Raw genomic sequence first — 286,771 nt, forward strand, 5'->3', positions numbered from 1 at the left:
GCTCTGATCCAAAGGTCCAGGCTCGGTCCCCGTGGTGGGCTGTAACCCGACAAAAATGCCCCAGGGTTTGTTAGGATGACTCTTGGAAGACTGCCAGCAAGTGGAAGAATAGGACAGAGGCCGGGCTGAGATTGAACATCTAGGCCCATATTCCAAGGAACTGAGAAACCTCACGGGAGGCTGGAATAGAAACAGGAGTGATGGTGACGAAGGGCCTCCTGGGAAGAGGGAAGGGAGGCAGTCAGGGCCCTTCTCCTGGACACTAGAGCCTGCCTGATGGGTGGAGGGAAGCTGCTTCCCACCCTGAGGCCAGCATGGGAAAGTGCTGGAACCTGAGACCCCCGGTCCCTCCTGCAGGGGAGGGCAGAGCCCTGCATGGAGACAAAGGCAGGTCTCGGGGTCTTCTGGCCCCTTGCTCCCATCCCACTCTCTGGGACACAAACTCACGTGTCCACCACATTTCCCAAAAGGGTCTGTGTGTGCAGGGGGCCCCAGCCAGCCCAGGAGCCACCAGGGCCTCCAGTCAGAGGAAGAGTGACAGACTTCAGGGAGCACAAATAGAAATGTCAGGACGAGGACAGTTGCAGAGTTAACCCGTTAACTGTTCCCTTTGTTTCCCTGAACTGAATTTTTTTTAAGACAGTGTCTTACTCTGTCACCCAGGCTGGAGTGCAGTGGTGCCATCATGGCTGATGGCGGCCTTGACCTCCCAGCAGTCCATCTTCCTGTCTCAGCCTCCCGAGTAGCTGGCACCACAGACGTGCACCAACACACCTGGCTACCTTTTTAATTTTTTGTGTTTTTCGTAGAGATGGGGTTTTGCCACGTGTTCCAAGCTAATTTCAAACTCCTGAGCTCAAGCAATCTTCCTGCCTCAGAATTTCAGAGTGCTGGGATTACAGGCATGAGCCGCTGTGCCCAGCCAGATTCTTGAAATTCTCAATGTCATGAATTCTTGGCATTTTGCTTTGAATTTGTGTTAAACTGAACTATAGTTTTTCAGAAGAGAGTTTCTTTTTTCTTTATTTTTAAACTTCTATTTTTTCCTAGTGAGGCTTTATCCCTCAGCACTAAACATTGGCAATGCCCTTTGTGAATAGAAGCAAGATTCCTGCTCTTGGAAATTGGAATGCAGATGGTGGCTTTCCAGTGTCAGCCAACAGCCAGGAGTTAGAGCGAAGGAGACAGGCAGAGGTGACCCCAGCAGCCACGTGTGTTCATGTGTGAAGGACACATTTTCGGCTTCCTACTCCCCCTGCTCTTGCTGCATCTCTGCTGCTGATTCTGGAGTTGGGGGTTTTTATGGTGATGAAAAAGAGCATCGCATAAACCTCTGTCCAATGATGCACCTTTGGGTGGATGTGGGAGGTCACTTAGTTTACTCTGTGGTGCTGATAGACACCGTGTCCATGACGTCCACTAAGAAACCATCATTCAAACCAGCTGCCGTCTCTCGTCTCATATCCAGGACACAGCAGGCACCTGAAAACTACACAGTGAGGGAAGGTGACTGGAGGGGCAGTGCTTCTAGCCACAGAGACATTTGTCCAAAACTATAGCTAGAAAAGAGTCAAGTAAAATGGCTTTTGTCTTTTGACTTTATATTTTCAGGAGCATGTGCTGCACGTGAAAGAAACCAGCTTAAAGCTGTAAAACTGGAAAAGCCAGGAGCAGAGATGGCGTCAGGCAGGGTAAGTGGAGGGTACAGAATGGGGACCATCGTCCTTCCTCTCCCACCCTGCCTGGCTTCCAGAGGCTTCATTTCAGGGAGGCTTAGTCTGTCTCTCAGAAACCCAAGTGAAGAATGAAAGTCACTTTCCTAAGTCCCCAGAATTTCTAGAATGCTCTGATGGGCCAGGCCAGGAGCTAAGAGATGCATCTGGGAGGGGCACTGTGGCTCACGCTTCCAATCCCAGCACTTTGGGAGGCCAAGGTGGGAGGATCACCTGAGGTCAAGAGTTTGAGACCAGCATGACCAACATGGAGAAACCCCTTCTCTACTAAAAATTAGCCAGGCGTGGTAGTGCATGCCTGTAATCCCAGATACTCAGGAGGATGAGGCAGGAGAAAGTCTTGAAATGAGGAGACAGAGGTTGCAGTGAGCCAATACGGCCACTGCACTCCAGCCTGGGCAACAAGAGTGAAACTCCATCTTAAAAAAAAAAAAGAAAGGGCTGGGCGCGGTGGTTCACACCTGTAATCCCAGCACTTTGGGAAGCCAAGGTGGGTGGATCACGAGGTCAACAGATCGAGACCATTCTGGTCAACATGGTGAAACCCCGTCTCTACTAAAATACAAAAAATTGGCTGGGCATGGTGGCGTGTGCCTGTAATCCCAGCTACTCGGGAGGCTGAGGCAGGAGAATTGCCTGAACCCAGGAGGCAGAGGTTGTAGTGAGCCGAGATCGCACCATTGCACTCCAGCCTGGGTAACAAGAGTGAAACTCCATCTCAAAAAGAAAAAAAGAAAAAGAAAGAAAAGAAAAAAAAGAGAGAGAGAAAAAAATGTGTCCATGCCATCCACATGCTATGAATGGAAAGCTCTTTACTGGGGTGGGAAGCAAGGAAGGAGGGTTCCCCCCTGAGTGGAATGATAAGGGGAAATGAGTCAGATGAGGAGAGAAATGAGGGGAATGAATGAGTGGGATAAGGAGGGGAAATGAATAACTGGGATGAGGAGAAGAAATAAGGGGAATGAATGAATGGAATGAGGAGAAAAATGAGAATGAATGAGTGGAATGAGGAGAAAAATGAGAATGAATGAGTGGAATAGGAGAAAAATGAGATGAATGAATGAGTGCGATGAGGAGAGAAATCAGGGGAATGAATGAGTGCAATGAGAAGGGGAAGTGAGGGGAATCAATAAGTGGAATGAGTACAGGAAATGAGAAGAATGAATGAGTGGAATAAGGAGGGAAATTAGGGGAATTAATGAAAGGGATGAGGAGAGGAATGAATGAGTGGAATGAGGAGGGAAATAAGTGGAATGAGTGAGTGGAATGAGGAAGAAAATTAGGGGAATGAATGAGTGGGATAAGGAGGGGAAATGAGGGGAATGAATGAGTGGGATGAGGAGAGGAAATGAGGGGAATGAGTGAGTGGGATAAGAGAAATGGGAAGAATCAATCAGTGGGACGAGGAAGAAAGATGAGAAAATAGAATGAGTGGAATGAGGAGGGAAATAGAGGGGAATAAATGAGTGGAATGAGAAGAAGAAATGAGGGGAATGAATGAGTGGAATGAGGAGAAGATGAAAGGAATAATTGAGTGTGATGAGGAGGGAAATCAGGGGAATGTGAGGGATAATGAGAGGAATGAATGAGTGGGATGAGAAGAGAAATGAGGGGAATGAATGGGAAAATGAAGGGAATGAATGAGTGAGATGAGGAGAAAAAAAGAAAATGAATGAGTGGAATGAGGAGGGGAAATGAGGGGAATGAATGAGTGGAATCAGGAGGGGAATAAGGGGAATGAATGAGTGGAATGAGGAGGAAAATGAAAGGAATAATTGAGTGTGATGAGGAGGGAAATGAGGGGAATGAATGTGTGGGATGAGAGAAAAATGATGGGAATGAATTAGTGGAATGAAGATGAGAAATGAGGGAAATAAATTAGTGAGATGAGGAGAGGAAAAGGGGAATGAATGAGTGGGATGAGGAGGGTTAATGAGGGGAATGAATGAGTGGAATGAGGAGGGAAATGAAAGGAATAATTGAGTGTGATGAGGAGGGCAATGAGGGGAATGAATGTGTGGGATGAGAGAAAAATTATGGGAATGAATTAGTGGAATGAAGATGAGAAATGAGGGAAATAAATTAGTGAGATGAGGAGAGGAAAAGGGGAATGAATGAGTGGGATGAGAAGGGAAAAAGGGGAGTGAATGAGTCAAATGAGGAGGGAAATGAGGGGAATGAATGAGTGGGATGAGAGAAAATGAAAAGAATGAATCAGTGGGATGAGGAGGATAAATGAGGGAAATAATGAGTGGAATGAGGAGGGGAAAAGAGGGGAATGAATGAGTGGGACGAGGACGGGAAATGAGTAGAATGAATGAGTGGAATGAGGATGGGATATGATGGTAATGAATGAGTGGGATGAGGAGGGAAATGAGGGGAAAGAATGAGTGGAATGAGGAGGGGAAAAAGGGGAATGAAGGAGTGGGATAAGGTGAGGAAAAGAGGGGAATGAATGTGAGTGTTAATGAGAGGAATGAATAAGTGGTATGAGAAGGGGGAAAGAGGGAAATGAATGAGTCGAATGAGGAGGAAAATGAGGGGAACGAATGAGTGGGACGAGGACGGGAAATGAGTAGAATGAATGAGTGGAATGAGGATGGGATATGATGGTAATGAATGAGTGGGATGAGGAGGGAAATGACAAAATAAATGAGAGGGATAAAAAGGGAATTATGGGAATGAATGAGTAGAATAAGGAGGGGAAGTGAGGGGACTGAATGAGTGGAATAAGGAGAAACAAAGAGGGAAATGAATGAGTGGGATGAGGAGAGGAAATGAGAAAAATGGATGAGTGGAATGAGGAGAGGAAATGAGAAAAATAAATGAGTAGAATGAGGAGGAAAGTGAGGGGAATAAATGAGTGGGAAGAAATAAAAATGAGGGGAATGAATCAGTGGGATGAGGAGGGGAAATGAGGGAAAAGAATTAGTGGGATGAGAAGGAGAAAATAGGGGAATGAAGGAGTGGAATGAGGAGGTAAATGAGAGAAATGAATGAGTGGAATGAGGAGGGGAATAAAGAAAAATGAGTGAGTGGGATAATGAGGGAAATGAGGGGAATGAATGAGTGGAATGAGGAGAGAAATGAGGGGAATGAAGGAGTGGGATGAGGAGAAATAGTGAGGCGAGTGAATGAGTGGAATGAGGAAGGAAATGAGGGGAATGAATGAGTGGAATGACGGGGAAAATAAGGGGAATGAATGAGGGGAATGAGGAGAAGAATTGAGGGGAATGAATGAGTGGAATGAAAAGGAAAATAAGGGGAATGATTCACTGTGATGAGGAGGGAAATGTGGGGAAGGAATGAGTGAAACAATTAGAGAAATGAATGAGTGGGATCAGAAGGGGAAGAGAAGGGAATGAATGAGTGGGATGAGGAAGAAAAATGAGGGGAATTAATGAGTGGAATGAGGAGGGGAAATCATGAGTGAAATGATGAGGGGAAAAGAGGGAAATTAATGAGTCGAATGAGGAGGGAAATAAGGGGAATGAATGCGTGGGATGAAGATGGAAAAGGAGGGGAATGAAGGAGTAGAATGAGGAGGGAAAATGAGGGGAATGAATGAGTGGGATGACGAGGAGAAATAAGAGGAATAAATGAGTGGGATGCGCAAGGGAAATGAGTGGAATGAATGAGTGGACTGAGGTGGGGAAATCGAGAAATGAAGGAGGAAAATGAGGAGGGAAATGAGGCAAATTAATAAGTGGAATCAGGAGGGAAATGAGGGGAATGAATGCGTAGAATGAGGAGGGAAATGAGCGGAATGAATGCGTGGAATGAGAAGAAAAATGAAGTGAATGAATGAATGGGATAAGGAGGGAAATCAGGGGAATGAATGAGTGCGATGAGGAGGGGAAGTGAGTGGAATCAATAAGTGGAATGAGTACAGGAAATGAGAATGAATGAGTGGAATAAGGAGGGAATTGAGGGGAATGAATGAGTGGAATGAGGAGGGAAATGAGAAGAATAAATGAGTGAAATGAGGATAAAAAGGGAAATGAATGAGTGGAATGAGGAGAGGAAATAAGGGGAGTGAATGAGTAGAATAAGAAAGAAAATAAGGGAAATGAATGAGTGAGATGAGGGGGGAAATGAGGGAAAGGAATGCGTGGAATGAGGAGGGAAAGTGAGCGGAATAAATGAGTGGAATCAGGACAAGAAATGAGGGAAATGAATGAGTGGAATGAGGAAGAAAATGAGTGGAGGGAATGAGTCAGATAAGGAGGGGAAAAGAGGGGAATGAAAAAGTGGGATGAGGACTTAAATGAGGGGAATGAATGAGTGGAATGAGGAGGTAAATGAGGGGAATGAATGAGTGGGATGAGAAGGGAAAAAGAAAAATAAATTAGTGGGGTTAGGAGGGAAATGAGGGGAATGAATGAGTGGAATGAGGAGGGGAAATCAGGGGAATGAGTGAGTGGGATGAGGAGGAAAATGAGAGGAATGAATGAGTGAGATGAGGAGATAAATGAGGGGAATGAATGAGTGGGATGAGGAGGAAAAGCGAGAAGAATGAATGAGTGGAATGAGGAAGGAAATGAGAGAAATGAATGAGTGGAATAAGGAGGAAAATAAGGGGAATGAATGAGTTGAATAAGGAGAAGAAATGAGGGGAATGAATGAGTGGAATGAGGAGGGAAATGAGTGAAATGAATGAGTGAAATGCGGAGGGAAATGAGGAAAATGAGTGAATCGGATAAGGAGAGGAAATAAGGGGAATGAAAGAGTGGGATGAGGAGGGGAAAAGAGGGGAATTAATGAGTGGAATGAGGAGAAGAATTGAGGGGAATAAATGAGTGGAATGAGAAGAAAAGTGAGGGGAAAAAATGAGTTTGATGAGGAGGGAAATGAGGGGAAGGAATGAATGAAATGAGGAGGGGAAATAAGGGGAATGAATGAGTGGAATGAGAAGAAAAATGAAAGGAATAATTGAGTGTGATAAGGAGAAAAATGAGGGGAATGAATGAGTGGGATAATGAGAGGAATGAATGGGTGGGATGAGGTGGGAATTGAGAGAATGAATGAGTGGAATCAGGAGGGAAATGAGGGGAGTAAATGAGTGGGAATAGAGAAAATGAGGGGAATGAATCAGTGGGATGAGGAGGAGAAATGCGGAAAAAGCGTGAGTGGAATGAGGAGGGGAAAAAGGGGAATGAATGAGTGGGATGAGGAGGGGAATGAGAGGAATGAATGAGTGGGATGAGGAGGGGAAATCAGGGGAATGAAGGAGGAAAATGAGGAGGGAAATGAAGGGAATTAATGAGTGGAATGAGGAGAAAATGAGGGGAATGAAAGAGTGGAATGAGGAGGGAAAATTAGGTGAATGAATGAGTGGGATAAGGAGGGAAATCAGGGGAATAAATGAGTGCGATGAGGAGGGGAAGTGAGGGGAATCAGTAAGTGAAATGAGTACAGGAAATGAGTACAATTAATGAGTGGAATCAGGAGGGAAATTAGGGGAATAAATGAGTGGGAATAGAGAAAATGAGGGGAATGAATCAGTGGGATGAGGAGGAGAAATGAGGAAAAAGCATGAGTGGAATGTGGAGGGAAATTAGGGGAATAAATGAGTGGAATGAAGAGAAAAATAAGGGAAATGAATGAGTAGAATGAGGGGGGAATAAGGAAAATGAATGAGTGGAATGAGGAGAAAAATAAGAAGAATGAATGAGTGGAATGAGGAGAAAAATGAGGTGAATGAATGAGTAGGATGAGGAGAAAAATCGGGAATGAATGAGTGCGATGAGAAGGGGAAGTGAGAGGAATCAATAAGTGGAATGAGTACAGAAAATGAGTACAATTAATGAGTGGAATAAGCAGGGAAATGAGGAGAATGAATGAGTAGAATGAGGAGGGAAATTAGGGGAATAAATGAGTGGAATGAGGAGAAAAATGAGGGAAATGAATGAGTGGAATGAGGCAGAAAATGAGGGAAATTAATGAGTGGGATGAGTGGGGAAATGAGGGGAAGAAAGGCGTGGAATGAACAGGGAAAGTGAGTGGAATAAATGAGTGGAATCAGGACAAGAAATGAGGGGGAAAATATGAGTGGAATGAGGAGGGAAATGAGTGGGGGAAATGAGTCGGATAAGGAGGGGAAAAGGGGAATGAAAAAGTGGGATGATGACATAAATGAAGGGAATGAATGAGTGGAATGAGGAGGGAAATGAGGGGAATGAACGAGTGGAATGAGGAGGGAAATGAGGAGAATGAATGAGTGGGATGAAAAGGGAAATGAGGGGAATTAATGAGTGGGATGAGGAGGGAAAGTGAGGGGAATGAATGAGTGGGATGAGGACGGGAAATGAGGGGAATGAATGAGTGGGATGAGGAGGGGAAAAGAGGGGAATGAATGAGTTGAATGAGGAGGGAAATGGGAATGAATGAGTGGAATAAGAATGGGAAAGGAGGGGAATGAATGAGTGGGATAAGAATGGGAAAGGAGGGGAATGAATGAGTGGGATAATGATGGGAAAGAAGGGGAATGAATGAGTGGGATGAGGACGGGAAATGAGAGGAATGAATGAGTGGGATAAGAATGTGAAAGGAGGGGAATGAATGAGTGGGTGAGGATGGGAACTGGGGGGAATGAATGAGTGGGATAAGGATGGGAAATGAGGGGAATGAATGAGTAGGATGAGGAGGGAAAGTGAGGGGAATGAATGAGTGGGATGAGGATGAGAAATGAGGGGAATGAATGAGTGGGATGAAGAGGGGAAAAGAGGGGAATGAATGAGTTGAATGAGGAGGGAAATGGGAATGCATGAGTGGGATAAGGATGGGAAAGGAGGGGAATGAATGAGTGGGATAATGATGGGAAAGGAAGGGAATGAATGAGTGGGATGAGGAGGGAAATGAGAGAAATGAATGAGTGAAATGAGAATGGGAAATGTGAAAAATGAGTGGAATGAGGAGGGAAATTAGGGGAATGAATGAGTGAAATGAGGAAGGAAATGAGGAGAACGAATGAGTGGGATGAGAAGGGAAAGTGAGGGAAATGAATTGGAATGAGGATGGGAAATGAGGGAAATGAATGAGTGAGATGCTGAGGGAAATGAGGGGAATGAATGAGTGAGATGAGGAGGAAAATGAGAGGAATTAATGAGTGGGATGAGGAGGGGAAGTGAGGGGAATGAGTGAATGGAATTAGGAGGGAAAGGAGGGGAATGAATGAGTGGAATGTGGAGGGAAATGAATGAGTGAAATGAGGAGGGGAAATTAGGGGAATGAATGAGTGGAATGAGGAGAGAAATGAGTTGAATGGATAAGTGGAATGAGGAGGGAAATGGGAATAAATTAGTGGAATGAGGAGGGAAATGGGAATAAATGAGTGGAATGAGGAGGGAAATGTGGGAAATGAATGAGTGGAATGAAGAAGGAAATGAGGGGAATAAATTAGTGTGATGAGGAGTGAAAGTGAGGGGAATGAATGCGTGGAATGAGGATTGGAAAAGAGGAATGAATGAGTGGGATGAGGAGGGGAAAAGAGGGGAATGAATGAGTGGGATGAGGAGGGGGAGTGAGGGTAATGAATGAGTGGAATGAGGAGGGGAAATGAGGGGAATGAATGAGTGGAACGAGGATTGGAAAAGAGGGGAATGAATGAGTGGGATGAGGAGGGAAAGTGAGGGGAATGAATGAGTGGGAAAAGGAGGGGAAGTGAGGTGAATGAATGAGTGGGATGAGGAGGGGAAGTGAGGCGAATGAATGAGAGGGATGAGGATGGGAAATGGGAATAAATGAGAGGAATGAGGATGGGAATGAGGATGGGAAATGAGGGGAATGAATGAGAGGGATAAGGAGGAGAAATGAGGGGAATGAATGAGTACAAAGAGGAGGGGGAAAGCGGAAAATGAATGAGTGGGATGAGGAGGGGAAAAGAGGGGAATGAATGAGTGGGATGAGGAGGGGAAATAAGCGGAATGAATGAGTGGAATGAGGAGGGAAATGAGCGGAATGAATGAGTGGGAAGAGAAGGCAAATGAGTGAAATAATGACAAGAATTAGGAGGGAAAATGAGGGGAATTAATGTGTGGAATGAGGATGAAAAATGGGGGAACGAATGAGTGGGATGAGGAGGGGAAATGAGGGGAATGAATGAGTGGAATGAGGAGGGAAATGAGGGGAATGAAGGAGTGGGATGAGGAGGGGAAATAAGGGGAATGAATGAGGGAATGAATGAGTTGAATGAGGAGCCGAAATGAGGGGAATGAATGAGTAGAATGAGGAAGGGAAATGAAGGGAATGAATGAGTTGGATGAGGAGCAGAAATGAGAGGAATGAATGAGTGGGATGAGAAGGTATATGAGGGGAATTAATGAGTGAGATGAGGAACAGAAATGAGGGGAATGAATGAGTGGGATGAGAAGGTAAATGAGGGAAATTAATGAGTGAGATGAGGGGAATGAATGAGTGAGATGAGGAGGGAAATGAAGGGAATGAATGAGTGGAATGAGGAGGGAAATGAATGAGTGGAATGAGGAGGGAAATGAATGAGTGGAATGAGGAGGGGAAATGAGGGGAATGAATGAGTTTCTCAAAAGCAAAAGCAGCACACACCTACTCTCCAGACCCCACTTCCAGAACTCCACTCTCAAACAGGGGTGCCGCCACTCATTTATTTACAAATCATAGGAGATGGGGCAACAGAGCACCGCAGAAGCTCCTCCTCCTTTAAAACTCACCATGGTGTTCCATCACTTTCCAGCAGCAGTTGCTCTGTTTCCCCTATCCTGTTTAAAATGCCACCCTAGCAGTATGAAGTGGTTGTGAGTTTGAATAACTGTCACAAAAGCAATTTTAGTAAAAATAAATAAACCATGTAAAGAACATGTTTACTCAAATGCAGAAGCCTTGCCAAGGAAATTGTCAAAGTTAGAAGAAAGGCCGCCGTCTAGTGGCAGCGTCCTGTCATAGCGCTGCTAAAAATCGCATCAAAGGTTGGGAATTCATCTCTGTGTAGGAGAAATTATTGTATAAGTGAGATGAAATAGAATGCTTTTTAAAAACATATTATTGGCCCCAATTTTGAGACTGGGTCTTGCTCTGTAGCCCAGGCTCTAGTGCAGTGGTACGATCGTGGCTCATTGCCGCCTCTGCCTCCTGGACTCCAGCGATTCTCCCACCTTGGCCTCCAGAGCAGCTGGGACCACATGTGGGCACCATCACACTCAGCTATTTAAAAAATGCTCTGTAGAGGCTGGGCGCGGTGGCTCACGCCTATAATCCCAGCACTTTGGGAGGCTGAGGCGGGTGGATCACAAGGTCAAGAGATCGAGACCATCCTGGTCAACATGGTGAAACCCCATTTCTACTAAAAATACAAAACTTAGCTGGGCATGGTGGTGTGCACCTGTAGTCCCAGCCACTCGGGAGGCTGAGGCAGGAGAATTGCTTGAACCCAGAAGGCGGAGGTTGTGGTGAGCCAAGATCGTGCCATTGCACTCCAGCGTGGGTAACAAGAGCGAAACTCCATCTTAAAAAAAAAAAAAAAAATGTTCTGTAGAGACAGGGGCTCATTGTATGGCCCCTGCTGCTCTTGAACTCCTGAGCTCAAGTGGTCCTCCCACCTCAGCCTCCCAAAGTGCTGGGATTACAGGTGTGAGCCACTGCACCTGCCTTTGTTTGCTCCTTTGGGGAAAAAAAAAAAAGCCAAATTCCATCTAGAAATTCACTTCTAGGATAGTTACACAGAAACTATTTTCGTTTCATTTTATTACGCCTGTTTACGTTCATCCCTGCTCCTGGCTTTTACCACTGAACCTGGGATTTCTAACATACGGTAACATTTTCAACTGCTGTATTTCACTGACTAATGCATGGGGCTTCTGTTCACATTCACATGACCCCGTAACGACACTATCAGTTTGATATCCAGTGATGTGAATTCATCTTGGTAATGTGTTATATATACCATGAAGTGGAGAGAGCAAGTCCCAGAACTTTACCCACCATATGCTCTCATTTTATAAGGTGAAAATCAAGTCAAATAAAAAATACATGTATTTTAAGAATGCATGCACATATAATAAACATATATGAAAAGTCAGCCAAGAGCCAGGTGTGGTGGCTCACGCCTACAATCTCAGCACTTTGGGAAGCCAGATCAAAAGTACCCTGTCTGTACTAAAAATACAAGTTAGCCAGGCATGGTGGGGCATGCCTGTAAATCCAGCTACTCAGGCAGCTGAGACAGGAGAATAGCTTGAACCCAGGAGGCTGAGGTTGCAGTGAGCTGAGATCACCCACTGCACTCCATCCTGGACAATAGAGCAAGACTCCATCTCAGGAAAAAAAGAAGAAAAAAAAAACAAAGAAAAGTAAAGCAAGAAAATAGTTAATTGATTTGAGGGGAGGGGTACAGTTTGGGAGAACTAAATTACTATTTTCAGTATTTCAAAAAATGCAAAATGTACAAATATAAATGTATTCAATATATTTATGTAAGTCCTGTCATTGAAATTGTGTAGTCTACTCAGCAGTCTATCCATCAAATCTATTTCTCAGCAGAAGTTTTGTTTCGTCTGATGTCAAACCAGGTTTCAATGGCTGAAGGGAGACACTGGTAAATAGGGGTTGGGGAGAGGAGAGAGAGGAGAGATGGGGAATTTATTCTCGATAAATGCTTACAAGTTTCTTTTTTTTTTTGAGATGAAGTCTCAGTCTGTCGCCCACACTGGAGTGCAATGGTGCAATCTTGGCTCACTGCCTGGCAATGAGCAGAGCATGGAGTCCCAGCCTCCCAAGTAGCTGGGACTACAGGCATGTGCCACCATGCCGGCCTATTTTTTTTTTTTTTTTTTTTTTTTTTGCACTTTTAGTAGAGACAGAGTTTCACCATGTTAGCCAGGATGATCTCTATCTCCTGACCTCATGATCCACCCACATCAGCCTCCCAAAGTGCTGGGATTGCAGGCATGAGCCACCATGCCTGGCCGAAGGCTTGCAAGTTTCAAAGAAAGACAGTGATACTCGTTTATTAGTGAGGTTGTTTCCTTGTCTCATTACTGTATAGCTAACTCATGGAATAACAGAACCTTAGAACAGAAAAGGAATGTCGAGATCGGCTTAAAGCTCTTGGTTTTGCAGAAAGGGAAAGTGAAGCCCAGAGAGGTCAAGTTTCCAGAGCCCCACAGCCTGGCAGCAGCAGAGCATGGAGTTGAGCTCCCAGCACCCCAGCACGAACTTGTTGAAATGCACTTTGCTGGCCGGGCACAGTGGCTCACGCCTATAATCCCAGCACTTTGGGAGGCCGAGGTGGGTGGATCACAAGGTCAAGAGATGAAGACCATCCTGGTCAACAAGGTGAGGCTGGGCACAGTGGCTCAGGCCTGTAATCCCAGCACTTTGGGAGGCCGAGGTGGGTGGATCACCAGGTCAAGAGATCAAGACCATCCTGGTCAACATGGTGAAACCCCGTCTCTACTAAAAATACAAAAAATTAGCTGGGCATGGTGGCTCGTGCCTGTAATCCCAGCTACTCAGGAGGCTGAGGAAGGAGAATTGCCTGAACCCAGGAGGCGGAGGTTGCAGTGAAGCGAGATCACGCCATTGCACTCCAGCTTGGGTAACAAGAGCGAAATTCTGTCTCCAAAAAAAAAAAAACAAGGTGAAACCCTGTCTCTACTAAAAATACAAAAATTAGCAGGGCATGGTGGTGTGCACCTGTAGTCCCAGCTACTTGAGAGGCTGAGGCAGGAGAATTGCTTAAACCCAGAAGGCAGAGGTTGCAGTGAGCCGAGATCGTGCCATTGCACTCCAGTCTGGGTAACAACAGCGAAACTCCGTCTCAAAAAAAAAAAAAAAGAAAAAAAGAAATGCACTTTGCTGCTGTCTTCCCACTACAAGCCAGGGCTGGAATTGTGACCATACTTTCATATGGGATTACTTTGTTAACACCCAATTAACACATGCAAAATACCTGCCAAAAACCTGGAGAATAGTTTACCGGTGAAATCACAGATGCTGTTGTGGCATAGCCTTAATATTTAAGGAAACCAAGTGAAATTTATGGTGCATGAACGGATTACTTTCCCTTTTCAAATTTCTTATTAAAATATTTCCACTTACAAATCTATCCATGTTAAGATGGCTTATATTTTTATATAAATGAATGTTTATCAATAATGTGATGTGTTTAAATATTCATTATGGAACTATGATAAACACGTCACATTAGAAAAGAGATAAAATCCCCTATTATAGTTAGTATTCAGGAAAAACAAAATAATACAATACCAAGCCTAAGGCACCTTGTAATATGTGAGCACTATTGATGTAGACCTGCCATTTACATTTTTAAAAGCATGCGACTAAACCTTTTCTTTTAAAAGGCATGCAAAGATTTCATAAAGTAGCAAGCATTGGTGATTTGCATTGCCTTTGTTTTGCTAATCCTGCAACCTCTTTATTCAAAATGCAGATGATCTAAGCTCCAGGGTCCATCTGCTGCAGCAGATGGCTTTTTTTTTTTTTATTTTTGGCTTTGATTGTTGGCTCAATTTGCCTACATGGAGAGCAGAGGAGAGAATCGGGTGCGGAGGGGTCCGTTCTTTATTTTCTTTACCCACAAGCAGACAGAGGGTGCATTCTAAACCTATGTGTGAGGTGATGAGGAGGTGGAATCTCAGGATTTTTTTAAGTCACAAGAGGATTGGTTTTTATGGAAGAGAACAGTTTAGTGTATCCAAGACAGCTCTGAGGTATTGCAGGGGGGACCCCAGGACCCCACTGTTCACAGAATTTAGCTACACTATGTTCTGATATACTTTTTCCCACTTCCTATGGCAAGTCTTTCTTTGATTTCCAATTTCAGTTATTGAGAGAGGGCTTCTGATTGGTTCCGCCGATAACTATTGATAATACATCGAGTCAATCATAGCCCTGGCCCCAGAGGACAGACTGCTGGTGGTTTCAGGAGCCCCTTTTTACATCAATGGGAGCCACAGGGTCTGTCCTGCAGCACACAGTGTTGGTGGCCAAGGCTGGAGGTGCCAGCCAGGCATGTGAATAGAAGCTGATTTGGGGGAAGGGGCTGTGGCTCCATCAAGCACCACGATTGATTTATCTAATACATGCACTAACATAAAGAAATACATTCTGCGGATGTGATTTAAATGCAGAAATCAGCCTCGTCAATCTGCATTCAGTACAGGGCATGGCTTTTCTGTTCTTTCCACTCTGAGTACTGGTAGTACAGTTGTCTGGTTCAATCGGGGCTCTGCAGTTTGGAAATGTTTCTATATAATAGCACTTTAAGTCATGTGAGGTAAAGAGCTAAGCTTTGGTCAGGCACAGTAACTGCTGCCTGTGATCCCAACACTTTGGGAGGCCGAGGTGGGAGGATCGAGCCCAGGAGCTTGAGATCAGCCAGGGCAGCACAGCATGACCTCATCTGTACAAAAAGTACAAAAATTAGCTGGGTGTGGTGATGCACACCTGTGGTCCCAGCTCCTCTGGGAAGGGGGATCACATGAGCCTGGGACATGGAGGCAGCGGTGAGCAATTATCACCCCACTGCACTCCAGCCTGGGCAACAGAGAGAGACCCTGTCTGGGAAAAAAAGAAAAAAAACTAACCTTATCCAAGAAGCACTCTGGCCTTTGCCCTCAGCTCCTGGGAGGTCATGTCTAAGGCACAGGGGTGTCTTGTCTGATAAGAGGCTTTTTGTCTAGCTGGGGGGGCCTTAGGCCACATGCATAGCCTAACAGCGTACTTCACGGTTGGGTCTTTGGATCATGCATATTGGGGTGACTTCATGAAGGACTGATGCTATGGTTTGGATGATGATGTCCCCCAAAAATCCGCGCTAAAAGTTACTCTCCAGTGCAACAGTATTGAAAGGTATGGCCTTTGGGAGGTCATCAGGTCCTGAAGGTCCCGCGGTTGTGAGTGGAATCAGTGCCTTATGAAAGGGCTGGAGGATGAAGCCAGCACACTCTTGCCCTTCCATCTCTTCCGTCCTGTGAGGACATGGCATTCATCCCGTCTGGGGATGGAGCACAAGGCAGCATCCAGAAGCAGAGCTCAGCCCTCTCCAGCCCCCGAATCTGCAGGCTCCCTGATCATACACTTCCCAGTCCCAAGAACTTGAGAAATATATTTCTGTTCTTTATGAACTACCCAGTCCAAGGTATATTCGTGAGAGTGGCACAAACAGACTAAGGCATCTGGGGCCTACAGGTCAGCCAGGCGCAGCTGACCATGTCTCTGTTTTTGTAGAGTCGGAGTCTCCCTAAGTTGTCCAGGCTGGTCTTAAACTTCTGGCCTCGAGCAAACAGAAATACCATAAACTGGCAGCTTAGACAGCAGCAGAGCATCGTCTTGTAATGTCGGAGGCTGGAGTTTGAGACGGAGGCATCAGTGGGGCTGGTCCCTTCGGAGGCCTCTCTCCTTGGTGTGAAACTGGCCTCCGTCTCCCCGTGTCCCCGTATGGTCACCCTCTGGGTTTGCCTGTGTCCTAATCTCTTCTTTTTTTTTTTGAGACGGAGTTTCACTGTTGTTACCCAGACTGGAGTGCAATGGCGTGATCTCGGCTCACTGCAACCTCTGCCTTCTGGGTTCAAGCAATTGCCCTGCCTCAGCCTCCCAAGTAGCTGGGACTACAGGCGCACACCACCGTCCCCAGCTAATTTTTGTATTTTTAGTAGAGACAGGGTTTCACCTCGTTGACCAAGATGGTCTCGATCTTTTGACCTCATGATCCTCTCCCTCGGCCTCCCAAAGTGCTGGGATTATAGGCGTGAGCCACCGCGCCTGGCTCCTAATCTCTTCTTATAAGGACAACAGCCACTTTGAATCTAGGTCCACCCACATAACCTCATTTTTAACTTAAGTATCTTTGTAAAGACCATATTTCCAAATACAGCCATATTGTGAACTTATCTGTTTAAACCATGTGGACTCAGATGATCTATTCTTACCTTGAAAGCATTGCTAATGTTCACAGAAAATATGCCAAAAATTTTATTTCTCTAGAAATGTATTAGGCAAGAATATAAGTTTAGAAAAGCGGCTCTAGGCTGGGCGCGGTGGTTCACGCCTGTAATCCCAGCACTTTGGGAGGCCGAGGCGGGTGGATCACAAGGTTAAGAGATTGAGACCATCCTGGCCAACATGGTAAAACCTCGTCTCTACTAAAAATACAAAAGTTAGCTGGGCGTGATGGTGCGCAGCTGTAGTCCCAGCTACTCAGCAGGCTGAGGCAGGAGAATTGCTTGAACTCGGGAGGCAGAGGTTGAAGTAGCCAAGATCTCGCCACTGCACTCCAGCCTGGTGACAAAGTGAGACTCTGTCTCAAAAATAATAATAAAAAAAAAAGCAGCTTGAGTCAAAGGCAGAATTGCAGGTGTCTGCTTAACTTCACATATTAAGGCCAGACCTAACCCCGGGCACCATGGCCTTGCCAGACCAGGAGAGCCGGCGAATGGATGCCCAGCAGGGGCTGCAGAAAGCTCTCAGAGCACTGTGCTCATGCCTCACTTGCTTCCCTCTAGTCCCATTCCTGAAACTTGGTTTACCTTCCTTGGAATTGGGATTTGCTATGTAAATGTAGGCCTTCCCGAAGTCCGGGCTCCCCAAGGGCCCTTTGGTTAGAAATAGGAGCCTCCTTCCTCTTTCTCTTTTGCTGCCTCTTTTGCTTACCAATTTATAGCACGTGTATGATATACAAAAAATGACACATATAACTATTTTGGTCCCTGCATAGCATTTAATTATACAAATATGTGACATTTTATTTAAGAAAACTCTTCTTGATAGACATGTATGTTGTTCTATATTCATTTGTAGTAAAAAAAAAACGCTGCAGGGAGCATATCTATTTATTTATTTATTTCTGGGGGAGACAGGGTCTTGCTCTGTCGCCCAGGCTAAAGGCTAGAGAGCAGAGGCACCATCTTGGTCCACTGCAACCTCCACCTGCTGGGGTCCAGCGATTCTCCTGCCTCAGCCAGCTGGGATTACAGATGCATGCCACCACACCCAGTTCATTTTTGCATTTTTTAGTAGAGATGGGGTTTTGTCATGTTGGTCAGGCTGGTCTTGAACTCCTGACCTCAGGTGATCTGCCCACCTCGGCCTCCCAAAGTACAGGGATTACAGATGTGTGCCACCATGCCCAGCCACATTTTTATTTTTATATCATTGTGCCCTTGTGAGAATTGTGGGATAAATTTCATGAAGTGCGGCAGGGTGCGGTGGCTCGAGCCTGTAATCCCAGCACTTTGGGAGGCCAAGGTGGGTGGATCACGAAGTCAAGAGATCGAGACCATCCTGGTCAACATGGTGAAACCCCGTCTCTACTAAAAATACACAAAATTAGCTGGGCATGGTGGCGCATGCCTGTAACCCCAGCTACTTGGGAGGCTGAGGCAGGAGAATTGCCTAAAACCCAGGAGGCAGAGGTTGTGGTGAGCCGAGATTGTGCCATTGCACTCCAGCCTGGGTAACAAGAGCGAAACTCCGCCTCAAAAAAAAAAAAAATTCATAAAGTGAAATTTCTGGTGAAAAAGTGCATGCATTTAAAATTCGTATAGCTAACACTGAAGTGCTTTAAAAAAGAAAAGGCAAAAACATATATAGTGCTACACAGTACCCAGAGGACAAAAATACGTGATTCTCAACACTTCACAGATGTCACTAACCTTTGTTTTATGAAACAGTTTTAACTAATAGATAAAGTAATAAATATCCCATTGTTACTGTGACTTTTCTTTAGTTATGAGTAACCCTAACCTTTTTCCATACATGTGGTTGCTGTCGCAAGTAAGACCTAAGATGATAAAACGATGGGATTTTAGGGTGGAAAGTAAACCTGAAGAAAATCTAGGCTCCTTTTTTTTTTTTTTTTTTTACAGGTGAATCTATGTAAGTTCAACAGAAAGATGAAATGCTTTATTCAAACTCATAAGTAACAAAGGTCAGTGGTCAGCAGATAGGTAACACTAAAATTGTCTATTTGTGAAAAAGAATGAAGGGATGAATGAATGGATGGATGAATGGATGGATGAATGAATGGTTGAATGAATGGATAAATGGTACTAGGATTGGAACCTGGGTTTTCCAGAAAGTAGGAGGCACTTTCTCCTTACACGGTGCCATGAATACTCAGTGTGCTGACATTCCGTACATTTCTGTAATCCTAAATTTAGAGGCACTGAGCTGATTGCTTATTTTTTATTTCCAGCAATCATCACTTTTGGTTTATGATGAATTCTGAAATAGAGGTTTTCTAAATGCATGTATTATGTCCATGACATGCAACCCTGGAAAACACCATATGTGGTTGAATCACTTCATATTTTTCTTTCAGAGGTAAACTTACTTTGAGATCTCTGTATTTGTTTGCCAAGGCCATGGTAATAAAGTACTGCAAACTGGGCAGATTAGAAAAAAAGAAATGCATTATCTCGACATTGTAGAGTATCAGAGGGTTAGTTTCTTCCGAGCTTGAAGGCAGAGTCTATTCCATGTCACATCCTGAGGCTGTGGTGATGGACTGGCAACCCTCAGCATTCCTTGGCTTGTGGAAGTTCCAGTCCCAATATTTCCTTTATTTTCACATGGCATGTTCCCTGTGTGTGTATATCTGTTATACCAGACCGAGCATAGAAAGTCAACACCAAGACAAAAGTATGCCAAATTGTAGGGTTTATTGCCGGCGACCACGGAGGACTCACGTCTCTCCAACCGGTGGCCGAGAAAGAAGGGTGACAAGACCTTTTTATACCCGTAAAACCACCTTGGGAGTGGGGGTGAGGCGGGGGACGGAAATGAAAGGCTTCAGACATTTCAAAGGCTAGTGGATTCCGTAAATCACCTCCCGGGCAGAGAGGAGGGTGGGGGGGGCTCCGGACATTCCAAGGGCCAGGGGACTTTTGTCATTCCGATTGTTACTTAGGTGGTTTACAGAAGTCAAGATGAACATTAGTTTATACATTATCTGGGTAGGGGTACAGATCTTTAGTTACTTATTACAGGTTGCAGGAGCCAGGATGGAATTAACTCGGGCTGCTTATTCTGGTTATTACTGGCTAGCAACTCTGGCAGTCACTGGTAAGAGAAAGTGAGCAGCTTTACTTCTTTGCATTCTGCAAAGTAAACTCGCAGTCTTACTTACAGAAGCCAAGGTCAGTAGTTTTTGTGAGGAGAATGGGCAGCCTTTACAACTTATTTAAAAAACAGTTTTGTATTTTATAAAATGACATTGTTCAGGTTCTAACTCCAGGCCAGCTATATCACATATCCGTCTCTGCATCCAAATTTTCCTTTTTTATAAGGACATGAGCCATACTGGAGTAGGGCCCACCCAATGATGCCATTTTAGCTTAATTATATCTGTAAAGACTTTATATCTCCAAATAAAGTCACAATCTGCAGTATTGGGTGTTAGTACCCCAATATATCTTTTTGGGGAGACACAAACCTTTAAGACTCAATATTTATTTGATTGCCCTTCTAAGTTTCAGTCAAAATCTATTCTGATTTCTTTCTTTTTTTTTGAGATGGAGTTTCCCTCTTGTTACCCAGGCTGGAGTGCAATGGTGCAATCTTGGCTCACCGCAACCTCCGCCTCCTGGGTTCAGGCAATTCTCCTGCCTCAGCCTCCTGAGTAGCTGGGATTACAGGCACGCACCACCATGCCCAGCTAATTTTTTTTTTTTTTTTTTTTTTTTTTTTAGTAGAGACGAGGTTTCACCATGTTGACCAGGATGGTCTCGATCTCTTGATCTCGTGATCCACCTGTCTTGGCCTCCCAAAGTGCTGGGATTATAGGCGTGAGCCACAGCGCCCTGCCTTATTCTGATTTCTTAAAAAAAATCACTGTTGAATTTCACTAAAACAATGAATTTCACTATACATAGGATGTGGTTTTGTAACATAGCAAATTTCATACACAAGTTCGGATTTTTAATATCTGTGTTGCAGTATTTATGTTAATATAAACTGAGACTACTTGTGGGTGTTACAACTAGGTTGACTGCTACTCAGAATAATTATTTGTAAATGTTTGGGCATTTGTTTATCTAGGTTATCCATCAGTGGCATTGCACGCTATGGGAACATACTCTTAAGCAATAATTACTAGACTCACACAGCATCTATCTTCAAAGACGTAAAAACACGATAACCTTCCAGTGTCTCATTTTCCTGGCCACTCACAATAGGGTTAATGATACCCAACTATCTCCCCTAAGATCAGAGATGTTGTGATGACTTATTAATATGTATCACCTGTAGAAGGAAAATAATATCTCGGGAACCCAAATCACCAAGCCAAACGGAAAAGCCAAGCTGGGAACTGTGTCAAACCTGCTTCCCATTTTATTCCTAAGTAAGAGAGCTATCAAGACATTTAAAAGCTAAATACCTTCCTCGCAATTTGTCCACAAGGACATTCCTCATGGACCTAGGACAGACAGAACTCAAGGTCATCTCTTGAGGCTCACTGGGTGAGACAAACACATATCTGATCCCTTCCTCTGCCCTATTGTTTCACTGAGCCAGACTAAGGAATCAGTGACTGTTCCTCTACCTTCAAATGTAAATTGTGTGTTCAGTAACAAAGTCCAATCAGAGACTCAAAACAATGCAAACATTTGCTTCTTATCTACGAAGCCCCCACTTCAATTATACATGTTGGTGGGTATCTCATGTCTCCCTAAAATAAAAGCAAGTTGTGTCTCAACCATGTTGGGCACATGTCCTTGGGACCTTCTGAGGCTGTGTCATGGGCACACCCTTAACCTTGGCAAAATTCGCTTTCTAAATTGATTGAGACCTGACCCAGATATTTTGTGTTCACACATCCAAATTCTTCCTAGAAGAGATGTGATGCGCAGAGCGTGTTTGTGTCTGTCATTTCTGTTATTACCTTTGTTCTGGTTCCTCTGGGCTCATCAATAAGGAGGTGCTTGTTTACCTGCAGCCCAGAACTGGTTGCCCTGTGGAGAGTCTGGGGTAGACACTTGACTCACTGTATTACCTGCCACATTGCTTTCAAAGCCTTAATTTGTTCAAGCACGGCAGCCATCTATTTAGCATTTTTTTTTTCAGAGCCCGTTAGGAGGCAGAGGAGATTTGAGTCTGTTTGTATTCATGATATAAGAGAAAAATAGAGGGAGAAGGTGAAGGGAGGAAGAGAGGCTCTGAGAAACTGGGAAGGTCAGACTTGGTGCAGAATCCTCCAAGGCCTCTCCACTAGGCTCCACCCCATCTTCTTCAAGCCCCGCCCCCAAGGCGCAGCTCACCTGCAGCCCCGCCCACTGGGCTCCACCCCATTACCTGCAAGCCCCGCCCCAAGGCCCAGCTCCCCTACAAGCCCCTCTCCCACTAGGTTTCACTCCTCACCTACAAATAGCCACCCCTCACTAAGCCCCACCCCTCACTTGCACAGCCCCGACCAACATAGCACGCCCCTCTTCTCCTGCTCTGCCCCTCCCTCCACCAGGCCCCACCCAATCTGCATAGACACGTCTCCCGCCACGCCCCACTCTCCTTTCTGCCCACGTCCCCCACCTATCATCGGCCCACATCCTTCTCCTGGCCGCACCCCGTCCCTTTCTACCAATAACCACGCCCCTAGCCTCGGCCACCTTCTTCGTCCCGCTGTCCCCGCCCCTTCCGCCCTCTTCCCTCAGCACCTTCCTCCTTCCCGCTCTCCTTTCCTCCCTGTAACAGGGGAGGCCGCCCTTTTCCCCTGCAGCCTATTGCAGGGGGCGTCGGCGTTCACGCTGACCAATAGGAGTGGTGGCCGGCACCGCGAGCCCCGCCCCGCGCCCTGCGTCGGGTTAAATGGACTCCCTGGCAAGGCCCGTGCTAGTTTGACGCCATGTGGCGCTGCGGCGGGCGGCCAGGCCTGCTTACGCTGAGGCAGCTGAGCGGCGGGTGAGACGCGGCGCGCAGGGACCCGGGAGGGGAAGGTCTAGGGCGAGACGGAGCTCCCGCGTTCGCGGCCCGAGGACCCCCGGAGCTCCTGCCCCCTCCGGGGTCGGTGCCTCGGGCTGGGGCCCGGCCTGCCCGCGGCGCTCCCCGCGGGACCCTTCGTTAGCCTGGGCTGGAACCCGGGTGCTCGCTGATAGCGTTGCCTCCAGGTCCCTTCTGTTGGAGGCCGAGTCCTTCGGAGACCCGAGGCGGCCGCAGCCGGCGCGTTAAAATGAAAGGCCGCTGTGTTCGGAGAACTGGAGCCTCCCGGAATGGAACTGTTTTGTTGTTTTAGTGACTCAGTTTATGGGGGAAAAAAATGACGAAGCGGTTTCGTGTTCGTGGTAACCCACGAGCCCGTGTTTAATAGGTCACAGTTGGGTGCCGCCGGCGCGGGCCTGGAGACACGGGGCGTCCGTGGCGTGGATTCCGCAGCAGGAGGTTTCTGGAAAGTTCGGGGGAGGCCCTGGCCTCGCCGCTCAGGGCTTTCCTATCATGTCCTTGATAAGTTATTTCTTAAAATGTTGCTCAGTCTCGTAATTCTGAAATTTGCGAAATCAGTCAGCAGATGTTGAGTATATATATCTTCATAACGTTGCCAGTGACTGAATAGGTGTTTTCCCCCCTCCCCATACATAGAGTCTTTAAGTATTTAGGTGGGTTATATTAATTTAGAAAATCCCATAAGAGATACAATTTGAGAGGAGAATACTTTTTTCAAGAGAAGGGATCTCGCTGTGTTACCCAGGCTGGCTTTGAACTCCTGGGCTCAAGTGGCCACGCTCCTCAGCCTCTCAAATTGCTGGGATTACAGGTGTGAGTCATCTCATCCAGCTGAGGATAATTGTTAGAAAATACGTAGGTTGGGGGCGGTGGCTCACCCCTGTAATTCCAGCATTTCGGGAGGCCAAGGCGGGTCAGGGTGGGGACTACTTGAAGCCAGGAGTTTGAGACCAGCCTGGCCAACATGGTAAAACCCATCTCTACTAAAAATACAAAACTTAGCAGGGCACGGTGGTGAGTGCTCATATTCCCAGCTATTTGGGTGGCTGAGGCAGGAGAATCTCTTGGATCCAGGAGGTGAAGGTTGCAGTGAGTGGAGGTTGTGCCATTGCACTCCAGCCTGGGCAACAGAGCAAGACTCTGTCTCTAAATAAATAAATATACTTTCCCCATGACCAAGCTGAAGATTGCCCCTAATTGCTCATAACCCTCTCCCTCCCTTTTAATTATCATTGTCTTGACTTACAGAAATATCCTTGCTTTTTCTTTATATTTTACCACCTGTATGTATTCTGACAATACATTGTTACCTGTTTGAATAATACCTCTTTAGGAAAATCCTTTATCGTGTGTATCTTTTGTTTCACGTTCTGTGACCCACATCTTTGTTACATGGAGTTGTAGGCCCTTTATTGGTCCTTAGGGTTTTTGTTTACTGAATGATTAGTCTGCTGTTTATCCATTCTCTGTGGACGTATCTGGGTGAGTTGAGTTTGGGACTATCAGGGTTAGTGCTGACATTCTTGTCCATGTGTGCTGGGCAGTGGTGTAAGGTGTGGAGGTGAATGTTTCCGATCTTCAGCTTTGCTAAAGAATGCCAACTGCTGGCTGGGCGCAGTGGCTCATGCCTATAATCCCAGCACTTTGGAAGGTCAAGACGGGTGAATCATGAGGTCAAGAGATCGAGACCATCCTGGCCCCAACATGGTGAAACCCTATCTCTACTAAAAATACAAAAATTAGCTGGGCGTGGTGGTGCATGACCTTAGGCCCAGCTACTTGGGAGGCTGAGGCAGGAGAATCGCTTGATCCCAGGATGTGTAGGCTGCGGTGAGCTGAGATCTCGCCACTGCACTCCGGCTTGGTGACAGAGTGAGGCTCCATCTCAAAAAAAAAAGCCAAGTGCTTTTCCAAAGTCGTTCCACTTTGTACTCCCTGTAGTAGTGTATTGTAGGGCTGAAGGTCCACAGGGTCATGGGGTGAGCCTTATGCTGTGCTGAGGTGCAGGGTCCGAGAAATAAAGAGACAGGACACAGAAGTACAAGGAAAATGCAGCTGAGCTTGCGGGGCCACGCCACATATGAGCGGAGTCAGGCAAGGCCCCAAATGTCCAGAATCATGAGTATTGTGTATAGGTTAGGGGGCAGGGCAGTCAGGAAATCATCTTTAAGGATAGTGATAGGGTCGTGAGCAATAAAACAAGGGGTCCACCCCCATTAGGTCACCTAGACTAGGAGGTGGACAGTGTGCAGCAAAGGGCCCGTTCCTATCAAGGCAAGGGCTGTGTGCAGTAAGGGGTCCACCCCCATTAGGTCACCGAGGCTAGGTGCACCGTGCGCAGTGAAGAGGGTTTAGTGTGCAATACTTCTGTCTATGGGCAAACTACTTCTAAGATTTATTGGGGGGATGCTTTAAGTCACACAGTAGTGACAGAGCTGTCAGGGTTACTGCCACCTGCTTGCAGCTTCCAATGAGTTCTGTGGGAAGATGCTTTTTGAGCAGCACAATAGCAAGAGCTGATTGATAAAGTTCACAGTTACCAAGGTGGATTGCCGATCTGAAGACAGCCTTCCACAAGAACTGGAGCAAGGTCCTACAACTCCTTTATCAGGAGGAGTGGTTCTCTCCCCAAGCCTGCCATACAGCGGGTATCTTTACGATACTGAACGCTGCCGCCTGGGCCGTGGATTCTTGTCCTGGCATAACTGTTTTCCCTTAAGTCATGCTCTGCACTGTGTCTGCTTTAGGCATTCCTCCGATTAAAAGCTGCTTATTCCTTAGTTCATGCTCTGTACTGTGTCCACTCTAGGCATTCCTCTGATTATGAACTTATATATATATATTTATATATACATATTTATATATATATATTTATATATACATATTTACATATATATTTATATATGGGGTGGGAAATACTCTTTAGGTACTCAGACTATGAATCATTATATGATTATATATAGAGGATTATATAAAGGGATTCTTCAAGCCCTAATTCTATAAACTAATATATGATTATATACAGAATTATATAAAAGGGAATAGCTGAGTAGTAACACTATAAAGTGAGGTATTCTTCAAGCCCTATCTGTGCCAGGGTTCTGCTTAGGTTTCTTTCCTCAGTGCCTATATGGGGGGTTACCCACAGAGTATGAGAGTTCCTGGTAATATTAGACTTTTTAAATTTACACCTATTTGTTAGGCTTGAAATGGAATTTAACTGTAGTGTGAGTTTCCTGCTGTACTGTGAAGGCTTGTGAGGATTCTGTGAGGGAAGGAAGCCCTTTTGTTTAAGAGCTGTTTCTTAAGGGGAATTTAAACCGTAATTGTATTATAGTTATTCGTGAATATGTGTAAAGAAAAGATTTCCAACATTGAAGCTTCGGTTAAGATAAAAGGTCATTAACATGGAAAGGACCTTACCAGAAATTAGTTTTCTGGATTGTGCAAGATTTTGGAAGATGCAGTATTTAATTTTTTTAAATTAATTAATAGTCTTTATCACATGAGAGTATTTTCACTCTTGCTGAATAATGGTAGCCAGATAATTTTCCTGTAACTCGTCTAATGTAGTTGACTCTTCTTCATCTAGACATGCATACCACAAAGCGTGGCGATGGAGCAGTACCCGGGCTTGTGAGAGGGCTCTGCAGTATCAAGTGGGAGATAAAATCCACGGCTTCACCGTAAACCAGGTACGGCTCCTCCTCGGCATCTCCCTTCAAATCCTCATGCACTGCGGGTATGGCTTCTGGCGGACGTACAGAGCCCTTCAAAGCGGAGACTAGCCTTTTCATCCTTGTGTCCAGAGGCCATGGCCCAGCTCATGCTGCATGGTAGCTGCTCAGCTGAATAGAGCTTATGAATGAAATGGCCTGGAGTCCCGCAAAGCCTGGTTCTTGTCAGATTTTAGAAAGTAACACTTCAGCTGGGTCTCTGTAATCAGACACACTAGTGTTTCTGCAGCCAAACCTAATGATTTACCGATTGTGATCGTGAAGACTCAATGTCCTGATCTGCTTGGTCAGGTTTTGCTGTCAAATAGTTTGCTCTAAACTTCTGCAGAGACTTTGTTCTTGGAGCCATTTGGTTATGAGAATTCTAGAGAAGAAATTGTAGACCTGTACTTACTTGGGTTTACATTAAAATGAATTTTTGTTTTGTGATTTTGCTTCAAGCTTTTGCATTGTTTTTATTTAGCATAATAACTAAAAATGACACACTTCACATATTTGGCTAGCTGTTGGCTTTGTTTGATGCTATAGCAAATGTAAAAGACAAACAGCTTACCATCTAGAAAGACTGATGCAGCTGTGACTGGCGACACACGGTGGACGCCGTGCGGCACGCCGAGGACAAGGGTGAAGAGGAGCGGGAGCTGCTGCTGCTGGGGGAGAGGGAAGAGCTCCTGGAGAGGGTGGCGTGAGAGAGCAGCTGTCTCTGGTCAGGGCAGTGACCAGGGAGCTCCAGGCAAGGTCCAGGCATGAAAACAGAGCATTTGTGAAATCCTGCAAAGGCTGACCAAAAACACCTGGATTTATAGTACAGGTTACTGTTAAGAAGGGCCTTTCCCAGAGTGGTTGATTCTTCTTTATTTTTCAGATTTTATAGAAACGTATTTATTTTTGAGACTGGGACTTGCCCTTTCGCCTAGGCTGAAGTGTGGTGGCACGATCTTGACTCACTGCAGCCTTGAACTCCTGAGCTCAAGCGATCCTCTTGCCTCAGTCTCCCAAGTAGCTGGGACAAGGTGCCACCACGCCTGGCTGATTTTGTGTGTGTGTGTGTGTGTGTGTGTGTGTGTGTGTAGATGGAAACTTGCTTTGTTGCTTAGGCTGGTCTCAAATTCCTGGGTTCAAGCAATCCTCTTGTCTTATGTATTAGTTTAGTCTCATATTGCTATGAAGAAATAGCCAAGACTGGGTAATTTATAAAGAAAAGAGGTTGAATTGACTCAGTTCTGCATGGTTGGGCAGGCCTCTGGAAACTTAACAATCGTAGTGGAAGGCACCTCTTAACAGGGCAGCAGGAAAGAGTAAGAATCAAGTGAAGGGGGAAGCCCCTTATGAAACCATCGGATCTCATGAGAACGTACCCACTATCACGAGAATAACATGGGGAACCGCCCTCATGATTCAGTTACCTCCCACCAGGTCCCTCCCACAACATGTAGGGATTATGGGAACTATAGTTCAAGATGAGATTTAGGTGGGGACACAGCCAAACCCTATCACCTTGGTCTTCCAAAGTGTGAGCCACTGTGTCCAGCCATAGAAACTTAGGATAAGTCATGATTCTTGTTTGAGAAATGGCTACCTTGAAAGCTATTATTATCAAGGTTGTATATTATTAGAAAGCAGACATCTCACTGTATCTGCTGATTTTAAACGCATTGGTCGTCTGTTACAAAGTACAGTAAGCTTGGAAACATAAGTAATTTAACAGCTGTAGGTTATGCAGGTCGTAGTGGACCACTTTACGCATGAGTGTTGGATGGCAGGCGCCCTCGATTGGGCTGAGGAGACCCGAGATCTGACCTCTGCCAGTGGCTTGCTGTGCGAGCTTGGACAGGTGACTCTTGTGGCACCTGGAAGAGGGGGTGGTGAGTGGTGTGGTCATCATAGGGTCGTGGTATGTGATTGAGGGAGAAGGCTGGCTGGCACGACTGGAGAGAAGACAGTGTCTTTAATACTGAGGAGTGTGGACGCCACCAGGAGGCTTACCTAAAGTAGATGATCTTCCACCACGCCCCAGGACTGAGGATTCTTTTATTTTTCTTGGGGGCTTTCCTATCCTCGTGGTCCCTCCAGCTGTTCTGGAAGCCCCAGCTTTGTGCTTCTAGCTACCACCAAGAACCCATCCCAAACTAGGAGAAAGGCTGCTCTTGGAGCCTCTCCCTCTGTCACAGGCTAGCTCACTCCCGCATTTGGGTAAATCCTTGCAGGGCCATTCTGAACACTACAAGAGATGAGATGCACAAAAGCAGGGGCCACAGGTCAGGTGGTGGAGGGGCACTGTGTTACTCAGATGCATGCAGCACAGTACCACGGGAAGGGCGGACACCAGGGTGAATCCTGGCTCTGTGATTTGGGCAGCTTATTTCATCATTCGGAGCCTCCGTTTTTTTTCATCTGTAAATGAGGATGGGAATATCTCCCTTACAGGGTTGTATGTGACATGATTAGAAAATGCATAGACAAAAGAATAAAAAATTAAAAAAAAATAGAAAATGTCTAGCCAGTAGTAAGCACACACACTCTCTCACACACTCTCTCTCTATCTATCTATCTATATATAAACACACACACACATTCCTACATTCTCATCTGCCTTTTTTAGGTCTTACTTTCCTCGTTTGTAGGATGAGGGACTTGGATAGGTTGGTTCTGTCCTGTCCAGCTCTGAAATGCTGGCTTCCCGGTGTCACCTGATTACAGGCAGGAAAGCTAGTTTTCTCAGTGTCTCGAAGATAATCGTTTCAAAGGCCATTTTGTCTGAGTTTAGCTGGTTTTGTTTTTCTTGCTAACTCAGGTGACATCTGTTCCTGAGCTGTTCCTGACTGCAGTGAAGCTCAGCCATGATGACACAGGAGCCAGGTATTTGCACCTGGCCAGAGAAGACACAAATAATCTGTTCAGGTAGGTGATGCTGTGTGAGAACATGGTCTTGAAAGTTTTTATTTAAAACAGTGGTGTCCAGTCTTCTGGCTTCCCTGTGCCACATTGGAAGAATAGCAGCAATCTTGGGCCTCATGTAAAATACACTGACACTAAGGATAGCTGATGAGCTTAAAAATAAAAGACCTCAGTGTTAAGAAAGTGCATGAATTTGTATCGGGCCGCATTCCAAGCTGTCCTGATCATATGGGCTGTAGGCTGCAGGTTGGGTAAGCTTGATTTAACGCATTGACTGTCCATTACATGGTTCAAAATAATAACTCACTAGTATTCTTACTGACAGAGCATCTTGAAAAATAAGGAAAAGCTTACCTTATAATCTCATCAAAATATATAGACTGTAAATTATAGTTGGAAAACCTCCTATTGGAGAATTGTGGTGTCAGCATGATGAGTTCTAGTAGCCTGAGGTTGTCATGCGTCCGGGAACTCTGCCCACAGCAGTAGCTGAATCTTTCACATTCCATTCACTGTCCTTCCCTGCGTGCAGTTCTGCTCTACTCCCACGTACAGCTCGGGAGTTCTCACATTTCATGTTCCGTTCACTCTCCTTCCCTAGCCTTCCCTAGTGTGCAGTTCCACTCCACCCCCAGGGACAGCTTGGGAGTTCCTCACATTTCATGTTCTGTTCACTCTCCTTCCCTAGTGTGCAGTTCCGTACCACTCCTATGGACAGCACTGGAGTTCCTCACATCCTTGAGCACACTGTCCTCTGTGGGTCTCAGAAATATCCATGCAGAGACCCTTTCTTCAAAATGTTGAACCGCTCCCTCTCCACGTTCATGAACGCCTTCACAGGTGAGACTGGTGTCCTGAACAGAAACTGCACTTGGCTTTGCGGGCACACTCATTGGAATTCAGTTAGTTTCTGAGAAGGAAAGAGGGTAGTGGGTGACTAATGTACCTAGAATTTTTACCTCTTTCTAGTTGAAAGACATTAGAAATTTAATCCTTTAGGAAAGCCACGTGGGAGTGCGATTATAAAAACTAGCATTTTAAGAAAAGGTGTGTGAACTTTTCCCTGAAAGGTTCAAAACGATTTTCTCTTGGGGATATCACTGCAATGCCAGGCTTCCAAAGTTACCAGTAATGTTGGTATTTGAGTTTTAGTAAGACTGACGATAGTGGATAGGCTGCTGATGTGAACAGTGTGTTCCGTAAGGGAGTGAGATTGGAGAGTGGGTTAAATCCATCCTCTTAGAGAATGAGGTCATCTTTGTAGATGTATGAAAGTCTCTGGAGAAACTCGAAGAATGAGCCCTGGTGCTCATTAAGTCCACATCCTGAGACAGGTCTGGGAAAGTAGCACTTGGCATTTTGAGCTGGGACAGCTGCTGAGGCTGGGGGCCAGAGTGCAGGGCCACTACCTGTGTCCCAAGAATAGCTACACTTACTGTCTGTAGGACAAAGGGAAGTGAGGCTTAAAAGTCAACAATTTTAGTAGGAATCTGTTGTATTTTAAGTTTTCTCTTTTCACTTGTACCCAGCTAGTGATTACACCTTGTATCCATTTTCCACACAAAATCCCAAGGACTTTCAGAATCTCCTCTCGGTGTATTTGGATGCCACTTTTTTCCCATGTTTACGAGAGCTGGATTTCTGGTATGTAATGAAAGATTGATTAGTTGGTACAGACTTGAGTATTTGAGTCACTATCAGCTTATAATTATTTGTCTGTCCTCAGGCAGGAAGGATGGCGGCTGGAACATGAGAATCCGAGCGACCCCCAGACACCCTTGGTCTTTAAAGGAGTCGTCTTTAATGAGATGAAGGGAGTGTTTGTAAGTTTTCTTCCTTTTTTGTGTTGTGTTCAGCTTACCTTACCCATGTAGATTATTGTCATATAGATGCATTTGGAAACCGGTTAACTTTTATTTAATATTCTCATCATAGGTGATACCTTCTTGAATTAGCTGGGGTCAGTTCTGTGAGCAGTCATGGGGGTAGCAGAGCCAGGGTGTTCCTCCCAGGGGTCTCAGACCTCGTCTAGGAATCCCTGTGTATGATCCGCAGGAAGACTGGGAGATAAAAGCTATTTTTATACCTCTACCAAGACGTCGTCTTTTTCACTCATTCTTGCCCAAGTATGCAGTGAACTTTCTAGAGGCCTCATGGCATGGTGTGTGACACACAGCAAGCTGGATACAGAGCAAGTGGGAGAGTCCAGCTTCCCCTCTGAGCCAGACACTACAAAGATTGCAAGAAAGGCAACACAGCACCACTCTGAGTAGTTTTTTACTTTGAGAAATGTTTTTCAAAAATATTTATATTAACATGTAATGATGGCTTACCTTAAGGAATTAAGTATTTTTTAAATGTCTCAGCTTTAATTTAGAATACAGAAAAATTATATAAACAGGCACCTACATAGGCAAAAGAAGCCTACGTAATCAAAAGCTGTTTGGGTTCTCATTAAAACCTATTTATACCTAGTGTTCCATTATTGGAATGCTAAGCTTGTGGGAGTTATTTATATTCCTACGGCTCAAGGTCATTGCCAAGGTCTGAGTTTTTACACAAAAAATTGCAACCTCAGGCATAAATGGGTTAATTTTTCAGAGTGTAAAGGAGATTAAGAGCTGCTTTCCTGGGCCCATGTCTTCATGTCCCCTTGTGACTTTGACAACCCGCCTGTCCTGATGTCCCTGAGCCTTGGGGGTAGCCTGCTCCCTGATTCCCATAGTCTCTCAGCTGGCGAACCATGTCTTTTCATACTCAATTTAGGGGTCTTCCAAGACATCTTTTTAAAAATCTAGTTGGGGTGACAGCTTCTCCCCACCTCCCTCTTAGCTGATAGGCAGCCCTGGTGATCCTCCTGATTTACAACTCTCAGCTATGCATTTGTTCAGCACACATTGAAGAGTCCCTTGTTCTTCTCAATCCTGGGGTCCTGGGCATGGGCGATGAATGTTTGAATGCCATGTGAAACAGTGCCTGCACATGGTCCTTTTTTTTTTTTTAAACCATTTGAATAGTTTTATTTGCAAAGTATTGCAGATGTATGTACCAGAATGTGATTAATTGGCTATATAAGTGATGTAGTGTATATGTGTATTATTTTATATGTACTACTATTTATTTTACATTTCAAGACAGACAATGAGAGGATATTCTCCCAGCACCTTCAGAACAGACTTCTTCCTGATCACACATACTCAGTGGTGTCCGGGGGCGACCCATTGTGCATCCCGGAGCTTACATGGGAGCAACTTAAGCAATTTCATGCCACTCACTATCACCCAAGCAATGCTAGGTAATATTTTGTTGGTAAAGTGTGATGGTGGATTGTTAAAAGTTGACTTGTTTGTGTTCTTACACTTCATGGCATGGCTTTCCTCACATTTAGCAACGCTTAGGAAATCTGTAAGTCTAGGTAAGATTCTTGACCTGATTTTGCCTGTCTTTTCTTTTTTTTTTGATATGGAGTTTCGCTCTTGTTACCCAGGCTGGAGTGCAATGGCGCAATCTTGGCTCACCTCAACCTCCGCCTCCTGGGTTCAGGCAATTCTCCTGCCTCAGCCTCCTGAGTAGCTGGGATTACAGGCACGCGCCACCATGCCCAGCACATTTTTTGTATTTTTAGTAGAGACGGGGTTTCACCATGTTGATCAGGATGGTCTTGGCCTGTTGACCTCGTGATCTACCCGCCTCGGCCTCCCAAAGTGCTGGGATTACAGGCGTGAGCCACCACGCTCGGCTGATTTTGCCTGTCTTATTGGATGTTGTTTTGGATGTTTACATTGAGGGCCCTGAGTGGGCTCAGCATGGTGGTTACAAACATGGCGCTTAGAGCTCCCCAGAGGAGGGTCCTGTCCCTCCCCGCAACCTCTTGCCTCACATCCCAGCTTTGTTGCATGGAAAGTGGGGGTCTGTAGGTGGTGCCCATCCATGCACAGGATGTGTGACACTTCCAGCCCTGCCCTTGGCACTAGAAGTGCTCTTTCAATAGTGGATGAAGTTACTGAACCTTAATTACATCCTCACTTTCTGATACATTGCTTGTTTCTTATGTCGCTTACATAATATAGTTACGTAATATATCTTAAATAAAACACGAATAAACTTACATATAAATGCTAATGTAAAAACACTTTAAGATTATTTTATCTAAAAATTATGAAAACTTTCAAGCATATAGAAAAGTAGACTAGAATAATGAACCCCAAAACACTCATTACATGATAGATAATTATTTGCTGAAGTTTTTGGAAGTAAATTATAGCTGTCATCATCATTTACCCCTAAATATTTGGATTCGTGGCCCTAAAACATGAGGATTTTTTCTAACACAAGCTAATTCCATTTTCAGTTTAATGCACTAAGACATACTTTCTTAAACTGCCTGTTTCTTATTCTGCATTCAGATTTTCTACTTGGCCCCAAAATGTTTGATGCACAGGGTTCCTTAGGTCTCTGCTGGCACCCTTTCAGGGGTGGCAGAGGAGCATGCAGGCCGGGCTTTCTCCAGGTACTCACTTTGCTGCTGGTCCGGCTGCTCCCTTGTGGTAGGTGCCACGTTTCTTCATTTCCTGAGAACTGGAACTTGGTTTGAGTCAGGCTGTGCCTTTTTAAGCAGAGTCCGTTGTAGGGAGTTCTGCATAACCAGCCAAATCCTGCCATTGTACAAGGCCTGCCCGCCTCCACTGGGGTTCTCACGCCAGCCGGGTCCATGCTGAGGGTCGGCCACTCTCTGGGGAAGATCTGCTTTTCCCTCGAGCGGCAGACCAGCTGGTGGGCTTGAGTTTTTGGTGTCCTGTGAATACTGAGTTTCTCATCAACCTATTAATGGTTTTCATATTCACTGAGGATTATTGCCTGAATCAAATACCTTGTGAGAGTCTGCGAACTTTTCTAATTCTGTAGTTTCTTCTTCAGTTGTTTTCTGGACCTCTTCAAAGAAGAGTTCCTCATTCTGTTATGTGCTGTGTTTTGCGCTGCACGAGGGTTCAAAGACCTAAGAGGGAATGTCGGGGGATAAAGACAGACATACAGGCAAACAACACAGAGAGCTGGGCCAGGCGGCCCGAAAAGCTGAGGCTGTCAGTCTCTTCAGCCCTGACCTGCCTCAGTACTTTATCTTATATGTTTACAAAGCACATCGCAGAGGGAGGGTGCAGCTACTTAGAACAGCTTGTGGTTGTAATTCTCACATTTCAGTTCACATACCTCAGCTAACAGCTATTTTATAGCAAAGTCTGTGAGAGCTGGTTGTCTTTTTCTAGGCCTCTCTGCTCTTCTCTGAGATATACACATTCCCCTATTATGGTTTCACTACTCTGGAGTTCACCCAAGTTCACAGCAGCCTTGTTGCTGATTTCCCCCGAGCGGGTGGGCTTCTCTGGCTCTCTGCAATGATCACATCAGCTGGGGCTTTTGGGTTATCTTGAAATACGATTCCAAGGGAAAAGGCAGAGCCAGTTGCTCTCTGTGGGAGTCCAGTTTTAGGAGGAGGGGTGGTGCAGGAACTATTTCTAATGATGACAGAAGAGGCTGTCTTTTTTTTTTTTTTTTTTTTTAAAGACAGGGTCTGGCACTGTCCTCCAGGCATGATCTTGGCTGACTGCAGCCTCAGCTTCCCAGGCCACCTCAGCCTCCTGAGCAGCTGGGACTACAGGCGCTTGCCACCATGCCCAGCTGGTGCTTGTATTTTTTTGTAGCGATGGAGTCTTGCCATGTTTCCAGGCTGGTCTCAAACTCCTGAGTTCAAACAGTCTGACCACCTTGAACTCCCAAAGTGGTGGGATTACAGGTGTGAGCCACTGCGTCCCACCTGGAGAAGAGGCTTCTTTTTTCCGTTATGTTTTTTTCGGTCTCCTTTGTTTTGTTTTTAGTACCACTATGACCTCGCAGAAGTATTTCTGTGTGTATATATATTTGAGGTTATGGAATCAGATGGGATTTATTCACTGTGACCTCGCAGAAGTATTTCTGTGTGTATATATATTTGAGGTTATGGAATCAGATGGGATTTATTCACTGTGACCTCACAGAAGTATTTCTGTGTGTATATATATTTGAGGTTATGGAATCAGATGGGATTTATTCACTGTGACCTCGCAGAAGTATTTCTGTATGTATATATATTTGAGGTTATGGAATCAGATGGGATTTATTCATTTTCATGCCCACATTTGCCCCGACTGTTGGCCCGTTTGGTCTTTGTTAACCTCTTTGGTTTCTATGCTTCCAGCCCCCACCTCCCCAACACACGCACACCCAGGCCCTCCTTGCTCCAGAGATTCAACTGTTTGCTTCCGCAGGGACTTCTGCGGCTTCTCTGCTGATGAGGAAGGGCCTTTAGAGACCAGCATCTGGACACTCGGGGTAGTGATTGCTCCTGGATTCTCTAAACCCGAGAGTGTAAAATTGGTTTGAAATTCTATAGTGAGAAATTGTTGAAGCTTCTTTAAGATACTAGTTCACCAGATCTTAACCATAGCTCAGGCACCATGTAAAGGAAAAGATAAGTTCTGCCATTGTAATGTTGTTCCTCTGGTTGAATAAACATTTATCTTTATAAAGATGTATAACCATAAATTTGTTACCAAAAATTGAGTTTTGTGAAATTGTAGGTTGGATTACTATATTACTGTACCTAGGGCTATAAAGTATTTTAACAAATACCTCATTTGATTTTTGTCACATCCTAAGATCAAGTTTAAAATGAAAGATCAATTTTTGGCTGGTATGGTGGCTCATGCCTGTAAATCCGAGCACTTTGGGAGGCCAAGGCGGGGGGATTGCTTGAGGCCAGGAGTTTGAGACCAATATGGGTAACATAGTGAGAGTCTGCCTCTAAAACAAACCTAAAAATTAGCCAAGTGTGGTGGTATAGTCCTGGCTACTCGGGAGGCTGAGGTGGGTGGATTGCTTGAGCCCAGGAATTTGAAGCTGCAGTGAGCTGTGATGTTGCCACTGCACTCCATCAGATACCTGAAGCCAAGAATAGCACCACGCCCTGTGCATGAAAGTTAAACTTGCAAATTGGGCCCAGTGAGAGGTTAACAACAATAACTAGTAATAAAATAGAACAATTACAACAGTATACTATAACAACAGTTACGTGAATTTTGATCTCAAAGTACAGTGATATTTTTGGACCTTGGTTGAGTAAGGGTAACTGAAACTGAAAGGTGAGACCTCAGATAAGGAGCACTCCTGTGTACCGTATTTCAGTGAAAAAGACAGCACTTGATTTCAGATCTTTTAAACTAAAATAGGCTAATTATGTTCTCTTAAAATTTTAGATTCTTCACGTACGGTAATTTTCCATTAGAACAGCATCTGAAACAAATTCAGGAGGAAGCACTGAGCAAATTTCAGAAAATTGAACCCAGCACCGCGGTGCCAGCCCAGACACCCTGGGACAAGCCAGTGAGTGCTCCGCTGCATTTGTGTCCTGCCTAGTAAAGATGTGAGATGAGGATGTGGCCTGGGTGTTCACAGTGGGATTTCAGAGGCTATCATGGTTGGTACAGAGGATGGGAGAGCTTTTCAAGCCAAAAGAATGGTTATGTGCTTTAAAAGAATGCTAACTTAGTGGAAAGCATGTTTGGGTCCATTTTGTGTATCCAGATAACCTGGAGTAGTTTACAGGCATCAGACTCTATGCCTCCTCACGGCGTCACGTCGTTTTACAGAGGGAATTCCAGATAACATGCGGCCCGGACTCACTTGCTACAGATCCCTCTAAACAAAGAACCGTCAGCGTTAGCTTCCTCTTACCAGAGTAAGTATATGCTGTCAAACTCATACAAAACACACATTAGGAAATGTTCAAATCAGAAGGTTCAGAAGTGAGTTCTGTAATGGCATGTAAATAATAGACGGGATTCAGAAGTTAAGTGGATTCTAGGAATGAAGAACAAAATGTCAAAGTTTTTAATATGTAGAATGGTTTCTGAGAAAAGTCATTTTTGATGGCCCTCTGAAAGAAAAGTAATGGACTTACTCACTCAAAGCTTTGTTTCTATGGCGAAAGGCTGCCTTAGACCAGCAATTGCTCACATGTTGAGGTCACAGGGTGCTTTGGAGTGTGAGAATGGTACTATGAACACTCACCTCAGCAAAAGTTAGTGATTCCAGGGGTTTCATGAGATTAGGTCAGAACCATGCAGGGGGTGTTGAGGGAAGGAAATGTCTGGGCTCAGGGGTGTGCAGGAAGGAAGGCTTGGACTCCGAGGGTGTTCAGGAAGGGAACCTTGGGCTTCCCGGAAAGCTTGACCTTTTCGTGCTCAGCCTGCAGCTCCGTGCCTGTGACCTCTGCTGGTTTGTTTCTTGTCTCCTTAATGGCAGTGCTCTGTGCCTGTCATTTAAATCATGTGTGAAAAGTGCTTGTTAGGCTGCCTCGTGATGAGCATTTCATGTACAGTGAAGTTAATTTTATGGTTTAGGCCCCCCTTTCAAAAAACATCTCTCTCTTGCTCATATCGTTGTTAAAATAAATGTTGAAATGTAAGAATTTCTGGAAAGATATGTAGTGATTTTAAATAAAATGTGCATAAGGCCAAGAATTTTTCCTTCGCTGTGTTTCTCCCCCATTCCCTCCCTTTTTGTTTTCCATGCAGCATCACCGACACGTTTGAAGCCTTCACATTAAGTCTTCTGTCTTCACTCTTGATTTCTGGACCCAATTCTCCCTTTTACAAAGCCTTGATTGAATCTGGCCTTGGCACAGACTTTTCTCCTGATGTTGGGTGAGTTTATGATTTGATTAGATTAGATTAGTGGTTCTCATTGGTTGGGGGCAGTTTTGCTCCTCCACCTCCACACCCTGTCCCCGCCTGGCACTTGACAATGTCTGGAATATTTTTGGGTTTTGAATTGTTAACAGTCGGAGGATGGGGGACCAGGAAACTGCTGAGTGTCTCATGGTGCACAGATTGGCCACCGCAGCAGAGAGCTCTGGATAAATCTGGATCCCTTGGGCGGGGCGCGGTGGCTCACCCCTGTAATCCTAGCACTTGGGATGCTGAGGTGGGGGTCAGGAGTTCAAGACCAGCCTGGCCATCATGGTGAAATCCCATCTTTTAAGAAAAAAGTATTTTTTTTTTTTTAATTTCTTAAAAATTAAAAAAAATAAAAGTAAAAATAAAAAAAAAAAAAAAAAAGATCTGGATCCCATGCCAGCCATTTATGTCCCTTAAGGGGGCGTTTGTCCAAAAGAAGACACCCAGCACAGAGACAGCTTCTCTAGGGCCTCAGAATGCCATGCTGTTCTCTCTTAAAGGTCATGTCATTAAGTATTAGAAACTTTAAAAATTTTATAAAACTCAGCTGTTCTCTGTTTCGAGGTGTATTTTGCCATAACTCAAATATATAAAATGACACGAATGTACACGGAATCAATTACTTGAGAACACTGCTTAATATGCTTTTCAGTGGAGGCTTGGAATTGAAAGCTCTGCGTTCTGATCTTTAAATGAAACGTACTGCAAGGGCATGATGGATGTGGCCGGATTCTAGTGCATCATTTCTGGTTTTGTCTTCTAGATACAATGGCTACACGAGGGAGGCCTACTTCAGCGTCGGCCTCCAGGGGATTGCAGAGAAAGACATTGAGACTGTCAGAAGCCTCGTAGACAGAACGATTGATGAAGTCATTGAGTGAGTGTGTCTTTTTTTTTTTTTTTTTTCAGTCAACCAGTCATCCAGTCTAAAGTGCAGTGGTGCGATCATAGCTCACTGCAGCCTTGACCTCCTTGCATCTCAGCCTCTGGGAGTAGCTGGGACTACAGGTACACACCACCATGCCCAGCTGACTTAAAATTTTTGGTAGAGACAGGGTTTAGATGTCTTACCCAGGATGGTCTCAAACTCCTGTCCTCAAATTGGCCTCCCACCCTGGCCTCCCAAAGTGTTAGGATCACAGGTATGAGCCACTGTGTCCAGCCTCGAACTATTTTAAAGCACTAATATGCTTGCCTATCTGGAGCTTCAGTTTTCTTTTTTTTTTTTTTTTTTTTTTTTTTTTTAGGGAAAAAGAGAAAAAGAAGGGGAAAAAAAGAAAAAGGGGGAAAAAGGAATATTACTTCATTCCTAAAATGGGTTTCAATAATGGCCGATCAATATTTTGAGTGTTTAAAGTGGTTAATGCATATTTTATGTGTTTAAAATGGAGACCTCTATTGTGTTTATTTGTTCTGGCTCTGAGTTCAAATCCTGGATATCGTTATCAATTTGTTGTCTCGTTGAATCTAAATCTATGTGTCTTATGTATCTGGGTGTTAAGATCTCTTATTGTTACATTAATCCTTTTACCCTTGTATCCTTATAGCTTTGAAATCTATTTTGTCAAATGTGAAAATTGCAACTCCTGCTTTTTATTTATTTATTTTTGCTCTCCATTTGGTTGGTACGTTTTTTTTTTTCCAACCCTTTATTTTGAGTCTATGTATATCTTTGGATATACCGTTGGATTTTGTCTGTATCTTTTGATTGGGAGATTTGGTTGATTTAACTTTAGGGTTGCTGCCATTTGATATTAACTGGCTATTTTGTCCTTTTGTTGATAAAAATTCTTCTTTATGTTAACGCTCTTTACTTTTTGGTGTATTTTTAGAAAGGATCATACTGGTTGTTCCTTTCTGTGTATAATGCTTCTTTTAGAAGTTCTTGTAAAGCAGGCCTGGTGGTAATAAAATCTCTGAGTACTTGCTTGTTCCTAAAAGATTTTATTTTTCCTTCAAATGTAAAGCTTAAATTGGCAGGATATGAAATTCTGGGCTGAAAGTTTTGTTCTTTAAGTATATTGAATATTGGCCCCCACTCTCTTCTAGCTTGTAGGGTTTCCGTTGAGAGATCTGCTGTAAGCCTAATAGGCTTACCTTTATGGGTAACTTGATCTTTCTCTCTGGCTGCCCTTAATATTTTCTCCTTCGTTTCGATCTTGGTGAATCTAACGATTATGTGCCTTGGGGTTGGTCTTCTTGAGGAATATCTTTGTGGTGTTCTCTGTATTGCCTGGGGTTGAATAGTGTCCTGCTTTGCTAAATTAGGAAAATTTTCCTGGATAATGTCCTGGAGAGTATTTTCCAGCTTGACTTCATTCTCTCCGTCACATTCAGGTACACCAATCAAGCGTATATTAGGTCTTTTCACATAGTCCCATATTTCTTGGAGACTTTGCTCATTCCTTTTTATCCTTTTTTCTCTATTCTTGTCTTGTCGTTTTGTTTCATTAAGTTGGTCTTCGACCTCTAATACCCTTTCTTCTGCTTGATCCATTCGGCTGTTTAAGCTTGTACATATTTCACTCAGTTCTCGTGTTGTATTTTTCAACTCCATAAGTTCATTTGTATTCCTCTCTATATTGTCTATTCTTTTCAACATTTCATCGAACCTTTTTTCCAAGTTCTTAGTTTCTTTACATTGGGTTAGAACAAGTTCCTTTAACTCCCAGAAGTTTCTTATCATCCACCTTTTAAAGCCTACTTCAGATAATGGAACACAGTCCTTTTCCATCAGGGCTTGTTCCGTTACTGATGAGTCCTTTTCCATCAGGGCTTGTTCGGTTGCTGATGAGTCCTTTTCCATCAGGGCTTGTTCCGTTGCTGATGGGTTCTGATTTTGAGTATACTCGGCCTTCTTAGGCTGTTTTTTTCCCTTCATTGTAGATGAACCCTCTTTCTAATTAGGTTTCTGAGTTGACGTCCGACTTACTGATTCCCAGTGCTGGGATCCGAGCCACCCACTGTGGCAGCCTAAATAGCAGCGATAAGACTGATGGTGCTCTTCTGCCCGGGAATCTCTGGTCTGGCTTCCCTCTTGAGTCCGCAACAAGCGGCTCTGACTTCCCGGAGCTCCAAACTCTGGTCAGTAGGGGAAGCGGTCCCGTTGGCTCTGCGTGAAGAGCTGCTGCGCCGAGACGCCGGCAAAACCGCTGCGGCGGCCACAAGAGTCGCGCTGGCGACCCGTGGGGCTCCTCCACTGGGAGTCGGCTAATCGGTGAGTGACGAAAATTCGTCTAATGATGTGGCGTCGTCTCGTTCTCTGAGCTTTCACTAGGAGCTACAATCCTGAGCTGTTAGTGGTCGGCCATCTTGGATAGATCTCGAGTGAGTGTGTCTTGTTTGTAACAATCTGCTTTCGTTCCTCATTCCTGCCTGCTTTTTGGGAGGAGCTGAGCCTGATCCATTGTTTCGGCCTTCCCTCTCTGTCATGTAGCATGCATTTGTTCATATTTAGTTGTTTAAATATTATCTTTGCTACCTTCTGTTTCTAAAACTTTTATTTCTTTTCAACATCTTAGGTTTTTGTTTTGTTTTGAGACAGGGTCTCACTCTGTCCCGTAGGCTGGTATGCAGTGGTGTGATCTTGGCTCACTAATTTCCTTGCGTACGAGGCTCAGGTGATCTTCCCACCTTAGCCTCCTAACTGGGACTAGGGGTGTACACCACTACACCCAGCTAACTTTTGTATTTTTAGTAGAGAAGCGGTTTCTCTATGTTGCTCAGGCTGGTCTTAAACTCCTAGGCTCAAGCAGTCCTCCTGCCTTGGCCTCCCAAAGTTCTGGGATTATAGGCATGAGCCATTGTGTATGACCCATCTTTGTTCTTCATTGTATTCTTTAGGAAAGGATTTGAAGATGAACGAATTGAAGCTTTACTTCATAAAATTGAAATACAGATGAAACATCAGTCTACCAGCTTTGGACTGACTCTGACATCAGTAAGTCATTTCTCAACCCCTTTTGATTTTGTTTTTTGGCTTTGCTAATTGGTGTTTCTTGATTAGCACTGAAAATATCGATGGATACTGATAACACTTTGCACCTTGAAAGTTATACTTTTTTTGATTGAATATAAACTTTTATAACACTTTTTGTCTTGTTACTAGCTTAGTTGGCTTTTTGATATTTTTTTGTGAAATAGATTACTTTAAATGGGTAAGGATTTATGATAACTGGTAATCTATTATTTCCTAAAAATAATTTCAACCTGTGGTTTTTATTTTATTAGAATAAAATGGGGCTAAAAGAAGTTATTTTTGTTTGTTTCTCCAACCAAAGAATTACATGACTTTTGTTATAAACAATTTGTTTATAAACTTTTGTTATAAACAAGTTATAAACAATTTTTTGTTTATAAAAAATTTGTTCTAAACTTTTGTTATAAAAAGTCTTGGCAATTTTTGGAGGTCATACCATGTTTTTAGTACCAGCTGCATTGTGGATGTGAAATTCTTCCTTTCAGTACATAGCTTCTTGCTGGAACCACGATGGGGATCCTGTGGAGCTCTTGAAGTTGGGAAATCAGTTGGCTAAATTCAGACAGTGCCTGCAGGAAAATCCAAAATTTTTAGAAGAAAAAGTAAAACAGTATTTTAAGGTAAGAAAGTCAGATAGTTCATTTCTTTAATTTTGAAGTTAAGTTTTATACTAATGAAAGGAATTTTAAGAATGTAATCTATACATTTGAGTAATTTCTGTTAATGGGTGACTTGATTTCTAATTAAAAATTTAATTGCTAGGCCGGGCGCGGTGGCTCACGCCTGTAATCCCAGCACTTTGGGAGGCCGAGGCGGGTGGATCACGAGGTCAAGAGATCGAGACCATTCTGGTCAACATGGTGAAACCCCGTCTCTACTAAAAATACCAAAAATTAGCTGGGCATGGTGGCGCGTGCCTGTAATCCCAGCTACTCAGGAGGCTGAGGTAGGAGAATTGCCTGAGCCCAGGAGGCGGAGATTGCGGTGAGCCGAGATTGCGCCATTGCACTCCAGCCTGGGTAACAAGAGCGAAACTCCGTCTCAAAAAAAAAAAAAAAAAAAAAAAAATTTAATTGCTGTCAGGTGCTGTGGCTCATGCCACAGCACTTTGTAATCCCAGCACTTTGGGAGGCCAAGGTGGGCAGATCACCTGAGATTGGGAGTTCGAGACCAGCCTGACCAACATGGAGATATCCCGTCTTTACTAAAATACAAAATTAGCTGGGTGTGGTAACTCATGCCTGTAATCTCAGCTACTTGGGAGGCTGAGACAGGACTTGAACCCGGACGACAGAGGTTGCAATGAGCTGAGATCATGCCATTGCACTCTAGCCTGGGCAATAAGAGCGACACTCCATCTCAAAAATCATAATAAATGTTTACATTAACTTAAAAAAGTTATATTCCAGATTTTAGTGCAAGTTAATAGTTTTTTTAGATGAATGTACATGTGTATTTTTAATATGTGAATATATGTATGTGGGTATGAATAAAACATCTGCATATATTCTCATTAGTAAAAGAATATAAAATATGAGGACAGTCACTCAAATGTAATATTCTGGTTTTCATGAGTGAATTCTTTTGATGCTTGTGTTTGTCTTCTCAGATATTTATTTAGGTAGTTGTGCTTGGATGCATATTCCTTGCTTTGTACTCATTAAGGTGGTGGAACTTTGGTGAGAGAGACTGTTGTCTGCTTTGAAGGGAACTCTCCAGTAGGTCCCATTGTTTTAGACAGGAGACACGATCGTAACTTGACCTGCAGTTTCTCTCAGCTGTTGTGATTTGACATAAACTTCCTGGTGTCTTCTAGTCCTCTCACCTCTGTTTGTAGTATTTCATGTGGGAGCATTTTGTGCATGTGTAGTTTTTTAATTGTTGAAACAAGGGAAAGTGCATGAAAATACCTAACATTTATTTTTATATTACATCAACATCTATTTTGTTCTAATAATTTATAAAGTATTGAATGGGAAATGTAGTTCTAGCCTTTTAGAAGTTAATAGTAGAATGAACACTAGACAAAAATAAATTAGAATTCTATATTATTTTCAGTTTCGACTAAAATCCAAGATCTGTGGTACTTAACAGTGCAAACCTTTTTGCAACTAAAGTGTCATGAAAATGTTCAGTATTGATATGGTTAAGACCTAATGACCATAATAATAAAAATAACCCTAATAGTAGAATAACAGCACATATGAATTCTGTACCTACCACCTAGGCAGGTATGGTGGGAAGCATTTTATATCAGTTTTGTGCTATGTTCTATGATTGCTGTTTTTGAAGTGGTGAGTAGAACCCCAGGACCAAGAGCATACCAGCAGAGGCTCGCTCAGTATGAGCTTCTAGTAAGTTCTTGTTTTCACTTGATTTTGTTGTCGCTGTGATTGCTGCAGAATAATCAGCATAAGCTGACTTTATCAATGAGGCCGGATGACAAGTATCGCGAGAAGCAAGCTCAGGTGGAGGCCACGAAGCTCAAGCAGAAGGTTGAGGCCCTGTCCCCCAGAGACAGGCAGCAGATCTACGAGAAAGGTCAGAGGCTTCGTTCTGAGCCGTACAACTCCCTAACGTGCACTCGGGCCTGGTGGACTTACTAGTGAGTTAATAGTTGGAAGCAAGTATTATTTCAACCAGTAGGTGTCCACTCGGCACTGGCAGAGCTCACATTCAGTGCAGTGGGTTCATATCGTCTCAGAAAATCGTCCTTGTAGTTCAGTAGGGAAGGCAAGAGTAACTGAAAAGAAGTAGCTTGAAAAGATGTATTTATTTTACAGATTTTATAAATACTTTTTATTTATCAGGTGCCGTAATATGCCAGTACCGTTGTCACATGGCAGGGTGTGACGCTTGGCCTGTGAGCAGTGTGGACAGTGAGAACTCTGTGCTGGAAGAGGCCTGTCCCACGCGTAGAGAGCATGGGCCGGTGTGCAGTGTGGACAGTGAGAGCTGTGTGTTGGAAGAGGCCTGTCCCTGGTGTAGATGGCATGGCCTGTGTGCAGTGTGGACAGTGAGAGCTGTGTGTTGGAAGAGGCCTGTCCCTGGTGTAGATGGCATGGCCTGTGTGCAGTGTGGACAGTGAGAGCTGTGTGTTGGAAGAGGCCTGTCCCTGGTGTAGATGGCATGGAAAGTGTGCAGTGTGGACAGTGAGAGCTGTGTGTTGGAAGAGGCCTGTCCCTGGTGTAGATGGCATGGAAAGTGTGCAGTGTGGACAGTGAGAGCTGTGTGTTGGAAGAGGCCTGTCTCTGGTGTAGATGGCATGGCCTGTGTGCAGTGTGGACAGTGAGAGCTGTGTGTTGGAAGAGGCCTGTCCCTGGTGTAGATGGCATGGCCTGTGTGCAGTGTGGACAGTGAGAGCTGTGTGTTGGAAGAGGCCTGTCCCTGGTGTAGATGGCATGGAAAGTGTGCAGTGTGGACAGTGAGAGCTGTGTGTTGGAAGAGGCCTGTCCCTGGTGTAGATGGCATGGCCTGTGTGCAGTGTGGACAGTGAGAGCTGTGTGTTGGAAGAGGCCTGTCCCTGGTGTAGATGGCATGGAAAGTGTGCAGTGTGGACAGTGAGAGCTGTGTGTTGGAAGAGGCCTGTCTCTGGTGTAGATGGCATGGAAAGTGTGCAGTGTGGACAGTGAGAGCTGTGTGTTGGAAGAGGCCTGTCTCTGGTGTAGATGGCATGGAAAGTGTGCAGTGTGGACAGTGAGAGCTGTGTGTTGGAAGAGGCCTGTCCCTGGTGTAGATGGCATGGAAAGTGTGCAGTGTGGACAGTGAGAGCTGTGTGTTGGAAGAGGCCTGTCCCTGGTGTAGATGGCATGGCCTGTGTGCAGTGTGGACAGTGAGAGCTGTGTGTTGGAAGAGGCCTGTCCCTGGTGTAGATGGCATGGAAAGTGTGCAGTGTGGACAGTGAGAGCTGTGTGTTGGAAGAGGCCTGTCCCTGGTGTAGATGGCATGGAAAGTGTGCAGTGTGGACAGTGAGAGCTGTGTGTTGGAAGAGGCCTGTCCCTGGTGTAGATGGCATGGCCTGTGTGCAGTGTGGACAGTGAGAGCTGTGTGTTGGAAGAGGCCTGTCCCTGGTGTAGATGGCATGGCCTGTGTGCAGTGTGGACAGTGAGAGCTGTGTGTTGGAAGAGGCCTGTCCCTGGTGTAGATGGCATGGAAAGTGTGCAGTGTGGACAGTGAGAGCTGTGTGTTGGAAGAGGCCTGTCTCTGGTGTAGATGGCATGGAAAGTGTGCAGTGTGGACAGTGAGAGGTGTGTGTTGGAAGAGGCCTGTCCCTGGTGTAGATGGCATGGCCTGTGTGCAGTGTGGACAGTGAGAGCTGTGTGTTGGAAGAGGCCTGTCCCTGGTGTAGATGGCATGGAAAGTGTGCAGTGTGGACAGTGAGAGCTGTGTGTTGGAAGAGGCCTGTCCCTGGTGTAGATGGCATGGCCTGTGTGCAGTGTGGACAGTGAGAGCTGTGTGTTGGAAGAGGCCTGTCCCTGGTGTAGATGGCATGGCCTGTGTGCAGTGTGGACAGTGAGAGCTGTGTGTTGGAAGAGGCCTGTCCCTGGTGTAGATGGCATGGCCTGTGTGCAGTGTGGACAGTGAGAGCTGTGTGTTGGAAGAGGCCTGTCCCTGGTGTAGATGGCATGGAAAGTGTGCAGTGTGGACAGTGAGAGCTGTGTGTTGGAAGAGGCCTGTCCCTGGTGTAGATGGCATGGCCTGTGTGCAGTGTGGACAGTGAGAGCTGTGTGTTGGAAGAGGCCTGTCCCTGGTGTAGATGGCATGGCCTGTGTGCAGTGTGGACAGTGAGAGCTGTGTGTTGGAAGAGGCCTGTCTCTGGTGTAGATGGCATGGAAAGTGTGCAGTGTGGACAGTGAGAGCTGTGTGTTGGAAGAGGCCTGTCCCTGGTGTAGATGGCATGGAAAGTGTGCAGTGTGGACAGTGAGAGCTGTGTGTTGGAAGAGGCCTGTCCCTGGTGTAGATGGCATGGAAAGTGTGCAGTGTGGACAGTGAGAGCTGTGTGTTGGAAGAGGCCTGTCCCTGGTGTAGATGGCATGGAAAGTGTGCAGTGTGGACAGTGAGAGCTGTGTGTTGGAAGAGGCCTGTCCCTGGTGTAGATGGCATGGCCTGTGTGCAGTGTGGACAGTGAGAGCTGTGTGTTGGAAGAGGCCTGTCCCTGGTGTAGATGGCATGGCCTGTGTGCAGTGTGGACAGTGAGAGCTGTGTGTTGGAAGAGGCTTGTCCCTGGTGTAGATGGCATGGCCTGTGTGCAGTGTGGACAGTGAGAGCTGTGTGTTGGAAGAGGCCTGTCCCTGGTGTAGATGGCATGGCCTGTGTGCAGTGTGGACAGTGAGAGCTGTGTGTTGGAAGAGGCCTGTCCCTGGTGTAGATGGCATGGCCTGTGTGCAGTGTGGACAGTGAGAGCTGTGTGTTGGAAGAGGCCTGTCCCTGGTGTAGATGGCATGGAAAGTGTGCAGTGTGGACAGTGAGAGCTGTGTGTTGGAAGAGGCCTGTCCCTGGTGTAGATGGCATGGAAAGTGTGCAGTGTGGACAGTGAGAGCTGTGTGTTGGAAGAGGCCTGTCCCTGGTGTAGATGGCATGGAAAGTGTGCAGTGTGGACAGTGAGAGCTGTGTGTTGGAAGAGGCCTGTCCCTGGTGTAGATGGCATGGAAAGTGTGCAGTGTGGACAGTGAGAGCTGTGTGTTGGAAGAGGCCTGTCCCTGGTGTAGATGGCATGGAAAGTGTGCAGTGTGGACAGTGAGAGCTGTGTGTTGGAAGAGGCCTGTCCCTGGTGTAGATGGCATGGAAAGTGTGCAGTGTGGACAGTGAGAGCTGTGTGTTGGAAGAGGCCTGTCCCTGGTGTAGATGGCATGGCCTGTGTGCAGTGTGGACAGTGAGAGGTGTGTGTTGGAAGAGGCCTGTCCCTGGTGTAGATGGCATGGCCTGTGTGCAGTGTGGACAGTGAGAGCTGTGTGTTGGAAGAGGCCTGTCCCTGGTGTAGATGGCATGGAAAGTGTGCAGTGTGGACAGTGAGAGCTGTGTGTTGGAAGAGGCCTGTCCCTGGTGTAGATGGCATGGAAAGTGTGCAGTGTGGACAGTGAGAGCTGTGTGTTGGAAGAGGCCTGTCCCTGGTGTAGATGGCATGGAAAGTGTGCAGTGTGGACAGTGAGAGCTGTGTGTTGGAAGAGGCCTGTCCCTGGTGTAGATGGCATGGAAAGTGTGCAGTGTGGACAGTGAGAGCTGTGTGTTGGAAGAGGCCTGTCCCTGGTGTAGATGGCATGGCCTGTGTGCAGTGTGGACAGTGAGAGGTGTGTGTTGGAAGAGGCCTGTCCCTGGTGTAGATGGCATGGCCTGTGTGCAGTGTGGACAGTGAGAGCTGTGTGTTGGAAGAGGCCTGTCCCTGGTGTAGATGGCATGGAAAGTGTGCAGTGTGGACAGTGAGAGCTGTGTGTTGGAAGAGGCCTGTCCCTGGTGTAGATGGCATGGAAAGTGTGCAGTGTGGACAGTGAGAGCTGTGTGTTGGAAGAGGCCTGTCCCTGGTGTAGATGGCATGGCCTGTGTGCAGTGTGGACAGTGAGAGGTGTGTGTTGGAAGAGGCCTGTCCCTGGTGTAGATGGCATGGCCTGTGTGCAGTGTGGACAGTGAGAGCTGTGTGTTGGAAGAGGCCTGTCCCTGGTGTAGATGGCATGGAAAGTGTGCAGTGTGGACAGTGAGAGCTGTGTGTTGGAAGAGGCCTGTCCCTGGTGTAGATGGCATGGAAAGTGTGCAGTGTGGACAGTGAGAGCTGTGTGTTGGAAGAGGCCTGTCCCTGGTGTAGATGGCATGGAAAGTGTGCAGTGTGGACAGTGAGAGCTGTGTGTTGGAAGAGGCCTGTCCCTGGTGTAGATGGCATGGCCTGTGTGCAGTGTGGACAGTGAGAGCTGTGTGTTGGAAGAGGCCTGTCCCTGGTGTAGATGGCATGGCCTGTGTGCAGTGTGGACAGTGAGAGCTGTGTGTTGGAAGAGGCCTGTCCCTGCTGTAGATGGCATGGCCTGTGTGCAGTGTGGACAGTGAGAGCTGTGTGTTGGAAGAGGCCTGTCTCTGGTGTAGATGGCATGGAAAGTGTGCAGTGTGGACAGTGAGAGGTGTGTGTTGGAAGAGGCCTGTCCCTGGTGTAGATGGCATGGCCTGTGTGCAGTGTGGACAGTGAGAGCTGTGTGTTGGAAGAGGCCTGTCCCTGGTGTAGATGGCATGGCCGGTGTGCAGTGTGGACAGTGAGAGCTGTGTGTTGGAAGAGGCCTGTCTCTTGTGTAGATGGCATGGCCTGTGTGCAGTGTGGACAGTGAGAGCTGTGTGTTGGAAGAGGCCTGTCCCTGGTGTAGATGGCATGGAAAGTGTGCAGTGTGGACAGTGAGAGCTGTGTGTTGGAAGAGGCCTGTCCCTGGTGTAGATGGCATGGAAAGTGTGCAGTGTGGACAGTGAGAGCTGTGTGTTGGAAGAGGCCTGTCCCTGGTGTAGATGGCATGGCCTGTGTGCAGTGTGGACAGTGAGAGCTGTGTGTTGGAAGAGGCCTGTCCCTGGTGTAGATGGCATGGAAAGTGTGCAGTGTGGACAGTGAGAGCTGTGTGTTGGAAGAGGCCTGTCCCTGGTGTAGATGGCATGGAAAGTGTGCAGTGTGGACAGTGAGAGCTGTGTGTTGGAAGAGGCCTGTCTCTGGTGTAGATGGCATGGCCTGTGTGCAGTGTGGACAGTGAGAGCTGTGTGTTGGAAGAGGCCTGTCCCTGGTGTAGATGGCATGGAAAGTGTGCAGTGTGGACAGTGAGAGCTGTGTGTTGGAAGAGGCCTGTCCCTGGTGTAGATGGCATGGAAAGTGTGCAGTGTGGACAGTGAGAGCTGTGTGTTGGAAGAGGCCTGTCCCTGGTGTAGATGGCATGGCCTGTGTGCAGTGTGGACAGTGAGAGCTGTGTGTTGGAAGAGGCCTGTCCCTGGTGTAGATGGCATGGAAAGTGTGCAGTGTGGACAGTGAGAGCTGTGTGTTGGAAGAGGCCTGTCTCTGGTGTAGATGGCATGGAAAGTGTGCAGTGTGGACAGTGAGAGCTGTGTGTTGGAAGAGGCCTGTCTCTGGTGTAGATGGCATGGCCTGTGTGCAGTGTGGACAGTGAGAGCTGTGTGTTGGAAGAGGCCTGTCCCTGGTGTAGATGGCATGGCCTGTGTGCAGTGTGGACAGTGAGAGCTGTGTGTTGGAAGAGGCCTGTCCCTGGTGTAGATGGCATGGAAAGTGTGCAGTGTGGACAGTGAGAGCTGTGTGTTGGAAGAGGCCTGTCTCTGGTGTAGATGGCATGGAAAGTGTGCAGTGTGGACAGTGAGAGCTGTGTGTTGGAAGAGGCCTGTCTCTGGTGTAGATGGCATGGAAAGTGTGCAGTGTGGACAGTGAGAGCTGTGTGTTGGAAGAGGCCTGTCCCTGGTGTAGATGGCATGGAAAGTGTGCAGTGTGGACAGTGAGAGCTGTGTGTTGGAAGAGGCCTGTCCCTGGTGTAGATGGCATGGCCTGTGTGCAGTGTGGACAGTGAGAGCTGTGTGTTGGAAGAGGCCTGTCCCTGGTGTAGATGGCATGGAAAGTGTGCAGTGTGGACAGTGAGAGCTGTGTGTTGGAAGAGGCCTGTCCCTGGTGTAGATGGCATGGAAAGTGTGCAGTGTGGACAGTGAGAGCTGTGTGTTGGAAGAGGCCTGTCCCTGGTGTAGATGGCATGGCCTGTGTGCAGTGTGGACAGTGAGAGCTGTGTGTTGGAAGAGGCCTGTCCCTGGTGTAGATGGCATGGCCTGTGTGCAGTGTGGACAGTGAGAGCTGTGTGTTGGAAGAGGCCTGTCCCTGGTGTAGATGGCATGGAAAGTGTGCAGTGTGGACAGTGAGAGCTGTGTGTTGGAAGAGGCCTGTCTCTGGTGTAGATGGCATGGAAAGTGTGCAGTGTGGACAGTGAGAGGTGTGTGTTGGAAGAGGCCTGTCCCTGGTGTAGATGGCATGGCCTGTGTGCAGTGTGGACAGTGAGAGCTGTGTGTTGGAAGAGGCCTGTCCCTGGTGTAGATGGCATGGAAAGTGTGCAGTGTGGACAGTGAGAGCTGTGTGTTGGAAGAGGCCTGTCCCTGGTGTAGATGGCATGGCCTGTGTGCAGTGTGGACAGTGAGAGCTGTGTGTTGGAAGAGGCCTGTCCCTGGTGTAGATGGCATGGCCTGTGTGCAGTGTGGACAGTGAGAGCTGTGTGTTGGAAGAGGCCTGTCCCTGGTGTAGATGGCATGGCCTGTGTGCAGTGTGGACAGTGAGAGCTGTGTGTTGGAAGAGGCCTGTCCCTGGTGTAGATGGCATGGAAAGTGTGCAGTGTGGACAGTGAGAGCTGTGTGTTGGAAGAGGCCTGTCCCTGGTGTAGATGGCATGGCCTGTGTGCAGTGTGGACAGTGAGAGCTGTGTGTTGGAAGAGGCCTGTCCCTGGTGTAGATGGCATGGCCTGTGTGCAGTGTGGACAGTGAGAGCTGTGTGTTGGAAGAGGCCTGTCTCTGGTGTAGATGGCATGGAAAGTGTGCAGTGTGGACAGTGAGAGCTGTGTGTTGGAAGAGGCCTGTCCCTGGTGTAGATGGCATGGAAAGTGTGCAGTGTGGACAGTGAGAGCTGTGTGTTGGAAGAGGCCTGTCCCTGGTGTAGATGGCATGGAAAGTGTGCAGTGTGGACAGTGAGAGCTGTGTGTTGGAAGAGGCCTGTCCCTGGTGTAGATGGCATGGAAAGTGTGCAGTGTGGACAGTGAGAGCTGTGTGTTGGAAGAGGCCTGTCCCTGGTGTAGATGGCATGGCCTGTGTGCAGTGTGGACAGTGAGAGCTGTGTGTTGGAAGAGGCCTGTCCCTGGTGTAGATGGCATGGCCTGTGTGCAGTGTGGACAGTGAGAGCTGTGTGTTGGAAGAGGCTTGTCCCTGGTGTAGATGGCATGGCCTGTGTGCAGTGTGGACAGTGAGAGCTGTGTGTTGGAAGAGGCCTGTCCCTGGTGTAGATGGCATGGCCTGTGTGCAGTGTGGACAGTGAGAGCTGTGTGTTGGAAGAGGCCTGTCCCTGGTGTAGATGGCATGGCCTGTGTGCAGTGTGGACAGTGAGAGCTGTGTGTTGGAAGAGGCCTGTCCCTGGTGTAGATGGCATGGAAAGTGTGCAGTGTGGACAGTGAGAGCTGTGTGTTGGAAGAGGCCTGTCCCTGGTGTAGATGGCATGGAAAGTGTGCAGTGTGGACAGTGAGAGCTGTGTGTTGGAAGAGGCCTGTCCCTGGTGTAGATGGCATGGCCTGTGTGCAGTGTGGACAGTGAGAGCTGTGTGTTGGAAGAGGCCTGTCCCTGGTGTAGATGGCATGGAAAGTGTGCAGTGTGGACAGTGAGAGCTGTGTGTTGGAAGAGGCCTGTCCCTGGTGTAGATGGCATGGAAAGTGTGCAGTGTGGACAGTGAGAGCTGTGTGTTGGAAGAGGCCTGTCCCTGGTGTAGATGGCATGGAAAGTGTGCAGTGTGGACAGTGAGAGCTGTGTGTTGGAAGAGGCCTGTCCCTGGTGTAGATGGCATGGCCTGTGTGCAGTGTGGACAGTGAGAGGTGTGTGTTGGAAGAGGCCTGTCCCTGGTGTAGATGGCATGGCCTGTGTGCAGTGTGGACAGTGAGAGCTGTGTGTTGGAAGAGGCCTGTCCCTGGTGTAGATGGCATGGAAAGTGTGCAGTGTGGACAGTGAGAGCTGTGTGTTGGAAGAGGCCTGTCCCTGGTGTAGATGGCATGGAAAGTGTGCAGTGTGGACAGTGAGAGCTGTGTGTTGGAAGAGGCCTGTCCCTGGTGTAGATGGCATGGAAAGTGTGCAGTGTGGACAGTGAGAGCTGTGTGTTGGAAGAGGCCTGTCCCTGGTGTAGATGGCATGGAAAGTGTGCAGTGTGGACAGTGAGAGCTGTGTGTTGGAAGAGGCCTGTCCCTGGTGTAGATGGCATGGCCTGTGTGCAGTGTGGACAGTGAGAGGTGTGTGTTGGAAGAGGCCTGTCCCTGGTGTAGATGGCATGGCCTGTGTGCAGTGTGGACAGTGAGAGCTGTGTGTTGGAAGAGGCCTGTCCCTGGTGTAGATGGCATGGAAAGTGTGCAGTGTGGACAGTGAGAGCTGTGTGTTGGAAGAGGCCTGTCCCTGGTGTAGATGGCATGGAAAGTGTGCAGTGTGGACAGTGAGAGCTGTGTGTTGGAAGAGGCCTGTCCCTGGTGTAGATGGCATGGCCTGTGTGCAGTGTGGACAGTGAGAGGTGTGTGTTGGAAGAGGCCTGTCCCTGGTGTAGATGGCATGGCCTGTGTGCAGTGTGGACAGTGAGAGCTGTGTGTTGGAAGAGGCCTGTCCCTGGTGTAGATGGCATTGAAAGTGTGCAGTGTGGACAGTGAGAGCTGTGTGTTGGAAGAGGCCTGTCCCTGGTGTAGATGGCATGGAAAGTGTGCAGTGTGGACAGTGAGAGCTGTGTGTTGGAAGAGGCCTGTCCCTGGTGTAGATGGCATGGAAAGTGTGCAGTGTGGACAGTGAGAGCTGTGTGTTGGAAGAGGCCTGTCCCTGGTGTAGATGGCATGGCCTGTGTGCAGTGTGGACAGTGAGAGCTGTGTGTTGGAAGAGGCCTGTCCCTGGTGTAGATGGCATGGCCTGTGTGCAGTGTGGACAGTGAGAGCTGTGTGTTGGAAGAGGCCTGTCCCTGCTGTAGATGGCATGGCCTGTGTGCAGTGTGGACAGTGAGAGCTGTGTGTTGGAAGAGGCCTGTCTCTGGTGTAGATGGCATGGAAAGTGTGCAGTGTGGACAGTGAGAGGTGTGTGTTGGAAGAGGCCTGTCCCTGGTGTAGATGGCATGGCCTGTGTGCAGTGTGGACAGTGAGAGCTGTGTGTTGGAAGAGGCCTGTCCCTGGTGTAGATGGCATGGCCGGTGTGCAGTGTGGACAGTGAGAGCTGTGTGTTGGAAGAGGCCTGTCTCTTGTGTAGATGGCATGGCCTGTGTGCAGTGTGGACAGTGAGAGCTGTGTGTTGGAAGAGGCCTGTCCCTGGTGTAGATGGCATGGAAAGTGTGCAGTGTGGACAGTGAGAGCTGTGTGTTGGAAGAGGCCTGTCCCTGGTGTAGATGGCATGGAAAGTGTGCAGTGTGGACAGTGAGAGCTGTGTGTTGGAAGAGGCCTGTCCCTGGTGTAGATGGCATGGCCTGTGTGCAGTGTGGACAGTGAGAGCTGTGTGTTGGAAGAGGCCTGTCCCTGGTGTAGATGGCATGGAAAGTGTGCAGTGTGGACAGTGAGAGCTGTGTGTTGGAAGAGGCCTGTCCCTGGTGTAGATGGCATGGAAAGTGTGCAGTGTGGACAGTGAGAGCTGTGTGTTGGAAGAGGCCTGTCTCTGGTGTAGATGGCATGGCCTGTGTGCAGTGTGGACAGTGAGAGCTGTGTGTTGGAAGAGGCCTGTCCCTGGTGTAGATGGCATGGAAAGTGTGCAGTGTGGACAGTGAGAGCTGTGTGTTGGAAGAGGCCTGTCTCTGGTGTAGATGGCATGGCCTGTGTGCAGTGTGGACAGTGAGAGCTGTGTGTTGGAAGAGGCCTGTTTCTGGTGTAGATGGCATGGCCTGTGTGCAGTGTGGACAGTGAGAGCTGTGTGTTGGAAGAGGCCTGTCTCTGGTGTAGATGGCATGGAAAGTGTGCAGTGTGGACAGTGAGAGCTGTGTGTTGGAAGAGGCCTGTCCCTGGTGTAGATGGCATGGAAAGTGTGCAGTGTGGACAGTGAGAGCTGTGTGTTGGAAGAGGCCTGTCCCTGGTGTAGATGGCATGGAAAGTGTGCAGTGTGGACAGTGAGAGCTGTGTGTTGGAAGAGGCCTGTCCCTGGTGTAGTTGGCATGGCCTGTGTGCAGTGTGGACAGTGAGAGCTGTGTGTTGGAAGAGGCCTGTCCCTGGTGTAGATGGCATGGCCTGTGTGCAGTGTGGACAGTGAGAGCTGTGTGTTGGAAGAGGCCTGTCCCTGGTGTAGATGGCATGGAAAGTGTGCAGTGTGGACAGTGAGAGCTGTGTGTTGGAAGAGGCCTGTCCCTGGTGTAGATGGCATGGAAAGTGTGCAGTGTGGACAGTGAGAGCTGTGTGTTGGAAGAGGCCTGTCCCTGGTGTAGATGGCATGGAAAGTGTGCAGTGTGGACAGTGAGAGCTGTGTGTTGGAAGAGGCCTGTCCCTGGTGTAGATGGCATGGAAAGTGTGCAGTGTGGACAGTGAGAGCTGTGTGTTGGAAGAGGCCTGTCCCTGGTGTAGATGGCATGGCCTGTGTGCAGTGTGGACAGTGAGAGGTGTGTGTTGGAAGAGGCCTGTCCCTGGTGTAGATGGCATGGCCTGTGTGCAGTGTGGACAGTGAGAGCTGTGTGTTGGAAGAGGCCTGTCCCTGGTGTAGATGGCATGGAAAGTGTGCAGTGTGGACAGTGAGAGCTGTGTGTTGGAAGAGGCCTGTCCCTGGTGTAGATGGCATGGAAAGTGTGCAGTGTGGACAGTGAGAGCTGTGTGTTGGAAGAGGCCTGTCCCTGGTGTAGATGGCATGGCCTGTGTGCAGTGTGGACAGTGAGAGCTGTGTGTTGGAAGAGGCCTGTCCCTGGTGTAGATGGCATGGCCTGTGTGCAGTGTGGACAGTGAGAGCTGTGTGTTGGAAGAGGCCTGTCCCTGGTGTAGATGGCATGGCCTGTGTGCAGTGTGGACAGTGAGAGGTGTGTGTTGGAAGAGGCCTGTCCCTGGTGTAGATGGCATGGCCTGTGTGCAGTGTGGACAGTGAGAGCTGTGTGTTGGAAGAGGCCTGTCCCTGGTGTAGATGGCATGGAAAGTGTGCAGTGTGGACAGTGAGAGCTGTGTGTTGGAAGAGGCCTGTCCCTGGTGTAGATGGCATGGAAAGTGTGCAGTGTGGACAGTGAGAGCTGTGTGTTGGAAGAGGCCTGTCCCTGGTGTAGATGGCATGGCCTGTGTGCAGTGTGGACAGTGAGAGCTGTGTGTTGGAAGAGGCCTGTCCCTGGTGTAGATGGCATGGAAAGTGTGCAGTGTGGACAGTGAGAGCTGTGTGTTGGAAGAGGCCTGTCCCTGGTGTAGATGGCATGGAAAGTGTGCAGTGTGGACAGTGAGAGCTGTGTGTTGGAAGAGGCCTGTCTCTGGTGTAGATGGCATGGCCTGTGTGCAGTGTGGACAGTGAGAGCTGTGTGTTGGAAGAGGCCTGTCCCTGGTGTAGATGGCATGGAAAGTGTGCAGTGTGGACAGTGAGAGCTGTGTGTTGGAAGAGGCCTGTCTCTGGTGTAGATGGCATGGCCTGTGTGCAGTGTGGACAGTGAGAGCTGTGTGTTGGAAGAGGCCTGTTTCTGGTGTAGATGGCATGGCCTGTGTGCAGTGTGGACAGTGAGAGCTGTGTGTTGGAAGAGGCCTGTCTCTGGTGTAGATGGCATGGAAAGTGTGCAGTGTGGACAGTGAGAGCTGTGTGTTGGAAGAGGCCTGTCCCTGGTGTAGATGGCATGGAAAGTGTGCAGTGTGGACAGTGAGAGCTGTGTGTTGGAAGAGGCCTGTCCCTGGTGTAGATGGCATGGAAAGTGTGCAGTGTGGACAGTGAGAGCTGTGTGTTGGAAGAGGCCTGTCCCTGGTGTAGTTGGCATGGCCTGTGTGCAGTGTGGACAGTGAGAGCTGTGTGTTGGAAGAGGCCTGTCCCTGGTGTAGATGGCATGGCCTGTGTGCAGTGTGGACAGTGAGAGCTGTGTGTTGGAAGAGGCCTGTCCCTGGTGTAGATGGCATGGAAAGTGTGCAGTGTGGACAGTGAGAGCTGTGTGTTGGAAGAGGCCTGTCCCTGGTGTAGATGGCATGGAAAGTGTGCAGTGTGGACAGTGAGAGCTGTGTGTTGGAAGAGGCCTGTCCCTGGTGTAGATGGCATGGAAAGTGTGCAGTGTGGACAGTGAGAGCTGTGTGTTGGAAGAGGCCTGTCCCTGGTGTAGATGGCATGGAAAGTGTGCAGTGTGGACAGTGAGAGCTGTGTGTTGGAAGAGGCCTGTCCCTGGTGTAGATGGCATGGCCTGTGTGCAGTGTGGACAGTGAGAGGTGTGTGTTGGAAGAGGCCTGTCCCTGGTGTAGATGGCATGGCCTGTGTGCAGTGTGGACAGTGAGAGCTGTGTGTTGGAAGAGGCCTGTCCCTGGTGTAGATGGCATGGAAAGTGTGCAGTGTGGACAGTGAGAGGTGTGTGTTGGAAGAGGCCTGTCCCTGGTGTAGATGGCATGGAAAGTGTGCAGTGTGGACAGTGAGAGCTGTGTGTTGGAAGAGGCCTGTCCCTGGTGTAGATGGCATGGCCTGTGTGCAGTGTGGACAGTGAGAGCTGTGTGTTGGAAGAGGCCTGTCCCTGGTGTAGATGGCATGGCCTGTGTGCAGTGTGGACAGTGAGAGCTGTGTGTTGGAAGAGGCCTGTCCCTGGTGTAGATGGCATGGCCTGTGTGCAGTGTGGACAGTGAGAGGTGTGTGTTGGAAGAGGCCTGTCCCTGGTGTAGATGGCATGGCCTGTGTGCAGTGTGGACAGTGAGAGCTGTGTGTTGGAAGAGGCCTGTCCCTGGTGTAGATGGCATGGAAAGTGTGCAGTGTGGACAGTGAGAGCTGTGTGTTGGAAGAGGCCTGTCCCTGGTGTAGATGGCATGGAAAGTGTGCAGTGTGGACAGTGAGAGCTGTGTGTTGGAAGAGGCCTGTCCCTGGTGTAGATGGCATGGAAAGTGTGCAGTGTGGACAGTGAGAGCTGTGTGTTGGAAGAGGCCTGTCCCTGGTGTAGATGGCATGGAAAGTGTGCAGTGTGGACAGTGAGAGCTGTGTGTTGGAAGAGGCCTGTCCCTGGTGTAGATGGCATGGCCTGTGTGCAGTGTGGACAGTGAGAGGTGTGTGTTGGAAGAGGCCTGTCCCTGGTGTAGATGGCATGGCCTGTGTGCAGTGTGGACAGTGAGAGCTGTGTGTTGGAAGAGGCCTGTCCCTGGTGTAGATGGCATGGAAAGTGTGCAGTGTGGACAGTGAGAGCTGTGTGTTGGAAGAGGCCTGTCCCTGGTGTAGATGGCATGGAAAGTGTGCAGTGTGGACAGTGAGAGCTGTGTGTTGGAAGAGGCCTGTCCCTGGTGTAGATGGCATGGAAAGTGTGCAGTGTGGACAGTGAGAGCTGTGTGTTGGAAGAGGCCTGTCCCTGGTGTAGATGGCATGGAAAGTGTGCAGTGTGGACAGTGAGAGCTGTGTGTTGGAAGAGGCCTGTCCCTGGTGTAGATGGCATGGCCTGTGTGCAGTGTGGACAGTGAGAGGTGTGTGTTGGAAGAGGCCTGTCCCTGGTGTAGATGGCATGGCCTGTGTGCAGTGTGGACAGTGAGAGCTGTGTGTTGGAAGAGGCCTGTCCCTGGTGTAGATGGCATGGAAAGTGTGCAGTGTGGACAGTGAGAGCTGTGTGTTGGAAGAGGCCTGTCCCTGGTGTAGATGGCATGGAAAGTTTGCAGTGTGGACAGTGAGAGCTGTGTGTTGGAAGAGGCCTGTCCCTGGTGTAGATGGCATGGCCTGTGTGCAGTGTGGACAGTGAGAGGTGTGTGTTGGAAGAGGCCTGTCCCTGGTGTAGATGGCATGGCCTGTGTGCAGTGTGGACAGTGAGAGCTGTGTGTTGGAAGAGGCCTGTCCCTGGTGTAGATGGCATGGAAAGTGTGCAGTGTGGACAGTGAGAGCTGTGTGTTGGAAGAGGCCTGTCCCTGGTGTAGATGGCATGGAAAGTGTGCAGTGTGGACAGTGAGAGCTGTGTGTTGGAAGAGGCCTGTCCCTGGTGTAGATGGCATGGAAAGTGTGCAGTGTGGACAGTGAGAGCTGTGTGTTGGAAGAGGCCTGTCCCTGGTGTAGATGGCATGGCCTGTGTGCAGTGTGGACAGTGAGAGCTGTGTGTTGGAAGAGGCCTGTCCCTGGTGTAGATGGCATGGCCTGTGTGCAGTGTGGACAGTGAGAGCTGTGTGTTGGAAGAGGCCTGTCCCTGCTGTAGATGGCATGGCCTGTGTGCAGTGTGGACAGTGAGAGCTGTGTGTTGGAAGAGGCCTGTCTCTGGTGTAGATGGCATGGAAAGTGTGCAGTGTGGACAGTGAGAGGTGTGTGTTGGAAGAGGCCTGTCCCTGGTGTAGATGGCATGGCCTGTGTGCAGTGTGGACAGTGAGAGCTGTGTGTTGGAAGAGGCCTGTCCCTGGTGTAGATGGCATGGCCGGTGTGCAGTGTGGACAGTGAGAGCTGTGTGTTGGAAGAGGCCTGTCTCTTGTGTAGATGGCATGGCCTGTGTGCAGTGTGGACAGTGAGAGCTGTGTGTTGGAAGAGGCCTGTCCCTGGTGTAGATGGCATGGAAAGTGTGCAGTGTGGACAGTGAGAGCTGTGTGTTGGAAGAGGCCTGTCCCTGGTGTAGATGGCATGGAAAGTGTGCAGTGTGGACAGTGAGAGCTGTGTGTTGGAAGAGGCCTGTCCCTGGTGTAGATGGCATGGCCTGTGTGCAGTGTGGACAGTGAGAGCTGTGTGTTGGAATTGGCCTGTCCCTGGTGTAGATGGCATGGAAAGTGTGCAGTGTGGACAGTGAGAGCTGTGTGTTGGAAGAGGCCTGTCCCTGGTGTAGATGGCATGGAAAGTGTGCAGTGTGGACAGTGAGAGCTGTGTGTTGGAAGAGGCCTGTCTCTGGTGTAGATGGCATGGCCTGTGTGCAGTGTGGACAGTGAGAGCTGTGTGTTGGAAGAGGCCTGTCCCTGGTGTAGATGGCATGGAAAGTGTGCAGTGTGGACAGTGAGAGCTGTGTGTTGGAAGAGGCCTGTCTCTGGTGTAGATGGCCTGGCCTGTGTGCAGTGTGGACAGTGAGAGCTGTGTGTTGGAAGAGGCCTGTCCCTGGTGTAGATGGCATGGAAAGTGTGCAGTGTGGACAGTGAGAGCTGTGTGTTGGAAGAGGCCTGTCCCTGGTGTAGATGGCATGGCCTGTGTGCAGTGTGGACAGTGAGAGGTGTGTGTTGGAAGAGGCCTGTCCCTGGTGTAGATGGCATGGCCTGTGTGCAGTGTGGACAGTGAGAGCTGTGTGTTGGAAGAGGCCTGTCCCTGGTGTAGATGGCATGGAAAGTGTGCAGTGTGGACAGTGAGAGCTGTGTGTTGGAAGAGGCCTGTCCCTGGTGTAGATGGCATGGAAAGTGTGCAGTGTGGACAGTGAGAGCTGTGTGTTGGAAGAGGCCTGTCCCTGGTGTAGATGGCATGGCCTGTGTGCAGTGTGGACAGTGAGAGGTGTGTGTTGGAAGAGGCCTGTCCCTGGTGTAGATGGCATGGCCTGTGTGCAGTGTGGACAGTGAGAGCTGTGTGTTGGAAGAGGCCTGTCCCTGGTGTAGATGGCATGGAAAGTGTGCAGTGTGGACAGTGAGAGCTGTGTGTTGGAAGAGGCCTGTCCCTGGTGTAGATGGCATGGAAAGTGTGCAGTGTGGACAGTGAGAGCTGTGTGTTGGAAGAGGCCTGTCCCTGGTGTAGATGGCATGGCCTGTGTGCAGTGTGGACAGTGAGAGCTGTGTGTTGGAAGAGGCCTGTCCCTGGTGTAGATGGCATGGCCTGTGTGCAGTGTGGACAGTGAGAGCTGTGTGTTGGAAGAGGCCTGTCCCTGCTGTAGATGGCATGGCCTGTGTGCAGTGTGGACAGTGAGAGCTGTGTGTTGGAAGAGGCCTGTCCCTGGTGTAGATGGCATGGAAAGTGTGCAGTGTGGACAGTGAGAGCTGTGTGTTGGAAGAGACCTGTCTCTGGTGTAGATGGCATGGCCTGTGTGCAGTGTGGACAGTGGGAGCTGTGTGTTGGAAGAGACCTGTCCCTGGTGTAGGGGGCATGGAAAGTGTGCAGTGTGGACAGTGAGAGGTGTGTGTTGGAAGAGGCCTGTCCCTGGTGTAGATGGCATGGCCTGTGTGCAGTGTGGACAGTGAGAGCTGTGTGTTGGAACAGGCCTGTCCCTGGTGTAGATGGCATGGCCGGTGTGCAGTGTGGACAGTGAGAGCTGTGTGTTGGAAGAGGCCTGTCTCTTGTGTAGATGGCATGGCCTGTGTGCAGTGTGGACAGTGAGAGCTGTGTGTTGGAAGAGGCCTGTCCCTGGTGTAGATGGCATGGAAAGTGTGCAGTGTGGACAGTGAGAGCTGTGTGTTGGAAGAGGCCTGTCCCTGGTGTAGATGGCATGGCCTGTGTGCAGTGTGGACAGTGAGAGGTGTGTGTTGGAAGAGGCCTGTCCCTGGTGTAGATGGCATGGCCTGTGTGCAGTGTGGACAGTGAGAGCTGTGTGTTGGAAGAGGCCTGTCCCTGGTGTAGATGGCATGGAAAGTGTGCAGTGTGGACAGTGAGAGCTGTGTGTTGGAAGAGGCCTGTCCCTGGTGTAGATGGCATGGAAAGTGTGCCGTGTGGACAGTGAGAGCTGTGTGTTGGAAGAGGCCTGTCCCTGGTGTAGATGGCATGGAAAGTGTGCAGTGTGGACAGTGAGAGCTGTGTGTTGGAAGAGGCCTGTCCCTGGTGTAGATGGCATGGAAAGTGTGCAGTGTGGACAGTGAGAGCTGTGTGTTGGAAGAGGCCTGTCCCTGGTGTAGATGGCATGGCCTGTGTGCAGTGTGGACAGTGAGAGCTGTGTGTTGGAAGAGGCCTGTCCCTGGTGTAGATGGCATGGAAAGTGTGCAGTGTGGACAGTGAGAGCTGTGTGTTGGAAGAGGCCTGTCCCTGGTGTAGGGGGCATGGAAAGTGTGCAGTGTGGACAGTGAGAGCTGTGTGTTGGAAGAGGCCTGTCCCTGGTGTAGATGGCATGGCCTGTGTGCAGTGTGGACAGTGAGAGCTGTGTGTTGGAAGAGGCCTGTCCCTGGTGTAGATGGCATGGCCTGTGTGCAGTGTGGACAGTGAGAGCTGTGTGTTGGAAGAGGCCTGTCCCTGGTGTAGATGGCATGGAAAGTGTGCAGTGTGGACAGTGAGAGCTGTGTGTTGGAAGAGGCCTGTCCCTGGTGTAGATGGCATGGCCTGTGTGCAGTGTGGACAGTGAGAGCTGTGTGTTGGAAGAGGCCTGTCCCTGGTGTAGATGGCATGGCCTGTGTGCAGTGTGGACAGTGAGAGCTGTGTGTTGGAAGAGGCCTGTCCCTGGTGTAGATGGCATGGCCTGTGTGCAGTGTGGACAGTGAGAGCTGTGTGTTGGAAGAGGCCTGTCTCTGGTGTAGATGGCATGGCCTGTGTGCAGTGTGGACAGTGAGAGCTGTGTGTTGGAAGAGGCCTGTCCCTGGTGTAGATGGCATGGAAAGTGTGCAGTGTGGACAGTGAGAGCTGTGTGTTGGAAGAGGCCTGTCTCTGGTGTAGATGGCATGGAAAGTGTGCAGTGTGGACAGTGAGAGCTGTGTGTTGGAAGAGGCCTGTCCCTGGTGTAGATGGCATGGCCTGTGTGCAGTGTGGACAGTGAGAGCTGTGTGTTGGAAGAGGCCTGTCCCTGGTGTAGATGGCATGGCCTGTGTGCAGTGTGGACAGTGAGAGCTGTGTGTTGGAAGAGGCCTGTCTCTGGTGTAGATGGCATGGAAAGTGTGCAGTGTGGACAGTGAGAGCTGTGTGTTGGAAGAGGCCTGTCCCTGGTGTAGATGGCATGGCCTGTGTGCAGTGTGGACAGTGAGAGCTGTTTGTTGGAAGAGGCCTGTCCCTGGTGTAGGGGGCATGGAAAGTGTGCAGTGTGGACAGTGAGAGCTGTGTGTTGGAAGAGGCCTGTCCCTGGTGTAGATGGCATGGAAAGTGTGCAGTGTGGACAGTGAGAGCTGTGTGTTGGAAGAGGCCTGTCCCTGGTGTAGATGGCATGGCCTGTGTGCAGTGTGGACAGTGAGAGCTGTGTGTTGGAAGAGGCCTGTCCCTGGTGTAGATGGCATGGCCTGTGTGCAGTGTGGACAGTGAGAGCTGTGTGTTGGAAGAGGCCTGTCCCTGGTGTAGATGGCATGGCCTGTGTGCAGTGTGGACAGTGAGAGCTGTGTGTTGGAAGAGGCCTGTCTCTGGTGTAGATGGCATGGAAAGTGTGCAGTGTGGACAGTGAGAGGTGTGTGTTGGAAGAGGCCTGTCTCTGGTGTAGATGGCATGGCCTGTGTGCAGTGTGGACAGTGAGAGCTGTGTGTTGGAAGAGGCCTGTCTCTGGTGTAGATGGCATGGAAATTGTGCAGTGTGGACAGTGAGAGCTGTGTGTTGGAAGAGGCCTGTCCCTGGTGTAGATGGCATGGCCTGTGTGCAGTGTGGACAGTGAGAGCTGTGTGTTGGAAGAGGCCTGTCTCTGGTGTAGATGGCATGGCCTGTGTGCAGTGTGGACAGTGAGAGCTGTGTGTTGGAAGAGGCCTGTCCCTGGTGTAGATGGCATGGCCTGTGTGCAGTGTGGACAGTGAGAGCTGTGTGTTGGAAGAGGCCTGTCTCTGGTGTAGATGGCATGGAAAGTGTGCAGTGTTGACAGTGAGAGCTGTGTGTTGGAAGAGGCCTGTCTCTGGTGTAGATGGCATGGCCTGTGTGCAGTGTGGACAGTGAGAGCTGTGTGTTGGAAGAGGCCTGTCCCTGGTGTAGATGGCATGGAAAGTGTGCAGTGTGGACAGTGAGAGGTGTGTGTTGGAAGAGGCCTGTCTCTGGTGTAGATGGCATTGCCTGTGTGCAGTGTGGACAGTGAGAGCTGTGTGTTGGAAGAGGCCTGTCCCTGGTGTAGGGGGCATGGAAAGTGTGCAGTGTGGACAGTGAGAGCTGTGTGTTGGAAGAGGCCTGTCCCTGGTGTAGATGGCATGGCCTGTGTGCAGTGTGGACAGTGAGAGCTGTGTGTTGGAAGAGGCCTGTCTCTGGTGTAGATGGCATGGCCTGTGTGCAGTGTGGACAGTTAGAGCTGTGTGTTGGAAGAGGCCTGTCCCTGGTGTACATGGCATGGCCTGTGTGCAGTGTGGACAGTGAGAGCTGTGTGTTGGAAGAGGCCTGTCCCTGGTGTAGATGGCATGGAAAGTGTGCAGTGTGGATAGTGAGAGGTGTGTGTTGGAAGAGGCCTGTCCCTGGTGTAGATGGCATGGCCTGTGTGCAGTGTGGACAGTGAGAGCTGTGTGTTGGAAGAGGCCTGTCCCTGGTGTAGGTGGCATGGCCGGTGTGCAGTGTGGACAGTGAGAGCTGTGTGTTGGAAGAGGCCTGTCTCTTGTTTAGATGGCATGGCCTGTGTGCAGTGTGGACAGTGAGAGCTGTGTGTTGGAAGAGGCCTGTCCCTGGTGTAGATGGCATGGCCTGTGTGCAGTGTGGACAGTGAGAGCTGTGTGTTGGAAGAGGCCTGTCCCTGGTGTAGATGGCATGGAAAGTGTGCAGTGTGGACAGTGAGAGGTGTGTGTTGGAAGAGGCCTGTCCCTGGTGTAGATGGCATGGCCTGTGTGCAGTGTGGACAGTGAGAGCTGTGTGTCGGAAGAGGCCTGTCCCTGGTGTAGATGGCATGGCCGGTGTGCAGTGTGGACAGTGAGAGCTGTGTGTTGGAAGAGGCCTGTCTCTTGTGTAGATGGCATGGCCTGTGTGCAGTGTGGACAGTGAGAGCTGTGTGTTGGAAGAGGCCTGTCCCTGGTGTAGATGGCATGGAAAGTGTGCAGTGTGGACAGTGAGAGCTGTGTGTTGGAAGAGGCCTGTCCCTGGTGTAGATGGCATGGCCTGTGTGCAGTGTGGACAGTGAGAGGTGTGTGTTGGAAGAGGCCTGTCCCTGGTGTAGATGGCATGGCCTGTGTGCAGTGTGGACAGTGAGAGCTGTGTGTTGGAAGAGGCCTGTCCCTGGTGTAGATGGCATGGCCTGTGTGCAGTGTGGACAGTGAGAGCTGTGTGTTGGAAGAGGCCTGTCCCTGGTGTAGATGGCATGGCCTGTGTGCAGTGTGGACAGTGAGAGCTGTGTGTTGGAAGAGGCCTGTCCCTGGTGTAGATGGCATGGCCTGTGTGCAGTGTGGACAGTGAGAGGTGTGTGTTGGAAGAGGCCTGTCCCTGGTGTAGATGGCATGGCCTGTGTGCAGTGTGGACAGTGAGAGCTGTGTGTTGGAAGAGGCCTGTCCCTGGTGTAGGGGGCATGGAAAGTGTGCAGTGTGGACAGTGAGAGCTGTGTGTTGGAAGAGGCCTGTCCCTGGTGTAGATGGCATGGCCTGTGTGCAGTGTGGACAGTGAGAGCTGTGTGTTGGAAGAGGCCTGTCCCTGGTGTAGATGGCATGGCCTGTGTGCAGTGTGGACAGTGAGAGCTGTGTGTTGGAAGAGGCCTGTCCCTGGTGTAGATGGCATGGCCTGTGTGCAGTGTGGACAGTGAGAGCTGTGTGTTGGAAGAGGCCTGTCTCTGGTGTAGATGGCATGGAAAGTGTGCAGTGTGGACAGTGAGAGCTGTGTGTTGGAAGAGGCCTGTCCCTGGTGTAGATGGCATGGCCTGTGTGCAGTGTGGACAGTGAGAGGTGTGTGTTGGAAGAGGCCTGTCCCTGGTGTAGATGGCATGGAAAGTGTGCAGTGTGGACAGTGAGAGCTGTGTGTTGGAAGAGGCCTGTCCCTGGTGTAGATGCCATGGAAAGTGTGCAGTGTGGACAGTGAGAGCTGTGTGTTGGAAGAGGCCTGTCCCTGGTGTAGATGGCATGGAAAGTGTGCAGTGTGGACAGTGAGAGCTGTGTGTTGGAAGAGGCCTGTCCCTGGTGTAGATGGCATGGAAAGTGTGCAGTGTGGACAGTGAGAGCTGTGTGTTGGAAGAGGCCTGTCCCTGGTGTAGATGGCATGGCCTGTGTGCAGTGTGGACAGTGAGAGGTGTGTGTTGGAAGAGGCCTGTCCCTGGTGTAGATGGCATGGCCTGTGTGCAGTGTGGACAGTGAGAGCTGTGTGTTGGAAGAGGCCTGTCCCTGGTGTAGATGGCATGGAAAGTGTGCAGTGTGGACAGTGAGAGCTGTGTGTTGGAAGAGGCCTGTCCCTGGTGTAGATGGCATGGAAAGTTTGCAGTGTGGACAGTGAGAGCTGTGTGTTGGAAGAGGCCTGTCCCTGGTGTAGATGGCATGGCCTGTGTGCAGTGTGGACAGTGAGAGGTGTGTGTTGGAAGAGGCCTGTCCCTGGTGTAGATGGCATGGCCTGTGTGCAGTGTGGACAGTGAGAGCTGTGTGTTGGAAGAGGCCTGTCCCTGGTGTAGATGGCATGGAAAGTGTGCAGTGTGGACAGTGAGAGCTGTGTGTTGGAAGAGGCCTGTCCCTGGTGTAGATGGCATGGAAAGTGTGCAGTGTGGACAGTGAGAGCTGTGTGTTGGAAGAGGCCTGTCCCTGGTGTAGATGGCATGGAAAGTGTGCAGTGTGGACAGTGAGAGCTGTGTGTTGGAAGAGGCCTGTCCCTGGTGTAGATGGCATGGCCTGTGTGCAGTGTGGACAGTGAGAGCTGTGTGTTGGAAGAGGCCTGTCCCTGGTGTAGATGGCATGGCCTGTGTGCAGTGTGGACAGTGAGAGCTGTGTGTTGGAAGAGGCCTGTCCCTGCTGTAGATGGCATGGCCTGTGTGCAGTGTGGACAGTGAGAGCTGTGTGTTGGAAGAGGCCTGTCTCTGGTGTAGATGGCATGGAAAGTGTGCAGTGTGGACAGTGAGAGGTGTGTGTTGGAAGAGGCCTGTCCCTGGTGTAGATGGCATGGCCTGTGTGCAGTGTGGACAGTGAGAGCTGTGTGTTGGAAGAGGCCTGTCCCTGGTGTAGATGGCATGGCCGGTGTGCAGTGTGGACAGTGAGAGCTGTGTGTTGGAAGAGGCCTGTCTCTTGTGTAGATGGCATGGCCTGTGTGCAGTGTGGACAGTGAGAGCTGTGTGTTGGAAGAGGCCTGTCCCTGGTGTAGATGGCATGGAAAGTGTGCAGTGTGGACAGTGAGAGCTGTGTGTTGGAAGAGGCCTGTCCCTGGTGTAGATGGCATGGAAAGTGTGCAGTGTGGACAGTGAGAGCTGTGTGTTGGAAGAGGCCTGTCCCTGGTGTAGATGGCATGGCCTGTGTGCAGTGTGGACAGTGAGAGCTGTGTGTTGGAATTGGCCTGTCCCTGGTGTAGATGGCATGGAAAGTGTGCAGTGTGGACAGTGAGAGCTGTGTGTTGGAAGAGGCCTGTCCCTGGTGTAGATGGCATGGAAAGTGTGCAGTGTGGACAGTGAGAGCTGTGTGTTGGAAGAGGCCTGTCTCTGGTGTAGATGGCATGGCCTGTGTGCAGTGTGGACAGTGAGAGCTGTGTGTTGGAAGAGGCCTGTCCCTGGTGTAGATGGCATGGAAAGTGTGCAGTGTGGACAGTGAGAGCTGTGTGTTGGAAGAGGCCTGTCTCTGGTGTAGATGGCCTGGCCTGTGTGCAGTGTGGACAGTGAGAGCTGTGTGTTGGAAGAGGCCTGTCCCTGGTGTAGATGGCATGGCCTGTGTGCAGTGTGGACAGTGAGAGCTGTGTGTTGGAAGAGGCCTGTCTCTGGTGTAGATGGCATGGAAAGTGTGCAGTGTGGACAGTGAGAGCTGTGTGTTGGAAGAGGCCTGTCCCTGGTGTAGATGGCATGGAAAGTGTGCAGTGTGGACAGTGAGAGCTGTGTGTTGGAAGAGGCCTGTCCCTGGTGTAGATGGCATGGAAAGTGTGCAGTGTGGACAGTGAGAGCTGTGTGTTGGAAGAGGCCTGTCCCTGGTGTAGATGGCATGGAAAGTGTGCAGTGTGGACAGTGAGAGCTGTGTGTTGGAAGAGGCCTGTCCCTGGTGTAGATGGCATGGCCTGTGTGCAGTGTGGACAGTGAGAGCTGTGTGTTGGAAGAGGCCTGTCCCTGGTGTAGATGGCATGGCCTGTGTGCAGTGTGGACAGTGAGAGGTGTGTGTTGGAAGAGGCCTGTCCCTGGTGTAGATGGCATGGCCTGTGTGCAGTGTGGACAGTGAGAGCTGTGTGTTGGAAGAGGCCTGTCCCTGGTGTAGATGGCATGGAAAGTGTGCAGTGTGGACAGTGAGAGCTGTGTGTTGGAAGAGGCCTGTCCCTGGTGTAGATGGCATGGAAAGTGTGCAGTGTGGACAGTGAGAGCTGTGTGTTGGAAGAGGCCTGTCCCTGGTGTAGATGGCATGGCCTGTGTGCAGTGTGGACAGTGAGAGGTGTGTGTTGGAAGAGGCCTGTCCCTGGTGTAGATGGCATGGCCTGTGTGCAGTGTGGACAGTGAGAGCTGTGTGTTGGAAGAGGCCTGTCCCTGGTGTAGATGGCATGGAAAGTGTGCAGTGTGGACAGTGAGAGCTGTGTGTTGGAAGAGGCCTGTCCCTGGTGTAGATGGCATGGAAAGTGTGCAGTGTGGACAGTGAGAGGTGTGTGTTGGAAGAGGCCTGTCCCTGGTGTAGATGGCATGGCCTGTGTGCAGTGTGGACAGTGAGAGCTGTGTGTTGGAAGAGGCCTGTCCCTGGTGTAGATGGCATGGCCTGTGTGCAGTGTGGACAGTGAGAGCTGTGTGTTGGAAGAGGCCTGTCCCTGCTGTAGATGGCATGGCCTGTGTGCAGTGTGGACAGTGAGAGCTGTGTGTTGGAAGAGGCCTGTCCCTGGTGTAGATGGCATGGAAAGTGTGCAGTGTGGACAGTGAGAGCTGTGTGTTGGAAGAGACCTGTCTCTGGTGTAGATGGCATGGCCTGTGTGCAGTGTGGACAGTGGGAGCTGTGTGTTGGAAGAGACCTGTCCCTGGTGTAGGGGGCATGGAAAGTGTGCAGTGTGGACAGTGAGAGGTGTGTGTTGGAAGAGGCCTGTCCCTGGTGTAGATGGCATGGCCTGTGTGCAGTGTGGACAGTGAGAGCTGTGTGTTGGAACAGGCCTGTCCCTGGTGTAGATGGCATGGCCGGTGTGCAGTGTGGACAGTGAGAGCTGTGTGTTGGAAGAGGCCTGTCTCTTGTGTAGATGGCATGGCCTGTGTGCAGTGTGGACAGTGAGAGCTGTGTGTTGGAAGAGGCCTGTCCCTGGTGTAGATGGCATGGAAAGTGTGCAGTGTGGACAGTGAGAGCTGTGTGTTGGAAGAGGCCTGTCCCTGGTGTAGATGGCATGGCCTGTGTGCAGTGTGGACAGTGAGAGGTGTGTGTTGGAAGAGGCCTGTCCCTGGTGTAGATGGCATGGCCTGTGTGCAGTGTGGACAGTGAGAGCTGTGTGTTGGAAGAGGCCTGTCCCTGGTGTAGATGGCATGGAAAGTGTGCAGTGTGGACAGTGAGAGCTGTGTGTTGGAAGAGGCCTGTCCCTGGTGTAGATGGCATGGAAAGTGTGCAGTGTGGACAGTGAGAGCTGTGTGTTGGAAGAGGCCTGTCCCTGGTGTAGATGGCATGGCCTGTGTGCAGTGTGGACAGTGAGAGCTGTGTGTTGGAAGAGGCCTGTCCCTGGTGTAGATGGCATGGAAAGTGTGCAGTGTGGACAGTGAGAGCTGTGTGTTGGAAGAGGCCTGTCCCTGGTGTAGGGGGCATGGAAAGTGTGCAGTGTGGACAGTGAGAGCTGTGTGTTGGAAGAGGCCTGTCCCTGGTGTAGATGGCATGGCCTGTGTGCAGTGTGGACAGTGAGAGCTGTGTGTTGGAAGAGGCCTGTCCCTGGTGTAGATGGCATGGCCTGTGTGCAGTGTGGACAGTGAGAGCTGTGTGTTGGAAGAGGCCTGTCCCTGGTGTAGATGGCATGGAAAGTGTGCAGTGTGGACAGTGAGAGCTGTGTGTTGGAAGAGGCCTGTCCCTGGTGTAGATGGCATGGCCTGTGTGCAGTGTGGACAGTGAGAGCTGTGTGTTGGAAGAGGCCTGTCCCTGGTGTAGATGGCATGGCCTGTGTGCAGTGTGGACAGTGAGAGCTGTGTGTTGGAAGAGGCCTGTCCCTGGTGTAGATGGCATGGCCTGTGTGCAGTGTGGACAGTGAGAGCTGTGTGTTGGAAGAGGCCTGTCTCTGGTGTAGATGGCATGGAAAGTGTGCAGTGTGGACAGTGAGAGCTGTGTGTTGGAAGAGGCCTGTCCCTGGTGTAGATGGCATGGCCTGTGTGCAGTGTGGACAGTGAGAGCTGTTTGTTGGAAGAGGCCTGTCCCTGGTGTAGGGGGCATGGAAAGTGTGCAGTGTGGACAGTGAGAGCTGTGTGTTGGAAGAGGCCTGTCCCTGGTGTAGATGGCATGGAAAGTGTGCAGTGTGGACAGTGAGAGCTGTGTGTTGGAAGAGGCCTGTCCCTGGTGTAGATGGCATGGCCTGTGTGCAGTGTGGACAGTGAGAGCTGTGTGTTGGAAGAGGCCTGTCCCTGGTGTAGATGGCATGGCCTGTGTGCAGTGTGGACAGTGAGAGCTGTGTGTTGGAAGAGGCCTGTCCCTGGTGTAGATGGCATGGCCTGTGTGCAGTGTGGACAGTGAGAGCTGTGTGTTGGAAGAGGCCTGTCTCTGGTGTAGATGGCATGGAAAGTGTGCAGTGTGGACAGTGAGAGGTGTGTGTTGGAAGAGGCCTGTCTCTGGTGTAGATGGCATGGCCTGTGTGCAGTGTGGACAGTGAGAGCTGTGTGTTGGAAGAGGCCTGTCTCTGGTGTAGATGGCATGGAAATTGTGCAGTGTGGACAGTGAGAGCTGTGTGTTGGAAGAGGCCTGTCCCTGGTGTAGATGGCATGGCCTGTGTGCAGTGTGGACAGTGAGAGCTGTGTGTTGGAAGAGGCCTGTCTCTGGTGTAGATGGCATGGCCTGTGTGCAGTGTGGACAGTGAGAGCTGTGTGTTGGAAGAGGCCTGTCCCTGGTGTAGATGGCATGGCCTGTGTGCAGTGTGGACAGTGAGAGCTGTGTGTTGGAAGAGGCCTGTCTCTGGTGTAGATGGCATGGAAAGTGTGCAGTGTGGACAGTGAGAGCTGTGTGTTGGAAGAGGCCTGTCTCTGGTGTAGATGGCATGGCCTGTGTGCAGTGTGGACAGTGAGAGCTGTGTGTTGGAAGAGGCCTGTCCCTGGTGTAGATGGCATGGAAAGTGTGCAGTGTGGACAGTGAGAGGTGTGTGTTGGAAGAGGCCTGTCTCTGGTGTAGATGGCATTGCCTGTGTGCAGTGTGGACAGTGAGAGCTGTGTGTTGGAAGAGGCCTGTCCCTGGTGTAGGGGGCATGGAAAGTGTGCAGTGTGGACAGTGAGAGCTGTGTGTTGGAAGAGGCCTGTCCCTGGTGTAGATGGCATGGCCTGTGTGCAGTGTGGACAGTGAGAGCTGTGTGTTGGAAGAGGCCTGTCTCTGGTGTAGATGGCATGGCCTGTGTGCAGTGTGGACAGTTAGAGCTGTGTGTTGGAAGAGGCCTGTCCCTGGTGTACATGGCATGGCCTGTGTGCAGTGTGGACAGTGAGAGCTGTGTGTTGGAAGAGGCCTGTCCCTGGTGTAGATGGCATGGAAAGTGTGCAGTGTGGATAGTGAGAGGTGTGTGTTGGAAGAGGCCTGTCCCTGGTGTAGATGGCATGGCCTGTGTGCAGTGTGGACAGTGAGAGCTGTGTGTTGGAAGAGGCCTGTCCCTGGTGTAGGTGGCATGGCCGGTGTGCAGTGTGGACAGTGAGAGCTGTGTGTTGGAAGAGGCCTGTCTCTTGTGTAGATGGCATGGCCTGTGTGCAGTGTGGACAGTGAGAGCTGTGTGTTGGAAGAGGCCTGTCCCTGGTGTAGATGGCATGGCCTGTGTGCAGTGTGGACAGTGAGAGCTGTGTGTTGGAAGAGGCCTGTCCCTGGTGTAGATGGCATGGAAAGTGTGCAGTGTGGACAGTGAGAGGTGTGTGTTGGAAGAGGCCTGTCCCTGGTGTAGATGGCATGGCCTGTGTGCAGTGTGGACAGTGAGAGCTGTGTGTCGGAAGAGGCCTGTCCCTGGTGTAGATGGCATGGCCGGTGTGCAGTGTGGACAGTGAGAGCTGTGTGTTGGAAGAGGCCTGTCTCTTGTGTAGATGGCATGGCCTGTGTGCAGTGTGGACAGTGAGAGCTGTGTGTTGGAAGAGGCCTGTCCCTGGTGTAGATGGCATGGCCTGTGTGCAGTGTGGACAGTGAGAGCTGTGTGTTGGAAGAGGCCTGTCCCTGGTGTAGATGGCATGGAAAGTGTGCAGTGTGGACAGTGAGAGGTGTGTGTTGGAAGAGGCCTGTCCCTGGTGTAGATGGCATGGCCTGTGTGCAGTGTGGACAGTGAGAGCTGTGTGTCGGAAGAGGCCTGTCCCTGGTGTAGATGGCATGGCCGGTGTGCAGTGTGGACAGTGAGAGCTGTGTGTTGGAAGAGGCCTGTCTCTTGTGTAGATGGCATGGCCTGTGTGCAGTGTGGACAGTGAGAGCTGTGTGTTGGAAGAGGCCTGTCCCTGGTGTAGATGGCATGGAAAGTGTGCAGTGTGGACAGTGAGAGCTGTGTGTTGGAAGAGGCCTGTCCCTGGTGTAGATGGCATGGCCTGTGTGCAGTGTGGACAGTGAGAGGTGTGTGTTGGAAGAGGCCTGTCCCTGGTGTAGATGGCATGGCCTGTGTGCAGTGTGGACAGTGAGAGCTGTGTGTTGGAAGAGGCCTGTCCCTGGTGTAGATGGCATGGCCTGTGTGCAGTGTGGACAGTGAGAGCTGTGTGTTGGAAGAGGCCTGTCCCTGGTGTAGATGGCATGGCCTGTGTGCAGTGTGGACAGTGAGAGCTGTGTGTTGGAAGAGGCCTGTCCCTGGTGTAGATGGCATGGCCTGTGTGCAGTGTGGACAGTGAGAGGTGTGTGTTGGAAGAGGCCTGTCCCTGGTGTAGATGGCATGGCCTGTGTGCAGTGTGGACAGTGAGAGCTGTGTGTTGGAAGAGGCCTGTCCCTGGTGTAGGGGGCATGGAAAGTGTGCAGTGTGGACAGTGAGAGCTGTGTGTTGGAAGAGGCCTGTCCCTGGTGTAGATGGCATGGCCTGTGTGCAGTGTGGACAGTGAGAGCTGTGTGTTGGAAGAGGCCTGTCCCTGGTGTAGATGGCATGGCCGGTGTGCAGTGTGGACAGTGAGAGCTGTGTGTTGGAAGAGGCCTGTCCCTGGTGTAGATGGCATGGCCTGTGTGCAGTGTGGACAGTGAGAGCTGTGTGTTGGAAGAGGCCTGTCTCTGGTGTAGATGGCATGGAAAGTGTGCAGTGTGGACAGTGAGAGCTGTGTGTTGGAAGAGGCCTGTCCCTGGTGTAGATGGCATGGCCTGTGTGCAGTGTGGACAGTGAGAGGTGTGTGTTGGAAGAGGCCTGTCCCTGGTGTAGATGGCATGGAAAGTGTGCAGTGTGGACAGTGAGAGCTGTGTGTTGGAAGAGGCCTGTCCCTGGTGTAGATGCCATGGAAAGTGTGCAGTGTGGACAGTGAGAGCTGTGTGTTGGAAGAGGCCTGTCTCTGGTGTAGATGGCATGGAAAGTGTGCAGTGTGGACAGTGAGAGCTGTGTGTTGGAAGAGGCCTGTCTCTGGTGTAGATGGCATGGAAAGTGTGCAGTGTGGACAGTGAGAGCTGTGTGTTGGAAGAGGCCTGTCCCTGGTGTAGATGGCATGGAAAGTGTGCAGTGTGGACAGTGAGAGCTGTGTGTTGGAAGAGGCCTGTCCCTGGTGTAGATGGCATGGAAAGTGTGCAGTGTGGACAGTGAGAGCTGTGTGTTGGAAGAGGCCTGTTTCTGGTGTAGATTGCATGGCCTGTGTGCAGTGTGGACAGTGAGAGCTGTGTGTTGGAAGAGGCCTGTCCCTGGTGTAGATGGCATGGCCTGTGTGCAGTGTGGACAGTGAGAGCTGTGTGTTGGAAGAGGCCTGTCCCTGGTGTAGATGGCATGGCCTGTGTGCAGTGTGGACAGTGAGAGCTGTGTGTTGGAAGAGGCCTGTCCCAGGTGTAGCGGGCATGGCCTGTGTTTAGTGTGGACAGTGAGAGCTGTGTGTTAGAAGAGTCCTGTCTCAGGCACAGAGCGTGTGTGCCAGCCGCGAAGCAGCAGCAGGATTCTGTGGGACAGGCATGGGGCACACAGAATGGTGTGCCCACTCGGGATGGTGGAGCGGTGGGCATGGAGGGAGCATAGCATGTGTGGGGGAGACAGGCCACCCAGAGGCCCTGGGGAGGGCCTTATTGGAGGATGGGGAGCAGCACGCTGGTGCTTGATGTATTAAGGCAGGAGAACTGCCATTAGCAGCGTAACAGCAGTCTCATTCAGGATAGTTTTGAAGAAAAATTGAGAAATTGAATAGTGAAAACTTCTGAGATGTAATTAGAAACCTAAGCGTGACGTGACAACCTAGGCTGGGGTGGTTGGAGTGAAGAGAAAAGTGAGAGCGGGGTTGGTGGCAGCAGGGGAGTGGCCGCGCAGAGGTAAGGCAGGGAGGACGCCACAGGAGAGAAGGAGCCACGTGGATCTCAGAGGTAGTTCTGCCTCTGGGAAGAAACATTTGCAAAAGTGTCTGATAAAGGACTGTATTTAGAATATATGAAAAACAAACAATTCAGTAATGAGAACACACAACCCAGTTAAAACATGGGCAAAAGATTTTGACACATACCATCTAAGAGATCCTAATGGCAAATAGGCACATAAATCATTACGTGGAAAATAATCTCATCACTTAGGGAAATATATCATAATTCTTAGAAAAATGCAGATTTAAACTACGGTGATATATCATTTACACCTACTAGAATGACTAGCATTTAAAAAAATACTGCCAGCACCAAATGTCAATCCTGAGAGGCAGGGGGGGTCCCTTACATGCTGCCAAAGGAAAAATTGGCACGGCCACCTAGGAAACAGCATTATAGTTCTCTCAGTGCCCACCAACACGCATGAGCCCAGAAGCCCTGCTCCCAACATGCGTGGACCCAGGAAGCCCTGCTCCTAACATTCCTTCAGGAGAAATGAAAACACGTGTCCGCACAAAACTTGAAACAACTCAGTTTTCCACGAAAAAATGCCACTAGCTGGGAAGGAACACAGCAATGATGCACACTTGGTGCTGGTCCCTCTCCAAAGCTTTCTGCAGAGGGAAGTGAGCCAGGCGCAAGGTGACATACTGACTGAGGCCATTCATGGGAAGCCTTGGACATGGCCAAGCTGCAGGGACAGAGAGATGAGAAGTTGCTGAGGCCTGGAGTCGGGATGTGGTTGACTGTGGCGTGTGGGAGAGTAGGGGGGTGCCAGACAGGCTCAGTACTATGACGTGGTGGCTTCATAACTTGACACATTTGTCAGAACTCACTGAATTACAGCTTTACAATTGTGAATATCAACGCTTATAGGTTACGTATTAATAACGCCTCTTAAAAATATATGCAACACATACACACATGCACTTTTCCTGCCAAAAAAGCTCATTGGACTGGGATTCTGTGAGAAATTGTCAGGCTTGTCAGAAGGTAAGAGTGGACGTTAGGTAGAAGATAAGTGATTGCATTTTGATCTTGCCAATTTTGAAGTAACAATATAGTAAAAGAAGAATTAATGTCAGTTTGAAACCTGTTCTTTGTATTTGAATTCTTGTTTAGAGATAACTATTTTAAGCTCTGTTGTTTGTTTTTTTTAACCTTAAAAATCTTTTTTCCCCCTTATTGAGCTCTGTTTTGTGATAGTTGACAAGCTCCAATCTTCCCACTATTAATTGAAGTTATTTGTGAGCACACACAATAAATCCATGAGTAGGCAGCAGATTGTACATTTTCTAAATTACTTCCTATTCATGGCCTGGCCTCAGAGGTGAGCTTTAAGAAAATCCAGTATGCTACAGTCCAGCCCAGTAGGTGAGTGAGCAGTGCTCATACTGCAGATTTTCCCTTCACACATTCGCGGCAGAGCTCCTTTAAAGGAAGACCGTGCTAGTGCATTTAATGGTTATTTCAGGTCAGTAAGTCTTAAAGCGTGCACGGCAGTGGTAGGATTCTGAATTAAAAACCAGTCAGTAGAGGACAACAGTGCAGGAAAGGTGAATGGGAAACTATGTACTTTAGTGTGTGTGTGTCTTAAGCACTGTGAAGGGGTGAAGCTTCCACCATCAGGGAGCGTGTGGTGTGCTGAAAGGAAAAAGGACGTGTCAGAGGCTTTTTCCACTGACTGTGAGTGAGTGTGTTCAGAGAAGGAGCACCGGGATGTCAGGGTAGCTGTGGTGTCTTTTAGCGCAGGTGGGCCCAGGGATCCTGGGGGAAACCAGGTCATAGAAGAGCGAGGAGGGAGCTTTGTGGCGCAACCATAGATTAGAAAACCTCCACGAGACATGAGGTCAGGAAACTCAGAATGTTAGATGGTGAACAGGAGCGGGAAGGCCTGCAAAGCCCAGGAGGTCTGAGCTCTGTGTTGTCGGGAGCAGGGGTGGTGATGGCAGTTGCAGCTCCAGAGTTGGGTGGAAGAGCTGGAGCCTGCAGTGAGGCACCCGTGAACGACAACACTGCTGAGTTGCTCACTGTGCCCCAAGGCCCGTTGTCTAAGTGTTCAGCACGCCCTCAGGGAATTTCAGAGGGTGGCAGTGGAACATGGGGGTGGTCAGCCCGGCAGACACCAGGAGTGTTCTCTGTGGGACTGTGAGTTAAAGCGGGAACTCAGCACAGGCCTCCCTGTGAGTTGTGGCGTAATGCATTTGTGTACCTGCTTGGCACAGTGTTGCATCATGAAGCTGTTCCACTGATGGCCATCAGGGCTGGGACCACGCCTGGATCTTGTGGCTCCTCCTCGTAGACTGTGGCTAAGTGGAGTCCCCTGTGAATGAGCTGCCTCCCTCATTGACTAACGGGCTGTCAGGCCCAGGAAGTGTATTTCTAAGCACCACTGTAATTTGTGTGATGTATTCGATCGCCTAAGTCTTTTGTTGAAATTAGTGAAAGTGAAACAATAGAAAACGAGTATGGGGCAGGTGCCATGGCTCACGCCTGGAATCCCAGCACTTTGGGAGGCCGAGGTGGGAGGATCACTTGAGTCCAGGAGTTCGAGACTAGCCTCAGCAACATGGCAAAACCTCATCTCTTTAAAAAAAAAAAAAAAAAACACCACCAAAAAATAAAACCATTAATTAGCCAGGTACAGTGATGTGCCCTGTAGACCCAGCCATTCATTGAGGAGTCTGAGGCAGAAGGATCACTTGAGCCCAGGAGGCAGAGGCTGCAGTGAGCTGAGATGGTACCACTGCACTCCAGCCTGGGTGACAAAGCCAGACCCAGTCTCAAAACAAAAAGAAAACAAATATAAAGATTACTAAATTTCAGTCCATCAAGAAATGGTTTGTAAACTGTAAAAACAAGTTGAATCTATTTAATGTAAACTCTGGACAGGGGTACAGGGGAAGTAGCTTGAGCAAACCACCACTCCCCCACAGAATTTCCGCAATGGAAGAATCAGAGTTAGGGAGAGTGCTACCCACTAAGCAGGTCATTAGTGCCTCTCAATTTGGTCAGCCTGGAAATAGGAGGTGCTTTGCAAACCACAGTGCTCACGTACTCCCCACACTTTGCATGGGTGGCTAATTCTGGGTGTAAGATAACGCAGAGAGGAGATAAGTTGCATCAGCCCTTTTCATTATGGTCCTGAATATTCCTTTTTCTTTTTTAGGTTTAGAATTACGGACACGGCAAAGCAAACCTCAAGATGCCTCTTGCCTGCCAGCATTGAAGGTTTCAGACATTGAGCCCACCATCCCTGCAACGGAGCTGGACGTGGTCCTGACAGGTCCCTGTGAACACTGCTTTTCATGGGGGCTCGGGTTCCTTTGTGGAGTGAAACGTCACTCCTCACAGCAGCAGTAGAGTTACATCTCGGAGGTGCTCCCCGCTCACTCATAGTCTTGGCCTCTGCATGTCTTATGCCTAGTTTTTTAATTCTCAGTGGCCGTAGACTCCTTCACTCAGTAAGAGCCTATGTGTGTGTTCCTGAGGGTGGGTTTGATAGGGCACTCTGATTTGTTGCTTCTAGAATCATGAGGATTTGGGTTCCGCTGTGACTGTATTAAGTGCAGTTTTAAAAATAGAGGGATCCTCAGAGCCCCTTGTCCCAACTGTTTACCCTGCTGTCCACATAGAGAGAGGAAGCCAAGGGACGAGAGTGCCTCGAGAAGGTGGGTGTTGAGTTGAAAGGGATTCGGAGGCCATGTTCATCCCCTTGCCTTGTCCTGGCATTTCTTGGCTGTGGTGCGTTTCATTCCATGGTAATTTTTGCTCTGTGTCTGTCACTGCTTTTGAGTTCTCAGGGCAACTCCATTTTCTCTGGCTCCTGGCTGGTAGCAGGAGAGGCATCTCTAGGGTAATCTTACCTGGGGCAGTGTTGATGCTGAGCTTACCAGCGGGTGTGGCCGGATGTTACTGAGCTGAGGGGAGCATGGCTGTCACTTGGACCTCAAGGATGGGGATGGGATTTCACCCTGATCATTCCTGTGTCCTGTGAAGCATCTCCAGCCCATTTTTATCTTCTGACAGCACTCACTGTGTCTCTCTCTGATTTCTTTTCGCGTGTGTGTGCACATGTGAGAATCAAGGCAAACATCCCTCTGATCTGTTAACCCCTGCGATTTTTATGTCCTGAATCTCATTAAGTGTTCACTAAAAGAATGAGTGAGAGTAATATTGAGACATCCATTCATGCCTTGGTCTCTCCACTGGTCTGAGGCACTCTGCTAGGTAGGAACATACAAAGCTGAATGCCTAGCCCTTCCCTCGAGAGGTCAGGAGGATTGAGGAGGGGCACCAGGAGCCTTGTTTGGAGCCCTCGGGTGGCAGGGCCTGTTGGGGAAGATGAGCAGTGCTGAGGACGGGTGTGATGTGGGCCCAGGGGCCTTGGGGGGACCTGGTTGGAGTTCTCTCTGGTTGTCAGGGAGAGGTTGGGTAAGGAAGGTGGGGTGGAGAGAGGCGGGCGCACCTGCTGGAACTCACAGTTACGAGACCAGCAGGTCGTGGCTCTGTCCTTCCTTTCCCATCTTTGGAGAGCGGGGTTGCTCTACTACTGAAGACAGTTCCAGATGTAATCATGAAAATGCAACAGGGAAATTTACATAAACTCTTAAGTCTTAAATTTCCATTCTTGAAAAGCAGTAGCATTGTTTTTTAAATATTACAAATGGTTAAAATTGTACTGGCAACAGTAAACATTAAATCCCTTTTGTTTTCTTAGCTGGAGATATCCCTGTTCAGTACTGCTCCCAGCCGACCAATGGCATGGTGTATTTCCGGGCCTTCTGCAGCCTGAACACCCTCCCTGAGGAGCTGAGGCCCTACGTGCCCCTCTTCTGCAGCGTCCTCACCAAGTACGAGTCGCAGCATGCCCTGTGTCTTACTAATATCTGCTTTGTGTGCATTTTTCTATTGTTGTAATGCATCAGTGGGAATTTCCTTCAGTGAGTCACAACTTCACAGTGTTAGTGTGTAAGTAAAGTGTACAATTTGTTGGTTTAGAATTTGTTTTTATGAAAGTAACATTTTCTTATTATAGTACATTGAAATATTTATGAATCTGTGGCATAATATAAGGAGATGCTTGTAGATCTCTATCTCAGCATACGAATCTGTTACGATTTGGCAAGGAATGATTGTTTAATCTGAAAGTGTGAGTAGTTCAGTGTGTAGTGTGGCCCAGGGCTGCTTTGGGGACAGCTGTCCTGCTGCCTGCGTTGCTCTTCCGAGCTGACTCTGCATTGCTGGCATCCTCCCTAGGTGGTGTGTGCACAGATCTGGAAACACACACCCGAGTGCTCACATCACCACTTGTCCTTTTGCCCTGCTCTGCCAGGTTGAGGGTTGCAGGCCAAGCAGTAGACAGGGCTGTGGGCTTCCGTTCCTATCCAGGAAAATCAGGCGACAGGGAACCCTACAGCCAGCTTCAGGGGCCGTTGCCCAACCTGGAGAGCATCCGGCGTCTTCGCTTCGTGGTGATGAAGTTGTCCGCGTGCTGCAGAAAGCTACCTGGCTGTGATGCCTTCTGCACCCTGGCTGAGGATCTGCTCAGATGGAAAAGTGTCTTCAGGGTTTTGAAAGGCCCCTGGCTTTCTTTTTAAATAGAGGGCCACTGCTCATCCTTTTGCAGCAGTTTAGGAAACACCTCACAGTTGTTCCCTTGACTAAGTTAATTATTTCTGGCATTAGCAGTATCACTAGTATGTTTCTTTCAAAAGCATGAGTGCTGAGACGAAAATGCTTTTCTTAAAAACTTGGTGTTTAGTCTTCAGACTCCCCTGCTAGGCTACGAGACATTTGAGCAAAGGAAGTATGTATCAGGGTTGAGGGCAAAAAGAGTAGAGGGTATTCATAAAACTTTTTTTTAGACGATTACGCCTGGAAATGCATGTTTTAGAGTGTTGTTCTTAGTGCAGAAACTGGCCACCCAAAGTGTCTTGTGCCCCTGGACACTGACTTCTTAGGCATGAGAAGCTGGTGTCTCCCTGGGGGAGAGAGCACGTGAACTCCTGAGGGCAGAGGCCAGAGAGCGCTCCTGCTTTGTGACCTTGGAAGTGTAAAGAGGTTGGCAGAGCTGTAGTTATTGAATTAATGTAAGCAGCTTGTATTTAAAGATGCACAATTTTAAAAATGATTCAGTCAAGACTGCCTTGCAATCAGGGCATGCCTCTCTCCTGTCAGGTTGGGCTGCGGCCTTCTTGACTACCGGGAGCAGGCTCAGCAGATAGAACTGAAGACTGGAGGAATGAGTGCTTCTCCCCACGTGCTCCCCGACGACTCGCACATGGACACCTACGAGCAGGTAGCCTGTCACTGTCAGATGACGGCTGTGGTGAAGCTTTTCTCCAGTGGCTTTCTGTTACTGTTCAGTTCGCCCCTAATTCCATTCTTCCTCTGTGATTTCTGTGTTTCAGGGTGTGCTTTTCTCCTCTCACTGCCTGGATCGAAACCTGTCAGATATGATGCATCTCTGGAGTGAAATATTTAACAAGTAACTGCATTTGAAGAGTTGTCCATTCTTGGGCTGTGCCAGACATCTTCGTTTGAAGTCCTTTAAAGTAGACAGTTTTACTAGTGTTGCTTGTTGACTTCCAAGTGGTATTACTTGTAATTCATATGGACTTAGAAAGTTTCTTAGGTTGGTAAAATAGTCTGAAAACTGTCCATGATACTGAAGGGGCATGAAGCACAGGTCTCCAGGGATGTATTCTTTTCCTTTTCCCTAGCCCGTGCTTTGAAGAAGAAGAACACTTCAAAGTGCTGGTGAAGATGACCGCCCAGGAGCTTGCCAATGGAATTCCCGACTCCGGACACCTGTACGCATCCATCAGGGCCGGCAGGACCCTCACGCCTGCAGGGGACCTGCGGGAGGCCTTCAGTGGGATGGACCAGGTGGGAAGCCTGGAAGGAACCTGTGTGACTCTGGTTTTAGCCACATGTTCCAGAGTTGCTGATTTCTTTGGGAATACATTAACGTCTCAGAAACGCTAACTTTCTAACTGACCAAATATAGGGAAAAGTTGGTTAGTTTTAACTCATCTTCCTCTTTGCACCCCCATTCCAGCCCTTCTCAAGCCATACACTCACACACATAGCCCCTGCTCAAGCAGGGTTCTGATGTCATGGTTGCTTGGCTCACACTGAGTGGTCTTTCGTGGCCTCTGGCTGAACCAGCTTCCTCTGTTTCAGGTGCGGCTGATGAAGAGGATTGCAGAAATGACAGACATCAAACCCATTCTGAGGAAGCTCCCTCGTATCAAGAAGCACCTGTTAAATGGTGATAATATGAGGTGCGTTTGTGATTGTTTTTAAATAATTAAGTGTAGTTTTTAGGTATTTTTCACTTGTTACAGGAACTTCAAGAAAGAGTACTTGGTAGAGGTATAGATTATAGAATTTATTGTAGAAGTCAAGTGTTCTAGTAAATAAAAAAATATTTTAAGCTTATTAAAAGTTGGAGATGGGAAAGAACACAGGGTAGTTCTGCTCTAGAACTGCAAATAGATTGAGGGCGAATACTTAGTTTTATTGCTTCCACAGCAAATGGTTGGTAAACGCCAGATCTGTAAAGGTGGGCTTGCTCAAGACCAGAGTACAAGTGTTCTTTCTTCTAAAGTCACGTGATGCTCTGAGGAGAACATCTGGCAGCTCAGTTGTATACCTGCAGTCGGCCCTATGCCCTCAGGTTTGTGAGCGTGAATGAAGTTGAAGCATGATGAACTGTTTATTTTCAGATCTTATTGTCAGTGACATTGACGTATTCGTCAGTACTTAACAAAACATGTCCTCCTTCAGAGAGTCCTGGTGCTTTTCCCCAGTCATGTCTTGAGAATCCCTGGCAGATTCTACAGGGCAGTCTGTGGGTGGCCAGAGCTGGGGCCTGGTGGTTGGGGTCGCTGGGCGCTGGGCTCAGTTAGGCCTGGCTTCCAGTGCTGGGCCAGCACTCACCTCGCACCCAGGCGGTCCTGGGCAGCTGACCCACCTGAGCCTTCTGCTTCCTCCTCCATAAAACTTTCCTTTGCCGGTTTATTGTGAGGAATAAAAGGAAGAATATCTACAAGGTAGCATACGTGCCTGGAAATATAGTTAATATTGATATAATGGTACCTGCTGTTTCTTTAGAATAAATTTAGGATTTACAGCCAGAAGGAAAAAAATGCAAACTTTGTCAATATACTGTAGGGTTCAAGTAGATTTTATATGATTGTATTTGCAATTCTGCAGAATTTGGAAAAGTTCTATTTTTATGTAACTTTGAAAGCATGGTAGTAATTTTTTGCACTTTATGATTTTCTGCTTTAAAAACCTGTTCAGATTTTCAAATAGATGACTGTTGGACAGTAATTTTAAAAGTTGTCAGTGTTTCGATAGTGTAATTCTGAAGGCATGTTAGCAGATCTTAATAATCTCTGTATTTTCTTTGCTCTTCGGAAGAAGAAGACTGTAGAGGCTCAGGCTGTCTGTGTCTGGACAGTTTTATTAGATGGAAGTTTCTTTGTAACTCGAAGCACTGCAAAGCAGGAAGGTGGCTGCATTTCTACATTTGGCTACTGTTTCTTTTAACATCTTTGAAATTATTTTTTATAAACATTTTTATTTTTGAATTGCTTATACAAAATGTGATGAATCACAAAACTATTTTTTCTAAGGATGGTTTTATGTATATATAACTTTTCAAACAGGTGTTCAGTGAATGCGACTCCTCAGCAGATGGCTGAGACAGAAAAAGTGGTAGAAAACTTCCTTAGAAACATTGGTCGAAGTAAGAAGGAACGGAGGCCTGTGCGTCCACACGTGGTCGAGGTATGCACTGATGGTGGCACTGGCGCCCAGTGATCCCCTGGCAGGGGCAGCTCTTGGGTTTTACGTGTATTAACTCAGTTCTCAGAACAATCCAGCATGTGGTTATTCATATCCCTCGTTATGCACATGAAGAGACTGAGGTTCAGGAGGATTAGTGTCTTGTCCAGTGTTGGCCCAGTAAAGTGAGTTCAGACCCTGCGGTGTGGCCTTAGATTCTAGACTCACTCTGTGCCTTGCAGCAAGTAGTCCAATAGGAAGAAAGACTTCAGTAGGGTTACTCCGGCATAGGAGTGGCCCAAAACCGTGGCCTGAAGAAGGCTGTATCACTGCTATTTCTTTGACTCATGAATCCATGGATTTGTCTCTAGAACAGTTATGTCAGTGATAACTAATTTAATAAATGTGATTGATTTACAAAGAGGGTTGTAATCCAGTTCATGGATGTCAGTGAGGGAGGTTGATGGTGTAGATTTTGCAGAGGATGTTTCTGATGCCTTCTCCATCGGTGTGTGTGTCCCTGTTTCTTTTCTGGGTGTGGTCTCCCTGTCCTGTACATGTCCCCTTGATTTGACAGATTTATGACGAGAAAGTGCAGGAGGAAAGAAAGCTTAAAGTATTTTCTTTGTACCATATAACAAGGCAACCTTTTCCTTGACTGTCTGAAAATTCATTTAAAAATTTTCTTCATTTATTTCATTTATTCTTTCTTTCTTTAGTTTTTGACTTTTTGAGACAGGGTCTCACTCTGTCACCCCAGCTGGAGTGCAGTGGCGCCATTATAGTAGCGCAGCCTAGCTATGGTGACCTCCCGAGCTCAAGTGATCCTCCAGTCTTGGCCTCCCAAGTAGCTGGGGCTACAGGCATGCACTGCCATGACTGGCTAATTTTTAAAATGTTTTTGTGGAGATGGGAGCTCCCTGCATTGCCCAGGCTGGTCTCAGCTCCTGGACTCAAGCAGTCCTCCTACCTCTGCCTCCAAAGTGCTGGCATTATAGGCATGAGCCACTGTGCGCAGCCTATTTTTATTTTCTATTTTTTAAAAAATTTTCCATCTAGTAACCCATGAATGATAAATGTTTCTCCTTTATAGCATTTGTTATTTAAAATACTGAAACCCACCCTAACACTTTTCATTAGCTCTATGAACTCTATAAACTCTGATCCTTCTTACCTGTTTGAAGTGAGTTTTGGATTTTTCATTTTTCTCGATTTTTCAGAAACCTGCGCCTAGCAGCCCTGGTGGAGATGCCCACACTCCCAACGGCTCCCAGATCATTAGGAAGCTGGTCATGGTAAGAACCGCAGCCCATCTGGCTTCCCAGCAGGCGGGTGCGTCTCTCCTCGGCTGTGTCTGCCACTCATGGTGATCGTTCTCCGTCTGCCTGTCTGTGGGGCTGGCATGTCCCTAGAGTTGTGAGTTCAGTGTGTACTTTGTCACTGCCACCCTGAGCTTTTTCTCTTTGATTGTGCTGAGCGAAGGCCCTGGTGCAGGTGCGTCCTCCTGTGTCAAGAAGGTGAGGGCCCTGGTGCAGGTGCGTCCTCCTGCCAAGGAGGTGAGGGCCCTGGTGTGGGTGCGTCCTCCCTGTGCTGAGGAGGTGAGGGCTGCTGCTCTGGGTGGTCTCCCGGGCAGTTCACCCTCCTTTGAACGTAGCTCCTGAGCTGAGTCTCCGCGAGTGGAGCAGCCTGACAGATCTTTTCCCCTCACTCAGTGTGTTGCTGATGCAGTTTGGTTCGGCTCCTTGTGGAGTAGAGTGATTTAACACATTCCCAGAGCATCAACTGTGATGGAAACGGTGTGGAGTGAAATGTTTTCAATTGAACAGTATACTTCAGAACATCATGTCAGAATTGGAGGATTTGACGTTTTACAGCGAGAAATTGTGTGAAGTGACGTAACTGCAGTGTCTTGCTCTTGTGTCGCAGTGCCTGGCAGCACAGCCTCTGACTATACCTTGTCCCTCAGGAACCCACCTTCAAGCCCTGGCAGATGAAGACCCACTTCCTGATGCCCTTCCCAGTGAACTACGTGGGCGAATGCATCCGTACTGTCCCCTACACGGACCCAGATCATGCCAGGTAGGAGGGTGGAGGTTGGGACCTCCCAGGCCTGAGCCTTATGGAAGCAGCTTGTGAAGCCCGTTGGAGTTCGCAGGGTGTGTTTTAGTGGGGAGTCCACACCAACTGTGAGTGTTGGGCCGGGGGCTGCGTGTCTCTGAGCGCTCCTCCTTAAACAGCAAAGTCTTGATGAACAAAGGCCCAGCTTTAGAGCCAGTCACTTTTATAAACAGTTTCTATTCTTGAGGACGCCTATAAACAAAACAGGTATCTATGACCCTAAACACAGACTCCCTTCAGAATGCCCCATGTACTTACCTCATCTCTAGGTAAAAACTGAATTAATTTAGGCTGAGATTTCTGATATACTTGGCAAATTAAGGCTTCATGAGGACAGATGCATGGAACCAGAGCAAAGGCAGATTAAGACAGGAAGCCACAAAGGAAAGAGTGGGAGGCAACCGTGGGGGCTGCCGGACAACCTCATGATCATGACTGTGGGTGGGTGGGGGTGCCTGAACCGGGCCACGGAGGATAGAGCAGTGGGGAGAGACCAGGGGTGCTGCAGAGTCCTGCAGCTGGCAGGGCTGGAGGCCAGCTCACAGCTGTTCTAAGGAGTTCACCTCCCCCATCTCCCCACCGAGTCAGAAGCCCGGGGAAGGAGGCCCTTGGTTGAAGGGCTGAAGCCACAGCTGAGTGTCAGGGTCAGGCCTGCTCTCAAAGTGGCATGGGGTGAGGGAGTTTGTAGCCCACAGACTGGCCCCTCCAGGCCCTTCCGAACTGTGGCTGCCCTGTGTCTGTTTATCCCATCTGGGAAACTGACTAGACCGGGAAGACAGACTCACAGACGTGCACCTTTGGGGACCCATCAGTTGGGTGTGTTAGTGTGACACAGATATGTGCAAGCACCTTATATCCCGGAAATTCACTTCCTGTGTCCTTGTCCCAGGCAGCTACCCCCATGAGGGACTAACCAAAGAGGGAGCCTGGTAGAGGGGGAAGGCAGGCTAGGCTTGTGCAGCCTGTCCTGACTGGAGAAGGAGCCGGGCCTCCAGGGTACATGTGTGTCACAGGAGGGGTGGAGGAGCCAGGTGGGAAGAAACGGGCTGCAGTGGGGGCTCAGAAAGAGAAGAGCTCTCAGATCTGTGGAAAAGATGGTAGTGGCTCAGCTGTCTTGTCCGTTTATTTCCATATTTGCAGAAGGTAAATACCTGTCTGCTGTGCCGGCAGAATAGTGATACTTGTTCCCACCCTCCAATAGGAAGATGTAGACTGAAAACACGGAAACTGTGAAGAGGCTAATAGATGTTTTTTTCCTGGTTTCTGGTATTTTGTAATCTTTCAACAGTGAGCATGTGTTTTTAATGTAATATACAAGTAATAGAAATTTCTCAAGAGTAACATATGGACAGATGAAATGCCAGTCCCTGTTGGTGCTTGAGGAGGCTCCCTCCCCCAGGGTCTGGCTCCAGCCTCACTGTTCTCAGCTGATGGTGTCCCAGCCACCCAGGTGGCGCTGGGTTCACCTGGTGGACCCGCACTAGATGGTCGTGACTTCTCCTACCACAGCTGCTGGGAACACGCCCACTCCTTCCTCCATTTCCCACCTGGTCTATTTGACCCCCTTCATCTGCTTTGGGAAAAGGCGTGTCTGTGGAAGCAGGGACCTGGGGCTGATCTTGCCATGGGCATCTTTGAGAAGCCTGTGTCTACTGTAGACGCTCCCATCATTGACTGCCCTGCAGTGGCAGACAGGGCTCTGCCTTCTGTCGAAGGTGGATGCATTCTGGAGTCATTGGGAATGTGATATTACCATTCACAGTGGAAGGCGGGGGAAATCAGCCTCATTCCTGGAAATGTGCCTTAGCGCAGAGCGTGTGTTTTCTTAAGGGATTCCTACAAAGCTCTGACTTGACTTTCCTTTTTTTCTGTATTCTAATGTGAGGCATTCAAATAAATGTTCATTTGCACATTTGCCTTTACAGTAGAAATAACCTCTTTCTACTTGATCAGATTTTAAAATGCCACATATACACTGGAACAAGTGAAGCAGTGTGATGCTGGAAGTGTTGATTCCCTCCCCACCACCTTTCACGTCAACCCTATAATCTAAGCCAACTCTTTGAAGATTGTGCTTCCTTGTGGTTTTTAGTTTTGATAATTAAAAAGAAAAAAAACAAATCAAATGCCTGTAATCCCAGCACTTTCGAGGCAGAAAGATTGCTTGAAGCTGGGAGTTTGAGACCAGCCTGGGCAACAAAGCTAGACCCTGCCTCTACAAAATATGTAAAAATAGCCAGGCTTGGTAGCACACACCTGTAGCCCCAGCTGCTCAGGAGGCTGGAGACAGGGGGATCCCTTGAGCCCAGGAGTTCAAGGCTGCAGTGAGTTGTGGCTGCACCAGTGCACTCCAGCCTAGAGACAGCGAGACCCCATCTTGTAAAAAATAAGACCAAAATACGGGACCGTAATTTATATAGCATTACTTTACAGATTGAGTTTATTTTCATTTTCACTTATTCGAATAATTACTTCACTGCATATGCTTTTTTATCAGACATGTTTTTAACTTACATTTTCTAATCATTCATTTCAGTCTTAAAATCCTTGCATGTTTGATGACTGCTAAGTTCCTGCATACAGAAATTCGAGAAAAAGGCGGTGCTTATGCTGGAGGCGCAAAACTCAGCCACAATGGGATTTTCACCTTTTACTCTTACAGGTGAGGTTTTCTCTGTTCCACACATCTGGACGCACACATCGGTTCACCTGTAGTCTTCTACTTGGGATTATCTGTCGTTTTCTTCTACTGCAGTGAACTTTAGAAAAAGAAAAGTTCTTCTGTTTGTTTCCTTTCGCTTGTTGAGCACTTAGCCACACGCAGCAGTGTCCTTCTGGTACAAGGATTAGGGCCAGCAGCCTAAACAGGGAGCGTTCTCCTTCAGTAACCCTGTGTAACCGGCATATTTCGGCTGAACACGGTAGTGCCTCCGTCCATGGTTTTGCTTTCCACTGTTTCGTGCCCACAGCTACCCTCAGTGTGGACACGTTAAATGGAAAATTCCAGACATAAATACTCCCTCAGTTTTAAATGGCACACCATTCTTCGAAGCCGTGGGATGAAATCTCACACTGTCTGCACTACCTGCCTGTGGGTCATCAGTAGCCTTATAGGTCAGATACACTGCCGGGTAAGAGCTTACGTTCAAAAAACCCTTGTTTCAATTTATAGTAGCTCTTCACCATACCTTTTATTACATTATAATTGTTGAATTTTCTTAATACCTTGCTGCACTTAATTTGTAAATTTTAACAAAGATACAGAAAAAAAAACATAATATCCATAGGACTGAGCACTGTCTGAGAATGGAGCCCTGCCCTGGAAACATAGTATCCATAGGACTCAGCACTGTCTGAGGAGGATGGAGCCCTGCCCTGGGAACACAGTATCCATAGGACTCAGCACTGTCTGAGGATGGAGCCCTGCCCTGGGAACACAGTATCCATAGGACTCAGCACTGTCAGAGGATGGAGCCCTGCCCTGGGAACATAGTATCCATAGAACTCAGCACTGTCTGAGGATGGAGCCCTGCCCTGGGAACATAGTATCCATAGAACTCAGCACTGTCTGAGGATGGAGCCCTGCCCTGGGAACACAGTATCCATAGGACTCAGCACTGTCAGAGGATGGAGCCCTGCCCTGGGAACACAGTATATATAGGACTCAGCACTGTCTGAGGATGGAGCCCTGCCCTGGGAACACAGTATCCTATAGGACTCAGCACTGTCTCAGGATGGAGCCCTGCCCTCGAGGTATTGAAACAGCCCTAGTTGATGGGGCTGTGATACAGTGTAAGAGTGTTCTTAGCTTATTTCATTTGTAGGTGCCTGATGTGGATGCTGTTCTGTTAGCTTTCATAAACATAACACCATTCATCTAAAACAATAAATTCCTGGTATTCTATGGCTCTGCTGCCCAAGAGAAGGTGTATTCTAACACTATGAGAAGCTGGCCAGCCTTGGTGGCAAGTATCTGTGGTTCTAGCCACAGGAGGCCAAGGCAGGAGGATCACTTGGGCGCAGGGAGATTGAAGCTGCAGTGAGCCAAGATGTACCACTGCGTGCCAGCCTGGCTCCTGGATGCATATATAGATGAGGAAGGCAGACATTGCCACTCTAAGGAGCTCTCCTCTTGCTGTGCTGGAAGCCACACTTCTAGACAACAATGGGGAAGGAGCTCACAGCCCCTCTGCAGCTCTGAATCAGGGCGAAGGGAGGGTGGGGCTTCTAAGGCTTACACAGGGAAGTCTGGATTGGCCCCCTCAGACTGATTCCTGGACTATCCTGGGTTTTTCTTAAGGGAGAGTAAAGGACAACCTTAGCTTAATTTTTCCACTTGAATCTTATGTAATTTCCTTGTAATCCTGACCTGCTTCCACCCTCTACTCTCCACTTTCCTCTCCTGATGAGGTCAGAGGGGCGTATTTAAATAATCTGGGGAGAATGTTGTGCAGACGGACCTCGTCTAAGTAGAGGGAGAATGTGTTCAAAGCCTTATGTGATTGGATTTAAGTTTCCGTTGAGAGTAATGAAGTGGTTTGTCAGTGGGCTGTTTGGACTGTAATGTGTAACGTAGAGCTGTTCACACAGGAGATGTTGAACTGTTGATAGAGGGTTGTGATTAACTTGTCCTCCGGTAAAATGCTTGACTGTTTATTTCTCTGGGTTTCCTAGGGACCCAAATACGATGGAGACGCTCCAGTCTTTTGGGAAGGCTGTTGACTGGGCTAAGTCAGGAAAATTCACACAGCAAGACATCGACGAAGCCAAACTTTCTGCCTTCTCGACCGTAGATGCTCCTGTCGCTCCTTCCGACAAAGGTATTGAGTGTGACAGCGAGAATCTCAGCCCACAGCCTTACAGATGGCATTGCCGTTTTCCGAGTCCCCTGCATGCACGGGCAGGCGCATCAGCTTCTGCCATCCCTGTCCTTGCTTGTGATGCGATTTCCATGTCTACAACCCTACACGTGGGACTTGAAACACTCTTCCCGACATCCAGGCAAGAAGAGTGTATCCAGTCATTTCAGTTTTACTGAGCTGAGGCCCAGTGGGGCCAACCCACGCCAGTGTCCTGGCTCAATAGCGTGAAGGGGTACATGGGCATGGCCACGTCACTCTGTAGAGCCACTTCTGCTCACAGCATCATCAGCCTCATGCAGCCCTGACTTCGTCCAGGCTGCAGAAGCAGGCATTGGTAGGGTCAGCGTGGCTTGTGGGAGCTGGAGGTCAGGGTGTGATCTCTGGTCTGTTAGACATGTCTGCGTGGTTGAAGTATGTTCACATGAAGTAACAGTGAGATGCCTGTTCTTCTCCAGGACCCGAGTGCACAGCCCACAGCTCATGGGTGGCAGCTTCGTGGTGCCTGTGCTTTGTCTTCTAGGAATGGACCACTTCCTGTCCGGCCTCTCAGATGATATGAAGCAGGCCCATAGAGAGCAGCTCTTCGCCGTCAGCCGTGACAAGCTCCTGGCCGTGAGCGACAGGTGAGTTGGGGAGCAGGAGAGACAGCGCTTGGGATTTGAGGCCCGCGCATGCCCTTTCACATGCTGACCACGCCTTCCTCTCAGGTACCTTGGCACGGGGAAGAGCACACATGGGCTGGCCATACTTGGACCAGAGAATGCAAAAATCGCCAAGGACCCATCCTGGATCGTCAGTTGAGCAGCCACGGAGCTTCTGACTGCGCAGGAGCTCAGGTGTGCTACACACACACACACACTGAGAAAAGGCAGAAATGTTACTGCTCTTTCCAAGAATATGATGTCATTCTTAAAATTTTGCCAAAGTCATTGACTGGCGAGTCAGATAAAAACTTACCTGTCTTAAGAGTGACCACAAAGATTCATTCAAATAATCATGCATGAAACGCCGAAGTTGTGCTATGTAGAACTTTAGCTCTGTTGTGACAGAGAGGCTTACTTTGCCTGATTAACCCTAGAATATTTATTTAGGAATCTAAAAATAAAGGGCAACGCTGACTTACTTTACTTGAATCATTATTTTAAGTAGCATTTAGGAGTAAAGTGAAAAGCTGCACACGGCTGTCCCACCTGCCTGTGCTGACTTAAGGACTGAAACTGCACCATAAGGAGCATCCCCCTAACAGGCGTGCAGTGGGGCAGCTGGATGGAAGTCATTCTGAAGAGCAGGGGGGTTGGGGTAAGTGCCCGCCTCGTCTTCACAGACACCGAAAGGTAAGCCTCTGCACCAGCCCTTCCTTGGACTCTGATTTCCTCAACACTGTGTTTTTGGCATCTACTCCACACAGCTGTCATTATTGCAGACTAGATCTAAGAGGCAGAAACGCTGTCCCAACAGGAGGGGGGCTGTCCCCCCAAGAGCTGTGTCTACTCTGGCAAGAGTCATCAGGAGAGTTCCAACCCAGGTTCCAGTGAGGACTGCGGCTTGGCCCAGAGGAGAAGCTGGCTATTAGATTTTTTTTTTTTTTTTTTTTTGAGACGGAGTTTCGCTCTTGTTACCCAGGCTGGAGTGCAATGGCGCGATCTCGGCTCACCGCAACCTCCGCCTCCTGGGTTCAGGCAATTCTCCTGCCTCAGCCTCCTGAGTAGCTGGGACTACAGGCACACGCCACCATGCCCAGCTAATTTTTTGCATTTTTATTAGAGATGAGGTTTCACCATGTCGACCAGGATGGTCTCAATCTCTTGACCTTGTGATCCACCCGCCTTGGCCTCCCAAAATGCTGGGATTACAGGCGTGAGCCACCGCGCCCAGCCCTATCAGATTTTTTAACCACCACCCTCCCTCGGTGGTTTTAATATGCAATTAGGATTGCAGTCAAGAGGGTGAATAGATAAGATTCCTGTTTTTTACTTTACTTTCAAGAGTACAGGAGCCTGGGGTGGAGGCCTGCTGCTGTGGATGGAAACGCCTTGTTTACTTACTGTTACATATTTGCCATGTGTCAAACTACTGGCTTTGTTCTTTTATGACTTGTGCATAGTTCAGTGAGCCCTTTAAAATCTCAGTCTTCGGGTAGCTATAGTTTTGTGGGCAAAGATGAGAAAATATTTTTAATCTACTTAAAAAACAAATGGAGGACTGTTGGAGTTGTAGGCAAACGTTTAATTCTGCTGATACGCACATCTGAAAAAGCATGAGGCACAGTCCACAGACAGCACGCACTGGCTCTGGGGGACATGGGCAGTGACAGGTGCTTACTGATCAGGGGTTACTAATACTTGCAGTAAAGTGCTGATAAATAACTTAAGTGTTACAAAAACGGACGGTCCGTGGTGAGGCAGGCAGGGCCATGTCAGACGCTCCAGGGCTGCACGTGCTCCAGCTGGCCTGAGTCCGACACATCGTAGCTCGCCTTGTACTTGGCCAGGATTTTCATGAGGGGCCGCAGCTTCAGCCACCACTGTTCTTTGGGAATCCTGTGCCTGGGATGGAAGCAGAGGCAGCAGTGAACCCTGCAGGTGCCTGGGAGATGCCTCTGCCTGCCTTGTGCGGTCTCACCAGAAAGGCAGGGGTTGTAGGGTTAGCACAATCAACTGGATGATAAAGCCGATTTCAGGGTCAAATGAAACCACTTTTATATTTCTAAAAACTCTTCCCTCTTTCTAAAGACCTAGTATATAACTCCGCTTCAGAAAAGCCATTTTCTCACAACCCTGACTGAGTTGCTGGCAGCGACGGCCGTTCCCCTGCCCTGCACTCACGTCAGTTGGGTTCTCTAAGGCAGTAAGACCTGGACTTACTCAAAATCCGTTTCCTTCTTCAGCTCTGCCACAGGTTGAAAAATGACGTTTCTTTTGCTTATTCCCAGCACACAAACAGAATCATCAGTGGTAAATTTTTTTCCTATAAAAGTTAAAAAAAAAAAAAAAGTAATAACACCCTATCACCTGGGCAGCTGGGGGAGCAGAATCACAGGGCAAGATGAGAATTGAGGTTCCTCAGAGCTACACTGTGAAAGTAGACTGGAAGCCCAGGTGCGTGACAACAGCCCGCAGCATCCACGCTGGGTTTGCACAGCTCTGCTCTTGCAGGGCTGGGAGAGGGGACCACCCTGACGGCTTCCTCCCTGCCTCTCACTGGTACTTCAGCCACCCCAGCAGGGGCTTCCTGGAAAGGAGCTTTTGTTTTTTTTCCCAGTGGAGGTAAACACATTTTTCACTGAATAGCAGAATAGGGAAATTAAATTACAGGAAAACATTAAGAAAGTTATGATCATGAATATACACAGAAATATCCATAGATAAATTTGCAAAAGAAGAAAATCCAAAAAGTGGAAGTTGATTTAGAAAGAATTGAAGCCAGTCAGTTCTTCAAATAGACAAACTGATTGAAACTCTTCACATTACTGTTTTTTGTACTGGACACTGGAAGTGAGCTATGGCTTGCCCTAATAAAAGCACACATCTGTATGACTGATGAAGCTGAGAGGTAGGGGAGAGAAAGATGCTGGCATAGAGAGCCATTCTCAAGAATGAGCGGGACCAGCCCTGTTGGAACCACTGCGCCTGGCCCAGTGGCTGACGCCTGTAATCCCAGCATTGGGAGGCTGAGGCAGGTGGATCACCTGAGGTCAATTCAAGACCAGCCTGGTCAACATGGTGGAACCCCATCTCTACTAAAAATACAAAAATTAGCCAGGCATAGTGGTGGGCACCTGTAATTCCAGCTACGTAGGTGGAGGCAGGAGAATCGCTCAAACCCGGGAGGCAGCAGTTGCAGTGAGCAGAGATCACACCCACTGCACTCCAGCCTGGGCAACAGAGCAAGACTTTGTCTCAAATAAAATGTCATGTTTTTTGAAGATTTCTTAGGATATGTAGCTTATATAACTGATTCAAGAAAAAACATGCATAGTTCTATAAACATGAAAAATTCATTCAGCAGTTAAATCTTCCTCAAAGAAAACTGGAGGTTTTAATGAATGGATTAACAGGAGGTTGTCCTACCAAACATCCAAAAACTAGCCCCACTTCAACTATGAGGAGAAATTGCCGGCAAATGTCCAGGATCTCCAGAGCAAAAGCAAGAAGCCTGCACAACAGAACACATCACGACCAAGCTGATCTTAGCGCAACGCCCCGCCCGGCCCCCATACCTCTGCCCCGGGCCGCCTTGAGCTTCGCAGTGATCCACTCCATAGCTCTGGCAGAGATTTTGGTTCCAAAGTTTCTATCAAATGGAGAAGGTGCTCCACCCTGTTGGCGGTTAGAATTACATGAAATATCAGTTATACAGTAACACTTTGCTGTTTATTTTAAAAGCATGGTTTCTGTGAAATGGAAGTTGTCATTTCTAACAGACTCAAGTCTGATAATCCATTTTAAACCTGAGATTTGTTCAAGTGTTTAATTTGAATAAGTATTTCCAAGTAAGAGGGTATTACAGTTTACATGAAAGTTGACAGTTAAAATCCCCATTACTCAGACCTCATAAGCAAAAACAAGAATCCTAAAGCTGGTGATGTTTGGCATGACTTAAAAGTTCAGATGTATTGGCAGGGTGCAATAACTTACACCTGTAATCCCAACACTGGGAGGCCGAGGCAGGTGAATCACCTGAGGTGAGGAGTTCGAGACCAGCCTCGCTAACATGGTGAAACCCTATCTCTACTAAAAATACAAAACTTAGCTGGGCATGGTGGCAAGTGCCTGTACTCCCAGCTACTTGGGAGGCTGAGGCAGGAGAACTGCTTGAACCTGGAAAGTGGAGGCTGCAGTGAGCCAAGATTGCACCACTGCACTCCAGCCTGGATGACTGAGACTCCATCTGAAAAAGTTCAGCTGATTTTTATCTCAAAATTTACTTGTAGATAAATGGTTCCCCCCAAAAATGGCTAAACTAAGACATTAAGCTTGTAAAAATGGCATGACAGTGGCTTTGCGGGCCCCTCACCAGGGTCTCGGGCTCACCTGCTGCATGTGGCCCAGCACATTCTTCCTGCAGTCAAACACCCCTTTGCCCTCTTCCGAATAGAGCTGGTAAATGAAGTCGGTGGTGTAGTTTTCGCTGCAGCTCTCATTTCTGCAACGAATGGGAAGGAGCCATTTGTTAAGCGTGCAGTGGGCATGCAGCTCCCTGCTGGTCGGGGGATGGCCTGGGAGGCTGGCCGCCCATGTCCCCTGGCTCTACTGTGACTGTACATCAACACTTGTCCTTCCAGTCCAAGGCTTTGCTTTCTGCAGTTTCAGTTCCCACAGTCAAGTGTTCTACTAAAAGTCCAAAAATATTCAATGAAAAACTCCAGAAATAAATATGTAAGTTTTAAACTGCACGCCATTCTGAGTAGTAGGATGAAATCTCGTGCTGTCTTGCTCTTTCCCACCCAGTCCATCATCCCTGTGTCCTCTGTCTCCACACTGACTGTGCCTCCTCCCCGAGTCACGCAGTAGCCGCCTTGGGTATCAGATGGAAGAACCCTCGGGTATACGGGGGGCGGGTACACCCGTTGGGGTCTTGGGACACATTCCCTGACTGCATTTGCTCCTTCCTTCATAAACGTTAGGTACTAATTAGGGAAATGATTGTGAGTTATCTAAAAGAATAAGACTACAAAGCAAAAATACAGGTTGAAAATCACCCTTTAGTTGTCTAAAGGCAGGCAAGTATTTAGAGCAATGCACCATGACTCTTCCGCATCGCTCAGTGTGTGTAGTGCACGCCAGCAGCAAAGAAATGACCCCTCCTCCAGCCTAAGTCAGCCTAGCATGTAGGAGCCAGGGTGTGGCAGTGCAGGTGAGGTCAGCCCTGGTCTCACTCACCTGAGCACAAGGCCCCTCTGGATGGTGGTCTTCATTTTCTCTGTCAGGTGCTCCACGTTGGACTGGAAAAAGAGTATTGTGTTAATCAGACAATAAACTTCAAAGCACCTACTGTGTGCCAGGCACTGCAGGGCAAGAAGTGCCAACCAAGTGTGGCGGAGGTGTCTGTGGCTCTTGTGGCTCAGGTCTTGGGGAACCTCCCCCAGGCAGGGGGAGCACATCCACAGCAGTGAGTACTGAGGACTGGGTGTGGCCAGCAGCCCTCATGGGTTGTTAGAAACAGCTTCCAGAATCAACAGCGTCCCTCTTTCACATGAGAATTCCGTGCATTTGCCTAACACTCATTCATGTCTCTCGCTCCCTTAAAGGCTGCTGTGTTCTCAGAGTTCTCAGGAAAATGGCCACCTGTGGCCTTTCTGTGGACTCTCAGATGACAGCCTAATGAACAGTTTCGGCCCACAGAAGAATTTTATAGGCTCACATTCATATACAAATTGTTTAAGGAAAAGAAGGTAGTCTTGAGAACAGCAAAGTGTAAAAACATTCTATTTCAGATCATGCTGGGAGGTGAGTTTCTAATCACTCATCCTAAGAAAATGGAGATTTTTACATCTAATCAAAGCTGTCACCAGGCCCAGTGGCTCATGCCTGTAATCCCAGCATTTTGGGAGGCCGAGGCGAGCGGATCACCTGAGGTCAGGAGTTTGTGACCAGCCTGGCCAACATGCTAAAACCCCATCTCTACAAAAAATACAAAAATCAGCCAGGCATGGTGGCACATACCTGTAGTCTCAGCTACTTGTAAAGCTGAGGCAGGAGAAGTACTTGAACCAGGAAGCGGAGGTTGCACTGAGCTGAGATTGTGCCCCTGCACTCTAGGTGACAGAGCAAGACTCCATCTCAAAAAAAAGTCAATTACTTAAGCATGTGCCATGCTAAGTGCGGGTGAGGCATGATCTTTGGATAGATTTTTGAAATAATCATGTGTCGCGTAACAGGGATGTTTCCTGAGAAATGCATTGCTAGGTGACTTAATCCCTGTGCAAACACCCAGGAGCAGAGCCTGCTGCACACCAGGACTATGGTGCTGTTGTTCCTGGCTGCAAACCTACATGTCTGGGGCTGCTGAATACTGCAGGCAGTTAGTTGTAACACAATGGCTAGGATTTGTGTATCTAAACATGTCTAGGCGTGGAAAAGCACAGTTAAAAATAGCTTTTTATAGAAGATTAAAAACTGTACCTGTCTGGGGCAGCTCCATTATAATCTTACGGGACCCACTGTTGAAACATCATGATGCAGTGAATGACCACAAAGACTTCATTTCACATGGGGGAGAGGTTTGTGATTCATGTGTCACATAATTAGTGACGACACCAAGGCCCTTTTTACTCGATCTGTTTGGCTCAGAAACAGGTAACCGAATTTTTCAAGACCGTTGTTGAGTTGGGTCTCACCTGCCAAGGCCTGTCTTCTTGCACGGAGTTTAGCAACTTGTAACATTGTAGGGTCCAGGCCTGGATTCCTCTGTGCCGTCTAAGCAGGGGCAGACCCTGGGGTCAGCGACAGGGACCAGGCCTGGCCTCCCAATCCGTCCATGGCGTGCACTGTGCGTGCTGAGGCTCCTGGCTCCCCGGACACGGCCTGGCCTCCCTACGCATCCACGGCGCACACTGTGCGTGCTGAGGCTCCTGGCTCCCCAGACACCCACCACTCCTTCCTTGGTGTAGCCTCCCCGTGGGGCTCTGGCCACGCCTGGGTGGGGGAAGTGAGTCGGAAGCCACACATGGCTGAACCACCCTTCCCTAAAAGAGCCACAGATGCCAAGAAACCATGGTCGCCTCTGTCAGTTTAGACGCAGGCACAGCGTCAGAGGCCTCGGGATTTAACAGAAGCTGCGGCAACCTTCAGAGCCAGTTGCCGACATGGGTGGTGACTGTTGATGGAGGCTCTCAAATTGTGACACAGTGACAGAACATAACAGATGTATCACTTCTTTGTCGACAAAAGGAACAAGCTTGTCTTTCACACAAAAAGGTAGAAGGTGTCCTCAACCAGGTGCCTCTGCCGTCACCGACACTCGGTCGAGGCACCTGGACACTGCGGAGTGCATCAAGCCTGGCGCATTTTATGCCGCCTCCATCTGCATGCCCCTCAAAAAGCAAACCATCCTAAACATGACTCAGCAGCACTGAGTGGGTCCCACGGGTATAGTCCCCCAGGCCAGCCCCATCACATACCTGTAGGTCCCTGATGTCGAAGGGCTCCTCGAAAATGTACGCGGCGTCGGCTCCAGCCGCCAGCCCTCCCATGTTGGCCAGGTAGCCGCAGTAGCCCCCCATGGTCTCAATGATGAAGACGCGCCGCTTGGTCCCGCTGGCTGACTGCTTGATGCGGTCGCATGTCTGGTCACAGAGAAGAGAGGAGTCACTCCAGTCCAGGGCTGGGTGGGCCCACCACCCCAGAGCTCCCTCGGAAATGAACGCAGCAAGGTCCCCCACCGCGCCTGAGCATGCAGTCCTGGCATTGCAGAGGTGAAGGGTGTGCAGCGGCCAGGTTGTGCCCTCAGAGTGGGTGTGAACGTGCTCTAGTACTCCAGCCCCCTGTGGCAGCCACTTTTTTTTTTTTTTTCACTTGAAATCCAAGAATGGTTTTAATGTGTTGGCCAAGAAAAATAAACTGTAAAGTTCTGTGAGGTCTTCTAAAAATTTACAAGAAAAACTGATGGGCAGTTGTAATCAGCATTGGATGTTATCTTTTCCCCCCTTTTTAAAAAATGACAACAGATACAGTCTCACAAAATACAATAGAAACTTCTTTTATCTTGACTGCCAGAGATGCTCCTTTGCAATGACTTCGGTAACCAAATGGTTGGGCACAACACACAGCTGGCCTTCATTTCTTCAGGGGCTGCTAAACAGAGGCACCCTGATGACCCATGGCAGGGGCCTGGCCAACTGCCGCTCCCTTCTCCCAGGCCCTATATAAGGGGATGGAAGAGACAACCCCACAAGCCAGCTCACTCCACGCTGCTCTGTGCCCGTCCCTGCTGAAGCAGCTTTCACCGGACACAGACACCGTTAGGTGAGAACTGAGATGGTAGGGGAGTGAGTGTCACCTCTCCAGCCTGTCCCTGGGAACTGCTGTGCTACTGTATTAGAAAATCTCCCCGTGATGTTGAAGCGTTGTCCATCTTCCATCCATCCATGAATGTTATGTTTATGGAAACTCTACTCAAGGGCAGATGTGGTTCTTAGACCCAGGTGCTTGGGGAGGTCTTCCAGATGCATATGCATTGGGTCACAGAGTGAGATATCTGCCATCTGCCCTCCGTGAGGACCCAAGCTCAGTGGGGAGAAAAACAGCAGAGAAATGCACTGGCCGCCTCCCCACCCACATGCCAGCCCGGCCTGCAGCGCCTCTGCCTAGGCCTCGGCTCCCACCTCGGTGGGGGACCCTCCAATCTGTTCACACAGAACTGAGACCCAACTATGAACACAAATCTGATCCCATTCTGGCTTTGTGCAAAATCCTTTGCTCACTTCAAGAACTCGTGAAGCCTTTCTGCTGCTTGCCTCTGGGACCCGGTCCTCCTAGGGCCTTTGCATGTGCTGACCGCTGTGTGTCACATTCCCACACGGTGGTGGGGGGCGGGGCAAGTGGCCCCCAAAGGAATCTGGGTCCTAATCCCTGGAGCCTGTGAATGTTCCCCTATGCAGTGAGAAAGGGCACTCCCGAGGACTGCCCAAGTGGGCCTTCGATGCCATCACCTGCATCCGCAGACAAGGGACACAGAGGCAGAAGGCCCCGGAGCCCTGGAGCGGGGCGCTGCACACACAGATGGGAGGCGGTGGTGCCGGGGAACAAGAAGTGCAGGCCTGCAGCTCTGGGCACCCCAACAGGCCACAAGGGACTCTCCTGGAGCAAACCCTCTGGCCTCAGCCCATGGCTCCTGCCTCCAGAGCTGTGGGAGAGTGAGTATGGTTTCCAGCCCCAGGTGTGTGGTGTCACAGCGGCCACAGGACACACACAGGCACCTTCCTCAGCTCTGACCCAGAGACACATCATTTCCTCAGGAAAACGCCACCTGGTTTCTAGAACCCAAAGTTCCCTCTGTCAGGGGCTCTCAGGACACCCCATGTCCTCTCTCCATCATCTGGGTGTCTCTCCCTGCAGCTGCCTGTGTGGTTACTTGACTTGGGAGGCTTTTCCTCACTCAGCTGCAAATTCCATGAGGGCAGGAACTGTGGGCTGGGCTTATACCGCTGCACCTGGAGCGGCAGCACCCGGCCGCACCCCGACAGCAGGCGCTCAAGAAATGTTTGTCACTGAATGACGTAAGTGCAGTATTCCCCTGCCAGCCATCCCGACCAAGGGCTGATTGTGCAGGACTCCCTAGCCTGCTCTGTGGTACTCAGCCAAGAGCAAGAGCATGACGAGGTGGCTATGGGCTTCGGATGAGGAGCCACATGAGCATCTGTGCCCGGAAGTGTAGCATCCATTGGGAAATTTCCACCTGAGTGCTTCAGATGAAACGGAAAAGTGCTCTTTCATTAATAAGTCCAGTCTTGATTAAATCATTCCTATCTGTGCTCCCAGTTGCTTGGGCAGCTTCATTTCCTCTCAAAATAATTGGTTGGTGTATTCAAAATCGAACATGGGCTGTGGTTGGCGGGCAGCTTTGCAGTGTGTAGAAGCCGAGATGGGAAGAGAAACAGGCAAAGGGAAGAATTCTCTTCTCTGTGCTTATATGGGACAGGGGACAGAAACCCATCAAGGCTCCAAAGAGCCCACAGCTGCCTTCCTGCATGGCCAGTGCTGAATTCTGTTCCACCTGCCCTGGGTCGCTCTATGTGATCTCTGGCTTAAGATGCCATAAGGCTCTCAGACTTGACTTAAAACCCATCACAATGGCCTTTGTTTTAGAGAATGCTGGGCATGGGAAGGATGACGTGGGTGGGACGTCAGGACCCCCATAGGCACAAATCCTCATGGGTCATTTTTTTCTTTTTTTGAGACGGAGTCTTGCTCTGTCACCAGGCTGGAGTGGAGTGGAGTGGCGCGATCTCCTTATTGCAACCTCTGCCTCCTGGGGTTCAAGCGATTCTCTTGCCTCAGCCTCCCAAGTAGCTAGGATTACAGGCATGTACCACTATGCCCGGCTAATTTTTGTATTTGTAGTAGCGAAGCGGTTTCACCCTGTTGATCAGGCTGGTCTTGAACTCCTGAGCTCGTGATCTGCCCACCTCGGCCTCCCAAAGTGCTGGGATTACAGGCGTGAGCCACCGTGCCCGGCCCTCAAGGTTATTTTTCCAACTGAATCCGCCTTCCCCTGCAGCCCACCCTGAGGTGGGGAATTCAAACAACGACATCAACCGTTTAAGGGCAAAAGAATTCTGCAGACAAAGCAGCTCTCCCATGAGGCTGATTTGTGCCCTAGCACATGAGTTCCGGTCCCATCAGCCTATACGGCTGACCAGGGTGTTGAGCAGCACAGCCCTGCCGCCCGGGCCACACCCCTGACCCTGCACTCCTCACAGCTGGGATGGAAGAGGCGGCCTTTGCTGATACACCTTTCCTGAACTCTCTCATTACCTAGATGGTATCTGAAGCCAGAAGTAGCTTCTAAGAATACCAAGTCACTCCAGCCTTGCCTCAGGCAATTATTTAAAGTAGCACTGACAAGAGAAGGCTGAGCCCTAGCATGGCCCTGCCTTCAGTGTCACCCGGAGGTGCCTCCCCAGCCTCAAGGTGGGAGGAAGGATGGCAGAGGGCTGTGTACCGGGCCTAGCAACTGGACAGCAGCTGTGAGTGGGACCCGTCAGGCAGAGCCCATGCCCCAGCCATCCTCACTGCATGATGGATATGCCAGGCAGACACCACCCCCTGCAAGGGCACAGGGGCCTCCTCTAGGAGATTCCCACAGGAGGGAGGGAGGGCCCCAGGTTATACTTCAAACCTCACCAGCACTTTGCTCCAAGGTGTCAAGAAATATAAATTGTTGGTAAAAGATAAGGTGGCGTTTGCTATAGCCTTAAGGTAGAAAAAAGCCACTGCCTTCCCTGTGCAGACTGCCTTGCTCTGTGAATCTGCAGGGAGCCAGTTTTCCTATGAGGGTGTCCCTCATGCAGCTGAGCCGCTGCTGGTCAGTGGCCAGATGGGGCAGGGAGTGGAGGGCCTGTCTCTGCCACAGAAAGGAACTCACAGCAAAGTGCAGCTGCTGGCTCAGGTAGTACCACGTCACGTGGGGGTGCGAGGGTGGAGATGTGCGTGGACATCTACAAGGTGCTAAAGGAGAGGGAAGCCAGCAGTGCCCTGACCCTAACAACATTCTCTCCACAGGGGTCAAGTGCGGGACCCAAGGAAGTCCTGGGAACTAACTGGGCCAGCCTCTGCAAGGCCATCACAGCACTGGGAGAAGCCCATGAGGCAGATGGCCAAGACACGCCTCTCAGCTGCAGTGAGAAACTGAGGCTCAGAGGCACCGGAGGCTGCAGCCAACCTCATGGCCTCTCCACTCCCTTCCCTGCACAGGAACTCAGCTGCAAAGGAAGAACCCAGAACAGAACTGCTGTTTTCCGAGGTTCTGTGCCAACCTGAACAAAGGAGTCTCCCACAGGGCTGGGAGTTTTCGCTGTAAACCCCGGCGCTGGCTCAGAAGTGAGGATCTAAGGTAAAGGCAGCGGCTGCTGTCCAGGAGGCACCGGGCAGCTGGGTCACTGACGTGACCCCACATGCGTGGGCACTGTCCTGTCGGCAGCTGAGGGAGGACCCTCTCTGCAGCAAAGGCCCGTGAACTACCACAGGTCCTCATGTCCAGCCACAGAGTGGGTCAGCACCACACCTGGGTGGACCCAGGGTCCACCCCTCCCAAAGCACACATTGGTGAAACCACCTGCCCCGGGGGTGGGAGGAGGGTGTGATTTTAGCTCTCACATTTGATCTTAGCCAAAAAGCAGAGAAGAGATGTGATTTCAGCTTCTAAATAGTCTCTCGTCTCACCAGGAAGGCTGTATTTCCAGGCAGTGGCCCCCAGTGGGCAAAGCTCTGCCCTGGAACTCGGACTTACCGGGCACCCATGACCCTTCCTGCACGCTCCCACCATGCCCGGCCCTGCAAGCCTTGCTACTCAGCTTGGGCATGAGAGGCAGTGCCCGAGAAACGGCACCCGAGGCTCCCCTAGCCTAGGTGGGATAGAAATACCATCCCAAGGACTGGATTTTGTCATCTCACTTTTAATCAATAAAGACAAGCTCTCCCTAAGAGATGGAAGCTAAAAAATTTACCCTGTTACGGCCAGTGTCACATAAGTCAAGCTAACGGGGGAAAGAAAGAGTAATAATAAATCTGGCTCATTCTTGGTGCAGAAGAAACAACTCGTTAGCATAACTGAGTGGCGGGAGGAGTAAGGTGCTCTTACCTGAACGAGGGCGTTCAGGCCTGTGTCAGAGCCCAGGCTGATTTCTGTGCCCGGGACATTGTTGCTAATGGTGGCAGGCACCAAACACAGAGGAATGCAAAGCTCCTGGTAGCGGCTTCGCGCCTCGGCCATGTCACACACGCTCTTGTAAGCCTGAAGCAGCAGGACCAAGCGGTTGTTAGCGGGGCAGCGGGGGTCAGGTGCTGGGCACTTTCCTGCCAGCCCCAGGGCCTGTGCTGACGTCCAGAAAGGGACAGGACGGGGCCAAGTTGCCAGGGGAGGCCGGTTCATGCAGGTCAAGGGGCCAAGGGGAGCTCTGGAGGCAGTGCAGGAGCAGGCCTCTGTGACATGGGGCCACCTGGGCACAGCCCATGTCCTCATGCAAGGAGGGGCTGCAGGCAGCACAGTGGGGTGGGTGCCAGGCAGGCAGTGGAGTGGGTGGCAGGCGGGACAGCCCAGCTCTCGGCATCTCAGTGTAGGTGAGGGAGGCCAGGGCAGTCAGGACGTTTAAATGCAAAGCCAGTCCTATGGCTAGGTGGGCGAGGGTCAGCAGGACGGGCCCATGGCTGTAGGAACCGCACCAAGTGACCACCTTCGACGTGCAGAGGCGGGCCCTCATGCAGGCAGGGAAGGAGGCATGCAGCTGATTACCGCTGGGCCGAGCTTGGCCCTACACCCGCGTCTCTGCTCTTTTCAGGGGAGCGGCCGTTTCCTGCCCTGGGCCAGCCGCACACAAAGCCGACAAAGCCGCACAGGCGAGCGAGAACCCCAGTCCCTGTCTGGGGTACTGCTGGGAAATGGGCTCTGACGTCAGAAAGGGGAGCAGTTCTCCAGCCCGTTCCATGGTTTTTTCCGACTCCACCTCAGTGCTAACCACGGGAACAGCCAGACGGGTCCTCGAGCCCACTGTTCCCACCTCCAGGCGCCCCCACACAGCAACCTGGTGTTCTCATCCACTTGGTGGCAAAGCCAACTACTGATGGCCTTGGCCGTGTCCCTCCTGCTGTGGCCATCCCCATGTCTGCTGGAGAACCACGTTCCCTCCTGCTGTGTCCCTCCTGCTGTGGCCATCCCCATGTCTGCTGCAGAAATGCTTCTGTTGGGATGAAGGGCAGGGCCCACACCTCCCCGAGAGGGCTGGACGGTGAGCGACCCGGCTCTGCAGCTCTCAGGCAATCCAAAGCATCCCAAGGCCTGGAGCCTGTGAGGGCCGAGGGCTTCAGACAGCAGGCAGAGACCTGTGGCAGGTGAGTTCACCACGCAGTGGGTGGGAGGGCAGGCAGGGCGGGTGGGTCAGTGCTGGGCGACCAGGAGGTGAGCTGGGAGCAGGGTCCCCCGTGTCCCATGGCACGGCCTTCACGTCCACCCAGGCCCAGCATGTGCCCAGCCCCCGGGCCGCTCTCTGTACAGGGTCTGCTTTGCAGGCTCTGGCCCGGCCAGTTTCTGCAGGATTTCACTCCAAATGCCAGCCTGCTTCCCAGCCAGAAACACAAATCGGGGGGACATTCGCTGGCCTGGTGCGTGGAATATGGCCCCATCAGCACCACCATTTGGGGGTGTCCTTATACTTTTCAGACTAGCGATGTTGCTCACTTACTGTGGAACACCCTACCTCAGCACTGACCAAGACCAGCTGTGGGAAACGGGCTGCTTCTCAGAGAAGCCCTTGCTGGAAGCCAGGAGGGGCCTAGGCACGCAGGAGGGTGGGCGGGGGTACCAGCGCCTTAACTCCGCATTGGAATCTGCAGGGATGGCCGTGTTGCTGCAAACCCTCTCTCCTCTTCCCTTTGCTCCTCTTTTCCTTCCTTCAGTCTCCAAAAAAGGAGAGGGAAACTTCAAGATGGGGGAAACCCTGGCCCGGAAACAGGACTCTCTGCAGACCAAGCGCAGCTGGGCCCCTGGGTCCGTGGGCAGCCACCGTTATAAGGAATCAGTCGCAGGGCTGTGGTCACTGCCATGTTCGTGGCACCTGATGGTGGCATGGCACCCAGCTCACTGTGTTTCTGACGGGACATGATCAAGCTTATGGGACAGGTAACGCGAAACCCCTGCAGCCATATCCTGAGAATGAGAATTTTGCTCCAAAGAATTTTGTTAATTCTGTTCTGCCCAGAAGAGTCGCCAGCATCGCAAATATTCTGAGGGCAGCGTCGCTAAGTTAAGCATCGATGCTAGCAAGAAGGAAATCATGAGTGAGGATGAGGACAGGACGCACATGACCAAAGGACATGACAGCTTCACCACACTGACCCGCCCAAGGCTTCTGAAGCGCAACACGGCGATGCCCCGAGCTGGACTCCCATCATGGAGCCCACACCCCTGTGCTCGGAGGGACGTTCCACAGTGTCCCTGGGCTCCAGCCCCAGATGCTAAGGGCTTCCCTTCCCCCAGTTCTAACCAGAAGCAGCCCTGGACTTGCTGAACATCCCCTGGGGCAAAATCACCCCCGTTGAAAATCCCCAAATTTTGTGAACAAAATGAGCCATTGGATACTGGAGCCATCTATGGAGCTCAAACCAAAACGCTGCCCAGGGCCACAGTGAGTCACCGGTAACAGAGGGTGTGGCTGGACAGGGAACAGACGCTCACTCCCAGGCATCCTCAGCCTCTGACGGCTTCAGGACAGTGACCCAGGTCGAGTGGCCTCGTGCCCTCGCTTCCGGAGGACGCCACCAGCCCCTCTTCTTCTATGGCCAAGAGCCCAGTTCAGACCCAAATCCAAGCCTTCTCAGGATCCACCTTGTTTGGCCATCAGTAAACAGGGCTCTGGAGAAAACAGCTGCTGTGTTCTCATCTCTGCTCCCCTCCCTTTGGGGTCCACAGAGGGACCCTCGGTGGCTTTCTCTCCCCTGCCCCAGCTCCCGAGCAGCTGCAGCCTTTGCCAAGGTGACCTCAGCCAGCTGGCGTCATGTGCCCATCACGAGATTAGAACCACAGCACCCCCAAGACAGCCTCGCTCCCAGGAGCTGAGCATCAGACCGGACCGAGGATGCATACACGCACTTACCAAGGTGGCCGTGCCCAGCAGACAGGAGGCTCAACTAACCACAGGTTCCGGTTCTTTCTCAGACACTGTAATCAGTTAGCTCAAGGCCCAGCATGGTAGCTCGTTCCCGAACCCCCAGTGCTTTGAGAGGCCAAGACAGGAGGACTGCTTGAACCAGAGTCAGACCAGCCTGGCAACACAGGGAGACGCTGTCTCTATATGAATAAGAAAGACTAACTGGGCATGGTGGCACGCACCTTTAGTCCCAGCCACTCAGGAGGCTGAGGTGGGAGGATCACCTAAGCCTGGGAGGTGGAGGCTGCAGTGAATCATGATTGTGCCACTGAACTCCAGCCTGGGAAACACAGTGCGGCCCTGTCTCCAACAACAACAACAAAAAATGGTTTAACCAACTTTGAGAAACCTGAATGAAAAACCGAATTAAAAAAAACTGAATAATAAATCAATCCCACAATCCCTCTAAGAAAAGTGAGAGTGGACGGGACCCAACCTTTCTGGGCTGTTTTTGCCTCAGGTACTTCAGTTTTCAAATTTTGACCCTACCCATTTGTTATATATTTATAATCTAAAAAAAAAGTTATTTACAGCAGAGGACTCTGGAATTAAAAAGAGAGATTGTTTTCTTCATGCCTGAAAGTACCCATCACATACCACAAGGATCTATGCTTTGTGTGGAAATAAACTTGGAAATAAAAAGTCACAGGGAGGTCAACACCAGCCTTGTCCTCCATCTTCAGACCTGCCCACTAAACGCAGTGACAGCTCTCAAATTCTCCACTCATCCTCTTTGGCCAAGCTCCAATTAGGTAACAATTAGGGAAAAAGGGTGTTTCCATCCCTCCCATTACATACTCAACTTTCACAGACCCAAAAATCTAGCTAAGGTGGTAAAAAAGCAGCAGAAGCAATGATGGAATCCACATTCACAGCGGGAGGTCAGCCCGGAGCCGGGCTGGCCCGGCAGCAGCAAACCGTGCCACCCATCACCAGGAGAGCAGAAGCCATGTCTAGGTCAAAGATTAGTGACCGCAAAAAAGAGGGTGAAAGTGGCCCCCAAAGCCAGTGAACACAGGAAGCCCTGGGCAACATTCTTTCGTAAAGAAAGTGAAGAAAGTTTAAGATGCTCGGAAAAGCAGGAAACGAGTGCTAAGCATCACTTACCATGTGAGGTGTATTTTAAAAGCTTGGTTTTTTATTTACCAGTGCTAGAAATAAGTTTCATGCCAAAGGTTTCAGAAAAAGGAAAAAAAAAAACTTTGAAAAATATTCATGCAAACCCAAGTCTCACAAGAAAAAACTTGAGACATGCTGAAAAATTTTAGACATCAAATTTTTAAAAAATGAAATATTTTCTTGGTTAGATATAGATCTTTAAACTCCCACGTGAATTACCAAGTGTGACTCACGAACATGGTAATAGGAGTATATTTCTTTTAGCCTGGCATGGTGGTGCGAACCTGTGGTCCCAGGTACTTGGAAGACTGAAGTAGGAGGATCACCTGAGCCCAGGAGGTTGAGGGTGTAGTGAGCTGAGATCACACCACTGCACTCAAGCCTGGGTGACACTGTAAGACCCTGTGTCTCAGAAAAAAAAAAAAAAAAAAAAAATTATATATTTCTGTTTTATTATTGTCTCTTGGCCAAAAAAGAAAAAGAAAAAGAAAACCAACTAAACTAGCCCAGATACTGCCTTAGATGTAATTTAACATCCCCAATTTATAAAGGGGAAAGTGAGGTCAACAGCCAAGATCAAAGAGGTAAAATGCAACCGTGCATTCAGGACAATGAATAAAATTATAAAATATTCAGTTCAATTTCTACCTTCAGCATCAAGGCAGGGGTTCATCAGAGCGGGTGTTGGAAGCACAAAGGAAATTTAGGCCCAGCACAGAAACACAAAACACAGGGCAAGTCTTAATGCGGTGCCATCATACAGCGCCCAGCACTCCTCAGGGCTGCAGGTGCTTACGTGCCCTGCGTCTCGGCCACGCTACCGCCCCCTGGTGGCCACACAGAAGAAGAGGTGGTAAAACTTTTGGGAATGAGATAGAAAATTTTCAGTCTGTAAAGATCCTTTTCTAGGCGGGAAAAAAGAAGGAGAAGCTCTCATTCAGGTTATTTGTATGTATTTTTTTGAGACGGACTCTTGCTCTGTCGTCAGGCTGGAATGCAGTGGCATGATCTCGGCTCACTGAAACCTCTGCCTCCCGGATTCAAGTGACTCTCCTGCCTCAGCTTCCTAAGTAGCTAGGACTACAGGCTCAAGCCACCATGCCCAGCTAATTTTTTTTTTGTATTTTTAGTAGAAACAGGGTTTCACCTTGTTGGTCAGGTTGGTCTCGAACTCCTGACCTCATGATCCACCCGCCTCAGCCTCCCAAAGTGCTGGGATTACAGGTGTAAAGCCACCACAGCCGGCATTCAGGGTATTTGAAAAAGGCCGTTTCTAGCGCACTGGTAGATAAAAAGGGCTGGGGCCCTGCGGTTAGCATCAGCCGGCGACCGCCTCACGGTGCTTGCACGGACTTACGTCAGTGATCGTATTCAGAGCTGTGTCTGCCCCGATGCTGAAATCGGAACCGGGCACATTGTTGGACACAGTGGCGGGAACCATGACCATGGGGACACAGAATTCCTCGTGCTTCTCCCGGGCGGCTGACAGCTCCAGGAGTCCCAGGTAGGCCTGCCAGACAAGTGTGGGAGTTGTGGGGCGAGAGGGAAGCGGGGGAGGCAGGGTCTTGCTGGAAGAGCCACCTCCACCACGGCACACACGGAGCACACTGGGGTGGTACGAAGCCACTACTAGAGCAACACAAAGTCGCATGAAGACCACACATGAGGATCAGCAGGTTCTAGGCACAGAGGGAGCAGGACACCATCAGTTAGAAGACCAACCCTTTCACGCATGGGGCAGAGTCTGCTTTCTGAGGTTTTTTTTTTTTTTTTGAGACTGAGTCTTGCCATCACCCAGGCTGGAGTGCAATGGCGCAATCTCAGCTCACTGCAATCTCTGCGCCGCCCCCCCCCCCGGTTCAAGCGATTCTCCTGCCTCAGCTGCCCCAGTAGCTGGGATTACAGCTGCCTGTCACCATGCCCGGCTAATTTTTGTAATTTTAGTAGAGACGGGGTTTATCCAAGTTGGCCAGGCTGGTCTCCTGGCCTCAAGTGATCTGCCTGCCTCGGCCTCCCAAAGTGTTGGGATTACAGCCGTGAGCCACCACACCCGGCGGGCTCTTACTTTTTCTGAAAGTAAGCAGAAAAGTTATCATGGGACTAATCTTCAATGAATAGAAAAAAAAAATAGTGTCTACAGTCTAATATATGATTTTAAGCAAAATTCTAGGTATAACTACCTTACTCTCTCAGTAGCCACTGGACTCTGAATTCGAGAGACAGAATTACTTCCAGAGACCTGAAATTCATCGAGAGCTCACTGAATAGATGAGTCCCAGTTCAGGGGTCGAGCTTTTGCTTCTCGGTTAAGTTGCTTCATTGGAACTGGATCACTTCTAGGCTACGTCTTACCACCTGCTATTCTTCCATTCTACAATTCTGCAGTGGCAGCTGGGTCTGGGAACCTGTCATCTCAGCTCGTGGCCTGTAGCGAACACGTCGCTTAATGTTTAGCCAACACAGGGCGCGGCTCACACCTGCAAGACTGACAGGCGGCTTAAGAGAGGAACAGTAACTAACGCACCTCAAATCCCCCGATGATCAGCAGCGCGTTGATACTGTGCATGCGCATCTGTGTGGCGATCTCCTCCAAGTACTTTCCCGGGAGAACGCTGAAAACAGCCAAATTGAGAATGATGTCAGACACCCCAAGCTCTAGGCAGTCCTCAGGACATGACGCCGGGAACCCTGGGAAACCATGCTGGTCCCTACTCAGCATCCCTCCCCAGTGTATGGTTGTAAGGAGTGGGGAATGTTTGCTGTTGCCATTTCACTCGTGCCACTGTGGCTGATAGACGGCAGAATGACCAGGAATCTGATCTCAAAACAGTGTTTTCATGAGAAAATGAAATAAAGCATTTCAGCTGATACCTCGACCTAAAAAGAACTCTACTGCCCCACTAGGAAAATAATTATAATAATAGCCTATAATTATTAACAATTGTTTAAATGGAAATTTCCAGTTTCCAAATAACTTACACATGCATTATCTATCCACTACTGATCTCATTTAAAATCGTATCTGCTCATACCTGCTCTCCCTCCCCTGTGCTATCACTGATGTCACATGACATGGCCAAGAAGTCCAACACCAGACCATGCCCCTCCCTAGATCCCATCCCAAACCTGCCTGAAGCTTCCATGCTGACTGGAGAAAGCCCTTGTATAGTCTTGGTAGATTTATAAGACGTCGTGGGGCAAAAATGTTCAGGCAATCGGAGCACACAAGTGGATGCAGCTAACTGCAAAACTGCGCGGCCCTAACATGAGGTTTCTTAAGCCTCTGCAGGACCAGCCCAGAACACTCTAGGTTTTCAAGAGCAGCACCCTGGCCGGCAGCCCCAGGATGCACACCGAGGGATGCACCTGTCTCTAGTTAGAGCTTTCCCGTCCAGGGCACCGGCACACGGGGCTCATGGGAACAGCCGGGAGGCAGCTGTAGAGCTAACCCTGCTCTGTGGCTCCTTGCCAGTGGTTGGGAGTACCAGGGCCCCAGCTGTAAAGCAAAGCAAAGGGGGCAGCTAACTCCCTTGGAACAAAAAGCCAGAATTATGAGGAATCCATCATTTATTTTATCTGCCAAAAACGACCTCCCTTCCATATTAGAATGTAACCTGTAGTGAGGACAGATATTAATATTCGTACCCCTGACATGATCACAGATGAGAAGAACTCAGACTTCATCTGTATTAGAAAACCCCATCATCCCCAGCGATGCAGGGACGTGGAGGCTTACTGTAGGTCAGAAAAAGACATTTTAGACTAGAATTCCTTGGGTCCCTTCTTGGGCTGTGGAAATCTGAGCCTTGAGTCACAGCTGCTCAGGGCAGCTGTTCCCACCAGTGCTACCTGCTACCAAGACTGCTTCGGCTTCGCTCAGAGTGCGTCACCAAGGCTCCGTGGACTCCCCCTATTTTTTTTTTTTTTTTTGAGACAGAGTCTCACTCTGTTGCCCAGGTTGCAGTGAGCTGAGATTGTCATGAGGGGAGAGCTCTCTTTTTTTTTTGAGACAGAGTCTCACTCTGTCACCCAGGCTGGAGTGCAGTAGCACAATCTCAGCTCACTGCAACCTCTGCCTCCCAGGTTCAAGCAATTCTCCTGCCTCAGCCACCTGAGTAGCTGGGATTACAGGCACATACCACCACACCCGGCTAATTTTTTGTATTTTAGTAGAGATGGGGTTTACCACATTGCCCAAGTTGGTCTCAAACTCCTGATCTCAGGCAATCTGCCTGTCTCAGCCTCTCAAAGTGCTGGGATTACAGGTGTGAGCCACCGCAACCCCTTCACCTTTATTGACCCCTATGGGGAGGTTTAGGCCCAGCAGCTGGAAATACAAATGAAGAAGGCATTCACCAGTTACTGCCTCATCTCTCTCAAGCCCTGGGATGCACCCCCAGCTCCCTGCAACATGAACAGTTCCACTGGAGGGAGGAGGGGTAACCGCCTGCACCCCTCCTTTAGGAACGCCTTTCCAGGAATCGCAAGTTGAGGGGTGTTGACACCCAGCCAGTCTCCTGCAGGACACGGCTCTTCCTTCTTCCTTAAAAGCAGGTCGGAGAGTTGAGATTTGAAACTCACCGTTTTGTTCCGAGAATGGAGCCTCCCTGGCCGGTCCAGCCCCCGACGTCTGTCCAGCCGATTTCTTTGATCTAATGTGCAAACACAGAATGAAACAGCTAAAGCGAACAAACAAAGGCAAGTCAGAAGGTGCTAACACTAGCTTTCTGTGCTTTCCAACAGGCTGCATTCCTGGGAAGATTTGTGATGCATATGAGACCGCTCTTAGAGCGATGCCTGGATCAATCAAGGCGAGAACAGAGTCCGAAGCCAAAACTCATGAACAGCAGCAGAGTGGCTGCCTCCTGCCTGCCGGGGCCTCTGCGGCTCACCCTGCCGCCACGTGAGGTGCACCAGCTCCCCAGATCCCGCCACCGGCCAGGAAAAGAAAAGTAACATGGTTTCTAAATTGGTAAAAGATTAAGGGAAAATTTAATTTCTTATAAACTGGGTAGAAAAATAAGAAGACAGATTACTAAGCAAACTAAGGTCACTGCAGAAAGAGGAGGATGCTGCAAGGGCAGCACAGGCCATGGGAGGAGAACCCCGGGGAGGAGAACCTGCGGGAGGGGAACCTCGGGAGGAGAACCCGGGGGAGGAGAACCCGCGGGTCTTGAACCTCAGCTCCACAGCTTCCGATGACGAGATTCTGGGTAAGTTCACAGATTTGGTGGACGCACTGCTATGTTGCATTGCGATCTCCAGGTAAATTAGGTTATAAAAAAGATTATTCTATATCAAAAGGTAAATATTGTTCAAGGTGTATACACACGCACACACACACACACACACACACACACACACACACACACACACGTGATCTAAAATAAAGAGCTCCAAGTTGACAGAACCATATCAATCAGTTTTGAAGGCAGTATTTCTCTAAATAAAATAAACAGCCGTTTTAGGCCAATTAATCTTCACGGGCCTGAACAAGAAAGACAGGGAAAGCAGAATCCACCCAGGACAGAACAGTTCCTAATCTGGTTCTTGCTGCTGAGACACGGGTGGCTGGGCCAGTGGAGAAAGGGGATCAACAGTGGTGGAAGGTGAATCGGTGGTTCCCAGGGATGCTGGCGGGCAACTGTACCCAACCTGTCTGTGGGTGAGGGTGGGGGGTCTCCTGCACAGAGGGGTTTCCTCTTCCCACCCTACTCTTTTATTTTTTTTCTTTTTTTGAGATGGAGTCTCACTCTCACACCTTCACCCCAGCATCCCCAGTCCCATCCTCACTGGGAGGACACACCCCTTCACCCCAGCATCTCCAGTCCCGTCCTCAGCCGGGATACACCCCTTTGCCCCGGCATCTCCAGTCCTGTCCTCACCCGGGGAATGCACACCTTTGCCCTGGCATCGTGAACCTCCACTCCACATTCTTCCTTCACGCAGCACATCTCAAGGCTTCCTGGGCCCGGTAAGTTGCAACTCTGTCCCTTCCACCTGCTCAGTCCAGGAATGGAGTGATTCTTCCCTCCTCCGTTTATGCCCATGTGGACTCAGCAAGCAAATCCTCACTCACTGTCCTCTCCCACTCTAAAACCCAGTCTCCACGGAACCAGAGAGTTGTCTGTCCTTTGCTCATTCATTTCCTCGGTGTAATAATTTCACAAAGTAGGAAGCCAGGTGAGGTGGCTCATGCCTGTAATCCCAGCACTTCAGGAGGCCGAGGCGGGCGGATCACCTGAGATCAGGAGTTCAAGACCAGCCTGGTCAACATGGTGAAACCCCATCTGTACTAAAAATATAAAAATTAGCCAGGTGTGGTGGTGCATGACTATAATCCCAGCTGCTCAGGAGGCTGAGGCAGGAGAATCACTTGAACCTGGGAGGCGGAGGTTGCAGTGAGCTGAGATCGTGCCACTGCACTCCAGTCTGGACAACAGAGAAAGATTCTGTCTCAACAAAAATTTTCAGAAAGTAGGTATTTGTTGGTGCAGCCCTGGTCAGGGGCCGAATCTGGGCTCCTGTCCTGTCTCTTCACCCAGCCCGTCGGCATCTCCATACCTCAGCTCTCTTGTAAGGAAAATGGGGATAACATCTTGGATTTCGTGTGAGGCGTAAACAGGCGAGCACATGTAAAGTGGACAGGCGGCACTTGAGGTGCTCACGGTGTTCACGAACGTTTTCGTTTAAGCGGGTGCTTGCACACACCAGACACTGCCCTTTTCAACTTCAGTGCCCATTTGAAACCAACCACAGCCTCCAAGGCGAAGTCACCATCCTTCTCACCCAATGTCGGGGCCATCAGACCCCAGAGGCACCACTTTAGAAAATTCAAAAGTACCTCATACCCAGGGCTCCCGCAGAGGGCCTAAAACCTACCCTAGGCTGGGATTTTACTGCAGAAGCAATGCCTCGAATAAGTAGTCATTCAGTCCCAATGTCACAGGGTCCTAGACTAAAACCTTAAAGGGTGTAAGGGCCATGGAGGGGCCTCCCCACATCCCCCACACTCAGACACCTGCTGCAGCCTCCTGGGTGACTCACCTGGCCTTTAGCAAAGCCGTCAAAGCCATCATAGATGGCAAGCATCCTGTGGCCGTCGGCGATGCCCATGCGCACGGCTGAGCGCACAGCCGCATTCATCCCAGCTGCAGGTGCCCCCACATTGATGACAGCCACGTTGCAATTGGTCTGCAAGACAGAAGGTGGGCGGGAGCCGGTCATGGGTGCACACGAGCTCCATTTACTGCACACCTTGGCAGTGGTCCATGCTGTGCCAGGCCAGAAAACAGGTGGCCTCATTCGGAGAGGCAGAGACCACAAGGGGAGCCCCACGGGAGAGGTCAGGGAGCAGAAGAAAAACCGGGGCATCATGGGAGGCCGGCCGCCTACCTTTGGGATCTGATCATCTGGCAGCTTGATGGCAAGTCGCTTGTAGGTGTTCAGGTTGCCCTCAAAGCTCCTAGAGGAGGAGGATGTGGTCGGATCAGAGTCGGATACACTGGACAGTCGGGTACATGGGGCTTGTGTGAGAAAAGGCGGCTTCTCCGCCAGCATTCCGCATGTCTGCCAGCTATCTGGGCAGGAGGAGGAGGCCTCAGGATTCCACACGCACCACAGAGTCCCTGACTGGGCCCCACAGTCCCATGCACATCTCGTGTGGAAATGGATTAAGGGAAAAGGGCACGCTTCTACACTTCATAACGTTCTCTTGCAAAACATGGGCCACGGCTGGGTGCAGTGGCTCAGGCCCGGAATCCCAGAATTTTGGGAGGCTGAGGTGGGTGGATCACTTGAGATCAGGGGTTCGAGACCAGCCTGGCCAACCTGGCAAAACACTGTCTCTACTAAAAATACAAAAATTAGCCAGGCACAATACATCACTTGAACCTGAGAGGCGGAGGTTGCAGTGAGCTGAGATCATGCCACTGCACTCCATCCTGGACAACAGGAGACTCTGTCTTGAAAAAAAACAAACAAATGTGGGCTACGAGTCACATTGTGCCTTACTCTCTCGTTAGCTCCTAAACAACCCCTACCTCGCCGAAAAGGACCAATGGCAAATTCAGGAAATGACTTCTCTCTAACCAGTCGCCAGGCCTGCTATGGCAAAAGTGGTGCTGTGAGTACCGTCTGACCTTCTGAGTTTTCACGTTCACGTGGAATGAGCACAACCCCCAGCACATGTACGGTGGCCGGGCCTGAGGGGCTCATGGTCCTGACAGAGCAGAGCTCTCTCCAAAGCACTCACTTCCCCCGGAGTTGAACCGCATCCTGAAACCTCCGCTCATCCATCGCCTTCTGCACATCCTGAGTCTTTTAAAACAATAACGAAAAGAAAGAATGTGTCAGGACCTGGTACACTGGATGAGGTGGGTGGAGGCTTGTTCAGTCCTTCCCGCCGGCTGCCTCCAGTCTGAGCCAGGCAGCCGGCAGCCCCAGGGTTAATGGTCTAGACCACCAGCCGCCAAGTGTGTCCTGATGCTAGTTGGCAGCTGGCCCCTCACTGCCCGGCTGTGAGGTCGCAGCCCCGGGGTCTGCCTAGCTCAGGAGGCTGCTGAGAAAAAAAGAGGAGGCATCAGCTGCTGTCTGTGGACATAAGATTGTGAAGATTTTACTCTAAGAACAAAGCCAGAGGAAATGAAATCTCTCAGGCATGGTTCTGAGGAATCCTCGATTTGATTATGGTCGGAAAGACCAAAACAAAACACACCAGCTCACTGGGGGATGTGGACAGGAGGGAGGTCTCAGCGGGCGGGGAGCAGAGTCCCAGATGCCCTGGGACACATGGCTGGGACTGACACACACCGGGCAACATCAGGATCTCAGGCAAGTTCTTTCTCACTCTGAACTTCAATTTCCTCATCTGCAAGATGAGAAAAACACCCCTACTTCCAGCGATGTCTAAGGTCACTCAAACATATCAGACCCTCAGGAAGATGCCTGACAATCAGCAGGTGCACACTAGCAGCTCCCTCGGCCACATAAGGGGGGTGTCAAGGTCAGGGCAAGTTCCACCTGCAGCGATCCTCTCTAGACAAGCAGAGACACGAGACACAGGCCAAAATACGCTTACTGCTTGTAGTTCAGCGGCTGAGCCTTTGAAGCCTACTGCCTCTCACATGCACACAGGCATGCCTCACACACACATGCAGACACATATACATGTACAGGCAGACACTACCTCACACACATGCATACATGCATATAAACACATCCATACACCGATATGCAGACACAATGCCTCAAACATGCATATAAACATACATGGACAGACTAACATGCAGATACATAACCTCACAAACATGAACATGCATGTAAACCTACATGCACACGCTAACATGCAGATACACTACCACTCACAAACATGCATAGCATGCATATAAACACAGATGCTAACATGCAGACACACTACCTCACACAAAATGCCCAGGCATGCATATAAACACACATGCACTTATATACTAACATGCACACACTTCCTCATAAACATGCACACACATGCATGTAAACACACATACACACTAACATACACACCTCACATAAACATGCTTACAATAAAAACACATACACTAACATGCAGACACTATACCTCACACTAACATGCACACACATACTAACATGCAGACACACTACCTCACAAACATGCATATACATGCATATAAACATGCGTACACACAAACATGCACACACTACCTCAAACATGCATACCCATGTATAAACATATGCACATACACTAACATGCAGACACAATAACTCACATGAAAATGCCTACCCATGTATATTAACATACATACACACATGCAGACATGGCCTCATAAACATGCACACATGCATATAAACATACACAAACATGCATGTACATGTATTTACAGACACGTGCACACACGTCTACATACATACGCACAGAGACACAAGGCCGCACACATTCACACACAAATACTCTCTTGTCCCTTGGGCTTCTGGAAATTATGTTTCCAAGGTGACTTTCAACAAGCCCCTTGACTGAACTGCTTTGTGGCCTCTTTGTGTTGTGATAAGAGGCATTCGCTTCACTTCGGGTCACTGGAAAGACCCAGCAAAGCAGGAGTAATGAATGAACTTTGCAAAATAAAACAACTTTGCAGCTGACCCCACAGCCAGCTCCACCACTGAACCATGACTGGAAAACCAGGACTGCTCTTTCCTTTCTTCACTTGCTGGCAGGCCATTCCCTGGCCTCAAAAGGGTGGGTGCATCTTTGGTGACCAGAAACCATCCCCATGTCCCACCACAGACCTGAATGTCCTTGGGGAGGAGGACAGGAAGTGACTGAATCTGGAGAGCTTTGGGAAGGTCCCACCTTCCTCTAGGAAATGCCGCCCCACCCACGGTCCTCCAGCAGTGCCTGGTTGTACCAGGGTCACCTGGATCCTCTTGGACTGTCGAGGATCCTGGCACTCTGACCCCACTTCATGGGAGGTTATGACTACATGCCACATGGACAGTAACTTAGAAAACCAGAGCGCGAAGATGGCACAGGCTTTACAAGTGTGGGTGGGAACACCAGCCTGCTCCTACCCCACAGGCAGCTCGCCCCCTTCTCAGAAGGGCCGTGTAACCCAGTGTTTACCAAATAAGCAGTGGACCAGACACCTGAGGTGCCCCACCTGGCCTGACAAGCAGTGTCTGTCCCCAGCCGCCCACCCCCGCCCTCGGCCATGGGTCGCCCACTCACCATCTGCACACACTCCATCAGCGGCAGGCGTACAGCGTGGTTCCCACTCAGAGACACGACACAAGCTGGAGTGTCGGGGGTGGCCTCCAGCAGGGCGATGACCGCCTCCACTCCCATGCGGCTCGCCTGGAAACCAGGTCCCTGTGGGTCACGAGTGGCCTCTGCCCTGCCCTATCCCTGCCGCCTCCTGCTCTCTTTCCATGACCTCCAACCCTTTCAGTCAGGCGCCCACAGCTCTCCCCACTTCCAGCCCAACTCTTTAGAAAAGCAGTTTCCATTAGAATTGGCAAGATGGGAGCAGAGGGGAGGTCAGGGCCAGATGGAGAGAGCAGGAGTGTGAAGAGCTGAGGGTCTGCACTTGGGTTTCCTGCTTTCCTGAGTCGATTTCCAGAAACTCACACTGGGAACAGAGCCTTTCTGCCCTGGGGTTGTGCCCTCTGGGGTCTGCATGGTGCCTTCCCACGTTAGGGAGCTCTCGAGAGACCTGAATGGCTGCATGCCTAGACACTGGCCTCCCCCAGCAGAGGTCTCAAGGATCATTAGGACAAGGCCCAGGCCGCTGGCATCTCCGGGGAAGCATCTCACCATGACGCCTGCACCTCTCTGAAACCCTCCCTCCTAGAGACCTTGTGAACATGCCCAACCCTTCCATCCTCACCAAGATCCTGTCGAATGCCGAAGGGGTCCCTCCTCTCTGCACGTGCCCGAGGATGGTCACGCGTGTGTCGTAGCCCAGCTGCGTGACGACAAGCTGCAAGGAAATGCGTCGTTAGGACGCAGAACCGTGACGCGGACACAGCAGCCCAGACCTGGAAGCAGGTACCGGCCACTGAAAAAGTGTTTGTGCTCTTTCTTCAGCTCTAAGTGGGAAAAAGCAATTCTAGATTTTGTTTCCTAGCAGAACATTTAGTATAACAGGCAGCTGAAGCTTGTTTTTATAAATAATACTTTTGTTACCAAAATCTTTGCTTGCACCCAGAAAATGAATACAAGTAATGTGTTCATTTAAAAAGAAGTGTCAGTAGTTTGCATTTAAACTATTACTTCTATTTTACCAAAATGTCAACCTCTTCCCTTAACTACCTTAAACATGTTCAGCTACAATTTCAACAGCCACCCAGCACAATCAAGGTGCTCCCCTCGTCCCAGCCAGTGGGCACGCCACCCCAGGGACCAGACAGGCCCCTGAACGTCCCTGAACTCAGCCTGCTCCTCTTGAGAACAGTGGGGCTGGGCTATGTGAATTTCATGTTTCCTTCTTGGTCCAGAGTTGTACAATTTCATCACAGTTAAGTGGGAAATGAAATCTTTGCCTTGACTTTATGGATTACTTGTTTTTTGTTTTTTGTTTTTTTTGAGACAAAGTCTCACTCTGTCGACAGGCTGGAGTACAGTGACACCATCTCAGCTTACTGCAACCTCCGCCTCCTGGGTTCAAGGGATTCTCTTGCCTCAGCCTCCCGAGTAGCTGGGACTACAGGCATGTGCCACCACACCCAGCTAATTTTGTATATTTAGTGGAGACGAGGTTTCACCATGTTGGTCAGGCTGGTCTCAAATTCCTGACCTCATGATCCATCCTCCTCAGCCTCTCAAAGTGCTGGGATTACAAGTGTGAGCCACCGCGCCTGGCCTATGGATTACTTCTTGTAAATATCGGCAGATGTCTTTCCCAGGTGCCTGTCACTGTTTTCACATCCAGGACATGCCTGGCTCAGCTCGTGGTAACAAAGCACAATAAAGAAGCTGACTTGCAAAGCCAGGTGGGGACGTCCTCTCCCCACAGCCGTGGGAACCAGAGCCCATTCCCCAGCACTGGCAGCCTGCAGCCCCATCTACAGCAGGAGCCCAGCCGATGGCATCAGCGTCCTCTCCAGACGGGCGGGTCCAGCCTGAGCAAGCCCCAGGACACGGAGCCTGCCTGAGCCCGTCCCCTGGCAGGCCACGAGGACACAGCGGCTTTGTGAGTAAGAATGTGCTCAGCTGATGCTCTGGGTTACGGGAGGGCATAGGGAAGAGGAAGACGTCAGCTTTCCACTGTGGCAAACAGAAGCCTGGGGCGGCTGCCAAGCGCTCGGTCCTCATTCTCAGAGCAGCTCACGTCTAGGAGCCGGAACATTCTAATCCAAAGAGCATGTGTGGCCACTCGAGCAACCGCCTTTGTCTACTGGGGAGTCCCGGAACCTCTAGGGGCACAGAAAGAGGGGACGCAAGTGGAGCGGGCACTGTGTTTCCCATGCTGTCCTGTTCTGAGCCATTAGGAAAATGTTTTTAAATATCAAGGATAAAAAGCTAATAATTCGGTGTCCTAAACCAAGCCTGCCAATGACGCTGACCGCCCCTGCTTCCAGGCAGAAACCAAGGGAGAGCAAGCAGCTCCACGCACTCACGTCTTTGATTTTCTCAGAGGTAATGGGTTTATTTTGGGTGTCAATTGCTCCTTCAGCCACAATAATAATATTCAGCCTTTTTTTCCGGGCACGGTTCTGCGGAAACAGAAAATTAAAGACCTCAAATTCCTAATCCTGTTCTTAGCAACAGTGGCAGCAAAACCACAGAAGTCTGTCTCAAACTGAACTGGCCTTTTCCAGGCTGGAATCTTCGCCAAATGTTCTAAGAATTGCTTCCCAGTGACACCAGAAGGTGTCGAGAGGTGCTCTGGCTGACAGCAGGGAGTGAAGAGAGGGGCAGGGGTGCAGGGGAGGGGCAGGTCTGGAGGGGAGGGGCAGGGGAGGAGGGGAGGGGCAGGGCAGTCTTGGCTCACTGGAGGAGAGCTCTTTGGGACTGGGTGGCTCGCATCACCACCAGATAGAAATGTGCCCCCAGTCAGCCCCAGGGGGAGGGTACTAGTGTGATGGATTGGGTCCCCACGGGGAGGGACACAGAGGTAGGGACGCCCCCCCCCCCAGTACCTCATGCATGCCGAGCTTCCTGCCACCTCCCTGTGACCCACTCCTCCCCAGCCATTCCCAGGGGAAGCCCCGATGCCTGGCCACTGGGATGAGGTTGTACTGCACACAGGCTCCAGCAGCGGAGAGTGTGAGGGGACACACAGCACAGGCAGTGGGAGCTGGCAGCCGCAGCCACACCCGAAAAGCCTCACACTGCTGGACCACGGTTCTGCCATCCCCATCGTCCTTCCTACGCTCACGGCAGTCACATGAACCTAAATTGGTCACGAAAGGAACACAGCAGCCACTCCATGATGTGGATTAACCTTTCTGCTTTCCATAAAGCCCCACATTAAAGACCCTTCCATAGAAAATGGTAGTGGTAGCTGTGTGGAGCCTGGAGCCAGCAATGCCTGAAGTCCACCTGCCAGAGTCAGGCACACATGGGGCATTCTAACCAGACTCGTTCTGTCTTAAATTAGACCTCTCCTGCCTTCGGTCTCGGCCTTCACAGAGAAGACGTGCCCCACGCTAACAGTCCAAGAGTGAAATACAGAGTGTGACAAACTAGAGACAGAGACACACTTTCACTCATTTAAAACACCATCCCACTGGGATCCTGACTACAGCAAAGCAGTCGGCACTGCCTGGTATCAGTGGCCACGGGACCCGCATTACCTCGGAGAGTTTCACACACATCTGCTCCTCCCAGCCTTCCTCTGGTGGAGATTCTGGAAGGAACACCCAGTCTGCACCGCATGCCAAGGCACTCACCAGGGCCAGGTACCTACGTGACAAGGCAAGGGCATCAACACCCAGGAGAGAGGAGCCTTCCCGTGAGAGCACCCGGGCACCCAGTCAGCAACAGATGGGCAGACAGGATGCTGGATACCAAGCGGGATGAAGCCCCTCTGGGACTCTCCATGGGAATGGAGCATTCATGATGTAGGGTGCAGCCTTGGGGAGATGTGCTAAGGGCCCCTACATGAACCACGTCTACCCACCGCTGACCGCAGGTACGCACCCACAGTGTCGCCCCATCACCTCCAGAACGAAGGTCCTCTGGTGGCTGGAAGAGAAACAGAGGGAGCATCCGCTCAGCCCTGGGCACAGCAAGGAAATCAAAGAGAAGGGGCTTTGACAGCCAAGTCAGCCAGGAGGCCCGCAGGGATGGAGGCTTCAAAAATGGCCCATTTATACAGAAGCAAACCCTGTGCGGTAGCCCTCCAGATCCCTAGGAGGAACAGGGCTTCAGCCACCACTGTGCTTTCCAGCTGCACATTTCACACCGCCCGCCTGCCTGGGCCCCGGACACACTCACGATCCCCGGCTCTGGGCTCTGCTCTTTCCCAGACAACCTCTCTATGGTCAGTCATGGTCAGTCAGCAGCCACTGTCAAGAGCCCCGGCTGGATCCCACACAGAAACCAGGGAGTGCAGTGTCCCTGTGTCAGTGTGGTTGATGCCCAGAGGCCGTGCTCTTTCCAGGGAAAGGGAAAAGTCCAGCTGCTCCAAGCAGCCTTCCCACTCTGTGGATTTCCAGCAACTGCAGGGGTCATGCCCAGGCATCGAGAATGTGCAATGAGGTGTCACTGGGAATGGGACGCCACACACAGAGGCTTGGGAGTCACTGTGCTGGGGCTGGATTCAGCGCCTCGTCCTTATAGGGGAGACACTGATTCTGTTTACCGTTCCACATGGTTTTCATGCAAGGTGCTTCAGAGATTGCACAGCATCCTGCAGAGTTATTGGAGATAACGGCTGAGCCGAGAGCACCTCGGCTCAGACGCTGTGGCCCCGCCGCCCCACCACGCTTCGTGAACCGTAGGTTACAAGCAGGGCAGGGCATTGCTGGCCGCGTCTTTCACCAGTGGCGTGGAAAATCCACACAACAGTTTGCCTTTTGCCATTCCTTCGGGAGATGTTCGGGTACAACACCGAGATAATAATTATTTCGTTTCTCCCTTTCAAATTCCAATACACACATTTTTTCTTTTATCATCAGGGCAAAAAGGAATGTGTTAAAATTAAAAATGAAAAGCAGATCAGAGGACACTTTTCTTGCAACAGTTCCTAAAAGTCAAGTTAGAAGACCAGCACCAGGATACCCAACCTGCAGAATGTCCTAGGGCCCATGGTAACGTCCAAGCTGGGCACACATGGGGCCCCAGGCAGCCTCCTGCCGGTCCCTCTGGGCGCCCTACCTCTGGGCCGTAGTCATGATGGCATCCACCACCTCGATGATCCTGTGCAGGGCCGAGTCGGTGCCGATGGTCATGTCAGTGCCACAGAAGTCATTGTCGATGGATCCCACCATGCCCACCACGTTGAGGTGGGCGTACCTCTGCACGGCCTCCTTCTCGATCTGGCCTGCGTGGGGAGCCAGCAGCCCATCTCATCAGCACTACCAAGGCTTACTCGGTGGTGCCCACGAGGGGTGAGGCAGAATGACAGTGGCAGAGAAATCAACCATTCTAAACCCTTTGATTTGTTACTGGTATAATTTATTATCTTTTTTTTTTTTTTTTTTGAGACAGGGTCTCACTCTGTTGACCAGCCTGGAGTGCAGTGGCACGATCATAGCTCACTGCAGCCTTGAACTCCTGGGCTCAGGCAGTCCTCCTGCCTCAGGCTCCTGAGAAGCTAGAACTATGCCTGGCTGATTTCTTAAACTTTTTGCGGAGCCAGACCCTATGCTGCCCAAGCTGGTCGTAAACTCCTGGGCCAAGTGATCCTCCTTGGCCTCCCAAAGTGCTGGGATTATAGGTGTGAGCCACTGCCCTGGCCAACTTTTTATTGCATTTTCTCAGAACTCTAGGCAATCGGATTCTGTGGAGTTGGATTCTGCATAGACAAGGCTGGAATCAGTTACACACAATGTGTGCTGTCACCTGGCACCGAGACAGAGCAGTGGATTATCAAAGAACAGGAAGGAGCCACGTTTGCCATCGGTAAACAAACCTCAGGATTACCTGGCGGCAGCTTCAGAGAGTGGCACGGCTTTGAACAAGGAAAGTTACAATTACAGAATTGAGAGTTGAAGACACTAGGTCACCTCCATGGTGACTTCTCATGCATCTGTGTGTAGCTGGGTCCAGGGTGGCAACTACCCCGCACTCAGGACAGAACTGGGCTGGGCAGATCTATAGAAAGGGACCCAGAGCCATCAAAGGACCAGGGGCAAGCTTAGGCCTGGACTTGTGGCCTCCATCCCCCACTCTGTGCATGCAGTGGGCTGTGCCAGACCAGGACGAGGTGGATGAGAGGGAACCCTGAAGCCCGGCTGCTTCCAATGAGCAGCGTTCTCTACCCACTACGCGAATGTTCACGAACCTGCTGACAGCTGCTTTGCCTCATTCCAGGCTGCTGTTAAACAATATGCTTCCGGTCATATTTTGTATTGCACTGCAATGACCTAACAACCACTTCAAGAAAGAAAAACTACACTTGGGGAGGCTGAGGCGGGTGGATGACCTGAGGTCAGGGGTTTGAGACCAGCTTGGCCAATACGGCGAAACCCTGTCTCTACTAAAAATTAAAAAATAAATAAATAAATAAATAATTGGATGTGGTGGTGCATGCCTGTGATCCCAGCTACTGGGGAGGCTGAGGCAGGAGAATCGCTTGAACCCAGGAGGCAGAGGTTGCAGTGAGGTGAGATCGTGCCACTGTACTCCAGCCTGGGCAATGGAGAGAGACTCTGTGTCAAAACAAAAACGTACACACTCAACAGGGCTCTCAGAAACGCTTTCCTAAGTAGCGTCAAAGGTGATACTGAATAACCTATCAGCAGAGATTTATCATCTAAATAAAGTCCTGTGACAACTTCAGTTTTCAGGGAACTCAGTGGGCTGGAGGGATGCTGTGTGTGGGCTGAAAGGCGGGCGCTGGTGTCCAGGGCTGGTGGGGACTTGCTCTGCCCCACGGCTGAGTGGCTGTTTGATTCTTCATCTGTAAGTGGGATGATCTCAAAACATGGCTTAGATGGCTGTCGTGAGGATTCCATAAAAGTATCTAGGTAAAAGGTCGAAGACTGCCTGGCATATGGTAAGGTTAAACTGATAGCAGTCTTTTTTTTTTTTGAGATGGAGTTTCGCTCTTATTGCTCAGGCTGGAGTGCCATGGTGCAGTCTCGGCTCACTGCAACACCTACCTCCTGGGTTCAAGCAATTCTCCTACCTCAGCCTCCTGAGTACCTGGGATTACAGGTGCCTGCCACCATGCCTGGCTAATTTTTGTATTTTTAGTAGAGATGGGTTTTCTCCATGTTGGTCAGGCTGGTCTTGAACTGCTGACCTCAGGTGATCTGCCTGCCTCGGCCTCCCGAAGTGCTGGAATTGCAGGCATGAGCCATCATGCCTAGTCATTAATAGCATTCTTATGATCATCACTGTTGTTTTTTTGAGATCATAAAAAGTCCTGAGATGGTAACCTGTAAGATCTGTGACAACAGGTGCCTCTGCCACAGGGAAGGGGAAATGTGTCTGTTTCAAAGCTCTGAAACAGGGCGAAACCTGCAGGACGCGAGAGCAGGTGTCCACTCACCGTTCTTGGCCAGCTCCTCCAGCAGCCCACTCCACTCCTTCCGGAAGAGGTTGGCCCCGGTGAGGCTCCCGTCCCCGCCAATCACACACAGGTTGGTGATGCCACGCTGCACCAGGTTGCAGGCGGCCTTCAGGCGGCCATCCCTTGTGCGGAAGGCCTGGCACCGCGCACTGCCGATGATCGTCCCGCCCTGGGAAAGACACCAGCTTCTTTATCTCCTCTGGGCAGGACGGAAAGCCAGGCAGGTCTCACACAGGCTGACTGTAGGCACGGGGTGCTGGAGTTTATGTTTCCTCATTTGCATCTTCTGAGTCAGTAACTAGCTATGAAAGACCGGCATTTTCCTCTTTTGAGTCCCAGACCAGAATTTCATGGAGAAAGACAGGCACGTCACACCTGGGAGGAGCCAGGGAAAGTGCAGAGCCAGATGCACAGCAGCCATCAGTTAAATATATGGAGCAGGAACCAGGCTGCGGTGCCACAGCAGCCATCAGTTAAATATGTGGAGCAGGAACCAGGCTGCAGTGTCACAGCAGCCATCAGTTAAATACATGGAGCAGGAACCAGCCTGCGGCATCACAGCAGTTGCCCTAGCACTGGCCAACAGGTGTACGTGAAGCAAAAGACAAGCTCACTGGCCACCAGAGGCTGCCAGCCGCGATAAGAGAAGCAGCATGACCTGCGGCCCGGCTGGGCTCTCCCTTGAGTCACCTCTTACAGCAAGCACAAATAAAATCAGCAGGAACCTGGGGCCAAGGGGATTTTGTTTTGTACCATATACCCACTGCCCCTTTTAAAGAGCTAAGTCTTCAGGGACTTAAATTCTGTCATCCAAACTTCCTGGGGACACAGATCATGATTTGTCACACTTGGTTTTCCAAAAACTAAGAATGGTTGATAGAATCAAGAAATGTAGGATTCCTTGAAATGAAATCATGACTGCACCAATATCTGTCCTGGATCCCTAAGCTCACACTGACTCCCTCACGCGAGCTGCTCACAAGCGCAGCAGGCGCTGTCTCCGCGACTGCTGTAGGCAAAGCACTTACTGACCTCGGTCTGCAGGCAGCTCCCAGGAGCCCCCGGCATGGATGTGACAATGTGTGTTTCAGTGTACCCATGGTACCTGCGCACAGCTCATTTTCACACATGGAGACTTATTAATATTCCAAATCCCAGAAAAGTTCATGTCTTTACACGGAACCTACCACCATTGAATTTATCAAAGCATCATGAAAAGGTTACAAAAACTGAAATTCACTCAACACAATCCTGTGTCACTAGTACCAAGTGTGACTGAGACCACTTCTGACATGCCCCCAAGGCAGCTGAGGGTGGGGGTGCAGAGCAGGGCAGGGGTGCTCTCTGGACTCCTTCAGGGCAAAGAGCTGGGGGCAGCACAAGAGCCAGCACAACGGGAGGTAGAGTCAACAACCCAGAAAGTCCCACCAAAGAGACCATGGGACGCAACTTGGGAAGGAAACTGGGATGACTGGCTGCAGAGGAGCAGCTGTGTTCCCATTGTCTCTCCCTGTCTCCCTCTCCCTCTCTTCCACACACACGTACACACAGACACACCACACACACACAAGGAAAGTGCATATACACATACCCCACAGATGCAGACTCACTAGCCACAAACTTGCAGCCAACACATACGCACGGGTGCACCACACATACACATACACCCTAAGACTCACACACCTACAGACACACACCACACAAACTCACACACCACATACACCAAACACAGAAACACACACTCTTCAACCCCACGTTTACATCTTATCTTCCTGTGTCAGTCACAACAGCACAATGGAAATGCTCTCCTGTCTGAATTCAGCCCACACTGTCCCGATGTTTTGCAAATGTTGCTCCACCTAACTTCCGTGGTTGTCAGAAGTCCCCCCATGTCTCTTCCGATGTGACCAGAGCCTGGGACCAGCACGAAGGTGTGAGCCCCACCAGTGTCTTCAGTGGGGAGGCACTGATCTAGATTATTTTTGTTTTTTCATTGAGACAGAGTCTTGCACTGTCACCCAGGCTGGAGTGCAGTGGCACAATCTCAGCTCACTGCAACCTCCACCTCCCAGGTTCAAGTGATTCTCCTGCCTCAGCCTCCTGAGCAGCTGAGATTATAGGCACGTGTCACCATGCCCAGCTAATTTTTGTATTTTTAGTAGAGATGGGGTTTCATCATGTTGGTCAGGCTGGTCTCAAACTCCTGACCTTGTGATCTGCCTGCCTCAGCCTCCTGAAGTGCTGGGATTACAGGCTTAACCCACCACACCACCCAGCCTGATTTGGATTATTTCCATTAAAAAGTACTCAAAGTGAGCCAAAGATTAACATACATTTCTACAGACCAAACCACAAGTAAAGAGCTTCTCACAAAGTCTGTTCTCTCCACATAATGTCTATTTCTTGAGTGTTCAGAGCTCAAGTGTTCTGCAAATATACTAGACATAGAAGAGTCTCTAACTCAGAGGAACCCAGGGACAGCCGCCAGGTACCCACCACTTGCAGGATGCTGGAGACGCTCTCCCAGTCGGCCTCCACGATGTTCGAGCCTCCATCCACCATGCCCTGGTAGCCCTAGGGAAGATAGGAGAATCTTTTAAAAATGAGATGAACGTCACTAAACGTGAAGCGATCCTTAAACTACATAAAACGGGAAAAATGACAGTGAACGTCAGTGCCTGAGCACTGCTGGTCAGAGACAGGGCAGTTCCTGCACTGGAGAGAGGCAGTGAACTGTGGGAAAGCCCTCACATGGAGTCTCTAGTAACGGGAACGTCTGCCTAGACCCAGCCAAGCAGGGCGAGGAGTCGTCAAGCAGTTGTCCTATGCCCAAGGTTTCCTGAGAGGTTGAAAGTTGCCAGGTTCGCCCCAAGTGATTATTTTACCTCAGCACAAACCCACGGGCACACAGCGATATCAACCATGGGACATACATGGAGTGTTCTGTCAGGGGCTCCACCTGCCAAGGCAACCTGGGCCACTTTTGATGTACGTTAAATATTGTTGAACAGCACAGCTGAATAATCATTGCCTGACTTACTCTCCATGAGTGATTGCACTGCATTAGGGAATCAGATATCAACATGTGAGGACACAGTGCGAGAAGAAGCCCATGAACAATTAATTACCCCTTTCTTCTTTTCTTTTGAGACAGAGTTTCACTCTTGTTGCCCAGGCTGTGCAGTGGCACAATCTCAGCTCCCTGCAAACTCCGTCTCCCAGGTTCAAGCAATTCTCCTGCCTCAGCCTCCTGAATAGCTGGGATTACAGGCGTGCACCACCACGCCTGGCTAATTTTGTATTTTTAGTAGAAATGGGGTTTCTCCATGTTGGCCAGGCTGGTCTCAAACTCCTGACTTCAGGTGATCCACCCGCTTTGGCCTCTCCAAGTGCCGGGATGACAGGCGTGAGCCGCCGTGCCCAGCCGGATAATGACCTTTCACTTCTAAAGGCATCCCCATCTTTTCCCCCATAGAATATAGAAGACGAGGAAATGCAGCAGTGCCCACCTCACCTTCATCTACGGAACTCTCTTTCCGCAGCATTTAACCTTACAAAGGAATAGCTATTCAGCATTTAGAAAAGTTCGTAATAGGTTATTGGTATATTCATAACCCCTCCTTAGTGAAGGTCAAGAGGACAGAAAAAAAGAAAGGTTTTTAAAAATGAAATGACCCATACATTATGGAGCTGTGTATATAATCAATAGTGCAGGCACACTGATGGCCAATTTGTACACTTATAAATGTAAATTTCCATCAAAATTATTATATATCCATGTGTGTTTTATTTTTTTGAGACAGAGTCTTGATCTGTTGTCCTGGCTAGAGTGCAACAGCGAGACCTCAGCTCACTACAACCTACATCCTCCAGGTTCAATTGATTCTCCTGCCTCAGCCTCCAGAGTAGCTGGGATTACAGGCATGCACCACCACAACTGGCTATTTTTCATTTTGTATTTTTAGTAGAGACAGGATTTCACCATGTCGGCTGGGCTTGTTTCTAACTCCTGACCTCAAGTGATCTGCCCACCTCGGCCTCCCAAAGGGCTGGGATTACAGGCGTGAGGCACCGCACCTGGCTCTACGTACGTTTATAATCTAGTCATATATGTAACAAACAAGATAGGAAGAAACAGTCTGGAATGCAACAGTCATGCACCGCCTTTTCTGAAATGAACAGAGCAGTTCATTTCAGTGCTGGCAGCCCCATCGGCACCTCCTGAGGACGCCCAGGCCCCAGCCACTCACTCACAGCTGGTATGGGGCTGCCTATCACCAGTCCCCCTACCTCCATGGCAAAGCAGTGGAACATCTTCCAAACACACCCCAGGCCCACTCTAGGGATCAATTATTATTACTATTATTTATTATTATCTCCCCTCACTCTGAAAACAGATTTCCCATGAAGTGCAGGTGAGCGCAGTGTAGCTGTCCCCCGGACGGCAAGGGTTAAGCATGTGTGAGGTTGGATGCAGGCCTCCCCTGTGCACAGGGCGCCCTGGGAGGCACCCTTTATGTTCTGTCCTGCTACGCGTGCTCTGTCCACACAAAGACACCCCAGACACAGGCAGCCCTGGGCAAAGCCGAGTGACTCCTAGAGGCCATAGTCCTTAGAATACTAGAATACAGTAGGTAGGTAGGTGGGTGGGCAGCTATGTAAATAAAGGGATAACCTAGGCTGGACGCAGTGGCTCACACCTGTAATCCCAGCACTTCGGGAGGCCCAGGTAGTGGATCACCTGAGGTCACGAGTTTGAGACCAGCCCGACCAACATGGAGAAAACCCATCTCTACTAAAAATACAAAATTACCTGGGCATGGTGGTGCATGCCTATAATCATGGCTACTTGGGAGGCTGAGGCAGGAGAACCGCTTGAACCCAGGAGGTGGAGGTTGTGGTGAACCGAGATCATGCTATTGCACTCCAGCCTGGACAACAGGAGTGAAACTCCATCTCCAAAAAAAAGAGAGATAATCCAGCCTTGGGGTTACATTTTTAGTGATCTCTACCACTGCAAACTCCCAGGTTTCTACTAAGAATTATGCTTCATTCTGAGTGCACAACAGAGCGCTCCATTCTTCAGTTCTGGGAGCAACACTGAACAAACGGCCATCTGTGGCGACCCTGACTTTCCAGCTTCACTTTGGTGAAGCTTGTAGGGCAAGGAAGCAGGCGCGTGGCCTGGGCCAGAGTCGGAGCCTGCAGCACCGTGCCGAAATGAACCCTTCTTAGGTGGGTGACGTCCCATCTTCCAAGTTCACATCTGAGGAGGAGAGAAAAGATGACCCATACTGAGGCCTGACCCTCGGCAGAAACCAGGAGCTCCCTGGGCGGATCAGGATGTAGAGCAGCCGTAACCCCGGGCTCTGACAAGGCTGAAAACAGAGAGCTACGAGATTCCCACACCCGGAGCCGCTGCGCTCCTTTCTGTGCAGGCAATAAAAGAGATAGAGGGGAAGGGGCCCGTCCCACCACCGCCCTGCTGAAGAGGACATGCCAAGGGTCAACCCTGCACCCCAAACAGCGTGAGCTTTCAGACTGTTTCTGGAGCACGTGCTATCCTGGATCAAGTCACCCCCACCTGGCATTTTACTACTTAATATGCCATAGTGGGAACCACACAATTTCCTTTCCCTGCATGATTTCACAGAATTTAAATACGGGTTTCCTCAAACCTCTTAACGAATCCCTTGCTTCTAGAGTAATAAGAAAACTGCTCTGCAAAACATAACATTCTGAAAAGTAAAATGTTCTCTTAAAATAATTTCATTATTTTGTGTTGCATAGATGCATATGGCAAAGAAAGCAAGTAAAAAATAAAAAGGGAGGACTTTCTGAGTGCCGCCTCCAAAGCTCTCTCTAGTGCGCGCATGAGCTAAGTTGCTAGGAAATGACTCATTCTTTAATTTGCAAAGTCACGGTGCCCACGGAACATCTGAAAAATAACTACCAACTCCAGTTCTAAGCTGTCTTTCACTAACAAGGAATATATTACTAAATTAGGAAGAATGATTTTACCCAAACCTACTACAACGCACAAATTCAGATGAGGTTTCTCTATTGAAGTCTTCTTAGAAGGCTGAATAAATACATATCTTACTACAGCCGAGGCTCAAACATTTCCTCAAACACCCTTTTGAAATTTGCCTTCTAAGCCGGTTTGATGACTCACACAAGAAAAACAGAGCATGAAACCTTTAACACTATGCTGTTTTTTCTTTTGACCCAAGTAACGCTCTCTATCTTGTTGAGCCTGACTCACAAGATGAACCTTAGAGCTCCTTGCTGGCCGCATTAGATCCATTGTTGGGCAGATTTTTTGATATCTAAGAACATGCCACAGGCTCTGAAGTCATTTTAACTCATTAAAAATTGTTTTGAGCAGTGTCAAAATAAGCATAGCCTTCTAAGCATGCTGGAGATAGTTCTATATGCAGAGGTGCTTTTGGCCAGAAGTTTCAGCATTTGTTGAATCCATCGTAAGTGAAGTAAGCTAGTTCACCTACGGGTGGCTTTCTCTGCTGTGACATCTCATATGTATTTTTTTTAAGTTAAAGATGAAGGGAAATTACAGTCTTGGGTTGCAGCAGTCAGCTTTTTCTTTCACAATGCTTGTTCCATGGTCCCATGTCTTCTCAACTGGATGATGTTTTTTCCAATCTGATTTCCTGAATTCTTCACTCAACTAATCTCAAATGCTGAGCATTCCAACGACCAGAAGAAAACAAGCTGCTGGAGATAACAGACTTTAAAAGTGTCTTCCAGACGTGTTATCACCAGCTTCCTGCAGGTGCAGTTTCTGCACATAGAGATTTATTCACGGGCTTTGCTGCATCTGAGTAAATCCTCTTTGTTTCCTACAGAATCAAGCTTTCTCTAGCTTACTCCTTTTCCCTCCCCCACAGAACCTAAAGCTATAGCATTCCTTCATAAATAAAGCATTTCACTTCTAGACTCAGAGCATGCATGCACAGGGGTCAGCTCTGAACAGCTATCCAGGCTCAGACTCAGGAAACACCAGCATTCAGAACTAGCTAAGCATCAAAGAAAGGAGGAAGTTCCCTATGCCAGTGGTTTTCAAAGGCCAGGAATTGTGGCTTTATCCTGTTCCTAGGAAATTCAGAGGTAGAGCTTGAGATTAAACCACCCGAGCCAACACACACCCCAAGCCCTGCCTACCTCCCACCAAGGCTCTAAAGGAATGCTCTCGTCCAGAGAACCTTGCAGTCACCCCCCCGAAAGCATACTTGCCGACTTCAGCCTAAGGATTTGTTCCCGGGAGACTCAGTCAACTCTAAATTCTAAAATAGGTTAGAACACGACTCGGCATCGTGTAGCCCTGCCCCTCCTTTGGAAGACCAACAATACAACGACATGATGTAGTTAGCCCTCTGGCGTCATAGACTTATTTCAGCCAAAGCTAAGAGTGCACAATTCCAGGTAAGTTGTACAATCAACAGCTGCAGTAGGGGCGAGGCCAGGCGCCCTTCCTTCCCTGTAGAGAGGGGGTCCCTGTAGAGAGGTCACTGGCCTGGCAGTGACCTCACAGCAAAGACCTCCCTAAGGATCATTCAGCTGACAACAGTGGTGGGGCGGTGGTGGGGAAGGGAGGTGGCTGGCGCTCTTCTGCAGTTTGAAATGTCGAGTGGAACCAGATCGTCTGAAGCCATGGGCTTTGCATGAATGGGGGTGGGATGGAGGCAGATCATACATGAAGAATTCGCATGGACATGGCTGGCGTATAAACGAGTCATAAAAGATGATGCTTGTGCCCATGGTTACTGTCATCCTGGATGCATCAATCTTGTTGGACAATGTTCCAATGACAGGCAGGGAGTGTGGAGAAGACCCAGGCCACCGGAACCGGCCTTCCAGGAGTCGGCCAGCGTGGTGAGCACGAGCGCTCGAGTGGAAGGCATGGGCTCTGGCAGAGGCCTGGCAGATCAGGTCGGGCGCAGCCACAGGCATGGAACTGCACAGTGCTGCCTTCGAGCATCGTTTACCTTCAGACAGACTTGGAGTGGCTGAGTAGTTTTGACTTCAAGGAACTTAACAGGCAGAAATAGTTATGTGTAAAACATCAAAGAAATGTAACTGAATGGGATGTGGACAACCTCACTTGGTCTTTCAACAATGTGGGGGAGTGGGGAAGGTGGGGGTCACAGTCAGGGATGGGAGGTGAGAGAGAGATTAAAAAAAATCTAACATGGCCCTAAAAGTCAGCACTGATGCGGTCACCTGTTCTTTGACTTCCTAAGTAGTTTCCATGGCCACCCTCGTGTCCACAGATCCCAGGAGCAGGAGCTCAGTCGTCTGTGGCCACCCTCGTCCACAGATCCCAGGAGCAGGAGCTCAGTCGTCTGTGGCCACCCTCGTCCACAGATCCCAGGAGCAGGAGCTCAGTCGTCTGTGGCCACCCTCGTCCACAGATCCCAGGAGCAGGAGCTCAGTCGTCTGTGGCCACCCTCGTCCACAGATCCCAGGAGCAGGAGCTCAGTCGTCTGTGGCCACCCTCGTCCACAGATCCCAGGAGCAGGAGCTCAGTTGTCTGTGGCCACCCTCGTCCACAGATCCTAAGAGCAGGAGCTCAGGCTTCTGTGGCCACCCTTGACACAGATCCCAGGAGCAGGAGCTTGGCCTTCCGTGGTCTTCCCCATCCACAGATCCCAGGAGCAGGAGCTCAGACTTCTGTGGCTACCCCCATCCACAGATCCCAAAAGCTCAGGCATCCTCCAGATGGACAGTGGTCCCCTACACCTCCTTCCTCAGACAGGGGAGCACTAGTACTTTTGAGGAAAAGGTGTTTATTTTGGGTCACTAGTGTGAGATTTCTCACTTTAAAGATTATAAAAGCAGGAGGTTAATTTTATCAAAAAATGTATATATTTCTAATGCAAATGAAGGGTTTCTATCAGGAAGGGAAAGGTTTTTTCCATATTTTTAAAATGTTATTTTTTTGACATATATTATTTTACATATTTGTGGCATGCATGTGAGTATTTGTTGCAGGCACAGAACCTGTAATGACCAAATTAGGGTACTGGGGTGTCCATCACCCTGGATATTTGTAACTTCTATGTGTTCTGAACATTTCCAGTCCTCTCTCCCAGCTGCTCTGAAATATATTAATACAATATGCTGTCACTAACACAACCAGCCTATTTATCCATCCACACTGGAACCTACTCCTTCTAACTAAGCTTATGTTCGTACCCATCCACCTCTGCAGCCCCTTCCCAGACTCTGGTATCCGTCATATGACTCTCTACCTCCACGAAACCAACTAAGGAAGAGAAACAATGCTAACTGATTCATTGATAAGTTCACGGTCTGTTTATTGGTATAGTAAGTCAAGCTGCAATGCTCAGGCGAAACAAGGGAAGCTAACATCACATGCTGACATTTCAAGCTCTGAAGGGTGGCCAGTCTGGGTGCAGGGACAGGGCTGCTGGCCAGGGGGTGGGGGCGCAGGGAGATGGAGACCCTTGGGCACCTGAGCTGAGCTGCAGTGGAGGGGGGGCGGGTGCAGGCTCTGCAGGAGCACATTTGGGAAGACAAGAGGCTGGATGTGAATGCTGTTCCAATACCCCTCAGCCTTTCAACAGAAAAACACACCACTTATCTGCTCACATTTTGAATGTTTTTTTAGATGGTGTTTCACTCTTATTGCCCAGGCTGGAGTGCAATGACACAATCTCTGCTCACTGCACCCTCTGCCTCCAGGTTCTAGTGATTCTCCTGCCTCAATCTCCCGAGTATGAGATTACTAGTGTGCACCACCACACCTGGCTAATTTTGTATTTTTAGTAGAGACAGGGTTTCACTATGTTGGTCAGGCTGCTCTCAAACTCCTGACCTCAGATGATCCACCCACTTTGCCCTCCCAAAGTGATGGGATTACAGGCATGAGCCACCATGCCCTGTTTTTTTTTTTTTTTTTTCTTTTTTTCTTTTTTTGTTTTTTTTGACAGAGTTTCGCTCTTGTTGCCTAAGCTGGACTGCAATGGCACAATCTTGGCTCACTGCAACCTCAGCCTCCCAGGTTCTAGTGATTCTCCTGCCTCAGCCTCCTAAGTAGCTGGGATTACAGATGCCCATCACCACTCCTGGCTACTTTTTTTTTTGTATTTTTAGTAGAGATAGGGTTTCACCACGTTGGCCAGACAGGCCACGAACTCCAGACCTCAGGTGATCTGCCTGCCTCAGCCTCCCAAAGTGCTGGGATTACAGGCATGAGCCACCATGCCCAGAAGAATGTGTTGTTTTTAATCATGGAAAGAACTATCTAATAAAATGACCAGAATTATTCCTATCCTTTCTTCATAGTGTGGAAGAGACAAAGAGGGCTCTGATAATGTTTATGAACAACTGTCCAGAATAGAACCAAACTAAAAAAAAAAAATTAAGATGAAAGACTTTTTTCTGTCTTTTTTGAGACAGTTTCGCTCTGTCACCTGGGCTGGAGTACAACGGTGCAGTCTCGGCTCACTGCAACCTCTGCCTTCCGGGTTCAAGCCTCAGGCTTCAAAGGATTACAGGCATGTGCCACCATGCCCAACTAACTTTTGTGTTTTTAGTAGAGAAGGGGTTTCATCACATTGGTCAGGCTGGCCTCTAACTCCTGACCTCAAGTGATCTGCCCGCCTCAGCCTCCCAAAGTGCTGGGATTAAGGCGTGAGCAATTGTGCTTGGCAAGAATCTTAAGTGAGTCATATTGGAAGAGCTATAAGAAGATGAACAGTGTTTCAAATCTGCAGAATCATCTTCAACAGGATATTAAATCCATAAATGAAACCAAACGCAAGGAGCCAACTGTTTCTGCAGCCGCAGTGGCAGCCCTGGGTGACCAACTGACACTCTCCAGTCTGGTTTGGACCCACCAAAGCCACGGCAGTTTACCCTGGGCACAGCCTTTGGGTCAAAGCATCTGATATATTTGCTATCATCATCTCCAAGAAGCTAAAGCCATTTGTAGGCTTCTAAGGAAAAACCTTAGCTTAAGAGGAAAAACAAAACAAAACAAAACAAAAACAACAATTGGTTCACCAGGTAGAAGTGAATGGGTTAATTGGCAAATCCTTCCCAAGTCTCCCTGGAATGGAGCCCAAGGCTTGGCATGTCCCACACGTAGCTTGGCCCAGGTTTATAGGAGCGCAAGCAGCGGCCAGACAGCAGAGCTCCGTCAATCAAGTCCAGTCTTTCAGCAGATATGCCACTGTTTTCAGATGAACACATTCTTTACACATGAACTACTAAAGGGAAAAACAAAACCCTTTAAGTAATTAATAGTAACCTGTTTAATTGCTTTGGTCCATTGGCAACCTAGAGAATGCTAGATAAACTTAGAAACTGGATTATAGGTGAAAAAATGCTGGATAAATTACTGACACAGGCTTAAAAATAAAACATATCCAGTCATGGTGGCTCATGCCTGTAATCCCAGCACTTTGGGAGGCTGAGGTGGGCGGATAACCTGAGGTCAGGAGTTTGAGACCAGCCTAGCCAACATGGTGAAATCCCGTCTCTACTAAAAATATAATCCCAGCTACTTGGGAGGCTGAGGCAGGAGAACAGCTTGAACCCAGGAGGCGGAGGTGGCAATGAGCCAAGATCGTGCTGTTGCACTCCAGCCTGGGTGACAAAGCGAGACTTCATCTCAAAATTAATAAAATAAAACGTAACATCCTCTCAATTTCAGCCCAAATAGGTCTAGAACAGTGGTCCCCCAAAGTGATTTTCCCTTCAGAGGACATTCGTCCATGTCGGAAACATAAGGACATCTTTGACTGTCGTTACTATGGGGTGGGTGGAGGCGGGAGTGCTGCTCAGGATCCTACGGTGCAAAGGACCCCCACCAAGAATTACCCAGCCCCAGATGCCATAGCCCTGAGACTCAGAGAGAAGCCCAGCGTGTGGGCATAACCTGGACAGCAGGCGGGGGAGGGGGCTGGGCCTCTTCAGTGCAGAGCCATCTGTGAACAGATGTGTTCAGGTGAGGGCCCTGTTTCCCCACCTGGCCACACACCCACGGAGTCAAAGGCATGTGCATCTCATGGCTGACAAGCTATCATACTGGTGCTTTCTACCAGAGAGACAAGAGTAAACACAATTTCTACCACACAGATGAGAACGCAGAAATGAGAGGCTGATTTATGCATCCACAGTCACTGGAGGACTTCCTAAAGGCCCACGATTGCTCACCCAAAACCCAGGACTGAGGCGTGCCAGGATTCAGAAGGCTTGCGATTTTAACAAGCAGGTTTTATAGCTGAAAAGCATTCCATTGCGTATAAACACCATATTTTATCTACTCATCCACTGGTGGTCACAATTGATTCACCATCTCAGTATACAATGGAATATTATTCAGCCAATAAAAAAGAATGAAATCCTGTCATTGTTAGCAGCATGGATGGACCAGGCAGAAATTAGGTGAAATAAGCCAGGCACAGAAAGACAAATACTGCATGTTCTTACTCACATGTTAAAGCTTAAATAAAAAATGGATCTCGGCTGGGTGTGGTGGCTCACATGTGTAATCCCAGTACTATGGGAGGCCGAGGTGGGCAGATCACAAGGTCAGGATATTGAGACCATTCTGGCCAATATAGTAAAATGCTGTCTCTATTAAAAATACAAAAATTAGCTGGTATGGTGGTGCACATCTGTAATCCCAGCTACTTGGGAGGCTGAGGCAGGAGAATCACTTGAACCCGGGAGGTGGAGACTGCAGTGAGCTGAGATCCCACCATTGCATTCTAGCCTGGTGACAGAGTGAAACATTGTTCCCCCCAGTCCCCCCACCAAAAAAATTGATCTCATAGAGATAGAGAATAGAATAATGGTTACCAGAGGCTGGTAAAAGTAGTAGGGAACAGAGGCGTAAAGAGGGCTGGTTAATGGGTAAAAAATAGTTTAAATTCAGGGATGAGTAACACTATGGGATGACAATATGTATAATAATGTATGTTATAAACATCCATAATGTACAACATTGTATATATGTATAATGAATGTATAATACATATATGATACATGTTTTACATAGTGTATATATAATAATGTTTCAGAATAACTAAAAGAGTAAAATTGGAGTGTTCCTAACAAAGAAACGGTTGTTCCTGAGGTGATGAATATGCAAATCTCCCTGATTTGATCACAGCGCATCACACGCTCGTATGAAAATATGAGATGCACGAACTCCCCACGAGCCAGTGGCCCCACTGCTGGATACATACCCTGAGAAAGGAAACCGGCACAATGAGATCTCTGCACTCCCACGTTCACTCCTGATCACAGCCCCCCAGTGTGGAATCAGCCTCAGTGCCAGTCAGGATGAATGGACAAAGAAAATGTGGTGTGCGCACGTAACAGAACACCCTTTACCCATAAAGGAGAAAACCCCGTCATTTGCGGCAACGGGGACAAAAGTGCCATAATGTGAAACGAAGTAAGCCAGCCATATGGGTGCAGTGGCTCATGCTTGTAATCCCAGCACTTTGGGAGGCTCAGGCAGGTGAAATCACTGGAGGTGAGGAGTTCAAGACCAGCCTGGCTAACATGATGAAATCTTGTCTCTATTAAAAATATAAAAATTATCCAGCCATGGTGATGGGTACCTGTAATCACAGCTACTCAGGAGGCTGAGGCAGGAGAGTCACTTGAACCCAGGAGGCAGAGGTTACAGTGAGCCAAGATCATGCCACTGCACTCCAGCCTGTAGCCAAAACTCTGTATCCAAAAAAGAAAGAAAGAAAGAAAAGAAACAGAAAAAAGAAAAAAAAAAAGATAAAAGAGAAGCATTGCCTGATTTCACTCACACGGTGTTGATCTCACAGAGAGGAGAACTGCAGTTATCAGTGGAATGGGAGGGGTGGGGAAAGGAAAGGATACAAGGGAAGAAAACAATATAAATGTATATGTTACTGAACTCGATGCCCACAAATGGTAAAGATGGTAAATGATATATGCATATTTCACTTCAATAAAAAATAAAAATCACAGGTACCCCATAAACAGGTACAACTCTTATGTATCCTAATAACTAAAAATAAAAAATGTTTTAAAAAGCAGTGTGTACATTACTGCACCTGTACCCTGAGCCCTGGGGGGCCTGCCCCGCATCAAACCCACCCCTGGAGAGAGCTGAGAGCCGTCATCCAAACTGGGCCAGGCAATGCGCTCCAGGTCAGTCGGGGATTTGCTGCCCAGTTAGGAAAGTGCTCACAGATTTTAGGGCGTTTTCTGTCTTATAATTAAAGATACAGGATTTTTACTTCGTAACGGCAAAATGATGAGACCCTAAATGGATTCCACATTTATTACTACAACTGGGTGAAGAACCTACCGCTCATACAAAGTCCTGGCAGTCTGCAGCTCCATGAGAGTTTGTGTTCCCAAGGCGCCCAGAGGTAGGCTGCTGCCTGGGCTACCCCAGAGGGAGGTGAACAGCAGGACCCGTTCACTAGGATTTCCCGCCTTCTGGGCCCGGTGGGGAGGGCATCAGAAAGGCAATTTGGGTTCAAATGTGCTGACCCCAGGCAGCTCCTATCTCCCTCAGTAAGATCATTCTTTGTGCCAAAATTCACCAATACTCCATTCAGCTTTGCTCCTGACACCTCTGAAGGTGCCACTTACTATAAAACAGTTCTCATAAAAATGAGAATTGTCCCAAACACCACTTGCACACAAGGATTCATTCTGGCCACATCTCAGCAAAGGAATTACAGAAATGCCTTGAATTTCCCTAAAGGAAATGAGATCTCAGTCAGGACCCTCCTTCCTCACCCAGAGCAGGGGCAGGAAGAGGCACCGTCCCCGCAGACCTCGTCTAGACGGCACCTGCGGCCATGGATCACATGGATGGGCCTGAGAGCTCCAGCCCTTCCAGATGAGACAGAGAGGACATATGGGGTTTACCTCAAAAGAAACCCCAGCACTCTGGAATGGAGTGTGCTGTGGACAGGGGTGGAGAACTGAACTGTGGGAGGAGGAGGAGGACGGAGCTGTGGTAGGAGGTGGAGGACTGAGCTGTGGATGGGAGAGGAGGACTGTGCTGTGGATGGAGGTGGAGGACTGCGCTGTGGATGGAGGAGGGGGACTGTGCTGTGGATGGAGGTGGAGGACTGAGCTGTGCATGGGAGAGGAAAACTGCTGTGGATGGATGGAGGTGGAGGACTGTGCTGTGGATGGAGGTGGAGGACTGTGCTGTGGATGGGGAAGGAGGACTGTGCTGTGGATGGGGAAGGAGGGCTGTGCTGTGGATGGAGGAGGACTGTGCTGTGGATGGAGGAGGACTGTGCTGTGGATGGAGGAGGAGGACTGTGCTGTGGATGGGGAAGGAGGACTGTGCTGTGGATGGAGGAGGAGGACTGTGCTGTGGATGGGGAAGGAGGACTGTGCTGTGGATGGAGGTGGAGGACTGTGCTGTGGATGGAGGTGGAGGACTGTGCTGTGGATGGGGAAGGAGGACTGTGCTGTGGATGGGGAAGGAGGGCTGTGCTGTGGATGGAGGTGGAGGACTGTGCTGTGGATGGAGGTGGAGGACTGTGCTGTGGATGGAGGAGGAGGACTGTGCTGTGGATGGGGAAGGAGGACTGTGCTGTGGATGGGGAAGGAGGACTGTGCTGTGGATGGGGAAGGAGGACTGTGCTGTGGATGGGGAAGGAGGGCTGTGCTGTGGATGGAGGTGGAGGACTGTGCTGTGGATGGAGGTGGAGGACTGTGCTGTGGATGGGGAAGGAGGGCTGTGCTGTGGATGGGGAAGGAGGACTGTGCTGTGGATGGGGAAGGAGGACTGTGCTGTGGATGGGGAAGGAGGACTGTGCTGTGGATGGGGAAGGAGGACTGTGCTGTGGATGGAGGAGGAGGACTGTGCTGTGGATGGAGGAGGAGGACTGTGCTGTGGATGGGGAAGGAGGACTGTGCTGTGGATGGAGGTGGAGGACTGTGCTGTGGATGGAGGTGGAGGACTGTGCTGTGGATGGGGAAGGAGGACTGTGCTGTGGATGGGGAAGGAGGACTGTGCTGTGGATGGAGGAGGACTGTGCTGTGGATGGAGGAGGACTGTGCTGTGGATGGAGGAGGAGGACTGTGCTGTGGATGGAGGAGGAGGACTGTGCTGTGGATGGGGAAGGAGGACTGTGCTGTGGATGGAGGTGGAGGACTGTGCTGTGGATGGAGGAGGAGGACTGTGCTGTGGATGGAGGAGGAGGACTGTGCTGTGGATGGGGAAGGAGGACTGTGCTGTGGATGGGGAAGGAGGACTGTGCTGTGGATGGAGGAGGAGGACTGTGCTGTGGATGGGGAAGGAGGGCTGTGCTGTGGATGGGGAAGGAGGACTGTGCTGTGGATGGGGAAGGAGGACTGTGCTGTGGATGGGGAAGGAGGACTGTGCTGTGGATGGGGAAGGAGGACTGTGCTGTGGATGGAGGAGGACTGTGCTGTGGATGGAGGAGGACTGTGCTGTGGATGGAGGAGGAGGACTGTGCTGTGGATGGAGGAGGAGGACTGTGCTGTGGATGGGGAAGGAGGACTGTGCTGTGGATGGAGGTGGAGGACTGTGCTGTGGATGGAGGAGGAGGACTGTGCTGTGGATGGAGGAGGAGGACTGTGCTGTGGATGGGGAAGGAGGACTGTGCTGTGGATGGGGAAGGAGGACTGTGCTGTGGATGGAGGAGGAGGACTGTGCTGTGGATGGGGAAGGAGGGCTGTGCTGTGGATGGGGAAGGAGGACTGTGCTGTGGATGGGGAAGGAGGACTGTGCTGTGGATGGGGAAGGAGGACTGTGCTGTGGATGGGGAAGGAGGACTGTGCTGTGGATGGAGGAGGACTGTGCTGTGGATGGAGGAGGACTGTGCTGTGGATGGAGGAGGAGGACTGTGCTGTGGATGGAGGTGGAGGACTGTGCTGTGGATGGAGGTGGAGGACTGTGCTGTGGATGGAGGAGGAGGACTGTGCTGTGGATGGGGAAGGAGGACTGTGCTGTGGATGGGGAAGGAGGACTGTGCTGTGGATGGAGGTGGAGGACTGTGCTGTGGATGGGGAAGGAGGGCTGTGCTGTGGATGGGGAAGGAGGACTGTGCTGTGGATGGAGGAGGAGGACTGTGCTGTGGATGGGGAAGGAGGGCTGTGCTGTGGATGGGGAAGGAGGACTGTGCTGTGGATGGAGGTGGAGGACTGTGCTGTGGATGGGGAAGGAGGACTGTGCTGTGGATGGAGGAGGAGGACTGTGCTGTGGATGGGGAAGGAGGACTGTACTGTGGATGGGGGTGGAGGACTGTGCTGTGGATGGGGAAGGAGGACTGTGCTGTGGATGGAGGAGGAGGACTGTGCTGTGGATGGAGGAGGAGGACTGTGCTGTGGATGGGGAAGGAGGACTGTGCTGTGGATGGAGGAGGACTGTGCTGTGGATGGGGAAGGAGGACTGTGCTGTGGATGGAGGAGGAGGACTGTGCTGTGGATGGGGAAGGAGGACTGTACTGTGGATGGGGTGGAGGACTGTGCTGTGGATGGGGAAGGAGGACTGTGCTGTGGATGGAGGAGGACTGTGCTGTGGATGGGGAAGGAGGACTGTGCTGTGGATGGAGGAGGAGGACTGTGCTGTGGATGGAGGAGGAGGACTGTGCTGTGGATGGGGAAGGAGGACTGTGCTGTGGATGGGGAAGGAGGACTGTGCTGTGGATGGAGGAGGAGGACTGTGCTGTGGATGGAGGAGGAGGACTGTGCTGTGGATGGGGAAGGAGGACTGTGCTGTGGATGGGGAAGGAGGACTGTGCTGTGGATGGGGAAGGAGGACTGTGCTGTGGATGGGGAAGGAGGACTGTGCTGTGGATGGAGGTGGAGGACTGTGCTGTGGATGGAGGAGGAGGACTGTGCTGTGGATGGAGGAGGAGGACTGAGCTGTGGATGGGGAAGGAGGACTGTGCTGTGGATGGAGGTGGAGGACTGTGCTGTGGATGGAGGAGGAGGACTGTGCTGTGGATGGGGAAGGAGGACTGTGCTGTGGATGGGGAAGGAGGACTGTGCTGTGGATGGAGGAGGAGGACTGTGCTGTGGATGGGGAAGGAGGGCTGTGCTGTGGATGGGGAAGGAGGACTGTGCTGTGGATGGGGAAGGAGGACTGTGCTGTGGATGGAGGAGGAGGACTGTGCTGTGGATGGGGAAGGAGGACTGTGCTGTGGATGGAGGAGGAGGACTGTGCTGTGGATGGAGGAGGAGGACTGTGCTGTGGATGGAGGAGGAGGACTGTGCTGTGGATGGGGAAGGAGGGCTGTGCTGTGGATGGGGAAGGAGGGCTGTGCTGTGGATGGGGAAGGAGGACTGTGCTGTGGATGGAGGTGGAGGACTGTGCTGTGGATGGAGGAGGAGGACTGTGCTGTGGATGGGGAAGGAGGACTGTGCTGTGGATGGAGGTGGAGGACTGTGCTGTGGATGGGGAAGGAGGACTGTGCTGTGGATGGAGGAGGAGGACTGTGCTGTGGATGGGGAAGGAGGACTGTGCTGTGGATGGAGGTGGAGGACTGTGCTGTGGATGGGGAAGGAGGACTGTGCTGTGGATGGGGAAGGAGGACTGTGCTGTGGATGGAGGAGGAGGACTGTGCTGTGGATGGAGGAGGAGGACTGTGCTGTGGATGGGGAAGGAGGACTGTGCTGTGGATGGGGAAGGAGGGCTGTGCTGTGGATGGAGGAGGAGGACTGTGCTGTGGATGGAGGAGGAGGGCTGTGCTGTGGATGGGGAAGGAGGACTGTGCTGTGGATGGGGAAGGAGGACTGTGCTGTGGATAGGGAAGGAGGGCTGTGCTGTGGATGGGGAAGGAGGACTGTGCTGTGGATGGGGAAGGAGGACTGTGCTGTGGATGGGGAAGGAGGACTGTGCTGTGGATGGGGAAGGAGGACTGTGCTGTGGATGGGGAAGGAGGACTGTGCTGTGGATGGAGGAGGAGGACTGTGCTGTGGATGGGGAAGGAGGACTGTACTGTGGATGGGGAAGGAGGGCTGTGCTGTGGATGGGGAAGGAGGACTGTGCTGTGGATGGGGAAGGAGGACTGTGCTGTGGATGGGGAAGGAGGACTGTGCTGTGGATGGGGAAGGAGGGCTGTGCTGTGGATGGGGAAGGAGGGCTGTGCTGTGGATGGGGAAGGAGGACTGTGCTGTGGATGGGGAAGGAGGGCTGTGCTGTGGATGGGGAAGGAGGGCTGTGCTGTGGATGGGGAAGGAGGACTGTGCTGTGGATGGGGAAGGAAGGCTGTGCTGTGGATGGGGAAGGAGGACTGTGCTGTGGATGGAGGAGGAGGACTGTGCTGTGGATGGGGAAGGAGGACTGTGCTGTGGATGGGGAAGGAGGGCTGTGCTGTGGATGGGGAAGGAGGACTGTGCTGTGGATGGGGAAGGAGGACTGTGCTGTGGATGGAGGAGGAGGACTGTGCTGTGGATGGGGAAGGAGGACTGTACTGTGGATGAAGGTGGAGGACTGTGCTGTGGATGGGGAAGGAGGACTGTGCTGTGGATGGAGGAGGAGGACTGTGCTGTGGATGGGGGTGGAGGACTGTGCTGTGGATGGGGAAGGAGGACTGTGCTGTGGATGGGGAAGGAGGACTGTACTGTGGATGGGGGTAGAGGACTGTGCTGTGGAGGACTTTGCTGTGGATGGAGGAGGAAGACTGAGCTGTGGATGGGGGAGGAGGACTAAGCTGTGGATGGGGGTGTAGGACTGTGCTCTGGACAGAGTCTAATGGGCTCATTTCTTGTTCCTGAGCAAGCAGCAGCTGCTACTAGGGTCAGGCCCTGCGCAGGGCAACTCATGAGGGCAATCTGATCTTAAAAAGACCCAAATAGACTGGTCGTGGTGGCTGAGGCCTCTAATCCCAGCACTTTGGAAGATGGAGGTGGACAGATCACTTGATGTCCAGAGTTCAAGACCAGCCTGACCAACATAGAGAAATGCTGTCTCTACTAAAAGTACAAAATTAGCTGGCATGGTGATGCATGCTTGTAATCACAGCTACTCAGGAGGCTGAGGCAGGAGAATCACTTGAACCTGGGAGGCAGAGGCTGCAGTGAGCTGAGATTGTATCCTTGCACTCCAGCCTGGTCAACAAGAACAAATCTCCATCTCAAAAAAGAAAAGAAAAAAAAAAAGACCCAAATATAAAATGATAAAAACAGCAGCCTGGGAATGCTAGTTAGACCTACTGTTAAAATTGCCCAAATCAGATAAATACGAACAATAACCACATAACCCGTTTAATAAAAGCAAGCCAAAAATAGAAAGAAAAAAAAAAACCTCTTTCCAACAAATGATAAACAAATGGATAGAATGCACAAATGAACAAAGAATATGAGCAGCAGACATTTCACCAAAGGGAAAGAGAGCTTAGAAAACAGACAGGGGAATCCATGCCAGGGCTCAGAGGCAGGCACACACAGCCACACATGGCATCGTCATGGGGAGCTGGTACCCCGCCTTCCCTGCACGGGGCCGGGGCGGGGCTGGGCAGGTTTCAAGAATCAGTGAGGCAAGAACCATCCCAAGCAGTGATGATGACCGGCCCTTTTATCGCAGTCACTGCCCAATCTTTGGACCAAGGTATTAAAGAATAACTCAAAACATCGAATTGCTTTGAATATTAACATAGATCTTATCAGCTTAAAAAATAGGAAGAAAACTCAATGGTGCAATACAAGGGCAATGGTGAAATACAGGGTCCACGCATGACATCAATTCAGCAGGACAGTATGCTGACATTAAAGCGACAGTTGTGGAGTCCACATAGAAAAAGTCATGATCTAATCATAACGTGATAATATGGATGAAAAACACAGTATACAAAACATGTCTGCTATACTTTAAATGTTATTTCCTTCCAGTCTTTTGCATACATCACACTGAGGAAAATCAGACTAAAACACTAACAGTCATTTTGGAGGCATTAAATGAATTTTTAAAAATATCTTCTTCTCATTTTTAAAGGCAGGGAACATCACAAACTGGGGCCTGTTGTGGGGTGGGGGAGCTAGGGGAGGGATAGCAGGGGGCAGGGAGATGGGGAGGGATAGCATTAGGAGAAACACCTAACATAGGTGATGGGGGGATGGACGCAGCAAACCACCATGGCACCTGTATACCTATGTAACAAACCTGCACATTCTGCACATGCACCCAGAACTTAAAATTTAAAAATTTAAACATTAAATTTTTTTTCTAACAATTTCTGAAATCAGTACTGTGATCCAAACCCTATTGGTGCTTTCCCTTCAAATGCTTTTTAGTCTTAAGTTGCCAGGACTTCAAATGCAGCAGATAGAGTGTCCTCCCTGCTATGTAATTGAAGGCTCTTCATTCTGAAGTAAAAGGTCAGCTGGCAGAGGTGTGGTTTTTTTTTTTCTTTACATTAATGATGAAAAGCTCAAAGGGGCCCTTGTTCCTTATTTCTTTAAATGCTTATTCAAATTCAGCCTATGAATCACTTCTATAGCAATGAGAGCCTCGAACAAATACAACCAATCCACCAATACAACCAGTTAAGAGATCATTGGATGATCTCTAATCCTAGAAATCAACACCAGGAAGCTGGTATCAAAAGGGCCTTTTGGGGCTGGGCACAGTGGCTCACGCCTGTAATCCCAAAACTTTGGGAGGCCAAGGCAGGTAGATTGCTTGAGGACAGGAGTTTGAGACCAGCCTGGCCAACATGGTGAGACCGCTTCTCTACTAGAAATACAAAAAACTAGCTTGGCATGGTGGCAGGCACCTGTAATTGCAACTACTCGTGAGGCTGAGGCAGAAAATCACTTGAACCTGGAAGGTTGCAATGAGCCAAGATCACGCCTCTGCACGCCAGACTGGATGACAGAGCAAGACTCTGTCTAAAAATAAAAAGAAAATGGCTTTTGGGGCTCCCTCTCCTTTCTCCCCTCGCTTCCTAAAACCTCACAGACCAGACATCCGTCCCTGGAGACCAGAAAGCATGGCCTCCTATGTAAACAGCCCCCATCAGGGGCTCCTGTGGACTGGGGAAGGACGCTGGCAGGTAGGACCTGGCTTGCTCAGCAGCAGGAGGCAGGGGTGAGCACACACCAGTGACTGCAGGGTTCTGGGCAGGTGGAAGGAAGAGCGACAGGGAGCACGGGGCAGACACTGACCTCATAGATGAAGTACACCTTGGCTCCCACGTAGATACCCATGCGCACTACGGCGCGCACAGCAGCATTCATACCTGCAGAGGAAACAGGAGCAAGAGTCACTGAAGGGCCTCGGCAATTCCAGCTCTGCCACTCAGGACCCAGGACCATGGGTCTGTTCTGTAACTTCTCAATGCCCTCATTTCCTGATATATGAGATGGGTACACACAGCCCTCTGGGATGAGGGTAAGGACTAAAAGAAACAGCCAACGCAATGCAAAGTGCCCCGTATGCCCGGGCTGAGTCTAGGAGCCTGGAGGACTTTCTGTTCAAAACATCACTGCCTGAGCTCGGTACCAATTTGTAGGCCACTCCATCCAACAGAACACCGTGCAGAACAGGTGTTTATTCGCAGCTAGCCACATTCTGTGTGTGATAAGAGAAGGAGATAAAAAAAGGATTATCGCATCACCAACTACCACCGCAACAACAACAACAACAACAACAACAACAACAAACTGCCTGGGCACCATGGCTCATGCCTGTAATCCAAGCACTTTTGGAGGTCGAGGTGGGCAGATCACAAGGTCAGGAGTTCGAGACCAGCATGGCCAATATGGCGAAACCCCATCTCTACTAAAAATTAGCCGGGCATGCGTCTGTAGTCCCAGCTACTCAGGAGGCTGAGGCAGGAGAATTGCTTGAACCGGGAGGTGGAGGTTGCACTGAGCAAAGATTGCACCATTGCACTCCAGCCTGGGCGGCACAGCAAGGCTCTACCTCAAAAAAATAAATAAATAAATAAAATAAAAAATAAAAAAAAATTAGGTAATGGGCTTCAACAGAAAACAAGTTGAATGATCAATAAAGTTAAAAGAAAGCGGCATGTTATAAATAACCATACCTCATGAAGATAAATGAAGGCCCTCCACTTAAAAAAAAATTATACAATGTATCATCATATAAGCCTTCAGCCTCAGGCTCAGACTCATTAGCCTCATCTCAAACAATGTTATACAATGTATCAACGTATAAGTCTTTTAGCCCCATCTCCTCTAAGCTGCAGATGTTATACAATGTATCATCATATAAGCCTTTAGCCTCAGGCTCAGACATTATACAATGTATCATATAAGTCATTAGCCTCATCTCAAACAATGTTATACAATGTATCAACGTATAAGCCTTTTAGCCCCATCTCCTCTCAGCCGCAGATGTTATACAATGTATCATCATATAAGTATGTTAGCCTCCATCCCCCTCTCCACCGTGGTCACGGGAGCTGAAGCCACTTGTGTCTCAGAACCACCTCTGGGGCCTGGAGGGTCTGTCTCGCTGTCATGGCTAAGGAGCTCAGGCCCATCGGGAGAGGAGTTAAAAGGCACGAGGGCCCCACCCACAACCACGCAGTGCTGCTGCTGAAGAATGCGGAGCACCTGAGCTTTCAGTGCCTCTGGCCCCAGACACACCTGAGAGCGCCCATCTTAATGATGCTACAGTTCGTGGGCCGTGAAACAAGTGATGCTTCCAATCAATGAGCCACAAATGAAAGGACCGTGGTCCTGCAGGGGCATCCTTGCCACAGAGGCAGGCTATGTGCACTTGGATGGCCACCCGCTCAGAAGACACTTAAAAAGCCTGAAATGCCTTAAAAAGCCTGAAATGCCGCTGAGCCAGGTCGGCGATGCTGGGGTCACCATTGCTTCTGAAAGTTGACAATTCTGAGTGAGGACACCTACTTTAGGGGTAAATGCGTGTATACTCCTTATCTAATCTGTATGTGTGCATATATATATGACGTAGTCTTATTTACGTTCTATTCAAACCTAGTTTATAACATGAAGAACTCTAATGACCTGCTGATGAACCAGTGGCCACCTCTCAAGAACATCAGACTCAGCGTTTGAAAATGCAGCAGGTCAGCTCACCCTGGCCATTTCCTCCGCCCGCTGTACTCTCTCCCCTGCGGAACAGCACGACTTTATTCTCTGTCACTGGTGCTGAACGCGGCCAACACCCTCGCTAGCTCCAGCCCACACAACGGACATCTTCTCCCAGCACTGCCCCCGAATCCCCGACTCACTCGACGTGAGCCACACTGAGGCCAGAATCATTACAACAGCTTTTTCTCTTTCGTTGGCTTTTATGCAAGTAAATTATGAATACGTTCTTCTTGTTTAGAAAAAACACAAATGAGTCACGGTCACACAAGCCCCACCCCCTTGGAGAACTGGGTCTGAGGCCGGTGACTGGCTGCTGTGCCGTGTGGAGCTTCACACGTTATTTCTGTCTACACTCGACACCACGTCCAAGATGGTTTCCACACCACTTTCAACATTCTCTTCTAAAGCACAAATATGACCGCTTTCCTCCGGGTTCCCAGGGCTATGAGAAGAAACCCCAAGCTCCCCTGAGCTCCTCCATGCCCAGGGACCTCCTACCTGTCTGGCGGCACTCTTGTCCCTGAGCCTGGGTGGCAGCCCTGCCAGTGCTCTTGCTGGGACGCACTTCCTCATCCTCTGCTCCCGGGCTCTGGCACCTCCCAGGAAGACTGCAGGGCTTGCCTCCCACCTGATTCCATTTATTCCTAGCAGGACACAGCCTCCCGCCCCCTTGGCCTCACACCTGTGGGACATTCTCACCCATCTCTCCAACAGGCAGGCTCGGCAGTGCCTGGACTCCTCAACTCGAGGGGTCGAAGCACAGCTCTGGCTCCAGAACCACATGCTATGGTCACTCTGATGGATGGATTAACCACCAAACAGTCAGCCCGTGCCAACACCAGGAAGCAGGTGATGAAGAAGCACAACTCTAAGACCTGGTGGCAGCCCTTCAGCCCTGCTCCTTCCCCGCCCCGCTCCTCCTCCTCCCCCTGCTCCTCCTCCACCCCCTGCTCTCTGAAGACCTCGTTCCCATCATTCCCACCTGGTCTTTCATAAAGGAATGATGAAGAACTTGGGAATTTTAGAAAATGTAAGTGGAACGAAATAGCAGCAGGAATAAAATTTTTAAAAGCTGAGCATGGCCGGGAGTGATGGCCCATGCCTGTAATCCCAGCACATTGGGAGGCCAAGGTGGGCAGATCATGAGGTCAAGAGATCGAGACCATCCTGGCCAACATGGTGAAACCCTGTCTCTATAAAAATACCAAAATTAGCGTAGGCCTAAGTCTCAGCTACCCAGGAGGCTGAGGCTGGAGAATCACTTGAATCCAGGAGGCAGAGGATGCTGTGAGCAGAGATCATGCCACTGCACTCCAGTTTCGTGACAGAGTGAGACTCCATCTAAAAACGAAACAAAACAAACAAAAAACAAAAAAAGTTGGACATAAGACACAAGGTGACCCCAGACGACTCCTGCACCGAGTAAAAATGCACGCCAGCACTAACTCAGTCCATGAAGTCCCTGCCTGCATTCTCCCCACCTCCCCCACCCCCGAGGGTTCACCTGCACCCACCTGGAAAGAATCGAGACACCACCCTACAAGCAGAAGCTCACCATCAGTAGCCAAATCCCGCCCCCCCCCCACCCCACCTCGGACCCGTAGCTGGGCTGCCCCTAGGATTTCACGGGTGGAGAGGGAGCCTGAGAACCTACATTTCTAGCAATTTCCAGGTGATGGGGGCACCACTCTTAAAGATACAGTTCTAGGTCCTGAAAGGACTTCTGTTCTCTTGCACGTTGGAGGGACTCAGTCCTACACTGCAAAGGGCTTTGATTCACGGGTCCCCCTTGAGCTCAGGGGCTGGCAGTAGTCAGTAGGGCCCTACAGGGCACCCCTTGCTTATGGCACACCCACAGCCCAAGCCCTGGCCTGGGTGATTCTCACAGGAAGCCAGCGGAGCTCTGACACCTCCCTGGAGGGATGAGGCCCTGCAGGGGATAAACTGATTACCGGAAGGTAACAACATCAGTAAGTGGAGAAGCTGCAGTGTAAATCCTGGTCTTATTTCATTTTACCTCTAAAGACTTCCTAATTTCCTCTCTGACAAGGACTGTGCCTTAGAGTCACCAATGGCAGCTTGAAGGAAAATAACGCCTGCTAGAGACCAAAAGCTCATTGAATGGCCTGGGGTGGGGCCTGCTTGGTTCTAAGCCCTCCCTGTGACCTGTACAGTGAGCACTGCAAATCCTTGCTTCAGGCTGGGTCCTGTAGGGTAAAACCTGAGGAAGTCCCAGGAACACTCAGTGTTGGCATTGGAGGGAGGAGAATGCTGGTGGACAAACGCAAAGGGGAAACGAGCCAGAATTTACTGAGGGGCTCTGTCACCCACAGGACAGGGATGAAGGCTTGCGTGCTTGTGATGTGGGCTTTCCCAGCCTCGCAGGTTCACAGGTGCGAACTTGCAATTCGGGCTTTCCCAGCCTCACAAGTAAATGTCACCAGGTTCGCCATTTCCTTAGGGCTGCCCCGGCACACAGCCATTTGGGACGAAGGGCAGCTTCAGAGTCTTTTACTCCACACACTCAAACTATAGTTTGTCCCATCAGCTCCAGCATCCTGGGGCTAATCCATCTCGTTTTGCTTTGATTTTGGAAGCTCAACCCAGGTTATCAGACAGCTTTTCTAAGGTTTTCCAGGAGAAAACATTTTCCCACCATGCAGGAACCTTAACATTTGGAAAAACACCTTTTGGGAATTTCATAATTCCCAAAAAAACCCAGTTTCCAGGGCAGTGATCTTCTTATTATGAGAACCAAAAATAAACCTGGACACAATGAGGGAGAGGTTACCTAGGAAATATGCGGTCATTACTCTACTGCCACAGACAGGACGGATCATTAACTCTCTTTCTTGACAGGACACACTTCACTACACCATAGTGCAGGTGAGAGTCACAAGACGACTTCTTCCATAGGCAGAGTCATCCCTGGTGCACAGCAGGGCCTAGCAAGAGTGAGTCAGGTCACCCTTATTTCCTGGCTACTTGGAAGACTGGGATTTCTCAGTTTACAGATCTCAGCTTCCTGGGAATCTGCTCTGATAAAATCTAAATTGTATTTTTTGCCTATTTGTTTGAGATGGAGTTTCCCTCTTGTTGCCCAGGCTGAGTGCAGTGGTGCAATCTTGGCTCACTGCAACCTCCACCCCCCTGGGCTCAAGTGAGCCATTCTCCTGCCTCAGCCTCTCAAGCATCTGGGATTACAGGCATGCATCACCATACCTGGCTAATTTTGTATTTTTAGTAGAGACAGGGTTTCACCATGCTGGCTAGGCTGGTCTCCAACTCCTGATTTCAGGTGATCCACCCTCCTCTGCCTCCCAAAGTGCAGGGATTACAGGCCAGAGCCACCACGCCCAGCCTAAATTGTATTTTTAAAAACTCAATATAAATAAGAAATAGATGGATTCTATTCTTTACCTCCCCCATTGTCTGGAGTAATGAAGCTCCCAGCCTCACCCTCTCTCCCAGCACTGAAGGGCTTTTCCCGAATTTTCCCACACTCCTGCTCACTCAGTTGTTAATTTCAATGCATCAATTCTTTTTGAGAAATAAAGTCAGTCAGCCCACTCCTCCCGCTGGTTTGTCGGAAAACGAGCACACACGGCACCAATATCACTCCTGCTGCCAAAGCTTCTCCCAGGGGTCTCTCCTTTGATAATGTAGGGATAATGTATGCTTGGGGAGGTGGGGTGCCAAGGGGGATTCTGTCAAGGTGCCCCCCACACACACCCAGTTCAACACCATCGAGCCAGGGGCCTCTCTGACCTCCTGGACTGTGCAGACCACCGTGTGTTCCCGTAGGGTCAGGGGATGGCTTTCGATAAACCTGTAGGGGTCTTCACTCAACCACCGGCCACTGTCCAGCTCGGATGCCCCAAGTGCTGCCTCTGCTGGGCACCATGTGGATGCATCAGTGAAGAAATGGGAAGCCTCTGGCCCTGGTGGAGCTCATTCCGATCAGGAGCGACCCGAAAGAAAGAAACACAGTGAACAAACGCATGATGCGAATGGATGCATAGCTCTAAGCGCTAAGGAGAAAAATAACAAGCAGGGTGGGGGTGGGGGGTGTTGAGAGTGTGGTGGACAGGGAGGGGCTGCCAGTGACAACTGAGTGCCAGCAGACCTGCCTGAGAGTGATGTTTGGGGAAAGACGGGAAGGGAAGAAGGTGAGGGAGGTTAGCCAAATGGACATCTGGGAAAGAGCTCGGGCAGCAGAGGGGCTGGGTCAGGGGCTCGACAGCATCCTGCTGCATTCCAGCATCCTCTGGGGGCCGGGATGGGGTCAGCCCTCCCTGCACATCCCTCAGAGCCTGTGAAGAAACTCCCACATGGGGACCTTCTAAATACAGACAGCACACGCCACCCATCACCGTGACCACACTGTCCCTCAGAGGAGCCGCTGGCCACGTGCATCCCGTCCATATGGAGATGTGCTGTGTGCTGTAAGCTTCTGTACACACTAGGTCTCAAAGACTTTGTATGAAAAATGATTTAAAATATTAATAATCAATACAATAATTATTATTGAAATAGTGAGTTGCCAGTTTTTTCACTTTTTTTTTTTTTTGATAGGGTCTCACTGTGTTGCCCAGGCTGGAGTGGACTGGTGCAACCACAGCTCACTGCAGCCTCCAACTCCTGGGCTCAGACAATCCTCCCATCTCAGCCTCCCACATAGCTGGGACTATTGGTGTGTGCCTTCATACCGGACTAATTGTTTTTCATTTTTTGTAGAGACTGGGTCTTGCCATGTTGCCCAGACTGGCCTCAAACTCCTGGGCTCAAGTGATCCACCTGCCTTGGGCTCCCAAAGTGCTGGGATTATAGGCATGAGTCATGGCACCCAGCGTCCCTGCCCCACCCCCAGCCTTTCTTTAATGTGGCAACTAAATCATTTTAAATTGCATATATAACACAGGCCACCCATGCGAGCCTCACTCCCGGGGAATTCTCCGATTGGAGAAAACCAAGAAGCTGATCTGCCTGGATTTGCAAACCGCCCCCTGGCTCCAGTGGGGTCTGCTGTGCAGAGCTGCTCTGGAGTCTGCTCTTCAATACTACACTCGAGTGAGCTGTGTATACCTCCTGACATGCCACCAGCACTCTGGAGTCTGCTGTTCAACACTGCACTTGAGTGAGCCGTGTACCTCGTGACATGCCACCAGCATAAAGCTCCTTATTAAAGGCTGCCATAATGGAATTAGTCTTCTGTTGATAGTGTTTTGCTGGTTTTCCCATTTCTTGCTATTCTAAGCACTGCTGTGAAGACTTTCCTTTCGCCCTACCTGCCTGTGTCTGCCGCAGCACACAGGCTCTGCTTTCCAGCTGCAATAACTGAGCACCCTTTTACCCCATGCCCTGACATGCTTAAACCCCCAGCTCCTCTCAGTGGGGTGTGTCTGTGGGCACAGGGCTCTCCTGCCACATGCCCCATCCCACAACCTTCCATCTATGGCCTGCTCCTTGTGAGACTCTAAACTCTTGGCCTCCCCTCCCCTCCTGTCCACAAAGCCACCCTTATCGGAGGCAGTTGGTCACCTCCACCTGCTTCCCAGTTCACCCCAGGCAAATCCAAAGTCCTCCACTGGCCCATCTTCCTCTACCAACTCCTCCCTCATTGTCGGCTCAGGTCAAAGGCCCCAACCAGAGGCTCCCCTGGCGCTTTCTGAAGACAAGAGCTTTCCTCACAGGTCCCCACAACAGGAGGGACAGCTCTGGGAGGAAAGGGTGTGGCTCTTCTGCCTAAAGTTTGCCCTGACTCACTGAAGCAGGTCCGTTAATGTGTCCAAAGATTACGGAAACATTGAAATAAGGTGGGGCACAAAGGCTCATGCATGTAATCCCAGCACTTTCTAAGGCCAAGGTGGGTGGATAACTTGAGGTCAGGAGTTTGAGACCAGCCTGACCAACATAGTGAAACACCGTCTCTACTAAAAATACAAAAAAAAAAAAAAAAAAAAAGTAGGCAGGCATGGTGGTGCACCCCTGTAATCCCAGCTACCGGGCAGGCTGGGGCAGGAAAGTCGCTTGAACCTGGGAGGCAGAGGTTGCAGTTGATTGTACTAATCCACAGCTAAAAAGACATGAAGGAGTGACTCCCCGAGGTTACTGCATGCCATGCTTTCCATCATTTTCCATTCAGAAAACTTCGGATCAGATTTCATTTAGAGATGCATGTTTAGACATGGGTCCTATATTAATGAATCTTCTCTTTTTTTTTTTTTTTTTTTTAAGAGATGGAGTTTCGCTCTTGTTACCCAGGCTGGAGCGCAATGGCGCGACCTCGGCTCACTGCAACCTCCGCCTCCTGGGTTCAGGCAATTCTCCTGCCTCAGCCTCCTGAGTAGCTGCGATTACAGGCACGCGCCACCATGCCCAGCTAATTTTTTGTATTTTTAATAGAGACGGGGTTTCACCATGTTGACCAGGATGGTCTCGATCTATTGACCTCGTGATCCACCCGCCTCGGCCTCCCAAAGTGCTGGGATTACAGGCTTGAGCCACCGCGCCCGGCCAATGAATCTTCTCTGTCAAAATTCTGGTCAAAGTCAGAAAACAATCTCAAGGGACTCCTGAGGGTCTCCCATTGGAGGAACCTGGAGAAGTGGAGAAGCTGATCTGCCTGGATTTGCAAACTGCCCCACTAGTCCCAGGTAGACCAGCAGCACCGGTGCCCTCCCCGTGGGAGTCGGAGCCTCACTCAGTCCCACGCAGTCAATATCTGCACCTCCGCAGGCTCCCCCATGTGGCTCAGGGCACAGGAAGCTGGGAAGATAGCAAATCGGCCCTGGGGCTGGGGGCCCAGCACAGTCCAGCCTTTTCTCCTCTGTCTCCTGAATACTTTCACTGCGGATGTGTGTTAGGGAAGAGGGCAGGGAAGAAAGAGAGGGAGAGAAGACAGAGGCTGAGTGATGCTTCCATTCTGCAAAGCAAAACACGGAGACCTTATCTCGGCACTCCAGACAGCAGGGCCGGGCCCAGTTATAAATAAGCCCCTGCCTCTCAGAGCTCTGCTCTGCTGTGTGTCTGGCTGCCTCTTACATCCTGACAAGCACAGTGACTGCAATTCCAAACAAAGCCTGAGAGTAGGGGGTGAAGACGGAGAGAACCTGGTCATGGGGAAGGAAAGTGCAGCCTCTGGGCAGATACTCTGTAACAAACAAAAACACGACCCCAGAAAGGGTTCGTGCAAAAGAAACACAAAAAAGCAACCCAATCACCTACATGCAGCCCTCTGCATCCTCGAGGGCGTTCTCAGCAGAACCGCACTGTGGATGTGCAACCTGGTATCCTGACATTTGCTCTGAATATGCTGCTACTGTATCTTCATCTCCCTAATTTTAATTTCTTCTGACGGTCCATCAGATTGGCAGAGCTTATTTAGAGACCTAATTTTCCCTGATAAAAGGTTGGAGTCCTGTATCAAAAGCTTTTAGTTTCCTGTAATCGAGAGAGAAAGCATGCTTCTTTTGAAAGATGACAAAATGTCTAGCTTTGAAGGGTCATCCGGGTGCGCCACACAAAGCAGTTTGCATTCATAGAAAATGATGCCTTTACACAAATGTCCCACTGTGCCACGGGTGACGCCATCATTCTAACACACTACCTCCTTGATGCAGTCATCTTTGCAAAATTAATTACTGCACTTTATACTGAAAAGATCCCCTTAAAGAACGTGTGTGCTCAGGATGGTAAGGGAAGGGGCCAGATGTGTGAGGAGAAATGGCGCTGTTCTCCAAGTCCCCTCCCACCTCACTGGGTTCTACAGCCAGCAGAGCTTCAGGCACCAAAGGTGCCCATGTGGGGCTCCAGCCTGCTGTCCAGTAAATATGTGTGGCACTGACCTAATGCATGTCAAGTCAGCTGAAACCTCACACTTCTGACTACGGTTTTAAGGTTCTAATCTCGAAGTCTTAACAGCTTGCACATATTGACCTGAGGATCACAAGGTACTTTTGATTAGTCAGGGTTGAATTCATCTAAAGGACTTCATGAATAAAGAAGAGAGCTAGAACCCCTGCTTTCCTGCTCCTTGGTGGAGATTCCAGGCTAGAGGCAGGCAGCAAACACCTGCATTCCTGCCAAGCATCACGCATGGTGCTGGGAGCAGGAAGGACACCAGCGAAGGCACTAGTGAAGGCACAGATGCACGCAGCCTTGAGCATCCCTGCTGCAGCCACAGTCCAGCCCCACCACAGAGCTCTGGGAACTCAGGAAAGCTGGTGCACCTGGGGCTTCCCTTGCTTATGGGCAAAGTGGGGATAAGTTAGTGGCCAGGATCACTGAGGGCCACAGAACAAGGAGTCGCTAAACGCTATTCTCACTGCGATTGGAAAGGTTTATACTCACTGAATTTATGTGGACTTTCTATAAACACTGCACTGACGTTCACCTCACCACAGGGAGAAAGGACACAGCTTTCACATCAGCCCAGTCTGAGGATGTGCCTGGACTTCCCAGTCCACTCAACTCCCCCAGGCCCCAGGCCCCGTGGAAGCCACAACCTGTGACTAAGACAATAAGTCACTCTTGGTGTGTGGCAGTACTATGTGGGGGTGGGGACTTAGTCACGCTAAGGCTGACACCCAGCGCTGTGGAGCTTATTTTAGGTGGAGTGAAAATCAATTTCAGTTTGCAAACATGTCTTAGGACAACAGAAGATGCCCAAAGAAGTAGGAAAAAAAAAAAAGACCAGCCTGAGAAATAGTCTTTCTTCATTCAAGGCCTGGGGATTCAGGAATACAGAAAAGACATTTTCAATTTTATCTTATGATTAAATATCAACTCTACTGGGGGGAAAGCACCCCGTCACATTGGTATTAAGCCTGAATATCATTATTGCCACCTTGACTCCTATCACCATGAAAAGGCGCTTTCCATTCCCCTAACAAAACCATCCAAAGAATATCTGTATAATTTTGAGCAAGTTGGGTTTTGCTCACTTTGAGCATTAACTAAATTAAGCAGCCTCACCAAGAATGGCCCCTGAAAAACATGGTGGAGGCCTGACATGATGGCTCATGCCTATAATCTCAGCTCTTTGGGAGGCCAACACACAAGGATCACTGGAGGCCAGGAGTTCAAGACCAGCCTCGACAGTGTAGTGAGATCCTGTCTCTACAAAAAATAAATAAATATAAAATAACATAAAAAATTAGCTGGTCATGATGGTGCATTCCTGTCTTCCCAGCTATTCAGAAGCCTGAGGCAGGATGATCACCTGAGCCCAGGAGTTTAAGGCTGCAGTGAGCTACAATGGTGCCACTATACTCCAGCCTGGGTGACAGTGCCAGACCTAGGTACTCTTCGTGGTCTGCAAAAGAGTATAATATTGAGAATTAAGATCAGTTTTGCTCTTACCACAACCACGTATGCACTGCATGCCCTTACCTAAGTTACTTCTCTTTGTGAGTCTTTCTCCCTAAGAGAGGAGATGCCTCTGTTGGGGGTCATGTATTTAGGCTTGGAGATGAGAATTGTAAAGCTCCTAGTATTCAAAATGTTTTCAACAAATGGTGGCTGTGGTCTTCTTGATATGTGCAATTTTACCATAATTTCATATCCAACAGAAAATTACCCTGAAATTAAGCTGGGTGCGGTGGCTCACACATGTAATCCAAGCACTTTGAGAAGCCAAGGCAGGCAGATCACAAGGTCGGGAGATCAAGACCATTCTGGCTAACATGGTGAAACCCTGTCTCTTTTAAAAATACAAAAATTAGCTGGGCGTGGTGGCACACGTCTGTAGTCCCAGCTACTTGGGAGGCTGAGGTAGGAGAATTGCTTGAACCTGGGAGGTGGAGGTTGCAGTGAGCTAAGATTGCACCACTGCACTGCAGTCTGGCAACAGAGTGAGACTCCCTCTCAAAAAAAGAAAAAAAAAAAAAAAAAACGAAAAGAAAAGAAAAAAGAAAAAAAAATCCCCTGAAATTAATACTTGAATGTTCATGAGTTCTCTCATGTCTAGCTAATGGCAGTACTTTTCTATGTCAGGGAAAATCAAGTACTAATATAAAATCAGAATAAAATGGTAAAAGAAATGGAGGCACAACAGATAAATCGTGGAGGGGTAAGTCTGTGGTAGCTAAGACCAGGCTGTCTGAACACATCAGGAGGTGAACTTCCTCAATAAAAAAAACCAAAAACCAAAACAGGTCCAAATGCTCAAACGGTTCAATATCATACCACCATAGGATAAAGCTGTTTACAGAGTCTACAAAACAATCCGTGGCCTCGGCTCTGCCAGGGAAAGAATGCCCAGACCACCCACCATGGTGGACTTCCCCAGGGACAGCTCAGGTGTGACCCATGTTGGCTCAAGGCCACCATATTTGATGTCACCTGCAGAGCTGAGGGAAGCTGTCTCCCATTAACTCGAGGCTGTACTCACCAAGCTGTGTTCCCATATGATATTGGTTTCCCACCTTTTTCTCCAGAAGAGAAGAGGCATGGGCTTACTGGTCTCCAATATGTAAAACTCCTTCCAAGTGGCAAAACCAGGGTAACAGAGAACACAGTAATTCTGCCAGTGTATGCTAATCTCACGAACTCCCAAGCATTTTAGCAAACTTTTGGACAATGACCCGTAAATATTCCCAATACATACAGCATCTTCTCTCTTTTTTTTTATTTTAACTTTTTTATTTTTTATAGACACAGAGTCTCACTATGTTGCCCAGGATGCTCTGGAGCTCCTGGGTTCAAGTGATCCTCCTGCCTCAGCCTCCCAAAGCACTGAGATGACAAGCATGAGCCACTGTGCAGGGTCCACAGCACCTAAATTCCAAAACAACCTTGAAACTCTGACCCTCCACCCGCCCTAGTGGCTTCCAGAGATCAGTTCCTCTTCCTGTGCCAAAGGTTTCTTCTCTTTTGCTGCCCGGATAAGGTCAGTCACTCAAGGTGCCCCCCCAACCCCCTCCGCTTCTGAAGGCATTTGACTAAGAAGCTACTCTGGGTCCCGCCCCGGCCCCAAGGCGGCCCCAATGGACTACCCACATCTCCGGGCGGGTGTAGGTAACAAGGGCCAGGCTCTTTCCACTTCACTCCCCTATTTCTCCAATCCCAGCCTCGGCTGCATCACATTTTCTTTCTCTGAGAACCCAACCCTGTGGGAAGAACGCTGATGATGGGTCGTTTTACTCGAAAGCTACTGCCAGAGCCTTTCCCCGCAGCGCAGCGGCGGGGGCGGGGGAGGGGGTGTGCTGTGGGGCGGGGCCTGGCACTGACACCCGGGTCTCCGGCGGACCCCGCAGCTCGGCTTCCCACGCTCCGGCTGCGGGCGCTGGACCTAGAGGGCTGCCTTGCGGCCCAGGGAGCACACGGAGACGACGGGCCGGGCATCACGTAGGCGCCCGCGTCGGGCGGGGCGGTGCCCACAGCGCCCCAACCTGCGGCACCCGCGCCCGCCCGCGAGCTCAAGGGCGAAGGGAAGGTCACCGGCGCCGTGGGCGGCGCGCCCCTCCGGTCCATCCCTGTGCAGTGCGCGGTCCCGAAGCGGGAGGAAACCCGGCATCCGGGCTTTTCCGCGCAACCGCGGCAGGAGGAAACGGGCAAATGACAATCAAAACCCGGCTCGGGCCGGTAGTGTCTCCAGCCGCGCGATCGCGAAGCCTCCCGGGTTGCGTCCGCTTGGGCAGCACCGATCCACCCGCCGGGGGCTGCGCGGGCTGGGACACTTCGTAGTCTGCGCACCGGCGCCCCCACGTGCACCCGGGGCCTGGGAGCGCGATCACCGAGCCCTCCCCTCCCTCCCGTGTTCCACATCCTCCCCGCGCGCCCGCGTCCGTGGCCCAGGATCGGGCCTCCCCCTGAGAGCAGCGTCCACGTTTCGGGGCCAGGGAAGCCCGGGGCCCGCCCTGCGCGCGGGTGACGTCCCGGAGTCCCCGCTTCCTGGTCCTTCCCGTCCAAGGAGGCTGGCGGGCGGGGGAGGGAGGGCCGGGACCCATTTTAGTTTTCGGTTTTGTCACGAGCCGGAAGGCGACAGCCGGGGAGGGCGCAGGAAGCCCTTTTTAAAATCCCCCAGCGGAAACGCGAGGCGCAGCCCCACCGCCCCGGAGACGCCTGGCGGGAACCCGCGCACAAACCCCGCCGCGTCCCGCATTGCAGCACCGGGATCGCCCTCGTCGCGCGGGGGCGAGATGGGACGGGAGGCGCGCGGGGACCCGGCCGTTTCTTCCACCACATTCTGCGGGTGGCGTGGGGCGGAGTTGGGGGGAACCGCTTAGGAAGTGGTCGCGCCGTCCCCAAGCCTCGGAGGGGACGCCCGTCCCCGTCCTGCAGCTCCCAGGCAGAACGACCCCGAGGGGGCTCCAGGAGCCCCCCTCTGCCGGGCTCAATTCAAAAAACACACGCGAGGTGGGAAGCGCACTCACCTTCCGGATGAAGGTCCGGCCGCCACGTCCTGCACGCCCCCGCCCGCCTGGCAGGGACCCCGGGGCCGCGCCGCAGGTTCCCCCGCCGACCCCTCCCCGGGACCGGCTTCTCCCTTGTCCCCACCAATTCCCCGCTCCTCTCCCCGGTTCTCCCGCATGCCTCTCCACCTTTACCCGGGTCCCCCCATCGGTTCCCCGCTCCTCTCCCCGGTTCCCCGCTTCACTTCCCTCCTCTTCTCCCCGGTTCCCCCATCGCAGTCGCCCGTCCCACCCCTCCACCAGTCCGTCCGTTCCTCCCTCGCGGCCCGGAGCCGGGCGCGCACCTTGGGCATCCCCGCCGCTGGTCAGCACGCCGATAGCCTTGCCGGCTCCGGAGAGGTGCTCCAGGAGTTTCCGCAAGGAACCCTTGGGGCCCTGGGAGTGGTCCGCGTCCATGGCGAGGAGGCCGAGGGGAGCCGCACGCCCGGGTGCGCAGCAGGCAATGAGGACCCTGCCCGCGCGCGCCCGACTGGGAACCGTCGCCCCGCCCGCGCACCCGCCCGGCCCCAGCGCCAATGGGCGGTGACGGGCGGGGCCGAGCGCGCGGGAGGGGCCTGCAGCGGGCGGGGGCGGGGGCGCGGGCGCGGCGCGGGGCGGGGGCCGGGGTCGGGGGCGCGGACGGGCACGTGCACCTCTACGCGGGAGTGCGCGGCGAGGGGCGCGGGGGTGGGGGGGTGCCGCAGGTGGTGTAAGCTGTGGAGGCGGGATAGCGCCACAGGTGGGCGGGGTCCCTGCGGGTGGGGCCGCGTCGCAGGTGCGGGAGCCTCGCAGGTGGGCGGGACCACTCAGGTTGGGGGCTCTAGACAGAACACGAGCGCCACCGGTGGGGCCGGAGGGGGAAGGGGGACCGCCGGGGGCCGGGTCACCTAGTTTGCAGAGCGCGCCAGGGCGGGGCGGGATGGAACCCGGGGAGCATCTCCCCGGGCGGGTGAGACCGTGAGTGGGCGCGAGCACCAGGGCGGATGGAAACCCGGCAGCTGCGGGGGGCGCGATGTCTGGGCAGGGTGGAATGGGGGCGCCGAGGTTGTGGGGCTGCGCGCGAAGCTTCTCGCTGCCCGAGGGATTCTGCCTGGGGCGGCCCTGGGAGCCTTGGGGAGCGGCCTCGTCGAACGCTCGCTCCGGGTTTCCTCTGCAGCCTGAGGTCGGGAAGGGCGGACCTGGAGTGGATCTTCCAGGTGGTGGGAAGACGGAAGCACCGCGGGCTGGGCCGTGACGAAGCTGCCATTTCTCTGGGCCACCGGGGCTCTGGCGTTCCTCGATCCCCAGTCCCGCACTGGGGAGGAGAAGCCTTGGCGTGGAGGAGGGTCTCGGGGCGCGACCCTCACAGACGTCCTGGCGCCCGGGCCTGGGCGCGCCACAGTCCGAGTGGGGCCGGAGGAGGCCCAACAGGACTGGCCGGGCGGGGGCGGGGCTCCGCCCTCCCTACCCACGGACACGCGCGCTGCTGAGTGCTCGGCCCGCCCCACCTGTGAACTCCACGTGCTGAAATACGCACATCCAAGGCCCTGCGGGCTGCCATCCACAGCTTAACCACCTGGAGCCCGTTACCCTGCGGTGGAAGAGAGGGCAGCCCCGGTTCCTTCAGTGCTCACCCCACCGCGAAGGGCTCCGAAGCGGCCCCACTCGACGGCTCACCGGAGGATGATCCTGTGCGCTCGGTGTTTGTTGAACAGATGAGACTGAGAAGAGGCTTGTTCTGTGAACCGGAGAACGCGGAGGCATCGCAAGGGAGCGGCTTGCTTTAGGGCAATCCTGGGGAAAAGATGGAGAGGCATTGATTTTTCTCGGATGTGTGCTTCCTCCTGGGGCTCATCCCTCTGAGCATCGAATATTCATTGCAAAGGAGAGAAAAAGAAACCAGCTGCGGACGAGCTGGATGGTCTGATCTCTACCTTGGTCAGAATTAACGGAGCAATTCCTAACCTCGCATGGTCCACAGAATCACCTGGCCTAATCACACCCCCTCTAAACCACTGAAGTCCAATTTCTGGGCGTGCAGCCAGGGAATGTGTAATTTTAAACAAGCCCCTAGGTTACTCCGACGAGTGCGAAGTCAGAGAGCGCTGCTCTCATGCACTCAGTCTGGGTTTATTCTGTTAATAGAAAAGGAAAGGAGAATCCTGGGTGTCTTAAGGTGGCAGTTGGGTGGCCTTGGCCTTCTGGAGGCAGGAGAGCAGGGCCAGGCTCTCAGTACCTGCGTTCACCGCTGGGCTCAGGATCTGTGCTGGAGAGTAGAAGGGCTAATTATTCATGCTTTTCTAGAGCAAATCACATGTGGAGAAGGTGGTGCACACTGAATTTTATTTTAGTCAGATGCCCCTTATCTTCTTACACAATATTTTTATAATTGAACATTAGAGGTTGGTCATTTGTCATCCTGCTGTCTACAATACAGAAAACAATAGATGCAACCTAACAGTTCACACATGACGAGTTAAATCAATGACGGTAAAAATATACGCTGGAATAATCTTTGTTTTTGCTGTTATGAGGATAGGATCGACTGACATGGAAATACGTTCAGGACATATAAATAAGTGAAAAGGCAGACCTGGGCACAGTGTGAGCCTGTGCGCACCTGTGTGCGTGTGCGTGTGTGTGTGAGTGTGCGTGAGTGCGTGAATGTAAGCGTGTGTGTGTGCGTGAGCGTGTGTGTGAGTGTGCATGAGTGTGAGTGCGTGAATGTATGCGTGCGTGTGTGCGTGAGCGTGTGTGTGAGTGCGTGTGAGAGTGTGTGTGAGTGTGCATACATATGTAAATGTATCTGAGCATTTCCTTTCCTTTCTTTTGCTTACCATATTTTCCTTCAATGAACAGGTATTATTTCCGGAGTAAAAGTAGTTAATTAAAAACAATACAATTTAGAATGTTCAGACCCCCAGGTTATGGATATGTTCAAACATGTGTATAGAAGGGCTGGGGTCAGGGTGGTCACTGGCCATGTTCCCACATCTATTCTCGTGAGGCTGGCCCATTGCTCAGTCCGTCAAGGAATCAGCATACATTAGTATACACCTGTAGCTAAGATGGAAGAGCACAGCCATGGCTTTTCTTTTCTTTTTTCTTCTGTAAGTCGTGTATTTTAATAGTTCTACAACTACAAGTATTAAAAAAAAAATCTTTGACCTTAGCAATGAATCATCTAATCCAAGAGATGTTGCATGCGGTGCTGACTGCCGCGTCCACCAGGAGGACCTGACGCGTGTTCGTTCTTTATTGCCCCTTGACAGATTAAACTTCTGTGGTCCTCACCAGCACACACGTATACCACAGGAATAATTACTCCAGGGGCCAGGAGTTCATGCAGACTTCACTGGGCCCTCTGCCCCAGGGACTCTCTGCTGCTACGACAGGTGTCTGCCCAGGGCTGCGATGTCTTCTGAAGGCTCATGCTCATCAGGGGAGGAGCTGCTTCCAGGCTCACTCCTGTTCCACTGGCAGGATTCTGTTGCTTCCAGGCTGTTGGTCTGAAGGCCCCAGTCTTTCCCTGGCATCCGCTTCAGCTGCCCTCTGCCCTGGGCAGGCGACTGGCTTTGCCAGAACTAGCACCAGGAGAGAGTTCAAGTGGACAGAACGCACAGCCCTTCCCAGCCCAGTCTCAGGAGAGACCACTGTCTCTTGTTTGATTCTATTCATCACAAGTGAGCCGCTGAGTCCAGCCCTCTTTAGGGCTCCGGCTGTGCAGGGCCACGGGGAGCCACTGGGGGGCGTGCTGCCTAGGCCAAGGTGTTGGGAGAACACGCATAGGGCAGATGCCCTTCCCTCTTCCCCTCTGTGGTGAACGCAGAAGCCGCTGATGCGCCCTGGAGGAGTTCTGGTGTCCCGGGAGGGAGCAGCTCCCCACCAGGAGGGCACCACGACCCAGTGCCCAGGTGTGTTGGGCTGCACATCCCACCACCAGGGCTACCTGAGCTGCAGCCGCTTCCCCTCCCCTGCTGTCTCTGCCTGGGCATGGAGTGAGCATCTCCAATCTGCAGGGGCCAAACTGAGCTCAGGCCTCTGTACCCCTGCACGATACCCCATCCCTCAGCCTTCCTCACCTCAGCTCCTGGCGACTCCATCCTCCTGGGGGCTCAGGCTGAAGCCTTGGGGTGCTCCTCTACTCCAGCATCTAAGTCCCTCAGGAAATCTCCCAGCTCTTCATTGCATCTGGAGCCACCACGGCCCAGCCACCACCTGTGACCTGGACCAGCACGGGTTCCCTCCCCATCCTCTGCTCTGTCTCCCATCCCCCCCGCCCCTGCCTCCGTGCCAGCTTTGAAGTCAGAGTGTGCTTATCAGACATAATTCAGGCCTCTCCTCTAGTGACTCAGAGTCACAGGCCCCCCACTGGCCCACTGGCCTGTCCTCTGGTCCCTCCAGGTCCTGGAGATTCCTGGAGGCCCATGTGGGCACCCAACAACCTCAGACCCAGCCTGCTCTTTACTCAGCCCAGCCCTCCTCTCCCTACCTGCCCTGCCCACCTTCCTCAGGTCTGTCCTGCAAGGTAACCTGCATGGTGAGGCCTCCCCAGATCACCCTCTTAGAAATTTCAGCCTCCACGCACACCCCGTTCCCTCCCCGCTTCTCTTAAAACAGCCTCGTCAGTGTCACACATGGGCATTTCACCTGCTGGGCTTCCTGCCAGGTCCCCCTGCTGAACTCTGAATGCGGTGGATTTGGACACCTTTGACTATTTCCTGCTGCAGGCCCAGGGCAACAGCAGAGCCCAGCACACAGTAAACCTGCCATGGGTGCTGCTGAATGAATGAGAGTGAGTCGGTGAATGACTGAGTGGATGAGTGAAGGAGTAAATGAGTGAGCTAATGAGTGGGTGAATTAATGAACATGAGTGAGTGAATGTGTGAGTGAGTGACTTAGTGAATGAGTGAGCAAATGAGTGAATAAGTGATGAATGAGTGACTTAGTGAATAAGCGAGTGAGTGAATGGTTGAGTGAATCAGTGAGGGAATGGATGAATGACTTAGTGAATGGTTGACTTAGTGAATGAGTGACAGGGAATGAATGAGTGATGAGTGAGTAAATGAATGAGTGAATGAATCAGTGACTCCGTGAGTGAGCAAATGAGCAAATGAGTGAGTGAATAAGTGAATGGGTGAGTGGATGAGTGAGTGAAGAAGTGAATGAGTGAGTGAATGAGCAAATAACTGAATGAGTGAAGGGGTGAGTGAGTGACTGAGTCAATAAATGAGCGAGTGTGTGAGTAAAGGAGTGAGTCAATGAGTGAATGGGTGAGGGACTGAGTGAGTGGATGAGGTAGTGGGTGAATGAGGGAGTGAGTGAGTGACTGAGTGAGTTAGTGAGTATCTTTAAAAGCCTGGTGCAATGTCACACCTGCAGTCCCAGCTACTTGGGAGGCTGAGGCAGGAGGATCACTTGAACTCAGGAGTTCGAGATTACAGTGAGTTATGATTACATCACTGCACTCCAGCCTGAGCAACAGAGTGAGACGCTATCTCCTAAAAAATAAACAAATAAAATAAAAGTGCTGGGGTCCATATCCAAGCCCATAGTCAACTGCAACATGTGAATCCTTGCTTTGATTTGTATAGTCTGCTGTCTTGTCTAAGTGTCAAATGATGCTCACATTGTGTGTAACTACTTCCACCTTTGTGTGGCTCCTCTTGCCTTAAATATGCAGAAGCAGGTTGCACAGAGTTCTGAGAAAATCAAATAATAAATCAGCTGTGTGCGGTGGCTCATACCTGTCATCTCAGCACTTTAGGAAGCTGACAGCAGGATTGCTTGAGGCCAGAAGTTTGACAGCAGCCTGGGCCACATAACAAGATTCTGTCTCTGCAAAAAATAAAAAAATTAAAAATTATCAGGGAATGGTAGCACACCTTTCATCCCAGCTACTCAGGTTGCAGAGGCCAGGCACTGCTTGAGCCCGGGAGGTTGAGACCACAGTGAGGCTTGATCACACCACTGCACTTTAGCCTGGGTGACACAGTGAGACTCTATTCCACAAAACAAAACACAGATGGAAGCTTCTTAACACTCGATGCAGAAACATGTTGCCCTGAACCAATTAAAATTATTCAAACTAGAGAAGGAAAGAAAGAAAGAAGAAAGAAAGAAAAGAAAGAAAGAAAGAAAGAAGGAAAGAAAGAAAGAGAGTTGTCTTATTTCTGTGAAGTATGAGGCCGTTACCAGTTTTACCTTCTGTAGGACATTTTCTCAGTGGTGTTGACGGAAGTCCACTACACAGAATGACTTCATCTTCTGAGCATGTTGGAGCACGATGATTAAAGGGAATTCCTGGTCTTTCCAATACGTTTAGTGTCATGTGGAAGCAGCGGTGGTCGTGTGTGTTACATAGGTGACATCAAAGCAGAAGGCATTGCTTTGTCTGTTCATGAACATCATCTGAACATTTCCCTAATTCCTAGCGTTATGTAAGAAAACGGGGGGAAAGAGATTGCTCTTTATTGGAAAGTAAGTTATGTTAATTTCCCAGTTGGGAAAAGAAGGCATGATTTTAGCCATGGCAGATGAGGTCAGATGTGTCCTATGCCTCAGTGATGGAAGCTGCTTCTGAATCCTCCTGATTGACAGGTATCTTCCATGGACCTGCCACCCGTCACTCTGTACAAGCTTGAATTCATAATTTTGAGTCCTTGAAGCTCCCTTGCTGCCTGCGCTGAAAGGAAGTGGCCCCTTTTCGAGGGAAAACTTGCTGGAATATTCAAAACCAAGCCACGAACAGAATGCTCTTCCAGTTTGACAGGATGTACAGCCAGAGCGTTATCCTCGTTAGTTGTATATACCAGCATCAGGCAGGAGTTTCTACCGTTTTTAGGGTGTAAACTTTGAGATTCTGATGTAAGCCGCAGCCTCTTTCTCTGCCTGCCGCGAGTTGCGTGGCTCAGAGAACTGAGCCTGCCATTGGGTCCGCCTGCAGGAGGAGGGGGGACAGGTGCAGCGAAGCCCAGACCCAGGCCAGGGTCAGAGCTGCGACCACACATCCAGGGGTGGACAGCTCTGCATTCTTGGGAGGTCTGGGTACCCATTTATCTTAAAAGCCAAAGCCTAGAGTCTAGGCAGTCTTTGAGCCCAGACCAAATAGTTTTTGGTCCAGGGAATGAGAGCGTCACTCACCAGGAAAGAAACTGGGGTCTTGGTCCTGAGTTTGTGGGGCAGACTTTGCCACCTCCCTCCCTCTCCCCCTGCCATGCCCTATTTGAAAAGAGGTCACTTCCATTGCAGTGAGCTGAGATCGAGCCACTGCACTCCAGCCTGGGGCAGCAGAGCGAGACTCTGTCTCAAGAAAAAGATAAAAGACAAGGAAAGAAAATAACAAAGAAAATAAAAGAGGTCAATTCAAAGCTTCCCTGTTTAAACAGTTGACCCTTGAAGAACACGGGTTTGAAGTCCATGTATCACTTAATTACACGTGGATTTTCTTTCATTTCTGCCACCCCTGAGACAGCAAGACCAGTCCCTCCTCCTCTCCCTCCACCTCCTCCTCCTCAGCCCACTCAATGCAGAGACATGGAGGAGGACCTCTATGACGAGCCACTTAATGAATAGTAAACCTATTTTCCTTATTGTTCCTTTATTTCCACTGATACAATACCCATAACATATAAAATGTGTGTTAACTGACTATCTGTGTTACCACTGAGGCTTCCACCCAAGAGTAGGCTATTAGTAAATCCATTTTGGGGGAGTCAAAAGTTATAGGCCGAATTTCAGCTGTGTGGAGGATTGGTACCCCTAATCCTGCATCGTTCATGAGTCAGCTGTATTGCTCAAGAGGTGGTCATTGGAACACTCCTTAGAAACAGATTAGTTTTTGTTTAAAATTTTTTTTTTGCTACAATAGGCCACTCATTTAAGTTCTTAGGATTGCTCACTTCTGAGCTTCTGCTATCATAGACCAAGTGCTGACCCCTTTTGTCACCCAGCATACTCAGGGGTCGCTTCCACCACAGGACCCACTCCCACCTTCCACGAACTTCTCCTCCCACCGCCTATGGTCCTGAGGGTCAGCCTGTCCAGCAAGACCAGGTAGGGAGATGGGTCCTCTCCTCTGTCCCAGTTAACGAACGGGCATAGGATGCAAGGGGGTCCACCCAGCTCCTGCTAATCCCACTGGATTGTTAGGTGGGGAGAGTCAGCTTGCAGAGTGAGACCAAAGGGAGCTGTGAGATGGAGAGTGAGAGTGGGAGAAACTAAGAGAGAGAGAGAGAGAGAGAGAGAGATAGAGAGAGAGAGAGAGAGAGAGAGAGAGAGAGAGAGAGAGAGAGACGGGGAGAGAGAGAGAGAGAGAGAGACGGGGAGAGAGAGAGAGAGAGAGACAGAAAGAGAGACACAGAGAGTGAGAGAGAGACAGAGAAAATCAGAGAAGCAGAGATGGAGAAAGACACAGAGAGACATAGAGAGATGGAGAGAAAGATGAGGGGAAGAGAGAAACAGAGACACACACACAGAGTCTTAAAAAGAGATAAAGAGAGACGAAGCAACCAAGTGAGAGACACAGAGAGGGAGAAACAGAGACAGATAAAGACAGAGACTGAGAGATGAGACAGAGAGAAGTGAAAGCACAGCGTTCCTGGAATTGCTCCTCCCTGAAGTCGCCATCCTGTTTCTGCACTTCCAGTCACCACCAGGAACCCGAGTGGCCTGTCCTCCTGCCCTCTGCCTCTCCCCACACACTCCTACTAAATCCTCCTGGAGTCTGCCTTCCCAATGACGCTCCTCCTTGAAATGTCACCAGCTGACTTCCAAACCACCAACGCATAAAAAGGGTTTTAAAACCTTCTAGCACTTCTGTCAGTTCCTCAGTTTCCCTAAAGGTTATGGTGCTGATTCTTAATGCCTCTCTTCAAAATCCTCCTGTTTTTTTTTTGGAACATGAATTAACATGAGAATAGAGCACAGCACAGTCTAGTGAACACAGACAATGCATGATGCTTCACGCATACTATATTATTAATGATACACACTGCCTAACTAATTTATTTCTGCCATTTCTTACTATGCTTTGAAAGTGTCCCCCAAATTTCAAGTGTTGGAAATTTAATCCCCCATGCAATAGTGCTGAGGGGAGGGACCTCTGAGGGGTGATCAGGTCATGAGGGTGCTTTGCCCTCGTGAGTGGATAGACGTGGTTATCGGGAAGTGGGTTCATCATTGCATGACTGGGTGGGTCTGTTACCCAAGTCAGTTTGACCCCTCTTACCCCCTCCAGCCACCTTCCTGTGGGATGACACAGCACAGTGGTCCTTGCCAGATGCCTACCACCCCTTAACCTTGTACCTCCCACCTCCAGGACTGTCAGAAGTGAATCTCTGTTCTTTGTAAATTACCCAGCCTTAGGTACTCTGTTAAGAGAAGCAGAAAGCAGGCTAAGACAAAATGTTTTAGGAATCTTCTCCCTCACAGTTGCCGCGAGAAATTTGTAGCTTTGTTCTGATTTGTGGCAGATAAATTGCTAAGTAATAGGCATAATTTTGAAGGTTTCTCTTTTCATCCAAATATTTGATCCATTTTCTATCACACTGCGTTGCTGACCCTTGCTTCTGATGTCCCAGAGACGTCTGGAAGAAAACCACGGAGGAAACCTTGAGAGCCACGTAGTGTGTCCTATCTAACTGCCCTCTGGACTTGGAGAAGGCTGTTTCTGAGAACCCAGGAGCTAAAGATGAAGGCCAGCTCAAGCCACTTTCCTGGAAAAGCTTTCAGAACAGAGCCATTCCCTGGGAGCATCACAGCTTTTAGACTTCACAACAGGCAGCAGAGAGCAGTCAGAGGCCATGGATCATTTTGCCTGAATTCCTTCCAGCATCGTGTTCCAGGAACCCTGAAACTTCCCCCACCTCCACTCAGATCTTAGGTTTCTCTTTCCAATTCCAAACAGACTTGTTTTGAATGATCCCCAAGAAGATGATGTCTTAGCATTATATACAGTTGACTTATAAATCTTCTAAATTCAGAAAGAAAGAACATGGAAATAATTCAGAAGCACTGGAGTTTTATTTACTTATTTATTTGCTGAGATGAAGTTTCACTTTTGTTGCCCAGGCTGGAGTGCAATGGCACCATCTTGGCTCACTGCAGACTCCACCTCCCTGGTTCAAGTGATTTTCCTGCCTCAGTCTCCTGAGTAGCTGGGATTACAGGCGTGCACCACCACACCCAGCTACTTTTTGTAATTTTAGTACAGACGGGGTTTCTCCATGTTGGTCAGGTTGGTCTTGAACTCCCGACCTCGGGCGATCTGCTCGCCTTGGCCTCCCAAAGTGCTGGGATTACAGGCGTGAGCCACTGCGCCGGGCCAGCACTAGGGTTTTTATCCAGAAGATTTTGCAGTGATGGGGGGACTCTTTGTACCCTTCAAATTCCTGGCTTGCTTCTTCCACACATGACCCTTGCTTGTGCCTCTCTCCAAGCCCATCTGTGAATAATCCACTCATCCTTCCCAGCTCAACTAAAATGCCATGTGACAGAAACACTTGGTCCAACAGCATTTCCTTCCCCTCTTCTGACCGAGGCACCGCACTAAAGCTTCATTCTCCAGCTGTCTCTGTGCACCCATGTGGCCATGTGGGTTTATTCTGGCCCATGTGATAGAAGAAGAATCGTTGAGCAGGACTTCCGAAAGTCCTCCTTAAAAGGAGCCAAACTACTCAGTATGCCTCCCCCTACCCGCCCCCTTCTTCCTAGAATGCAGCTGTGATTGCAGGAACAAGGCTGCTGTCTTGGAGCATGAGGTAATCCAGAAACTACAGCTATGCTCAGTCAAGGTGCCTGAGGGGATGACAGAAGAAGCTTGGCTCTCTGATGACGTCGCGAGTCCACTGCACAGGAGGATTGCCTGCCCGGCGCCGGCGCTCCCACCTGCGGCTGCGCTTTCATTTTCGGCAATCTCTGCTTTTGTTGCGTCATTCTTTACTTGCTTCATTTGTGCATTTTCTCCAATTCTTTGTTCAAGGCACCAAGAACCTGGACACCTTCAACCAGTAACATTATCTTAATATCTTGTTTTAAGACCAAGAACCTGGACACCTTCAACCAGTAACATTATCTTAATATCTTGTTTTAAGACTAAACTCTATTTTTCATCTATTCACTTGGTTTTCAGATCATCACAATGAAGTGCAACTTGGAATCCACCGCAGCTTAGTATGCAGGTCACTGAGCTACACAACAGGTTTTATGTTTAAAAGTTCACAGTATTTTTTGTTGCTCTTTCATTTACAAACTGCAGTAAATACTTTATGTGCCCGTTTGGGTCCTTTCCCCACTTGACCTTCTGAGCTGAAGCGCATTTGCTTTCCAGCCCTGCTCAGGAGCTGCACGCAGCCGCCGCCCTTTTCTCCCCAGGGCGGACGGATTCGGCTTCAGGGGCGTCCCCGTTCCCCTGGCTTCCCGGCCACCACATCTTTGGCTTTCGCGCCAAGATTTGACCTCACTTAAGAATTCAGAAACTTTCTTTTTAAACTTTATTCTCAGATTTTTTTTTAAAGCCAGGCCCCAAAAAAGACACATAAAGTGGGGTGAGTCAAGCGTGCGTGTAAAGTTCCGAGGATGAAGCCAAATGCGCAGGACCCTGGGGGCAGCGTCTGTGCTGAGCTCCTCCCGGAGCTTCCGGAGACCCAGACCCTAAAAAAGGGGGGAAAGAGTTTAACAGAAGTAAATGCTAAGGTTCTCTATGAGGTTCCTTCTTCTTTTTTTTTTTTTTTAAATATGTTTTTCCCTTGATTTCTAGGCATTTAGCACCATGGAAATAGAACAGTAGCATCTTCTACGTGCAGGGCTGAGCTTTCTCAGGTGGGCAGAATAAACCCGAAACCAGTACGCAGAGCAGAGGGCGGGTTGGCCCGTGTGGATGGACGCAGAGGACCTGGGCTGATCCTAAGGGGCGTTTCTACCACGACAAATGTGGGATGGGGGAGGGGAGAGAGAAGTGGGGAGGAAGACACACACACACACACACACACACAGAGAGAGAGAGAGAGAGAGAGAGAGAGAGAGAGAGAGAGAGAGATTGAGAGAGAGAGAGAAAGTGAAGGAGGGAGGGAGGGATGGACAGAGAGGGAGAAAGAGAGAGAGAGAGGAAGGGGGAAATAGGGAGAAGGGGAGGGAGAGAGAAAGAAGGGGAAGGAGGGAGGGACAGAGAGAGGGAGAAAGAGGGGGGACAGAGGAAGAGAAGAAATTCAACACTTTTATCCAAAGAACCAGGTGGCCTGTCCAGTGCCCCAGCGTTTCTTCTCTAAAGGGTTTGGAGCTTATTGTTTTTGATTCCCTTGTTCCCGCAGCTCTTCAGAATATGATCATCTTCTGACTGTTCTATTCTTTTCTGGCCATTACAAAAATGTGCTCCTATGGTTAGAGCTTGCTTTCCTCTCTTGTTGCCAAATCCTGGCAGCGCTCCCGGAGTGACTTCAATTTTACTGGCAGTCCTCAAACTTCTTCCTACGAACATAAGTCTGGAACTCTTCTCTGGAGATAGCTAATTGCAGATTGTGTTTATGAATTCCTGAGATTCTCATTCAGAGTTAAGGATTTTCCCCTGTCTTCTGCCCATTTGTTCATGAGGATTTGTCTTAATTCTCTGTGAGTCGAGGGAGCCATCGTACCTGGAACCTGCAGACTTGTTTACACGGGCTGGGGTGTGTGTGTGTGTGTGTGTGAGTGCATATATTCTCTCTCTTCCTCTCTCTCTCACACACACACACACTTAGGAGGTTAAGCAAACTTCAATTGTATTCCTTGCTTTCTTTTCTTTTCTTTTTTTTTTGAGACAGAGTTTTGTTCTGTTACCCAGGCTGGAGTGCAGGCGTGCTCTGCCTCCTGGGTTCAAGCAATTCTCCTGCCTCAGATTCCTGAGTAGTTGGGATTAGAGGCACGTACCACCAAGCCCAGCTAATTTTTGTAATTTTAGTAGGAACAGGATTTCATCATGTTGATGAGGCTGGTCTTGAACTCCTGAACTCAGGTGATTCACCCACCTCAACCTCCCAAAGTGCTAGGATTAGAGGCGTGAGCCACCGTACCCAACCTCACTTTCAAAACTGAAATGCAGTGGGAAGGTGGGGCCCAGGGTGCTAGGCTGGCCTCCCGGTGCAGTGACTCCAGGCTTCCTGCCCCAGGGAAAGATCCCACCTCATGGACTCACCCCTAGCATCTCTCAGCCTCAAAGGACCCTGGCCAGCTCTGTGGTGGCAGCAGCCTGAAAGTCCCTGTGGTCTGGGAACTTTTATCATCCTGAGAAACAAGAAAAACAGAGGCAACTGGAAAAGCTTTGGAGGAGTGGCCATGTCACCTCATAGCATGCATATGTCTTCAGGGTAAGCTGAGTCCTGGGGGGGTTGAGGGTGGCTTCCAGAAATGGAAAAGCTTTGGGGGAGTGGCCACATCACCTCATAGCATGCACATGTCTGCAGTGCCAGCTGAGTCTTGGGCGGTTGAGGGTGGCTTCCGGAAATGGTGACCTGAGGAACAGGTAGGAGCTGAAATTTGGGCCTCCTCTGGGAACACCAATCAAGAAAGCAGGGCGTGAGTGGGAGGGGGCAGAGTTGTGTGAGGGAGCTGGGCAGCCCTGGGCAGTGTCCAAGAAGGATGTGGGGAGCTGGATGCATGGGGGCAGCCAGAGCAGAGAACGGTGTAGACAGCAGGAAAGAGAGCAGGTAGGGGGAGCAGGTGTAGACAGCAGTTGAGAGATCAGGTGAGGGGAACAGGTGTAGACAGTAGGTGAGAGAGCAGGTGAGGGGAACAGGTGTAGACAGCAGGGGAGAGAGCAGGTGAGGGGAACAGGTGTAGACAGCAGGTGAGAGAGCAGGTGGGGGAACAGGTGTAGACAGCAGGTGAGAGAGCAGGTGGGGGAACAGGTGTAGACAGCAGATGAGAGAGCAGGTGGGGGAACAGGTGTAGACAGCAGATGAGACAACAGGTGGGGGAACAGGTGTAGACAGCAGATGAGAGAGCAGGTGGGGGAACAGGTGTAGACAGCAGGTGAGAGAGCAGGTGGGGGAACAGGTGTAGACAGCAGATGAGAGAGCAGGTGGGGGAACAGGTGTAGACAGCAGATGAGACAGCAGGTGGGGGAACAGGTGTAGACAGCAGATGAGACAGCAGGTGGGGGAACAGGTGTAGACAGCAGGTGAGAGAGCAGGTGGGGGAACAGGTGTAGACAGCAGGGGAGAGAGCAGGTGAGGGAAACAGGTGTAGACAGCAGGTGAGAGAGCAGGTGGGGGAACAGGTGTAGACAGCAGATGAGAGAGAAGGTGGGGGAACAGGTGTAGACAGCAGGTGAGAGAGCAGGTGGGGGAATAGGTGTAGACAGCAGGTGAGAGAGCAAGTGAGGGAAACAGGTGTAGACAGCAGGTGAGAGAGCAGGTGGGGGAACAGGTGTAGACAGCAGATGAGAGAGCAGGTGGGGGAACAGGTGTAGACAGCAGGTGAGAGAGCAGGTGGGGGAACAGGTGTAGACAGCAGGGGAGAGAGCAGGTGAGGGAAACAGGTGTAGACAGCAGGTGAGAGAGCAGGTGGGGGAACAGGTGTAGACAGCAGATGAGAGAGAAGGTGGGGGAACAGGTGTAGACAGCAGGTGAGAGAGCAGGTGGGGGAATAGGTGTAGACAGCAGGTGAGAGAGCAAGTGAGGGAAACAGGTGTAGACAGCAGGTGAGAGAGCAGGTGGGGGAACAGGTGTAGACAGCAGATGAGAGAGCAGGTGGGGGAACAGGTGTAGACAGCAGGTGAGAGAGCAGGTGGGGGAACAGGTGTAGACAGCAGGTGTAGACAACAGGTGAGAGAGCAGGTGGGGGAACAGGTGTAGACAGCAGGGGAGAGAGCAGGTGAGGGGAACAGGTGTAGACAGCAGGTGTAGACAACAGGTGAGAGAGCAGGTGGGGGAACAGGTGTAGACAGCAGGGGAGAGAGCAGGTGGGGGAACAGGTGTGGACAGCAGGTGAGAGAGCAGGTGGGGGAACAGGTGTAGACAGCAGGTGAGAGAGCAGGTGGGAGAACAGGTGTAGACAGCAGGTGGGGGAGCAGGTGGGGGAACAGGTGTAGACAGCAAGTGGGGGAACAGGTGTAGGCAGCAGGTGAAGGAACAAGTGTAGACAGCAGGTCAGGGAGCAGGTGTATGCAGCAGGTGAGAGAGCAGGTGGGGGAAGCAGGTAAGAGAGCTAGGCAGGTGCCTCCTCAGGCAGGACTCTGTGAGTTTCTACTGTGGATTTTGAGGTGAGGTCAATGGGAACCACAGAGGGTGAGAGTGTGTGTCCTGATGCTGGGAAGCTGGGGTTTCTCCACTGAGGTAGGCATTGCTGGGAAGATCAGGCCAGATCTCCCTGCCCCACTGGTAGCCCCTGGGAAGCCAGGACAGACCCACTCTCTGTATGCAGGACCAGAACTTAGGGGCTGTGGTCAGTGTGTGGCTGTGCCTCCACCTCCACCTTCAGACCCTGAGGATTACTTCACTTTTCTCAGGGAGCAGAGAGGTCAAGTGCTCCCTGGGTGGAGGCCCGGGACTTTTCAGCACAGGACACTGTCAAGTCCACAGGGGCTGATGGCAGGCAGGAGAGGCCAGCCCTGCCTCCCCCTGCTGGGCCGCCCTTCCCCAGTCGGCTGCTTAGTCATCCCAGCACTGGACTTCCTTGTATGGCCAGAAGAGGATCCAGAGCGTGGCGCGGGGCTGACTGACTCCCGGGACCCCTCCAGCATCTGGGGCTCAGCTGGGCAGATTCCAATTCCTGGAGGAGAAAAGAAAGCACTTAAAATAGCCTCAGGCAGCTTGCTTCCTATAGAGGAGGGCCGGGGAGCTGGTGCCCAAGTGTCCAGGAGTGACAAGGACCCCCGAGTTAGTCGGTGGGCTGTGCCAGCCTCTTGGCAGTCAGTGACCAGCACTTTTTATTTAATGCCACGAAATAGAACAAAAGATATCTGAATGCATCACATTTATGAGTCGCTACTGCTTTGTGAAACTGATTTCAGCCTGTGAGGGTCAAATTAGATTCATTTCTTTGTGTGATTCATGGTTTTAAAAAATAGTTTGAGTGAATCAGATTTAAAAGAAGGTATTAAAAATATTTTGAAAGTTCCTTGCTGATCGGGAAAATGATCCATCTGTTTTCTCTCTGTCTCTCCAGCTTTCTCCCCTCTCTCTCCCTCTTTCCCACCTATCTTTGTTGTCAGGAGGATGGCTCCTTGTTACTTCTTATTTCTTTAGACTGGGACCAGATACCAAATGGTCCATTAGTAAGACAAACAGCAGGGCGGACATGGCACTGTGCTCATAAGGGGAAAGCCGGATTCATCCACAAGGCATTTCGAATAGACTTTAACCCACAACTGTGCCAGCCTTTTTGAGGATGGGAGCTGTCTGTCTTTGCACAATGTTTGGTAGGGATCCCATCGCCCCCGTATCCTGCCTCAAACATGGAGCTTCCTCAATCAGTGTTAGCTGAAAGATGTGTCCTTTCCATGTTTACTGTATCGGAACAAATGGGGCTCTAGACATCTTTCCTTTGCTGCATTCCCTAGCTAGCTAGACAAATTTGGATTTTAGAAAATACATACATTTAGAGGCTGGACACAGTGACTCACACCTGTAATCCCAGACCTTTGGGAGGCTGAGGAAGGCAGATCACCTGAGGTCAGGAGTTCGAGACCAGCCTAGCCAACATGGCGAAACCCTGTCTCTACTAAAAATACAAAAATTAGGCAGGCGTGGTGGTGTGTGCCTATAGTTCCAGCTACTTGAGAAGCTGAGGCAGAAGAATCACTTGAACCTGAGAGGTGGAGGTTGTAGTGAGCTGAGATGGTGCCACTTCACTCCAGCCTGGGCAACAGAGTGAGACTCTGTCTCAGAAAAAAAGAAAAAGAAAATATATACATATAGAAATCAAATCTATTTCTTTTTACTTTTTTTGAGACAGAACTCACTCTGTTGCCCAGGCCGGAGTGCAGTGGCATCATCATAGCTCATTGCATCCTCGATCTCTTGGGCTTATGAGATCTTCCTTCCTTAGCCTTCTGAGTAGCTGGGACTACAGGCGTGCACCACCAAATGCAGCTAATATATTTTTATTTTTAGTAGAGACGAGATCTCACTATGTTGCCCAGACTGGTCTCAAACTTCTGAGCTCAAGTGATCCTCCTGCCTCAGCTGCCCAAAGTGCTGGGATCACAGACACGAGCCACCACGCCAGGCCTGAAAAGCAATTTCAGTTAAATAAGTTTTATAGACATGTTACCATGACTCTAATGACACTGTTTTGAGAAAAACAGAAATCCTGGCCTAGCTGACTTGGAACTCGTTTAATTTTGGAAGAGTTTGATAAGCTCCTTCCCATGAGAGTGAGGAGTGCCCAGAGTCCCCAGCCAGCCCAGCCTCTGTGGAAGCCTCAGTTGCCCTCATGTTCATGGGGACCCCGTGTCTCACCACAATCTGAAAGGCTGGGGCTGTGTGTGCGTGGGACACAGTGCCAGGATGCCTGAGGTTCAGCGCAGGACACTGACTTCAGCCCTTGGGAATCAGTGTTTGTCTCTCTTCCCCACCATCTAAGCCCTTGCTGCCCAGAGCCTGGCCTGTGAACTGCACTGGGCATTCTGAGCGGGGCGTGAGAGAGGCAGGAATGAAGACTCCCCCAGACCCCCTGAATCACAAACTTCATTCAAACAGGACTTGTTGGGTGATTATTCTGCATAGTAAAATTTGAGAAACACTTTAATCGCTTCTGTATTATTGATTACGAAGTATCCTAAGCTTTTTAAAAAGACCCCAATCTTTACATAACTGTAGTTGCTGACAGCCTGTGACACCTCTCTCCCCTTCCTTCTCCGGCAGGTGGGTGCCAGCCTCCGGCATCTGTGCTCCTGTTCCTCACCACACGATGGCCCCAGAGCCCCATGAAACCTGTAAATGATGCCAGAGGCCTAAGCTGCTCTCTCAAAGGTAATGCTGCTTTCCTGATTAAAAGATTAGGAGAGAGTGAGTCATTCCCACCAAGAATAGATTTGGATATTTTCCCAGAAATTTTCTCTTCCAAACCTGTGGAAGTTTACAGGTGCCCATTACATAAGGTGGCTTTTGATCACTTTCAATACAATGTGTTTTCGGCTATGCAATATGGATTTAAAATACATCATAACCAACTTATGATAAGAATGCATCCTCCTTTAGGGCATGGAGATTGGAGGAAGCACCTCTGAGCTCAGTATTTTAGCATGAATCTGTCTACCTTCAAATCTAAAGAGATGATTGTACATTTTTGAGCCCCCAATAGGACAAAAAGTGTTTGATTTCTTGCTACTGTTTTAATATTCTCTTTGTCCTGGCTTAGAGCTTTATTGCCGCATAACTGGTGCACAGTAAATGGCACATATTTAAAACCTACACGGTGAGGAGTTCTGACTTAGCTCCACACCAGCGAGACAGACCACAGTCAGAAAACAAGTCTCCTGTCACCCAGAGTTCTGTGCTCACTCTCCCCGGGCCCCTCCCCAGGAAGAGCTGCTTCCTGTCACCATAGACATGTCTGCATTTTCTGGAATTGTACAACGTGGAGTCATACAGCGCCTGTGGTTCTGCCGCCAGCTCTTCTGCTCAGCGTGAGGTGTTTGAGATTCAGCAACGCAGGGCGCCGTCAGCAGCCGCTGCCGTTTCATTGCTGAGCTGTCCAGCATTGCACCGACACATGCTAATTGGTTTAGCCAATGACTTGCTGAGGATATCTGGGTTGTTTCTAGGTGCTAGTGGTCAGAAATAAAGCTACAGTAAATTCCGGCGTGCAAGTATATGTGTAGAAATAGACTATCATTTCTGCTGTCGTCTTTGTTTTCTCTGTTTTTAGAGACAGGGTCTTGCTCTGTTGCTTAGGCTAGAATGCAGCGGTGCAATTATGGCTCACTGCTGCCTGACCTCCCGGGCTCAAGTGGTCCTCCTACCTCCACCTCCCTGGTAACTGGGACTGCAGACACATGCCACCCTGCCTAGATAATTGTTCAAAAAACTTTTTGTAGACAGAGGGTCTTCCTCTGTTGCCCAGGCTGGTCTTGAACTCCTGGGCTCCAGTGAAACTCCTGCCTTAGTCTCCCAAAGCACTGGGATTACAGGCATGTGCCAGCGTGCTTGGGTCTATCATTTCTTTTACAGAAATACCTAGGAGGGAAATGATGGCGTTATTTGGAAGGTATATTTTTAATTTTTAAAGAAATGGTCAAACTGTTTTCCAAACTTGTACCATTTCACATTTCCACCAGCAGTATCTGAGAGTTCCAGGTGTTTTATATTCTTATAAGCACTTGGTGGGTCCCTTTTGGAGGCATGTGTGCACATGGTGGTAGCTCACACTGGCACTGAGTGGCGCCTCCTTACTTAGTCTGATCTTTAGCGCTTTTCCACGTGCTTCTTGCCATCTGTGTGTCTTCTTTAGAGAAGTGTCTGTCCAAATCGCTGGCCTGTATTTTAATTAGAATGCTTCTTTTCCTATGATTGAAAATAAGCCTAGTTTGTAAATTGTGGATAGGATTTCTTTGTCAGATGTATGTTTTTCAAATAATTTCCCTTAGTCTTTAGACTGAAGATTTAAAATATTTTTGAATTTTGATAAAATTAAATTTAATGTAAAAAAATTATGATGGTGTTTTGGGTGTCATAGTTTTAAAGTTTTTGCCTAACCCAATTCAATAGTTAATTTTTGTATATAGGGGTTAGTTCCTCTCTCTGTCTTCTTCCTTCCTTCCTTCCTTGTCTTTCCTCTCCTCTCTCTTCCCCTCCCCCCTCCTCTCCTCCCCTCTCCTCTTCTTTCTTTTTTCTGAGACAGAGTCACCCTCTGTCACCCAGGCTGGATTATAGTGGCACATCCATGGCTCACTCACTGTAGCCTCAACCTCCCAGGCTCAAGCGATTCTCCTACCTCAGCCTCCTGAGCAGCTGGGACTACAGGCACCTGCTACCACATCCAACTGATTTTTTCATTTTTTTATAGAGGTGAAGTCTAGCCATGTTGCCCAGGCTTGTCTCAAACTCCAGGTCTCAAGTGATCCTCCTGCTTTGGCCTCCCAAAGTGCTGGGATTTCAGGTGTGAGCCTTTTCTTTCTTTCTTTCTTTCTTTCTTTCTTTCTTTCTTTCTTTCTTTCTTTCTTTCTTTCTTTCTTCCGTCCTTCCTTCCTTCCTTCCTTCCTTGCCTGCCTTCCTTCCTTCCTTCCTTCCTTCCTTCCTTCCTTCCTTCCTTTCTTGCCTGCCTTCCTTCCTTCCTTCCTTCCTTCCTTCCTTCCTTCCTTCTTTCTTTCTTTCCTTCTTTCTTTCTGCAATGCACATGCTGCCATGTTCCAGAAAAATTTGTTGAAATAACTATCTTTTTTTTGATTGAATGCCTTTGCATCTCTGTTAAAAGTTGCCTGACTTAAGTGTGCGTCTATTCCTGTACTGTCTACCGTTGATCCATGTGTCTATCCTTTCTCCAATGTCACACCCCCTGAGTTAATTTAGCGTTTGTGACATGTCTTGATGTAAGTTCTCCTATCTTGTTCCTCTGTTTTTAGCTGGATCACACCCTTTTAACACCTATGACGATAATAGCTTTCTAAGAAACGTTGGCTGCAGTTTCAATTTACTTTGCATTACTTTCCATTTGGCTTTGTTTATTTATGGGTTATACCGTAAAAGAGCTTTTAATTGAATCTTAAATTCTATCTACTTTGACACACCACTATTTTATGTACCAGTCAGAAAGAAAGAAGCCTCTGATTGTAAGGTGCATCCTGAGTTAGAGATTTAAAAGGTTAAACATGTATTTTATATTAATATAAAATGGCCAATGTTAGACAATTATCATGAAAAGAAACAATTCATCCTGGGTCATGGTCCTCAGAGAACTGGAGAATTTCTTTGACTTCATGAATGAGCAGAATTTCTTTTAGCTAATTAGAATTTATTTCTGACTCTCTATAAAGGCTAGTAAATACATCTTTACATTTAGGCAACTGTATTAGTCCATTTGACACACTGCTGATAAAGCCATACCTGAGGCTGGATAACATAAAGAAAAAGAGGTTTCATGGACTCTCAATTCCATGTGGCTGGGGAGGCCTCCCAATCGTGGTGGAAGGCTAAAGGCACATCTTACATGGTGGCAGACAAAAAGAATGAGAGCCAAGTGAAAGGGGAAGAAAGCCCCTTATCAAACCGTCTGAGCTCATGAGACATATTCACTATCATGAGAACAGCATGGGGGAAATCGTCCCGGTGATTCAATTATCTCCCACCAGTTCCTTCTACAACACTTGGAAATTATGAGAGCTGCAATCCAAGATGAGATTTGGGTGGGGACACAGCCAAACCATATCAGCAGCCAATACACAGACGAATTTTGGTGCCATCTTTCACTTTTTATGTGTGGCTATTTTTTGGTTTATAGAAGCATCTAGATTTCCTTCCACAGTAACCAGCTTGTTGAGTTAACCATGTGTAAAATGACTAGCGCAGTGGCGTACACATTGTAACTGCTCCTCTCCCTAGGGTTTCGTGTCTTGTAGCCCCACTGACTTTGACTTTGGGCTGGTCCATTAGCCTTTACCATGACTCCTTCCTTCCTCTGCTTATCACCTGAGAAATGTATTAGGTTTATAGTTAAAAAGACAAGAGTAATTTTGTGAGGATTATGGGATTACATTTTCGTCATATAAACGGAGCTGGAGCTTGTGGGGGTGCATTCTGGGTGCAAGGCATGCTCTGCAGGATTTATGTGTATGATCTCATTTAAGCCTCATAAGGGTCTTAAAAGGTTGAACTTTCGGGCTCACATGTTATTGCTGAGGCTCAGAGGGGTGAGTGGCTTTCAAATGGTCACGTGGTGGTACTGAGGGGCCAGGATGGAAGCCTGCATGCTTCCTGGTTCCAGGGCCAGGTCCTCATGCCCCTTCGACCCCCAAGGTAGGTTCATCATGAACTCTAGATACAAATTATGACTCTAAAGTGGCAAACCATGATTTCCAGCTTATCTCTATTTAAACAGACGATATTGGCTGACAATCTTTTATTCATGATCTACCTTTACTTCTTTTATTCTTATGAAATGGCAAAGAAAAAATATATTTTTAATTTTCAATATTTGGTGTTTGTGGCTACTGTTATCAGTCTTGGTTCTGAAGCGAGGTGGATATTGAAAAGCCTGAAAGATACTAGACTGTTGCATTACGAGGAACAGCTCTGCTCTCCAGAACTGCTGTCCCCACGTTTCCCTCCTCCTGTGTCTCCCTACCTATGAGCTTGTGTATCATTCACATGTATTTAGGGCTCACTGAAGTCCATTTACTCCTTCTTTCTTGAAGACTTATTAACAAAGGCGCTGAAGGGCTGTGAGCACCATAGATGCCAGCTCATGTTCTCACCCTTGTTCCAAATGCACCACTTTATTGTGATGCTTTGACATCTTGGGGTCTGTGGACCCTAGAGGGACACCCCTCCCAGGGTTACTCATTCCTGGAGAGCAAACAACTCATCTTTCAGATGCAAACCAACCAATCCAGAGGCAATGCCCCCAACCTCCTCTTTCACTGGGCTTTTGCACTCCAGGGATGCCATATACCAGCCCTGCACCTCAGGGGCAGGTATCAGGCAACTAGGGATGGCTACTGTGTCCAGACCTTCCAAACTGATTCAAGCCAGCCAACCTGAAGCCTGTCACCCTGCCTCACCGTTCCTTCCCATGGAAACCACAATAGAGGCTCTGGGCCCTGCTTCCCCCCTACCCCTTCTGCCTCCTGACCCACTCAGGTACCCCATGCCAGGCTCAAACCACCTTTTCAATGATGGTTGTCTCTTGATTTGTTGGCATCACCATGCCTAAATAATAATAAAATGTCCATTTTAAGATATTTCTCCAACAAGCATTTCTTTCTTTAGAAGGGAAATGTGTGCAAAGCAAACCAGAAGAGTATATGTCACACATTCTGTATGCTGTGAATCATGGGTACCTTTAAACTATCAAATTCAAATGGAAACATATAAGGCTAGAGTCAGTGTAACTCTGTATCTTATGCATCAAGATGTTTGCTTTGGGAACAAAATGAGTCATTATTTCTTAAGTGCTTATGAGATAATGTATTCATACAAAATATTTTTCTTTAGCAGGAAGTACCTTTCACAGCCATGCCTTCATTATAATGAATGCACCACAAAAGTCATTTGTAGATGAAGAACAATGTTTTTCTTCAGAATCTTGCATTTCAAATTTGCTGAAAAATGTCCCTCTGAAGTGGACCATTTCCCTGCACAGATGGTGATGCACTATGAAAAAGCAAGTAGCTATCCATCATGGTGTAGGGTGAAACTCTTTCATAATGCTAAGGCAATAATGTCACATAAAATCCTCCACCCAATGCTTCCCATTATACATCTGGTCAGCCAATATGTAAAGATAGTCGTGGAGTCTTAATGTTTTCTAATCATGTTTAACTCACGTGACATTGAACTTGAAGTGATTAAGTGTTTCTGGTAGTACTGGTGTGAGTGTGTGTGTGTGTGTGTGTGTATGTATGAGTGTGTATGAGTGTATATGTGTGTATGAAAGAGGGAGATGGAGGAGTCTAATGTTATCACAGAAGGCACATCATGGTGCTACTCAAATGAAGAATTCATTTTCAGTTCCTCTTCTAGGTTGAAAGTAATTTCCTGGTAAAAGTGAGCCTTAAACGCCACCCTCATTGCCATGGCAGAGAGATGAAAGCAAACCCTTCACAGAGAACACAGAACATGTATGCCCAGATTCCAGAGACATAATTCCAAAATTACCCAGGACCTGCAGGGGAGTCACACAGCTCAGCATCTATCCCTGGACATGCAGACCACAACCTTGAATAAGTTTATAAGCAACAATTGAATTTTAAAATAAGACCTTGAAGGGAAAGCAGGTATTTCAGGGTAGAGGAGGCCTGAGAATTAGGTGGGACTTAGACAAAAATGTCATTGGAGAGAGCATTTCTAGCTGATCCTAAGAGGAAGGTTCTCACTGATCCATCAGTGAGAGAAACAGAGTGAATGGGATCAGAGTTGCTTAATATCTTTACAGCCCACGTCCTACTGAGTACTACAGGAGACAATTGTGTATCTTTACAGCCCACGTTCTACTGAGTACTACAGGAAACAATTGTATATCTTTACAGCCCACGTTCTATTGAGTACTATAGAAAACAAGTGTATATCTTTACAGCCCACTTCTACTGAGTACTATAGGAAACAAGTGTATATCTTTACAGCCCACGTTCTATTGAGTACTATAGGAAACAAGTGTATATCTTTACAGCCCACGTTCTATTGAGTACTATAGAAAACAATTGTATATCTTTGCAGCCCACGTTCTATTGAGTACTATAGGAAACAATTGTATATCTTTGCAGCCCACGTTCTACTGAGTACTATAGGAAACAATTGTATATCTTTGCAGCCCACGTTCTACTGAGTACTATAGAAAACAATTGTATATCTTTACAGCCCACGTTCTACTGAGTACTATAGGAAACAATTGTATATCTTTACAGCCCACGTTCTACTGAGTACTATAGGAAACAATTGTATATCTTTACAGCCCACATTCTACTGAGTACTATAGGAAACAATTGTATATCTTTACAGCCCACGTTCTACTGAGTACTATAGAAAACAATTGTTCCATTATCGTTGTTGTTTTCACTAAGCTTGACGTAAATGACTTGCTTTAAAAATACTGGGTTGATATTACCTGGCAGTGAAGGATGCGATGTCAAAGAATATAAAGCATCAGGTTAAAAATCACCCTAAGAAACCGGTCTTTAAGATTGCTGACTGAGGGTGTGGTACATAAGGTGTGTCAGCTGTGTCCCCACACAAATCTCACCTAGAATTGTAATAATCCCCACGTGTCATGGGAGGGACACTGTGGGGGGTAATTGAATAATGGGGACAGTTTTTTCCCTGTGCTATTCTAGTGACAGTAAGTCTCACAAGATCTGATGGGTTCATAAGGGACAGTTGCCCTGCACGTGCTCTCTTGTCTGTCATCAGGTAAGACATAACTTTGCTCCTCATTTGCCTTCTGCCATGATTGTGAGGCCTCCCCAGCTATGTAGAACACTGCCCAGTCCTGGGTATGTATGTATGTATGTATGTATTTATTTATTTGAGACAGAGTTTTGCTCTTGTTATCCAGGCTGGCGTGCAATGGTGCAATCTTGGCTCACCGCAACCTCCACCTCCTGGGTTCAGGCAATTCTCCTGCCTCAGCCTCCCGAGTAGCAGGGATTACAGGCACGTGCCACCATGCACAGCTAATTTTTGTATTTTTAGTAGAGACGGGGTTTCACCATGTTGACCAGGATAGTCTCGATCTCTTGAGCTCGTGATCCACCCGCCTCGGCCTCCCATAGTGCTGGGATTACAGGTGTGAGCCACCGCGCCCGGCCCGGGTATGTCTGTATTAGGAGAGTGAGAGCAGACTAATACATAAGGATACGGCTTCATGTTTCATGATCGTCATCACTCCGTCCTAAGTGTTTCTTTTCATCTAACGAAGATGATGTTCGGTTTGGAAATGTAAAGAATTAATGATGACTCCAAGGCCTTTGAATGAGCTCTATAAGATGATGCTGAATCCTGATTCAGTGCTGGGAGTCCTCTCTGAACATGAGGTCCCTACATTTATAGATAAATTAGGCCCATAAATACTAAGGTGGAAGGAAAGGAAAAGTCCCCTAAAGATTCGTGAATGAATGACTTGACTCAAACTTCACACACACACACACACACACACACACACACACACACGACATTCCAAGTTTTAGGAGCAATCAGTGATACCGTTAAGGAGGGGTTGGGCTTCAATGTTACCGTGAAGGACACTGGAATGTTGCCATGTATGTTTATTAATTTTGGATTGTTTTACTTTTTTAGAAGGGCAAGTTGAGATTGTCAGCGTGTAAAGCACATGTCGTCAGCTTTAGGTATTTTAATCATGGTAAGAAATGGAATTAACTGCTCAACCAAAACCACTGGAGAATGATCATGGTCACCATTTTTCCTGAATCACGGAAATCCCAATCTTCAGAGGAACGGGGCATTTGGACTCATTTGACTGCTTCAGTTTCCTCAAATTTTCTTGCTAAACTAAAACTATGTAAAATAATACAGCAATAAAGAGGCACTTCCAACGATATCTCTTCACTGTATCTCAGCTTCTACTTTGTTGAGCAAGACTGCCATGAATGTTTGACCTTTAGACATTGAGATAGTTTTCTAAAGATCAGTTATGCTTGATCCAGAAGTGAATTAATATCCTTGAAGTCTCCTTTCCCAAGAGATCCATGGGTTCACTGAGGCTTTATCTATTACAGAAGGGAAAAGAACGTCCACAAGCAACCTCTTATTCTCCCAAGTTGGTGACCTTTGCAAATTACATCCAGCAAGTCCTGGGCAGATCCTAATCTGACATAATTCAGAACCACATCGGTCAGTTTGGGGATCTTCTCCTAAAGAAGCATTGTGCTGGGAAATACTGGGTCTCAGCAACAGGATCTGTTGATCATGGTGAGTAGGGCCTTTCCTACCAACATCTCGTTTTACTGAAATGTTTTTGTTAGTGCTGTGCTGTGTGCCAGGCACCACGCCAAGCCCTTTAGCATTTCTGATTTACATAATCATCCTAATAACCTCATGAGGAAAGTGCTGGTAGTGTTGGCACCAACACTGGACAAGGACACTGAGAGACTCCATCTGCCGATTTGTCCTGGTCCCAGGGCCGGGGTGGCAGGGTGGTGCCTCCCTGGCTCGTGGGCCATGTGCTGCATTACAGGCTCTTCTGTTGTTATTCTTAGGGACCTCCTGATATGCAGTCAGTTTTGTATTTCCCTTTTGTTTATTTGGTTTTGAGATGGAGTCTCACTCTGTCGCCCAGGCTGGAGTGCAGTGACACAATCTTATCTCACTATGACCTCCATTTCCTGGGTTCAAGCAATTCTCCTGCCTCAGGCTCTGGAGTAGCTGGAACTGCAGGCACCTGCCACCACACCTGGCTAATTTTTGTATTTTTAGTACAGATGAGGTTTTACTATATTGGCCAGGGTGGTCTAGAACTCCTGATCTCAAGTGATGCTCCTGCCTCAGCCTCTCAAAGTGCTGGTATTACAGGTGTGAGCCACCCATTTGGCCTGATTTTATATTTCTAAATGTAATAGAACATAATTCCTGGATAAAGAGCTTGGGCTGTGGAGCCAGACATGGGTTTGAATTGAGCTCAGCTGCTTATTAGCAGGGCGAAGTTCAGAAACATGATCATTTTCCTTTGCGTCTTTGTCTTATCTGTGATATAAACATAAGTCAGTCTGTAGGGATAATAACAGAATTAGAAAAAAAAATACCAAACACCAAGGATGGCACCTGACTCTTAGTAGCACTTTGGTGGGACCTATTTAATAATGATTGATTAAGTATTAATAATAAGGCAAAAGGGGATAGAAACGGTGTGACTGCAAACAAAGGATTGCACGATTGAACCAAAAGCAGTCAGAGCTTTCTTTTTTTTTCTAAATGAATTAAAGAAAGCTTGGCCTATTGTTTCTTGAATCTGTTGGGTTATATGGGTAATGTGTTGATAATTTGCTCTACAATCAAAAGTAAATATTTTCTTCTAAAAGAAAAAAGCACACATATGATTTCATGTTTCAAATCTAAGATGAAAGCAGCTTAAAAGTTTTAATAATGGTATTTAATGCTTTGTGGCATTCTGTTAACATTTAGAAAAAATAAATTTAACACAGTTGGTGCTAGGGAGCTACTACATGCAGACTGACAATTATTGTCAGTTTATTTGGTCTTTTGGATACTGTATTTCTAACAGGCATTGAGAGACATCTTTTCATGAACGTGTTTTATAGGTGAATAAATATTTAGTTCAATCTGATCATTGCCAGTTTTCTGATCATTGCCAGTTTTTGAGTCTTTTAAAATAAGGATTTATTTACACTAAATCCAATATTGTCCTTGGGAAGTAATCTTTTACAAGCAAATAGATTAATGAACAGACTATGAGCTAGTACCTAGCTGAGTGTAATCAAGGCAGTTTGAAGACACTAATATCCAAATTCCGGCAATCCCATTGCGTTTACCATTTACATGAATACATTGTACCAATGGTGGGACCAAGGGTCTCTGTCAATGGGGGCATGCACAGGAAAATAAGGAGATGACATGGATTAATGTCTCTGTCTTTCTTTTTTTTTTTACAAAATATACTTTCAAGATGAGCTCTGATTTTGCTCTGACAGCCTGGTGATCAGGAGCAAGATGACAAAATGCTGCATCTTCTGAGGAGGAAAAGTACAAGTTACGTAGGAAAGCCTCAGCTTCCCTTAAAGAAGGCAGAGTAATTAATAGTGATCCAGGGCGCTGGCTGTGGTATGGAGGTCACTTCGTGGCATAGGTTCTGCCAGGTAGATACGTTTTTATTTGTTAAGTTGAATGTATTTGCGTAGTCTAGTCTAAATGAGCTAAAATGAACAGTGTTTCCTTTCGCTCTGAGCTATGCCAGCTCTTCCTTTAACTGGACCTTTGAGTATTACACCTGCTTTCCTATTAGGTTGGTGCAAAGGTAGTCGCAGTTTTGCCATTATTTTTACACCCACCTAATATCTACTCTCCAAGCCTAAGTGCCACTCCAGGGGTGGCTATGTGTGTCCTCACTGGGATGGGCGAGCTCCGTGAACAGCATCTTACAAGATAGCTTCCTGGGATCCTCATGTGAAACCCTCCCCTTTTCCCTTCTCCCTCTATTCTCTGCAGCGCTGGTCACCATCTGTCACACATTTATTTCCTTATTGTCCCCTCCCACCCACACAGCCTGCACTGCCCAGCAGGGCTGGGATATTGTTTTGTTTTGGTTTGTTTGCCACGGCTTTTTAATGAATACCTTGGACAGCGCCTGATACCTGGCATGAATTCGGTATGTATTTTTGAAATGAAGTTCCTGAATAACTCAGCCTAAAAGCAGGAGTGGGGGCATTTTTTCCCCTGCAGAGGTCTTGCAGAATAGTGAGTTTCTTGACTATTTTTTGAATTTCACAGACCATGAACATTCTCAGCATTTTGGAGAATGACAGAGGTCCGTAAATTTCAATTTGGTTAATGAGATGGGCTTTCACCATGTTGGCCAGGCTGGTCTCAAGCTCCTGACATCACGTGATCTGCCTGCCTGGGCCTCTCAAAGTGCTGGGATTCCTGCTCCCACTTTCCATGCTTAGAATTAATGCCTGCTCCTTCACTTTCTGCTTTTGAAAACCACACCCCTTTCTAAAATTGGTTGACAATGGAGTAAGCGTTGAGTGCTGTGGCTCATGAATGATGAATCAGAGCTTCCCATCAGAATGGTTCCATCTTCAATGCTTCTTGTTGCTTGAGAACTTGCCAGGTGCTTCAAACTGTGCCCTACCCTTGAGACCTGGTCTCCACCTCAAGGAATCTGGAATTGCTGGAGAGAGCAGAAAAAGACACACAACACTACAGGAAAAGCACAGGGCGTGGTGCTGACATCCTGAGCTGTGGGGTGCAAGCCTGTGGGGACTTGGTAGTGAAGGTGGGCAGCAGGTGATTATGGATGGGGGGAGGTTCTATGAAGTGGGCTTCCATGTGGGTTAGGATTGGGAGGAGAGGGTGGGACAGGCAGTAGATATGAGCCTGTTAGCTCCAGCTGGCAAGGGTGAGGGGAGGAGAGATCAGAAAGAGACAGTATTACAGGAAACACTGCATAAGAACGAATAAAAAAGCCAGGTTTTAGTTCTAGATCCTTGAGGAATCGCCACCCATTTGACCCAGCAATCCCATTACTGGGCATATATCCAAAGGATTATAACTCATTCTACTATAAAGACACATGCACACGAATGTTTATTGTGGCACTGTTCACAATAGCAAAGACTTGGAACCAACTCAAATGCCCATCAGTGATAGACTGGATAAAAAAATGTGGCACATATGCACCATGGAATACTATGGAGCCATAAAAAAGATGAGTTCATGTCCTTTGCAGGAACATAGATGAAGCTGGAAACCATTATCCTCAGCAAACTAACAAAATAACAGAAAACCAAACACTACATGTTGTCACTTATAATAGGAGTTGAACAATGAGAACACATGGACACAGCGAGGGGAACATCACACACCGGGACCTGTCGGGGCTGGGGAGGGGTAGGGGAGGGAGAGCATTAGGAGAAATAACTGACATAAATGATAGGTTGATGGCTGCAGCAAACCTCCATAGCACGTGTGTACCTATGTAACAAACCTGCAGGTTCCGCACATGTATCCCAGAACTCCAAGTATAAAAAACAAAACAAAACAAAACAATAACAAAACCAGGTTAATTTCTATTTATTTATTTTTAATTTTTTATTGCATTTTAGGTTTTGGGGTACATGTGCAGAACATGCAAGACAGTTGCATAGGTACACACATGGCAGTGTGTTTTGCTTCCTTTCTCCCCTTCACTCACATTTGGCATTTCTCCCCAGGCTATCCCTCCCCAGCTCCCCCGCCACTGGCCCTCCCCTTTTCCCCCCAATAGACCCCAGTGTTTAGTACTCCCCTCCCTGTGTCCATGTGTCCTCATTTTTCATCACCCGCCTATGAGTGAGAATATGCGGTATTTCATTTTCTGTTCTTGTGTCAGTTTGCTGAGAATGATGGTCTCCAGATTCATCCATGTCCCTACAAACGACACAAACTCATCATTTCTGATTGCTGCATAATATTCCATGATGTATATGTGCCACATTTTCCCAGTCCAGTCTATCATCAATGGGCATTTGGGTTGGTTCCAGGTCTTTGCTATTGTAAACAGTGCTGCAATGAACATTCGTGTGCATGTGTCCTTATAGTAGAACGATTTATAGTCCTTTGGATATGTACCCAGTAATGGGATTGCTGGGTCAAATGGAATTTCTATTTCTAAGGCCTTGAGGAATCGCCACACTGTCTTCCACAATGGTTGAACTAATTTACACTCCCACCAGCAGTGTAAAGGTGTTCCTTTTTCTCCACATCCTCTCCAGCATCTGTTGTCTCCAGATTTTGTAATGATCGCCATTCTAACTGCCGTGAGATGGTTTCTCAATGTGGTTTTGATTTGCATCTTTCTGATGACCAGTGATGATGAGCATTTTTTCATATGATTGTTGGCCTCATATATGTCTTCTTTTGTAAAGTGTCTGTTCATATCCTTTGCCCATTTTTGAATGGGCTTGTTTGTTTTTCTCCTGTAAATCTGTTTGAGTTCTTTGTAAATTCTGGATATCAGCCCTTTGTCAGATGGGTAAACTGCAAACATTTTTTCCCATTCTGTTGGTTGCCAATTCACTCTAGTGACTGTTTCTTTTGCCGTGCAGAAGCTGTGGAGTTTGATTAGGTCCCATTGTCTATTTTGGCTTTTGTTGCCAATGCTTTTAGTGTTTTGTTCATGAAGTCCTTGCCTACTCCTATGTCCTGGATGGTTTTGCCTAGATTTTCTTCTAGGGTTTTTATGGTGCCAGGTCTTATGTTTAAGTCTTTAATCCATCTGGAGTTAATTTTAGTGTAAGGTGTCAGGAAGGGGTCCAGTTTCTGCTTTCTGCACATGGCTAGCCAGTTTTCCCAACACCATTTATTAAACAGGGAATCCTTTGCCCATTGGTGGTTTTTGTCAGGTTTATCAAAGATTGTATGGTTGTAGATATGTTGTGTTGCCTCCGATGCCTCTGTTTTGTTCCATTGGTCTATATCTCTGTTTTGGTACCAGTACCATGCTGTTTTGATTACTGTAGCCTTGTAGTATTGTTTGAAATCCAGTAGTGTGATGCCCCCCGCTGTGTTCTTTTTGCTTAGAATTGACTTGGCTATGTGGGCTCTCTTTTGGTTCCATATGAAGTTCATGGTGGTTTTTTCCAGTTCTGTGAAGAAAGTCAGTGGTAGCTTGATGGGGATAACATTGATTCTGTAAATTACTTTGGGCAGTATAGCCATTTTCACGATATTGATTCTTCCTAACCATGAACATGGAATGTTTCTCCATCTGTTGGTGTCCTCTCTGATTTCGTTGAGCAGTGGTTTGTAGTTTTCCTTGAAGAGGTCTCTTATGTTCCTTGTGAGTTGTATTCCTAGGTATTTTATTCTTTTTGTAGCAATTGTGAATGGCAGTTCCTTCTTGATTTGGCTCTCTTTAAGTCTGTTACTGGTGTAGAGGAATGCTTGTGATTTTTGCACATTGATTTTATATCCTGAGACTTTGCTGAAGTTGCTTATCAGTTTCAGGAGTTTTTGGGCTGAGGCGATGGGGTCTTCTAGGTATACGATCATGTCATCTGCAAATAGAAACAATTTGGCTGCCACCTTTCCTGTTTGAATACCCTTTATTTCTTTTTCTTGCCTGATTGCTCTGGCTAGAATTTCCAGTACTATATTGAATAGGAGTGGTGAAAGAAGGCATCCTAGTCTAGTGCCGGATTTCAAAGGGAACGCTACCAGTTTTTGCCCATTCAGCATGATGTTGGCTGTTGGTTTGTAGTAAATAGCTTTTATTACTTTGAGATACGTTCCATCGATACCAAGTTTATTGAGAGTTTTTAGCATAAAGGTCTGTTGAATTTTGTTGAATGCCTTCTCTGCATCAATTGAGATAATCATGTGGTTTTTGTTTTTGGTTCTGTTTATGTGGTGAATTACATTGATAGACTTGCGTATGTTGAACCAGCCTTGCATCCCTGGGATGAATCCTACTTGATCATGATGGATACGTTTTTTGATTTGCTGTTGCAATCAGCTTGCCAATATTTTATTGAAGATTGTTGCATCTATGTTCATCATAGATATTGGCTTGAAGTTTTCTTTTCTTGTTGGGTCTCTGCTGGGTTTTGGTATCAGGATGATATTGGTCTCATAAAATGATTGGGAAGGATTCCCTCTTTTTGGATTATTTGGAATAGTTTCAGAAGGAATCGTATTAGCTCCTCTTTGTGTGTCTGGTAGAATTCGGCTGTGAACCCATCTGGACCTGGGCTTTTTTTGTGTGGTAGGCTCTTAATTGCTGCCTCGACTTCTGACCTTGTTATTGGTCTATTCATAGTTTCAGCTTCCTCCTGGTTTAGGCTTGGGAGGACACAGGTGTCCAGGAATTTATTCATTTCTTCCAGGTTTACTAGTTTATGTGCATAGAGTTGTTTGTAATATTCTCTGATGATGATTTGAATTTCTGTGGAATCTGTGGTGATTTCCCCTTTGTCATTTTTTATTGCATCTATTTGGTTGTTCTCTCTTTTCTTTTTTATCAGTCTGGCTAGTGGTCTGTCTATTTTGTTGATCTTTTCAAAAAACCAGCTCTTGGATTTATTACTTTTTTGAAGGGTTTTTTGTGTCTCTATCTCCTTCAGTTCAGCTCTGATCTTAGTCATTTCTTTTCTTCTGCTAGGTTTTGAGTTTTTTTGATCTTGCTCCTCTAGCTCTTTCAATTTTAATGATAGGGTGTCAATTTTGGATCTCTCCATTCTCCTCATATGGGCACGTATTGCTATATACTTTCCTCTAGAGACTGCTTTAAATGTGTCCCAGAGATTCTGGCATGTTGTGTCTTCGTTCTCATTGGTTTCGAAGAACTTCTTTATTTCTGACTTCATTTCATTGTTTATCCAGTCAACATTCAAGAGCCAGTTGTTCAGTTTCCATGAAGCTGTGTGGTTCTGGCTTGGTTTCTTAATTCTGAGTTCTAGCTTGATTGCACTATGGTCTGAGAGACTGTTTGTTATGATTTCAGTTGTTTTGCATTTGCTGAGGAGTGCTTTACTTCCAATTATCTGGTCAATTTTACAGTAGGTGTGATGTGGTGCTGAGAAGAATGTATATTCTGTGGATTTGGGGTGGAGAGTTCTGTAAATGTCTATCAGATTTGCTGGTTCCAGGTCTGAGTTCAAGCCCTGGATATCCTTGTTGATTTTCTGTCTGGTTGATCTGTCTAATATTGACTGTGGAGTGTTAAAGTCTCCCACTATTATTGTGTGGGAGTCTAAGTCTCTTTGTAAGTCATTAAGAACTTGCCTTATGTATCTGGGTGCTCCTGTATTGGGTCCATATATGTTTAGGATTGTTAGCTTTTCTTGTTGTATCGATCCTTTTACCATTATTTAATGGCCTTCTTTGTCTCTTTTGATCTTTGTTGCTTTAAAGTCTATTTTATCAGAGATGAGAATTGCAACTCCTGCTTTTTTTTGCTCTCCATTTGCTTGGTAGATCCTCCTCCATCCCTTTATTTTGAGCCTTTGTGTATCCTTACATGTGAGATGGGTTTCCTGGATACAGCACACTGATGGGTTTTGGTTTTTTATCCAATTTGCCAGTCTGTGTTTTTTGATTGCTGCATTTAGTCCATTTATATTTAGGGTTAATATTGTTATGTGTGAATTTGATACTGCCATTTTGATACTAGCTGGCTGTTTTGTCCATTAGTTGATGAAGATTCTTCATTATGTTGATGCTCTTTAGCATTTAGTCTGATTTTGGAATGGCTGGTACTGGTTGTTCCTTTCTATGTGTAGTGCCTCTTTCAGGAGCTCTTGTAAAGCAGGCCTGGTGGTGACAAAATCTCTGAGTACTTGCTTGTTCGCAAAGGATTTTATTTTTCCTTCACTTCTGAAGCTCAGTTTGGCTGGATATGAAATTCTGGGTTGAAAGTTCTTTTCTTTAAGAATGTTGAATATTGGCCCCCACTCTCTTCTGGCTTGTAGTGTTTCTGCTGAGACATCTGCTGTGAGTCTGATGGGCTTCCCTTTATGGGAGACCCGACCTTTCTCTCTGGCTGCCCTTAGTATTTTCTCCTTTATTTCAACCCTGGTGAATCTGACGATTATGTGCCTTGGGGTTGCTTTTCTTGTGGAATATCTTTGTGGTGTTCTCTGTATTTCCTGCATTTGAGTGTTGGCCTGCCTTGCTAGGTGGGGGAAATTTTCCTGGATAATGTCCTGAAGAGTATTTTCTAGCTTGGATTCATTTTCTTCATCACCTTCTGGTACACCTATCAAACGTAGGTTAGGTCTCTTCACATAGTCCCATATTTCTTGGAGACTTTGTTCATTCCTTTTTGCACTTTTTTCTCTAATCTTGGTTTCTCATTTTATTTCATTGAGTTGATCTTCGACTTCTGATATTCTTTCTTCTGCTTGGTCAATTCAACTGTTGAAAGTTGTGCATGCTTCACGAAGTTCTCGTATTGTGTTTTTCATCTCCTTCAATTCATTCATATTCCTCTCTAAGTTATCCATTCTTGTTATCATTTCCTCAAATCTTTTTTCAAATCTTTTTTCAAGGTTCTTAGTTTCTTTGCATTGATTTAAAACATGTTCTTTTAGCTCACAAGAGTTTCTCATTATCCACCTTCTGAAGTCTAATTTCATCATTTTGTCACAGTCATTCTCTGTCCAGCTTTGTTACCTTGCTGGTGAAGAGTTTTGGTCCTTTGTAGGAGGTGAGGTGTTCTGGTTTCGGGTGTTTTCCTCCCTTTATTGCTGGTTTCTTCCCATCTTTGTGGATTTATCCACCTGTCATCTGAGTAGTTGCTGACTTTTCGATTGGGTCTCTGAGTGGACGCCCAGATTGTTGATGATGAAGTATTTCTGTTACTTGGTTTTCCTTCTACCAGTCTAGCCCCTCCACTGTATGACTGCTGAGGTTCACTCCAGGCCCTGCTTGTCTGGGGTGCACCTATAGCAGCTGCAGAACAGTGAGGGAGGCTACCAGTTTCTTTTTCTGCTATCTTTGTCCCAGAATGATGCCTCTCAAATGTCAGTCTTCTGGATATAGAGGGGTCAGGGAGCTGTTTGAGGAGACAGTCTGTACTTTATAGGAGCTTAAGTGCTGAGCTGTGAGCTCTGTTGTTCATTCAGGGCTGTTAGAACATTTAATTCTGCTGCAGCAGAACTCATTAAAAAAACCCTTTTTTTCTCAGATGCTCTGTCTCAGGGGGTTGGAGCTTTTTTTTTGAGTGTCTGTTGTGCTGTCCTGCCCAGCTAGGAGGCAGTCTAGTCACTATTTGCCTGCCGAGTCTCTGCCCTGCTGGTGTGAGGTCCGCCCTGTTGCTGCAGGCTCTGCCCTGCTGCTGCGCTCTCCGCCCTGCTGCCACGGGCTATGGCCTGCGGTGGAGTCTCTCTGTTGTGGCGGGTTGCCTGGGCAACAGCAGGCTGGGTCAGCAATGGGAGTGTAACCTCAGTAGGGGCGGATTGCCTCGGTAATGGCAGACGCCCCTCCCCAACTGAGCTGCATCATCCTGGGTTCAGCTGTGCCCACAGTGAAACTCTCCACCCGGAGCGTTTGGAATCGCTGTTTTGTTTGTCCCACTGTGCTGGCCCAAACGCTGTTTCCCTGAAATCTCCTGACCTGGCTCACTGTCCAAGTCTCATTCAATCAGATGGATATGCCAATCTGCCCTCTCAAGTCTCAGATTGCCAGTTCAACAGGGCACCCGGACCAGTGCACTTTGTGTGGAGTGCTGTGGAGTGCCACTGTGCTGCACGCCGGCTGCCGGCTGCACCGGCTGCCAGCTGCACCGGCCAAAACTGCTGCGCTGGCGTTCCGTGTCTCTTTTATACCTGGGAATTTTCCCGTTCTGTGGGCAACAAAGATCCATCTGGAAATGTGGCCCTGACTCACCCTCCGCGCGTTTACCGAGAGCTTCAATTCTGGGTTGTTCTCATGGCGCCATCTTGAGTCGGTCCCCCCCCAAAACCAGGTTTATAAGGACACATGTTACTGGTTGTGATATTTATTAAAGTAAGCTGAATTCTCACGAAGCATGGACAGCACGATCTCCTGTTCTCAGAGGTGTACTGTTTGGACAGAACTTTCACCTCTCCTTATTTGGATTTCTTGTAGGAAACAGCCCTTTCTTCAGGACACGAAGTCACTGTTTCTATCTAGCAGCTTGGACCAAATACCTAGTAAACTTTGCTGAAGATCTTTGGACCATTCTTGGTTCATGTGGTTTTGTGTGGTGGTGGAATACTTCGCCACAAGTGGCAGATCCCTGTAAACGTCTCTGAATGTATTCCTGTAAATTTACAGAATCAAAGCTGGCCATGGGATACTGCTTTTGTATTATATCAGATTGATGGCGATGATGGCCCTTTTTGGGCAATATTGAAGGAATGAGATTTTAGCATTTGACTTTAAAGAATTAATGCTAAATTGGCTTAACCACTTTGCCATTTCTTCTTTTCACTTAAGTAACCATGAATAAAGATTTTATCCAAATTCATAAGCTTTGTTTATATTCTATTATGAATTACCAGTTAATTCAGTTGAAAAAAGATTGTTATTGACTGCTTGAATTTCACACCTTCTAAGCAAATCTTTCTGTCATATTGAAGAGAACCGTAGATGCATTTTTTCATTTAAAAAGCATTTTAGACATTCAGCACTCCCCCCAATTGTCCACCAATCTTCTCATGCCTCATTTTCCTCCGTGTAGAGTGGGGATAATCATGGCTCCTGTGACTTTTACAGATGTGTATTCAGCGGCTCGGGTTGCCCTGGAGAGCACTAAGGCAGGTGAAGAATTTGTCTTTCCCTGTGGCCACTGGGGTGGTGGGTGGGAGCAGCCATGGGAGTGAGAGTCAGGGACAGGAGATGGAGAAGGAAGGCAAGAGAGGGACAGAGTGCCTGGCGGTGGGTCCCAGCTACAGAGTCTGCAGGGAAAGCATGATCACTGCTGTGCAGGCTGAGGGAGCAGAATGGCGTGGAAGAGGTGCCTTGAACCCACGCAGCTGCTGACCACTGAGAGGTGCCCTGAGCCCACTCACCTGCTGTCCACTCAGTGGTGCCCTGAGCCCACTTAGCTGCTGTCCCCTCAGCTTTGTGCTGAAGCATGGAGGAGGGAAATCAACAAGCAGGGTCAGGGCAAGAGACAGACAGCAGGCATTGACCATCGGATTACCAGTAAGATGTTTGACCTTTCCCTCTCTATTTTCAGACCTATTACCCCACCCCACCCCTCAGGCAACCACATTCATGAGTAATTATTCTCCAAAGCACCCTGCAGAACTCTGTTACTTTGAATTCTCCTGAGAAAGATCCCTGAGACAAGGATTTGAGTTTGAGCCACCTCTTTGGGAGACAATCCTGGGAAATGCTGAAAGAGAAGAGGAAAAATAAGAGAGGACCAGGAAGATGTGGACGTCCTGGCCAGTCACCTCATTCCCAGAAAAGCAGCTGTGCAAAGTCCCACTGGGAGTCTGGGGAGTGGTGTGAACACATCTCAGTGGCAGTGATGGGGGCAAAGGAGGCAGGCACTGCTCCCCAGATCCATCGTTGAGGCCTGAGTAAGGGAAGAGAGCAGAAGAGGGCTGCAGATCCCCAGTGCGAGCCAGCTTGGCTGTGCAAAAGTGTGTGCTGTGGGGAAGCGGGGGGCCCTGGTTCACTGCAGTCCAGCCTGGCTCCACCGCATCCCCTCACACCAGGACTGGCTCTGTCTTGTCCCTGCTTGTCAAGGTGGAGTCTTGTTAAAGCTTCTGGTGTCAGAGATCATGGGATGGCTGGCAGGGCATGCCCCACTCCCCAGCCACCCATCTCTGGTCCCTCTCCCTCAGCCACTGCTTTGGCTTCTCTGGGTGGGGTGTACCAGGTCTTTATCCTGGAGGGCTCTGTGCCCCTGGCCACCATGTCACTGTGAGCCCTGGGGGCTGCCATTGTCCACTCACAGAAATCACTGAGCAGGGCTGCCCCTGAGGCACCTAGTGAGCCCCTTGACTGTGAGACTTGCCTTTCCCTGGCTTAGTGATGGCAGCAGCCCCATGTCCTCCAAAAAATCAGGGGTAATTCCCCCTGCCTGTTCAGGTTCTTTTTTTGTGCCTTCTTGTCAATGGGCACAAGGAATCCAGAGTTACCAGGCAGCACCCATAGCTTTGGATTTAGTAAAACTCTTCCTGGGTTTCCTGCTGAGAAGTTCTCCTGCTCCACCCCTGAAGAAAGAACAGACCTGAAATAACACAGACCCAAAAATTGTTGGACAGACAGCCACGTTCCCCACTAGGATGAAGGGTGTGGCCCTCCCTTGATTCTCAGTCTTATGTGTTTTAATAGTCAGGGGCACAGCATCGTGCAGTGGCCACTGGTTGGAAGTGCTCTGCAGCTGGCAGAGGTGAGGTTCACCTGCCATGCACCAGCCCCACACTGGCCGAGGCCATCTCAGAGTTCTGTCTGCCGAGGATGCTTCTGGGTGCTCCAGGATTTGGGGCACAGCAGGGGTCACGGGTCCATTCACTTACCTCTTTCACTATCCAGTGTTTCCTCAGTCCCAGGCCCTGTTCCAGTGAACCCTTTGTGCCATGCTAGATGCTCTGTGGGCCTGGAGGAAGGTGCTTGCCAGGTGCCACAGGACGGGCAAGTGCCAGCCTGAAATCTGAGCCCATCTCAGTGGGAACTGCCTGCTGCCCCACGGGGTGGAAATGGACCAGGAATGCTCTCTGCTCCTTGAAGGATGGTGGAACTCTGAGGCTCTGGGATGGTCTCTGCTGCAGACAGGTGCAGGGATCGGCCATGATGAGGAGGAACCGCTGGCTTCCACCCCTGAACTGTGCAGCTGCCGCTCAGGGGCCTGTGGTGCAACACCTGAGGTGATTGTGGACAGGGGCCAAAGACCTGCATGGAGGGCACAGCCTGTCTAATGAGCTGTGCATGACCCCTGGCAGGAGGTGCTTTCTGGTGGGCACTGAGGGGAGACACAGAGACTCACCTGTGCCCAAACTCCTACTTCCAGCCATAATGTTCCTCTGCAGCCTCTTATCTTCAATCTTCCAAATCTGCTCTCCTAGGCTGCTGACCCAGCACACAGACCATCAGCACTGGCTGGGCATCTGTAACCTTACCTCCACCAGGCCCCTCCACACCAGCTCAATAACCAGGAGGACAGTCTGTCTCCACTCTTTTCAGGACCACCCACAGAGGGAATCTGGGGCTGGGGCCTGTTTCTCACTTGCACAAGCACAAGCAACTGGCCATCCATGAAACGGGTCTAAGACATTTCCTCTTGAGCAGCTGGACTCCCACAAGGTCATCATGGTAAGCTGAGGAAACGGCCTCAGTGCAACAGAGGGAGGGACACAGGGGTGGTAGGGCAGAGTTACCCTCCCAGATGGTGGTGGAGGGGCTGCTGCTGTTGGCTAAGACTCAGCAGAATGTAGGGGATCAACATCCCCATTTTGCAGCATCTTCTGAATGTCCCCATTCTAATTTTCCAAATCCCATTCCTTCCCAGTCAAATGCCCTCACTCTAACAGCAGATGCCCTGTGAGGTTGAGAATTCCATCTCTGTTATCTTTCAGCCACTCACGTGATGAGACTCTGGGTTTGATTGTCAGCGATCTCAGCTCTGAGGTGACAGGAGATGAGTTTCTTTCATGGCAGGCGTAGAAACCTTTAGGTCACATAAGCAGTACTGAAGCTGGGAATTTGAAGCCCGGAGCTCATGGTTTCTTTCCCTACTTTGTCCAGCACATATTGGAACAACCAGTCAATGCCATTACACTTATTAGTTTGACAGAAGTGTTCTATAGTATCAAATATGGGGTCACCCAGAGAACTTGACTCAGTCTCATTTCATGAGTGGTTGGATAATAACAGAAATGGAATTTTCAACCTCTCTGGGTGTCTGCTGTTAAAGTGACGGCATTAATTGGGAAGGAAAGGGGTCCTGAAACTTGGGATGTGGATATATGAGAAGATACTTATGACGCTGGGGATATTGAACACTGAATTGGATGGATGGATGGATGATAGATGGATGGATGGATGGATGATGGATGGATAGATGGATGATGGATGGATGGATGGATAGATGGATGATGGATGGATGGATGATGAATGGATGATGGATGAATGGATGGATGGATGATGGATGGATGGATGGATGGATGGATGGATGGATGATGGATGGATAGATGGATGATGGATGGATAATGGATGGATGGATGGATGATGGATGGATGGATGATGGATGGATAGATGGATGGATAATGGATGGATGGATGGATGATGGATGGATGGATGGATGGATGATGGGGGGATGGATGGATGATGGATGGATGATGGATGGATGGATGGATGATGGATGGCTAGATGGATGATGGATGGATGATGGATGGATAGATGGATGATGGATTGATGGATGGATGATGGATGGATGATGGATGGATGGATGGATGGATGATGGATGGATGGATGGATGGATGGATGATGGATGGATGATGGATGGATGATGGATGGATGGATGGATAGATGGATGATGGATGGATGGATGACGGATGGATGATGGATGAATGGATGGATGGATGATGGATGGATGATGGATGGATGATGGATGGATGGATGGATGGATGATGGATGGATGATGGATGGATGGATGGATGGATGATGGATGGATGGATGGATAAATGGATAGATAGATAGACAGATTTCTCGTGATGAATCAGCTCATGCCCTGAAGTCTGAAATTAGTAGGACAGGGTGATAGGCTGGTGAGTCATGCAGAATTTCTATGTTACAAGCTTTAGGCCAAAGTCCTTCTTTTTCCAGGAATCCTCCATTTTTACTCTTAAGGCTCTTACTTAAAGTTGATTGATTGTAGATGTCAATCACATCTACAAAATACTGTCACAGCAACATCTAGATCAATATTTGACCCCAAAACTGAACATCATAGTCTAACCAGGTTGATACCTACAATTTAACCATCCCACCCACCTTCATCCACAGTGACACACACCAGGGTCAGTACTTCCCCTGCTGGGTGAGCCTTGGTCTTAGCTTTTGTTCCAGCAGCAACCAAGGAAGGAGGGCAAATCTCCCCATGCCGAGAATCATCTTGGAGACTTCAGGGGAAGTCATTGCATGAGTCCTGGGAAGGGAGACATGTCTGCAGGCCCTGGGGGGTTCCGGGAAGTCTGGCATGGGAGGTTCTCAACTTCATCTTCCTTAACATTCCCAGCCAAGGTCGTAAGGTTCTACCCCTTCCCTCTTAGGGTGCTGGTTTCAGCATGGGAATCTTGCCACAGCTGTGAATTTAGTACCTCAAACACTCTTACAATCAGGTCTCAGGCCTGGTGTTCAGAACAGCCAGCCCTTGGGATAAGACCAGTGGTCTCTAGACCACTAGGCCATTTCTAGAAATTTCTTGTAGAAACTTCCAAAGGGCCTTCTTGCTTTCATACCACCCTCAGTTCACAGTTGACTGGCCTGAGGATGCTGCTTTCTCCCTTCGTGCTTTGAGCATAATAACCTCCATCAGTGAGCTCCAGGAGGATTGTGACACCTGTCAAGCCACAGGTGCACCCCTTCCTCCTGCCTCTGCTCCCAGCCCCCTCTTGGTGAGAGTCATAAGAATGGCCAGGCTGCAGGGACCAGGGCTTATCCCTATCTCTCCGTCTTCCAGAAATGAATTTCTGTTGCTATCTGCCGGGTGGGTGACCAAATCCAGTGACCCAACTCTGGAGACCTGCTTTCTGGAATGAGTGCTGGTGCAAATGTGCAAATGGTCTTCAGTGGGTTTCCTCACAAGGTCTTGTTTTGTTCTGTTTTGAAACAGTCTCACTCTGCTGCCCAGGCTGGATGCAGTGGCACAATCTCAGCTCACTGCAGCCTCCATCTTCTGGCTCAAGTGGTTCTCCTGCCTCAGCCTCACAAGTAGCTGGGATTACAGGGACATGCTACCATGCCCAGCTAATTTTTGTAATTTTAGTAGGGATATGGTTTCAACGTGTTGGGCAGGCTGGTCTTGAATTCCTGGCCTCAAGTGATCTGCCCACCTCGGCCTCCCAAAGTGCTGGGATTACAGGTGTGAGCTACTGCGCCCAGCCTATTCTCAAGATTTTTAAGGTTAATTCGTATTACCATGCCAGTGGGAATGAATACACAGAGAATTTCTAAAGTGTAACAATTGGGAATCACAAGATTCCCACGCTACACCAGGGCCCTGAGAGGGAAGGGGTGGAAACTTACAACCTTGGATGGAGATGTTAAGATACATGAAGTCGAGAACGTCCAATGCCAGACTTCCCTGAACCCCTCTGAGAATTCTTTCAGATTGTTCTATGACAGATTCTAGCATGCTCATTCCAAATTTTATTTTTCTTTATTTTATCGAGGAATATTTAAGTTGTTTCCACTTCTTTACTCTCATAAACAATGCTTCTTGGGATAATCTTACATGCATCTCCTTCTGTATCTACATACATTTTGTCTGTCACGTATATTGGAACCAAATCAGTGGGTCAGTGGGTACATAGATATACATTTTCTTAAATACTGCCAGAGTAAAGCACATCACTCTTGAATGGGAGCAAATCCCAGGTGTTATGACTTTTATAAGGTAAGACACTAGCATTTTAAGAATATATATATTTTGGTAGATTGCACAGTCATTAAGGAAATGAGATAATGCAAATCCTTCCTGCTCTCAATTCTTCCTAAAGTCTCTTAGTGACTTTCTCAGGGAAACACGGTAAATTTGTGTGCTTACGGAGAATGTCTGAATGTTCGTCTAGATATGGTGTGCACATGGGTGTGGAACACGTGTGAGTTATGAGGTAAAACTAAGCGTCATGTGTAAGAAAGCTGCAGATTGTCATCAAGAAAATGAAACACTATTTCTAAGGAGGAAAACAAAAGTCAGGAAAAGGGAGCTATTTGGTTCTCGGAGAGCCAGGAGAATTGGAAATGAAATCTGGGAACCACAGGAACAAAAGAGAGATGATCAGGTCTGCGGTCTGACTTGCAGAAGCAGAATGTTCTGTGGAGGGAACGCAACGGCAATGAAGGATGAGAAGCCGGCAAATGCAATTTCACTTTATTTTAATGTGCTCTGCACCCACAAGCCAATGTTCTATTTGTAAGGCAAAGACTTGCATGACCTCTGGGAAGGCAGCTAAGCCTCTCTGTCCCTCAATTCCTCCACTTGCCACATTTAGAAAATTGCCTTGGCTCCTAGACGTGGGGCAGGCACGGGTCCCTCTATTTTTCTAAATGTGGTTTGCGGGCACCCACACTTCTCGAGCCACCGGCTGTGTTCTTGGTGCAATGAACACAGATTGTAGTCACGTGGGCAATGAGTTACGCCTGACTTTTCTGCCGTGCATAATTGTGACTGGCCTGGAAGTCAGACACAGTGGCCATGGGCAGTTCACAATGACTTCAACTTTGCAAGTTACCGTCAAAGCTACGTGCTAGTTTGTCACTTTTCAATGTTTTGGTTTTCTGCAAGTTTCACTTGAACTGTAACCCAATGGCACCCCAAATAATGTGTTACTATTTTATTAAAAAGGTAAACGTCTAGTATCTGTCTCTTACTGATCCTCTGTGGTATCCTCTCTTTAACTCTCACGTCCTTGTGATCTGAAGCTGAGCTGAGAATCTCAACTTCGTGTTTTGTGAGGGCAACTGTCTTACTGTGCCAGGGTGGGAGTGAGGGTAATGTCCTGCTGGCCTAAACTAAATTTAATTCCACACCGGTCTCCCAGGGAGGCTGCAAATGTACTGTTTATTTTGGGTATCCAGGTGACCAGCTAAAAGCCATGGGTATTTTGGTAAGGAAGAAGGGAAAACAGGTATCTGAAAATGACAAGTGGCCACTGGCACAGAGCACACTATATTTATTGAATAACTTAGTAAACACCATCAGGTTGGCAGGTTGTTCAGCAAGGGAGGGCTGCAGGGTCCAGCTCAGGCCCACGCCTCTCTCTTCTCCTGTGGTGACAGCGGCAGCTGGAGGTAGATGAGGGCTCCCAGGGAGAGGATCCCAATAGAAGAATGCAGTAAAGGATCAACTTAAGGTAATGCTTCACGACTAATGGGAAGGAGGCCAAAATGTTGGATGGGGAAGAGGAGGAGACAGCTTAAGGCATGGAGTTTGTAGAGAAATGGCTGATGAGGCCATATCTTTTCTGATTCAACATGCATGCAACACACATGGCCAGTGGGGTTCATGGTCATCACCTAATTGATAGGATCCACGGCACATTTAAAAAGCCTTGCCACAATGCAAACCCTGGCCTTGAATCACTGATGGCTGATACTTTTTTAAAAGAAAGTAATGACCCACCAAATCGTGTTAAGTCACTTGAGAAGCAAAAGCCACGGAGCAGGCAGAATAATGAGCTGTATTGGGTTTCTTCTTGTGTTGTGTTGTTTCATAAATAATACAACTTGGAGTGACTTCTCAGGCCATAATGTTTCACCCTGAACGTCTGTTCGTGCAAACTCGCACGAGCTCATGAGGCCACCAGAGGGAGGTATGTGGCTGGGAAACCATGACAGGTCAGCTCTCATGATTAGCCTGTGTCTGCAGCAGGTGCCGGCCAGTCTCAGCCACTGACCTCGAGCTGTGCTCAGCACGGAGGGCTAAGAAAGCAAATTCAAAGGAACGATGGAGAAAAAGGGCATGTTTCTGAGAGGCTTTCAGTGCATCTCGAGGCTAACACAGAACAGAATGGTGAATATCGCTGGACAAACGACAGGTTGTGTTTCCTGTTAGTGAGCCTGGTACACGCCTCCCATCTCCTGGAACACGCCTCCCATCTCCTGGTACACGCCTCCCATCTCCTGGAACACGCCTCCCATCTCCTGGAACACGCCTCCCATCTCCTGGTACACGCCTCCCATCTCCTGGAACACGCCTCCCATCTCCTGGAACACGCCTCCCATCTCCTGGAACACGCCTCCCATCTCCTGGTACACGCCTCCCATCTCCTGGTACACGCCTCGCATCTCCTGGAACACGCCTCCCATCTCCTGGTACACGCCTCCCATCTCCTGGTACACGCCTCGCATCTCCTGGAACACGCCTTCCATCTCCCAAGGAAGTGCGCGGCAAACACCAAACAGTCCTAATTTTAACACAAAGCTTTCTAAGCCAATGGCCACTGGATTCTTGCTGCCTGTGTTTGGCAGGGCTGCAGAAAGAGACCAGTAGCTACAGGTGCTTTCTGCCCGGCAAACACACACCTCCTGATGCACAGGAATTAGGTGTGGGAATACGCACTTCTCATCCTTGCATGAAAATTTACACATGCAGCCCTTTCCAATCACTTGGTCGAGCTAGTCTAAGGCAATGATTACTCTTCTATGAACTGCACAGGACACCTTCCCTCCTCTCTCTACCTGGTACTGGCCCATGTTCTCTGAACACAGTGGGCTACTTCACAGCTCTTCATGCCATTTCCGTGATAGAGAGGCGTGAAATTTAGAGTCACTGGGTTATTTGATGGCCACGTATGATTGTACAATGTGCCAGGAGGTATTCAGAGCATGTTACACACACGGACTCACCCGATCTCATGAGAATCATTTGAGGAAAGGTACAAATACTGAATCCTGTTTTGCAGATCAGAACACAGAGGTGGAGGGTAGGGGCTGAGTCTGGTGTCTGGTGTGACGCAGCAAGCAGGTGATGGATTTAGATGAGAGACGACAGGTGTTTAAATCCTGGCTTTGTCATTCCAGACTGTGCAAACTTTGCAAGTTACTCATCCAGTCTGACATTTAGTTTAATTATTCATGGAAACACTCCCCTTCCTGTGTTGCTTGGGGGTGGAACAAGGTACCTTTTATGCTAAGCAGCATCTGTTTGAGGATCCCTGCCCCAGAATGCAAGTCCTGAAGCTCGTTGAGTTCAGCTGCACACACCATGCTATGCTCAGGCACCTGCTGCCCCTGCTGGGCTCTGAGCCCCTCTCTGACCTTATCAGAGTGCTGACCTGTGTGTCCCAGAGACTTGCACAGTGCCTGGTACATACACGCTGTAGCCAGAGGCTGTTCTCCAAACAGCCATCTTCTGTCTCTCCACCTTGTCTTCTGCCACTACTGTTTCTGCACTCTGGCCACCAGCCACATGGGATTTACTGATGTATTTAAATGTGTCCTGCTCTTCCTACCTCTGTCGCCTGGAAGAGGTGCTCACCTTGGCATAATCGCCGACCCCTCACCATACCCTCTTCGAGGACCATTGCCAAGCCCATTCCCCCAAGCCCTCTCTTCTGGTGTCTCAGACGGAGTGGCGTCTCCCTTCTCTGAACTGGCTTTGGGGCTTTTACTACTTTAAAGCCCTAGACATACTTTCCTTGGTGCCTTACTGTTTATTCTCTTGTGCTTAGTTTTTTAGGAAATTGTCAACTCTTGGTAGGCAGGGCTTCCCTTTCATTCGTCTTTGCTCATGGTTAATGAATGCTTTTCCCTTTTCTAGGAAAAAAATCCGAAGCTTTTTTTTCTCTCGAAGGGGAAATGTGTTGGAGGATTTTGCACACCATGCATCATCGCGTAGTGAAAGGGGCTTTGTGCCAACCGTTGAAGACGTGAGGTCTAGAATGAGCTCATTTATTAGCGGGGTCACTCTGGGGCTTTTCCTCATAGAGTGTGTGTTCATCCATAAAACAGTGGCACCAAGACCTGCTCTATTCGTCTCAGAGTTCAGGAGGAACTGAAACAACACACAGTGAAGGAATTTGGGAGGCAGGTGCCTGCACTGCAGGTGGTGTGCAAACCACTCTAGGAAGCTTATTGTGGCCTGTCGGAAACAGACAATTCTCCCCGTTTTAAAGATAAAGAAACAAGTTTAGAAAAGTTCAGCCGCCTGTCTGAGGTGACACAGCTGGTCCTTTGGAGAGCTGGAAACAGGGCTGAGGTCTGTGTGTCTTCGAAGTGAGTGGATGCCGGTCACTGCCAAGTGATGCTTTCTCCATGCACCAGCATGAAACATCTGAGAATCCCACAAAAGTGAGTGAGAAATGGGTGATTTTTTTCTCCTAGATATGCGTATGGCTAAGTTTTATATTCGTGACTTACACAAATTTGTGTTCCCTCATTAATTGACCTGTGAATAAATAGTGCTTATCCTTGTAGAGATTTGGCAACGTAGATGTTGTCATGAAAAGTATCTGGCCACACTTGAAGATTTGCAGGTGGCCAGTGAAGCAGCCTCCCCACCCCCATGGTGAGTGGAATTAGTTACTATGCCCAGAACGTGGGGAAGGAGAGAGGGCACTTCTCCCTTTGCCTGCTGGTTGTCACGCAGGACCCATTTGGGAGCATTTAATGGAGACACATAGATCTTCAAAATATGATAGTTTTACTGTGACTTTTCCTCTGAAAATCAGGAAGTGTCTGAGTTGCGGCAGCAGATGCCACGAGGTGCTGATGCTGTTGAGCTGGTTATTATACAGCTTGTGACGAGAGCATCCGAGGCCGGAGAACGTCCAGGTCCTTCAGTGTGTCCTGCAGAAGTCACATGCCCTTCACAGCCTGTTGATCTTCTAGGTTATTTTTTATTTAATGAAATGAACTGATTATGAATGACGAATTTGCAATGTGAGACAGGAATGAGAGAGAGTCAAAGACAGCAGCATGGTAGATGTTTGGAACTTGATGCAGGGAAGAAAGACAACGTCTCACCCAGCACAAAACCACAGCAGCAAGAAGGGGTGAGTTTACAGTCACCGTTCATTCACCTTCCCTGAGCAAACTGCTTGGAGGTTGTAATTAATTCCACCTGGTCGCTAACTTACTGTAATACAATCAGCGTATCTATCAGGATTCACGAACTGGGACTATTAAGAAAAGGAGTTTTGGAGGCACCCAAGGGGAGAACTGTCACCTTCATTTTGATGACAAAGGAACACTGTAGTTGTTTCTTTCAATAGCTTCAAGCAAGAGAAGTGCAGAACCACAGACGTGGCCTGCAGGTGGAAGGGGACACCTTCAGTTCATTTGGGCAGTAAGTGGTTGTATGTCTGTCAAAGACTGCTGTTACTCTCTGAAGGTGATTATCTATAAAAAATTAGCTGAATGTAAAATAGACTAAGTGTCGGGAGGTGCTGGACTCCTGGACTGGGGGTGCACATGAGCACTCCGGCCATTGGACTCACACATTGACCAGTGGGAACAGTGGGCGAGATCCCCCGCTGTGTCCTGCTGAGCTCTGGGTGCTGGCTGCAGGCTGTGACTGTGTGGGGGGAGGGATGCGATTTTCCTACTTCTCATAGGAGTTCCCTACACTCATCTATCAGGAAGGAAGCCTCACCTGAGGTACCTCAATGGCTTTGTGACATGTTTGGGCTGCAGACCCAAGTGTTTCATAGAGCCAAATAGACTGATACTTCACTACTATCTTTTTTACCTCTATTACAGACTGTGGGTTTGATGCTGACTCCAACTCTGGACAGAAATATTGTAGTGTCAGCTGGGCCTTGTGGCTCACACCTGTAATCTCAGCACATTGGGAGGCTGAGGTGGGTGAATCACCTGAGGTCAGGAGTACAAGACCAGCCTGGCCAACATGGTGAAACCCCATCTCTACTAAAAATACAAAAAATTAGCCGGGAGTGGTGGTGTGCACCTGTAGTCAGATCTACTAGGGAGGCGGAGGCAGGAGAATCACTTCAACCTGGGAGGCAGAAGTGGCAGTGAGCCCAGATTGTGACATTGCATTTCCAGCCTGGGAAACAAGAGCAAAACTCCGTCTCAAAAAAAAAAAAAAAAAAAAAAAAGAAAGAAAAGTGTTAAAGTGTCAAGGTAACTCCCAGAACACTACTTCCAACTGTACAGAGATTTGGTTTCCCACAGCAGGGCGAATCTTGCAGTGTCAGGGTGCGGGAATTTTACCTGTGAGAGAGGAAGAAGATGAACAAAGGAGGAACAGAGTTGCTGGGTGGTGGCTCGGTGGTGAGTTGTGCCCAGTGAACAGAGGGTGAAGAAGGGGCATGTTCAGTTGGTTTGTAGCCAGTGAAGGATGAACCAGAAATTAGCTTCACAGTCCTGCACCCTGACCTCAGATGAGTAGAAGACAGTTTCTTCTTGCAAAAACAGGATAAAATAATTGCTGTCTTTTTATTATGGGGATTAAGTGAGTTCATGTTTGTAGAGAGTTTATAACAGTGATTGAGACACAAAACGCAATATGGAAGCTTGTTTAATACCTAAAAATAAGTGGTTTGTATGTAGAGCATCCTAAATAATCTGTTAGAAACCTATTATAACCAATAAGTGAGTTTAGCAAGTTTGCAGGATGGACATACAAAAATTAACTGTGTTTCTATACAATGCAATGAACAATCCAAAAGTGAAATTAAGGAAACAGTTCCACTCACAATAGTGTCAAAATGAACAAAATATCTGTAAGTATATTTGCTGAAAGAAGTGCAAAATGTATACTCTGCAAAATGAAAACTACAAAACATTGTTGAAAGAAATTAAAGAAGATATAAATAAATAGATGCATTTTCATTTTTACATTTTTATGGTTTAGAAGACTTCACATTACTAAGATGTCCGTATTCCCCAAACTGATCTACAGATTCAACACAATTCACATCAGAATCTGAGCTTTTGGCCAGGCGCAGTGGCTCATGCCTGTAATCCCAGCACTTTGGGAGGCTGAGGCTGATGGATCATGAGGTCAAGAGATCAAGACCATCCTGGTCAACATGGTGAATCCCTGTCTCTACTAAAAAAAATACAAAAAATTAGCTGGGCATGGTGGTGCATGCCTATAATCCCAGCTACTCAGGAGGCTGAGGCAGGAGAATTGCCTAAATCCAGGAGGCAGAGGTTGCGGTGAGACGAGATTGCACCATTGCACTCCAGCCTGGGTAACAAGAGCAAAACTCCATCTCAAAAAAAAAAAAAAAAAAAAAAAAAGAATCAGCTTTTTTTTTTTTTTTTTTTTTTTTTGTAAAAATTGACAAGCTGATTCTGAAATTTATGTGGAATTGTAAGGGATCCAGAATAGTCAAAACAATTCTGAAAACTAAGAACAAAGGAAAAGGACTTATACTTCCCAATTTAAAAACTTACTACAAAGCAACAAAGTAATCAAGATTGTGTGGTATTCATACAAAGACAGATAGTCGGATCCATGGAATAGAATTGAGAGTCTATAAATAAACTCTCACATATAGGGTCAACTGATTTTTAACAAAGATGATAAGACCATTCAATGGGGGAAAGAATAATCTTTTCAGCAAATGGTGGACAACTGGATAGTCACATGCAAAAAGAATGTCATTGGACCCCTACCTCACACCATATACACAAATTAACTAAAACATATACATTGACCTAAATGTAAAGGCAAAAACTTTCATGCTTAGTAGAAAATATTGGGATAAATCTTGATGACCTTTGTGTTTGGCTGAGGGTTCTTAGCTATGACATCAAAACTATAAGCAACGAAATGAAACATTAATAGAGTAAATGTCATCAAAACTAAAAACTTTTGTGCTTCAAAGGACATTAGCAATAAGGTGAAAAGACAATCCATGGAATGGGAGAAACTATTTGCAAATCATATATCTAAGGGACTCAAATCTAGAATATATAAAGAATGCTTACAATTCAATAATAATAAAAAAAATAACCCAATTAAAATAGACAAAGGTTCTGAATAGACATTGCTCCACAGAAATATGTAAACAGCCAATAAACACAAGAAAAGATTTCTAACATTAGAAGCCATCAAGGAAATGAAAATTAAAACCACAATGAGGTACCGCTTCACATTTATTAGAATGGCTACAATCAAAAGGTTAGAAAACGACAAGTGTTGGAGTGGGTGTGGTGCGGTTGGAGTCCTCACATACTACTCCTGGAACTAAAGAATGGTGCAGCCCCTTTGGAAATGATTGCACATAGAGTTACCACATGACCCCCAATTCCACTCCATGATATATGTCCAAGAGAAATAAAAAATATCTCCAAACACAAACTGCACTCAGTGGGCTTAGAGAAGCATTATTCCTAGTAGCTAAAAAGTAGAAACAACCTGAATATTCATCAAAAGATGAATGGATAAACAAAATGTGGTCTGTCCATACAATGGAATGTGGAATACATATGGAGCGTAGAAAGAAACTGGGCACTGACATATGCTACAGCATGAATGGGTGGTGAAAACATGGTGCCAAGTGAAAGAAGCCAGGCACAAAGGCCACATACTGGATGATTCCATTCATATCAAAGTCCGAGTGGATGAATAGATCCACTGAGGCATCGACCAGCTCAGTGATTGCCAGGGGCTGGGAGGGCTGAGAAAAGGGAATTGGGGGTCCCAGCTGGAGGGAACAGGGTTTCTTTTTGAGAGGATATGGTATCCTAAAATTAACTCTGGTGATGGTTTACTTCTGTGAATATACTAAAAACCACTAAATTGCATACCTAATATGGCTTAATTGTGTGATACATGGATAATACCCCAATCAAGCTGCTATATGGAAGCATACGGCTATGGAACGCCCGGGAGCCCACTCTCAGCTTGTTTGGACAAGAATTTTTCCAAGAAGTGACCCCTGCCTCTTCTCCCAGCAGCCTCTTTACTTCGGTTATCAACCTAATTTTAATGACTTTACCATGCATGGATCCAAACGTCAATTCTGCCCCCTTTGACTTCAAAGTAATTTTGCACTTCTTGCCCTCAGGAATGTGACTTTTAATGGTCATGGCGCCAGGACTGTACATTTGGCTTTCCTTTCAGGGATAATAAATGCAGGAAGATGACATCCTTGACTGCGTTTGGAAGGGTGGCCTGCTACCAGGAAGCCCTCATGCCTTGAATGGTGGGCAGGGGATTCTCACTAGAGACCCACGAGGCGGACTTCATGTGTCTGAAGTCACTGTCACAGCGTGGCAGTGCTTTGTAGGTAGCTGAGTTCATCCATCATATTTCCTGAAAAGTTTAATGGATTAGCTCTCTAATATAAAGTCTGGGACTCATTTTCTGAGCAGTCAGTTTTACTTGACAAAGAATGAAATGACCAACTGAACAGGACGTGGGAGAAGAAGGTTTTAATTATGAGCAGAGCAGGGCTCTGAGGCTACTGGGTTCCCCCTCAGACGACCTGAGCAGGGCTGAAAATGCTCATGTGTCTGCTGTGGGAGACATGGGGAGTGTCTGTAAGGTGGGTGGCCCCACTGAGAACTCCGAAGGCCCTGGGTGAACCAGCAAGACATTCAGGTGCATTACGTACCCACTGTTTGAGAGTCTTTGAAGTTCTTAACTTCTGTCCACAAATTAAAAGTGGCATTTGCTTTTTTGAGGAATAGCCAGACCACAGTCTACCCACTGTTTGAGAGTCTTTGGAGTTCTTAACTTCTGTCCACAAATTAAAAGTGGCATTTGCTTTTTTGAGGAATAGCCAGACCACATGAGACTGCATCATTTTACTTCCTCACAAGCAACTTGAAAATTATAGACATCCCAACAAACCCCTCCCTAATTCTCCATGAATCACAAAAGATCAAGGACTTATATTACATACTACAATACTATAAACCCAAAATATAATTCTAAGGCCCCCCAGTCATCTGATGGACCTCCTCCTCAGCCAGGGCACTCTTAAAATTCAACCTGAAACTTTAAATCAGGGTCAGACTCCTGATTCAGGGTGCCTCATTATACCTCTCCGGCATTAATACCAACACAGACTCTAAGTTCGATAAGAAACGTTTTACAACCCGTTCCCTCTGAAGCCTGCTATTGAAGGCTTCCTCTGTAAATAAGAACTTTGGTCTCCACAAATCTTTATCTTAACCCAGACACTCCTTTCTATTGATCCTAGGTCTTTGGATAAACTCAACTAATTGTCAAGCAGATCATGTTTAAATCTACCTATAAGCTGGAAGCCCCTGCTGTGAGCTGCTCACCTTTCTGGACCAAACAAATGTGTTTGTTACAAGTATTTCCTTGATGTTTTGTGTCTCCCTAAAATGTATGAAACCAGGCTTCACCCTGGCCACCCATGGCCTCAGGACCTCCTGAGGGCTGTGTCATGAGCCATGGTTGCTCATTCTTGGCTCAGAATGAATTTCTTCAAATATTTTCGAGTTTGACTCTTTTTATCGACAGTACAATGATCACCTGAAAAGAGTTTAGCAATGATACAGTCCCATTATGTCACACATGGTTCATGTTTAAATTTCCCAAGATGTTCCAGGAGCTTTTTTATAGCTGTTTTTTTTTTTTTTTAAATCTAGAATCTGCGAAAGGAAAATATCTTGGACCTCTAGAATCACTAAGGAAAACTCAAGCTGAAACTCTTTAAGGCAAACCTGCCTCCTATTCTATCCAGTTGTCCCTCTGCTCACTGAGATGGATGAGTATCTGATTGCCTTCTTTGGGAAGGCTCATCAGAAACCCAAAAGAATGTAACCCTTTGTCTGTCACCCAGCTGTGACCTGGAAGCTTCCTCCCCACTTCCAGTCTTCCTGTCTTTGCTTCAAGTTGTCCTGTTTTTCCTGAAGGGACCAATGTTCACCTTACATATATTGATGGATGTCTCATGTCTCCCTAAACTGTATAAAGCCAAGCTGCGCCCCGGCCACTCAGGGCACACCACGTCTTCATGACTTCCTGAGGCCGTGTCACTGGCACGCCTTCAACAAAATAAACTTTTTAAGTTAACTGAGACTTGTCTCAGATTTTCTGGGTTCACAGATCAAATCAGTGATCACTCAGTGCATTTGTTTTTCTGTCTGTTTGCCTCTTTAATTTAGAGAAGCTCCTCCCTGTTTCATTTGACATTCATGGCATTAATATAATTGAAGAGTCCAGGTCAGCCTCATGTGTTGAATGGTTCATATTTTGAATTAGTCTGATTGCCTTTGTCACTGTTTAATTCACACTGAATGCTTTTGTGTGATTCCTCAGCATGTCATAAAGTGATGTGCGTTTCCCATCAGGAGGTGTGGAACCCCACTGTGTCTCATTATTGGTGATCACGTGGTTGAGACAGGAACTCCCCCCATCCCAGATGTCTCTGCCATAAAAGTTCTGCCTTTTGTAATTAACATGTACAAGTGTTAAACATGGTGTTTATAACATTTGGAGTGATATTTTCTGGCTCTGTGAAAATTCTATTCCCCAAACATTTTCAATCTACTGGGATTAACACATCTACTGGTTTTATTGATGTAGTCAGGCTGTTTTACCCTAATCCATGTGTGTGGTGTGTGTGTGTGTGTGTGTGTGTGCATGCATGTGAATCCATTTTAATTTTTGGGGAGTGGATTATCTGTTCTATATGGTGACAACTCGAGCTAAGACCAGAGTTGATCTGAAGTTAATGGAATTGTCTATAAAGTGATAATGATAACCACCCACTGCTTGTGTGTTCGGCATATATTCCTCACAGCAACCATACAAAGCAGAAGCTATTGTCTCCATCGCACAGGTGGGAGAGCAGAATGCAGAAAGGGAACACTGGCTTCCCGAGCCCTGCCCTCCTCCATGGAGGGTCGGCACTGTCCCACCCAGCAGGCGGGCTCCAGGCCTGGTTCTCCACGCCCGCACCACTGCTGCCTTCTCTGGGTTATGAGCTAGATGCTACCAGTGAACGTCTTTCCAACAATGAAAAGGTGGTGGAAAATGTAAATTTTTTTTTTTTTTGAGACGGTGTTTTGCTCTTGTTACCCAGGCTGGAGTGCAATGGCGCGATCTCAGCTCACCGCAACCTCCGCCTCCTGGGTTCAGGCAATTCTCCTGCCTCAGCCTCCCGAGTAGCTGGGATTACAGGCACGCGCCACCATGCCCAGCTAATTTTTTGTATTTTTAGTAGAGACGGGGTTTCACCATGTTGACCAGGATGGTCTCGATCTCTTGACCTCGTGATCCACCCGCCTTGGCCTCCCAAAGTGCTGGGATTACCGGCGTGAGCCACCGCGCCCGGCCTGTAAATTTTGTTTTGAGGGAGAGAAAGTGAAGCCGCTGAAGGGTTTTACCAAGATTGGAGAGTAGTATTCTGAGGAGACATCTGAATAAGGCCAGAAATCTCTCCCCCACAACCCTACTCACTCTAAATGTTTTCTCTTCAATTGTTTCCTTGCCCTCTCAATTCTCTTCACGAGGTTTACTTCTCGGGGATCAATGGATTAGCAACCAGTATGCTGACTGCAGGCCCAATGGCCATTTTGGGGTTTTCCCAGGCACGGGAGGAAGAGCTGTGGTCGGGAGATACTGCTGCCCTCAACAGACTTTCAAAACAGGCGACTCTAGTCTTGTCAGGAAAAAAGGTCTGATAAAATAAAATGGCAGAAATGAAATGAGCGTCCGGTTAAACTTTGGGCTGCCTCAGAATACGCTTAAGGGGCAATGCACCAATGTCATCCTTTATTTTGATATTTATTTTTTTGTTTTTGAGATGGAGTCTAGCTTTGTCACCCAGGCGGGAGTGCAGTGGCACGATCTCAGCTCACTGCAACCTCCGTCTCTTGAGTTTAAGCGATTCTCCTGCCTCAGCCTCATGAGTAGCTGGGATTACAGGTGCACACCATCATGCTCAGCTAATTTTTTGTATTTTAAGAAGAGACTGGGTTTTGCCGTTAGCCAGGCTGGTCTCAAACTCCTGACCTCAGGCGATCCACCCGCCTTGGCCTCTGAAAGTGATGGAATTACACATGTGAGCCACTTTACAATGACAGACAAATTGACCACTGAGGAAACTTCCAGAAAATAATCTAGTGCAAAATAAAAGAGCTTGGGACTAAATGTGTTATTTTATTTTTTATTTCTGGTGGTCTGAGATATCAGATAATGTAGTGTGTTGGACTAGGGGAGTCTAATAAAAGGCTTTCATTTTGGTTCAGTACTGTGGTCTTCCTAGCATTAACTTTGTTCATCTTTTAATTTTTTGTATAACACTTAATTTAGCCCTCTTAAATAACTGAATTCACCAGGCACTGTGGCTCACGCCTGTAATCCCAGCACTTTGGGAGACCAAGGTGGGCAGATCATGAAGTTAGGAGTTCGAGACCAGGCTGACCAACATGGTGAAACCCAGTCTCTACTAAAAATACAAAAATTTAGCTGTGGCTGGTGGCACATCCCTGTAATCCCAGCTACTCGGGGGTTAGAGGGCAGGGGAATCGCTTGAACCTGGGAGGCAGAGGTTGTAGTAGCTGAGATCATGCCACTGCACTCCAGCCTGGGCAACAGAGTGAGACTCTGTCTCAAAATAAGTGAATTCACAGGCTAAGTCATCAACAAATGAGATATATGCACCGTCCTAAATGCTCAGATCTCTGAGTATCTCTGTATCACAATAAATGCTTATACCTCTCTATCGAACCAGAAAATAAGACCACATTTGATGTATAAGCATGCAAAGTGTGAGCTTGCAGTAGAATACTCCATGCCATATTTCTACTTTATGGGAGCATAGAGGCAGGGTAAAACCACTCCAGAGATTTAAAAAATAAAATTCACAATGTAAAAGGGAGCATATGTTTGGCAAATGATAAAATATCAAGTCCATTGGAATAGACTCTAAAGGGCTTCAGATGATTGACAACACACTTCCAGAACAGAAAACTTGTTTTAATTCAGTAATAGATATGTTTTGTGCTCCTGGAATCATAGCAATACGATGTGTCTAACCATTTGCAAGCTAAAGAGAAGCGGGATCTTGAAGAGCCTCCCATGCAAACGGGAGATTTACTAAGGGTTCCTTCAATTTTCTAAAGCGAGCCTGTATGAGATATAAAATAATCCTTTATGATGCCACAAGGCACGCTTTTGAATCAGAGGTCTCATATATCTCAGAAAGCACCGGCGAGCCTGCTGGATACAGGAACTGCTTGCTCTGTCAGCTGGAAGAGGTGGTGATCCAAATACATTTTAGTGTTTTTCTAAATGCAATTTCTAGAATGAGATTACGCTCCTTAGATTGCTTCTGATTTCTTCTGGGAAATCACAAAACCCGCGGAAAGTGATATCCAACCACATTCTTTTAGACCACAGCAAAGTAAAGAAGGAGTTTTCTTCTGGACTGAGATTTGTTCTGGCTAACGTGCAGATGAGCGTGCCTACTGAAAACGTGTTGAGAATCCACTCATTTCTGTGTTTGGTGTTGTTAATCTGTATATATTGTGTTTGTCTTGTGAGAAATATGTTCCATGTGTGTTAATTTTAACAAAAAATCTACCCTTTTATCCATGGCACTTGTTCTCTGTATTGACGGTTAGAGAATTTGTTAGTTAAATTTTAGAGAAATGACAGCCTATTTAGAATAAAACAGGTGTTGATGACATGTTTAGGCATTTTCTCAGTGAATTGAAATTGTGAAGTTTTTGAAATAAAGCATTTCATATCATCTGTTCCTTAGGCCTGTGTTCTTAGAGTAAGCAAGCGAATTACATATGTAAAAGTATTTAAAATATGTATGTAGCTGCTCTACACACGGTATGTTGAAATCATGTTTTTTTAAAAATGTATTTTGTTTTAAAGCATCATGATAAGAAGTTTTGTTCTGTAGTAACTTAATTTTATTTATACTTGATTTCTTGACGATGTAAAACATAACACAGCCTCTCAAAAATGCACCGAGAAAGGGAGTCAGAAGGACGAGGAGGCGTTGCCACTGATCAAGGCCTCTCTATAATAAACGATTGTAGAAACTCAGTGTCAGCTAGGTCAATGACAGGTTTGTGGTTGTGATTTGTTTTTGGCTCACTTGGGTGGGCAGTCCACGGTGTGCTGAGGGGTGCGTGGCTCACCCAGGCTGAGCGTGTGGCTTCAGCTCCGTCCCCTATTCCAGGTTGGGGGTCCGCTTCACTCTGCTGCATCCTTCTCACATGAGCTGTCTTCCCGTGTTGGGAAACGCAGGGGAGGACATAACAAGTGTCTATCCTTAAAGGTTGCAATCCAGTGGAGAGGCTGTCATTCTTGGCATGTTAGCCTGAAATATTCTGGTTGGTTTCCACTGGTCCTGCTTGGGTCATGGTGCCTCCCTGAGCAAGTCGCCAGGCGCAACGATCAGCCAGACAGAGCGACACATCCGCCTTCCAGGTTCAAGTGATTCTTCTGCCTCAGCCTCCAGAGTAGCTGGGACTACAGGCATGCATCACCTCACCTAGCTAGTTTTTGTATCTTTAATAGAGAAAAGGTTTTACCATGTTGGCCAGGCTGGTCTTGAACTCCTGACCTCAAGTGATCCACCCACCTCGGGCTCCCACAATGCTGGGATTATAATTACGAGCGTGATTCACAGCACCTGGCCTGTGGGTCCGTGTTTGTAGTGACTTCATAAAACCTGACTGCCCGGATAACAAGAATTGACTGTGTTTCGCACCTCCCCTTATGCCTTTGAAATGAAAGGCAACTGTGCCCAAATGCCAGGAAGCATGGTGGGTTGTGCCTCTGTCTGTGTTGGTGCTAGACAGTGTTTCAGTGTGCAGAGTGTAGAACTGGAGAAATGCTTAGGTAAGAGAAATGGCAAAGTAATTAACTTGTCAAGTCCTTTGTTACATGTAGCATGAATACAAAGGATTCTTGTAATGGAAAATCATTTCCCAGAAGGGTACAGTGGAGGGAGCACTGTGCCAGGAGCATGGCTGGGATGCTGCTCTGTCATCCCACGTGGACTGGGCATGGCGGGGAAGAGGAGGACAGAGTTAGACACATGCACACACAGAGAAGGCCCCCGGCTGGCTGAAGATTTGATTCAATGTGCAGCAGTCAGGTCTAACTAAATTCTCTCCACGGGAATGGCTGTCAGGCTGGAAGATGGGTGTCAAATAAGCAAGGAACCCCAATAAGGATGAAATACTAACGCAGTAAAGAGCCATCAAGTGCCACCAGAACCAGGGAGTCGCAGAACCTCTTCTGATGGCTTTTCCCAGGGGGAGGTAAAAGGAACATTTTCCGGGGTGCTGCCTCCGGCCCCGCTGACACCGCTGTTGCCAGATGGAGTCACAGCATGGCTCAGCCTCGGAGGCCCGATGCAGATTGAAGCTGTGCCCTGCAGAGCTTGGCAGGGAAAGGGACATGGGGAGCAGGGACACATGGACTGAATGGCCTGTGGTCATGTGAAAAAGAGGGAGGTGTGTGTGGGGGTGCAGGGAAGGAAGTTCTGCTGTGCCACTGACCCTTGGCCTGGCCTCTGGCATTTGTGAGCCAGGAGCAAGGAGGGTCCTAGCACAGGCCCGCGTCCCCACATCAGGGACAGTGGTTCTGCAGCTTGGTGCAGGCAAGGAGCCCATAGCTCAGCACACAAAACCAGAAAGAAGCGGGTGGTAGGGGAGGAGAGAGAGAAGAGGGGAGGAGAGAGAGGGGAGGGGAGGAGAGAGAGGAGAGAGAGGGAAGGAGAGAGAGGAGAGAGAGGGAAGGAGAGAGAGGAGAGAGAGGGGAGGAGAGAGAGGAGAGAGAGGGGAGGAGAGAGAGGAGAGAGAGGGGAGGAGAGAGAGGAGAGAGAGGGGAGGAGAGAGAGGAGAGGGGAGGAGAGAGAGGGGAGGGGAGGAGAGAGAAAGAAAGACACACACACACACAGAGATAGAGAGAGAGAGGAAGAAGGGGGCAGGAAACAGGAAGAGAGACTGAGAGGAAGAGAGAGAGGAGAGAAAGAAAGAGAGAAAATAGAGGAAGGGAGAAAGAATGGAGGCAGGCAAGGAATAAAGGAGGGAAGGAAGGAGGAGGAAAGAAGAATGAAGGAATGAGGAGAATGAGAGGAAGAGAGAAAGGAAGGAGGGAAGGAGAGAGAAAGAAAGGAAGGAAGGAGGGAGGGAGAAAGGGGAAAGACAGAGGGAGAAAGGAAGGAGGGAGGGAGGGAAAGAAGAAAGGAGAGAGAGAAAAAAGGACAGAGGAAGAAGGGAAAGGAAAGAGGGAGAGTAGGTGGGAGGGAAAGAAAAGCTCCCTTCTCCCTCAGGCCCTCCCTCCCCTGGTCCTGTCTTCACCTTGGCTCATTGGAAGGCAGGAGCTGCATCACCTTTTGAAAGCATTTGCCCTGCCTCCAGTCACCTTCCAGCCATCATCGGGGGCAGAAAGGAGAAGGAAAATGCCCGGTGTGGGGAACAAATAACAGAATCGCGAGGATTGCAGAGGAATTTGGGGGGTTCTGGTGGGTTACAGAATTAGAGAGGGAAGAGTTTACTGTGTTCAGAACCTTCCAGTAGATAGAAAAACTCAACTCTCATTTAAGGGACCATCTGTCTTTGTGATGCGAAGGGATTTACCCTTGAAAGTGCAGATGAGCTTCACAGGAGGGGACACAGAATACTGTATAAACCAAGCAAATCAAGTCCCAGGCGACCAAAAACAGGAGAAGCAGCCCTGAGGACACCAGGCTTCCAGGAACCAAGCCAGATCGGAAGTGCCCTCGTGGAGAGGGGAGGAGGAGGAGGAGGAGGAGCAGGTGGGGACCTGGGTATTCCTGGGTTTTTTGTGGTCTGATGACCTTCCTCCTCATCTATTCCTCCTCCATGTTTCGATTCTCTTTAAAAGAACACTAAACATTTTAGACACATTAACCCTTTCTGGGTCAATATTTGCTTCACCTTGGGAAAGTTTCCTCTACAAACCTGTGACCAAATGCCTTCGTTTTCTGATGTCAGGTACAAGGTAAGACCCTAGCAACAGTAAATAATAGCCTGAGGGTTTCATTATGATGTATTTTTATTTTTCATGACCACTACCAGTTACACTTTTTATTCTCGAGATACGACTCATTTTTACAGGGAGGTAAGCACAACATGGGCCAAATATGAGATGTGGAACCTGGAAAAACAGAAAAAGTGGAATTACGGCAAAGGTGGATGTGAGAGCAGCTGGGTTTTCTATCCCTGGGCGTCTGCAGGAGTTATGTTCCAGGAAGGGCTGGGAGAGGCCACCAGGAAGAGGAAGGGGAGTGGGGGAGCACCCTTCCCTCCCCCGTGCCTGCAGATGGGCCTGCCTTGGACGTTGCCTGGATGATCTGAGGAGAAACAGGGGTTCAAGGCCAGGCCTTGCCATTGGCACCTGTAATCCCAGCACTTTGGGAGGCTGAGGCAGGTGGATCACAAGGTCAGGAGTTCGAGTTCAGCCTGACCAATATAGTGAAACCCCGTCTCTAACACAAAAATTAGCTGGGTATGGTGGCAGGTACCTGTAGTCCCTGCTACTTGGGAGGCTGAGGCAGGAGAGTTGCTTGAACCTGGGAGGTGGAGGTTGCAGTGAGCCAAGATCGAGCACTCCAGCCTGGGTGACAGAGCAAGACTCAGTCTCGGAAAAAAAAAAAAAGGAATAGGGTTCCCAAAGGGCAGACCCCATTGTGATGCCTTGTGAAGGTCCCAGCGAACATCCCCAGAGCCAGTAGGCAGCTTGCTGAGTGGCCACACTGAGCTCAGCTCTTCCAGGGTTGACTTGTTGACTCCTCCCAAGCTGCTGAGTGGAAGTTCTTCTTTTCCATTTTACATGTCAGGAAGCCGAGGCATGGAAAGGTGAGGTAATTCATCCCAGGTTATACCTTTAGCAGGTGGTAGAGGCAAGGTTTTATTAGTGTATTAGGATAGTCCATGCTTTTAAGCACATGCTGGTCACCCCAGGCTGGAAAGCATGGACGTCCTCTTAGCAGCACGCAGAAAAGTCCTTGTTTTCTCCCCTGCAAATGGAGATCACAGGGCTTACCTCACTGGTGGCAGAGGACCACTGTGAGCTATTTTGTGGAAGCTGTTAGGAAGCCTGGAACGCGGTGAGCACTCGATGCCTGGTGGGTGCAAGGCTGGAGGAGGGAAGACTGGGGCTGAGACCCTGTGCTCAGGACACCTTGAGGACACGTTGGCAGGTGTGTGGATGGGCTTGGCCAGGCTGGGAGAGATGTGATGTTTCACTAAAGACCTCTCCCCCTCTTATCCCTCCACTCACATCTTCTGGAAAGCCGGAGATCACCCTGGCTGAGCTTCCATCAGTTGCATCTAGACTAGCGTGGTGTTTAAGAGCAAGTCGCTTAAATGCCCGGTGCCTCAATATTCTCATCTATATATTGGAAAAAAGAATTCGTACTTCCCAGAGCCCTTGGGAGGAGTAACAGATAATGTGTGTAAAGTACACACAAGAGGAACTCAGCTGGGAGCGGCATCTTCACCGGTACTGTTCTCGTTGTTTTCAATATTGCACTGTCCGAGCTGATGGACGCAGGGGGATGATTCCAGTGGACACAGGGGAGCTGTCTAAGTCCTGGGCTGCCATGTCCGACTTGAAGATGCTGCCGAGTTTGGGTTAAGTTGCAAGCAGGTTGCGGAGCTGCACTGCAGGTGCTCCCTGGCCCTTGAGCGGCCACGGTTTGCAATTTCTTCAGCCAGGGCCACCCTAAAGTTCATTTCCAGAAACAGGCAGATTTCACGTAGCTTCTTTCTAACGAAAGAATTCAAACCACCCTTCTGCGGAATCCACCTCAGCCTGGGCCTGAGCATTCCGTGACATCCTAGGTTTGCTCTCAGCGCCTGCTCTGGAAACCCAGAGCCTTTGTTGACCTTCTGCTGCTCAACTCAAGCCGGGCAGCAGAGGCTTCAGGGAGTGCGCACATCGGGCCTTCGCCAGCACCGGTGCCCCAACCTACAACACCGTGGGAATTCCAGCTTGCGTGAGGATGCGGACTGAGGAGACTGACCTCCTGGGCTGCCGGGGCTCTGCAGTGGAAGACAAGCTGCACCCACTCCCCGCACGGCTGGGGCTGCACAGATGCCCACAGACAGGGCTTCATGCCTCACACAACTTTCTGATTAAAAGCCGATCAATTAAAATAAATCCCTTGGTTTCCAGGGAAGCCCCATCACATAGGCATCATCTGGGCCTCGTTCTGACATCAGGAGAAGCTGTGAAATCACCCAGCAATAAATAATAAAGGACTGAGATTAAAGTGTGGGTCCTTATTCCCAAATTGATTTTAAATATAATGGGGATTATAATTTATACAATGATCCAGTAAAACTTAAAGTTCATTAAATGTCTCTGGGAGTCTTTGATTATTTTTTAACTGAATTTGCCAATATCTAAAAATGGTATCTATAATCCAAACCATGTCTACATCTAAAAATCTCTCTAGCTCTATATCATCTGTATCTATCAACATATATCCCATGTAAATATACATTCAGGCCAATTGAGTTAAAAAATAATTAGTAAATATATCCCATATATTATATTGGATTTTATATATAATATATGGGATATATTTATTTTTCAGCTGAAAAATAACAACCAACCCATCAAATAAAGAACAGAGCCAGAATTTTTAATTTTAAAACTTCTCAGAAATGTTACAGAAAAGTATCACTGTATTAAATGCAAGCTGTATTGATCAGATTTGCGAAAATTCAGTTTTCTTTCCTAGTTTTCCTAGAGCACTGGGACTTAAATCACTTTTACAAAAAAAGAAAAAACCCAGAATAACCCATAATTTGTGAGAATGAAATCCACACTGGATAATTATTTTACTTTTGTGAGTTTTTTCTTGATTATAGTTTAAAACGTCTTGATTAGAGTTTAAAACTGCGGGTGCAGTAAGGCTGAATTGACAAGGATTTGTTCATTGTTTCTGAGGTTGAAATCTGTATTCAGCATTTCAGACACCAGAGGGAAGCACCCGACCAGCTTAAGGCTCCTCCCGTCGAAGAGGAGAGAGAAGGGGAGAGAGAAACTCAAGCTCTCCTTTGCAATGATGTCCATTCTCTCCCTTTTTTCCTTCCTTCCCTCCTTCCTCCCTTCCTTTATTTTGCCTTCCTGTTTTCTTATGGATGCAATCTTCTTCAGAGCGCAAATGACCATTCGTATTTTACGCATTTGGAGAACAAAAAGCCCAAGAGGCATGTTCTTGCTGAGGCAGGCGCTAATCACAGTCGGAAACCACGGCCTCGGCCTCAGGTTTTGGTCCTTAAACACCACCCGAAACCTTTGTTAGGTCAGTGGATATTACTTTCTGGGGCTGTGTTTCCTCTTCATTTTCCTTGTGTTCTTTCTTCCACCTGGAAGTCATTTCCCTCTGAAGTTGCTGGAGAGCAGACGCAGGCCTGAAGGTCATCCTTCTAAGGAGCCTGCTGAGGCTGTGGGAAAGCGTGAGGTCCTCACAGTCCTCCCTGGCTTCAGCGCGGTCACTACACCCTGGCCCTTGGTGGCCCAGGCAAAGACACACCTGTATTGACAGGGAGGGAGGCTGTGGGCTCCTGCACTTTTTTTTTTTTTTAAAGAGATGGTCTCTCTCTGTTTCCCATGCTGGAGTACAGTGGTACACTCATGGTTCACTGCAACTTTTACTTTCTGGGTTCAAGCAATCCTCCTGTCTCAGCCTCCTGAGTAGCTGGGACTGCAGGTGAACATTACCACCTGTAGATAATTTTAACAATTACTTTTTGTAGAGACAGGCTCTTCCTATGTTGCCCAGGCTAGTCTCAAACTCCTGGCCTCAAGTGATCCTCCCAAAGCCTGGGTATGATAGGCGTGAGCCACCAAGGTCAGCCTCCAGCACTTGTATAGAACTTTAAAATAGATTTAATAACAGTGCTTCATGGGGTTTTTGAGACTACTATGATCATGGCATCTGGATACAGGGATTACTCAATGTTTGTTATTATTGTTACTGTTGTTTTAAATTCCAGTTATTTTAAAATTTCTATTTCTTATTAAAAACAGGTTGGAATTGTACTCTAGTAATAATAATAGTATTGTAACTAGTAATTCTTGCATTCTTCCTCCTAGACCATATAAACTGCTAAATGTTGAGAACTATGATTCTTGTCTGACATGTACAGGAATCACCTAATGCATACACTAAGGAATAAGAAATAGCTTTTCAAATATTTTTGTAATCAACTTAAAATAGTACCTCCATCCCACAAAACTGTTGTATTTTCACATTCTTAGTTGCCAACAAAAGAATGTTGTAGCTTAGAATATATTTTGTAATATTCTTTGATTTAGAGTTTCAGATTTCTGACCTGTGGAAAGACAAGATATTCTAACTCTGCACTTCCCTGTAGGGCGGGCTCTGGCCACGTGTGGCTGCTGAACACCTGTGGTGTGGACTGTCCAAACGGAGTTGAACTCTTGGTGGGAAGTGCTCACTGGATTTGAAGACTTTGTATGACAGAAGGAGCAGAACTATCTCAATATTTTTGTGTCAGGTATATATTAAAATAATATTTCACATATATTGGGCTTTAAAATACGTTATTAAAATTGGTCTATCTGTTTCTAATTAATATGGTTTAGAAAATGTAAAATGACATCTGTGGCTTGTATTGTCTTTCCATGGCATAGTGTTTGCCTAACTAATTTTGTACAAAGAAAATTCAAATTATTACCTATTATAGCCTAATATTTTATTTTATTTATTTTTTTGGTTACAGGGTCTCGCTCTGTCACCTGGGCTGGAGTGTAGTGGCATGATCACGGCTCACTGAAGCCTCAACTTCCTGTACTCAGGGATCCTCCTACCTCAGCTTCCCGAGTACCTGGGACCACAGGCGTGCGACACCACACCCAGCTATGTCTTGCATTTTTTGTAGAGATGGGTTTTCACCATGTTGCCCAGGCTGGTCTTGAACTGTGAAGCTCAAGCCATCGTCCTTCCTCACCCTCCCAGAGGTTTGGAATGACAGATATGAGCCACTACACCTGGCCAATCTTAATATTTTAAAAAGTCACACAAACTGATGGAGAAAAATGTTGAGGATGCATTAACTTGAGAGGTATTTAAAAGAGGTCCACCCAGCAGTCTGTAGCTGTCCCTTCTCATTTTCTGTTCCTGTAGGTTTGATGACCTCTGAATAATTTGCCTTTACAGAAAAGTGGCAAGTGAAGCCTTTTTTCTTCTTCTTCTTTACTTTCTTGGAAAGACTGAGTATAAATAAACCCACCAGACTTGGACCCCATTTCGTGGCATGGTTCTGGTCGGTGTGGAGCGTGGGCTCTGCTGAGGGATCACGGAGGCTTCTTCATATTCAGGGCTCTCTGCTCCCGCATGAGCTCATTGAGGCACATCTCCCTGAAAAGTTTCTGCATTTACTCCCTAAATAAACACATTGCATTGCAGGCTGGGGAATGCCATGCCATAGTCTCCCCTTAAAATGTCAGAAAATGTCTGTGCTTTATAAAAATTCATTCTCATGTTAGAAAGCTCTCTCAGGGTGATGAAATCAGTGGAGATGGATGATATTATCCTGATTTTTTCTCCTTCTTGTATTTTAATGAGCTTTGTAGCTCTGTTCTTTCCGTTTATTAGACATCACCCACTGCCGTGGGCCCAGGAGTTCAGCTGCCTTCTGCAGCTACCCAAGGCCCATATTTTCATGTGATTCTAATCTTGCATTTCTCTTCTTCATTACATTCTTGCCATGCTGGCTTTTGTGAGATTCTAGAAAGCATTTTACAATACACAGAGCAGGAAAGGCATCATTTATAATACATACTAGTTACTCGTCTTTTATTTATAAATCATTTTGCTTGGAAGGCTTTTATCTCTATGTAGGCAGTGAATCCTCAATTTTGTTTAAACAAATTCACTGCTTTCTCTTTATTCCTACTGTTTTTTTTAAACATAACTCCAATATCTTCATAATAAGTAATAAAGTAATTACTTTTTTTCACGGGGAATGGAGTCTTGCTCTGTCGCCCAGGCTGGAGTGCAGTGGTGCAATCTTGGCTCACTGTAACCTCTGCCTCCTAGGTTTAAGCAGTTCTCCTGTCTCAGCCTCCCCAGTAGCTGGGACTACAGGCACATACCACCACACCTGGCTAACGTTTGTATTTTTAGTAGAGATGGGATTCACCATATTGGACAGGCTAGTCTTGAACTCCTGCCCTCAGGTGACCCACCTGCCTTGGATTCCCAAAGTGCTGGGAGTACAGGCGTGAGCCACCGTGCCCTGCCATAATTACGTTCGTGTTGGGTGTCTGCACAACATCCAAATACATTCTCAGCCTGGGTTCCTATTACGCTGGCTGTGATGTGGTCAGTTAATCTTGGGGGTCTACAGAGGGCTGGTCACTCTGTCCTGGTTGCATCCAAACTGACTATGAAGATGACCAAAATAACTTAGTGATCCCGCCTGCTTAAGAATGCTTCAACTACCTGACACATCTGGGACCTAAAACATCAAAGTCAGTACTATTTTCAGACAACTGCATTTCCAAGGCCTGCTGCCTCTCTATAGACTAAAAGAAAATGGCCCCAGGTCATGGGGCGCTGTAACGGGAAGATCCTGGAACTGGAACCTGAGGCGTCCCACATTGACCTGAGCACTTTACTTGCATTTTCTGAGCCTCAACCCTCAAACATAGAGCGGGGGTAATAATGGTACTGAAGGGCTCACACAGCCATGAGGATCTGATGCAGTCATATTGGAAAACGCCAATTTGGAAATGGAACGGCCACGCGTGATGTCATTTCACTTTTATTGTCTACATTGCGTCACAAGTAAGTGCAAGCTTCACCCTGGCTGTCCTTCCACAACACTTCGTTGGGGAAACGTCAGCTTTGTTCATCGAGGAATGAAAGGAAGGGAAGTGGCTGAAGCATCTGGATTGATCAGTAAGCCCAGGATGTTTCTCTCCCGGGTTCCTACAAAGGTGTGACTTCTTCAACGTATTTTAAAAGTACATTCAGATTTCCCGGGCCTGCACAGAAACAGCAGGGCGTGTGTTGACTCGCAGGTTTCCCGGTGGTGACTTTGCTACTGGCACTGTGGCTCGTTACCTCAGGGGGTTTTTCCTGCCACCCCAGGATTTAATTCTGGGTGGCTTTCCTGGGCAGGGGTGGGGAGGGTCCAGGGAGGACTGTAATGGGCATCTACATGGCCATGGGGACACCTTTTGTGGAGCGAGAAGCCCGAGCACTGACAGCTGCTCTGGCGCCAGTTGGGTGTGCGGATCTGGGGTGGGGGGTGACCCAGAACCCACCCCGGACCCCGCCTCAGCCTGCTCAACTTCTCTGTGTTGACTTTAGAGATTATGGAGTGTCGGGCAGCCAAACTAGGACAAGTCACAGCTACAGTGGAAAAACAGCCCTCCCGTTCAATTTAGAGTGAAATTTAATGGTATTGATGAACAATTTGCTATAGATTTTTAAATAGACGTTATTTTTTGTGTCAGTCTTAGCTTCACAGCAGAATTGATCAGAAAGTACAGAGAGTTATCATACTGCCCCCCACTCGCACAACCCCCACCAGAGGGTCCGTGTGTCATCACAATCGATGAACCTATGTGGACACATCATTGCCACCCAGAGTCCACAGTTCACACCAGGGCTGACGCCGGTGCTGTGCATTCTGTGGGTTTGGACAGAATTGGTCTCACCTCTGCCGCTGCAGCACCATACAAGGTAGTTTTACCGCCCTGCAAACCCTCTGCGCTGGGCTGACTCATTTCTTGACAATTTGCTATGGGTTTTTTTTTTTTTAATCCTAAATTTTACCTCTCAGTTGGACATTTTTCTTATTGAAACCTGAAGGCAATTCTGTCTCGGTGACTGTTCTGATAATTACTATCAGCAAATGAATTACAGTTCTGCTTTGGAACGTTGAAACGTTTTATTTGAACACAGTGATGCTTTGAAGATGCTCTCGGTGCGGATAGCAGATATATCCTGATGAGACGTTTTCGGTTGGGGCAGTGGTTTCTGTTAGTTGGTTGGTGAAATTTAAGGAGCAATTTCCAAGAGCACAGTCCCTTGAGTGGGGTAATTCGATATCATATTAAATTCTCCTCTCCAGAAATAAAAACAAATGTTGCCAAGCCACACATGGCATTTCGAGTCACCAAAGCAGCCAGCTGTGTGGACTCTGACGGCCTCCCAGCCCTGTCAGACCTTGTAATCTTGCAGAAATTGGCTGTCCAGGGAGCTGCTTTCATCATCAAGGCTTTCGGTGTGAAAGAAAACAATACATAAGCAACGAGCATTTATTGTACAGGCAACTGCTTTAGCCTACCTGATTAGGTCTCCCTTGTGTCACCCAAGAATATCCTTCAGATGATGCTCAAGATGATTCTGTTATCCTAGAAGTTTTCCCCACACCTGCTTTTTTCCTACTTTCTCAGCCTGTCTTCAAAGGAATTAAAAGTTCTGATTTATTTCCAGGCCTATAAAAAAAAGCTCCCTGACTATTTGTAGTGGTGACAGGCAATTAGCAAAGCATTTAGATTTATTATGAAGCACTCGTGAACATGGTGTTTTATTTTTCTTTTACAGAAGTTTAAAAAATTCACTTGAAGATAATGGACTGAGAGTGCGTCTGCCCCAAGGACAAGCAGGATCCTGGGAGGCGTGGGATTGCGAGTTCAGGTTGCCGTGGGATAGCGAGTTCCGGTTGCCTTGGGATAGCGAGTTCCGGTTGCCTTGGGATAGCGAGTTCCGGTTGCCATGGGATTGCAAGTTCCGGTTGCCGTGGGATTGCGAGTTCCGGTTGCCGTGGGATTGCGAGTTCCGGTTGCCGTGGGATAGCGAGTTCCGGTTGCCGTGGGATAGCGAGTTCCGGTTGCCGTGGGATTGCGAGTTCCGGTTGCCGTGGGATTGCGAGTTCCGGTTGCCGTGGGATAGCGAGTTCCGGTTGCCGTGGGATAGCGAGTTCCGGTTGCCGTGGGATAGCGAGTTCCGGTTGCTGTGGGATTGCGAGTTCCGGTTGCCATGGGATAGCGAGTTACGGTTGCTGTGGGATTGCGAGTTCCGGTTGCCGTGGTATCGAAGTCTCGGCCATCTCCTCGTTTCCACTCTTTTTCGAATAAAATCACTGTTTAAATTTCTCACTCTGATTTTATTTATTCCCTTAAATACCGCCATTGTGTGAAATCGATCTCAAATACTAGCTAACATGTATTGAATCTCAGCACAGTACTGGGCATCACGGTGACCTTGCATCTTACTGAATATGGCTTCCTGAGAGTACTTGGGGGAAGGTATTATTACTTTCCTTTCAGAGGGGAAGAGGGAACTTCTCAGAAGAAATGAAACGACAGTGGAAACTGTCGGGAGAGGCTGGGATTCCCGGCCTGGTTTGCGCCGTGCCGGTGCCCAGGTCATTTCCGAAGGTAACCTCGTATCTCCATTCTGAGCTTGCTTGTTTTCTACCGATGAAATCAGTTTCCTCTGATCCCCTTCCAAGTATTCTCCTCCCTCCTAATTTGTACTTTTCTCTAAAACATCACTTGGAATCTTTTATTCTCAGAACGTTTAGGATTGAAACAATCTCTCTGTGAGCTATTTCCTGCATTTATTGTCCTGACGTTGACCTCACATCAACTTACAGTCAATATTAAAAGGAAACTCACAGTTAAATTTCCAAGTCATCATTTCTTGAATTAACGAAAATACTCCTGGGCTGGGCCTAGCAACTCATATCTGTAATTTCAGCACTTTGGGAGGAGACTGAGGTTGGAAGACCACTTGAGCCCAGGGGTTTGAGACCAGCCTGGGCAACATAGGGAGACCCCATCTCTGCAAAAAAAAAAAAAAAAAAAAAGTTTAGCAGGGCATGGTGGCATGTGCCTGTGGTCCCAGCTACTCGAGAGGCTGAGGTAGGAGGATCACTGAAGTCAAGGCTGCAGTAACCTGTGATTGTGCCACTGCTCTCTAGTCTGGGTGATAGAGTGAGACTCCATCTAAAAAAAAATACTCTTATGTTCTTTTAAAACAAGTTTTCTCCTAAGGAATCTATTTTTATACACACACATATGCAATCTTCTATAGATACACACACATACATAAATATGCACATACATGCAAACACATGTATATGTATGTATGTATGAAAAGAAACAAGTATAATTGAGCCTTTAGCATGTAAATGTAATTTTATTTCCTATACAATACCATTCAAAAAAGTATTGGTAATACTGACAATATCATGTATTATGGTATATTATTAATAGTTATAACTATGTTAACAACCACCTTTAATAACTATTTTCTTATAACTATATTATGAGTAACAGCCATATGGTTAATAACGCTGCTGTGATGGGAACCGCAGAACATGGTGGAGTGGTCTGTGTTGGCACACACTGTTAGTAACCACAGCAGCGGCAGCAGGAGCCATCGGGAGCATGGTCTCCTCAGCTTCACAGTAGTTTTGAATGGCTGCAGCAGACCCCTTGACAGATGGGGAGCAAACCGCAGGGCACATGGGGTGGTGGAGGGGCAAGCCTGTGCCGAGTGCCTCTCACACCCCTAGCAGCCCCCTTGGGAGGCTGGTTCTCACCACAGGGCAGCGTTGACCACCCCACACTCCACACATTGTGACGTTTCTTGCCTTTTCTACAGAAGGCCTATTTCCTTTTGCAGATGCCAAGACAAGTGTCATAGGCGACTTATTAAAATCCCTGCAAATGTGCTATGGAAAAGTGATCAGATATTCCCAAATATTTAGTGAAGACTGAATTTCTGGTATCTGGCCCTGTTTTCCTCAAGAGCCACTGGAAATTATCATAAGTTCCAATATTTTGGCACCTAATCAAGAACTCCTTAATTGCCTCTGATATGAAGAAATGGCATATACATTTTTAATCAGTATGTGTTCTGATACTTCATTAATATAGCAATTCTGTAGAATTTGACCTAAGTATTTTGGTGGCAGAGAAGATGAGTTGGAAATGCCATTGTTAAAACATGGTACCAGTGTAGGTGGAAAGCACGGGAGATACACACATATTTCTAAGATTCAAGAAGGATTTTTACAAAGAATCTTTAATGGCACTGGAGAATATGGAGCATATAAGATTTAGTCAAAAGGAGGATATTCAATTTATAAGCAGCACAATCTCAAATCTGTTAGAATACGGATATACATTTTTTCTTTTAAAAAGTGCTAGAAAATACCAAAATGGTAATAGCCATTTTATAGCTATTATCTCTGGGCCTGGAGACTTAGAATGATTATTATCTTCTGTTTTATACTTTTGTGCATTTTCAAAATTTTCTTCAGTGAGACTGTATTTCATTTATAATTAAAGAAAGATGTGTCTAAACTAATGAAGATCCCAAAGATTACTGAGTGGAGCTTTTCCATGTGCATTTTATCAGTAGAAATATTCTGGAAGTACTGTGCCCTCAATGAAAGCCCTTTTTATGTCTCCATTTGTACTTACTGCCTCCCAAACCTTCTTTAAGAAACTCACGCAGCATAGCTGGCTCCAGCCTTATCAAAAATCTCTGCTCTCTTTTTCAGTTCTGGTTTAAAACCACTGTTAAGAAAGACACTTGCAGGGAATTTTTTCTCGAGGTGTTTTTTTCATGTCCATTAATTTTCCACTTGCCTCAAATTTTCCTTTGACTTTAGGAAATTTGATTTTTATTGTCCTCTTAGGAGGCTTGAGGACGTAGGGTATGAATACCCTAGCATTTCCCCCTGTAGACTCTTATTTAAATTTAGATTATGACCACATGAAAAATTTGTTGGAAAAAGTAATCAGTAGGGCCATATGTTAGAGTTTCAAAAATCACCCTAATTTCCATTTAACTCACATCATAAAAATCACCCTCCCATTCAATCAGACTATTATAAGGTGTTTTAGATGAGTGACGAGCGGGTGCCTGCCAAACGCAAGCTAATAAGGAGGCCTTGATCTTCCCAAGAGCGATTCATCTTTGTCTTTCACACATTTCACTCTCTCTCTCTCTTTCTCTCTCACACACACATACCACCCAAAGCAAAACCATAAAAAAGAAAGCTCTTAAGAGTCCATAAAAGTGTGAGTAAGACTTTAAATTTTATTTTTATTTACTAGGAATTTATGGAACAGGAGCCGAAGCACCGTCATGATTCATCACCCGCATCCCATTTCTGCATCTCATTCTGCCCACGGCTCTGACACATGCACGTTCCGTGGACTGACTGACTCCAGAAAGAACAAGAGCTCCGTGGGAGAACAGCGAGTTCTCGGTGTGTCTGCAATGGCCACCAAGCACTGTGTGTTCCAAGGGATTTCATTTCTACAGTGTACTGCCATAAGAGTTCACAATTCCTTGTAGGAGTCACCCAGGTGGGTTCAAGGAAGGCTTCATTGCTGGTAAGGCAATTGTGAGATGCAATTCATTTAGCTTGCGCAGTGAGTCAGGGTTAATCTTAGTACTGCGTGCAGGTTTGAATGACCCGTGTATGGGGTTGGGGTGTTTTTGAAAGGATGGCTCTTTACATGACCCTCGTGTGTTTGAAAAAACCATCAGCACTACCGCGGGTTTATTTCAACAGCCGCGTCACTTACCATCTTGCCGTTTAGTTTAATGCTGCTTGCAATGCTGAATCTGCTGTGGTGACCAACCTCCTCTTGTAGGCATCTGATTCTGCTTTTTTGTTTTTCAATCGTTATGCTGGATTCAGGGAGTACATCTGCAGGTTTGTTACATAAGTATATTGCATGACATTTAGGCGGGAGGTAGAATGATCCCATCATCCAGGTAGGGAGCGTAGCACCCAGTCGGTAGTTATCAGCCCTGCCCGTCTCCTCTCTCTAGTAGTTCTCACGTTTATTTTTCCTCTCTTTATGTGCATATTTATCCAATGTTTAGCTCCTACTTATAAGTGAAAATATGCGATATTTGGTTTTCTGTTCCTCTGTTAATTGGCTTGGGGTGATGGCCTCCAGTCGCACCCATGCTGCTGCGAAGAGCATGATTTTACCCTCTTTTATGGCTGTGTAGCATATCCTGGTGTGTATGTACCACACCGTTTCATCCACTTCCCTGCCGATGGGCGCTGGGCTGCTTCCATGGTGTTGCTATTATGAATAGTGCTGTGATCTGCATACGTCTTTTTTATAGAATGAGTTACTCTCCTTTGGGTCGGATGGCTGGGTCAAATGGTAGCTCTTTTTAGTTCTTTGAGAAATTTTCAAACCGCATTCCATAGTGCTAATTCCCATTAGCAGTATAGAAGGGTGCCCCTTTCGCCACAGCCTCAGCATCTATTGTTTTTTGATTTTACTAATCACCATTATGACTGGTGTGTGTCGGTATCTCATTGTGGTTTGGTTTGCATTTCTTTGATGATTAATGATACGGAGCGTTGTTTCACGTTTGTTGACTGCATGCGTGTCTGTCTCGCAGACATCTGATTCTCTCACCGCGAAGAGAGCTCTGGTGTCTGTTACTTATGTTGTAAGGACAGTCATCATGGTGAGGCATGTTGCACTACTCTGTCTTTTCATAGGTTTCAGGAAAGCAAGTGAAATGTGTTTTTTCTCTACCAGAGGCTACAAGTTGTGTATAAATATCATCTGGTATTGAATGAAGTTGGCCATTAGGCATGTTTCCCCCGCTCTAAGAATTGACCTGATGAAAAAACCATCAAAGATTCAGAAATCCATAACCCAAGAACAGGTTCACAGAAGAAAGAAGATTTTAAGCTTCTCAGTTTCATTGTCTAACTTTGGTTATTAACTTTTTAAAATGGCTTTATGAATTTAGAAATCCACTTGGTTTGGATATGTGTCCTACTTGCGGGAAGGGTGGACTTCCAACCACTTTCAAAAGCCAGGAATTTCCTAGAATTTCCTTTTCAGTGGGTTGATGTTAATTTCCTGTTAACAAATAAACCCTAAAAGAGCAAAGGTAGTTCTCGCCTCAGGTCTCTAGAAGCCTGCAGGTGACATGCTGAGTCTTGGCATTCTTGGCTTGGGGAGCACACCACATTTTGATGGATGCTTGCATGGATTTGCAAGAAGCTTTGGAAACTCAATTCAGATCCTCATTGCAACCAACTTACAGCGTATATGTCTGTATCTATGAGTATCCATGCAAACAAAGCAAGGTGCCACAGGCTCAGATGTGCCTGATGATGAGAGAATGGGCTTCATGGAAGAGGGGTTAACGGTCATTTTCAGGGTGTTTCTCTCTCAAACATTCTGTTACCCCAGCATTTTCCTGTGAACACTTGGACAGGCTTAGACCAGAGCTTTCATTTTCTTCCAAATTCAGATAGATCCCAGATATTTGGCCATAGAAATGACCAAAGTCCCATCTAGGGACCACTTAACTTGAGAAATTTGGCTTTCTGGAGAATACAGGGAGACACCCACACACACACACACACACACACACACACACACACACACACACTTTTTACCCACTAAGAAGTTTGTTTGGTGTTTGTTTTTGAGGCAGAGTCTTTCTCTGTTGCCCAGGCTGGTGTGCAGTGGCACAATCATGGCTCACTGCAGCTTCGTTTGACCTCCCAGGCTCAAGCAATCCTCCCACCTCAGCCTTCCCGAGAAGCTGAAACTATAGGTGTGTGTATCCATGCCCAGCTAATTTTTGTATTTTTTTTTGTACAGACAGGGTTTCACCATGTTGCCCAGGCTGGTCTTGAACTCCTGAGCTAAAGTGATCTGCCCTCCTTGGCTTCCCAAATTACCAGGATTACAGGTGTGAGCTACCATGCCCGGCCTCCACTCTGCTTTAACTATTATTTGCTGAAAAAATGGGCAATTCTCATTTCAATAAGGTAAATGAAACAACCTGTTTCAGCAGTTTCATTTTTTTAAAAGAGAGAAACCCTACTGGATTCTCAAGAAAAATTTACTACTGAAAAAAGGCTCAATTTTAAATAAAGAAAATCCATTTCTATTTCTTTTAGAGCCATTAGAAAATACTTAAAAACATGCATAAATAAATCAAGGATTCATGGAAAATATGTACACCCCTCATTGCAAATCTCATTTGCACAAATGCTGTTTAGAAACATTAAAAAGAATGACATGCATGTCCGTCCAGTAAACATTCGCTGTGTTCAGACCTCCCTGCGAAATCGTAGAATTGCTGCTTTCCTTTTAAGATTGCCAAAATAATGGTGCATACAGGGAAAGTGTGGAGCATTCTGGGATTTACATGATATTGCCATCTTTCTGTGAGTTCTGAATAAAATATAAATTAAGATAAAAATAGCCCTGGAACATCTTTCAACCGAACTAGCCCATTGTGCACAAGCCTACCATGAGCACACTTTCAGAACGCTTGGCATGCCTTCTGTTGCCACCTAACGTTTTACTAATATTTAGAAATACTCTCACAGTGGGGGCTTGCAAATTTTCTCCCTAGAACTTGGGTAAACTGCATTAACATAATTCCAAATCCGATTGCTTTGATGTGGTGAGGGATAGAAGGCAGCTTTGCTTTTTGCAGTCATGAATTTGAGAAGACAAAAAGAACACAGAGAGGATCCATGACGATATCTTAAGAATAATGATTGTTTTGCAGATATATTTATCCTCAGTGCAGGATTCTGTAGCCACAATATACAAGGTGTCCACACAATGCCCAAATAACACCGTTAGGAATAATCTGAGGCAGAAAGAAGAGTTTCACACATCATCATATCCTCATCATGAATTTCGGCAAGTATCAAGACTTTGCTACATTGCTCTGTTTTCTTTCTTTTCATTTTTTCTTTTTGAGACAGAGTTTTACTCTGTCGCCCAGGCCGGAGTGCGGTGGCACAGTCTCTGCTCACTGCAGCCTCGGCCTCCTGGGCTCAAGTGATTCTCCCAACTCAGGCTCCCAAGTAGCTGGGACTGAAGGCACGCTCCATCATGCCTGGCTAATTTTTGTATTTTTAGCATCTTTTTCCTTCTTTAATTTATAAAGCACTAGGCTCAAGAAATACTCCAGGAAATACTCTGTTTTACTCGTGAGTCATGGAGTGTACAATTACACCATTAGAAATTCATTCCTTGGGGTTTGAAAGCTCTTACTTCTGTCTGGAGGGACAGTGCATCATGTTTTCAACATGGTAGGGAAAATTGGGATAAGCTTTAGTCACTAACAACAGAGTCTTGCATTATATGGGAACCCATGGTGCACAGAGACATTAGAAGCCAGAGGGTTGGACTTGGTAGGTAGCGACCCTTGCAGGTGGCCATCCTCTGCAGGCTCCCTGAGCTCTCCCGTGTCTTGCTGGCTGTGCCAAGACACTGAGGCCCTGAGCTCTCTGCTATCTGGCCCATTTCTCAGCACTGTTTATGCAAGTTGTCATTGTGAAGGATGAGGTCATCACTCTTTCTTCCCTAGGCACAGCAGCAGGCTTGCTTACTGCTTGCTACAAAACAGTGGGATCCCACTTCTACGCTGCTGGTGGGAATGTACGCTAGTACAACCACTATGGAAGACAGTGTGGAGATCCCTTACAGAATTAAAAGTAGAACTACAATTTGATCCAGCGATCCCACTACTGGGTATCTACCCAGAGGGAAAAAAGTCATTATACAAAAGAGATACTTGCACATGTGTTCTTATAGCAGCACAATTCACAATCACAAGAGTGTGGAACCAACCCAAATGCTCATCAGTCAACGAGTGGATGAAGAAACAAGTGGTATATTTACATGATGGAATACTATACAGCCATAAAAAGGAATGAATTAATGGCATTTGCAGTGACCTGGATGAGACTGGAGCCTACTATTCCAAATGGAGTAACTCAGGAATGAAAAATCAAACATCATATGTTCTCAGTCATAAGAGGGAAGTAAGCTATGAGGATGTAAAGGCATAAGAATGACACAATGGACTTTGGGGACTCGGGGGAAAGGATGGGAAGGGGGTGAGGGATGAAAGAACACAAATTGGGTGCAGTGCATACTGCTCAGGTGATGGGTGCATCAAAATCTCACAAATCACTGCTGAAGAACTTATTCATGAGACCAAACACCATCTGTTCCCCAGTAACCTATGGAAATTCACACACACACACACACACACACACACCCCTCAGCGGGTTCCCAAACTCAAGGTCCCAGGCTGTGATTCAACATCCGCCAGGGCCTTCTGTGTTTCCCTGGGGGCCTCGGAGATAAGGGGCCCTGTCCACACAAGCCAATGCATGCCGCTTGATCCTCTGTGAGCAATGATGTCTTTGTCTCCAGCCCAGGGGTCTCCTGCCTTCTGGCAGCATCCACAAAGCAGCGAGAGGAGAACCCACGGCTGGTGAGAAGAGTGGCCCTGGATCTCCACGTGGCAGGTGTGGGGCAGACAGGGTGGCTGAGCCAGAGGGATGCTTCCCACCTGCCAGTGTAGCTAGAATTCCAAGAATAGACCATATTTACAAAGGCTTTGCTATGTGCTGAGGACTGTTTTACGTGTGTACGCATCAGTGCTTATTAAGCCCTCCTAGTGACTCTGGGAGGCAGGGATTGCGTTGTTTTAATGATGTGGTAACCTGGAAATACAGGCTAAGCAGCTCAACAGGTCACAGAGCAGGAATGTGGCTCATGAGACATGAGGCCAGGAGGCTGGCCCTCCAATCTCTGCTCTTCTTAGAGCCTAAGATGGAACTCAAAGCAAACGAGGTGGTTTCTGCCTCCACTTCCTCCTCACTTACTTCCTATCACTGCTTTGAGATCTGAAAGATGATAGGGGAAAAGGAGAGTCTCAGAGAGAGAGGGAGAGAGAAGGGACGTGTGAACAGCGTGAGCAGATCCTGACAGCTCGGCGCCTTGGTGTGGGTTGCACAGAGAACAGGGGCATTGGTTCGTGCACTCAAAAGTCCAGTTGTCACCCGGGACTGGGACATTCACATCCCCAAGGATGCGGTGTTGCTGTGCAGAGCCGCCCTGCCCCTGAGGCAGCAGCAGCAGGGAGAATGTGTGCTCCTGTGTGCCTAGCCTCCCCTCCTTCAGTGGATCATTCATTCTCCAGAATAGTAAAGCAGGTAAGCAAACACTGAAAATTAAAAAGTACGGGCATTAAAGCTCATAACCTTCCTTTAAATGGAAATATTTCACCTATGCTGAAATCAGAATTTATAATAATTTTACCTATTGGTTTTAAATGATGCAAAGCTATCAGTAATCTTTAAAACACTGGATTCTTTCCTTCGTTCCTTCATTTTCAGCCGAGTGTTGTAAGTGTAATCAAATGAGAGAAACAGTATGTGAGGTGGATTTAAAATGTTAGCAAAAGGGAGGAATAGTATTCCTGAATTTGAAAATGAATTAAAAGAAAAGGTAAAGAAATAAGAATGTATGAATCTCCACATGACAATATCAACTATTATGGGAAACGTGGAAATCAGATAGAAATTTAGATTATAAGTGCCTTAATTTAACATTTGAAGTGGAGAAATGCAAAATTAAAAAACTGCCTTCAGATATTGAATTTTTACCAAAAAATGCTATTCTGCATGAATACATTTGATCTTCAAAAAGTAGTCACTGACTCAACTCTAAAACATTCTGATGATTTAAGTTCTGGGTGGATTTCCTCTTACACTGGTGATTTTGAGAGGCCTGTGATGTGTCAAGAGTTTGTAATATAAAATTGGCATCCTGTTGATACCTTCTGTTTTTAGTTCTATTGTGTGTGGGGGTGGTGAGTATGTTCTTTTTTTTGAGATGGAGTTTCGCTCTCGTTACCCAGGCTGGAGTACAATGGCGCGATCTCAGCTCACAGCAACCTCCACCTCCTGGGTTCAGGCAATTCTCCTGCCTCAGCCTCCTGAGAAGCTGGGATTACAGGCACGCACCACCATGCCCAGCTAATTTTTTGTATTTTTAGTAGAGACAGGGTTTCACCATGTTGACCAGGATGGTCTCGATCTCTTGACCTCGTGATCCACCCGCCTCGGCCTCCCAAAGTGCTGGGATTACAGGCGTGAGCCACCGCGCCTTTATTATTATTTATTTTACTTTAAATTAGGGGATATAGGTGCAGAATATGCAGGTTTGTTACATAGGTATACATGTGCTGTGGTGGTTTGCTGCATCTATCAACCCGTCATCTAGGCTTTAAGCGCTGCATGTATTAGATATTTGTCCTAATGCTCTCCCTTCCCCCAACACCAATAGGCCCCCGGTGTGTGATGTTCCCCTCCCTGTGTCCATGTTTTCTCATTGTTCAACTCCCTTTGAGTGAGAACATGTGGTGTTTGGTTTTCTTTTCCTGTGTTAGTGTGCTGAGAATGATGGTTTCCAGCTTCATCCATGAATTCATTCTTTTTTATGGCTGCATAGTATTCCATGGTGTATTATAAAGACATATGCACACATATATTTATTGCAGCACTATTTACAATAGCAAAGAAAGACTTGGAACAAATCCAAATGGCCATCAGTGACAGACTGGATGAGAAAATGTGGCACATATACACCGTAGATGCCTTCTAAAAGTCATTTGTGAGTTTTGCTTAGTAAAATTCGATCTCAGTTTGAAAGAGGTCTTGGAAATTTGTAACGATGTAAGTCACATCAGTATCCCGTAAAAGTTTTGGTAAACTGAAGTTAATTAAAACCATTTAAGATCATCACCTGGTCTGGAGACATGGTCAAATACGGCAATTCTCTCACAGAAAATGAGGTAACTCAATAAGTAGATTTAGAAAGTATTATTGGTGAGTTTGCGTCTATCAAATTCAGGAAAGTCAACTTTTAATTTTTTTTATTCATTTATTTGCTTATTTATTTGTTTTGAGTTGGAGCCTCACTCTGTCACCCAGGCTGGAGAGCAGTGGTGCTATCCCAGCTCACTGCAACCTCCGCCTCCTGGGTCCAAGGGATTCTCCTGTCTCAGCTTCCCGAGTAGCCGGGAACACAGGTGTGTGCCACCATGCCCAGCTAATTTTTATATTTTTAATATAGAGATAAAGTTACACCATATTGGCCAGGCTGGTCTTGAACTCCTGACCTCAAGTAATCTGCCTACCGTGGCTTCCCAAAGTGCTGGGATTATAGGTGTGAGCCCCTATGGCAGGCCGGGAAAGTATAATTTTAATAATTTTTTTGGTATAAATAAAATACTTAAGATAATGCTGTGAGTTTTAACACACCTCCTTTTAAATTGTTTTCAATATTTTCAACTAGTTTAATGTCCTGGATAAAAATCAACTATTAAATGAATTCATACAACCATGTGTGCTGGGCTGAGGGCATATCTCTCCTTCCTCAGACGCTGACCAGACTGAGCACATCCCCATCCAATCCTGGCTTTATGGCAAATTTTGATATTTTGTTTATTGTGGACTTTTTTGCACTCAGTTTGATTTTTAAAAAATATTTCTGCCGGGCGCGGTGGCTCATGCCTGTAATCCCAGCACTTTGGGAGGCAGGCGAATCATGTGGTCAGGAGATTGAGACCGTCCTGGCCAACATGGTGAAATCCTGTCTCTAATAAAAACGCAAAAATTAGCCAGGCATGGGGGTGGGGGCCTGTAATTCCAGCTACTTCTGAGGCTGAGGCAGAAGAATCACTTGAACCTAGGAGGCAGAGGTTGCAGTGAGCTGAGATCACACCACTGCATTCCAGCCTGGTGGCAGAGCAAGACTCCATCTAAAAAAAAAAAAAAAAATTCATGAAACAGGATTCATCTCGATGGGTGAGGCCCTGGGAAGACTTGCCTCACCTTGACCCTGACCCATGTGGAGGTCAGTCATGAGAGGTGGGTGCAGGCGACACTCTGCCTGTCTGTCATGAGGACGCCCCTGTGTGGGCACATTTTTTGGCACAGCTGTGTCTCCAACACCTTCTTCCCGGAGGCTGAGGCTTTTGTGATTGCAATGTGAGACTTTGGGGAAGGTCTCTGCCTAAACCTGTTCCTTTCCTCTAGCATTCGTGACGTTAAAAAGCGGGCCGAAATCCCCTCTGGTCACATTGTAGGAGGCCACCTCTTTCCACAAACACTTCTCAGTCTCAACATTTTCCAGAGGAGCAGATGAAGCCTGTGTGCTCAGAAATAAAGCATTGAGCCTAGGAGGTTGATTCTCCTAACTTGGCCTCCCAAAGTGCTGGGATAACAGGCATAAGCCACCCTGCCCAGCCCATGAATAGTGTTAAATTAGAAACAAGTACGAAGATGAGTAACAACCACAACTGTTCTCAGGATCTTAGTTCAGTCACATTCTCTTAGGAAAACCAGTGTTCTGTTGTGAGTGAAATAATAACAACAAGAAAGATATGGTTTCTCTAAGATTGTCTGGAGAGGCACAGATATTGCATGGGCAATGTACTCCAAATTAATAACACACAGAATGAGATTTCTGCATAATTTTATGCCATTTTTTTCTTCATTGTGTTTATTGAAATATGTTCTTATTCCAAGTTTCTGGAATCTAGTTTAGAATAATGGTTTTCTTTCTCACCTATAATCCATCAACCATTTTCTGTACAGAAAAACATGGGCTCTCATGAATAAGAAGACAGGTCAGATAGATTTTATTTTTTAAAATATGTATTTATTTAGAGTAAGGGTCCCACTCTGTTGTCCAGGCTGGAGCACAGTGGAGCCATCACAGGTCACTGCAGCAACAACCTCCTAGGCTCAAGCCATCTTCCCACCTCATTCCCCTGAGTAGCTGAGACTGCAGGTGCATGCCGCCACTCCCAACTAATTTTTGCCTTTTTTGTAGAGATGGGTGTATTAGGCTGTTTTCAAACTGCTATGAAGAAAATATCTGAGACTGGGTAACTTATAAAGGAAAGAAGTTTTAAAAAAGTTCCACATGGCTGAGGGGGTCTTAGGAAACTTACAATCATGGTGGAAGACACCTCTTCACAAGGCAGGAGGAGAAAGAACGTGTGCAAGCAGGGGAAATGCCAGATGCTTATACAGCCATCAGAACTCACGAGACTCACTCATTATCATGAGAAAAGCGTGTGGGGAAAACTACCCCTGTGATTAAATCACCTCCACCTAGTCCTGACCTTGACATATAGGGATATACAATTCAAGGTGAGATTTGGGTGGGGATACAGAGCCAAACCATGTCAGCAGGGTTTTGCCATGTTGCCCAGGCTGGTCTGCAACTCCTGAGCTCAAGAAATCTGCCTCCTTGGTCTCTCAAAGTGCTGGGATTACAAGGTGTGAGCTACCAGGCCCAACCGCCTGATAGATTTTAAATGCACAAATAAAGGTGATGATGGAAATAATCTTTAGAGGAATAGGGAGAAGTCTGAGAAACAGTCACTGTCAAAAAATGAGAGGTCTTGTTTATTCACATAGACTGTGATATGGTTTGGCCATGTCCCCACCCAAATCTCACCTTGAATTGTAATTCTCATAATCCCTATGTGTCATGGGAGGGACCAGGTGGAGATAATTGAATCATGAGGACAGTTTCCCCATCCTGTTCTCATGATAGTGGATTAGTTCTCATGAGAGCTGATGGTTTTATAATGGGCTTCCCCCTTTGCTGGGCACTCATTCTTCTCCTTTCTGTTGCCATGTGAAGAAGGACGTGTTTGCTTCTCCTTCTACCATGATTGTAAGTTTCCTAAGGCCTCACCAGCCTTGCAGAACTGTGAGTCAATTAAACCTCTTTTCTTAATAAATTACCCAGTCTTGGATATGTCTTTCTTAGTAGCCTGAGAACAGATTAATACAGACTATCTTAAATTGTGCTTTCTGGTGCTTTTTTTCAAGCAGGACACCTACCTAACACAGCAACACAAATATGCTAGTTATAATTGAATCTCATCAGAGTATTTAAGGCATGAGATTTAGGGATAACCTGTATTTGCTCATTAGACAGAAGCTCCTTTTTATTTCAAATTAAGTTGTGAAACTTTCTAAAAATGATTCAGTCTACTGTGAACCTACTGAACTTTGTTGTTATTGTTATAATTTTAATGAGAGTCTGACCTCATTTCTTACTGTCTGGTAGAAATGTAGGAAATTGACCAAGGAGGATTCATGCTGTTACCCTAGATTTTTAAAAAATATGATTCCTCTTTTATGACCATTTGCTTTTTTCTCCTAAAGAAGAAGTGCAGAAAAAATATCACAACTAATAAATGATTCTGGTCCAGAGTGTTTTTTGCACTGTAGAGCTATGTGACATTTTTCTTTTTCTCTCATTTAGCTGATGTTGGTATGGTGTCTAGCAGTTTGCAAAGCATCTTCATATATATTCCATTCGATTGATCCTCACGGGAAGCCAAGGGGCAGACAAAGGATGCAGTGGCACTTTTGACAAATCCCCAGAGGTATTAAATAATGTGCCTGAGATCACACAGCTCACATGTGGTTATGACCAAACGTATATGTTACCCCCAACCCTCCCCTCCCCTCACCATGTGGCTGTATTTTGAGTAGAAGAGTAATTAAGGTCATAGATTGGGATCCTAATCTAATGGCGTTTCTGCCCTTGTAAGGACACAGCAGAGAGAGCTCTCCTGCTCTCTCTGTCCCATGTGAGGACACAGTGAGAAGACAGCCATCTGCGAACCGGGAAGGGGTCCTCACTGGACAGTGACTGTTCCAGCACTTGGCCTTGTTCTTCCAGCCTCCAGAACTGAAATGTCAAGGTCTGCTGTGTTAATAAAACACCGAGTTTGTGGTATTTTCTATGGAAGCTTGAACAGACTATGAGATTTTGGTGCTGGGTGTCAGGGCTGCTGCCATAACAAATACCTAAAAATGTGGAACCTGGGTGATAGGTGAAAACCCTCAATGGCTGTGAAGGGCTTGTAGTAGAAATAAGGTCATTAAAGGTGACTCTGAAAGGGGAGAGCGGAGAGAAAGCTTCTAGAATCCTGGACAACGCAGGTATCATAGACCGACCGTTGTGGAAAGTGGATGTTGAAGGCCCTTCTGGTGAGGCCTCAGAGGAGGCGAGGGACGGTACGGGCACCAGAGGAAAGTGATTCTTGTTACAATACGGCAACGGCTTGGCTGAGCCTAGGTCTCGTGTCTTGCGGGAGATGGAAGATGTGGGCAGTGAAACTGGGTAGTTAGCAGAGGAGATTTCTAAGCAGAGTGTTGGAGGTGAGGCCTAACTTCTACCTGCTGCTTATTGTAAAATTCAAGAGGTTAGGAGACAAATTGCAGAAGGAACCATTAAGCCAAACAAATCAGAATTTGAAGATTTGGAAATTATCAGTCTCTCCACACCACAAAAAAATGAGAAAGCTGGTTTTGAAGAGAACACACAGGGTTTGTCTGAAGAACAATTTGGTAAGGAGATGAGTGTGGGTGGGAACCTCAGCTTGAATAACCCACCTCCACAGGATTCAGGAATAGAGATAGGGTTACTCCCAGATACCCTGTCAGCTTGAACCAGAGGGGACATGGTGGTGACAAAATAAAGAAGGCATCAGACTGCTGGGATTCCACAGGATGGGACCCCAGAGCTCTTCTGCTGCTTGTGTGTTTGACCTTTCAGAAAAATGGAAGCATGACCCTGATGGTGATTTAGAAATGATCAGACTGCTTCCTTGGGTCCTGTTTTAATAGGATAGAGGGCCGGGTGCGGTGGCTCAAGCCTGTAATCCCAGCACTCTGGGAGGCAGAGGCAGGAGAATTGCCTGAACCCAGGAGGCGGAGGTTGCGGTGAGCCAAGATCGCGCCATTGCACTCCAGCCTGGGTAACAAGAGCAAAAGTCTGTCTCAAAAAAAAAAAAAAGGCTAGAAATCCGTGGCTCAGAACGTAGGGGGTGTGGCCACCCTACAGAGCCCTGGGGTGATGCTGCTGCCCCTGTGATCTGGAAGGAGCATTAGCCTGAGAAAATGTTTCTCAAGCCTCAAGTCTAATAAAATTTGCCTTACTAGATTTTGGGCTTGCCTAGAACCTGCTGCCCCTTTCTTCTTTCTTCTCTCTCTCCTTTGGAATGAGAACGCGTATCACTGCTATTGTACTTTGGAAGTGCGTATTTGTCCAGTTTCACTGGTTCCCAGCTGTAGGAGAATGTTAGCTCACGATGAACTGTGTCTTGAACCTCCCCTATATCACATTGAGATAACACTGAGATGAGACTCTAGACTTTAAGCTTCAGCATTGATGCTGGAATGAGTGAGGATGTTTGGTGATGTTGGACTGGAATGAGTGTATTTTGCATGCTAGGAGCTCATGAATTTTTGGAGGTTGTAAATTTTTGGGTGGAATTTTATCAATTGAACGTTTGCGTCACCCCAACATTTATATGTTGAAGCCTTAACATCCACTGTGGCTGTATTTGGAGGTGGGACCTTTATAGAAGTAATTCAGGTTATATGAAGTCATGAGGATGAGACCTTAATCAGATAGGGCTGGTGTTATTATTACAAGAGATACGGGAGGGCTAAACTCTAGCTGCTTTCTCTCTGCCATGTGAGGACACAGGGAGAAGGGGTTGTTTGCAAGTCAGGACACCTGCTGACACCTTCATCTTGGACTTCTAAGGTGTAGAACGATAACAAACACATGCTGTTGCTGAAAACGCCTTGTCCATGGTATTTTGTTATAGCAGCCTGAGCTAACTAATATACTCGGTAACACAGTGAATATGTGGACTCCTAATAGGATACAGACCCCAGTAAACCGTTCTGCTTCTTAGCCTGTTTCCATGGAAATAGAAACAGATGACGTATTCTCGATCTCAAGATCTACAAGCCTCTAGCTAATTCACTCCCAGATAATTAACTAGATATTTATATCAGGCTCTAGCCTTGATGTCAGTGATCCCGGGAGGAGCTGAGGCATAGCTGCTGAGTCTTGATGCAAGTCAGGCTTGAGTTAGCGATGATTTTACTACCTGCTGAAGGTATGGCCTTGGTGAAGCTGCTTACCTTCTTCACACCTCATCTGTTCCATTACGAATCAAAATAGCAGGTAGGCAGAAGGACACTGTGAGTATTTACAGCCTGTGCAGGGACAGGTGCCTGGTGAGCACATAGAAAACATTCCTGACCGTGAGGAATTCCATCACCACTGTGAATCACCGCCAGCAATGCTGAAGCATACCTGCCATAGTTAGCTGTGACGGCGACAGAAAAGGGAAATGCGAAGCCGCTTGAATACATTTTTGGCTGTGAGTTATTAATTTACATTTGATTCTGTTTCGGTTGTAGAGAAAGATTGGGGAGAGCATGGAAATTAGGCACAGCAGCCTGTGACCAGGTGAAGAGGTGGAGATGGTGTTGCTGAGGACTGAGGGACTATCACCTGGCTTTCCCTGCTGGGACCCCTCTCCCTGTGCAGATGCACTGAGGACCCCCTCCCTGTGGGGATGCACTGAGGACCCCCTCCCTGTGGGGATGCACTGAGGACCCCTCTCCCTGTGGGGATGCACTGAGGACCCCTTTCCCTGTGGGGATGAGTCGAGGACCCCCTCCTTGTGGGGATGCACTGAGGACCCCTCTTCCTGTGGGGATGCACTGAGGACCCCCTCCCTGTGGGGATGCACTGAGGACCCCCTCCCTGTGGGGATACACTGAGGACCCCTCTCCCTGTGGGGATGCACTGAGGACCCCTCTCCCTGTGGGGATGAGTCGAGGACCCTGTCTCCCTGCCGGGATGCCTCGAAGACTGGCTCAGGCTGCTATATCCTCTCCCCTTTCTCTTACTTTCTCTGCAAAATGCGGCACTCCTGAGAACCTGAAAGAGGAAACAGCAAAATCCAAAGATCTTCTTTCTGGGACTGAATGAAGACAGCTCTTTTCACTGAGGATTTTATATTTTAAAAAATCTCTCTGCATGCTGGCAGACTTGAAGAAATGTAAATCTTCTACTGACTTGATTCTCTAGTAGTAAAAAATTAAGCCCAACAGAGTTCGAAGATGCTTCTTAGACAGAGATAAGAAAGAGAAAGAGCTTGGCTAGTTTCACTGAGATGCAGCTAAGTCGTCATATTTCAGCTCCGTTTTCCTAATAATTAAGCCTAAAGATATAGATAGACTCAATTTTTGACTCTGTTTCAAAGTACATAAAATGTGTGGGAAAATGCATGTCTCAGAAAAGGTAAATATATCAGTGTTACAAATATTACTAATAAAAAATTCTAACAGCAGGGCATCCTTGCTGTTTAAATCAGGGTTAGGGTTAGGGTTAAATATCAGTTCTAAGTTACCCCGGGGTGGGCGCGAGCAGGAGAAGCTGCCAGCACATATGGTGTTCCCTTAGGAAGCTCTGGGTGAGCCGGTGTGGGTTTCCAGTGAGGGTTCACACCTGCGCACACACCTGACCTGCGGATGAGGGACCGACTCCTTTACTAGAAAATTGCAGGTATTCTGTTCACATCTTGTTTTCTTTTTAAGCTTGGATTACTAGACTCTGTCTATATCCATGATTAGAGGATGGTCCTAAATGCGTCCTTCAAACCCAGCAGTGGCCCCGTTATAATGAAGGCTTCTGTATTTTCCAGCCTCTGCTGCTCATTCTGACAGACGGTGGACCTTGAATGTGTAGAGTGTAATATCAGCTGTCAGGAGAGTGGCACGTTTCCTCTATTAGAGGCAAACTCAGATTCCCATTTTTATGAGCTTGCTTTTGGCTTGTGATTATTAGGGAGACAGTCTAATTGATCTATGTCCCCAATAGCCTTCTACGTGGGAGGAGTCAGAACTGCAGTCACACTGGTCATTGGCTGTTGCAGGTGGGGTTCTTCTGCAGCAGATGCTGAGTTTGAGATCCACGCCCTCGAGAGGCCAGTGGGGAGAGGAGGGCAGAGAGGAAGAGCAGCGAGGCTTTGCCAAGACTTAGCTCACTCCTGGGGAGCCTCCTCTGTGTGGCTGGGATGCTCATCACCTTGTGTGGGCTCCCCAGACACCCCTGTCCTGAGGGAGCTCATAACTTGAGGCTCCTGACAACCTCTCTCTGCAGCTGGACACAGTCCTTCCTGGAAGGGACCTTGGAGGCATGTCTTCACATCAACCACATGGGAAAACATGGTGCCCAGGTCCAGGCAGCCAGTGGTTCCCGTCACTCACGACAGCAACTATCTAAAGAGCAGGACACCACCCAAACCACTGTGGAGACTGCTCACCTTCCCCCAACCCTGACCAGGGCCCAGCCTCCTGCCAGACATCCCAGGTGATAAGAGGGGCAGGCAGGTATCTGCAGCATTGATTCCTCCCAGGATGCTTGCTTTCCTCTTGGGGGTCTCCTGCAGGTAATGAGGGACCTGGAGAAGCACTGTGGGCCCAGAGCTGCTGCTGCTGCCATTGCCATGGACCCACACCAGGGCGAAGTGCTGTGGCTCACAAGTCTGTCCTGCCTCAGATCGGGTCCCAGAGGCACCGCCTTCCTTGCCCCTGGCATGGCTGACCTTGGTGGAGGTGAAGATGCCGAAGTGCTGGGTACTGTAAATCGTACAGGCGTTGGGAGGAGGAGGGTCAAGGAGACGGGGTTCCATCAATGGAAAGGTGAACTTGGTCCTCCTTCTGGTGTGTTCATGTTTAATTTTTAAAGAGGAAATGGATGATACATTTGCTGAGCATCGACCACTTGTGTTTTTTTCTAGATACCTTACACAGTCTTGTTTGATCTTGACACAACAGTGAGATGAGGGAATCTGCTCAGGGCTGCAAGGATGGGAAGTAATAGGGTCGTGGCTTGAACCCCTGCTCTGCCGGCAGCTGGTCCCTCAGTCCTCTCCTGATACTACATCCTGTAGCAGGTGGGAGCTCCTGGACAGGCTGCAGGTGCACAGGCAGACGAGGCTCCCTCCTGGTGGCTTTGCTCCCTATCTGTGCATCCACAGGTGCTGAGCCATTGGGCTTTCTCCTCCCTTATTCACATGGCCACTTTGACCACATGTGGGACAGTTTTCTTTCACTCTCGTGATGAACAAAACCTTGTTTACGTGTAATTCTCTTCTCACTGCTTTCCTTCTCTAGCGACTCGGGGAGCTGTGAGTGAGCTGACGGCAGTAGGTGCAATCAGAGTCACAATTAGACAGTGATTCACATTATGTAAAATATTCATCACACCAATGGATGCAAAATGACACGCCGGCTGCCTGCAGTGATTGCTGCACGCTTCAGCCTCACTGGTTCGGCTGTAATCAGGGTCAGGCAAACGCCCTTCCAAGGTGTCATGATGGGCAATCTGACAAGCTGTGTGTGAGTGCATGCGTGTGTTGTGATGGAATTTGAACTCCTCCGGGCCCTGGTATCAGTGGGGAATTACCCATCTGCCTTCTTCCATGGTTTGATTCCAGGGTTCCAGCCCATTTTAACCCATGACTATGGGATTCATCTGGATGCAAACTTGGCCCTAATGGCCAGCTCATTCCCAGAGGGGCTGCCAGCTCGGACCTGCTTCTGCCTCTGTCCTCCCCACCCCATTAGACAGCACTGGCTGGCATCGCCCCCCATGGGGCCGCGTCCCAGGCTGATGAGCTGTGCCCGCCTCAGAGGAGAAAGTCCTGGTCCTGGTGCTGCACAAATAGCTTTATAACTTGCTATTAAAAATATACAGGACAAACAATCATTTATAGATTGAAATTCTCACTGCAGATTGAGTGTGTGCATCTGCATTTGCTATAAACTCAGCAGCTGTGCCTCAGGACTTTTTGGAGCTTTCTTTCTTTGTTCCCTCCCTCCCTTCTTTCCCTCCTTCCCTTCCCTCCCTTCCCTCCTTTCCTCTCCTTCCCCTCCCTTCCCCCTCCCTCCCTCCCTCTTTCCTTCCCCCGCTCCTTCCTTCCTTCCTTCCTTCCTTCCTTCCTTCCTTCCTTCCTTCCTTCCCTTTCCTCCTTTGTTTATTTTTTTTAAAAAAACTACAACTCAGACTGGGCGTATTGACTCACACCTGTGATTCCAGCACTTCGGGAGGCCAAGGCAGGTGGATCACAAGGTCAGGAGTTCAAGACCAGATTGGTCAAGATGGTGAAACCCCATCTCTACTAAAAATACAAAACAGTTGGGCATGGCTGCGGGTGCCTGTAATCCCAGCTACTCGGGAGGCTGAGTCAGGAGAATCGCTTGAACCCGGGAGGCGGAGGTTGCAGTGAGCCGAGATTGCACCACTATACTCTAGCCTGGGCAACAGAGGATGACTCTGTCTCAAAAAACAAACAAAAAACTACAACTTGATATACTTATTTTCAGAGACTGGAGGTTTTTTTTTCGAGACAGAGTTTCGCTCTTGTTACCCAGGTCGGAGTGCAATGGCGCGATCTCGGCTCACTGCAACCTCCGCCTCCTGGGTTCAGGCAATTCTCCTGCCTCAGCCTCCTGAACAGCTGGGATTACAGGCACGCGCCACCATGCCCAGCTAATTTTTGTATTTTTAGTAGAGACGGGGTTTCACCATGTTGACCAGGATGGTCTCGATCTCTTGACCTCGTGATCCACCCGCCTTGGCCTCCCAAAGTGCTGGGATTACAGGCTTGAGCCACCGCGCCCAGCCAGAGACTGGAGTTCTATTCTTTTTACTTCACGGAAAGCAGCAAACTCAATTGATTAGCGGCATAAAAAAAGAAATTTATTTTCATCAGAGAAAAGCTGTCTACTCACTGGCTAGACAAGTTAGGGATCCCAGGTGAGGCTGGAAAATCCACCTTTACATGAAACCACTCTAAGTGAGTATTAGAGATCTTTTAGTAAAACTTCCTTCGGAATTGTATGTAATTTGGAAAGAAAATACAAAGAATGTTGAATGTTTACTTGGGCATATGTAGCACCTCAAAGCCTTCAAAACGGACATTAGCAAAAGCAAACAGTTCGTGGCAGTTTACAGGCACCCAAATCGCTAGAGGCGTGAAAGGAATTGTGGGAACAGAAAGCCCCACCCCGTGTTTCTGTTGGACTCAGGGCGCTATACCGTATTTCACGAAAGTAGATTTGACTTCCAGAACTAAACGGAAACTCACATATATACATACTTTTTCTCTATTTTTTTCACCAAGATTTCAGTTTTAAAATGCCACCATATTTTTTCTATGTCTAGTTGGGAAAGATGACTTGTCTCAAAGTTCTGTGTTTTTAAATAAGACGCCGAGGCTTGGGTCCCAAAGGTTTAAGATGATTCTATAGGCAACAACTGTGGGCTTGTTTTGAAAAGACAGAACGTAGCGTTACTTTCTCTCAGTGAGGTTATTGGTCCCAAGTGCTGAGTTCGCACGAACGAGCAATTTAGCCTTCTTCTAGAATGAATCTTACTAATTGTGCATGAAAATGAAGTCTGGGCTCTGAACCGTTCAATGCAGGAAGGAGAAAGTCAAGATTTTCAGCAATTGAGACAGAAGCTCAGCCAGGGCTCGTCTTGAGGGAGTTTGAAGAGTGTCTGGTAAATGCTAATCTGTGTAGTGAAATCAAAGGAAATCTTAGGAAATCTGTTACCCATTAAACGTTTTCTTTCTTTATTTAGGTGAAGCATTAACAAGTCAATAGGCTTAACATAGATATTTGGAATATGAGAACGGTCACGTTAAAAAAATATAGCTTTCACTTATTCATTAAAAGGTTTGATAGATAATTATTGTGTCTACCATGCCGTGGGCACTGACTTAGAGGCCTGTGCATATTGGTGAACCTTTAGACACGGTCACTGCTCTTACGGGGCTTGGATTTTAGTGGGAAAGACATGTACTAAATAAACACACCCAGTAAACATGGGGTGCGGCATTTTTCAGAATAGCAGAGTTACAGAATCAACCTAAGTGTCCATCAATGAGCACAGAGATAAAAAGTGAATAGATGCAAATGTGGTATATAAACCCAATAAAATATTACGCAGCCATAAAAAGAGTGAAGTCCTACCATTTGTGCAAGATGGATGAAACCAGAGGGCGTTATGTTAATAAGCCAGGCACAGAAAGACGAATGCGGCCTCTTCTCATTTATGTGCAGAAGCAAGAGGAGTTGATCTCATGGAGGTAGAGAGTAGAATGTTGGTTATCAGAGGGCTAGAGACAGCTTGGTTTATTCGCAATGCAGTTTGGATGTGTGTTCCTGCCCGAATCTCGTGGTGACTTGTAATCACCAGTGTTGGAGGTGGGGCCTCATGAGCGGTCACTGGATTATTGGGGCAAATTCTCATGAGTGCTTTGGCACCATCCCCTTGGTGCTGTCCCCACAATGGTGAGTTCTTTTGAGCTCTGGTCATTTAAAAGTGAGTGGCACCTTCCCTTCCTTCCTCCCTCCCTCCCTTCTTCCCTTCCTTCCTTTTTTTCTTTTGATGGAGTCTTGCTCTGTCACCCAGGCTGGAATGTAGTGGCATGATCTTGGCTCACTGTAACCTCCATCTCCCTGGTTCAAGTGATGCCCCTGCTCAGCCTCCTGAATAGCTGGGACTCCAGGCATGTACCCCCACGCCTGGCTAATTATATTTTAGTAGGGACAGGATTTCACCTTGGCCGGGAATGGTCTCAATCTTCTGACCTCATGATCCATCTGCCTTGGCTATCCAAAGTGCTGGGATTATAGGCATGAGCCACTATGCCTGCCCGCTCCTGCTTTTTTCATGTGATGTGCCTGTGCCCCCTTTACCTTCTGCCATGATTGTAAATTTCCTGAGGCCTCCCCAGAAGCTGAGCAGATGCCAGCATCATGCTTTCTAGACAGCCTGCAGAATCACGAGCCAATGAAACCTCTTTTCTTTATCAATTACTCAGTCTCAGGTTATTTCTTTATAGCAATGCAAAAATGGCCCAATACAATTGGTATAAAGATACAGTTAGAAGGAATAATTTTTACTATATTTTTTAGCACAGTAGGGTGATAATATATTGTGAACAATAATTTATTGTATATTTCACGATAGCTAGAAGAAAAGATTTAAAACATTCCCAATGCAAAGAAATAATAAGTATTTGAGATGATGAATATTCCAATTAACCTCTTTGATGATTGTGCATTATAGGCATGCATCAAAGTATGACACGTACTCCATAACTGTGTCCAATTATTATGTATCAATATAATATTTCTTTTTTGAGATGGTGTCTTGCTCTGTCACCCAGGCTGGAGTGCAGCAATGCAATTTCTCTCACTACAACCTCTGCCTCCTGGGTTCAAGTCATTCTGGTGCCTCAGCCACCTCAGTATCTGCATGCCAGGACACCCAGCTAATTTTTGTATGTTTTGTAGAGACAGGTTTTTGCCATGTTGGCTAGGCTGGTCTTGGACTCCTGGCCTCAGGTGAGCCTCCTGCCTCAGCCTCCCAAAGTGCTGGAATTAGAGACATGAGCCACTGCACCCAGTTTAATAGAAAAATTTTAAAAGTAGAAAAGAAGGCACCTCAACTGGGAGTAAAGGAAAGGTGTGGTGTTTGGATGGGACTGGGAGTAGGTGGCCTGGGGGTGGAAGTCACATGCTGTACTTGAAAACAAAATATAAACAGTGCCCAGGTATATAATCTCCAGATGAAATGCCCCACAATAGTGTGGAGGACAGGCTCAAAGTGAACTAACTGCTGTTGGTGAGATAAAAATGCAGTGGTGGGTCCTTAGGGGCTCCACAGACCTTCCCCTCACCCCCTCAGTGTCTGCTCGTAGCTGTGTGGGGCTCTCTTCCACCAGCAGCTCCTTCTCTAACTTTAGCCACACGCTAGTCATCCAACCAGGGGCCTCCGAAAATCCAGGAGCATAAAAACGAGCGGAATTCCTGAGAATCAAAGATGGCACATGGCTCTGCTTGGGCTGCCATGGGCAGTTTTGCGAAGAACAGAGACGTATTTCTCATAGTCCTGGAGTCTGGAGGTCCAAGATTCAGGTGTGTTCAGAGCTGGCTCCTCCTAAGGCCTCTCTGCTTGGCTTTCAGATGGCATCTTCTCTTGTGTCCTCGCAGGGGTGCCCCTCCATGGGTGTCTGTGTCCTGATTTCTTCTTCGTACGAGGACACAAGTCCTAATGACTTGTCTTACCGTAATCACCCCTTTAAAAGCCCTGTCTGCACATACAGACACATTTTGAGGTGCTGGGTTAGGTTTGTAGCCTGGGAGTCTTGGGAGATGCAATTCAACCTGAAGCAGATGGGGTCTCATGACCTGTCACCCAAGCTCATGCCAGAGCCCCATGAGGGAGCCTCGGATCCCCCTTTGATATGGTTTGGCTGTGTCCCCACCCAAATCTCATATTAAATTCCCATGTGTTGTGGGGGGGGGGAGTGATAATAATTTGACAGTAGACAACTGCTGCTGGGAAGGGGTGAGGGGACCCCAGACCTCCAAAGGTTGGAGGGTCCTGGGTCCTGGGCAGAGCAGGCAGCCCCACCTGTGAGACACCCCTGAGGACAGGTCAGGAGTTGGAAAACGTGGAATCACATGCAGATTCTGGTTGGGGAGAGAGGGAGTTGTCGAATGAGCTTTGAAATATTTCCATCAGAATTCTTGCAGGACCCTCAGTGTTGATGGGGACGAGTGGCTTCTCCCTGTGCCTGGCTTCTCCCGGGCTCTGACTCTGGGAGCCTGGCCTGGCCCCTGGCCTGGGGCTGCTGCTTTGGTCCTTGCTGGCAGCAGGTAGAAGGTGGGAGAGGGAGAGGAGGTGTCTCCCCTCCTCAACCACTACTCATGCCTATCCAGGTCAGCAGCCCCTCCTCAGCCATTGGTGTGTGTGGAGGATGCGATTCTCACTTCCTTTGGGCCCTGCCCACCCATCTCCAAAGAATCTGGTCAGTGACTCCTTTTAATCACCTCTTTGCCTGTGACAGCGTTTTCTGGGGCACGCTGGCTGATGGAAGGAGAAACCTGGCTATCTGTGTAACTTGTTAAAGTGAAGTGAGCAATTCTCACCGACACGTATCCACAAGTCACAGCTTTGCAATTGGAGTGACTTTAAGCTCATCTAACCAAACCTTCCATTACAGATGAGGGCACCCAGAGTCGTAGGATGGAAATGAGTTGCTCCCATCTGGGACAGCCAAGCTGAGACTCAAGCAAAACGTCTAGCCAAGCACACTCTATCCTCCCACAGAAGGAAGGCCCAGCCGGCATGGCTCACCTCCACTACCCTAGATCTCCCCCATCCTCAGAGGGGAGTCTTCGGGTCAGTCACAGGACAACTCCTGGGATGCATAAGAACAAATGTTTTCCAGCACAGTCCTTTCCTGGGGTCTGCATTTTCCCTCTGGGATGCTTGGAAGTTGAATGGGTCAGGTGGTCCAAGTTCTCCCCAGTATATCTCAGGGGCCACTGACACACAACGAAATGTTCGCTTGCTGTTTGACTTTGATGGATGCAAGTTTGTTCTGAATGAGCCTGACATTCATTAGCATGTAAACATATGTTTCTGGTGGCGGCTTGCAGGGCACGTGCTGATGGGTCTTGTGGGCTGTCCCCGCCGGACACCACCAGGCTGCCTGGGTCTGTGCTGCTTCTGGCTAAGGCTCCAGATGTTGTTTTTCTTGCACTATGAAGTCTACATTTTAGCTACAGGGTCATTTCTTTCCCCACAAAATAAACACAGACAAATCTGTGAAAAGAACTTCAGCTTATGCACCAGTCCACTGGAGGGAGACTCATAGAATGTCACCTGCTCAGAGGTCTGCCTGGAGTCCTGGCAGCTCTCTCTGTCCTGTGGCTCAGAAACTCCGTGGGGCTGAATTACACTTTTGATCCCAGGCTGGCTCAAGATTTCCCCACAAGTGATGCTGTGGATGCGTCCGATGCCTTTAGGGATATCGGCATAGGAACAGCTCAGAGAATAACACACATCATGCTGAAATACTTTGAGCTGAGGCAATTGAGAAGCGCTCTGGCCTTCCCTCTCTTTTCTGAAAAGCACAGAACATAATCATATTATACAAAGGCAAAAGTGCCCTTCTTCCCCTCTCTGCCAGGAAGGATGCAGGTCAATCTCTGCAGACAACTTTAGACTCTTATCATTCAGGAGACAGCACCAGAGGAATACACACAAAACAACTCTCATTTATTGGCCTTGCCACAGTTGCTGCCCCTAGTGACCCAAAGTCCTTTTAGTTTGCCTTGGCACTTCTCTAAACATTTATGATTCTTGTTGAAGATGTTACATAAACAAAAGTGCTGAGCTGTCTCTTTGAGCTCCCCTTATTCCCTGTGTATCTCCCATGTATATATGAAGCTAAGGTGGCTGGAAGAAAAAAATTACATTTTTCTCCCCTGAAGTAGTATTATACTAGCAATAGAGTTCTTTTTTTGTAGATTTCTGTTGAATTCACACAACACACACACACACACACACACACACACACACACACAGAGCAAAGTAAAAAGAAAGAAGTATGGGGAGTCCTGATGAAATTTTAGGTCACAGAGACACTTAAACATGTTGGAAAGTTGTCTTTAACCATTAATTTTTTTCCCATGTTTATTTTCATATTTTTTGAAGTTTTTTTTCTTCTGAGATATCATTTCTAGTTTATTTTCTCTACATTTTCTTGGAAGTCCAAGAGCGTATGCTGGTTAACGGTGTGCCCGATGTTAACTGTCCTTGTCAGTGAGGAAATGTGGCGATAGAGAGGGACATGGGAGTCACACCACACAGGGACAGAAACACAAACGTGAAGTAAATAAAAACACCTGAAAACCCAGCATTTCTGGAACTCTCCCCCACTCCTGTGCCGATATTCATCCTTCCGCCCCCCCTCCGTTCTGCCCTTCTTTTCTCACACTGTAGGGTCTGCTTTGGAGATCTTATCCACTTTCCTTCTTCCAAAGTCAACTTCTAGCTTTGGTTGAAACCGCAGAACCGTTTACTCATTCAACAAATACACACTGAGAATACCATGGTTTGCAGAAATGAACATGGCCCCTGCTCTCGCGAACTTGTGGTCTGATGGGGAGACTGGGGGGCACTGATGTAACAGTCATTCTAATAGGTTTCTGATTAAGAATTGAGGAACATGCACCAAAGAAAGGAAAGAGGGATCCTATAAATGTATGCTGTAAAGGATTTGATGTATCTTGGGATGAGGGGGAGAAAACAGATGCATTATGGAAGGGATGATTCACTTGCAGTCTGGAGAGAAGCAGAGGTTGATTGTTGAGGGTGCATAGTGTGGGGACACCAGGGTCTAAACAGAGAAGGGGGTGCATGCAGAACGCCTCTTGCAGCAGGAATCAGACATGTGCAAGGAAGTCAGCAAGGGAGAAAGTGGCACAAGGTGAGAATGAAGGAAAGCAGGTAGGGGCTGGGAGATTATGGTAGGTGCTTTATTCTCTTAATAACAGCAACGGGATGCTGCTGAAAGGTCTTGAGGGAGGTGGGGAAATGGGTATGACATAACTTTGTGTTTGTAAAATTGTCACAGTGTCTTACCAAACTAAATATACTCTTTATATTTTTATTTTACTTTAAATTCTGGTATACATGTGCAGAATGTGCAGGTTTGTTACACAGGTATACATGTGCTGTGGTGGTTTGCTGCACCTATTAACCTGTCATCTAGGTTTTAAGCCCCACATGCATTAGGTGTTTGTCCTAATGCTCTCCTTCCCTTGCCCCCACCCCTCTACAGGGCCCAGTGTGTGATGTTCCCCTCCCTGTGTCCATGTGTTCTCATTGTTCAACTCCCACTTATGAGTGAGAACATGCGGTGTTTGGTTTTGTGTTCCTGCGTTAGTGTGCTGAGGATGATGGTTTCCAGCTTCATCTATGTTCCTGCAAAGGACACGAATTCATTCTTTTTTTATAGCTGCATAGAATTCCATGGTGTATATGTGCCACATTTTCTTTATCCAATCTATCATTGATGGGCACTGGATATACTCTTCACATACGATCCTGCAATTGCACTCTTTGGTATTTATCCAAAGGAGTCGAAAACTTGTGTTCACACAAAAACCTGCACATGGATGTTTATAGCAGCTTTATTCATAATTTCTAAAACTTGGAGGTAACTGAGAAGCCAAGATGTTCTTCAGTAGGTGAGTGAATAATCTGTGGTATGTCCAGACAATGGAATATTAATTAGCTCTGAAAAGAACTGAGCTGTCAAGCCACGAATAGACATGAAGGAACGTTACACACACTACTACAGGAAAGAGGCTCATCAGAAAAGGCTACAGACTGTAGGCTTGCAACTAAAGAACACCCAGAAAAAGGCTAAACTATAGGGGGACAATATCAGTGGTTTCCAGGTGTTCGGAAGAGGGAGAGATGATCAGGTGGAACATGGAGGATTTTTAGGATTTTAGGGAAACTGCTCTGTATGATGCTATCATAGTGAATATATGTCATTACCCATTTGCTCAAACCCATAAAACCAGCACCAAGTGTGAGACCTCATGTAAACTGTGGATTCTGGGTGACAATGATATGTCAACATAGGTTCTTCAATTGTTACAAATGCACCCTCTGGGCAGGAGTGTTGTTACTGGGGGAGGCTGTGCCTGTGGGGGCAGGGAGGGCATATAGAAGGACTTTCTCTACCTTACCCTCAATGTTTCTGTAAACCCAAGTATGTAGTGTGTGTGTGTGTGTATATATATTAAAAGACTTTTACAAAAATCAAATGAGAAAATGATCCCACTGGGTGCTTCAGGCCAAAACAGAGGAACAAGGGCTGGATTTACCATCCCACCAAATGGCTTTTTTCTCCCTTCTTGTCAGCCTCGTTTCAGAGTCTAGCCAGTGCAATAAGGCAAGTTGAAATATATAAAACACACCTTTATTAAAAATTAAGATGTAAAACTATCCATATTTGCAAGTGACATGATCACTTATGAGGAAAATCTTCTGAAATCACAAAAAGCCACTAAAACTAATAATAATAAATTACTTACTGATAAGTGAGTTTGGAATGTTTGCAAGATACAAGATCAACACACAAGCAATAACTGTCTTTTTATACACTGGCAAGAAATAATTGGAAATGGAAATTTATGAAGTGATATTATTTATAGCACGTCAGAAAATGAAATACTTAAGACTAAATCTGACAAAAGAGGTATAAGATGTATACACTGAAAAGCAGGCAGTGATGCTGAGAGAAATTAAAGCACTAAATAAATGAAGTGATATACTATGTTCATGGATTGGCAGGCTCAATCTTGTTAAGATGTCAATTCTGCTCTTGTGGATCTACAGATTTAATGAAATGCCAATAAAAATCCAAAGATGATTTTATTTTTCAGTAGAAATGGACAAGCAGATTTTAAAATGTGTCTGGAGATTCAAAGAACCCAAAAGAACTAGGACAACTTGGAAAAAAAAAGTTGGAGGACTTGCTTTAACTATCAAGATAGTGTGGTATTGGTATAATGAGAGAAAACTGGGTTAATGAAACCTTCTAGAGGGTCTAGTAATAATCTCACAAACGTGTTACATATATGCAGTTGACTTTGAATAAAGGTTAACAGACATTGAATTAGAGAAAGGACAGTAATAATGATAGAACAACAAAATACCATTTGCCAAAAAAATAGAAAAGAACTGCTAGATACCTTCACATTGCTGGTGTCACTCGTGGAATTCAATCCACATTTCGCATGTGTCAAAGTTGAAGAGATCTCTTCATTCTTTTTTCCCCATTCACTCCACAGAGACGCTGATGTCCTTCACTGGAATTTGGAAGTTTGCTATTCTTTGTGAACGAATCTTAGATACTATTTATGCAAGAAGTGATGAGACTGTAACTTGCAAATACTGCTCTAAACCTTGAAACCACATCTTCCCCTCTTTCTCCACTTACCGTTTCCCGTCAGTTTTCCATTTCTTCTTTCTCCTTCATGTTTACACTGCATTCCTTTTAGTTCAGGTTCTTCTTACCCCAGCTGATCTCTTGATGTGGTCACCTGAAAGTCCTTCCTGTCCCAGCCTCCTAGAATCTTTCCTTTGTGACCCTGCAGAACTGCCCTCCAGACCCGCAGGTCTGACCTTGGAATCAAGGATCTCAAAGCTGAATGGGATGTGAGGGATTCAGAGTTCAAAATATTTGCACTGCTGGCAGAATCACCTGAATCACTCAATATGATGTTCCCTTCTCCGGTGGTATTTTCCTGTCTCCATCTCCCTACTTCTGGTCAGCCATTTCTCACTCATGACACCTAATCCTTCATTCACATCACATTATTGTTTTGCTCTACACACACTAATTTGTTTTCCGAGTGTTTTTTTTTTTTTTTTTTTTTGTTACATTGCTCCCTCTGCTGGAAATACCATTTTCCAAGATCTGACTATAGAATTTGCACACATTCCTCAGAATGACTCAAATATCACATATTCTACCAAATGGCTGCAGATTCTGTCACCACCTCTTCCATCCTATGGCAACCTGGAGAGTGTTCTCCTCTCAGCCGATAGCATTTATTGTGGTCCTTTCTGATCTCAACAATATTTAGGATGGAGAACTGTGAAGCAGATTTTCCTCCCGGGGTGAGAATTGTCTTAGTTTAGCAAATCTCCTTGGATCTCCATTCTGGTTGCAGAACAGCAGCCCATAGGGCATGGTGGGGAGAGACAAGAAAGGAAACCAGGCTGTGTTGCATGGAGGCAGACAGGTGCTCACTCCAGTGTTGGGAGTTGAGCCCACTAGGGAGGAGAAGCCATAAAGATAAAGGCGAAGCATAAAAAGTGATGCATAGTAACAAGACCGTCTGAGGAGAAGAGGCAATCAGCAACCTTCTCCAGGGTGGGATGGGTGATGAACCTTTAAGAACAAGGGTGTCTATTCCCTTCTTTATGATGCTCTACCATGATTTAATGAGCCCGCCCAGTGTACTGTATTTAGTATTTGGCATGAGTAGATTGAGGGGATTTCTAGTAATCAGATCTGGCTGTTATCATCAGGTTAATGTAGAATAGGAAGAAGGAAGAATCCCAAGAGATACCTAGGAAGGGAAATATGTGAAATCAGAAGAAGTTTGGAGTAAGTTTATCCTTCAAACAAAGTCCAGTTTCCAAAGGACATCCTGAGGGCTGCGGGGTCTTCCTCACCTGAAGATGGGGGATTCCAGATGATGTTAATTGAATCTCGCAGGATGGGGTAGAAGCTATTGTAACTCATCTAAAATGGGATGAGTTACAATATCTTCTAACAGGAGGAAGTAAATAAGAGGTTATGTACACTGTCTCTAGTCATCACAATTTTGTCAAGATTGCTATTTTTGCTTCCATGTCATAGGTGGAGAGCCTGATGCTTGTGGAAATGATTTGCTCAGGGTCTCGCTGTCAGAAGTGGCAGAAAAGATTCCAACCTGTTTTGAATGCTGCATACTGAGCTGACTCTCATCCGTGCCATCATACCTACTTTTGGATTTCAATCCTCCTGAAGGCAGGAAACATATTCCATCTGCTTTTATATACTCCATAACACTAGTGAGCAAGCTTTGCTCAACGTAACATTGAATATTTTGCTAAATCTAGGTGAAAAAGAAGTACAGATTTAACACCATCAAAAGTCAATATTCGAGAAAGAGAGACAGATTTAGCATTAGCTGTACCAATCAAATCAATGTTAACATGCACTTATTCTCTGCATGGGAGTAAGACACCAAACACAATTGAAAAAATGAGCCAAGTATAAAAAATGTGTCACAAAGGGATGGATTTAGACAGACAGAAGAGCAGTGAAGTAGGTTATAAAATGCTCAGCATAATCCATTTTAATGAATTATTAGCTGAAACATGCAAAGCGTTTAGGATTTCTGGGAGACGTGTACAAACATACCAAATGTTTGTCTGACATTTTCTTCCCTGCTTCTGTCTTTCTCCAGGGCTGGAGATGCTGTTGACTGATGGCCTTGGGAGGAGAGGTTGCAGCTGAGCCCACACTCTCAAAATCCTCCAGACTGTTTCTACTTTTGTAGACTAATTTTCTGTTAACCCAAAATCCCTCAGACTTACTCAACCAGTACAGCAGTCATTGGCCGGAGTTCAATTTTCTGGTTCGAAGGAATGTGAGTTCTACCTGCCAGTACTGATTGTTAACAGTTATGGCTTCATACGTAGAGGAGGTGTGTCTTTGCTCACTACAGAACAGTGCTGGGGCTTTGAATGGGGTATTTCATTGGTCACCTCCTGGTCACCCTTCTGCTCACCAAGAGCAGACACAGTCCTCAGCCCCTTACAGCTACAAGCACATTTAACTCTCACGTAGCCCTTTCAGATAGACACTGCTATGATGCCCATTTGACAGACATGAGAGGCAAAGGGCATAGAGGTAAACTGTCAGAGATTGCAGAGTTGGCCAGGGAGCTGAGACTTGCACGCGGCCAGCCTGGCTCCAAAGTCCACTACCCTCCTCCTGTATAGCAAGTGTGACCTACAGGAATCCCCACCCAAGCAGGCAGGCGCTGCAGGTAGCTCCACACACTTCATACGATTTAAGCTTGGAGGAAGATTAGTTTTCATTCTGGTTTTCAGTTCAGTTAAAACTCTGTGTTTATCATCACAAGGATGCATGACCCAGAAAGTGAGGTCATGTGCCGTTGCCTTCTGCAGCCATGGTTTTCTACGTTTTGGACCCATTTTCCTGCCTACTTGCCCTGTTGGGATGTGAAGGATATGTGTGTTATTTCTTCTATGAAATGCAGGTGAGCAGGCGGCTGGCAAGGTGGGTGATTGGACAAGGTTTCCTGACAGCTGTGAGCTCAGGGGAGACCCAGGATGGCTCACAGTTGTTTTTCCTGGACAAGCCTCCTCTAGTGTCTAGCGTGGGTCCCTATCGCCAGCGCCAGGTGGTGTCACAGCTTTCAGCACCCGAGAGCGACAGCCAGCCAGGGCAGCTTCTCTCTGTCCAGCTCCCCTCCGCACCCCAGCCCGCTTCTTTAGTGAGAGAATTTCTCTGACTCTTGGGATTCTGCAATCAGAAGAGTGATCATTACAATTTTCATTTTGAGTATTGTGGCCCTGCTGGGCTGCAGTGCAGCAGGCCCTTTCGGGGAGATTGGCAGAGATGCTGATGGCAAGAGCATCAGGATGGAGGGAGCAGGCAGCACTCATGAGAGGCAGCTCTGAGCTGCCCTGGGGAGGGAGCGATGGAAACATGGGTCTGCTCTTCACATGGCTGCAGACCCTCCTGTGTCCTTCGTGGAAACTGTGGAGGTGGCACTGGCACTGGCCCTCAACGGGGTGTGAGCACAGATAGCAAGAGAACATCTGCCCTCCCACCCCCATCTCTCCAGTCGGATCCTCCTTCGAATGAACGCAGCAACCTTCCCCATTCTGCTGATGCTGCAACAAGGGGCTGGAAAAGCACATGCCTGTCTTCTTCAGTCTTATTATTTGTTACCTTTTAGTTTGGGATACTTTGGCTTGAAACTTGGCTGCCCCAGCACAAGAGGTGGGCTGAGGATTTTATTAGCCTTCTAGATTCTCCAGGAGGGCAGCTTGAAAATAAGCTAGGCTTTCTCTTCTCTCTCTGTCTCTTCTTTCTGTCCTGGTTTCTCTCTCTCGTCTCTCTCTGTCCCTCTCTCTTCTCTCTGTCTGTTCCCTTTTCCTTTCTTCCCCACTCTGCCTCCCTTCCTCCTTTGCTATTGCTGCAAAGAATATTCTTGTTGAATTTGCTTCTTTATACCTTCTGCCTTTCCTTAGAATATGTTCCCAAAAGTCTATTCATTGTGAAAAGCAAGCGGCTTTAGATGTTTCCCAGATCTAACAGGCGAGGGCTTTTCACAGACAGGGCTTCGTTTTCGACTTTCATCAAGAAGCCCCCGCTTCCTGCTCCTCATGCTGCAGTCACACTCAGGAGGTCCATGGAGAGCAGAGGCCTTGGGGCTACACTAAGGGGTGTCTTTTTTCCAATGTCCAGAAGATATATTTTTGGGGGGCAGTTGAAGTGGGAAAGTGACATCATCACTCCATGTATGGCATAGGTTGGTCAAGTCCACAGTGTGCACCAGCCCCCAGGATGGTGCTGGGTGGGGGTGAAGGGCTTCAGTTACTGTGGGTGGGTTGGGCTGGGGCTACCTGGCTCTGGGGACAGGTGCATCAGCTCTTGAAGTCCAGGTAGCACCTGTCTCAGGCTGCACAGCACTCCTCACCACGTCCGTTCCTGAAGAAAAGGCCCCAGGAGTCTCTGACGTGAAGAATGCTCTTCTATTTTAAACTCAGCCCCCATTAGGGCTCTGCCCTTGCTATGCTCCAGCCCGCCAACTGTGAAGTCCCCGGGGCCTCTGGCCAGTCACCTGCCGAAGCCTCGCTCTCCAGGATCTCTGTAAAGAGGCACCCTACTCTAATGCGTGCTTTCCGGGAATATTTGCTCTTGAGATGGCTGAGAATAAAAACCCATTTCTAACAGGGTCCTTGCAGGTGGGTGGCCCCAGGGCAGGTAATTTTGGGAAGGTGGGGATGGCCCTGTGCATCCCAACTTTACTTCTGACCCTCCGCAAAAACACTTTTAAGAAGATGAATTGTGGCGGGTAGCCCCAGGTGGAATTTTCTTCTGAGCGTGAAAATCTGTTTGTAGGTTTCCTGTGCTAGTGGGAGCTGTGGTTGCCTTTCACGATCTTGTGGGGACCGGGGCTGCCCTTCTGTGTCCTGGCAGTGTGGGGTCTGTTCTCTAAAACAGATTAATGTCCTTTCATCTCTTTCTGCTTCCACCGCAGTTTTCCAGAAAAGTATGTCATTTTCTCTGCTATCCCTATTAGTCTTTTCAATAAAACGCCTGTGAGTATTCCATAAACGGAATTTAACAGCGTCCAGGGGAATTTCTGCTGTCCAGCCATCTTTTCTCTTTTCTTTAATGAGTGTGTGGTGCGATGGTGTTGGGGTCATGCTTCCTCTTCCCCCAGACTGAGAGGAGCCCTGCTCTGATGCACGTTTGGGACTGGAGCATCCTAGAGTGCTTGGAGTAGGTGGCTGGTCCATCCATCTCAGGAACACTGAACTTTTCTTAAGGGTTTAACATATTTTCTTTTTCGCTAAAAGTTCCTGTGGCATCTAAAACCTGGGTTTGTTTCTGTCAGTCATGCTTTGGAAATTTGCTTAAGGGTTTCATTTGTTTTCTTCCATCTCTCCATAATGAGAACTTCTGTCTGATTTTCCACCATTTCGGCTCTGTCGCTATAGGAGATAAGACTCTCACTCAGGTCAGTCTTAGTGGATTTGAAGCTCAGTATCTGCTTCTGAAGCCGGGAGTTAAGAGTTCCCGAGTCCATCGTTTTCTTTCAACACTTGTCCAGTGAATTTATGGGCAACAAACCAACTTCATTATGTTCCTTGGTTGTCTCCACATATGGTCAAAGGCATCATGTATGTATGAACACATACGGTCAAAGGCATTATGTATGTATGAACACATACGGTCAAAGGCATCATGTATGTATGAACACATACGGTCAAAGGCATCATGTATGTATGAACACATATGGCCAAAGGCATCATGTATATATGAACACATATGGTCAAAGGCATCATGTATGTGTGAACAATACGGTCAAAGGTATCATGTAGGTATGAACACATATGGTCAAAGGCATCATGTATGTATGAACACATATGGTCAAAGGTATCATGTAGGTATGAACACATATGGTCAAAGGCATCATGTATGTATGAACAATACGGTCAAAGGTATCATGTAGGTATGAACACATATGGTCAAAGGCATCATGTAGGTATGAACACATATGGTCAAAGGCATCATGTATGTATGAACACATATGGTCAAAGGCATCATGCATGTATGAACACATATGGTCAAAGGCATCATGTATGTATGAACACATATGGTCAAAGGCATCATGTATGGATGAACACATATGGTCAAAGGCATTATGTATGTATGAACACATATGGTCAAATGCATCATGTATGTATGAACAATATGGTCAAAGGTATCATGTATGTATCAACACACAAAGGCATGTATGTATGAACAATACGGTCAGAGGTATCATGTATGTATGAACACATGGTCAAAGGCATGTATGTATGAACACATATGGTCAAAGGTATCATGTATGTATGAGCAAATTTGAGAAGAATCTTCTCTTTGTTCCTAACTTCTGTTTCTTCATTTTTCCATTTCAAGGTCCGGTGGCATCCCTTCTCTAGCGGCTGGTGAGTTTCCGTGTATCTCAGATCACACTAGATTTTGGGCTTATTTTTCTCCCCATCTTCTTACGTTACTGTAGTCAATTTACAAATGTGACTCAGCATAAACGTTTTCCTTTTTCTGCACTTTAGGATCCCTTCACCAGAATTTTCCTGCAAAAATTTTTCACATGGATTTCCACGGGCTCAGAGTTTTTAAATTTTCTTTATTTCTGTGTTCTTTATGTTATTTTATTTTTATTTACCTTCTATTTTATCTTTCAATTTATGTTCTTTGTTTTATGTAACTCAGGGTCTCTTATCATTTTGTCCCTCCCGCAGCATGCTGACACTTCGCTTCCTGCATGGACCACTGGGCTCCTGGGTGTCTGGAAGGAGTCCACTGAATTTCCATGCAAACCTGGTGTCTGCTGATGGGCCTGGTCTGAGAAGGGTTCCTGGGATGGAGGACAAGGCTTTGGCACCCAGGAGCTCTGAACCCGATGTTAGTAGTTTGGCCAGCTCATCCTGGACATTGGCTAATGTCTCATGCATGGAGTGTGCTGGCCTGAAGGCCAAAGCTGGCCAGGGCAGGAAGTCGGCCCGAAAGGTCGGTGCCAGTTAACGATACAACACATAGCAGAGGCCTGAGGATTCAGCGGGCTTGGCTAAAACCCTCGTTTGGCCTGCTTGCTATTTCTCTTTTATCCTGCTGACCAAGAGCTGTGTGACACCCTTGGACAGCAGTCACATATTTTCTTTTCATGTAAAAATAGTAAGCTGAAATTTCATACAGAAAATGAGAATTATATGTACATTAATCTTTATGCCTACAAGATACTGTGACAAACGAAAAGAGAAACCAAAATAAAATATACATTTTCTGGGAAGGAAAATTTTATGTTTAGTGGGCATGCTGTTAAAATATTTATCATTTACAATCAGTTTTAAGGGAGATAGAATCTGCAATAACGTTTTTGAGGACAACAGTGGAGGCTACTTCTGTATCTGATTTAGAAATAGACACCAGAGTTCATCCCTCCTGAGTCAATGGGTGTTTTGAATGCCTTTTTAGAGCACTCTAAGATATATAAATGACACAGTCTCAACCATTTGGTAGATTCAGCATCTCTCCTGAACTAATCCGTGATACTAGACAGAAAGCATGTTGGTAAGCTTCACGAGATGGACGGCCTCCTTCTTGGGGATCATGCATTCCCACCAGGAAACATGAGACTTCCAATGACTTCTCACAAGGGAGTCCCTGGTCCCCACTCCACTGATGAGTATCTACTTCCCACCCATTCATTCCCATCACAGCATTCTCAAGAAAGGAGTCCCTAGTCCCCACTCTGTTGATGAGCATCTACTTCCCACCCATTGATTCCCATCACAGCAGCCATGTGACATCTTTGCCTAGTGAGACCTAATGGATGTGCCCTGTGCCACCTGCCAGCAGAAGACTTGAAGCCCTTGCCTTCTATCACCATGTAAGTGGTCCTTCTGACCTGGGGGCTGGTCCTTCATGAGAGTGGTCCTGATGACATGGGGGCTGCTCCTTCATGAGACTGGTCCTGCTGACCTGGGGGATGGTCCTTCATGAGATTGGTCCTGCTGACCTGGGGGCTGGTCCTTCACGACGGTGGTCCTGCTGACCTGAGGGCTGGTCCTTCATGAGAGTGGTCCTGCCGACCTGGGGGCTGGTCCTTCAGCCAGGCCCTGATCAGAGAATTCAAGGCATAGAGCTGAAGCCAGTCCTTAGCATCAAGGACCAAGAGTGACAAATTAACACTCCTTATGAGCTACTGAGATTGTGAGCCTGATTGCTTGAACTAGCTGATGTATCTATGTATCATGGTCACTGAAGGAGGACTCCTCTTACCAGTCACAGATTTAGGGAATAATCATTACTGAAATGTCATCTCCCAAACTCATTCCCTGGCATCTCAATTTACTACACCCCCATGAGAGACTGTGCTTTTTGGGGTCCCATAGGCCCCATGGAACCAGCCACTGAGGATCAAGGAGGGCCATCATGATCTGTCCCAGTGACATAACAGCAACTGATTCCACAAGCAGCATAATTAAATAGTAAAAATGTTCGGTAAAGAATGTAAGTGCTCACTCTTGAGTTTTACTCCTTTCAGCACCTGCAATCCTCTTCATTATTGATATAGGTGTGTATTAGTCCATTTTCATATTGCTATGAAGAGATGCCAAGACTGCGTTATTTATCAAGAAAAAGTGGTTTAATGGACTCACATTCCACAAGGCTGGGAGGCCTCAGAGTCATGGCGGAAGGTGAAGGAGGAGCAAAGGCAGGTCTTACATGGCGGCAGGCAAGAAAGCATGTGCAGGGGAACTGCCCTTTATAAATCTATCAGATCTCATGAGACCTAGTCACTATCATGAGAACAGCACAGGAAAACCCATCCCCATGATTCAAGTACCTCCCATCGGGTCCCTCCCATGACACATTGGGATTATTACAATTCAAGATGAGACTTGGGTGGGGACACAGCTGAATCATATTAAGCAGTGTGTGGTCTGTATTCCTGTGAGCCCATGAAATGCGACCCTCCCTGAGGTGAGTGTCCTGTCCTCTCTGCTCTCTGTCCTGACTGTGGACCAGAGCCTGGTCTGTAGTAGATGTTAATTTCACTGTGTCATCTGACCAGTGTCCTGGCCCCCAGAGGCCCTGGAGATGCCAGCATCAGGAACAGCACTGGGCAGCCTCTGGTGAGTTGCTTTGCTCAGAATAGCAAAGGGGTAGAGCCCATATGCACCCAGGGAATTTTCTGGCACTTTCTTTAATAAATATGGATGCACAGTTTTATGTCTGCCCCTGAAAACAACATTGTTGGTCTAGCTCAACCAACCTGCTCCTCTCACACCTCCATTTCTCAGCCTCCTCCTCATTAGTTCAAGAAGTATAACACTGCTGCCAACATGCAGTGATGATTTGAATTCTACCCTGCACAGGACACAGGACTGAGTTAAAACAACAATAGCAATAGCACAAGCTGTATTTCTGCCTTTCACTCTTCCCAGTGTCCAATTAAGCCTTCACAAAAAGCTCAGTAGCAGTGCAGAATAGAAGAGGAACCCACAATCATGGGGAACTGGGGTGGGGAGAGAACTGACAGCCAAGGAGGCAGCTGGGAGGAAGGATGGGACTTGAGTGCCAGGGAGATGATGTGAGGAAGTTCCATGCATGAGGAACGTATCGAATGAGGACACTGAACTGTCCACAGGAAGGGGATGGGTGAGATAACATGTGGACTGCACCTGCCAGAGAGGCGCCTCCTCCCTGGAGTCGAACACCTGCCCTCACATCTGCTGGCATCCTCAGCTGCCATCCTTGCTAGCCTCTTGCCCTGACCCTGAAGAGCAGCTCCTCCTCTTCTTTAGTCCAGGTCTGTCTCTCCCTCATGATCACTAATCACCCCTTAGTACAGAGGTGAGCTCACAGCCTGGCTGGGCAATCCAGGTTTTCCATGGCCTCGGTCACGGGGACTCTCCATTAGCAATGGTGACTGGAATCCTAACAGAAGTCTGAATTTGCTGCTTAGATACTGGGAGGAAGCAGTGCTCACCCCTGTTTGACCAGAGCCTCTAAAGAGTAGACTTGGGGCTTCTTGCGACCACCTTTCCCAGCTTTTGGAGCATGTCTTTGTGGCAATTAGATCACTATGGATAGGGCAAGGGGCAAAGAGATGGAGAGAGAGTAACACAAATGCAGATACACAAATATAGCAACACAAACACAGACCTATCTAGGGCAATGGGGCAAAAGATGGAGACAGTAACGGAGACACAGACATGCAGAGGTGATCAGGCTCGCCCCTCGACCCCGGCTGGAGCTGTGTTGGGTCACTGCCAACGGAAACAGTTCTGTCTAACGCAGCGGGCTCCACCTGACAAGCTGTGACACTATAAATAACATCTTTGATCCTGAGTTGAAGAAAAAAGCAAATAGAATTAACCTACACAAAATCAGTTTTGTAAGTGACAAATGTTAATAGTTATTACTTAAGATTGATAATTGTTATTAAAAACCAGGCCTTTGTTTTGCAGGGAGAGCAGAAAACTTGTTGGTGAAAAAGCAGGGTGCATAGATTTAGATTTTATTTGGCAAGGAATAAGAATTTTGGAGAGAAATATACAAAATTTGAAAGTCTGTGTGAAGGTTCAGAGGCTCTCTGGAGCGCTGCTGTGGTGGTGAATGAGCTCCAGCAGGAGGTGGTGTGAGCACAGTGAGAACATGAGACAGCTAAAGAAAACATCCATGGTGCGTGTCCTGCTTGCTCTGGGAGCGGCTGGTCTCTGCTTTACAATGACTCCTGCATTTAGTGGCCTGGCACAGCAAACATTCATAACCTCACCCAGCTGAGGGTCAGGGATTTGCAAGGCAGTTAGTGGAGGTTCTGGCTCAGGATCATTTGTGAGGCTGCAGGCGAGCTGCTGGCTGGGGCTGCACCATCTGAAGGCTTGACTGGGGCTAGGGACCCCCTTACAAATTCCTTTGTGGGATATGGGCAGGGGACCTCATTCCCTCCTCATGTGGGTCTCTCCATAGGGCTGCCCCAAGGAAGACTTCCCCTGCAGTGAGTGATGAGAGAGAGGACATGAATGGGAACGCCCCCTCCAACCTAATATCGGGGATGACATATCAGTCCTTCTGCTGCCTGCTTCTGGCAGAAGCTACACAAGGGAGTGAGTTTCTGGAGGCTTCTTCAACTCATGAAGTTTTCAAGTGAAATTGGCTGAGAATAAGATGAAGTCCATGACCAAGGCAAAGCCCGGCATTGGTGGGTTAATGGGAAGCTGATGATGGGCTTAGGGCTTCTCTAGCTGAGGGCTCAGGAGGACATCCTGCTGGATGCTGGCAGCGGGAGCCAGTGTGGATGAGACATTGTTTTCCAGGCAATGCTGACTAAGCATCCACTGAAGAAGGTGCCCGTGCTCTTACGTGGCTTTCAGTATCAGCCGAGAAGCTCAGGAACACAAACCAGGGAAGACGTGTGTTAGAATAATCAAGGTGGAAACACAAATACACCTGAGAGAAGGCTACTCCTTGAATTGTGACATCTGCACATACCCTGAGTGAAAGCAGATTTAGAAAGAGAGTATCAAGGACGTGCATTTTATTTGCTCTTCCTGTCTAGGTGTTTTTAAGGAGTTAGTTTTGTGGTTCCTGTGAACTCACGCAATCAATTAACATAGGCAAACTAGCATCGCTTTGATGAAGACACACAGTGCACACTCTTCTAGTCCAGGCCCTGTTCTTCTGTATTTAGAAATTTCCTTCCTCCCTCTATTTCTCTAGCCTTTCTCTGTTTTTCTTTTTATGAAAAGTACTGGGCATATTCATATGCACATTCGGAACCATACACCGGTGCATAGCACCTGCAGGGAAGTATTTTACAATCGAGCTAATATATAATTGAAGACTTTTCTTCTTTTTTATTTTTCAATTAATGCCAGCATCAGTTCCTTTTAAATTAATGGATACAATGGGAAAAAATAGGACCTCATAAGAGGTAAGAATGTAACAAAAGTCAAAGGCAAGCAAGGTTCATGCAATTGATCATTCAATTTCTTTCTTTTTTTTTTTTTGAGACAGAGTTTCATTCCTGTTGCCCAGGCTGGAGTGCAGTGGTGCGATCTCAGCTCACCACAATCTCTGCCTCCTGGGTTCAAGCTATTCTCCTGGCTCAGCTGCCTGAGTAGCTGGGATTATAGGCATGTATCACCATGCCCAGCTATTTTTTTTTGTATTTTTAGTAGAGACAGGGTTTCTCCATGTTGGTCAGGCTGGTCTTGAACTCCCGATCTCAGATGACCTGCCTTCCTCGGCCTCCCACAAGTGCTGGGATTACAGGCGTAAGCCATCGTGCCCGGCCAATCATCCAATATTTTTATTTTCAATATTTCAGAGAGCTATTTTTATGTCTAATGAACACTGTTTATGTCCAGTGCGCATTACCCATAAATGTCCAATGCACATTCATCATTCTTTTGGTCTTATTTATTTAAAAAATGTTGAACTCCTTCCTTTTCATTCTAGATTTTTTTTTGAGGGGGCAAGATAATAGAATTTTTCCATTGTCTTACAGAGGTGTAAGGAGTTGGTTTCTTTTTCCTGCCCCCTGATTCCTGCAGCCCTGCTATAATCAGGCAGCCCGCAGTAAATGGAGCCCGCACTCCAAATGAGGTCTCACACAGAGCAGGAGTGATTTTCACTGGCTAATTTGAGATACCTCCATTTATCCTTGACAGGAAGGCATTTTGTCCTGTCTATTCAAGATTCTTTGTAACAGCACACCGACTTTAGACTTTGAGAAATGTATCCCTTAGTTAGCTTCCCTTTCACCCACTTTAAAAATGTGCATTTCTACTAAGAGATTTTGCATTTGTGGCATACATTTGTGAATGCATCTATTTATATGGACAGATAAAAAATTTATTTGTATATGAAATACATATAAAATTTGCCAACACACTCACCTGCATTCCACAGCCCCTCTTCACATAGTATGCTGCATAAAAGAGTACATGTTTCAAGGATGCAATATGCATGAGCTACTTTTCAGAGCTCTCAGGCCAGGAAAACAAGGCTGCATCCAGGACCGCTGGGCACAGCTGGAGATTTATAGCGTAAATACCAATTCAGACCCTAAACTGCTGACCACCGCCTCTCAGAGAGCAGGCAGGCCTTCCAAATGGCTCTGCACGTCTCTATGTGTCATTAACCCATTGCTCAATGCCATGAAAATCATGAAAATGCATCCAGCGACGGTTTTTTCCTGGCCAGCAGTTCCACTGAGTGGGCAGGGTGGGAGTACTTCAGCTTTGCAGGTTAGTCTCTCAATGTGATTGCTTTAGGTTAATCCCCTTTTAAAGACCCATGGAAAGTGCTTGGGGCTTGTGAATGAAATTTAATTCTGTGTTTCCAACAGGAGGAAACACACTGGCCTGATTTAGGGGCTGCTCCTCCGTGGGCTTTCTCCTCTCTCCTCCTAACCCCTCCCCCAGCTAGTCCCTCACTTCCCTAAAAGCACCCAGCCCACCTGAAACTGACCTGTCCAAATAATAAATGGCTGACAGTAGCTGGCCTGAAAAGATCTTAGAAATCCAGTTCACGTGTGATTATTTACTTCCTGCCCCAGACCCTGTTGAGGGACGGGGATGATGTGCCAGGAATCCATTTCTGTCCTCATTCTTATTCACGCTCAGGCCTTCAGTTTGGGCTTCAGGTGTTGCTGAAACAATTACAATCTTGCAAAATGATTCTAATTTGATGGAAGTTTTAGTGTTAATTCAGGTGTGATGAATTACTAATTTGGAACTTTTTTTAGTGAAACTAAATTGAAGCCGAGACCTAAGTATTAATGGTTTATTGGCTACACTTGTGAAATCATGGGAGCCAAGTCATTCAGAATCCCTCCTTCCTTCCTTCCCTCCCTCCCTCCATCTCTTCCTTCCTTCTTCCTCCTTCCTCCTCCTTCCTTCCTTCCTTTTTCGTTTTTTCCCTTTGCAATAAGCATGCTTCATTTTTGTAATCAGAGCAAGAAGAGATACCTAGATAATTGTTTGAGAAAGGATTTTTCACAGAGCGAGGCGCTGGGTGGTTTCTTGAAACGTGGTTTTCATCACTTTGGTGTTGGGAGGAGGTTGTCTGATGAACCCTCTCCCTCTTGGCAGCAGTATCTCCAGACATGCAGGCCAAGGCAGATTTGGGGCCCATGAATTTAACACAGCCCAGAGAGAAAATGTTTTCCCTTGATTTAATGTTTCTGGATGTGGAGTGTAGGGTGGCTGATTCAAATTGGAGAAAAATGCTGGGCTGGCGATTGGAGACAATTTCTATTCGGCTTTCTTGGAGGTATCTGCAGGTCCCTGGGAGTTACTGGTGCCTGTTGGTCGTCCGCATGAATCAGACGTGAGTTTTGACAGCACGTTGGCTCCTCCCGGCTTGCCTCTTGGATTCTCCACAGCTGAAAGCGTTATCTGCTGGATCCTCCTCACCCCAGGAGGTGAGAGCTTTCGGTTCCCTCCCCAGAAGGTGAGTGTGTACCCCAAAGCCGCTGCCTGACTCTCTTCTGTTTTCATTACCTGGGATGCCTTCCTCTGGGGCCTGCTTCACAAGAATGAATTAATCACTTCAATTTGCAAATTCCCATTTGGGAGGAGAGTCCGGTCAAGAATTCCAGGTGCAGGCCCTCTGTTGCTGTTTAAGTTTTGCTCATGACTTCTGGGAACTGCTGTGCCCAGGAATGACCCTTCCGCAGTGTGGATGTGGGTGAGGGCTTGAGTGGGACCTGGCAGTGGCGTCAGGGACTTGCCCTCCAGTGACCCCACTCAATGGGGCCTCTTCTCACCAGCTATTGACTAGGCTGTTTTCACTTATCCACTCGGGGAGAGGCTAATGGGCAGAAGACGGCTAGTAATGCTAACCTTTTTGTCTGTAGCAATGCAAATGAATTTTGTCTGATGGAGATACAATTGATTTCCTTTCTATAAGAAAGTATAACCTCACGCTTGATTTTGGTACCGGCCTAGAGGACATTTAGTATGTTTTTGCCTGTTAGCAAGTTCATTCCTCATTCTGCCTGCCTCAGCGCAAATCAGTGCTCCATGTGAGGTTTTGAATGAGTTGATATTTATTGATGAGTTAAATACGTTCTTTGACATGTGTTGATTTACATGGAAGTCATATACGTCTAGCCTATCCTGTCATTCCACAAACTCAGGGCACGCGTTTGGCCATATATTCTGTTTTTCAGTGACTCGCTGCACTTCCCTGAACCTCAGGGCATGAAGCACAGCCTCACCCTTCAGAGCCTTTTCTCTCTGTATTGGTCGGGGTTCTCCAGAGAAACAGAAGAAACAAGATAAATAGGAAATGGATAGGCAAACTACCGATAGAGAGATAGAGACAAACAATAGACAGATGGACAGATGGGTAGACAGACAACAGAGGAGGGATAAATAGGCCGGGATTTCTACAAGAGGTTTAGTAAGAGGAACTGGTTTATGTGATTGTGGATGCTGAGAAGACCCACGTGCTGCCACCTGCATGCTGGACAGAGCTGATGCTGTCAGTCCCAGTCTGCACCTGAGGCCTGAGAACCAGGAGCTCAGATGTCCCAGGGCAGGAGAGGGTGACATCTCAGCTGAAACAAAGGAAAGCTGCCCTCCCTCCACTTACCGTTCCAATCAAGCCCTCGAGGGATGGGATGATGCTGCCCACATGTGAGGCAAGAGCATTTTCACTCAGTCCACTGATTCACATGCTCACCTCTTCTGGAAATGTCCCCCCCCCAAAATCAACCTTTACCAGCTATGTGTGCACCCCTTAGCCTGGTCAAGACAATACATAAAATAAACCACAGCACCTTCCTCATCTTTGCAATGACTGCTGAGACCCTGGGAGCTTAAATACAACAAGCCAGGAGAGAATTGGAGCCCTTGGATGGACAGGCGGTGTTCAGTGGAGGCTCGATCCTGCAGCCTCAGGTGCACCGTGGCCCCCAGGTCCTGGACACACATCTCCGAGGGAGGCTGCTCTGACTCCGCCAAGCCTGCATGGTTAGGGGCCTGCAAAGTTGTGGCTGCTGGCACCTGTTCTGATGTGCACAGATGGGTTCCATCACACCCTGTTCCATCCACCTAAACCTGCTTTCCTCCCTTTCTAGCAACCAGCAGAGAACATGGTGCTTTTCCTTTACTTGCTCAAGAGCAATTCCATTCCACTTTCTCAGGTAATGGGGGCCGTTGTGCCGTGGTTGTATTTGTAAGAAGCTCTGCTGGCTCCAAGGTAGCTTTTCCACAGAGAATAAAATGAGAAAACTAGTTGACACTTTCTTCACTAAAATAGAAGAAAAACCCCATCCATTTAAATGTCGTGGGCACTTCCTCTCTGGAGGACACCCTGACCCGGAGCTTCAGGTCACTGCGAATCTTAGGCTCTGCAGTACCCACAGGCTATAAACTGAACAGGTTCGTTTCAGTGGCTCAGGTGCAGCCTGTAACGTGTAGCTGGAGAGGCATCCCTCAGCTCCACCCGGCCTTTGTGATTCCAGAGCTCTGCGAGACAGAAACATGGATGCATGTAGTGTGAGCTTCTGCTTCAGACAAAGAACACACGCCACTTTAGAGTTCACTGGACCCTTTAGTGCATGGCAAAGAAACCGAGGCTCAGAGAATCAGTGGCTCCCTCATCTGGCTCCCTTCTCACGATTCTGGGCCAGCCGGCCCCTTGCAAAGCCTGGTTTCCCATCAGCCACAGGACTTCCTGATGAAGAGGGGTCATTAGCTCAGAGAGCCTGTTTCCCTTGGTTTGGCCCAGAGCAGGTCTTTGCTATGGCTGTTTCTGAATCTCCTGGGAGTTCAAGTGGATTTGTGGTCAGGGCTGAGAAGCTCTCTATTGATCCTTTCTTGGAAATGGGGAACTCCTGCATTTCTTTCTCAGTTCAATTACGTACCAAGTTGAGTCAATTATGTACCTAGTTGAGTCACGCTTTCCAATCTACAGATGAGGAGCCTGGGCTTTTGGTTCAGCACCTGAGATCTATCAGCAGCTAAGGGGCCAGAGGGGACTGGAAGTGAAATTGAGTTCCTATGCATTCCAGCATAAACGCCTTCTGCAATCCCTCTTCTTTCAACTGTGGCATTCTGACTCCCAGCCTTGATTAAAAGTAGGTTTTCAGGGGAAAGCCTTTAATTTTCCCTTGTGTTATTCTGTTTCTACTCTAGTTTGCACTGTCTATGTTTAGAGGGTTGTCTAATTGAACAGCTACAGAAGCAAAAGTAGTCTGTGGCCGCATTTGTGCCAACTGTCAGAGCACAGCCGCGCGTTATAAGCAGTCCTCCCTGCTTACAGTACCTCTCAGCTCCTTGGTGAATAAGCAGATCAGCAGAGCATTGGTCATTAAGAGCTGTGAATGTCTCCTTTCCTTTTCCTGATAAATTAAAACAATCTGACATAGGAAGAAGAGAAGACAGGATTTAGTTATTTTTAGTGATTGCAGTATCAAGTTGATAATTTGCTCAATTTTCTTGCAAAATTGCCTAATCGAGAACAACTGAGCAGATGGTTTTTTGTTTTGCCTGACCCCACAGCCAGCCCGGGCTCCGCTCGCCTTCCAGCACAGCCCCGGAACTCAGAGCAGGGAGGATGGAGGGACGTGGAACCCCCCCCAGAACCGGGCCATGCTGGAGACATCCTCGGGTGGTGCTCGTTCCTGCCAGAAGAGGGCACTCAGGACACACTCACCGCACCTGGGCATGCAGAGCCGGCGGTCAGAAGTCAGTGCCGGCTCTGGGCTTCTAAACTGTTTTTCTTCAGTAATTGCCAGGTAAACGCCTTTTCACCTAAAATTTGTCCTTTAACTCTCCCATCTTTAAAACATGCCCCTTTTATATAATGCTATGAGTAAGATGAACAGCTGCTAAGAAGATGGTTACTGCTTTTGTGATTGTCCAGAAAATGCAAGACTTGAACGTCTGTGCAAAGCTGATTACACTCAGGGGTTCTTGGCTGGACGGTGATTCAGTCCTGAGTCACCCAGAGCACCAGTGAGAGACCCACAGGCAGGTGCTGACCCGCAGGGCCGGCAAGGGATCGACTCCAGGAGCAGAGCTCGTGGTGCCTGCCTGCTGGTGCCAGCTGCCTGCACCTGCTTCTCCAGTTGGGTGGGGGCATGTGCCCTTTCTTGTCCTGTATCACCCTCGAGTGTCTAGGCATTTATGTGACTCCGCTCCTTCCCACTTAAACCACCGGCATCACACACCAGGCGTAACTTGTAACTCCAAGGCAGCGTTTCTCTTTGACCCTGGCCAGGCACCAGAATATTCTGTGGGGCTTTATGAAGACAGGTGGCCAGGTGCTGCCTGGGAGTTCTGTTTTTACAGGCATGTTGTGGAGTTTGGAGACACACACACACTTTCTCTCAAGCTTTATGGGTGACAGGGACATGTAGACTTGACAAGTGCTCTGCTGCTGCTGCAGAAAAAGGCTGATCCAGTGTGACCCAGTTGTCACCCTCATTGCCCACTTCGTTACCCAGGGCGGGGCTCACAGAAACCGTCCAGAGGCCAGAGGGCATCAATGCAGTTCAGATATCCTAAGAGTGTTTTTGGAAATCCCATCATCTTCTCCCGCCTTTGCAGCGGTCCTCGCTGCCCTAGAGTCATGGGGGCAGCTCTGGCTCTGGCTCTGCCAGCCTTGCCCATTCCCTGCAGTATTGCACTCGGAGCCTCCAGGTTTCCCGGTAGCCTTCGAGTTCTCTGAAGCCCAACCAGCTCCTCTGTGGATGAGCTGTCTTCGGAAGACACTCACCTTGCTGAATCTATCGCTCTTGTTCTGGAGTGGGCCCTGCAGCTCTGCTGGGTGATCCTGTTCTCAAGATAACACACTCCCCCAGAGCTGCCTTTTCTCCTTCACTGGCTCTGCTGGTACACGTGGTAGATGGGTGATGTTTTCCACAGCACACAGTCATGTTTCAGATACTGACAGCCCAGGTAAAACTAGTAAAAATGTCCTGAATAGTTGTCAAAGAATGCCTCATTGAGCTCCTTTTGGGAAATACAGTTTCTACCTGGAATAGAATAAGAGTGAAGATGTAGCAGAAAAAGATGAGTTGTTTGAGAGACTTCTTGTGTGTTTATAATGGTACCTGCTGCTGTGCGGTTGCAAGTGGCCTAGGATGGAGCGCTGTCTGTGCAGCTGGCTGGTGTATGTGCACAAGCCCCACGTCCTGATGAGGTGTTGACACATAAGCTTCCAGTAGCATGCATGTTCTCACAAGGATGTGTGGTCAGATGAGGGGTGGGTGTGGCAGGATGGGGAGCAGGTGGCAAGCCGCAGGTGGAGAGAAGGCAAGAGCAGTCGGGGCTCTGACAGCTGAGGGCATGAAGATGAGTCCTGCACGGGTTTCATGCCTCCTGGCCCTCAGGCAGTGGACTGAGGTTATGTAAATGTTGAAGGAGCCAGATTTGCAGAATGGAGGCCATTGGCATTATGTAAAAGCTGTTCTGAGTCTTAAGAAATGAATGGTCCCCTCCCCGGAAAAGTGAAACTATTCTGGATGAAACGTATCGTGGCTGTTCAATCACTTAAATCAGAGTTTTTAAAAAGTACATTTTAAAGCTCTTTTGCTCTTCTACGTTTAAAAATAACAAGAGGTCAGAGTCTTGGATGATAAATCAAAATAGAAACAGCTTAATTTGGTGACTGCTGTAAGGTATCTTGCTCTTCTCAGAGCTCCTAAACATGGACCCACAAGCCGTGTGTCTAGGCACCAGGGTCGACTTGTTTCCCAAAGCAAACTCGGAGTGGTGGCTGTGGGCGTGTGGGTGGGATGTCACACAGACACCTCATTTCCCCCTCACTTTACATGAGAATGTAACTATTTTTCTTCTTAAAATACAGTCTCCTACCCTCAGGAGTAAGGAGAGATTGGTGTATTGGCTAAGTGTGTCTGGGAGATTTGGGTTACAGGCCTTCTCCATGCCTTTTCTACTAGAAAGTGTGTGTCCAAAAACACTTTATTTAGTGATAGTTAAAATATTTTATTCTCTTTGTTTTTTTAGTACAGTTGCTGCTAGGGAATATGTTAGAAGCTATTTCTTTATTTGTTCATCTGTGAACTTCCCTTCCAGAGTTCCTTTGCCCTAGATAGCCTGTCAAAGACTTTTCGGCATTTTTCTCCAAATATGCCTGGGGTAAAACAGAATTCTGTAATAGAAATGTAGACAGCCTTCTAGACGTGAACTGTTCTCAGGATGTTAAATAGCATCTGCCTTCAAGGACGCATCTGTGTTTACTGAAAAGGGAAGGTTTGACATAAAAGGGTCATTTTGGGAAAGGCTTCAGCAGAAGGCACAAATCCTGCCTAAGGGGAAGAGAGCAGAGGGGATGGTTTACAAAGTGGACTCCGAAGTCGGTGGCTTGTGTTCAACTCCCAGATTCACCAGTTACTGGCTGAGGGTGTGGGCGAACAGCTTCATGCCTCTGGACGTGCTTTCCCTGTCTCTAACACAGCAATGATGACACAGAAATCATGACATGACATCTGTGACACGCTCACAACCACGCTCAGGGCATGCTGACCCGTGGCCTGTGCTGTTGATTGTTGTTGACAAACTCAGGTTTCTTTTCTCTTGCCGCTTCACGGAGAAATAGGTCTTCTTTGAATGTGCATGTGGTACCAGGGGACCCCACAAACCTCTTCAACCTTTGGTTGTCTAAGCAGGCCTGGGAATGTGGCAGTGCATCCTTGAAAAAAATCCTCACTTTTATGCTGTTCAGCCTTAAATGGTTTCTCCAGGATAAGGAGAACCTTACTGAATTTCCATCGGGATAACAATCTCAGCATAATTTTTGTGGCGTATTTCCCTTGCAGTATTCCATTTGGTCACCTGCAACTTCACATTTTTTTTCTTATCTCAGAAAGTTCAGGTCAGTTTTCCATAAATATTGCTACAGCAAAGTAAATGATTTGGAAGGAAAAATTCTAACCTCTGCGCTTTCCACTTTCAATGGTTCTGATAAAAATAATTGCTCCTGAGTTCCTTCTGCTCTCTCTGCCCAGCCCATTGACTTGTGAGGTTTTTAGAAGGAAGAAGCCTCAGGTTCACTGAACCCAAACCCATCTTTTTACAGATGAGGAGACTGAGGACAGAGATTAAGGTTCACTCGGTCTAAATGAAAAGTAGAATCAAACTTTTAATTTAGGACCTGTTACCCCAGTTTGTGTGTGTGTGTGTGTGTGTGTGTGTGTGTGTGTGTGTGTGTATGTGCATGCGCGCGCGCGTCTGTGTGTATTTTTTTTTTTTTTTTGACTCCTCGGGACAAGAGTTACTCTTATAAGATTGAGTAAGAGAAAAGCTATAAAGCACACAGCCAGGCATGTTTTCAAAACACCAATGTGATGAATTTTAAAACTAAATGTGAGCTTTTTGAGAACCATCTATGTATTTGTAAAATGTAAAATAAAGCCGCAGCGGGAAACTTCTGGAAGTCACTGAGTGCTCAGTGCTCCATTCCCAGAGATTATTGAAGAGGTTATTCGGTGCCTGGCTGCTATGGATTTCTTTGTGGATGAGGAAGAAATGTTTTCTTTTTTGAAACTAATTAACTCTCAGTGAAGAAGTCATTTGGGAATGGAGAAGGAGACAGTCTTGTTCTTCCTTTCCATTCTGGGAATTTTCCAGAAGAGGCAGATGCCTGGTGAGTAAACTGCTCAACTCAAATTTCTATGTCACTTGTATTGACCTAAAATCAAATAAAAGCCCTAAAACATCGCATTTCTGTCATTAAAGAGACCTAGGAAGGGAAGACTTATGGCGGCTTCCTCACAATCCGACCGGAACTAGGTTAGCCGGATCCTGGCATCCGTGTCTCCTGCTGGGTGAGGGTCATGGGATCTCAGCGCCCAGGTGAGGCAATGGTGTTGAAAGAGGCTTCAGAAGAACTGGGTCAGAACAGTGGAATCCAACGGAAAAAGCTGTAAAATTCACCCAGCATGGGGAATGGCCAGAGAGCATCTGTTGGCCTGGCAAGAATTGAAAAAAAAGAAAGGTCCAGTGACAGGGCCACAACAAAGCTCTCCAGGGGATCAGCACACCTGCCCCGGGATGCTAGCTGATGAGAGGTGGTGATTGTGCCATCCACAGAGCCATAGATATTTGATCTTCATCTGGTTCTTGACACAGAGTTTCTAAGACCCTTGGAATCTCCAGAGTAGTCAGTGTGGCTTTTATGTGTTAAGGACAGGACTGAGAGTGGGGACCCCTGCACAGCTGCAGGGTGGGTCTGGGGCTCAGAAAGACCAAGGCAGGACCAGAGGGTTGGAGCTCTCAGTCTGCAACCCAGCCTATGACATTGACGAGGGAGAGGACTGGACATGAGTCTATCACCAATAGCTAAAGATATAGTTAATCATGTCTAAAGTGACAGCTCTATGGTGGGGTTTGGAGCACTTTCAGGTTGGGGAACACCTTGAGGTTTTGGAGGCCGGCATCTCGACTCCCCAGGGACAGAAGCATAGGGACTTGGGACCCCGCCTCCCCCTCCACCCCAGGCCTGGAGCAATGCATCTCTTCATCTGACTTTCGCGGATCCTTTATAGTGAGCTGGTAATGGTAAACTTGTTTCCCTGGGTCCCATGAATTGTTCCGGCAAGTTATTGACCTTGTGTAGAAGGCTGTGGGAACCCTGATTTGTAGATGGTTGGTCAGAAACAAGGGAGGCCTGAAAGTTGCCACTGGTTTTGGAAGTGGGGGCGGTCATCGGAGCAGTTTTATGGAACTGAGACCTTGACCTGTGGGGTCTTACCTTGAATGCAGAGGTGGACCAAGCAGATCTAATAGACATCTACAGAACTCTCCACCCCAAATCCATAGAATATATGGATTGATCTTCTCAGCACCATATCACACTTACTCTATAATTGACCACATAATTGGAAGCAAATCACTCCTCAGCAAATGCAAAAGAATGGAAGTCATAACAATCTATCAGACCACAGCACAATCAAATTAGAACGCAGAATTAAAAAACACACAAAGCTGCACAACCACTTGGAAACTAAACAACTTGCATCTGAGTGTTGACTGGATAAACAATGAAATGAAGGCAGAAATAAAGATATTCTTTGAAACCAATGAGAACGAAGACACAACTTCCCAGAATCTCTGCAACACCTTTAAAGCAGTGTCGAGGGAAATTTATAGCAATAAATGCCCACATAAGAAACAAGGAAAGATCTAAAATTGACAGCATATCATCAAAATGGAAAGAGCTGGAGGAGAAAGATTAAAAAAACTCAAAAGCTAGCAGAAGATAAGAAATAACTAAAATCAGAGCCAAACTGAAGGAGATAGAGACACAAAAAACCCTTCAAAAATCCATAAATCTGGGAGCCAGTTTTTTGAAAAGATCAACAAAATAGACCTTTAGCCAGACTAATAAAAAAGAAAGGAGAGAAGAATCAAATAGATGCAATAAAAAAAAGATAAAGGGGATATCACCCCTGATCCCACAGAAATACAAACCACCATCAGAGATTACTACAAACAGCTCTATGCACATAAACCAGTAAACCTGGAAGAAATTGATAAATTCCTGGACACTTGTACTCTACCAAGACTAAACCAGGAGGAAGTTCAACCCTAAATACCAGTAATAAGGGCTGAAGTTGAGGCAGCAATCAATAGCCTACCCATCAAAAAAAGTCCAGGTCCAGATGGGTTCACAGCCGAATT

At 48.1% G+C, this 286,771-nt stretch overlaps 2 protein-coding genes and 1 long non-coding RNA gene across 6 annotated transcripts; 2 read left to right on the top strand and 1 right to left on the bottom strand.

Moving 5' to 3' along the window:
• The first annotated feature begins 22,555 nt into the window (after positions 1–22,555).
• PITRM1 (pitrilysin metallopeptidase 1) lies at positions 22,556–91,211 on the top strand. The gene is made up of 27 exons (XM_002750010.7): positions 22,556–22,622; positions 26,254–26,356; positions 29,193–29,299; positions 29,985–30,136; positions 30,826–30,940; positions 31,023–31,119; positions 32,431–32,591; positions 36,586–36,712; positions 36,979–37,067; positions 37,906–38,034; positions 38,831–38,944; positions 41,911–42,007; positions 42,532–42,666; positions 44,449–44,587; positions 77,480–77,596; positions 79,031–79,163; positions 80,491–80,611; positions 80,724–80,800; positions 81,036–81,201; positions 81,499–81,599; positions 82,992–83,112; positions 84,330–84,404; positions 85,076–85,188; positions 87,764–87,889; positions 89,902–90,047; positions 90,610–90,712; positions 90,797–91,211. Exons 1-27 carry the CDS (start codon positions 22,567–22,569, stop codon positions 90,888–90,890), a joined length of 3,114 nt encoding a protein of 1,037 aa, XP_002750056.1. The 5' UTR covers positions 22,556–22,566; the 3' UTR covers positions 90,891–91,211.
• Positions 91,212–92,294: 1,083 nt separating this feature from the next.
• Positions 92,295–162,676, bottom strand: PFKP (phosphofructokinase, platelet). 4 transcript variants are annotated; one of them, XM_035306761.3, is made up of 23 exons: positions 162,517–162,676; positions 147,894–147,967; positions 128,244–128,321; positions 125,727–125,916; positions 123,386–123,551; positions 122,207–122,251; positions 121,861–121,969; positions 120,682–120,777; positions 118,950–119,042; positions 118,292–118,417; positions 115,826–115,890; positions 114,967–115,036; positions 114,619–114,765; positions 112,153–112,223; positions 110,096–110,183; positions 108,929–109,081; positions 103,392–103,544; positions 98,212–98,376; positions 95,972–96,033; positions 95,123–95,234; positions 94,309–94,408; positions 92,954–93,056; positions 92,295–92,635 (listed from the first exon to the last, which is right to left on the bottom strand). In XM_035306761.3, exons 1-23 carry the CDS (start codon positions 162,626–162,628, stop codon positions 92,506–92,508), a joined length of 2,508 nt encoding a protein of 835 aa, XP_035162652.1. In that variant the 5' UTR covers positions 162,629–162,676; the 3' UTR covers positions 92,295–92,505. The 4 variants fall into 4 exon arrangements, with proteins under 4 accessions (XP_035162652.1, XP_035162654.1, XP_035162653.1 ...); XM_035306763.3 differs by lacking the exon at positions 162,517–162,676 and adding an exon at positions 162,194–162,376; XM_035306762.3 differs by lacking the exon at positions 108,929–109,081.
• Positions 162,677–265,231: 102,555 nt separating this feature from the next.
• LOC118155253 (uncharacterized) lies at positions 265,232–270,393 on the top strand. The gene is made up of 3 exons (XR_004745481.3): positions 265,232–265,419; positions 269,496–269,524; positions 269,840–270,393. It is a non-coding gene; the product is annotated as an uncharacterized LOC118155253 (long non-coding RNA).
• The last annotated feature ends 16,378 nt before the right edge of the window (positions 270,394–286,771 follow it).

This window comes from Callithrix jacchus, chromosome 7, assembly GCF_049354715.1.
Source record: "Callithrix jacchus isolate 240 chromosome 7, calJac240_pri, whole genome shotgun sequence".
In the NCBI taxonomy this organism is placed as follows: domain Eukaryota; kingdom Metazoa; phylum Chordata; class Mammalia; order Primates; family Cebidae; genus Callithrix; species Callithrix jacchus.

Excerpts from the sequence above, each read along its gene's own strand:
- PITRM1 (XM_002750010.7), top strand. The coding sequence starts at position 22,567 with ATGTGGCGCTGCGGCGGGCGGCCAGGCCTGCTTACGCTGAGGCAGCTG. Across the intron at positions 79,164-80,490 it reads TTCTGCAGCGTCCTCACCAA|GTTGGGCTGCGGCCTTCTTG; the intron begins GTACGAGTCGCA and ends CTCTCCTGTCAG. Across the intron at positions 81,202-81,498 it reads CCTTCAGTGGGATGGACCAG|GTGCGGCTGATGAAGAGGAT; the intron begins GTGGGAAGCCTG and ends CCTCTGTTTCAG.
- PFKP (XM_035306761.3), bottom strand. The coding sequence starts at position 162,628 with ATGGACGCGGACCACTCCCAGGGCCCCAAGGGTTCCTTGCGGAAACTC. Across the intron at positions 112,224-114,618 it reads ACGGCTTTGCTAAAGGCCAG|ATCAAAGAAATCGGCTGGAC; the intron begins GTGAGTCACCCA and ends TTTGCACATTAG. Across the intron at positions 95,235-95,971 it reads CAGAGGGGCCTTGTGCTCAG|AAATGAGAGCTGCAGCGAAA; the intron begins GTGAGTGAGACC and ends CATTCGTTGCAG.